Below are 245,569 nucleotides of genomic sequence, written 5' to 3'. Positions count from 1 at the left end.
CTTGCCACCCTGACGTGCTGGGTGAAGAAGATCCTTGGTGGGGGCGTTTTCTCCCTCCCATCTTTCTTGTAGGCCACCCTGTTCTCCTAATTTTATCTGTACGTTTGTGCCTGAGAAGATTCCCACGCCTGGCCCAGTGCCCTGTCTTTATTTTTATTTATTTATCATTATTTATTTGTATACATACATCTCACATTGGTCACCACCCAACTCACTGGAAGCAACTCTGGGCAATTTACAGTAAAAGAATAAATATTAATTAAAATACAGTACAACAATGTTCCTACAAATAATAAATATCTTCCAAGTTATTGATGGTGAACTAAAAATTATTAGGCTCAGGGAGCTTCTTTATGATTATATTATATTATATTATGATATGTTTATATATACCCAAGTCCATAAGGGCGCCTGATGGTTTACAACAGCTTCATATCAGATCAATAAAACCACCACATTAGAAAAAGCATTCTTTATTTTCTCTGACCCCATTTCTTTTAATTCATGGCATGATTTGAAAGAACCTCAACTGACAAGTGTTGTTATTTACGGTATTAGTTCATTTAAAACATAACTAACTGCTTCTCATGGACAGAAATCTTGAATTAAATCATTTACAATCCTTTTCTGACTTGCTGCTACTCTTACATTTCCTGACTCTTACAATCTCTGTTTTTGAGAAGGCCCCATCCAGGGGCTTCTACAAGGGGTGGGTTAAAGAAAGTCAGAATGACAGCCCCAACTGGAGGATCACAGTCTCCATCTTGACTTTTTTGACACTTCCTGCAGTCCTCCCTGGCTCCATGGAAGAGATCCAGCATTTTGAAGATGAGTTGTAAACAATTAGCAATGTAAAGGCCACCCACAAGGTACGTACCCTGTTGCTGGATTACAGTGTTCTTTCTGCAAAACACACTTGTCAATAATGACAGCTTATACCCTAAAACTATTGAAGGAGCACAGCCTGTAAAGCTTTAAATTTCTGGCCGTGGATCACCACCATGGAGGGCTCCTTTAGAAAAGTGATAATTGGGGGACATTCATGGATAACCTAAGTGCCAAGGAAAGACAGAGTAATTACCGTATACAGTACATTACTATGTGAAGTAAATATATGATTTTCTCACCCTTTAGTCACCTTGCAGAGTGTACGGTGCAATTATAACACTGAGCCATCAACGGGGATGTATAATTACTCTGTGATGAAGTTCACTTACAAATCCATGTTCTGCTTTCTTCTTCTTCTTCTTCTTCTTCTTCTTCTTCTTCTTCTTCTTCTTCTTCTTCTTCTTCTTCTTCTTCTTCTTCTTCTTCTTCTTCTTCTTCTTCTTCTTCTTCTTCTTCTTCTTCTTCTTCTTCTTCTTCTTCTTCTCTTTTGTGCTGCTAAGGAACAGAAAAGGCATCTATTAGGGCTGGGGAACTCAGAGGAAAGAGAAGCTCCAGATTGGGAAGATGAAGGCTACTACGGTCCTGAAGCACTTTGATGAGGTGCAACTGGGTTTCTTCCTTCCCATGTTGTTAATAATGGTTTGCAAAACATTCAAAGGTTGAAAATACTCAATATTCTGCACTGTTTTGTGGTCTGATAACTCGGCATGGCTTGCTTTTGGGGAGGTTGGACCAGTGTGGTCTGACCTCAGAATGGATGTTGGGGGCTCAGAGAACCCCAAGGACTCCACAGTTCAGCTACACATATTCTCTTCTATTGGTATTGATAAGGTAGAAGATGAACCTCCATGAGAGCGTGTGAGAACTAGTTATGTACCTGCAGACTTTGGGTGTTGGGCTGTAAATCCATCTTGAGCAAAGAAACATGGACTTGTAACCTTGGTTGGTAGGGTTGCCAGTCTCATCTGTGGTCCAGAGATTCAGATTTTGGGACCTCCCCTCTGATCCTCCAGTAGCAAATTCAAAACTTATTAGCATGTCTCTGAGGTCTCTGAATCTTAGTTCTAGGCATATTTTTAAGCCAGTATTATTCCAAAATACTACTTTGAAGAAATCCACTCATTGTGATAGAGGTTTTTAGACTTTCTGTGTTTCTCCAAAGAAGTGTTTGATGTTCCCAATCTCCAATATTTGTAATAAAAAGGGGGATTCTCTCCAAAAGACAAAAAGAAACACCTGGGTACTACCTTAAGCATTGTTGATATATCAGAAGTTTAAATGATGAGAGGCCCAGCACTCAAGAATGTAATAATGGCAATTAATTTGTTATGGGGCTTGTTTTATATTGTATTTTATGTGAGCTGCCAAGAATCACTTTTGATTGTGGCAGCATACAAATATGTTTAAATAAATAAATAAATAGTTCACTCTTCTGGATCAAGCCAAGGCCCACTTTAGTCCAATATTTTGTTTCTCACTGTGATGGAATGCTTCGATGAAGGCCATGCTCGGGGAGATAAGCATTGCCTTAGCCCCCAGCAGGAGTGTGGGAAGGTTAAGAAGATGAGACTGGCACCACCCTAAGGAATTCGCGCGGTTTTGCTTGCTGGCTTGAGGAGTTTAGATTCAGTCTGGCAGGACTCTGTGGTTGGAAGCTAATAAAAGCTATCAAACTAGACCTGTACTGTCTCGTGGAGTTCTTTGGGCTGAACCTGACACTCACATTGTTATAATAATACCACAATAACAATAGGGTATTGTTATAATAATATAACAGTACCCTAATCAAGGAACTACCAAGGATCAAACGATCAAGCAGAAAATTCAAGGCAAATTACCAAAAGTTTTCTTTGATTTGATGGACAATTTAGAGCTGGTTGATATATGGAGACAGAAAAATGGCAATTCAAGTGAGTACACCTACTTTTCTGAAAGACATAGATCCTTTTCAAGAATAGACATGATTTGGATTTCAAAGAACTTGGCTACTAAGGTTTCTAGATATTACCAAAGGCTTTTTCGGATCATAATCCTGTGAGTTTCATTTATAAAAGAAAATCTAGTTCTTTTAGATGGAAACTAAATGAAATGTTGCCACAGAAAGAAGCAAGAGTGGAGGATTGTAAAAAGAAATTAAAATAATTTTTTGAAATAATTTAGGTAAAGGCACTGATTTAAGAATGGTTGGGATACAAGTAAAGCGGTTATTAGAGGTTATTTTATTATATTTTATTATTATTATTTATTATATTTTATTATTATTAGAGGTTATTAGAGGTTATTTTATACAACATAATAGTGAAGTCAAAAAGAAGAGTTATTTTGGATGAGCTACCCAAACTATTTTGGATGAGATGAAGAGAAAAGAAGATTTAAAGAATTTCCAGAGAAGATAAGTATGTCTCAACAAATTAAGCTTTTACAACAACAATCATCTCTGTTAACAGTAAGAGAAATGGAAATAAAAATGAACTATGTAAAGCAAAAAAAATTCGAGTTTGCAAATAAACCAGGGAAGTGGCTAGCATATAAATTACGAAAAGAAAAAAGAAAATGATATTGAAATTACAAGAGGGAGATACTGTATTAATGGACAATACGGCCATACAAAAAACATTTCATCAATTTTATTCTAACTTTTATAAAGGAAGTGACATCTCTTTAGAGAAAATAGATGATTATCTGAAGAAACAAAATTTACCAAGGATTACAGAGGAATAGAGACAGATTATGGACAGATCTATAACAATGAGGGAAGTTTCTGAAGCTATAAAAAAGATTCAACCAGGAAAGGTGCCTGGACTAGATAGATAGATAGATAGATAGATTGATTGATTGATTGATTGATTGATTTGCACAATTTATTAGCCACCCATCTTACCTTTTTAAGTGACTCTAGGCAGCCTACAACAGGGTTAAAAAACAGTCAATAAATACATTAAAAAGTATAAAAAATATAAAAAACCAAACTAAAACAGAAAATAATAGGCGAAGAGATGTTAAAAATAATGGGACCAATTATCAGATTCTTATTATAAATGTTTTGAGGATGAACTTTTACAACCTTTACAAAACACGATGAACTCTATCTTACAGGGAGGAAAAATGCCAGAGAGTTGGAAAGAGTCCAGTATAGCATTAATACTGAAAGAGGGACAAATTTGACTTTAAGAAGAAACGATAGGCCGATATCATTATTGAATAATGACCACAGGTTGCTCACAATGATTCTAGCTGATAGACTGAAAATAATTTTGCAAGAATTTATTCATGAGGATCAATGTGGATTTTTACCTAAAAGACAGTTAAAGGACCATGTTAGAAATGTGTTGGACATTTTGGAATATTTGGAACAACATAATGAAAAACAAGCCGCATTGATTTTCTTAGACGCAGAGAAGGCCTTTGACAATTTGAACTGGGCTTTCTTGTTCAAGGTTTTGGAAGATACGAATTTTGGAGAGAACTTTATAAAATGGGTAAGATCGATGTACACTTCACAGAAAGCACAAATAATTGTTAATGGAGATCTAACAAACCCTGTGAGATACAAAAAGGAACAAGACAGGGATGCCCACTGCTTCCTCTCTTATTTACTTTAGTTCTTGATATACTGAATAGAGATATAAGACAAGATGAGAGGATTGTGGGAGTAAAGATTAAAAAGAAACTTATAAGTTAAGGGCTTTTGCAGATGACTTGGTGTTGCTTCTGGAAGATCCTTTAAAGGGAATTGAAATATTAATGGGCAAATTAAAAGAATTGGTGCATTAGCAGGTTTCAAGATTAATAAACAGAAGATGAATATGTTAACAAAATCTATGAATTAGAAGATCAAACAGAATTGATGAATAAAACAGGGTTTAAGATTGAGAAGAAGGTAACATATCTGGGTATCACTATGACATATGAATTGTATGTTATTTCAAAATAACTATGTTGACACAGAATGAGGTTTAAAAGGATCTGTTAATATGGGAGAAACTACAACTGTCATTGCTGGGGAGAATTTCGGTGACACAAATGAATGTCTTGCCTAGAATGATGTTCTTGTTTCAGACAATACCTGTTTTGACAACTGATGCGCCATTTAAACAATGGCAGAAGGATATATCTAAATTTGTGTGGCAGGGGGAAAAAACCACAATTTAAATATAAGGTGTTACAAGATGCAGTGGAAAGAGGAGGATTGGGTCTGCCTGATTTGAAATTGTATTTTGCAGCTTGCTGTTTGGTTTTGATGAAAGAGTGGGTGTTGCTGAGAAATAGAAGGCTCTTGGAGTTAGAAGGACATGACCTGAGATTTGGGTGGCATGGATATTTGTGGTACGATAAAGTCAAGGTTAATGTGGATTTTAAAAACCATCATGTTAGACATGCCATATTGAGAATATGGAATAAATACAAACCCAGTTTGTGCCCGAAAACACCTTAGTGGCTCTCAGCACAAGAAGCATTTTATAGGGGAGAAATAAGAGGCAAACACAAATGGCGAATTTATCGTGAGATACCAGAATTTTGTCAAGGGAATGTAAAATAAAATCAAGAGAAGAACTGGTGGCAGAGGGATAGAGTTGTCAATGGTTCTCTTATTTACAGTTATTAGAAAGATTTAAAGTAGACCAAAGAATTTATGGTTTTGAACATTATAAGATTGAATTTGAAATAGAACTGGTTTCAAATGATGAACATGTAACTGCTAAAATGCATAAACTTTTATTGAAATTTGAAACAGAAGAAGAAGAAGCGAAAGGTTATATGATAAAGTGGGATGATTCAGAGGATTTTAAAGATGAATATACAATTGAGACCAGAGGTTTTTCTTTTGGGATTGACAAACAGTTGGAGAAAAGATACGCGACTTTGCTTTTGTTCACGGTATACACAAAGATGGAAAGATTCGGCACTACCCACAATGGAGGAATGGTTGGTGAAGATGATGGAACTCGCTGAGATGGCTAAACTGACTTCTTTGATCAGAGAAAAGACAATATCTACGTTTATTTCTGATTGGAAACCCCGTAGGGACTTTTTGCATGACCCAGAAAAAAGTAAACTTATGATTTATGGTTTTGATGATTAGAAAGGACAGATTATAGAAAGAAGAGAGTTATGTTGCAAGAGGTAGATTTATACAGTAACGGCTGTAAAAAGATTGGAAGCCACTTCTTTGTAACGCTCTTTTGTATTTTTCTTTTACTTTCCCCCCGTTTCTCGCATTTTTAGCTTTCTCATCCATTTCTTTCTCTTTTCTTTTCCTTACTATATATTAGTTTGCATTAGCTTTTATCTTCCTTTTTAAAAATTGTTAATAAAAATTATGTATGTATGTATAAAAAAATAGAATGACTTTCAGGGAGAACCCTCACTTGGGCTACCACACCTCAGCAGAAGACCGGCATGGAAGGAGGGTGGGAACAGGTATAACAGAAATCACCACCACGACTGCCATTGCTGTTACCAGCTCCTGAATCAGCTCTCATCTCAGCAACAGCATATGCTGGAAGCTAAACCCTTGGACTTCCCCACTGATTACTGCTGGCCACAATCTTCTTGCTTCTCCCCTTCCTGCTTGTGAAGGAAGGAGAGGACATGGAATAGGCACGTATCTAAGCTGTAAACATCTGGACAACCTCTAGGTGACAGCAAGAGGTAGGGCAAACTCTAATTCCTTGCCCATTTGAGAGGTTTTTTCCTTGGCACCAGATGGATCTACTTATGACCTGCCCTCTGCCCTGCTCTCGTGCTCCTTTGAGTTTGATTCGTACGGCAGGGCTCTTGCCCAGCGAAGAACACACGCCTTTAAAATGGCTAACCAGCTTCAGTTGCAAAGGTTCCCTTGAGTTTAAGAACTTTTGCAAAGTCTTGGATGCAAGTCCTGGGTTTTTACTGCAGTTCTTTAACCAACCTTTCGGCAACATTAGTCGGCAATCCGTCTGCAAATTCTGGATTATACATTCAAAACGCAGGTGTGTGTTCAGTAATCTAGACGGCAGGCTGCAGAGAGATTTATGGCAAAGTAAAAAAAAAGTGAGAATCAAATTGTGTTTAAAGACTGGCTTGCTTTTTCATCATCTCTAACACCATAAAAGTTAATGCCAGGAGAGAATTTCTCTTGCATTTTTTTTTAACCCATGTGCATTCGACTTGGTGAAAGGGAATTTACTTCAGAAATTCTTTCAAAACAAAGAACGCTGGAGAAATTAGCATGAGGGGAACATGGTGTTCTTGTGGTGGTTTAGCAACATAGTCATCTGTGTACGTGTCCCTTCGTTCATGGTAGAAGGCTCTCTCATGCCTTGAGGCCTTGCTGGTTGCTCATCGTCAATGAAATTTCAAGGGAAGTCCTCTGGTGGTCCTTTGCTCCTACCACCACCAAAAGGTTCTCCTGTCCTTGAGAAATTTATTGGAGAATTTCTTCTTCCTGCCTCCTCCTTGGAGAAATTTGGAGAAAACTGGATTTTGAAAAGCCATGTGTGTCTGCTCTATTAAACATAACACTGTGGAGTTATGACTTGCTAGAATTTCTGGGGGCAAATATGGATCAATATGCCTTTCTTGCTGTTTTAAGGTAATTTTCTTCTGGACTCAGCACAATGGGAGGAAAAAAATCCATCACGCTTCTCACCCTTTTATTTACACTCTATGCCAATTTGCTGTATTGATTTCTTCCTCTCGTCTCTTCCTCTAAACCCACCCCATCCATAGTGGTGATCAAAGATTTCTTTGAAATTATAAATACATCTAACTAACCAAACCAACTTTTTTCCCCCAAAAAATACATGCCTGGGTGTGTACAGTAAATTCTTTCCCATTCTCTCACACATACACACACATTCGTTCATTCATTTTTAGAACATCTCCTGGCAGATCTCACAGTGTTGTCTAGAAAAATGACTTTAACAGGATATTACTGGCCTCTTGTAATATTTCTGCTGTGCAACAACATTACAGTTGGTGTTAAACTTTATTACCAGTTCTGTGATAAAATTAGTTTAATATTGGTTGCTTTTATAATGTGCTTTTACCATTGCAACACAGAACAATATGATAGCAAAATAAAATAATATAAGGTGTCAAGACCTGGAGGCAGGACGAGAAAGTTACAGGAAGAGAGGATGCAAAATGAAACTGGCTCTTTTTTCGTTTGCCTCCCCAATGCCCATCAACAGGAGATGCCAACATTTATTAATTTTATTAATTCTAACATTTACTAAATGATAGCAAACAAAAGGAGCAGCAACTCGTTAGCCTAGCAAACCCAGGGCCATTGTACACAATGATCAAATAATACAACTGAATAATAAAAAGGAGACAATCATAACATGAGCTAATAAAATAAGCAATCCAATATAGATTTAGTCTGAATTATATCTGTAATTAAAAAAAAAACAGTGTTAATTTTCTACCAAAAGCCTGAGCAAACAGAAACATTTTAGCTTGATACTGAAAAGAATATACTGTGGGCACCAACTGAACCTCTCCTGGGAGAACTTTCCAAATTCAGGGGGACCACGCAGATAAAGTCCTCTATTTCCTGTAGTTCTCCCTACTTATCTCATTTCTCCAATACAGGCTGATTGGTGAGCGAGGGAGGCTTACTTAAGCGGATGGTGGTGCCCAAGGGCAAATTGAAAGGAGTAAATCCTGTGGGTTTAACAGAGCTTGTAACCTGGTCCATGGGTGGTCAACTGCTGATCTGGAGAACAAGCCTGTACATATAACTCAGTAACAGATCTTCCTGCATTTAGAGAAGAGAGATTCCCAAATCATTCTGTGTAGGACTGGAAACTATTACCACAGGCCAGCAGAAATGGGTGGAAGGTGGGCAACAACACGGATAGGCATGAACTTCAGAGACTTAATGAGATTCAGACCAAGCTGCACTGACTTCAACAGGACTTTCCCCTAAGAAGATGAGAAGGACTGCAGTCTTCAGAATTCTGTCCAATGACTTGAAGACCCTCATTGTAGAGACCCTCCAGCTATTGCCAAATGACCACGCCCACCACCCCTCAGCCTTGGCTATACTGAATAGGTCTTCTAAGAGTAGGATTTCAAGATCAATTGGAAGTCAGCAATTGCATGGAGGTGGCCCAACATTTTTCACACTGAGTTACTTTTGGCCTTTGGATAGATGAGGCCAGCAACATGAGTGGATGCGAGTAGGACAAATTTAAAATTGATCTAAACTAAGATTCACATGAATAACATTCCAGTTACACAATTATTCCGCCCATATTAGTATTCTTATATTTAATAATCCCCTGTCTTCTGTAACACTGGGTGGCAATGCTTAGATTTGGGGCCACTTGTAGTCTTGGAACCTATGATGTAGAGCATCTTTCCCCCACTTGAAGCTTCCTTCTAATGCACTGCATTACACTGGCCATCATCCTCAGCTAGCAGGGCACTGATTGAGCTGACCTGATGTCAGGTTCAACCCAAAGAACTCCACGAGACAGCACAGATACAGTTCTGTTGCGTTTATTAGCTTCCACCTCAAAGACAGAATCTCTCCAGACTGAATCTAACTTCCCAAGCCAGCAAGCCAAAACACTGTGAATTCCTTAGGGTGGTGCCAGTCTCATCTTCTTAACCTTCCCACGCTCCTGTTGGGGGTTAAGGGAATGCTTATCTCCCCGAGTGTGACCTTCATCAAACCATTCCATCACACCTGATCTAGGATGATGGGATCTGTGGTCTAACGTATCTGGAGGTAACAACAGAGTGTTTTCCTTTTGCGATTGTTCTCTGGCAAGAGGGTATCGTATCTGTATCTCTGCTCTCCCTTTGCACGCTCCTGTTAGGCTTTCTTGCAAGCGCCCAGTTTATTTGTTGGGACATCCCATTGGTCATTGCTGATTCTGATTCTGCCCCATCGCTCTCTATTGTATCGCTCCAGAGTGGCTTTGCAGCCTGATTGCTGATCAAAGGCCATCATAACTGGCTGTAACCAAGTGAATGGTGAAAGCCCTATCCTTCTAGATGGTCCCTTCCCAAGTGACCATTGGTGGCCACCAACCTTCTGAGATTGACTCAGAGGAGCAAGTGTTGGAAGCAAAAGCACGCCAAAAGAATCTCCTGTTGGCTTTCCATAAAAGGGATAAATGCCAGTAATTGCCACAAGATGCTAGGAGCTTTCAGGGATATTTGTTCTGTATCATAGATCTTCTCTTTTCTAGAAATATGGTTTGAATGTCCCTAAGAAATTAGAGAATTCCAAAGAACTGTCTTAGACTTTGCAATATATTCCCCTTGACCTATCAGTTAATTTGTCTTGACTTCTTGGTCCTCTCTTATTGTACATCATCATTATTTTAAGAATCATTTATTCATTGCCAAGATACTGTGTGTGTGTGTGTGTGTGCACGCGTGTGGGTGTGCGTATGCAGATAATATTTTAGATGTATGCAGGCAGATATAGAGAGAGTTGAGTGAACCTCTTAATTGAATTGTTAGCCATATTCTTAATTGCTTCATGTTCATTTGGTCCAATACAACATCAGTTGGTTTTGGTGATTGCTTGCCTGTTTTAAAATTTGCATGAAAATGCAAACATTGTTTCTGTACCATTCTGCATATGTATGTGTCTTCATAAATGGCCTCCCTCAAATATTCACTTTTCCAAAGCAGTTTTCCCTGTTACAGTCTCCTTTTCCAAGCACACCTTCACATGCGGCGTCCCTTAATTATTAATCAATGCAATTTTGTGAATATTTTTCCCTTTCGTGTGCAGGGTTCCCTGCTAGGCCCAGTTTCTGTCAAGCATTGAGTTGCCAGTGACATCACCAACTTTGGAAAGGTGTGGATTCCGATGTGAACGCTTTCTGTATAGGCTGGGAAAACACAATCCGAGTTGCTTCATAGCTTTCTTTCGAAGCTTGCTTTCTTTTTTTCCCATTCGTATTATCGTATCTATTGATACTATTGGTTTTTAAAATTATTTTTCAATTGCATGAGCTGTTCCGGATGGACACATTTCTACTGAAGGGTGGTTCAGATATTTTGCAGTCACTCAATGTAACCACCATCTCTGAAACAAATAGCCCATACGCCACAACCCGTCAACCAAGACCATGTGCGTGGTGGGTGACTATGGCATGTGCAGTCCAATGCATCTGGGGACTGCAAGGATGTGGGAAGGCTGTCCTGCAGGATTCTGTCACCATCATCTTACCCACACAAACACCACACACATACACACACACACACATACACCCTCTCAAAGCAGAGAGCAAAGGTCAACCCCATGGAGGCCTGCTTGCAGCTTCGTCAATATTTCATGATTTAGAAAGTGACAGAATTCTGCCTTATTTAATAAGAAGCTCTCCTTGGTCATTCCTGCTTGGCCATGCTATTCCTCCATGAACTGCAGCTTGCATATTGACCGACCTCTTCCGCATTTCTAATGAACTAAACCTCTGCCCTCTTAGAAAACAAAAGGCTAATATTTCTGGCAGGAGAGGAATTATGGTCATTTTCTAAAGAGTGGGATTAGAAAGGATAAAGGGGGAAGAGGGAGTGGGCTTGAGACGCCTTGAGGACTCAGGAGGAGGTGGCTATGGGTCACATCTTTCGAACACCAGCGGTTCCCCAATGGATGGCAGGACATCCAAGTTGGAAGAAGATCAGGAGAAGGTAGTTCCTTCTTGGACATCTCACTCATGGGACTGCCACCTGTGAGTTAGAATTAAAAAATCCAACCCTAACAAGTATTGTCCTGCATTTTCTCCTCTTCCACTGCTCATTTAGTCTGATGGAAGAGAAATTAATCACTCAGGGGTGGAGGGCAATGCTCCTGCATTTGTTAAGGATGAAGTGACCACGGAAAGTTCATGGACGCCCGATCTTTCACAGCACAATCTTGCCGCCAGTGGTTTGCAGCTTCTATAACTATTTACATGTCTACTAAAACTCAAAAGAAGGGATCCGACGAAGATGATGGCTGTGGGATTTTTCAGAGATGGTGCGGTTGTGGCCAAGGGAGTAAGGCCCCTGCTTTGGAGAAACAGTTGGAGAATTTATCTTTCTCCTGGAGAAATGCAGAGGAATTTTCCACTCTATTTTTCTGCCCACAGATTTAGTGGCAAACTGTTGAAAGTAATTTGTGTCCATCTCTATCACTCCGGACTTTTTAACTTCACTAAGTGTAAATAGGATGGAGACAGAGGAAAAGCTGGCTGTTTTATTCCCATCCAGGCTGGTCATTTCAAGCTAGCATCATAAGAAATATTTACCATGTGATGGCTTGTTGTCCCCTCCACGTCTCTAGGATCCATTTGTAAGTTAAATGAGTTTACTTCCTCTACAATCAGCAAGTCCTGACTAACTTGCCCCATTGATTTCATCCGAAACTTAGTTCAAATGATTTACTCTCAATTCCAGCTGGGTTTCCTCTGCTTCAAAACAGCTTTTTGTATTTTGCATCTTGACAAAATTGTTGGACTCCAAAGTTCAAAAGTCTCAGCCAATGAGATTGGTGGCCTTACCGGCCAAAGCTAATGGGAGTTGAAATCCAAACAATTAAGAAAGTTGAGGAACTCTGTTTAAACGCAAGTTCTCCATGAGTCCAGGTGGGTCAGACAGGTGAAAAGGAGATAATTGGTTCTCAATGGATAAATTGCTAATGAAATTGCTAATTAAAAGGAGTGGGCCATTTCTTCATAAAGTAGCAGTCTCTACAGTGAAAAGAAACCAGATATTCGGAGACATGGGCAAAGGATTCCCGTGGTCCTGTGAGAATGCCCCCAGTGCAGTCAGATCTTTTTATGCATCTCTGTCGCTCTCCCTATCAATCAGCCCTTTCCTTCATAACGGTTATATACACTGAGTGGAGATATTTCATTTAGGCCTGCTGCCTTTTGCATCTTGCTGTCAAACTGAAAAAGCACTTTGATAGCCCGAATTGTGTGGTTTTGTTCATGCAAACTCACTGTGCAAAATCATATTGCCACCAGCAAACGTTCCCCAACTGTCAAGACCTCCAAGTGTCACCGCAATTTGAATGTAGAAGAGGTTGGCACTGCTTTCCTTCTTGAAGACCGTCTACAAAGTGGCAGGGATCTGGAATTTCAACCCTCTTCCCCCCCCGCTTTTGGCGGGGGCAAAGCATGCTGGGAGATAAAATTCTGAAATGCAGTTCTAGATTCAGGGGTGTAGGTGCAACCCCAAATCTCTCAGAGGGGCCAAATTTCTCAGAGAGGCCTGTCATCACAACATTAATATGGTAATCCGTTAAAGAGAGAATAGGTATAATTACTCTAAACTTATAAAGAAAAGAAAAGAAAAGAAAAGAAAAGAAAAGAAAAGAAAAGAAAAGAAAAGAAAAGAAATATTTGAGAAAGCAGATTTGTTCTGATGCCGAGGGCTGGCACATACAAGTTGCACTCAGCAGGGACAGAGTGGAGTTTGCATCGGTACAATGACTGGGGTGCAGTTATCCAGGTGACCACTAGATGGCAGTAAAACAATTGAGAGTTCTCTATGCCTTTTTGCTCCCACCTAGTGGACAGATGCATTTCTACCTGGTCTGAGTTCTACAGTGGTACCTCGGTTCACGAACTTAATTCGTTCCATGATTCTGGTCGTGAACCGAATTGGTCGCCAACCGAATCAAATTTCCCCATAAAGTTCAATGTAAATAAGGTTAATCTGTTCTGAACCATATGTTGTTGTTTTTTAACCACAAAAATATGAAACACAGTACAGTACAGTATGAAGAAAGAGAACACTAACCCTGCTTGAGGCGACACCAAAAAGCTTCACAGCAAGTGTCTGTCTGCGACCGCGATCTCGCCTAGAGGAAGCCACGACCACGTGTCAGAGCAGGAAAGATGGCCGCAGGTCATGTTCGTCACCCGATGCGGAGTTTGTGAATGGAAGCAAAATTTTGCGAATGCTGCTGTTCGTGAACCGAATTGTTCATGAACAAAAGCATTCGTGAACCGAGGTATTACTGTACTTGGTTTTTATATCTATATCTATATCTATATCTATATCTATATCTATATCTATATCTATATCAAAGTTTTACAAAACACATAAAAACTAAAACTAATAAAGAGTAGAAACAGGAAAGAAGAAAGGAAAGAAGAGAGAGAAAAAGCAAGTGCAGAAAGAAAGAAAAGAATAAATAGAAAGAAGCAGCTTCCAATTTCCTTTGCAGCAAATATAAGTACAATTGCAAAATTATTTCTTACTCTATGATGACCAAAAAAGCTCATTTTTTTCTGTTATTAATTTTTTTTCCTAATCATCAAAACCACAAATCATACGTATCTTTTTTTTTTGTTTCATGCAAAAAGTCTATAAGAGATTTCCAGTCAACCATAAATATAGATATTGTTTTTTCTCTGTTCAAAGAGGTTAATTTAGCCATCTCCGAAAGTTCCATCATCTTCGCCAACCAATCCTCCATTGTAGGTAAGGCCAAACCTTTCCACTTTTGAGCATCTAATAGTCTCACTGCAGTTGTCATATATAAAAACCAAGTTCCATGATGAGTTCTACTCGATCTGAACTTCTCCCATTGTCCTTTTGCCCTATAGTAGACGTGAGCTCCTCTCGGTTAGATATTAGATACTTGTTGCTCCCCATCTGGAAAGAGTTTGCTTAAGAAATGAATTTTGGCTAACTATTTGGAGGGAAAAATAGGTCAAGTATGCTCAAAGGGTGGGGTAATGGGGAATGGGGAAGACCAATTATACTGTAAGTAATAAAAGTACAAAAGGATTCAAAAGAGAAAAGACCTTTATAAACATTTTAACTTTTGAGTAAGTTTCATCAAGGCTTTGGTATCACTCACTTGCTTTGTAGCCCTTGATGGCTGGTGGTTACTTAAACAGAGGCTAAAATCAGTAGATTTGCATTAGGTTGGAGAGAAAGCTGGGTTTCTGTGGGTGAGGGCAAGCTAGTTTGAAGGATGTTTGGATGCGGGGGGCGGGAGTTGGGTGGGAAGAAAGAGCCAGATAAGAAGGGTTGAGAACAGTTTCATTTGGGGTAACTAATGTGGCTTTCAAGTCCAGCAGTGCCTACCTCGTTCTTCAAGATGGAAGTCAACATCTTCAGATCAAGATGGTCTACTAATATTGTACAACAAATACATAAATACTGTATATATTAATAAACAAGCAAATATTACAGCAGTGATTCTCTAACATTGTCTTCTTGGAACACAACTGTCCATCTGCTGTTCACCTATCCAGTCCCAAGAACTTATTCATTGCTCATGGAAAAGATGAAACACCTTTTCAAGAGTTGGCCAACTGCATGTACAGTTGTGATGGTTATTAACTATTATTATTAACTATTAACTCCATGCTTTTCCTCATACCTGAATTCCAGTGTAAGCCTTGTGCTGAGAGGAGATATTCTCCTCTTCTAGAGTACTTCCAAGACATTCTCTTTGTTTTGTTGCCAGCAGGACATTCAAGGTGTTCTCCTATTAAAAAGCTGTAAGAAATATTTCTGCCAAGTCTCTGCGTAACTTCATTCTGCCTAAAGCGGTTTCTTCTGCTCTCTGTTTTTAGCTCTGTGTCTTGTAATGGATGATACAGTAAAGTTACAAGTAGCTAGTAAAAGATCATCATTACAACTTTGAGAGGAACTCTCTGAAGTCTTTCACACTAAAATAATTAGTATTGATTTGCTTCAACAAATTAGAGCCAGTGGGGTTCAACAGCCTGGGCTTACCGGTGTGTGTGTGTTTGTGTGTGTGTTCAAAACACATTTATTGTTGCCATTTGAGTTACTTTAGACTGTTTGCAAACAGAAAAGAATTTTTTGAGAATAGAAAAACTCTGGAGAGAATGCCAAGATCCTTGGCAATCAAAGAAAATGTTAATTTTCCAGGTGCATTCTGGTGGCCCATATCAGCTTCAGAAACAAGACTTGATATATTTGTCTCCAGTACTGAAATCAGCTAGAAATGAAATTAGTTTAAGAATGGCTGTCCATATTTCAATTGGTTCTTCTCCTGCCCAGGTGTTCCAGCTGGCTGGTGATGCCCATCAATGGATTTCCCTGTGTTCCTACTCCTTCTGGGAAAGCCACCACCAGTCGCTTTGCATTCTATAGGAGGGTCTTTGAAGGCATATGGTTTTCATTGATAGACTTTTGCATGAGCCTCTGTTAGCTTCAAGTTGATGCTTTTCCTGGTCCTGAAGGAGGCCAACATCTGCAAGATGGTGGGTGCAGCATTTTGACCCAGGCCCTGCATGTACAAAAGGGATGGGGTTTGGATTGTGACATCATGCCCGCCATCTTGCAGATTTTGATCCCAGTTGTGGACATTCCCAGTGGGTCCGTTGGTGGGTTGGATGGAGGGGGAAATAAAAATAAATAAAATGGACATGATTACTCATACAACCAGGGCTAATATGACTGGGCAGGTAAGAGCCACACAAGGGCTAAATGGTGGCCCGGACATGAAATTTCTTACATCTTCTGACCACCACTTAGTGGTCATCTGGATTTGCCACCCAGACATGGTGGCAGTAAGAAAACACCCATTTATCTGGAAGGCAAAACAGTGATGGGGTCCCTTTTCTTCTCCCTAGCCTGGCAACTCTGCTTTCCTTCTGTTATAATAAAATTTCTCTTGAGATGAGTCAAGATCTTGGGAACTATGCAAAATGAGTTCAACATTAGTTCCTCCTTGGATGATGTTTTCTCTAGAAAATCCTGGGATTTTCCAGAGATTTCCCATCCAAGTCCTAACCAGGGTTTCAGCCAAAATTGGTTCATGGAACTGCTGTTTTTATTGTTATTGTTATTGTTACTGTTTTGTTATTGTTATTTTGTGCTAGCTCTTTGACATGAACGTCTACCTACCCAGAAATAAATCCTACTGTGTTCAGTAGAGATTATTTAGGTTGGTATAAACCTGCAGCCTCGAGATTTCACTCTGCTCTCTTTTTGCACAAAACGTGACTCCAAATGCTTCTCCGTCACCAAATTGCAAATGTGTAACCTTTGATCTGTAAGAAAAGGAGGTTAATTGAGGGCCAGTACAGTGGGAAGGGAAAAGGTCAGGCTAAAATTCCAGTCACCAGGACAACCCCTTAGCCTGCACTCTGAATGAAAAAAAATATCAGAACAAAACTAGGCAATGTTTCTCCTCCATGCTCCTAAAGATGATTTCCCCAAAGATAGCAAAAATGGATCCTTAATGTTGCATCAATCCAGCATCTTCAAGGAACTTTACAACACTTGTTATTTTCCATTTTTTCAATTACATAGGTCAAAACTGCTGAAAGAGGTCCAGCTTTGCCTATCACAAGGCTGCCACAGTCAGGTGATAGGCAAAGCTCAGGTCAAACTCTTAGAATTCTTTTTACCAATTTTCTTAGGATGGCAACTGTAAACGTAATCGGTTGGCTTGGCACAGGTCAAGACCAGGAATCCAGCAAACAAGTGACAAATCCAAGGGGAAAGACAGGAGACACAGGGTGGTAGAATCCAGAATTGGAAGATGGTACGGCAAGGGAAACACCATGAAGCTGGGACTGGAAAAGTTGTATTCAGCATCTGGTCCCAGGGAGGAAGGCCAGTCCATCAACCCTGCTGATCCTCCACCCAATCCACAGCTGGGGCGCTTTGAGCATTGGCTTCTCTGTTGACTTATTTCTTGGCAGGTCTCTCAGATCTATGGAGATCTCCTATCTGATGCTGAACCTTGATCATACATCTCTGCTTTTGATTGGGGGGGCTGAACCACAGAACCCGAGAGGCTGTCAGGGGGTGCAGGCAAGGCCTTCTGGTTCTGCCTTAACTAGAGTCATTGGCTCCATCATTGCTGGAATCATTCATAAGACTGTTGTCCTTAGATGTCCCTGACTCTACTTCCTCTCCATCCGACTTATCTGAGGACATGTCCAGCAGGGCCATAAGATGGGGGGACCTCAGGGGAGGGTCAAAAAAGTCAAGATGGTAGTTGCTATCATACTATCAAAGGCCTACCCCTTTTTCACATGCACTGACATGTAAAAGAAGAGCAGATTTGGTTTGGACTGAATGGTTTGGGCCGCCATCTTGATTCTTTTGACCTCCCCCAGGCCACGTCTGCTGTCTTGTCTGGAAGATAAAAACAGTTGGCTGGAACCTCCCAAGTGATCCTCTGCCCAAAGACCTTGTTTGGAGCTCCTCCACCACCCTTGGCTTCCTGGCTTGCCAAGGACCTGCTCCAATGTCTCCTTCTCAAAGCAGGTCTTCAGGCAGGTGGCTGCTCTGCATGGCAGGATGACGAGGCAGAAGCGGGGGCCTAAATCTGATCTACCACCCTTTCTGCCACTCCTTGAAGCAGAAGGTTCACAAGAGGCTGTCCCTGAGGCTGAAAATAATTCCCATCGGGAACTAAACCCCAATGAATGTTTTTGGTTATTTGATTTCTATCCTGCCTTTCCATCAGGAGCTCAAAGCTTATACATGATGCTCCCTCCTCCCATTTTTTCCCCCCAAAACAACATTCTCCCAGGAACCTTCTATGGCTGAGGCGGGACTAGAAATGGGAAGACGAGATCTGTGGTTTAGAAGGACTGTGGTGGATGTTTCTTCTAGACTAGAGGTGACTAAGCTGGAGCACATTTGTTGTCAAGGACTAGTGCCTGATCATTGGCTCCTTGGTGGCCCTGGACTCAGACTGTTGCTGTTGCTTAGTATTAGGTTGGCCTGTAACGAGGCACTCTTTATCCAGGGTTTCGTGTTGCATAGGGGCTTTCCTGCCTGAGCTATTTGCTGCTGTGGTTGAGCTGGTGGTGGAGTTTTCCAGACTTCAACCTGCTTTCCCTTGGTGTGGAATTTGAAGCTGCTTGGGAGTTCATGGCTACCGTGGACCTGACACAAGTCATCAAGGGTCTGGTCCACAGCAGGGACCATACACTGGATCTGTCTTTGGTCTCAGGTCATCACTCATGCCTTTGTCACCTCTCATCTGGATTCCTGCAATGTGAACTACCTGGGGCTGCCCTTGAAGACTGCTTGAAAGCTCTGTAATGCTACACAAGTGGTCATGGGTGGACTTTGGTAGGTCCATGTAACACTGCTACTTTGTGAAGTGCACTAGTTGCTGGTCAGCTTCCAAGTACAGTTCAAACTGCTGGTTGTCCTCACTCAGCTCTTCATCGTGCAGAGCCTGGTTGCTTGCAGTGCTGGTTGTCTCTGATGACTTCTGCCCATCCTGTAAGATATGACAAAGTTGGCATGCTACGAGTCCCATCAGTCAAGCAGGGTCATCTGGTGGAACCCAGGAGCTGGGCCTTCTCTGTCATTGCACCTGCCCAACAGAACAGCCTTCCCCGAGATCCAGATCGCCCCAACTCTGGCTGCCTTCTGAATGGCTCTGCAAACCAGGATTTTCCCCAGATCGATGGGTTTTGTGATTTGCAGTATGTTTTATTATGTTTTATCCTTTGTGGTTGTTATTTGTTGTTTTTCATTGGGCAGACCCCCCCCCCCGTCATGTGTTGAGTGGGTGGCTGTATCAATTAAATTATAAACAACAGACAAACAAGCAATCTGGGGTGCATCTGTGGAACAGATTGTTTTCATGGGGGCCACAGGAAAACTTGAACCCCTTCACAGTTTCTGTGTCGTAGAAGTAGGTGAGAACCAATGACCCTTTCGGGGAATAAATGATTTTAAAGACGCCCTATTAGTTAATTCCATAAGGCAATGACCGGCAAGATGTGCGTCATTCCTGTGGCCTTCCAGGAACACAATGCTGCAATCTTTCCAGTGTTTGACAAAATAATAAAATAAAATAAAATAAAATAAAATAAAATAAAATAAAATAAAATAAAATAGGTCAAGCCTTCAATCGCTTTAATACATCTGTTTTAGTTTAGCCTCCCCCCACCCATAATAAAAGGTTTCAAAAAATGCAGCTTTGCCCCTTTGCAAACATCCCTCTATCTCTTCCCTTCCTCTGGAGACCTCAGCCTTTGATAAATCTTTTTTTTTCCCTTAAGTTTGCTGATTTGCTATAAAAAGGTGGCCCATCTCTGCCATAAGGCTTGAGACTTTAGGGGAGGCATGTGGATTGCTCACGCATGGCTGACAACGGCCTTGATGGATTTGGTGGTATGCAAGTCGCATGAATGAAAGAATGAATACTGAAAGGTTGGGTTTTTTATTTTTTTAATTCCAGACAACCCGTAGCGATTGAATTTGGTTCTTCTGACAAGGTTCATTGTATCTCTGTGTTATGTAAGTGTCTCTAGAATACACACACACACACTCACAAGAGCATGTGTGTGTATATAATATTTGCTCCCTGCTCTGCTTTTTAAAAAAATAAAATAAAACAGCCCTGGGAAAGGCAACCTAACATCATTCCCCTCCCCATAATTTTGTCCACATCCCATTTTGGGTCGCCGGCCCATTCTTTTTTTAAATGCAAACGATCATCCGTGTTTATGACATATTTCTGCAACAGATGCTGAAGATGCAGGTGTGTGTGTGGGGGTGCAAATAGTTTCAGCAGGGCCAACTTCTTAAAATAGCCCGCATATGTGAATTTCGGTCACTGGCCAGGAATACCCCCCCCCCCCAGACAGGTCGTGCGTCGCAACCCCTGCGTTATTCAACAAGCGGAGAGGCCCATTGTTCTCTTTCGGAATGAACCAGGATGAAAATGGCCCGTCACCCAAATCGCAGGTTTGCTCCGTCCGCCCCAACTGGGAAGGCAGCCGGGGGTCCCTCTCCCACCCCACCCCTGGCCAAACATTAGGGGGAGCTCCTGGCCTTCAGGGGAAGGAAGAGATGACGGCCCCCTCCCCGGGCCCGGATTCATTTTCCCCACCTCCAGCTCACGTGGCCTCACCAGCTGGCTGGAGAGTGGAATTTTGTAATTTGCTACTGGGGGGGAAAAATGGAAAAAAGGGGGGGGAAGGGGGCAGAAGAAACCAGAATGCAGCACCTGGCATGAGGAATCTGTTACCCTTGAACTTATGGCATTATTGTGACAGGTCTAAATATGATTGTTCCAGACTTAGTTCCTTTCTAACTGAGCGCAAAATGCCCTTGACTTCATTATTCAGTTTTCAAGCATTTTTTAAAAAAATCCTCTCCTTTTTTTTTTTTTGTTTTTGTTTTATTTCTCGGTCTGGAGCCCATGGTCCTGAAGCTATGCCTGCTGCTTAGAAAGTTTTCCTCTCTTCCTCTCCCCCCTTCGCCCCAACCTTTGGCCCTTCCATGTCTTTGGCATGCTTGTGTTCCTTGTTGCCAAGGTGAAAGTATTTGAACATCTGTCCCTGCCTATTTCTCTTCCCTCTGCTGTATTAGATTAAGGAGGCCCCTTGTGCTACGTTCAAGCAAGGCTCGACTCAAAAGACCCTTTCTGCTGCTAAGCTGATTGCACAAAGCGGGAGGGGGGTCAGGAGGAGGGGGAACAGGGGCTCGATGCAGTTGGCCACGGCCAGGCCGACATCCCGAGCGAAGGCCCTCTGGACCGAGACGGTCCGCGAGACTTAATGGAGTTGCGTTGGAGAACAGGCCAGGGAGGTGTTTTGGTTTTGTAGCAGTCAAGAAGAACACAGGGGGCATTTGAACCACTTTTTCGCAAGATAAAGCCATTCTTATGTAAAAGAAGTTTCCACCCCTCCTTCCATCAGCAGAAAAATATGCCACCACGCTATGCGTTGTGCCCCTGGTTGGCCCTTCTCTTGCCTCCTCTCTGCCAATCATCTGATGAACTTCCAACAGGGTGACAAAGCCTAATGTATTTTCAGCGCCTTGAGGTTGCCCTTGGGTGATGTCAGAGCAAGGGGGGAAAATCACTTGAATACCAGTGCAGCTAAAGATGATTTAAGCCTGTCTCTCTCATTGGCTGGGGATGAGATGAACGCAACGACAGGGGAGCCCAGCAGAAAAAACGTTGCCGGTGCAAGTCGGTGTCCTGGTTAGGTGTGTCAGATGCGGAGAGACCTCCAAAATGGTGAGGTATGATCCAACCCACCCTGGAGCTTACTCTTGGTACCTAGTTTCATGGTGGATCAGATGTTGATGTCCCAGAGGTTGTTAGTGATAAAGTTCTCCTTAGGTGTGGTAGATGATTAAGGGCCTTGATGGCAACTTCTCTCACAATCCTGATCATAATGCTGGTAGCTGTAGCTTATTATTATTTACTCGCCCTTCTTCTGTGTCATGTTCTTCACCCAAGGCTCAGGGATTCTGGAAGTTTTTCGATCATGGCAGGAATCTTCTGATAGCCAAAAGCTTCAGTGGGTGGGCAATAACATCAGGTGAGTCCAGCTGCCTCTTCTTGGGGAGTTAGAATTTCCTTTGACGTCTAAAACAGAGTTAAGCTTTTGCCCCACAGACTAGAGTTGTGTGTGTGTGTGTGTTTTCTCAGAATGGTGGGAAGCAGCTGCAGAAATTGTAATCATCGTGACATCAGGGGCTCTGGGAATTGCAAAAAGGGCTTCAGGGTGGCCCAGGAGCTGTGGAAATTCCTGAACGGGGAGATTGAAATTTGACAGACAGGTGCCCTTTAAAATGCATTATCAATCTTCCTGAGTCACGGAGACCAACTGAGACGTGCCACATACCTTGACTTCACTTGAGGTCATTGTGATGGCCTGGCTGGTGTAGCTTTCTCTGCAGGAACAATGACTATTTATTTATTTCATTATATTTATATAGCCGCTCATCTCACATAACATGACTCTGGGCGGCATAGTGCAGTAGTGGTTCCTAAGCAGTCCAATGCAAGTAAAGATTTCTAGATATTGTGGAGTCCTTGGGGTTTTCTGAACTTAGTTGTTTTCTTGTAGACCTTTTGTTATCCCACTGGGTAACATCTTCAGCGCTAGAAGGGAGTGGGATTTGCTCTCAGTTTATATACAGTAGCTTGCCCTGCCAGTTTTGGTAGGGAGTGTGGTTTTCTCCTTGGTAGTTCCTTGATTAGGGTATTGTTTTCTGCTTGATTGTTTGTCTGGTGTTAATCCCTGCTTATCTGGGTGTTGGCTGCTGGAGGAGATGTGTTCTGGTCTTTTTGTTTCCTCCTTAGCTTTTTATTGTCTCTTTTGAATGGTGTGTAAATATGGTTTATTCCAACCAGACAAACAATCAAGCAGTAAACAACAGCCTAATCAAGGAACTATCAGGGAGAAGATCATGCCCCCACCAACACTGGCAGGGCAAGCTACTAAATATAAACAGGGAGCAAACCCCACACTCACTGGTGCTGATGATGTTACCTAGTTCGGTAATGAAATGTCTGCAAGCAAACCACCAAGCTTAGACAGCATCAAGGAATCTATGAGCCTTCCTCAATTCTTTGCGATTCAGATGTGCTAGGACTACATCTCCCAGCACCCCCAGCCAGCATTGCTATTGGTTCTGTTAGATGTTTCAGCTTCCATGCATCTGTAGGATACCAACTTGAAGAAGGTTTAGTTAATTTGCCCATCACTGACTGAGGAACCATCCTGAGGAACTTCACTGTATATATGTACGGTTGTTTTTTTTCTTGGCTTCTGGGTTCCTGCTAATAACAATTAACAAACATACTTAGCAATCTTTCTCAAGCGTTTCACACCTTCAGAAAGCAAGGCAAACATTGACTAATTAATTGTTATTTCCAGGCATTAAATGTTGGGCGCTCTCAAAGGGAAATTGCGAGGATATGAAAAAAGAATATATCCTTAATTACTTTACCATTCACTAAGCATTTCTCTGGGGTTCACGGAGGAAGTGAAGCTGCGCCTGGAATGGGGGAAGAAGGTGGTCCACCCTCTAGGCGAGCATGTCCTTTGATTAATGACATGGCTTTTAACGGGTTAATCAGTTAATAAACCAAGGATTAATAATCAATCAATGAACCAGCCACTAATTATGGATTACCCAGCCTTCTCCTGAGATGCTGTTTTGAAACATTGAAGGAAAGGTAAACTGTCAAAAACAAGCAATTATTGATTGTTAGTGTAGAAGAAGGTTAAGTTGGTCACTGCACTTGTCGTAGCTATAGCGGGTGGTCAATGTAATCATAGCAGGTCTGGGCAGCTATAGCTTCAGTTATTAAAAAATAAATGGCATGGTTTCCCATCATTTGTATAAAATACAAAAACAGGAATGTAGGCCTTATGTTCTCAGCAGGGGGCAGTATGTAGCTGACCATGGCTGATCTCAGAAGCTAAGCAGAGTTGGCCTCGGTCATACTAGGATGGGGAACCATTTGAGAATTCTGAAACGGTGGGCGAGATCGGGGAGGTACGCAAATCTCCTAGAGGAAACCATGGCAAACTATTTCCATAATGCTTGCCATGAAAATTATATAGGTGTTGTTACCAGGGATTGAATTGGATTAGTGGCCATTTTTCCTTTTTGAAGCTCTAGAAAAAGGTGGATGTTGCTTTCAAAAGCCATGAAGAATAGCCCTAAGATCAAGGAAAACAGAAAATAGTGTGGCCCTTCATGTGCATGACATGGCTCTGGATTAAAGGATGTGAAAGGAAGAGAACTTTCTGTACCCACCTAACCATGGCCTTAGCTATCAAGGGAGGCCAAACGCCTTGATCCATCTTAGGTGATGGGAGGTCGAACTTCTGCACTGTGGTGCCTGAATGTAGAATGCCCTTTCTAAAAAGTTTGGCAGGCACCGACTTTATTCATAGTTTGATATCCAACTGAGACCTCTCCGCATAGCTAGGCGCTATAGAAAATGTGGTTAGATTATGTATGGAGTCCTTGGTGCTCTCTGAGCTTGGTCGTTTGCTTGCAGACGTTTCATTACCCAACTAGGTAACATCATCAGTGCTAGTGAGTGTGAGGTTTGTGCCCTACCAGTGTTGGTGGGGTGTGGTTTTCTCCTTGGTGGTTCCTTGATTAGGGTATTGTTTTCTGCTTGATTGTACACACCATTCAAAAGAGACAATAAAAAAGCTAAGAAGGAAACGAAAAGACCAGAACACATCCTCTCCAGCAGCCAACACCCAGATAAGCAGGGATTAACACCAGACAAACAAGCAGAAAACTAGCAATTGTTGTAAGCCGCCCAGAGTTGCTTTTCTATGAGGTGGGTGGCTAGACAAATTTGATAGATAAATAAATAAAATAAAATAAAATAAAATAAAATAAAATAAAATAAAATAAAATAAACCAAGTTCAGAGGGCACCAAGGACTCCACAGTTCAACCCGGAGCTACATATACTCTCTTCTATTGGAGAAGTATATATACTGTTGTTTTGCATACTTTTTCCCCCACCTCTTCTATTAGCTTGGTTGATTTTTATTGATGTTTCCATGATACTTTTATTGATATTTTACTACTGGTTGTTTTATGTTGTTACCTCAAGTAGCATTTCATATATAAATGCATAAACAGTGTCCTCCGTTCATAGAGGCATTAATATTTGCTTTTATCAATTCATTGACAAACTGCAGGAAATCACATTGGCTGGGAATATGTTGTCTAGAATAGGAGCTGGAAGAATACTTTATTGTGCAAAGGAAGCTCCTTACCAATAATGCACCCAATTTTAGAGCCCCTGTGAGCTCTGGATGTGGAAAGTGACTATGATGGCCACTTACACATCCCCCAAAACAGGAAAGGGGTCATCCGGAGAGAGGTGAAATGTGTGGAGCCAATTTTCACAATCCTTGCATATTCTCATTTATTGTGAAGGAATATGCAGTAGATCTAACTCTGAAAATAGGGAGGGAATGAGCAAGCCGTGGGGGGGATGATAAAAGATCATTCAGATTTGAGAAAGAAGAGAGTGTGAGAAAGAAACTCAAAAAACCCCCACCTTGATCTTGTTTAGTATAAGATGGGATGGACAGAAATTTGGACAGGCTTTCAAAATTCTGTTATTCTATCTTACTACAATAAAAAGCATTTCTGGAATCCCTGTTATGCCTGTTTCTTAAAGTGGCCTATCTCAAAGGGCTGACATTTATATCATTATGCGGAAATTTAGAAATAGGGACTTTATTTTAAGTACCGTATCCCATTGTAATTGGGCAGTTTCCAGTGGACGGAACTTCAGATTCAAATGAGAGTTTTATAGCATATGGGAAAACTTGGAAATGTGCTGGGTGGTTCTGCTCTAAGGGGGCTGGAGGACGACATAGCAGAACAACGGTGTCTGCAGAGGGGGAGGTCATAAAAGTCAAGCTGGCAGCCATGACCACCCAGCTGAAACCCTGCCCCTTTTTTTCTTGTGCAAACAAGCATAAAATCAGGACAGAGCTTTGACCTCACAGTTGCAGCTGCTCGCTTGACTTTTTTGTGGCCTGCTTCAGATGCCTCTGGAGCAGAGATATCTCAGTCTTGCTCTGAGGGCTGGATTCAACACACAGGCTGCCAGCTGGGCATTTGATTACACTTTGCAACATTCCCCTCCATATTTCCTTCCTTCCTTCCTTCCTTCCTTCCTTCCTTCCTTCCTTCCTTCCTTCCTTCCTTCCTTCCTTCCTTCCCTCCCTCCCTCCCTCTTTCCTTCCTTCTTCCTTCTTCTTCCTTCTTCTTCCTTCCTTCCTCCCTCCCTCCCTCGTTCCTTCCTCCCTCCCTCCCTCCCTCCTTCCTCCTTCCCTCCCTCTTTCCTTCCTTCTTCCTTCTTCCTTCTTCCTTCTTCCTTCTTCCTTCTTTCCTCCCTCCCTCTTTCCTTCCTTCTTCCTTCTTCCTTCTTCCTTCTTCCTTCTTCCTTCTTCCTTCTTCCTTCTTCCTGCTTCCTTCCCTCCCTCCCTCCCTCTTTCCTTCCTTCTTCCTTCTTCTTCCTTCTTCCTTCCTCCCTCCCTCCCTCGTTCCTTCCTCCCTCCTCCCTCCCTCCTTCCTCCTTCCCTCCCTCTTTCCTTCCTTCTTCCTTCTTCCTTCTTCCTTCTTTCCTCCCTCCCTCTTTCCTTCCTTCTTCCTTCTTCCTTCTTCCTTCTTCCTTCTTCCTTCCTTCCTTCCTTCCTTCCTTCCTTCCTTCCTTCCTTCCTTCCTTCCTTCCTTCCTTCCTTCCTTCCTTCCTTCCTTCTATGAAAGGATGCAGATATATATGTACATTATCAAAGAAATACACAGCATGCTATTATTTGCGGCCCATTTCCAAAAGGAACTGAAAGGGGAAAAATGGGTTGTCAGTGTTCCTGAATTCAGCTGAACGCCCTCTTGAGCTGTGACAGCTTCATTGAGGCAGGCGAGTGATATCAGCTCGGGTCAAGGTTTCACAAAAATAACCATTTCACTTCAGTTTACGAGATGTGGATATCACTCTTGCCGAGGTTACACAGAGAAGAATGAGGTTGGTCACTACTTCTCAGAAAATCCTGACACAAATCATTTATCTTTGCTTGAAAGGAGATCTCCTGGGTCCCCACTTTACAAGCCAGGTCAGGCTAGAGAATGTGGAGGATGATGGGCTGAGAGGAACAACTCTCCACTCGGCCAGCCGGCAGCTGTGCAACTAGCCGGCCCCCTCCTCAAAGCTTGTCCTGCCTGCACTTTGGTTTTTGAGTGCCGGTGGCCTTGCTGGAAAGAAAGGAGTGGGCTTTTGATTTGGCCTCCTAGTACAACTTGGCATCGCAAAGCACTGTGGGGAGAAAATGAAGTCCAGGCTGTTCATCCTCATGTTGCTAGATGAGGTGCTACAGACTGGAGATGGTGAACATGGTGGGTATGGCACCTAATGAACCCTGAGGCTGCTATGCAGCATGTGTGTGTGTGTGGGGGGGGGAGTATTTGCCCTGATTTGCACAGAATTACCAGAAAGTGATGCCCCCTGAGGTGATTGTCGGGTGGCGGGGGGAACACTTCGATTTTGCATTGAGCAAAGAGGCCACTGCAGAACGGCCCATCTTTCATCACAGCATCTTCTCTCCAGTGGTCCATGTCTTCCCTGACTTCCTATGTGTCCATTCCATCTGGGAAGACGAGTCCGAAAGGACCTCCAAATTGCACACCGGGTCCCTCTGAGGCAGTGCCACCCCATCCAGGACCAGAGGTGGAAAAATAGTTCACACTGTTTACAACCCCTGCCGATGATGGTCCCCACGTTCCCTCACTTACCCTTACATTCTGTGGATCTACATTTCTAATCATGTCCTCTGAGAATAGATGAACATCCTAGGTTTGGGGAGGCAACGTGGAGCCTGGCACCCCTGTGAACCGCCTGCAATCTCCCTTGGCATTCAGCTGCACAACACGTGGGAAAAGAGGCAGAGCCTGGATCACGGGTTTCAAGTTGCCACCTTGACTTTTTTGCCCTTGGTCCAAGTGCTTGGCTTGGAATTGGGCTCCCTGCTCAGAAATACAAGCTGGAGATCAACTGCTGTTCGAGAAAACAGCTTCCTCACTTGGCCTTCGGGTGGATTAGCGGTCCGAGGTTCTCATGTGCCAACGAGGATCTTCCCAAAGCGGCTGCATTTGCCAGAACATGCTGGGCACCCTCTCAGAATCCCAACCTTGCCCTTCCTCTCTGCTCAGGGTTTTTCCCCTATTCCAAACAGATTGCCAGCCCGGTGCAGTTTCTGGTGTGCGTTTGCACCGACATCAACCCAGCCCCCAAGCCACAATGAGATCCCGAACTCTTGCCAGCAGAAAACGTTTGTGCCATTTTTGATTTATTTCAGGTAAGGCTCTGTCTCAAACGCCTGCGTCTTTAAAAACAAAGAATTGATAGACGACATATGAAAAATCTTTCTGCTGCGTAAGAGGCACTTCTGTGAGAATTAGTTAATGCTGAGAAAGCCCCTGTTCGGTGTTAGCATAGCTCCTACGTGGCGATATTTATGATATTTGAACAGGAAATCTCTCGCCTCTAAAATACTCGGCAGGCCAATTTACATGCTTTATCGCCCCAAAGGGCCATTTATTAACACTGAAACAGCACCTATACATTTTAAAAAGGGACTCAAAATGGAACAAGATTGTCAGATTGCAAATCACAAAGGCATTTTTCATCTCCCCCACCCCACCCCTTGCTCTCAGTAATATCCAAACTTCCCCTATGCTTCTCTTCTCTTTGGGTGAGATGGGAGAGGCAGAATCAATTTGCATAGCAAAATTCAAAGGTATTCCATTGCATTCTCATTTTTCCACCCCTGGTTCTCCTGTTTTTGACCCTGGTTTATCATACCACCATCACTTCCTCATTTATGGGACCAAGATGACTAGAAAGCTCAAAAGAAGAGATTTTGCCAAATTCTTGATGGCACCCAGACTGCATATGGAGATCCTTGTAATGGCTCTTGAAGTCACAGTTTGATGTAGCAGTTAAAGGCACTGGGCTAGACCCTGACTTCTAGTTCCCCACCCCCTTAGGCATCAAAGCCAGATGGGTGACTTTGGGCCAATCCCTTTCTCTCTCAGCCCTGCCCATCTCACAGGGTTGTTGTTGTGGAGAAGAGGCAGGAGCATTAGATAGGCACGCCGCCTTGCGTTGACCTGAACTAAAGATAGGGTAAAAAATCTAATAAATAAATAAATAAGCAACTAGAATGGAATGAGTGCGAAGATGCAACAAAGTTCCTCTGTTGTGTTTTATTTAAAGGATTTTGACTTCACTTTTTAGCCACAAAGGCTTCCGAAGCAGCTTGCAGATATCAGTAGTGGGAAAGTCCCACTTCTCAGGCTTACAATCTAGAATTCGTGGCACACAAGGAACAAGAGATGGGACCGGAGAACTCAGGCTCCATTCTGAAAGTTCTGTTCGAACTGCAGCTAGCTGGGAGGACTAGAGTTTTATGAAGTGCGATGGAATATACTATTTTAAGGGCGAGCAATATTTGTGTATGCGGGCTCTCAAAGTTTCAGTAAAATGGGTCATCGTAACAGCCACTTAGCAAGAGTAAATTGCTATCACGTATCTGAAAGCCATGGTCGTCGTCATCACCATCTTCATCTTCATCAAAGGCAGGAAATGGACATTTTATGATCAAAAGGGCTCTCGGTGCGTTTCCTCCGCTGGACTGCCTCTCCTTAAAGCACAAGCTTTACAACCCAAATGCAAAGGGAAATTAGAAGCACGTGGCAGCAGAAACTTAAGCAGGAACCCATTACTTATTCCATTAATGGTTGTATCCTTAATAGAAACAGGTTCATTACATGGCAAGGAGCAAAGTTTGCATTAAATAGAAACATCATTTGGTGTTTTATTGATTAAAAGGAGATTAGATTTCCAACATGCTCTTTACCAAATAGGATGCCCTGGAGGAAATGTATATTTAGGTCACAAGGTGGAAGGTTTTTCTTACGGTATAATGGAAAGAAAATGTATCTTGTAATGATAGTTTATATCACACAAGGGAGCCAATAAGTAAAAGCTTGGCTCGCACCCCCCCGCCCAAAAAGGCAGAGGCCGTTTTTTGCATTAATGGGCCGGTTGAAGCGAGTCCCGTTCCCCTGCCCTGCGTGGAGGACGTGGATGTTGTTGTGTATCTACCCACTCTCTTTTTCACCCGAGAAGGCCAATCAATCAACATTATCTCAGTGGATTCTGCTGCTGGGGTTGTAATTTCATCTTCACAACAATAATCCAGCCAAGTCGGCGGGAGAGAAAGAAAGGGAGAGTGGCTGAAAGTCACCCGTATTTATATACGAGAAGCGCGCTGGCCAGCAGGCATTTCCCGGCTGCAAAACCCAGTGGCTTGAAGGTCTCGGGGCATAGTTTTGAAAATGGAAGGTTCTAGTCCTCAAGGTAGAAGGACTGGTGCAGGATGTCCAAGAAGAGGACAGACCACCGACCGCTAGCAACAGGCAATAGACAGAAACGGTAATTCTATAAGGGCCGAGCCGTTCTCACGGGGAAAATAAGGGCCACCCTATCAGTTTCGCCCGATGCACTCATTGTAGAGTTCCCCAGAGGAACGGTGGGCAAACTTTCAGGAACCCTTTTTTAAAAATACCTCTAAAGCTTAAAAATAAAACATTAACAGCAGAACACCAAAACCATTAAAATAAACGCTCAGCCTATCCATGGTGAGTTTCTATGTCTTGAACGGCGAGTTCCCAGTTTCTATTGTGCAGCAGGAGGGGAGATTTAAATGGGAATTACTATAACTGTATTGGGGAGCTGCTATTTATCTTTGACCCCAAATCCTAGTTGTCACCAGGTTGTCAAACTTAGTGTTAACCCTTTGAGGTCGTCCAGGCAGGAAACCAAAACCAGGAGTACAGGTAGTCTCGCTTAATGACCGTTTGTTTAACAATGGTTCAAAGTTACGATGGCCTCAGAAATAGTGCTTTACAACCCATACTCGCACTTACAACTGTCACAAATGTTGCACCATCCCCCCGCGGTCACGTGATTGTGATTTGCGAGCTTTTTTACAATGGTCATTAAGCAAATCACTGCAGTCGTTAAGCGAATCATGTGGTCATTAAGCAAATTCCAGCAAAAAAGTCCATTGCGGAAGCTGGATTCACTTACTGACCACATGATTCACTTAACAGCTGCAGTGATTTGCTTAAGGGCCTTCATAAAAAGGTCGTAAAAATTGGGTCTGGTCACTTACGGACTGCTCCACTTAACAATCAATTTTCTGGTCCCTATTGTGGTCGTTAAGCGAGGACTACCTGTACTAATACTACCTTTATCGTAAGGTTACAGTAACAGAATCTCGCAAGTCTGAAAGCGCTTCCCTCCTCCCTGCCTTTACATTCCTGAGAAGTAGGGAGGGTCCCTTCTGAGACGCTTTCTCCATCCCCATTCCTGCTTTGGGCTCAGACCTCTCTTATCAGACTGATGCCTAGGCTGAGGCTCTTCTTCCTGTCTCCCAAAGTTATTCTCACAGCCCACTACACTTAGCTATTTTGCCGATCTGGAAATGTGTAGCCCAGGACTCACTGTAGCAACATTTCTTGTTTTGATTTTTCCCCCCCTCCTATCTGTAGCTGGGTGGGTTGAGAGACATAGCGGGGTGGGGATGGGGGTGGGGGGAGGTCAAGGGAGGCAAACAATGAAAGCAGCTTCATGCAACTGCAATCAAAGCTCCTCCCCTTTTGCGTGTGCATCACGACGTCACAAAAACATATGCATGAGGCAGAGCTTGTGTTGCAATGATGCAACGTGGCTTTCGTTATGTTGATGAAAGCCTCCAATCCCGTGGATGCCTCAGGTGTTGGGTTCTGGGCACCTAGAAATGTCCCCCGTGAAGGAAATGAAAGAGATATCGGGGGAAATCTCCAAATCCCAATTCCCATGTGCAGTCGGGAGCTTTGAAGGGAAAGTGAATAGATAAGTGTAGAGCAGTGTTTCTCAACCACAGCAGCTTTTAAGATGTGTGGACTTCAGTTCTAGAATTTCCCCAGCCAGCATAGCCATTGCTGAGCATTCTGGGAATTGAAGTCCACACCTCTGAAAGTTGCCAACGTTGGGAAACATTGTCTAGACCAGTGTTTCTCAACCTTGGCAACTTTAAGACGTGTGGACTTCAACTCCCAGAATTCTGGAAGTTGAAGTCCACATGTATGTCTCAAAGTTGCCAAGGTTGAGAAACACTGGTCTAGACTCAGCTGAGCAGCTGAGAGAGAATTCTTTACGGGGGTGCCCGAGGAGACGTTCAGTGCTAGCCTTGATTCCCAGTTCCTTCCTGGAAATGTCATGATGCAGCAATTCATGGCAGGAGTGTTTCTATGTCTTCTCAGTCCAAAAGGGGGTCTACGCTCTGTTGCACAAGTTTTGGGTGGATGGAATAGTTGGTTCCCAGACAGATGAAGATTCAGGGGACAGTTGCATAAAACAGCCAGATTGTTGTATAACCACTATATTCCATTAACTGTCTTGCAGTCTCCTTTGAGTTCCCAAGGCTGGTGTCAGGCCCAGCCCAAGAACAACGATGAAACAGTCCAGTTTACTACAGTTCCTTTATTTGCTTACACCATATAGACAGAATCTTGCCAGACTAAATCTATACTACTGCAACTAGTCGATATACCCTGGGAGATTCTAGGGAGTGGTTATCCTGAACCTCTTTCACATCCTGCACTCCTGTTCTGGACTGTGTTGTCTTTTGTCTCCTTTCCCCTCCTGGAATGCACCCTCTCCTTCCTGATAGCCTTGATCTCTCTCATCCTCCTTCTTGTTGTAGATACATTCCATCACAGCTGGTTAGGCCTTCCATTATATCACCAGATCACAGGAAGGGTGTTAGAAAAAACATTAAAAAGTCAGTTCCGTAATGTTCATAGGCATACCTTGATTCTAAATGGACAAGTTGCTGGAATTCTTGTAACCCTGTCCCTTGGCTCTTAATAAATCTTGCTAAAGACAACTCTGTGAGAATTGTGCTTGGAAAGAAACACTTGGATTTTGGCTTTAGTTAAGGAGCCTGAGATTTTGAAGTTACCAAGTTCCACAGAGGGCAGTGAAGTGCATGAAACCCCATGACAGGGATGAGATTTTATTATATTTTACTATATTTTTCAGGGGTGGGGGCATTAGGAGAGCTGTATTTTTTTCTTTTTATAACTACAATAAAGGTTGTTTTAGGTGTGTACTGCCATTTTATGCACTTCTTCCTTCAAAATGGTAGAAGCCATGCCCCTGATATCTATTTTATCCTATTCTTTATTTATATACTTTTTATCTCACCTTTCAGCCCACTCACGGTCAGGAATCTGGAAGTTTGTAGATCAGTGGGAAGGATGCTCCAGGATCCATGAAAGTAAAAAGGTTGGGAAGGTCCACTTTCTGCCCTAAATGAAATTTCTCCCATCTTCATCCCCTTTTATCTTGGATATACTGTATAATCACTTCTCCTTAATGCAGCCTGAGTTATTTTGCTCATCAGTCAAATTCCTTTCTTCCTCTTTTTCTTTTTTCCTTACTAGATGTGATGCTATGTGGGAATGACCCTGGGGGAGAGGGCGAAGAGACACATTCAAGAGAATGGTCAGATAAAAGGCAACTCAGCCTGCAGCAGGAATGTGGGCGGGGCAAGAGGCTCAGAAGGGACCCTCCCTAGTTTTTTGGGCTGTAAAGTGGGCAGGGGGAGAGATGTACTTTCAGACTTGCAAGATTCTGTTAATGGAACCTTACAGTAAAGTAGAATTAGTTCTTCTGGCTGTGTTTCCTGCTTGGTCAACCTCTCAAGTCTGACATCACCCCGATTTGCAAATGGGAACAAAACCACTGCTGCTAAGTTTCCTGAAAGAAGGAAACCTATATAATGGTAGCAGTTATTGCAACAATGATAACATAATGGTATGTGGGAAAGGCCTTGGGAGACTGGGCAAAGAGATGCAGGCAAGGGAACAGTCAGATAAAAGACAGCATAGCCCTCAGCTGGATAGTGGGCTGGGCAAGAGGCTCAGAAGAGATCCTCCTTAGTTTCTCGGGCTGTAAAGGAGACAGGAGGAGAATTGTACTTTTAGACTTGCAAGATTCTGTCAATGTAGCTTTACAATAAAGTAGAGTTAGCTTATTTGGTTGTGATTCCTATCTGGAGTACCCTGCCAGACCAACATGTAATGATTTGTAGAAAGATGAATTAAGCAGAACAGAAAACACTACACCACTCTATTATGGCTGTATACCCCACTCAGTTAGAAAGAGCTCAGCTGTTCAACCACATATGAACTACTAACAGCATAGCAGACATTTCCAACAGGGGAAGGAGGCCTCATTTTGTTTGAATATTTATGCATTCATTGATTCATTCAATTCACCACCCCATCCCAAATACATGACTCTGGGTGGCTAACGATTAAAGCCAAATAAAAACATTATAACAAACTGATAAATTACATGTACTGCAGGCAAGATAAAAGACCAACCAACACAATGTTTAACATAGCCATGATATGGGCTCAGCCTCACAACTGGGGCCCCAAGCTCAGGAGTAAAACCAGCTCTTCAAGAACTTACAAAAGGCCAGCAGGGTCAAGGCAAGTCTGATCTCCAGGGGGATGCTGATCCAGAAGGTGGGCACCACAACCCAAAAGACCTCTTCCTGGGTCTTGCCAGATGACACTCCTTAATGGACAGGACCCAGAACATACCTGTCCTGTTAGATCTGTCAGGATGGGTAGATACCACTGGGGAGAGATGGTCCTGCAAGTTGTTGTTGTTTAGTCGTTAAGTCGTGTCCGACTCTTCGTGACCCCATGAACCATATTGCGCCAGGCCTTCCTGTCCTTCACTGCCTCCCTGAGTTTGCTCAGTTTCATGCTCATTGCTTCAGTGATGCTATCTAACCATCTCATCCTCTGCCGTCCTCTTCTCCTTTTGCCTTCAATCTTTCCCAGCATCAGGGTCTTCTCCAAAGAGATCTCTCTTCGCATTAGGTGACCAAAATATCTGAGCTTGAGCTTCATTATCGATCCTTCCAATGAGCAATCAGGGTTGATTTCCTTTAGGATTGACTGGTTTGACCTCCTAGCAGTCCAGGGGACTCTCAAGAGTCTTCTCCAGCACCACAGTTCAAAGGCATCAATTCTTCAGCGCTCAGCCTTCTTTATGGTCCAGCTCTCACAGCCATACATTACTACTGGAAAAACCATAGCTTTGACTATGCGGATCTTTGTCGGCAAGGTGACGTCTCTGCTTTTTAATATGCTGTCTAGGCTTGCCATAGCTTTCCTCCCAAGGAGCAAGCGTCTTTTAATTTCATGGCTGCAGTCTCCGTCTGCGGTGATCTTGGAGCCCAAATAAATGAAGTCTGTTACTGCTTCCATTTCTACCCCTTCTATTTGCCAGGAATTGATGGGTCCAGATGCCATGATCTTAGTTTTTTTAATGTTGAGTTTCAAGCCAGCTTTTGCACTCTCCTCTTTCACCCTCATCAAGAGGCTCTTTAGTTCTTCTTCACTTTCTGCCATTAGGGTGGTATCGTCCGCATATCTGAGGTTGTTGATGATTCTCCCTGCAATCTTAATTCTGGCTTGTGATTCTTCCAGCCTGGCATTTCTCATGATGTACTCTGCATATAGGTAACTATATGTAACCTGCAAGTAACCTGCAAGTAACTAAGTAAAATAAATCAATAAATCAAGTGAAATGATACATGGCATCCATCGTATTCTTATTTACTTTTACAGGTTTTAAGTAAATAAGAATGTGATGGAGGCCAAGTCACCACCACAGAAAGTTTCCTGATTGATCCTTGTTCTGTGCTTCTCCCACTGTAGATACTTCTGCGATGCCACAGATAGGGCCTTACGAGTACATTTTCCACAATGTCCTAAAGCAGTGCTACACTGGTGGCACGGGGAGAAATTAAAATGACAGCTAGGGCAAACCTCCTGATGTTCTTGAAAATAGGTCAAGCAGAGTCAATTGGAAGTGGACATTGCCAGAATGCTGGAATTCAATCAGCTGTCTAAGACTCCAGGCATTATATATAAGGGGCAATGTGTGATTTGTAATCTTGGAGGAGAAAAATTCACAGAATTTTCACAAATAGGGGCAAAATAGCTTTAAACGCCAGGTGCTGGGAATGAACAGAAGAGTAAAGTTATGTCTTTCACGCCCAATGTCTGAGCATCCTAGAGGACTATAAGTGGCCACTTCTGGGAACAGGGTGCTGCATGAACAGGCCCAGAAAGTAATCTAGCTGGGCACCTGGATGAAATACCTTATTAGCAGCAAATGCATTATATAGCCTTAGGCTAGCTATTATCTCTCAGTCTTAAACTCTCCTTTGCAGCATAATGAGAATAATATCACATCACCTTACAAATGGTTATTGCAAGATTTACTGAACCCTAAGGCCCTTGAACACTTAGAAATATCATCATCATCATCTTCATCATCATGAAGTATGAAGTTCAGGAATCTTGTCAGAAAATAAGGATTAACAGCTCTTAATATAAACTCTACACGGTGGGCGTATCTCTGGAGCAAAGTTCACTAAGGCAGGGGTTCTCAGCCTGCAGCCCCCACCAAACATTGGGTGTGGTCTTCAAATCGCCCTCCAAAAGTTGCCTCCACATGCCCTTTTTCTGGTTCCACAGAAGGGCAAAATTGCATTTTTGTAAGAGTATGTCCATAGGAACAGACCCTGGTTTTAGTTTCAGTGGAATGATATTTCATTCAACGACATCTATTTTTCGCCAGGGCCCCGAGCCACCCACTTCTCAGCCCTGCCCTTTCCTCTTCGGGGGAGGCAGCCCCTGGCCTCCTGGGTGAAAAGTTATAAACCTCCGTGATACGATTAGCCTGCATCGCTTGACCCGCCTTGTGCAAACTCAGAAGTGTGCCATAAACAAGCGATCAGTTATTACAGAAATAAAAGCGGGGTCCCCAAAGCTATCGCGCCTGGAGGCAAACTAGGAGCTAATCTAAGTGAGAGATCTGTGGGTATCTTCAACGGGGTGTGTCAGAGGGGTTGTTCCAAATGATGTATTTCAGTGGCTCTTCGAATAGGATCTCTCAGCTTCCCCTTTCTCTGTCTGCTTTTTTGAAAGCCGCAATCAGCAGGCAACTAGAGAGAAAATAAGCAGTCCTTTAAGTGCCTCGGTGCCCAGTTGACCATGGACTACTTTAACAAATCTCTCTCGCCCATTTGTGACGTTGTGTTAGCGTGAGCGCCTTCCTCTGAAAGTAGTCCATCTTATTCAAATATTGCTGTTTCCATCTCCCCCTTCGGTGCTGCCTGGCTGCTCTTCTCTGGCTATTTCTGCCTCGCTGGTATTGTAGTCCACCTATCAATTTCCAGCAAGTCTGCAGTTCTGAATGAGTCCCTGCCCTGGCAGCTAATTCTGCATCTGCAGCCTTCTCCCTCCCTTCCAAGCGGATCCATTTCCATCAGGTGCCAAAAACCAACTCGGTCATTTCTGACTTTTGCATCTGGAGAAGTTTAGCCAGATCCCATTTCTGTCCTGCTCTGCTGGGTGGGCTAGTTCACCCCTGGGTGCTCAAGGGTTTTTTTTTTACATCTTCCTCTGTTTGCATTGGTTGCTATTGGACTCCAGCAAAGCAGAGGTAGGGAGAGAAGGACAGGCAAAAATGTTACCTCTTCAGATGTTGCAAGGAATAGGTTGATAAGACACACACACACACACACACACACACCCCCCGAGTGATGCAGCTAGGTAATTTTAGACTCTGGATCTAATTATCTCAATGTCACCATCCCCTTCCCTTAGAAGATGCTTGGTATGGTTAGAAGGGGTCACCTAGTCCCACTGCATTTGTTGGTCGTTTTCTGCTCTGTGCTGAAGTTCTCGCCTGATGGAGCTCCTGCAAATACGTTCCTTCATAAGAAGTATGGATAAAGAAGTCCTCCACTCCCCCACCTCCTGTCCTTATTCAATCTGATGCAAAAGCACTTGCTGGATCCATTTCCCAAAGGAAATAAATGTGTCCTTTCACATACTTCACGTGGCCAAAAGTGGGTGTGAAGGTACTGCTTTCATCCTAGAACCGTCGTTCTCCACTGAATAGCGGCCTTCTTTGTTTCCGGTGCTTCCATTCAGTCCCTGAGAAGACCTCCATAGGAAACTCCTCCAATGGGGCTTCTTCTAAGCCCACCACCCAGAGGGAATCCTGCCCTGAAGAAACAGGTGGAGCGTGTCTCCTTCTAGTGCAGCGATGGCGAACCTTTTGGGCTCAGTGTGTCAAAAATTCGGAAAATGCTTAACTCAACTCTGCTGGCGTGTCAAACCCCCCCCCCCCAAACAAAAGAGAAACAATTTTTTATGTATTCATTTATTTAAAAAAAAATACAGTCCAATCATGTGTGGTGCTGCATATTATATAAAGAAATGTCAAATAATTACAACAATGAAATACGAGTAAAACAAACTCAGTTTCTTTGGTAACTCAAACGGGGAGAACAGTTGTTGTCAGGTGATGGTGAATGCTGGCATGTCACCTGAAATGTTGTGGTGTGTCACCTTTGACGTGCGTGTCCTAGGTTCGCCTTCACTGTTTTAGTGGAAAAATGTGGAGGAAAATATCCACCTCATCCAGATTGGGCAGAAACAGGAGTGTCCAGAACAAATGCCAATGATATTAAAACAGTGATACATCCATGGCAACATGAGCGCTGAGCCACTGCAATTCCGTACCGGCGTCATGACGTCTGCCGTTAATCTGTTGTGTGATGGTGTCATCATGGAGGTGTCCTCACATGCCCTTCTGTTTGCATCCCACAATAAGAAGAGCTGTGTTGGATAAGGTTGAAACTCCAAGTAACACAAAGTCTGTTCCCGCAAGGCCCAGTCAGATATTTTGAGAACCTGACAAAGAGAACTCAGATACAGTGGCGGATTTCTGCTGAATGTCAACAGCTTGTTTCTGATGGCACCTATGATGTTTTCTTCAAAACTGGGTCCTGGCCCTAAGAGAAATGGGAACCCCCTCTTTTGGGTCAACTGCTCCTTCCAGAGCATTTGAAAAGCCAGGCCTCAGCTGCTTTCTGGTCATACGGGGCAAGTTATCCATATTTCTTTATTGATATTATTACAAAATTGCAAATATGACATTCCTTGGGCTATAATTTAATAGCAATTCCCAATGATTTAGAAATGGGATTGATCGGTTGGCAAAATCAATCACAATAATCAATCCATCCTGCACAATTGCAATATATGCTTTTTTTCATTTCTGCAGTTGAGCATCTTAACAGTTTTAACACTCACAACCATTTGCCAGATTCCCAGTGTCTGCCTAGCACAATCAGATAAAACCAGGGGTCTTAAAGTAACTGCGCCATTTAAGAAAACCCCTAAGCTGCTATCCTACACATATGGATGGGAATAAGCCCCAATGAACAAAACAGGACTCATTTGGAACAGAATTTCATAGCCAAATTTCACATTCTCTTTCTTCACTCCTTGGCTGACCAGATGCCACCAGAAGTCAGGACTTGGGAACAGGATCTCCACCAACTTTGCAAAGTGATTCCTCTGCTTCCTTGGTGTCCTCACACTTTTCTCTGAACACAAGGAGACAGGGATGGAGAAGTACTGTATCTTTCTCTCTGCTGGTCCCCAAGTGAAAGATATTTCTAGGTTCCTTACTGTTTGCATTCCTTCCTCTGCTTTTCTTAACTTCATTAAGGTATATCAGGAATCAGCTCATTTCCCTCCTGCTCCTGTATGAGACATTCTTTGGGAAATGCAATGGGGTTTTGTAGGAATTGCATTTTCTTCTCAACTAGCATGCACAGGTACGGGTAGTCCTCACTTACCAACCACAATTAGGACCAGCAACTCCATCACTAAATGACATGGTCGTAAAGTGAAACATCACGTGACTGCGTCCAACCTGTGTCAGTTCCAGCTGCAGTCATGAAGCAAATCACTCACGACTGTTAAACATGACATCACATGACTATCACTTGAAACTTCCTGCCAGCTTCCCCACTGACTTTGTTTGTAGGAAGCTGGCTATGATGGTTGCAAATTGCAATCATGTGACCATGGGACGCTGTGACTGTCATAAATGTGCACCAGTTGCCAAGTGCCCAAATTACAATCATACAACCGTGGGGATGCTGCAACCGTTGCAAGTTTGAGGACCGGTCATAAATCTCCTTGTTCACTGAACAAGTAGTCAGTGAGTGAGGACTACCTGTATAGTTAGATGAGTAGGGAATGTGTGAGTGCATGCACACATGGGCATGTTTGCATATATCAATGTACTTTTCTTGGCAACAATATGGAAATGGTCTCCCACTGTCTTTTCCAGGGACATTTTTTGAATCCCTGCCTAGTTTACAGACTTGGGATTTCCTGGTGGGGCCCATCCAGGTACTAATACGGTCTGATCCTACTTACTATCCACATCCAGACACAGGTGGAGTTGTCACCTCTAGAGGTGGAACCCATCAGACAGGCATATTAAACCAACAGAGCTACACCACCACCCCGCCCCCGGTATGCAATTCTCTATTTCCAGTCTTGTTTAAGTTGCATAAAGAACACAAACACTGTTGTACCCTTACCTCTTGTGCAACGCTCTGGTTAGAGCAGCAGAAGTGTTCAGCCTGAATAGCTGTCTCTTACACAATTTTACACCCTTACACGGTTACACAAGGATTCTCTTGAGTCGCCATCTTCGCTGTGGGAGATACCTTGCATTTTCTCCCCGGTGGAAGTGAGGATAGCATTAACTCACGCAGGTGTTGGTCCCATAATTCAGCAAATGTCCTGCAGGATAGATTTAGACCTTAGATTTAGTGCTGCTGTTGGATCAATTAGCAGACAAGAGAGTTGTGCCATATGTTGAAACACTGGGAGGAAAGATACTTGATTGAATAAAAAGGCTTGGGAGATATTTGTTATTTACAAGGGTGATTTGTATTTCTTTCCCCTTTTTAATGTTCAGATTAAGACTGTAAAAAGACTGCAAAAGAGGCCTGTGTCTCTTGTTCTCAGGGCCCTTGGAAATCCCTTTCAAATTATCTTGCTGATGTTTTTGAGTGATGGAGAAGGGTGTTTTATTTATTTGTTTGTTTGTTTGTTTGTTTATTATTAAACTTGTATGCCGCCCATCTCCCCCAATGGGTGACTCTGGGCGGTTTTCCTGATCTCCATATTCCCTAACCTGAAAAAGTCCCTTGGGAAGACTTTCTCCGATGGAAGAAGCTTCTGTTTTTCTACCTTATTCTCAGCATGCTTGAGAATTCCTTTCAAATTTCTCTTGGTGATGTTTTTGAACTTAATGTCTCATTGGACATCAGTGAAAAAGATGATCTTCGGGTGCTTTTCTTGATCCCGAGATTTGAAACCTCCTTATAATTAAAAGTGTAAGGAAGCTACTCATCATCTATGACAATTTCTCCACCACTGTGTTCTTTGAAAAAAGCAAATTCTAAAGCACTCTCCCATTCATCAAATTGAAAGGGAGCTAGTAGAAAAAATGCAGCAGAAGTTCTCTGCTGGCATTTAATAGACACCTAAGAAAGCCCGTGGTTTGTTTTGACAGTCATCACAATACAAGTCATCTTAGTGCACGTTTCACTTCTGAAGTTCCATTTTCTCTTTCATTTCAATCGATCAGTTCCAGAAAAAGTGACGAGAAACAATGGGGTTATCTTATTAGATATTAAATCAGTCTCAGCACAAGTTTGATGGTGACAGAAGCTGAGACTCTTCTTTCAAAAAATGTCAAAAAGGGATTTTTAAAAATTAAACTCCAACAGATTTTGCCCAGTCTGGTACTCCCTCACCTATTTTTTCATCTCCCAACTCTGGGGTATCTGCAGGATGGGGTCAAAAAAGTCAAGATGGTGTCTTTGATTCTGCTTATTCTTTAAATTTTCTTTTATCTTTTTTGCAAAAATAAAAGGAAGACCTGTCCTGCCAAAATGTAGAGCTCTTGTGTACTTTTTACATACATAATGTATAACATATAGAGTGTTCTACAATTAATTATTAATATTTAAATCAGTTTCTTTAAAAATAAGGAAAAAGTGGAGCAGCAAACATATAAACTAATATTTGCACTCAGATTTCCATCTCTTTCTCGGGTCAGGACGTCCTATCAGAAAATCCTTGTTTGGATGTAAAAAGCAAACTAATGGTCTCCAAACTTTTTTGTTCATGCATCCTTACTATTAAAACAGTTTTGAGGACAGATGCCCAATATATGTCTGTTGATTTATTTATCAATTATACACGTGCACTACTGTACAAATATATCATAAAATATAACCCCCAGGAAATATATATATATGTGTGTGTGTGTGTGCGCGCACGCATGCATGCACGTGTGTGTGTATGTATATGTATATGTCTGTGTATGTGTGCTGGGGGGGTGTCTGTGTGTGTGGTCTGTGTCTTCCTCAGTCTCGGGTCCTCTGCCAGAGGCCTGGGAGTTTGAGGGCTCTGCGCAGGATCTTGGCTATTCCTAGCCCTGCATTCTTCTGGACAGAGAGCTCTGAGGTTGCTCATGGGATCTGTTGGAGCCCCTCTCCCAGCTTAGGAGCCCCAGCCCCAAGTGCTTCTACCACCACCGGGACTACTTTGGCCTTGACTTTCCACATCCTCTCTAATTCCTCCTTCAAGCCCTGGTACTTCTCCAGCTTCTCATGCTCCTTCTTTCTGATGCCGTTGTCACTTGGCACCGCTACATCTATCCCCACCGCTGTCTTCTGGTCCTTGTCTGCTACCACAATGTCTGGTGGATTGGCTAGTACCTGCCTGTCCATCTGGATCTGAAAGTCCCACAAGATCTTAGCCCTGTTATTCTGCCCAGTCTTCTGTGGAATCTCCCACCTGGACTTGGGAGGGTCTAGCCCATACATTCTGCAGATGTTCCTGTACACAACGCCAGCTACTTGGTTGTGCCGTTCAGTGTATGCTGTTCCTGCCTGCGTCTTACACACTGCCACTATGTGTTGGACTGTCTCTGAGGCCTCTCTGCACAGTCTGCACCTTGGGTCCTGTCTAGTGTGGTAGACTCTGCTTCTGTGGATCTGGTGCTTAGCACCTGTTCTTGTGCGGCTATGATCAGTGCCTCAGAGCTGTCTTTTAGTCCACCTCTTTCCAGCCACTGATATTTCCATATATTAAGTATCAGTGTAGCTTAATTTCTTTTTCTTTTTGTCAAAAAAAATAAACCTATAGACATGCTAATATTTTCTAGCATGCCCTCTACGGTGTGCGTACCCCATCTTGGAGACTACTATCTTAAGCTATTGTATAATTGATGGTGGATAGGTCTCCTTCCAAATATATAGCGTCAATGTTTTTGTGATCACAGAAGTACACAATATCCATTTCCACTGTTCTCCTATTAATGTCCAAACCATTAGCAGATTGGTCAAAAGAATATGTGTATCTACAAAAATCAATAAGTCTTCCAGGTCAGAATTAATATATGAATAACGTTTCTCTCCAAAGTTGAATCGGTATCCAATTGATGTAAAATAATAATTTATGTTGAATTAATAATAATTTGAATCTCTGACTGATTGATTAAGTGTCATCAAGTCAGTGTCAACTCTTAGTGACCATTTGGATAAATTCTCTCCAGAATGATCTGCCTTCAGCTTGGTCTGTTAGGTCTCTCCATGGTGCATTAAATACTGTTGCAATCAAATCCATCCACCTTGCTTCTGCATGCCCTCTTCCTCTTTCAACTTTTCCAAGCATTATGGATTCTCAGGGGAACTAAGTCTCCACATGATGTGTCCAAACCACAAGAGTAGGGACCTGGTCATTAATACTTTGAGTGAGAATTATCTTTTCTAAGGACTTCATTGCAACCCTACCAAACTCTGGTCTGCAATGCATTTCTTAACCCCTGGATTGCTTGCTATTGATGATTGATCCTAAAGATCCTAAATCCTAAATATCAGGAATCTGATATTTCAGTGCCAAAACATGTTGTCTTTCATAGCTATGAAATGAACTATGAATGCTCCAGTTCCTTATTCTGGACATTCCCTTATTCTTGAACATCCAAGAATACATTCTAACATCTATCCCATTTATAAATAATAATGAAGCTTTCAAGGGGATAATTATTTAATTGAAAGCTGCAAGCTTTCAAGGGGATAATCTCTTCAACAAAGATTCATGGGAAGTAACTTTTTGAAGGTGCTTCATAAGCAACAAGGGCCTTCCCACTTCTTGAAACGAATCAGCCCTCAATTCTGTCAACCAGCCAGCTTTTTTGGATATTTACATACAACAATGCAACAATGAGTATTTTGATGTGAATGATTAAAATCCAGGGCTTGATGAGATTCTAATTGCTATTGATTGCATAATGATATTGTGAGTTGGCGATGCTGGCTTTGTATCGACGTTCAGAAACAATTGACTGAAAAAACTCATTATCCATTTTTAGCCTTTTCCATGTGAAATGCCCAAATTCAGCAGGCAAGGACAGAGGAAGAGTATATCAATAGCAATAAAACTTCTTTTAGGAAAGGTATGTTTGGACAGGAAAGAAAAGCATTCTTTTAATTTTTTAAAATGTGTGTTGCACTGTTCTTTGCTCATGCCGAATGGCTATAGTAAAATACCTGGGTTTGCAAATCTGCAGGCTGGGTCTCATGTGAAAAATTAAAAAATAGAGAATTAATAAGATGGGGTGGGCAGGTTTTTGGCAGTCGAGAGTCATACTTAATGGTTGCGATAACAGTGACATCCTCACTGGATGGGGTAAGGGTGTAAAGTAGGTGGAGCTACACTGTGCGTGTGGGATTTCTACTTCTTCAGTTTTGTGGCAAATTAAACAAATTCCATCCAGTTTACTTTGAAGTTAGACAGCACTTTCCATATATTTTCTCCCTCCATTGACAGAAAAATACACATTTGGAAATACAGTTGGAAGGGAACTCAATAGATCACCCATTGTAATGGTAGGTGAGAAAGACCTTGAGAAACAGGGCGAAGAGATGCTGTCTAGGGAACAGTCAGATAAGAGAGGGCATAGCCCACACCTGCATAGTGGGTGGAGAAAGAGGCTCAAAAGGGACCCTCCCTAACTTCTCAGGCTATAAAGGAGATGGCAGGAGATCTGTACTTTCAGACTTGGAAGGTTCTGTTAATATAGCCCTACAATCAAGCAGAATTAGCTCATCTGGTTGTGTTTCCTGTCTGGTCTCCTTGGAAGGCTGACACCCACTGTAGAGAGTTTTCCCTGCTGACTCCCCCCCCCAACTTCTTGCAAATTAATTCATTTTTTTAGTGATAAATTCTCAACTGTTCAGGTATCAAGTAGCAGACAGATCTAAGGTCAACAAGCTAATTTTTTTCTCAGGTGAATTCTCTTACTAAGACCCTTTCACCTGAATACCAAGGTAAGATATCATCAGGGCTTTTCCGATGGATTTGCCTAGAAGAACTTCCCTTGTGGGCACATCTGTTATCTTTCTAAGCTTGGACTGAGTATAATACAGAGAAATAGCTGAACCACCCCTCAAGAGACATTAAGGAGTGCTTGGAAAACATGGTTAGCCAGCAAACCTCTCCACAAACTGAATTTCTCCCTGGATTAGACCTAATGTATAAAAACGATATGATTATTATGATTATTATTCAGATATAGAGGCTATACAACTCCAGAATGGCTCTTTGTGGCTCACAGGTAAAAAACAGAAAATGGTAAAAAGAAAACAGGATGTTTCCAGACAGAGGTGGACCATAAGAGTCCAAACATAGCCTAAACCACATGCTACCAACGTTTTTCTGGTGAACAGGGATAAATGTGTTTCCCTAAAAAGTGCTAAATGGTTCTACTTTGACTTAACCATTCTGCACCAAGACCTGTCTGAAAATCCCATTGAAGCTGTAATAACGTACTACACACAGAATTTCTTCCAGTGGTATTTCCTCTGCAATCCTATTTCAGTGGGAATTTACTACAAGTTTAAGTGGGCTAGGGATTAATCCCAATATCAGCCTCAGAATTGGAAAGTTCAGAGCTATAATATCTATATATGTAATGGTATGGGGGAAAGACCTTGGGAGAATGGACCAAGAGACGCTGCCTAAGGAACGGTCAGATAAGAGACAGCATAGCCTGGAGCTGCATAAGGGGCGGAGAAAGAGGCTCAGAAGGGACCCTCCCTAGTTTCTCAGGCTGTAAAGGAGAAGGTGGGAGAATTATACTTTCAGAATTACAAGATTCTGTTGATGTAGCTTTACAATAAAGTAGAATTAGTTCATTTGGTCATGTTTCCTGTCTGGTCTACCTAGTAAGGCTGACAACGTATGAGTATCATTCTGGAACTTTCTCTTCCCCAGAGACATTAACAAGAGATCAAAGGACTCTTTTTTTTTCACGGAACAGAAAAACAGAATGTTTTAAACCACCAAAATATAGATTCTTGTAAAGTATGTTCCACTGTCACTGGAATGTGTTTCATTTTTACACCGTCATTTGGTAAGCTTTGTTCATGCATTGTGTTTTCCTTACAAAATCCTTGCAGGTACTAAGTTGATCTTTGGAAATTTTCCCAGACAGCTTCCTCTGTAAAAATAGCTTCCCTTCTCATCCCATTAAAATTGCAACTGTTTTGCTTCTGATGTTTTTTTTTTTAAATCTTTCCCTTTCTCTTGGCGGCTTTCAATATTGGTTTGAACAGGAATATTCAGGCTCTGCACCTGTGTGTGTTAAAAGTTTAGCTTGGTGGTATAGCCTGAATGGAATTTGGAAGACAAAACAGAACACAGCGGTTGCTGCTTTGAAAAACTGAAGCAAAAATGCCTGATTGGGGCTTATTGTATCATTTTTTATGAATTTTTCATTGTCTTTTGGGGGAGAGAAAGATACCTTCCTGTGCTTTTTTGCGAGGTGATAGAAAGCCTGCAAATGCTCATAATAAATTAAAAAGTATACCTTTTTGTGGATTTCTTCCCCATTTCCCATCTTGCCAGCCCTGTTTCAACTGGGACTGGGCTCATAATAGGACATTTGCAGAAAGGGTCTGTTGGGATAGGATCGGGATGCAGAAATTCTGGATTCCTATTCCATAAGGATAGCCCCACGTTTTACTTTTCCATGGCTTTCCAGAAACCTAAAAAACCTTGGCAGTTCTGGAAACCTTCAGAGATGGAATAATATGCACTACTGGAGCTAAAATTTATCTTGGATTTTGTATTACAGTACTAAGTAAAACTGCCTTTTGCAATGGACTGATGGTGATTTTGTCAGTGCTGATGGTCTTCAAGGGGTGCTCCAGATGTTTTGGGATTGTACCCAAGGCACCTATAACTATTGGTACTATCTTCGCTATCTTTTTATGCTCCATTTTATACCTAGCTGAAGAGTCCAAATTCCACAGTGGGGGAATACCTTTCTTAAGACCATCCAAAATGGTACAAGAGAACATGCTTTCATGTTCTCCAAAGTGCTTCAGCAGTGATAAAAAGTTCTTGAGCATTCACGCGCTGCCTGATTAATCCTCTGCCCATCCCACCCCCTCAAATCTTGTGCTTCCTTTCAAAGACTCAGAACATCCAGGACTTGATTCATGTTTTCTCCAGCAGAATACCAACATATAGGTTTTGGTATAGTCTTGCTCCATAGCATGAATGCAATGCATTTTGTCTGAGCGATGTGTTTTGGTGACAAGGTATCATTTATCCCAATATATGAACAGATGCTAAGTCTGTGAACATAATATACTACAGTTGACAGCTGCATGAGGCTTCTCTTGTCGATGAAGACATACTTTGACTGTTGCCTCCCTTTCAGTGCCATTTCTCTGTTGTAGCCTTGAGAGTGCTGCACTTTTAAACTTTGGTGACTCTTCAACTGGGTTCATGCCGTGCACTAAGCCAGCCTTCCCCAACCTCCAGATGTGTGGATTTTGGCTCCCAGAATTCTCAGTGATGGCCTGGTTGGGGAAGAATGGGAGTGATGGACCACCTATCTGGAAGGCCCTCTGAATAGGGAAGGCTGAATTAACCATAATACAGTTTGCTTGAAGATATTGTTTTGCATGAACACAGCATTTGTGGTTTCTCAATTATGGTTTATGGGTGGAGAAGCCAGCCCCTTGTGGTTCATTCAATAAGCCATGTTTAAATAAACCATAGGTAGTATAATGTATGAATCCAGATTTAATTCGCCAACAATATTCTTCATGTAGACAGAGGAGCAATTTTACACTCTGGGTGTAATGTCCTTAAAGGGTTGTGATTCTTACTTAAATATGTATTAAACCTGTCCTCTAATTCACATGGCACCATGGGTCTCTACAGTTTTACCCCATCCATGCCTTACATGACAGGTCAAACTAGCACAAGCTTGGCAAACAAACATGGGCACCCATGGGAGGGGGCTGAAAAAGATGGTGGCCCCCAACCATCTGATTTTTTAACATGTGTGACTTGTGTGACATACATAAAAAGGAAGCAGGGCTTTGATGATGACCCAATTGTGGACAACCCCCATGGACAACCCTGCAGATAATGGAGTGATTCTTTGTCCTGCCTCAATTATTTTCTGAGTTTCATAGGATATTTTAGTACTAGAGTATGAATAATCTCTAAATATCAGAGATGTACCACCCCTAAAGATGGAGGGGTCCATGTTTAGATTCAAAGTCTATATTACTGAGAATATACTAATAATATATTACTATATTATTATGCACTGAGAATTTGCTATCAGTTTTAGCAAGGCTATGGGGTAAAGAGGTAGTGAAAAGGATGTGCTAACCATTTAGATAACCCTAGATGTAATCTCAAGGATCTGTAGAACATTGCATCATGGAATGCCCCATTTCTAAAACAGGCTTCCCAACCCTATCCTAAATGATCCAGTCCTATTTTGAGGGCAGACCGATTCTTAAAAATTCAGGACAGCCTATTACAGGTCGAACATTCTGTGCTGGACTGTTTTACCCAACCTTGGTTAAAATCCTAGAATCTGACTGTTGTTGGACATTGAAGCTCAGCTATAAAAACTATGAGGAGACACATTCATTTCACCCACACGTCGCCTGAAGTATATCATATCACCACCAGAAAAATGTGAAACTTTGGTAGGGGAAGACTAAAACAAACAAGATGTGAATGGTTGAAGTTGGTCTGATATCAGAAGAATCCAGTGCCAGAAGACACTAAGAATATACTGTTCCTATTTTTTGTCTTAAGGAGCAACTGACTTATTCATAGTGATATGAAATTATTTAGTCCATGTGGTGCTCTTGACTTGCTTATTTTAATTGTTACATTGGCCATTTCCCCACTAGTGACTTATACCATCTTCATGGCATCATTCAGCCATGGTTGAGATGATATAAAACATGTCTTTATTACAATTATTTTGAAAAGCAATGGTTGGATTTCTCAAAATGTTGCTATAAGTCACAAATGGGGAACCAACTATTGTTGCCTTCTTCTCCTTGTTTACCATCCCTTCTTCTTCTCCTCATCTACCTTCTCCTTCTCCTCCTTCTCCTTGTCTACCTTCTCCTTCTTTCCTCCATCTTGTTTACCTTTTCTCCTTCTCCTTGTCTACCTTCTCCATTTCCTCCTTCTCCTTCTTTATCTCCCCTCCTTCTCCTCATCTACCTTCTCCTTCTCCTCCTTCTCCTCCTTTGCCTCCACCTTGTTTACCTTCTTTTCTCCTTGTCCACTTTCTCCATTTCCTCCTTTTCCTTGTTTACCTTCTCTTCTCCCCCTCTTTCTCCTCCTCCTCCTCATCTATCTTCTCCTTTTCTTTCTCTCCTTCTCCTCCAAAATCTCTCGGTCCCTCCCTGCTGAAATATCTTGATAAAATATCTTCTAGAAATCACAGAGGGGAGAAAAGATGCTTCAGTTCACAGGTGAGAATCGATTAAAGTAGAAAGGAAAGGCACAAAGCTTGACTTGAAGCATGCCCATTTATTATTTCCTTCTTAATGTGGGAGAAACATTGAAAGAGGGAGAGAATTGAAATAACATCTTTCATAAAATGCTACAGATTGAGGAAATTGAAGGTTCTGGTTTCTCTTTCTGTGTTTATCATTCTCTGGCACTTACAGTGTTTAGATCACTGCATGTCTCTTGAACATAATATGAATGAAGTCTGAGATGCACAGTGTCACCTGGGCGTCTGGAGGGTCCTCCCACTTTTGTCAAAATGATGAAAGCAGCATTGTGCTGTCTCACCGCAAGCTCTGCCCCTTTTGGACATATCTGACATCACAACATGTGCACAAAGGGACACGGCTTGCATTGCAACAATGAGGTGCTGCTTTCACCAGACAACCTGTTGAATCCCACTGGGATTTTTGCAGCTCCGAGAAATGGTTGGATTAATTCCATAACGTGTTGAAAACATGTCGCCCAAATGCGAAAAGGCAGGCTCGTATGTCAATAACTTTGAGATGTTGTTCTTCTATTGGTAGTAGCAGAAATAGAAGGGTTTTATAATTAATATTTGGAGTTCTCGTTTAAGGTGACAAACAGTGACCCAGATTGGCAGGAATCCAGAAATAAAATAAAGGATCTACGTACTTCAGTTATTCCTTTTAATTTATTTTCTGAGCATTCCTTTCTTCCGTCTCACAAAGGAAACGTGCTGTTCAGGACTGTGACGCGGGTTTGGCTTTGCTCACATGATCCAAATGGTAATTCTCCTCACCCCATCTCTTTTGAAAACAGCACACAGACCCCAGATGAAAAAGACCTAGGAAAATTTTGTGGAAATTACGAAAAGCTAATTGCATCTCTAAAGCAAGGGTTGACTCTTCCATTCTGCCAAACTTTGCTGAGTTTTTTTTTTTCCTGCAATATTTTCTATGTGTGGAAATTCTAACTGCTTCTTACTGTGCTTTTCAGGAAAGAGCTTCCTCTTTCTTTCCTCACGTAGCATGTTCAAGAAAATCATCCTCATCCCTATCCTCATCATCACGGTGGTATCCAACATTGCATCAAAGCCCCACCCCTTTTAAATGAACATTACCTTAAAAGGGGGTGGGGTTTTACTTGCATGGTTGCAGCTGCCATCTTGGCTTTTTTGACCCCCCTCCCCATGGATGCCCCTGTCTGGGGTTCAAATGGACAGCCACAAATAAAGATGATCCTTGATGATCCACAAATAAAGATGATCCTAGAGCAGTGTTTCTCAACCTTGGGAATGCTGGCGAATGCTTGCGATGCTGGCTGGGGAATTCTGGGAGTTGAAGTCCACACACCTTAAAGTTCCCAAGGTTGAGAAACACTGTCAGAGTCTAGGCTTTGCTTTACAGCAAGCCAGCTTCCTCTTTGCTTATTTTATTTTTAAAACATATTTTGGGAAAGTCAGGTGGGTCAGGGAACTGGCTGGGCACCAAGGGGAATGTCAGAGAACTTGGAGGTATCAATGGGCATCATTCATACCCCTCTTGTTAGATTATAGACCCCCGGGGCAGCCATGGTTAGGAGGGCCTTTGCACAGGTTCATGAACCGAGAGGGCCTACTCACAGCAACTCATGACTGGATTACTGTAATACACTGTACATGGGGCTGCTCTTGAGGAGCGTTCAGAAGCTGTAACTAGTCCAGAATGGGGCTGTTTGGGGCACTTCATGGAATGCTCACATGACAGCTCTGTTCCACAAATACGACAGTTTCCAGTGGGCTTCTGGGTGCAAGTCAAGGGGCTGGTGGTCACCTATGAAGCTCTGCATGGCATAGGACCAAGATACTTGCAGGACCATCTATCTCTAGTCATTTCTGCTCACCCCAGCAGAACCAGCAGGGCTGGCATGCTCCAAGTCCCTTCTATTAGGAGATGTCATCTTCTGGGACCTATGTCATGTCCTTTCTGTTGTGGCACCTGCTCTATGGATCAGCGTCCCCCCAGTGATCCAGATGGCCCCAACATTTTTGCCCTTTCATAAGGCATTAAAGACCTGGGTGTTCCTTAGGCATTTGGGCCCAGAGGTTGAACCAGCCCTGTTGGTGGATTCATTTCTTCTGTTTTTTATGTGGTTTTAGACCCTGGGTGTATGTCATATGGACACCATTCCAATTATTTTGGATCAATATTTGGATCCTTTATTTTGCATATTACGTTCCTGGTTTTTTGGGGATTTTAATCCTCCACGCACCACCCAGAGTTGCTGCAGAGAGATGGGCAGCTGTATACTTGATTTAAATAAAAACCTAAATCAATCCATAAAAACAGAGAGCAAAGTAATAACCTTTAAAAAAAACGGGTCACTTTATTGGATGAGCCTTTGTACATGTTATGTATTGATGGATTGGATGCTTTCCTGCTTATTTATATTGCACTGGGCTTTTATTTTCCCATTTGTTTGATATTGTGACCACCCAGAATCATTTTGGAGTTGGGCGGCACCTAAGTCTAATGCAATCAGTATAAGCCAATAAATAAATAGAATTAAAAATCAATCATTGCCATAACTCCTTTGCATTGCCTGGCCCACTAGTGTGCTTAACACCTGTGGTTTTCCAGTGCTTGAAAGGGCCCGGGTGCAGAGCCCTTTACTAGAAAAATGATGGGCAGTACTCAGGGCTTAGAATGCATGGAAGAGACCTGTGGGGGGGTGTGCTGTACACATGTGCAAAATTGCAGTTGAAAGGGGTTTTAAAGAATGCCTCTCATCTCCACTGTGCACTAGATGGGCCTCTTCTACTGATTACAGGAGCATCTCTTCCTCGTGCGAATCACTTTCCCTCCCTCTGTAGTTTCCAAGTGCAAGTTTGGATTTCATGTTTATGCATACCTTGTTTTTTCCATCTGCCTCCCTTGATCGGTTGTCTTCATTTAGGTTTTAACTCAATTCTCTCTCTCTGATGGAAACAAATGAAAATAAAGGGGGGAAAGAGCATTGAAGAGGAGATGGGGTGCTCATCCTTCAGGTATAGATTTGCATCAGGAAAGTATTATTTTTGCATCAGCTGGTTGAGTTGTTCATGTTTGGGATGTTTTGGGTACTGAAAGGCTGGGGTATGGATGGATGTCTGCATGTATCTAAATATATATTTGTATGCTGCTTATAACAAGCTAGTGTCAATATCCATCCTTTTCAACAAGGGTTTCTGTTACAACCTTTCAAAGCTTGGTGGTTTATGCGGGCCCAATGAAAATTTTGATCTCCCATCAATGGCTGCAAGTCAAAGCCATTAGGTGGGAAAGACTAACTACTCTTGTTTTAGGTGGGTGCATTTTAAAAATTGAATAACCTCAGAATTTTCAGGAGAGAAAATGGGGTGGGTGAAACTGAACAGAAGGAAGAAGGAGGGTGTGTATAGACTGCCTTCCAGTATTTCAGTGCTGTAAATAACAGGCAAAGTTCACAGCCCAAAGATAAAGAAAAATGAGCTTCACTTTAAAAAACTCAACCTGAAAGCTAAACGTTCTGCTCAATCTAACTAAATCTTATTTACTGTGATGCACTAATTTATCAAGAGGGTTTAGGGCTGCAGTTTTGGACGAGGCCATGCCATATCTTGTATGATATGTCAAGGACCAGATTCAAATAGTGGACAGGGCCAAAAAGAGGGAGTGGCAGGGCCAGAGAGGGGACAAAAGCAGATATAATTTGGGGAGAAGGGGTGCCTTCATGTCAATTCTGTCAGGTTCAGCCCAAGAAGCACAACGAGACAGTCCAGGAACAGCTCAGTTACTTTATTAGCTTACACCTAATAGACAGAATCTCACCAGACTAACTCTAACCCCCAACGACAGCAACTATAACCCTGAATCCCTGAGGGAGGGGCCAGTCTCCTTCTCTTCACTTTCACATGCTCTGGCTGGGGGCTGAGGAGATGCTTGGAATGTCTCTCCCCCTCCCTGTAACCTTGAAGCTCCATTCCAGGATCCTCCTCGCTCATGCCTTCCATCACAAATTCTGACTTTTGATAACTGCATGGACAAGTCCTTGCAGTTTTATGGTTTGCCACTGCCTTTTTCCTAAGGTTGAGAGAGAGAGGAGAACTGCTCCAAAGATGCTCAGCTGGCTTCTATGCCTAAGGGCTCTCATTTAGTAAATTAGATACCTGAATAAATTAAACAGATTATATGGCTTTAGCAGAGCCTTACCAGACATTTCCAAGTGGTCTGGGAGAACAGCCTGAAAATTGTAGCAGACAGGATAATGTGCCCTTATATACAGTTTCGAGACCATCGTCCTGCTGTCTGCCCAGGTTGAGGCTTTATGGAACAGTATTCCAACCCAACAAGAAGCTGTCCTTTCAAACAAGGACATAGACTATATTTAGAAGCATTATGCCTCTGGATATCAGAAATGTGGCAACTTCCAGATAGGTGGACTTCAACTCCCAGAATTCTCAGTAATGACCATGCTGGCTGTGGCATTCTGGAAGTTGAGGTTCACCGATCTGGAGGTTGCTAGGTTGGGAAATCCTGGAGTAGAAGAAGTTTGGAGGCCAGCTGTTCCATTTGGAAGCTTCTTAGAAAATTCTGAACTGATCAGTGTTGAAGACAGTATTGTGGATTAAAAGGACACTTAACTGCATTGTATGCAGCTTTTTAATGTGTAGTTTTCTTGTTTAAATACCTTTCTTCCTAACTGAAAAAGGAGCATAGCATTCCAGGTGGGACCTTGATTGGTTTCTTCTGAATTGCTCTTCAAACTGTCCTACAATCTTTTTGTTGTTGTTCAGTCGTTAAGTCGTGTCCGACTCTTCGTGACCCCATGAACCCTATCGCGCCAGGCCTTCCGGTCCTTCACTGCCTCCCTGAGTTTGCTCAGTTTCATGCTCATTGCTTCAGTGATGCTATCTAACCATCTCATCCTCTGCCATCCCCTTCTCCTTTTGCCTTCAGTCTTTCCCAGCATCAGGGTCTTTTCCAAAGAGTCCTCTCTTCACATTAGGTGACCAAAGTATCTGAGCTTGACAATCATTGGACTGCAAATATAATTGATGCAAAAATCCTGAAGCAGTTTGTAATCGCCTATAAAAAGAAAATGCCAGAGGCTACCGCAAAGAAGACCCTACCTTGTTCTGTCATCAAGCGACCATCAGGGATCCATGGTACAAGACCTCTCCTGGAGATTGTATCTAACTATGGGAAAAAGGATATGGTGTTGGTATTGTGTAAAGCAGTGTTTCTCAACCTTGGGAACTTTAAGATGTGTGGACTGGCTGGGGAATTCTGGGAGTTGAAGTCCACACATCTTAAAGTTGTTGAGGTTGGGAAACACTGGTGTAAAGGTTTGTATACAAGCACCAACCTCAACCATTCAAACACTCTCGGTCCAGTTATCTTCAGCTTCTATAGTCTGACCCACTGAAAAATTTGGAGAAGGGAGTGTTGAACTCTTTACATGTTTGGGCCGTAGGGAGTTGGGCCGTAGTAACCTCTCCTACTATGAAAGTAGTGTATGGAGCAAGCACATTAGAATTTGCACCACAGGGGTAGTGTTTGAACATACAGCAAGGCAGGAGATAGGTAGAATACAGCTTAGTGTACAATGGTTCAGCATCGGGCCACATCATCATGATTCAGCATCAATGATTCTGGTAGTAGTTAGCTCATAAAATTATTTATTCAACACTACTCTCTCTCTCTTTCTTCTCTTTTAATTGAAATAAAAAGGGGAGGGTGTCTTTCCAAGAATGAAAGGTGGAAGCCCATTTCAGTAATAGCCTACCTATGCCCAAATCCAACAAAGCAAGTTCATTCAAGATTGGGGACATTACTTATGAAAAGAAGCCCCCCCCAAAACCAAATCCAAACCCCACCAGGTTAACTTCTCATTCTCAATGCAGTTCATCATCCTGAGCTGTTGAGCAGTTGGGAACAATCAGAGGGGATCAACTAGAATGGAATAATATTGACGCCTGTGAACGCGTCAAGCTTTGGATGGGCAGAATTTACATAGATAAATACATATTGGGGGCTGCTTGGAAAAGGGTGGGCAACCCTATGGCAATGCAAAAGTCATCGCTACTTTTATTACCTGCTCCTTGAAAACAGGGAATGACACAATCACTTTTGGAAGCAGATGAGGAATCCCATCTCCCCGTTCCTTGTTGCAAATATGAAAAGGTTTTGTCTTAGCATGCAATTGATGGAAGAGCAAAGCAAATAGGGGAGAATGAAAGATGCCTTCAGAGGTATATATCTCTTCATTTTCGCTGGCTGGGGAATTCTGGGAGTTGAAATCCACCCATCTTAAAGTTCCCAAGGTTGAGAAACACTTCTCTACAGCTGTGAAGCTCATCCTCTGGCACGTTCCCATTTAGTTTCAGTTTCGGTTGGTTGAATTGTCCTTGTCCCATTGAAGGGCTTTTTTAAAATTAGCTTTAAGCCAGTCCATAATGAGTTTTTCCTGGCATCCTTAGAGTTGGAAGAAGCCACCAAAATTCCTTCCCTGCACAGAGCCTGAATCTAAATTAATACATTTGAATGAATCCAAATGAAGGGCTCCCTAAAGGTCCTGCCTCAGCTTGAACTCCTCCAGTGAAATGAAACTCTCCATCTCTGAGTCATTGGTTCCCGTGCTGAACTGGTCTTACCATTCGGAAGTTTTCTGTAACGTTCAATCAAAATCTGACCTTTATCTCAAATCCATTATTCCATATTCTGCACTCTGGAAGGAAAGAGAACAAGTCTCAATCTTTTTCTATATGACATCATTCAGATGGCAGCTGTGGCCAGGGGGGGCTTTGCACAAATCCGTCTTGTGGGTGAATTGTTCCCATTCCTGGACCGGGAGGCCTTGCTCACAGTCACCCATGCCTTAGTCACCTCCTGTTTGGATTACTGCAACACGCTCTACATGGGGCTGCCCTTGAAGACCATCTGGCAGCTGCAACTGGTCCAGAATGTAGTGGCATGTGTTTGCTGCCCCACAGTTCACTTGAGTAACACCACTGCTGCATCAGCTGTACTGGTTCCCAGTTACTTTCCAGGTGCAATTCAAGGTCCTGGTTATCACCTTTAAAGCCCTCCATGGCATAGGGCCAGATTATTTGCAGGACCACCTCTCCCTGAGGGTATCTGCCCATCCTATTAGGTTAGAGAAGGTGGCCACGCTCCAGGTCCCCCCCCCCTTAAATATTGCCACCTGATGGGACCATGGAGGTGCACCTTCTCAGTGACTGTCCCAGCCCTTCAGAATAGCCTTCCACCTGAGATCTGAGAGATCCTTACTCTTTTAACCTTCCGCAGGGCCATGAAGGTCCAGCTCTTCCCCCAAGCATTAGGCTAGGATGGGGGTGGAGCTGGGAGGCTGTTTGGTCTGGTGCCTGGGGGTAAGAATACTTTTGTTTTTAACTATGATTTTATGGATTGTTGTGAACCGCCTAGAATCATTATCTGAGTTAGGTGGCCATATAAGTCCTGTTAAATAAACAAACAAACAAATAAATAAAATTTCAAGTATCTGAAGGATGCTATCATATTCTCTCTTCGTCTTCTCTTCTCAAGAGTAAATATTCCCGGTACCACTTGACGATGATTATTATTATAACTCTGATGAAGTTCCGTTGCTCCACTTTCAAGGATCGTTCAGGGAGATTAGGGAGTCTTTCAGAACTTTTAGCCTATGCTTTCATTTGAAACTGGTGTCCTTTCCATTCTGTATCTCTTTTTTTGAGATGAATGATGGGAGGCCAACTGGAAATATCTGGAACCTGCCTACTTAAATGAGGGAAAGGGAGAGAAAGATTCTACTTCTATTCTGCCCCAGGAGCAAACTGCAAGAGTGGTTAAATCAATAGCGTGTATACTTTAAAATAAATGAATAAACAAACAAATCTGTACAATTCATAAATAAGGCAAGAGAGACTCCTTCATGTCAGGGTCCTGGTGCCTTCGGTTTGCCACTGCAACCAACCAAACAAACAAATGTTTATTTATAATGTGTTCCCTACCAAGCCAGGGTCAAACCACAATAAAAATCAACAAAGAAGAAATAAACAGCAGGTGTAAAATCAATATATATGGTAATATATTTACAGCTGCAATGAAAATAATACCATGATAAAAGCTTAAAGTTACCTATTGTGATGGAATGGTGTTATGAAGGCCACGCTCAGGGAGATAAGCGTTTCCTTAGCCCCCAACAGGAGCGTGGGAAGTTTAAGAAGATGAGACTGGCACCACCCTAAGGAATTCACGGGGTTGTGGCTGGCTGGCTTGGGAACTTAGGTTCAGTCTGGAGAGGTTTCTGTCTTGAGGTGGAAGCTAATAAACGGAACAGAACTGTATCTGCGCTGTCTCGTGGAGTTCTTTGGGCTGAACCTGACACCTATACTGTAATAAAATGATTTATGGCAAAACAGGCCTACCCCTGCACTCAACAGCTATTCACAACCACTTCCACCAGTCAATCCCCTTTATTGAATAAACAGGTTTCCAAATGCTCCTTAAATGCTTCCAAGGAAGTGTGGAGCTGGGGACAGGGGGAGGGGGTGGAAGGGGGAAGAGAATTCCAAAATTGAGGACCAGGTCCTGAAAGCCACAAAACAATCTTTCTTCTGGGATTAAAAAAAAAAAAAAAGGTCCTAGTCAACCTTGCAGTAATGGGATTTTCTAGTGGTTTCCCATCCAAGAACTAACCAGTCCTGTCCTTGCTTAGTTTTTTTTTCTGGAATCAACTAAAGTTGGCTAGCTGCATGGTAAAGATGTGAAATATCTTACACCATAAAGCAGGCCCTTAAACCAACTCAACACAGAACAACAGAAACGTCTAGAAGTCGAGGAATAGCTTTACCTAGTGCTGAAAAGGTATTAAGATGGCTATCAAGCAGATCTTCTGCAGAAGCTCTTCCATAATAGGTGTCCCATAACCAAGATGGTCCTCTCTTTTGTAATCTTACAGGACAAATATACCATGGCTTGAGGCTTATTTGTATCATGGTCCAACTAATTTTCTCCTGGGAAAATCCTCTTTGAAATCTCAGCCATGTCCAAGAATCTCCAGATGAAGTGATTAGTTTTTCCCACTCAATCCAAGTGGGACTTTGTGGAAACTGGTGGAAAGGATGAGGCTGTGGCTACATATTTAGCACCTGGCTGGGATAACAAATAAAACGCTTAGCAGACACTGGTCTGGGTATGAGGGCAAGCCAGCAAGATTCCTGACAAATATTTTCATGGATGTGATGAGAATGCCGTGCAAGAGTGCAATGCTGGTGACAAACTGACAAGCTGGAACCTCTCATTTGCACAGGTGTGCAAAATAGCAGGCTTTGCTCATCACTGGAACAGAGTTAGGGTTAGGGTTACCTCCTAAACTTTTTGATTTTTTTTTCCTGCTTCTTTCTTCAAATCATTTTCCCCAGGACTTGCAGCAAGCTTAGCCAAGAAGAAGAGATGATGGAGAGGGTGGTCCAAAATATCCAAAGAGCACCAAGTTTCTTTTCCCGCCTCCTCTTAGAGTCCTACACATGAGACTGCAAAATTAACAAAGAGTAGCTGTTCCCATTTTTATGCTGGCTTCTGCATAAGGTAGAAGAGGCATCTGTCATGCCCGATCCTCAGGCAGCAAATAGTCTTTGGTTGGTTGTAATCTCCTGGGGATTTGCAATAGATGGACCAGGAGGTCCATCTCCCAAATTACTCCCATCCACTGCACCATCAAAATAAATAAACAAATAAAAATCCTAACTTAGAATCCTTAAATTTAAAGGCATTCTCTCTTGTATTACCCTAAAGATGGTGGATCAGAAGGTTCTAGTACAGAAGTCCCCAGTCTTTCTGGGCTGGTGAGCCCACTTCAAATATTGTAAATTTAGTGTGGGTGCCACCTGTAAAATCTGCTGGAGGGGTGGGGGAGGTGGGCTTAACAATCTATAAAATAGTTTCATGTGGAAATATAACCTGTTTTCTAGAAGCTAGGAGCCATCCTCCCTATGACTGGTGCTTTCTGCAGAACATTCTCTATTCTTCCTACTTCTCTTTGTCCTTTCTCTATAACAGTGTTTCTCAACCTTAACAATTTTAAGATACATGGAATTCAACTCCCAGAATTCCCCAGCTTGTATGTGTGGACTTCAACTCCCAGAATTCCCTAACCAGCAGGCTGGCTGGGAATTATGGGAGTTGAAGTCCACATTTCTTAAAGTTGTCAAGGTTGAGAAGCACTGCTCTAGATAGATTAGCCACTAATCCTCTTTATTTTCTAGAAAGATTTCTGGAGTAGCTTTCATTACAAAGATGTTTTGAGGTGTAAAGAAACTGGGTGGGGCAGGGGGCCTGTCAGGGACCAAGGGAAGGATCCCTAAACATATTGGCACCCCAGCCATTACTTGGGGGACCCTGATTTTAGTAAGCCAAGGAAACAGCAGTAGATACTACAGATCTGAAGCTTATCCAGCCTTGGAGGAGACCCTAAGAGGCACATCACAAGATGGAGAAATCATCTTATGATGTGCCCTAACCCTAACCCTAACCCTAAGATGCAGAAATCATCTGATTAGAGATAAGGGACCTTATTTCAAAGAGAAGGCATAGCCCTAACTCACGTATAGCTATTGTTTCCTAGTGGAAATCTTTTTTTTTTTAAACACTGATATTTTGTTGTTGTTATATACATGCATTTTAAAATCCTCAGGCTAATTTAGATATAGCAATTGGGTGATCTTGGAGGCCTTTGATTACCTAACTATAGATGCAACTTTGAATGGGTGCCAAACGTTCATAAAAGTATAATAAAACTGTTTTCCTGATGCATGCATTTGCATTGCATTTCTAAATCAGCTTTGGAATTATACATTTATTTGGCTTCTTTACTTGGCCCTAAAGTGATAGGCAATATCTAACAAGATAATGTCTTTTTCCTTCTCTCAGATCCCACCAAACAAAAACAAATCTAGTAAAAAGTAGGGTGAGAGGAGAAAGGACACCGTCTGCCTTGGGCTGAAATAAAAATACATCCTTTGAAACTTCACCTGGAGGAGACCTTCATAACCACCCTGAAATGTTATGGAATGTCAGTAGATATTCCAACTCTTCAGACATTGACTATCAATATACAGACCTCAAGGTTTCTGATATATATCTAGGCATCTGCTCAGCTCATTGCCTCACTCGATTCTTTTACAGATTTATTTATTTTTAAAGAAGTGGGAATCTTGCAAAGCGAAGGGCTAATGTTGAACACCATTTTATTTTATTTTATTTTATTTTATTTTATTTTATTTTATTTTATTTTATTAGAATGTCTCTGGTTCTTGCAGTCTTCTTGGAAAATAAAAGGGCTAAGTAGCTCCAGTACTGTACTTTCAGAAGACTGAAAGATGACTGAAAGAAGTCAGGATGCTGGTCACCGCCATACAATCAAAGCCATTTTCTTTTTTAATTGAACTATGACACATAAAAAGGGGTGCAGTTTTGATTGTGTCAAAGAAGTCAAGAAAGAAGCACCTTGACTTCTTTTCGGTGGCCACCGTTTTGCCTTTTTTAAAATCCCTTCCCCATAGAAGTTTTCTTTAGAAACGTGCTCATCTCTTCCCAAAAAACACAAGGAAAAGGTAAAGATGCTGTTGTTGTCATTATTATTATTTAATAAATGTATAGGTCGCCCATCTCCTAAGCATGATTCTGGGTGGCTCATGGTTAAAACAGAATAAAAACAGTAAAAAACAACCAGAGTTAAAAACAACACAAAAGACATAAAAATAGCAGCCAAGAAGACTCACAAACCCTCAAGCAAACCATGATACAGGCTCACCCACGATGTCAGGGTCCCCGGCTGGATGACAAAGCCAGGTTTTTAGTGCCCTGCAAAAGTCTACCAGAATCAGAGCACTAAAGTCTAATTTTGGGGCGGATGTTCATCCAAGGGCAGGTGCCACAGCCGAAAAGGCTCTCCTCCTGGGTCCCAACGGATGACACTCTCTCGCAGTTTTGTAAAATTGGTATTTTGCGACTGGCTGCATTCAAGATGGAAGCCACGGAGGGGACGGTCAAGCCCACCTCGTGGCCGTTTCATGTGGGTGCTGATGTCGCCGTTTCAAAACGGCAGGTGAGCCCTTCATGGATTTTTGCTGACATTTGCACAGAAATGAGAACAATTTTTGGTTTTATGAATGGATAAAGGAGAGGGGGAGTTGAACCATGGATGCAATTGCATAGGGGTGGGGCGTTATGAATTAGCTTGTACCTGTTGCAAGGAAGAACGCGAGTCGCTTCTTTAAATATTCTTTTTTTCCCTATTACACTATTTTTTCTTTCTTTCTTTTTTGCACTTTGCATTTCTTTTCTTTCTACTCTTGTCTTTTCCCTCTCTGATTTCAGTTTGTATGATCTTTTAGCACTATGAAACTCTGGCCTTACTGGCCCATACAGGTTGGGGTCACTGCACAGGTCCACCTGCATTTTCCCAAATAGGGCCAAAAGAGGGGAGCTCCCTTCCCAAACCTCCTTCCATTTAATACCCCAAAATAGGGCAGTGAATGAACCCAGTAACTTTGAGTTTGTGTGGGATAAATGGATGGGAATGGACAATCTGTGGGTGGATACAGAGATACAAAGGATATGTTAGCTCAGGGTTTCTCAGCCTTGGGAACTTTAAGATGGGTGGACTTTGCTGGCTGGAGAATTCTGGGAGTTGAAGTCCACCCATCCTAAAGTTCCCAAGGTTGAAAAATATTGTATTAGCTACACAAATAGAAGAGGAAGTGAGTAGATGGTAGAGAAAAAAACACGAGGCCCTTCCACATTAAAACATCCCACATCTTCAAATGTATGCGCATTTACTCAATGCCGCTAGGCTCGAGGTATAACTTTTACTTTAATTATATTAAAATGCAGCGTACAAGAAGAGAAATGAGCAGAAAATAGATAGCTGAGAGTTAATTATGGAACTTCTCGCAGTCTCCTCCTTTTCTCCGACTTTTAAGTTCTTTTCACTGCCAGATGAAGCAGCTTGTTTTATGGACTGTGATAAATCTGCCGCTGGGGAGGAATATAAAATAAACCCAGGCATCTGAGCTGATTTTCAAACTTCTTCCTTTTTTTTTTTTTAATATATATGAATAAGAAAAACACTGAGGCATAAAAATCCCTTCTTTTTTAAAAAATATGTTAGTAAATAGGTTGATCTGTTTTTATGATTTCCAATACAACTAAATGGCTTTCATTAAAACAAGTTTAATCAACTGAGGAAACTGACATTTTTTGCCATAAAAATCAGACTTCATGCAAGCATGATATTAAATATGAAAGGATTTGGTTAAAATGAGGAAAAATGCCTGCAAAGATAGGGTGGAGGGGCCATCTTCCCCACCGTAATCTGGAGCTGTGCATATGAAAGCTGGCTGTTTGATGCAAGCCTCCCTCCTGCATACGATACATATTTATTTCAAGATGAAAAAATCCAGTTACGGGTAGTCCTTGCTTAACGACCACAATAGGGACAGGAAAATTGGTTGTTAAGTGGCAGTTGTTAAGTGAATTGGACCCAATTTTATGACCTTTTTTGTGGCGATCATTAAGCAAATCACCATGGTCATTAAGCAAACCACACGGTTGTTAAGTGAATCATACAGTTCACCATTGATTTTGCTTGCTGGAAGCCGGCTGGGAAGGTCGCAAATGGTGATCGTGTGATCCCAGGACACTGCAACCATTGTAAGTGTGAGCTGGATGCCAAGTGCCCAGATCCTGATCACATGACCACTGGGATGCTACAATGGTCATAAGTGGAAGGACAGGTCATAAGTCACTTTTTTAGGACCGTTGTGACTTTGAACAGTCACTAAACAAATGGTTGTTAAGCGAGGACCACCTGTACTTCAACCAGAAACACCTCCATCAAGGACACCTTACAGATCTGGGGGAGGAGGATGGCCAACTTTCCCCGAGGCACTTGTGCCTTAGTCTGCAAGCGAGAGAAAGCGGACCATTTTTATTTCCCACTATGTGGCAGAGCATATAGGACAGTAAAATAGAGCCCTTGGGATATTGATGAACTACAGTGCCCAACATCTTTCGCCAAAGAACATACTCCTTTGGGATGCTGGGAACTGTAGTCTACCACTTGCCTACCCTGGGCCAAAGCAATGTTATGCTAAAGATACTATGGGGAATGAAACATATGTACCGTATGATATGTTTGGCGCCTAATACACTGAAAACTAGTGAAAAACCCAGGATATTGGAACAGTAGTCCACCACTATTCTTTTGATGCTTGGACTACATAGAGCCCTGAGTTAAGTCAGACTAAGACAGAAACTCCCTAATGGAAAACACTTTGTAGAATTCACGCAGTGGGATTCATCTCTTGGGCATATGGTCATCTTTTAAATAAATAGGGACCACTGACCCCTCAAACATGGCGAGGGACTACAATTTAAAGAATTCCTAGCTAGTTAGCAAGCCCCTCACCCACACCCGGCATTGCTCAGGCAAGGGGACCAACGGATAAAGTGTTTACAACAGTGTTTCTCAATCTCGGCAACTTTAAGATGTGTGGACTTCAACTCCCAGAATTCTCCAGCCAGCTGGCTGGAGAATTCTGGGAGTTGAAGTCCACACACCTTAGTTGCCATGGTTGAGAAACACTGATTTACAAGCACCTTTCACCATAAGAAAGGACACTGTCCTTTTCCACCCTGCGAGAAGTTTGTTTAGGAGTATCTGATCCAGCATATTCGGTCCCAGCTCCAGGGGCATTCGTGGGGGTCAAAAGAGTCAAGATGGCCACAGTGACTGTGCAATCAAGGTCCCATCCCTTTTTTACACTCTGCCCAGCCCCCCACCTCATTCTACTCAGTGAAAGGGCCAGCCTTGGAATAGCAAAGGGCCAGATTTAGGGAAATGCATCATATCTTAAGACAGTTCTCCACCCAGGAAATGCCATTCACACATTCCCCAGGAACTGTTCCTCCTTTTCCCCTTAAACAGGGGATATCTATATGAATAGGTCCCATGGTTGGGATACCTGAAAAAAATAGTTTAACACTCCCTAATTCCAAGAAGTATTATGTTCTTGGAATTCTAACACACAATACATCTTTAAAAAAACAGTGTCAAATGAAATGAGCATGATTTTCAGAAGAAGATACCAACTAGAAAATTTGAACTCTCCTAGAAATGTATTGTCGAAGGCTTTCACGGCCGGCATACGATGGCTGGTGTGGGTCTTCCGGGCTGTGTGGCTGTGTTCTTGAGGTTCTGTTTCCTAACATTTCGCCAGCACCTGTGACCGGCATCTTCAGAGTGCAGGAGCACAGACAGGAGCAGTTCTGAATCAGTGTGTGTGGGGGGCGGGGGGGGGGGGAGTAGGAACATGGTCTCTCCTTGCATCAGTTCTGCCTTCTCCAACCCAAAATGGGAATCTTTGTGTGTGAGAGAGCGTGTGTGTGTGTGCGTGTGCACCTAGGAATGCATCTAGCTCTTAGCCCACACTCCAGATCGCAAGAGTGGAATATGTGGAACTTAATAAGCAGATAAGACACAAATATAACTATGCTGGTTTACGGAGGGAATCCAAATTTCATACCTGGGCGATACCTCTATTAAGGTCAGCCAAAGGTGGGATATTTTTTGTGCTAGTGTGATGTGTCTTATCAATAGTATTAGACAAGTATGGACCTGCTTTTTTTAAAATAAACAAAGCTCTCCAAGAGACCTTTTGGAAGCAGGTACATTTATTAAACTTTAATTGATGAAAGTAATTGATCCAGGAGATAATAGGATGAAGATTAATGCATTTTTTAAAAATGTTGCTAATCGATGGATAGGTCTAGTCAATTAAAGCTATCTCCCTGCCCGGCCGGGTGCTCTGCGACAGTCTCTGGCTGGGAGAACTTTCCACGGACCGTGTGCAGTCATTTAAGAGGGCTGAAGCTCGTGTCAAATCACTGCGTTTCTGCCCTTTCGAAAGCCTTTAATCTTCCTCCAGCAATGGACGATAAACGGTAAACGGTGCAAAACGCTGCAGTTTGCAAGATGATCCTTGAAAGAATGGCCATGTCAAGAGCAAGGGGCCGAGCCTCTTCTTGCAAAGTCCTAGCGGTGCCTTGTTGACCATTTGGCTACGGCTTTGGGGGCAAAAGTGTGATAAACTCAGAGGTTTGGGGCTCCTGAACTGAGCTTCGCTGTTGATTGTCTAGACTGGGAACACACATGGCTATGAAGTGTCTAATATAGAGGATCAACGCCACACTGTCTAGTCCAACTGGCACCACATCCTTTCTTTCTAAAGGGACCTCTCACTATTTTGCACCCAGACTCTTTTATTACGTTTCTGAATAGGTGAAGAATTGGGGTAAAGACATAAGCAAAATATTTCAGAGCAGCACAGATGGAACGGAAGCATCATTGCTACATATGCTTTAGTCCAGTTCTTGTTCAGGATTGAACTGGGAGTGGAGCGGGGGGAAGTATGAAAATATAGAGAAGCTGGCCGCGTATCAGATTGATTGGCTAGTTCCTGTAAAGTCATCTTTGGAACATTTTTGCTCTTTAAAAAAAGTTTCCTTAAAACCAGAGATAGAGATAAAGACATGAAATGTTTAGGAGGCTCTTTTAAAATAATTTTTAAATTACAGGCAGACCTTGCTTAACAACCAATATTGGGACCAGAATTTAGGTTGCTAAGAGATGCAGTTGTTAAGCAAATTATCACGTGACCGGACCTGATTTTACAACATTTTTTGTGGCAGTCATTAAGTGAATCACCATGGCCATCAAGTGAACCTTGTGGTTGTAAAGTGAATTACATGGCCGTTAAGTGAATCATGTGGTTTCCCATTGATTTTGCTTGCCAGAAGCCAGCTGGGAAGATTGCAAATGGCGATCATGTGACCCCAGGACACTCCAACCGTCGTAAGTGCGAGCTGGTTGCCAAGTGCCCGGATTGCGATCACATGACTGCAAGGGCGCTGCGACGGTCGTAACTTTGGGCACTGATTGTAACTTTTTTTAGTGTTGTTGTAACTTCGAATGTGGCCTTTAAATCTTTAAGCAGATACATCTTTAATTAAATTAATTGGGAGGAAGATCTCCTCCTGTGGGGCTTTCTCAGTTAGAGAACTACCGTCCCTGCTAAAGGAGTGTCCCCCTCTTGAGTAATGTTTGGGAAATTCAGAGAAATTGTCCATTTCTCCATCTACAAATTGGGTGGAACAGAGATTCTCCATTGCTGCCCAGCTCTAGAAATGACCATGAAAGATTTGAGGCTAGTTTTCATCTTGATTGTGGTGGGTGAGTGTTGAAGAAGAGCATGCTGAAAGTCCAGCAGATTTTTGGCCACTCTAAAACCCAGACGCAAATATGGTTTTTGTCCCCCCTGGTAGCCACACACTGCTAGAAAGAAACCTATACCTAAGCCTCTGTTACATCCTGTGTCCTATATGCCAATGGTCCTCAGCCAGCTGAATTCCAGTCATTGGATTGTACCCTAAGCCAGTATTCAGGGTGTTGTGATGCATATAGGATTACTTCAGCCCTCCCTTCCACCTCCAGTTCCTGGCTGGACCAGCTGTACAAAGAAAGGGCATGAGCAGATACAGGCAGACCTTCATCTCCACCATCAGCATTTGGCTTGGCCTTAGGCTAAATTTCTCAGCACCTGCCTGGCCTTTTCTGGGCTTGAAAGCAAAGCAGGATTGGCTTGGTTAATGCTTGGATGGGAGACCACTAGGAAACTCCAGGATTGTCAGCTAGACTGGAAAATTAAAAAAAAAAAAACAACCCAAAAACCTGGAAGAAGGCAATGGCAAATTGCAGCCAGACAGCCTTCAAGGAAGTTGCATGAAGAACCCAGTATAATCACCTGAAGTTGAGCTTCCCTCACTGAAAATTGTCTTCAACTGCCTGAGTAGAATCATGGCCTGAGCATGTTCGGGATGTGGAGTTGATGAAGTATCCTCCAAGGTCACCCTCACATCCCACTTTCCCCAGCATGAAGATACTTTAATAACCATTTTTTTTTAGGGACATGTCCTCATGATGTTGCCTTCATCTCATTGTCAGCTCACTGCTGGGGCAGCCTGGAGCTATCTTCAGCTGTTCCAGTTCGGAAGTAGTGTTCTCCTTTTTCTCCTGACCTAAAACTTCCATGAGGACAATCCAGGGCACCTTGAGGATCAGCCTGGGGATGACACATTCAGGGACAGCCATCTGCTCGGCTCCAGTTGGCCTGGCAAGACTGCTGGTAGGTGACCCTCAGTAGGAGGAAGAAAGACAGCAGGGAATCAACCCAATCATTGCCCTGAATCTACCCCACATTAACTTTGTCAGGCCACAATACTGTCAGTCTTGTGACAGCACAATTAAAGTTGGCTGGACAGGAGCAACGCAGTGTATATCAATATACTGTACTTTCCTTCCAATTCAAGGATGGGAGAAAAGCACATTAACGTGGCTGTGAGGAAGAGCCTTCAAACAGTGTTTCCCAGCCTGGGCAACTTTGATGTGTGGACTTCAACTCCCAGAATTCTCAGAGACGGCCTTGCTGGCTGGGGAATTGGTAATTCTCACATTAGGGGGTGCCCAGATTGGGAGACGCTGCTTTAAGGCACCGGGAAAGGCTCTGTAGCCTATCAGGTGGTGGTAAACTACAACTCCCAGAATCCTTAGGAAGCTATTTTGTTTAGCCAAGTGATAAGCTTTAGACATGTGTCAAACTGTTGTTCCTAAATACTAACCCAGTTGTTAGGATCATGTGGCTCTATTCTCATACATTCAGCTCATGGCTTCTAAGTATTATTAATTAGTTAATACTTAATTCCAAGACTTTGTAGGCTTGGAAGTAGTCTCCCATTTATCTGAGGCAAACCATATCTGGGCTGCAAATCTGCAGACGACCACAAGATGGTAGCAAAGAGCTGTCATTTCTGTATCTCTTAGCTGCCAACTAGTGGCTAACTGGATGGCTGTCCAGTTGTGGTAAGCCAATTATGTGCTGTTTTTTCAGTTGCAAATGCGGGTTCATGAAACAGCCCTGGAATGTTCTGCAATCTGTTCTTAATCTGTTTCTCTTTGTTCTGAATTGCTCTGCCCTTAATTTGCAATTGCATATTCTGCAAAGCGAAGTTGCGTTCCCTTTTAATCTATTTCCTCCTCCTCGTTCTGGACTGATTATCAACTCTGTAATGACCTGGGAAGTTGGCTGTACCCATTCTGTAATTGTGAAGAAATACAATCGATGCAGGTTTAATCTAAGTTAAACTGAGCTTTGGAGATTAATCAAATCTTAATTACAGAACCGTTCAAACATCCATAGTTATCACGAAATTCATTGATTGGTCTTTCACTCTAGCCCAATAAACTGGCATCACTTTTTAGCATGAATGTCATGGCACACTGCATGCTTGTAATCTTTCAAGTGACAAGTTTATTGCGGCGAGGGAGGCCAGGATAATAACATTAATTAGAGCAAATGTAGAGATTCCGATACTATTATCCACAAGAGCACAATTATCTTATCTCACGAATATTCCAGGAGCAGGCTTTTTCACACCTGCTGGAACACCCTTCTGTTCCACGTTCCTTGGTGTGTCCTATCAAACATCTGAACAGCTTCAGAATGCTATGTGTGCGCCTTAAAATACAAGTCAAGAAATATCAGCATGGAAAGACTTGCCCACGAGGATACCCCATATAATCACGGATAAGCCCAGCCAGAGCCGCCGACCCTTGAAATTTCAGCCAAAATACCATGAAAAATGCTTCACCTGCGGATAAGCCAACCCTCGAATTTTTAACCTCAGAGGCAGGCAGGAAACTGCAAACTGTTATGTCATCATCTATAAAAACGCACGATTTTAAGGCTGTGACAGGCTTTAAAAATCTGAGCTCTGGTCCGCAGATAAGCCGAACACAATTTTTGGGGTGTATTTTGGAATCTACAATTCTCGGCTTATCCGTGAGTATAAATGGAAAATCTACAAAATTTATCCGGGTCTCAGTCTCTTGGGAATCAGCCCCTTTCCTACCTCTCTAGGTCCAATTCCAACCTCCTCCACCTCCATTAATCAAGCACACCCCTCTTGCTCAGTGCAGGAGTTCTAGCATCTCAGCATTTGTTTGAACCCATCCCGGGTGTGGAAAAGGAGTGGCTGGTTTCTGTGCTAAAATCTTGAAGAGACTTTCTAGCTTGGAGATGTCAGAATGGTCCTGTCTTGCTTCCATGTCTCTTTCTCTCTCTACAACTTTGATGGGCTTTGCAAAAGGACGAAGCCCAGTTTAATTGATTAGAACTGACAGAAGAGAGCAGCAGAGCATCAACGCCATCCTTCTTAACACGTAAGTCATGGAAGGGGTCCGAAGGGGAGGCAAAATGCTGCAATATTTTCATCTGTCTTTGCATACTTTCCTCCAAGGTTTTTGGGCGCCTCTCCAATTAGCTCCATGCCCCTGCCCAGTCGTCTCTTTTGGGCAACTAACTTGATTTACTTCTGATTTAGCTGCAGTGCAAAAGGAGCCAGCATTCTGCCGAGCTTGGGGGAGGCAGGCTGTTTCTAGATGGGAAGGAACCTTTGCATCAGCCCTTCTTCCAGCCCCTCAATTTCAGCCACTAAGGCAGTGTTTCTCAACCTTGGCAACTTGAAGAGCGTGGACCAACTCCCAGGAATTCTGGAAGCTGAAGTCCACACCTCTTCAAGTTGCCACGGTTGAGAAACACTGCTCTAAGGAGAATGCTGTCCTGGCAGCTTTACGGACACGGAACGGACAAGTTCCATCAGTTTCCCCCTTGCCTTTAAAGCAGGAGACTAGCCAGGCTGCTGGGTTTTTACATGACTTTGCTGTTTTCCCCTTTTTTCGCGAGGTGTGGATGAGGGTATTGTTAGTTACTGCGGCTCTAATGCAGTAATGATGGTTGTTCCTTGTTCTCAGTTTCTCAATCAGCAGATGCCAAGACAACTGGAGGCCAGTTTTAATATGGTTTCTCAAGACTGGGGAATGAAAACCGTGGAGGCATGGAAGCATCCTTTGTTAGCATTAAAAGCGGATTTACCTTGCAGTCAAACTCTTATCCCAGCCAAGCTTTAGTCATGCGGTGTTTGTGCAATCTAGTGAAGGCATCTACCACCATCCTAGGTCATCAGTTCCATTTTAAAATTGTTCTTATTTTTGTTTGTTTGTTTGCTTGATTATGTTCAACCAGAATTTCCCTTTCTGAAACATAAATTTATCATTCCACGTCTTCAATTCTGATTCAACCGGGACCAGGTCTCACCATTCTTCTATGTGACATCCTTTCAGATATTTGAAGAGCTATCATACCTTCCCTCCTTCAGTCTTCTTCTCAAAGCTGAACGTCTTGGTCAATCTCTCTTCACAGGGCTGAGTTTCTAGTCCCTGGATCATCTTCGCTGCCTTTCTCTGAACCTGTTCCAGTTTCTCTGAATCCTTCTTGAAGTGTGGTGCCAAGAATTGGACACAGCACTCAAGATATCACTGACCAACACAGAATGCATGTCTATAATTTTTCTCCCAGATTGGGCCTAAAGAGATTCAGGTTCATTCGTTGATTTGATTTTAGTGATGGCCTAGTTCACAACTGCTGGTCAACAACCAGCGTGTTTTGTTTTGTGCCCTCAAGTCAATCTTGGCTCCTGGCAACTGCCTAGACTAGTCCCTACAGTTTTCTTGGCAAGATTTTTGGAAGCGGTTTGCCCTTGCCTTCTTCTTCCTAGAGCTGAGTGAGCGGGACTGGCCAGTTAACTTTGTGCCTAAGGTGGGACTAAACCTCATCATCTCCTGGCTTTTAGCCTGGTGCCTTAACCACTACACCAAACTGGCTCTCTCAACAACATTTACTGAACCCCGAAGTATCCAGCCCTACTTTAGTCTACTCTAGCATGTCATGGGAACCCATCAAATGTTTCTTTGGGACTTCAAAAGCCACAAACAGAATCTGGCAATATCAGAGGAAGGTAACCTGTCTTTTCCTTTCTTCTAGCATCTTTCAGTTAAGCTGTCTCTTCTAGGTCAAATCTTGCTATCTGACCCCACAGCTTACTAGCCAAATTGGCACCTTTAAAAAGGAGGAACAAAGTGTCACAGCATTTCTAGATTAGGCTCACAGTTTCTCAGCCTCACTTTCCCTATTGCAGTTGCAGAACTGAAGAAAACTTGTAAATCCTGTAACTTTAATGAAAGCAATAGAAGTGCTTCGGCTGTACAGGTAGTCCTCGTTTAGTGACCACAATTGGGACCAGCAACTCCATAACAAAGGTCGCTAAGTGGGAAATCACATGAGGACAATTGATTTGAAAGAGTGAATATGACATTTGTCTGCCTTAAAGAAGATATTGCCAATGTTCAGCCTAAATAATAAATCTGTAAGTAAGCATAAACACCTGTGCTGTTGTTTTTCAGGTAAAGTCGAAAGGATAGCCACTGGTGATCATTTTTTCCACTTGTTCCTGCATTTTTTATTTCCTTCCTATTTTAATGGAACTCCCAGTGTATACAGGTAGTCCTCGCTTACCGACTGCCTCGTTCAGCGATCGTTTGAAGTTACAACGGTGCTGAAAAAATAACTTTACAACCAGTGCCCACATTTACGACCTTTGCAGCATCCCTTAGTCACACTTTCGCCATTACAGTCAGTAGGCGTTGTCTTGTGACAAACAGGTCAGGCACAATTGCCTCAATTGTTTGCCAGACGTGTCCTTTCGTTGCTGGCTGCAATCCTGCGAGTCACACCACAAAGCAGTTTGTCATGAAGCCTGTGCGGTAGAGGTGGGGAGCATAAAGGGAACATCCTATTCGCACAGCAGAAAGAATTCCCTGGCTTGTAGCAGATCATTGCAATTGCTAACCCCAGATTGCTGCCTTATGCCAGATGCGACTCATGAACCCTCTTGCCATATGATTTGCACTCACTCCCCAGGTTAAAGGCTACCTGTTTTAAATGGAGATGCCAGAGACCAACTGGGGCCTTTACAAGCCTAGCATACAGTCTACCAATGAAAAATAGGATCCTTCCATGTTTTGGCTTGCTAAAGTGGACTCTTTTCACACTGCTTAGACGCAGGCTTTGTGCATTTTTCGAAAGAAATACTTTGGGGTTAAGAAAGCAGTAGCTGAGTTCACCCATCCCTCAGGCCTGAGCTTCTTCAACCACGGTGTGTCCAATAAGCCATAATTGCCTGGGTCACAAAAGATACTAAAGGATAAATTATGGCTTGCTAAACACAATAGTTGGGACAGCACACGGAGGCCATCCAACCCAACCCCCTGCTCAGGGCATAAATCCAAATTAAAGTATCTCTGAGGGTGGTTGTCCAGCCTCTGTTTCAACAGTAAAGGAGATCATCACAAAATGTGAATTAGTTTGCTATTACAGCAAAAAATAAAATTGACGTTATATAAACTGTCTCAGTCTAGCGTGTATAATAAATGGAATGATAGAACAATATTTTATTATGATTTCTTTGATTGTTGTGAGCCACCCAGAATCACTGAGAGTTGGGCAGCATACAAGTTTAATTAATGATGATGATGATGATGTTGTCATCAATATGGTAAATTAACTCTGCGTTTTCTCATTCCTTCAATTACTCTTTCCCCTAGAAGTTACCAGGTAGTTTCATTATATTTAGCCCTTCTTCCCATACTTGCCATTCTTCCATGCAAAAATCATGGAAATGCTAGGAGCAGAAACAGAACTTCTACATGCAAGCCATGAGCCCTGTTAATGCAAGACTGCAACAGTACACCCTCTGAAATATTGGCCTAGATGCTATAAGAGTGATAGGATTCCTTCCCCACCAGCCTCCAAGTCCAGTTGTCCTGACATCACTAACTTGAGGATCTGGAAAAGGGGGAAAATGTTGAGCAGGGGGGCAAGATGGAAGAGACTCACGTCTAATGGATCACCAATCCACACCCCCCAACCTGGAGGAAAATTCCCTGAGCAGGATAATTGGAATTTCTGGAAGCTGTGTGGTTGGGAGATTCCAAAGATGTCAATAGATTTGTGGGACTTCTGAAATCATTAGGCTCAATGGAAATTTGAATCCAGGTCTTTCCTGCTCAAGCAACACTTTCTAATCAGGATATGCCCAGCATAATATCCAGAGAGTGGATTGCTGTTGTTTTTTCAAATCCCCAGTGGGATTACATTGATAACAGATCTGTATTGCAAAAGCTATAATAGATTCCAATGGATTGTGGATTAGTATCACAGAATATGATGTAGATGCTTTATTTCCATTATCCAGGTTTAAGCATTGGTATTTAGAAGCTTATGTTCACTTAAATGCCAAAGTACATGCCTCTTTCTCTGATAGCATAGATCATGTGCAAACACTAGAGCTCCTTGATCTTTCTGAATGCCCATCTAGAACTTAAAAAAGAAAATTACATGCAGCATTCAATTTTTCATTAAGTTGTCACCCACTGTTTTACAGTTATGACTCTTCAAATAAACTTATTTTCACAAGTAGCCAAAGATGTTAATGTGTTGTTATCCCTAGAATTATGAAAGCTGTACAGAGAAGAAATTAGCCACTGTAGTCCTGCAATTCATACAATTTAAGCTCATGGAATTAACAAAAGGTGGGCTAGATATTTCCATTTCCCGTAGCGTGGAAATGACCACGCTCAAATGATCCTACATGGGACACATTATGCAAAGACCCAGCTCTCTGGAAAAGGCTCTAATGCTGGGAAAGGTGGAAGGAAAGAGGACAACCAGAAGCAACATGGATGGACTCAGCTACAGTGGTGATGGGAGCGCCACTGGAAGAGCTGAAGGACCAGGTTTAGGGAGAGATCCTCCTGGAAAAAAATCTATCAATGTGGTTGCTAAGAGTCAACAAGGACTTGATGGCACATAATCAATCAATTAGTCAATCAATTCAGTGCAGGCAAAATTTGAAGACATAGTACTGACTGTTGCTGGTGGAATCTCACTTAAATATGAATTGGCCAAGGGGTATTGCTAAAGAAAGCTTCTTAGAGTGAAGCTGTGACATGGAAAACCCATAGTTTGGAATGCAACTGCAAGAAATAAAGAAGCATGGTCTTCTGATGAGGGACATTTACAACATCACCCTTCACAGAAGAGTTAAAGAAGGGCCATGTGGAAAAATCTTCCTGCCTTTTTTCCCCTCCCAACTCCCATTCAAAATGAGAAAAGAGAACTTACTTTTGAATTTTCTTTCAAAGGAGAAGAGAATGTCACCAAAATTCTCATGAGTGTGGTACAGCGTCCTCACATTTATTTAATGACATTTGGCTTAGGGGTGTATGTATATATATATATCTGATCTTTCAACGTACAGTCATCTTTCCAAGGATCCGCAGCCTCCCAAGTGAAGACACAGAAGATTCTTTGTTTTTTTCAGATGGAGGAGTGAGAGCAGCCATGGAAACTACAGAGGGACGGAAAGATATCGAACAAAAAACAATGAAATTATCAGCAGCACCTTCCTTCACCACCTCTAATCATCAAGTCAGCTCAGAAATGTCGCCAGGAGAAATTTGAAGAAATCCTGACCCTAGAATGGAAGAGAAAACCAGGTGTCTGTCTCTTAGGGGAAGAAAACTTTCTTAAAATTACAGAGCAAATGGCAGCACAGTTTTCATCTAAACCCACTGAGGGAAGAGGTAATAGGCAACATCAGCGGTGACTACAAGGAGAGTAACAAAAGTCAAGATGGCGGCCATGAGCAAGTGATGGAAGCTCCACCCCTTTTTTTCCATATGTAAAAAGAGGCAGGGCGTCCATTGTGTGACTGAGGGTGCCATCTGGACTCTTTTGACCCCTCTTCCTGCAAATGCCTCTGGGAAACGCAATTCCCATCACGTTGCTTCTCTTGGAAGTTCAAAGCGGTCTTTAATCACAGAATTGAATTGTCTGTCCTCCTCTGATGTACCTGTAATGGTATGTGGGAATGACCTTGGGAGACAGGGAGAAGAGATGCAGCCGCGGGAACGGTTGGATTCGAGGCAGCTGAGTCTGCAGAAGGAATGGAGGCCTGGCAAACATCTCAAAAGGGACCCTCCCTAGTTTCTTGGGTTATTAAGACAACGGGGGTGGGGGGAATGTACTTTCAAACTTGCAAGACTCTGTTAATGTAACCTTACGATAAAGTAGAGTTAGGTCATCTGGGCATGCTTCTCGTCTGGACTGCCTCACAAGGCTGACATCAATCTTGCAAGCCTCAAAATACATTTCTCCCCTGTTGCTTTTACAGCCCAAGAAACTGGGGAGGGTCCCTTCTGAGACGTTTGCCACACCCACATTCCTGCTGCGGGCTCAGCTGCCTCTTATCCGACTGTTCCCCTGGCTGTGGCTCTTTCCTCTGTCCCCAGGGTCATTCCCACATACCATTACCATACCTTATTCTAGTTTACTGAAAGTCACACTACTCAATGACATGAAGACATATTGACATCAGTGGTGTCTGGGGTTGTGTGTCAAAATTGGCAAGATGGGGGGGGGGGGACGCATCACAATACAAGTCCTTCCCTTTTTGAACATGCCAGCAATGTCAAGACAAGTACAGCTACTGTTGATTGACCTGCTCATTATGAATTAATATGAAATGTACCGATATAACGTCCCCCATATGCCCCTTAAATGCATATCTATTGAATTGCTGTAATTTTTCTACTTTTCTTCTTTTGCTCCAGTCCCTGTCTTTTGTCAATTATCGCTCCTATGTTACTTGTTGTTGGTTTTTTTTTAAAAAAACAATTATTTTCCTATAAATCCTACCAAATGGAGCCCTTCTGTAAAGTATAAGTTGACCCAGTGATGAACCAAATATAATGAAAACCAAGCCAATCCTGCAAACCTGATTATCTAATACATACTTTTGTATCTAATCTATAAATGGAAAAAAAAGTGGGGGGACAATCCCAGAACAGATATAATTGTGAAACAAACAGCTGAATAAAATTAGACCAGGTTGCTTGAAGTCTACTTCTTGGCTTCTCTGTGGGGAAGGAACCAAGATATTGATGAAGAACAAGCATCAGAAATCAGTACTGCAATTTGGAAGTGATTTTGTCCCTTCTCAAGATGTTTAATTCTCTTAGCTACTGAGATGTCATTATTTTTGGTATAAGAATAGATTCCAATACTATAGATGTACCTTTGTTTTGTCTTTCATATGTGCCTTGTTAAAACCTTTAGTGTCCATTGTTGGAGTCCCTCTGGTGTTGCTCGCTGGCCTTCCACTATCTCCTGAAGACCATTCAGTTTTTAATAGGACAATTAAACGTACAGCTGTTTAGAAGTAAGCCCACCAGTACTCATTCTGGTGCTCTCTAGTTGGCCATGATAGCTATGAATTTTAAACCTCCAACACATCTGAAAGGCACTTGGTGCTTGATTATTGCTTGATTCTCCTTGATGTTGGTGCAAATGCTCATGAAGGGACATACGTCTCCCTGGAGTGTCCACAACAGGCCATTTCCTTTCTTTCCACACCATTGCTGATGTCCCTCCCTCCATGGAAACCCTGACTGGTACATGAACCTGATAATGTTTTCTGCTCAGATTGTTCAACTTTGGACTCTGATACAGAATTCTTTGTTCTTGTCTCATGACATGGCTACCACTAACTCCTGCCATCTTCAGGGGCCACAACAGAAACTATTTTTCAATGTTATTTTTCTGTCCCAGAACTCTGAACGGCACCAAGCAACTGGGCCTAGCCACCATTTTAGTGACCTGTATTGCTCCTCGTGTATTTTTGCTTTGAGTTATTCGAAGGGGAATTGAGGTCCGTCATTGCTTGCAGAGATGGGAACTGATATCCGACGAAGGTGAATTGAAGAGGAGGATCCTCATGACACTCCTTCCCCAGGGCTCCCTAAAATATGGAGCCACCCCATGACAAACACACTTGAAACTGGTCTAACATCATTCTGTACACCAACTGTTTCAGTCTGGATTAGTTTCATGATGGGACAATAACGCAGAGAGCTTTTGACCAGCATGACAGTCATAGCACCTTGTCTTTATCACTGGCCATGCTGGCTAGAAATTCTGGAAAGTGTACTCGTGACACATCTAGAACATGTCAAGGCTGATAATGCAACCAAAGGCCAGAATTGAAAACAACATCCTTTTTCTCCATCCTCATGCAATTGTGTGTGTGAACCAGTATTGAGAAGCAGCATCAAAGCATGCTGGTGTATTTATGGTGTGTTTATCTTTCCAGTTTTCTTCCCCCTCCCAAAGCGATTCTCCTCTGTTTGTAATCTGTGTAAATTAGTTGTTGCCTAATTATTGTTGCAAAATATGTGTTCATTAATAGCAGTGCTTGGAAATGATTGCTAGCCAAGCAAAAGACTTTACTGAGTTGAAATGACATATGGCAAAGATATAAAATGACTCATATTTTGGTAACTAATTTGAGATCTTATTCATAAAGCATATATATGTGTGTGTACATCTGTGCATCTGTGTGTGTGTGTGTATATGCTTGTATATTAACACCCTCTCAAACACATACTTTGCATTTAATCCTGATTCTTCCCACTAAATATTGAAGGGAAACTGGGAGGCTTTTCCTGGTGATGATCAGGCAATTTTTTTTTTAAAAAGTGTAATTTTCATGTGCCCTTCAAAAATTGGAGAGCAAATCTTATCAACCTTTACAAGTACAAGCCTATCAAACTTTAAGAACAATTATTGGTGAGCTGTTTACTTTTTGTCCAGCAGCAAAAAACAAACATTAAAAAATTAAAAATCCAAATTGGAGCAAACATAATTAAATACTGTAGGACCTACTCTGAGTAATAGTGCAAAGAATTGCATTGCACGCTGAGCAACCGAGAATATGCTTAACTTCCTTCTGCTTTCTCAAACCTGGCAGCTTTCAGGGGGCTAATTCTGTTCGCGTTGCACACTGGTTTGGACAGCTTGGATGCAAATGTCCTGTTGGGCCACATCCTGCCTAACCATGACTTACTGAATAAACCATAATTGCTTTGCACTTGCTAAGCCACTAAGCCCCCATTGTCTGTGATTACACAAGTTCTGCAAAGCCACAATCAGACAAATATTCTGGTTTACTGAGATCTGTAAAGTCAACCTGGGCGCTGAAATGATCATAGCCTCTATTCTGTTTGTAGAAGTTTAAGGACATTTGGATTTTCTGAATTAGGGGAACCACTTGGAAGGAAGACAGCCAGGGCCTTCCTTGCTTATTCTTGTGGTATCATGCAGACCATGAATGAAAACATGCCTCCACAGGTGGCTGATCTCAGGAGTAAAACTGCTTAAGTGCCTGGATGAGGAATGACCTAGGAATTCCAGAGCTGTTGGCTATACATTCAGTGCTGCGTCTACGTGTGTGTATCACCACTTCCTCAAGTTTTCCAAGAGATGTGCTGGAAAACAAAGTGCAGGTAGTCCCCTGTTTAAGAACAAGTTCCGTTCCCAAGGTCTGTCCTTAAGTCAAATGTGTATGTCAGCCAGAACAGTATTATTGTATCATACTGTCTAAGTAGCTTTGCGTAATGAACTCGAACCGTGGTGTATTTAACTCAAATCATTGTGCATTTAACTTGAATTTTGCTACAATAGGCTCCGTTTTTAACTACGGGTCGTCCTTACCCTGAACCCAGGGATTACCTGTACCAAGCTAGCATCCTTTTTATTTTCTAGAAGGCCTTTTCTCACAAAGGCGTCATATAGTATCCCTCCTTAGTAAAGACAAAGACGATGGTTGGGTGCCTCCAACGCCTGGCAAATTTTCCCACTTTGACTGGGACAGGCCTGGTTAGGCAGTGGTCATTCTGCCTCCAAAAAAACACATCCTGGGAAATCCCAGGTTTTACAGAGGGAAGAAATTGAGGAAGATGCAGAGCTTCTACTCAAATTAGAGCTCTCGTAGCACTGCTGTTGGAGTGACTCAGAAACGTCAAGATAGTTCTCTCTGCATCTTGTGAACACTGTCATGATGCCATGCAACGGGACCAGCACGTGGCAGTCACACCCTCTGTTTCCTTTCTCACCTGCACAGGTATTAGTGTGAGGGGTACAGTAATCACTGGGGGGGGGGGCAGATGGGAATGGCCAGCCTATCAGCTGGACAATTCTGGTCATTGGGCACCAGGTCTCAAAGTCTATTTGAGTTTTGGGGTCTGGGCTAAGGACTTCTTGCAAAGACTTTAAGAAAACCAGTGTTTATTTTCAGGAACTATTTAAAAACCTTTCTTATCGGAGCAGAAGTTTATTTCAAAAACTGCTTCCACCCTCAAGTCAAGGACTCTTCTTATCTAAAACAGTACGAACAAGAACATCATGAAATTACCTCCAGTTCCTCAGTTCTGCAGATGGCAGAGGCTTTATAGAGCCATTCAGAAAAGGAAACGTTTTGGTGAAAACATGTGCTTAAAACTTCTCACGGAGGGATTCCTGAGATAAAAGGACAAACAGATACTGTTGAGTGCTGGATAAATGCAAAAAAACCCAAGAGTTTGAAATCCTTCTGGGTGGAGATAAGTCCAATGCATTCAATTCAGTCAAGGGAGTGAATGCAAAACTAATCTGTGTGTGAGTGTGTGTGTGTGTGTGCACGCGTGAGTGCATTACTGCATAATTTGCTATTTACTGTGAATGATTGTTTCAGGAAACTATTAGGCAGAATGTTTCCAGACAATGAAATAGCTTTAAGAGATGCATGCTGATGTACAAGTCAGTCACCTTATCTACTGTATTAGAAAAGGGAACATCTGCACAGTGCCAACACAATTATCACAAAGTTCTGGGCTGTGTGTGTGTGTGTGTGTGTCTGTCTGCCTGCCTGTCTATATATACTATGAATGGTGGCTTTGACAAGTATTTTTTAGTCTGGGTTAGGGAAATTTGCTCTCAAATTTGTTTCAGTCTCTGCTAGCTCTTACTCATTTTTTAATTAACGTTAAAAATTAAAAAATTGAACTGCCCAACCGTCAAAGATGTCTGGGTGATTAACAATAAAACGCAGTTGAAATCTATACAATACAATTAAAAAAACCTCAAAGACACCATACAAACTAGGCAGCAGCGAGGGGGCCAACACCTAAAACAATACAAACTAAAGTACAGATAAAATATGATTAAGGTTCCATTAGAAAGTCTGGGAAAATAAAATGTCTTTGGCACCAAAATGATGCTACTGTGCATGCCAGTTGAGCATCTCCGGGGAGGGCAACACCACAGAAAAGAGTATATTATCTCCCTAACTATTTGAAATATTTTTTTGGTTTAGTTTAGCTTTTTGTTCCCACAATACCACACACTGCTTTAGCTCCAGTTTCTAATATCTTGTTTTCAATCTGTCCCTTTAGAGCAGGGTTTCTCAAAGCTGGCAACTTTTAAGATGTATGGACTTCAGAATTCTGGGAGTTGAAGTCCACACATCTTAAAGTTGCCAAGGCCGAGAAACCCTGCTTTTGAGTCTGAGAGGCAGAGTGCACAGCCCTGGCTTTAGTGGCTCTCTTTGTTCAGGAAAAGTTAAAAGCAAGCTGTTGTTGAAAACCCTGCTGGGCTTCTAGGAGCAGGATCAACTTCGCGGCTTTGCCTTCTCGCAAAGGTGCTTTCCGACTGGCCAAGCCTGCCTCAGCAGCCATTTTGTGAGAGCGCCCACAACACGTTCTCGAAATTCCAAATGCATTCAGAAGATCAAAGCGTCTGCCTACGCCTGCAGCAGACTTGGGACCATGGGGTAGAGTTTGAAACTCTTGCAAAAAAACCAAAAAACACGTTTGTGGAAGCAGATGCTGACGGGACCCAGAAGGGTTTGCTTTTAGGAGGGGCAGAGCCTATGGTCTCCGCGTGAAGCCTGACGCATAACTGCCTGTTAAGTACAGATAACTCTTTGCATTGGCACAGGGTGGGGGAAGGTGAAACACGGCAAAGAAACACAACACAAAACAAAACACAGCAGCCTTTTGGGCAACTGGCTAGAAAGCAAAAAAACTCGTCCGACTGGTTTTTCTCAGCTCGGTTGGCAGCTCGAGTTATGATATACAATCTTTAGGTCTTCTGATTTAGACCTCTGATTTTCTTGTCATGGAACTCAGCGTTTTGTCTCTTTTGAAAAGAGGCCTCAGTACACACACACACACCGCCCGCCTTCCCCGAATTCAGTTTTTCATTTATAAAGGCACAACTCTGAAGAGCTTGGAAGGACAAACAGAACTGCCTGAAAAACCAGATCTGCCACGGGGACAATATAAAAATATTTAATTACAAGGCCCAATAATGTTTGCTTGGCATTATTTCTCGTTTGAGTGAGCTAATCATGTTAGCTGTCCCAGGAATGGGAAGCAGGAACTGTAAAAGATCATTTGAGAGATGAAGATGAAGTGGGTATTAGGAAGAATGCAGGTGGGGGGGGCTTTTTGGTAATAAATAGGGTTTAATATTTTAACTCTGGTAGTGGCTGCAGAGCGGAAGAAAATGCATTAATTGCTGGAGAGAGAGAAATAAAGATGCCATGGATCTTGATTTGGATCTTGATGCCAAGTCGACAACATCCAGGCTCCATTTGTTCACCTTTCGCCATGGAAAGTCACGGAATGGTTTTGGTTCAGAGGTGTGAATTTTTGAATTCACAAGAGATCCTTCTCACCCTACCAGCAGCCTTCCAATCCCAAAACATCTTGGATCGAAAATGGAATATCCCGCCCCCCAGGTAAGAAATCTCAGGGCTCCCCCCTCACGTTTTTATGCAAAATGCTCAGCGATGTCTTCCACTTTCTTCTCCTTCCTTCGCCACATTCTGCAATCCTTTAAAAGACTCCTTTACTTGCATCCCAGCAACAAGGTGGCAAGAGCGCCCAGCTTTCCTTGCCTTCACTGATCATACCCCTCCTCTTCTAACAAACTTTAATTGTTGCTGTGTTTCATTTTGTCATGGAGAGAGGAGCTTGGAGCGATCTGCGTCCTGATTGTGCGCAATCACGACCTAGATTGCTCCAAACTCCTCCCTCTGTGACAAAATGAAATACAACAACAATTAAAAGTTTATTAGAACTCTTTGGAAACGTTTTGGACCACCCAATTGTATGCCACCCTGCATAACTATAAAATAGCTGTTGTCATTTCCTGGAAACAATGCAATTGGGTAATTTAGGAACAGCGTTGAACTCAATATCCTTCTTATTTAAAACTTTTCAACTGGATTACTCTGACTGGCATTGGCTCCAGTCCAGAGTTTCATTGTACAGCCAGTTCAGACATTCAGTCCTCAGGATACATGCTCAGAGAAAGTCCAGCTCATTCATTCATAAACTTCCCTTCCAATGAAGCTTGATTCTTGGTGACTAGAGATGGTCCCATGTAGCCTTCTTGGCAACGTTCAGAAGTCAGAAGTGGTTCACCATTGCTGTCCTTCAGGATGTGGATTTCTTTTCTCCCTGGTTTTGCTACACACCTGGCGTTCCCTGATGTTTCCTGTCAACGTCCGACGCAACTCGGTTGCTGTGTTTGTACCTCGACAATAAGGTTTCTCCTCCTTTTTTAATGCTCGCCTAAGAGCACTGCTTCAGTTCCAAGACACGGCCTGGGTTCCTCTTCAGATCCAAGTCCAATCTTTCCAGCCACCACACTGGTTCTCTCACCAACGTTTTGGGGCTTCAAGGCTGCCGAGAACTGGCCTAGCGAGGCACTTCAACGTTGTTCTTCCAAGAAAACACCTAGTGATAAATGGGCATAGGACGAACATTTCAATTACAGGGCTTGGTATACTTTTCACCAGCCTGGAGGTTTTTAACAGAGGGCATTAAGAGCCAGTCTGGTGCAGTGGAGAAGACGCTGGCCTAGAAACCAGGGGAGGGTGAGTTCTAGTCCCGCCTTGGGCACGAAAGCCGGCTGGGTGACTTTGGGCCAGTCCCTCTCTCTCTCAGCTCAACCCACCTCACAGGGTTGTTGTTGTGGGGAAAACAGGAGGCAGGAGCGATAGGTATGTTCGCTGCCTTGAATTATATATACAAAAAGGCAGGATAAAAATCTATTATTATTAATAATCTAATAATAATTGCTTCATATTTCCTTATCTCCACCTTCTGCCATGTCTTTCAGAGGGTAGGTGTTTTCTCCCTATCCTAACATCCATCTTGCCTCTTGACTTTGTCACACGCTGCACAGATGTAGGTATTGGGGCGGGGGGGGGGAGAAAATTCCACCCCTTAGGAAATGGGTTAATGTCTTTTTATAATCCTTTATGACTGCTTTCTTTCTTTTCCTAAGCAAACATTCATTCTTCATGGGTAATCACTGCAGGATCTCATTAAGGAAATCTTTTAAACAGACATTAATTCGCTCTTTCTTTTTTCTCAAACCAGATGAGAAATAGGAAGAAACCTGGCTGGATTATTGTGTGTGTTAGAATAGTGACATTATTCCAGTGAATTTGACTGGTCTTGAACTGCAAAAGTGCTGCGGGACTGGAAGGCGGGCTGTGGATTTTTTTTTTTTCCATGGTGGGGGAGCTTGAAATGCTGCCTCCAAAGAGGAAATTTCACCCCTCTTTTTTGGGGGGGGTGTCACCCTGGCTACAAATACGTTGCAAGATGTGAGAACAAAGCAATCTCTTCACAGGAACTTGTCAAGGAAAGGGCGTGGGATGAAAAGTATTCCTCAGGTAGATGTGAGATGCTTCTAAACATCTCTCCGGGAGCATGGATGTAGTAGGTGGGACTTGATTACAGGTGCAGTCTCCATAAGGGTCTGTCTAGCTCTTCCCTCCTTACACTTCCATTTATATAGCCTCTGAGTATGAAATTTTTCAGGCGTCTTCAAAAACCATGAGAACTTGTGGCACGTTCTTCCAGATACGAACGGGCTTGTATGCTTAGAGATAAGAGATAGCCAGAATTCTCTCCCCAACCTTTTCCGAACACGAGTGAGCAATGCGTAACCTTCAGATGTTGCTTCACCATCTCACAGCCTCTTTCAGTACTGGCCCTGCGGGCTGGAATATTTCCCCACAATGGATCGCTAGCGATATAGGAGTCAGATGCTTTATTGACGTATCTAGTGAAGATCGGGCTTCAAAATGTGATGTGTATTTGGGAGGGGAGAACCTAATACAGATCAGAAGCAGCCACCCTGGCACAAAATAACCCTTCAGAGAACGCTGTATCGTGTACAATGTTACAGCATTTTATCTTGCAAAATGTTACAAGGGATCAGGAAGGAAGAACACCCCAAACTGAGGCCAGGGGTTTCAGCTACGAGGTCTACAACATCTGGCCCAGGATGGATTGCTGGTGCAGGCCACACCAAGAACATTCAGGGGCAAAGGATGACAAGCACCCCCCTTCCCCCCAGGTCTGAAAAGCAAAAAAAAAAAAAAGGCCCCAATTTGTCTCCTGCTGAAGGAGGAACCCCTTGGAGCTCCTTGCTTGCTCCCCATCTCAAATATTAATTTGAGAGATGGCATATGCCTTGGTGCCCCTTTAACAGCTATGAACGAACACAATGCTTTGAACAGGACCACCACCCCAGTTTGCAGTCAGACTGATTTCCATCTGAAAATAGCATGAAGTCAGGAGAAAAGCAAACTTTCTATAGCGCTGACCCAACATGGAGCTCCCACAGCCATTCTCCCTTGACTAACTACTGCAGTCCAGAACAGAGGCAAGGACACAACGAAACTGTCAAGTCTTCTTCAGGTTGAGCTCGGCAGTTACCCCGGCACATCCAGACCGGTCTCTGGGCAACATTATGGGGTGGTTGGCCGCTGCCTTCTTCACGGATTTTTTTTTGCATCTTTGGCCCTTGGATTTCCTTGTGTCCTCCCAACCAGGAACTAAACAACTCCGCTTAGCTTTGGCCCAGCCCACCACCTATTTCCAAGCTGCCTTTATGGCCCGCTTTCCAGGTCACCAGAACTCAGGGCAGAGTCCTAGGCTTTCCACTGACCGGAATTCAGGACAGCTCAGGAGCCTTTTCAGGCCACGGGGCTCGCATTAATAATCATGGCTCAACGCTGGCCCTTAATTTCCCCTTCCCTCCGAGGACTAATACGGGCTTCACACAATCCTGGCTTGTTGGAATCAGTAGCCACGTTCTCCCCCAGGTGACCAGCCCGAGAACCCCGGCCCCGCAGCCCAACTCCTTCCAAAGTGGGGACGCTCGCTCAGGCGCCACGAAGGCGATACTCCGGACGGCGGGTGCACACGTATGTGAAGACGCTCCGGGGCCAAAGGAGCCCTCGAGCACCACGCTAGGGATTTACGGGAGAACAAATCCCGCTCCGCTTGGCAGGACTTCCTTCCGGGCAGAAAGGCAGAGGACCGCCCTGCGTTGCGTCGTTCGAGCCGCGGCTCGCCTCCAACGGGGCACACGTGTGCGCGCAGCCACACGTGCAGGCTGCTCGGGGAGGCGAGCGTCGCAGCTCTTCTCCGCGGCGAGCACCTCCGGGGGCAAAGGCGGGCGGGCATCCGCCAAGCGCTCGGACGCCGAGGCGCGCGCGCACGGGCGCGCTACCTGCCGGCCGCCCCTCCTCCGCTGCCAGCCCTGCCCTCGCGGGCACCCTGACGAGCAGCTGCCTGCCCCAGTCCTCTGCCGAGCATCCTTCCGTGGTCCCGCCCCCTGCTCTCGCCCCCTCTTTTGCATCGAACATCCGGGCTCCTTCCTCTCCCCTAAACACCACACCTCACCCTCCGTGGCCCCCCCGCCCGCGCCTCTCGGAAGCGGGGGAGGGGGTGGGCTCGCGCGCGCGCGCCGGGCCGCCTCGTGCGCGCGCCTGCCTGCCTGCCTGCCTGTTCATGGCAACTGCGGCCCCAGCCTCTCCTCCCGCTCGGAGCGGCAAGCGCGCTGCCCGCCCGTTCCCCGAGCGCCCAAGCCGGCGAGCGATGCCTCAGAGCGCAGCTCGCTGCCGCGCTCCGCCTGTCCCCCGCAGCAGCGCCTTCGCCACCGCTTCTCCCGGCCCGAGCAGCAGCGGCGGCCGCGGCGGAGCAGGAGCAGGAGGAGGTGGCCGCGGCAGCGGCTCTCGCTCCGTCTCGATCCGCCCCGCCGCCGCCGGCAGCCGCCTCCGCCGCCTCGCCTCGCTCGGCGGTGCCTGCTCTGGAGACCCCCGGGCTTCCCCGGGCAAAGTTTGTTCTCCCGCTGGCCGCCGCCGCCGCCGCCTCTTGGTCTGGACTTCGGCGCGCGCGCGCGCGAGGGAGATTTAATTTAATTGGGGGAGGGGGCGGATAATTCTGGTGAGGGGGCTGCGCCGCGCCTCCTCCTCCTCCTCCTCCTCCTGCGCCTCGGCTTTTCCTCTGCCCACCCCCTCCTGCCGCCGCCGCGGCTGCCGAAGAAGAAGAAAAAGCAGAAGAGGATCGCTTTGGGGAGGGGGGCGCTTGCCGAGGGCTTCCTCGCCTCTCTGCCAGCGGCGCCGGCGGATCCGGCGAGGAAACTCTCGGCTTCCCTTCGGATCAACGCATCTCCGCGTGCGGGAGAGGCAGCCCTGCGCCCGGAACCGGACAGTCGCAGATCCACCTGTCTTGAGGATTTAAAACAGCGGCGTGCATTTTTGCCCTCCTGTTCCCAGACTTGGATTGCTCACCGAACCCGTGAAGGATTTTAATCCTCCGCTTTATTGCGATTCAGAAAGAGGGAGCCTATTTTTTAAAGTGTTTTTTTTTCCTTTTTGCAAGCCCCTTCTTCTGTCCTCCCCTCCAAGTAGCCCGCTCCTTTCCCCTCCCGACCCCTCCTCGTGCCGGGGGGGAGGAAGCAAGCCACGGGGAGAAAAGGGACAATGAGGATTTCGTGGCTAACTTTCGCCTTCCTTTGGGGAAGCTTCTGCACACGTAAGTAACGAGAAAAGTTTGCGATGGGCGCCTCCTCCTTTGTTAAAAAGAAAAAAGGGGCGTGTGATCTGGGCCTTATAATAATAATATTATTATTAATATTAGTAATAATAATATAACCCAGAAGAGACGCCCCATTAAACCGGCTTTGCAGGCAGCCAATACCCCGAGAGTTAATGGGGTGAGATTTGTTGTGAGTGGGAGAGGGGAAGAGGAAAACAAGCGCACTTTCGCGTTGCGGGAGCCGCTGGGGGCGGCCGTGGCTTCTCGCCTCAGCTTCCCTCGCCTTGCCGCGTGTTTTGATCGCGCATTTGAGCGCGGGGGGCGGGGGCGCGTCCCGTTGGATGGGATCCGAAAGGCCGGCGCGTTCCGGGGAGCGCAAGGCTGCTCTCTCGGAGGCGTGCGCTGAGAAACAAAGCTGAGCCGGGAAGAGGCGGCCGGGGCGGAGAGGAGCGCGCGGCTCGGCTTCCCCTTCGCCTCGCGTGCTCTGGCTTTTCACCCGGGCGAAGGATAATCTCATTTTCCGTCCAGCACACGCGCGGGGCGCGCGAGGCCTCGGAGCTTCGCTCCCCGTCCTCGGCCCGGCGATGCTGCGCTTTGAGGGGGGAACGCGGGCCCTTGGAAGCAGCCTCCGAGCCCCCCCCCCCGCTTTTTCTTCTCTTGCAAGTTCCCCTGGGATTGCTTTATGCGCGTGGGTCCTCCATCTCTCCCCCCACCCTCTTCTCAAGATACGCCTGATGCGAAAGGGCTATCAGAAACCGTGCGGGCGTGAAACGCACCGCCGTATCCTGTGCAGCGCTGGAGGATGACTTGGCGTCGTTGGGGAAGCGGTGCTCCCTGATCCAGTCGTGCCAGGATCGTTGCGATCCTCCTCGTTTATTGGCGCGGGCTAGTCGGCGGCTGAGCGGACCGGGGCGCGCTTTCAAAGCCGGTTTCCAGACGCCGCTGGTGGAGAAGTTGCTGGCCGGCGCTGGAGGAGGACGACTCGTTCTTTCTCCTCCCTCGGGAACCTTCAACTTTCCCCCAAGTCGGGCAGCGTTCCTCGAGGTTGGAGGGTGGGGAGGCGAGCACGTTACCAGCGAAGTTGCAAATGTAAACAAGCGGGCGAGGGAGTTGCCCTTGGCTTGGTGAGGCCCTGCTCCAAAGTGACTTTCCCGAAGGAATTTTATTTCACGCCGTCTTGCAGGCTGGGTGGGTGTTTTTTTAAATGAAGCTCGAGCGCGGGGAGCGGGGGGGGGCAGCTTCGTTTACATCTGTGCCAGCCTGAACAGTGTCTGGCTCTTATTTTTGGGGGGGGGTTCCCCCTTAGAAGGCGAAGGTCTCGATTTACAAAGAAAGCAGCGCGGGGAGGGGAGGTGCGCGTGCATTGTGAGCGCGGGGCGAAGGGGTGTTTTCCAGCCCCGAGCTGCAACTTTTGTGCCAGACCCTCTCTCTTGTTATGGAAATGTTGCCTTATTGTCCCACCGCATTGATCCCGCTGTAAATCTGCTTTCTCTTCCCGCCCCAGCCTGGAGGAGGCGGTGACGGCGGGGCGGGAGGCGGCGTGTCGCGCCTTCTTTTCTTTCCTTCCGCGAGCCTCCGCCAGCGCCGGGAGGCGAGCGTTGACGGGGGGGGGGGGGGCTCGCTAGCCTGCTTTTGTTGTGCGCTCTTCCTCCCCCTCCTTGTTTGGATGACTTTAGGCGGCGGGGAGGGGTCTGCGCAAGGGGGAGAGCGATTTCGCCCTTCGGGGGGTTGGAGAACGCAGAGCGCGGCGGCGGCCGGCTTGGCCGAGAAACGCGGCGCGCGCAACGCGCCGATCTCGTGGCCGCGGGATAACAACAACAGGGGGCGCTGACGTCACCGGCCGGGGGGGGACGGGACTGGGACCCTGGGAAGCAGCTGCTGGGCGCTCGCGCGGCTGCCCCCCATCCCGAGGGCGGCCTCCCAGGGCTCGCGGGGGAAGAAGAGGGGCCTGCGTTTGGCGAGGGCGCCCTGGCTGCAGCTCTGCCCCGCTTCGGTTCTGGGGCAGCCAGTTGTCCCGCGCCAGCCTTTGCTCAGCCCGGTCGCTGCACGAGCATCTTCCCGCGAGCTGCAGGATGCTGCTTCGTTGTTCGTTTGTTTGTTTTACGGGGTACCCCCGGCTGCTCCCCTCTTTGCCGAGCGCCCTTCTTCCGCCCTGGCGTTGCCTCTCAGAGTCCCCCAAAACGGCGAGGAGGAGGAGGGGGCCGCTGTCCTCCTGCGCCGCTCTCCCCGGCCCCCTTTAACCGTTTCCTCCCTCGCGCTCCGTCCGCGGGGCCGGCAGGTTTGCTTTCGAGCCGGCCTCGAAATCCTGGCAGGGGTTAACGCCGGCGAAGTGGCTGCTTCGCTGGGTTTTCTTTGTTCAAGGTACCCATTATACATTCCCGGTCCCTGCCTCCTCGCCGGTTTTGTGCTGTAAACAAAGCTCGCTCCATTTTCCTTCTCTCTCCGCCCCCCCGCCCCCCCAGGCCAGCTTAAAGGTGCAAAAAAGGGAGGGTGTTTGCAATTTTTACTTGGGGTGTGCTGGCCGTCACAGGATCAGGCATTTGTCCAGCTGAGCTGTGGAAGCTGAGCTTTCGGCGAAATTCTGCCTGCGTGGAAAGCCCGTTGGTACCATCTAGAGATTTCTGGAAAGACCAGGATAGGTTGGAGCCACAATATTAGATGTGTGCCTCTGTGCTTGTGGTATCAGAATTCTGCGTGCCTTTAGTCACCAACTGCTCCCCTTTTTGGAAACATGATTTATACCAAGGAGCTATTTTTAGGTCATCTCTTCCTTCTCTCCTGTGCGGTTTTTGTTTTAAAAAGGTAGTTTTTTTATCCCCTGTGCTTGCTTGCTCCAGCACAAGCCCCCTTTATTTGTTCTTGTTGCTCTAAAACAGAACCAGCGTGGAATCCTGCTTACATTTCTATGCATGTTGGAACCAAATGAAAAGTTGCCTTTTAGAAATAATGCAGCTTGTGAGGCTTTCACTGGCTTTCTGAAAACATAATTCTGAAAATTGAAATAAAAAAGATGTGAATGGCGAGACTTCCCCTGGGATAGGCAGCTGTGTTGAGGAATGAGTAAACAGTTGATCCTTTTTAAAGGTTTTTAATGAAGCTTAAATTCCTGTAGCTGTCTAGAAATGCTTAGTTGGAAAGCTACAACTGAAGTGTTGCAGCCCTGTGTTTGTATATGCATGATGACCTCAGTTCTGTGTGTGCGCGTGTTGCATATGGATAATCGGTGATACTAGTAACTTGAGTAACCTAGTAGTGAAACAGAAGCAGACGGTCGTGTTTCTTTAAAAGCAAAACATGGTTGGGTACTTTGGTTTCCTTTTTGAACATGTGAAGGTTTGTTGATGGCCACATTATGTTCATTTCTACAGTTTTGTTTGCAAATTATCCTGTAGTCCAAATGTTCAGAAACTGTTCATTTTCCCCTCGCCTTGAACAGAAAGTTGTCGTGTAGAAACAGCAAATTCCTGGTGGAAAATAGCAAAAGTTGTGCTTTAGATGGAGGCATGTTGCTTTCTTAAAGAGCAATCAATTGAATTCCAAACAGATAAGTCCACACTTTTCCAGAACCATTCATTTATCCTCTTGTGGTTGAGACCGGCTTCATTAGCTTGCTAATTAAACACAATGAAGTGCTGTGCCAAGGTTAATGGTGCCGGTCTTTAGAAACACAAAACTCTTGAACTACTGTCCAGGATCCTATTAACAAAAATCTATGGTTAGATATAGATTATGCCACTCTAAATATCAGGACCCTCGATGATTTGCAGTACTTACTTTAAAGGAAATTTATGTACATGTAACAATGAACCTGCTTTCTAAAGAGTAATCCACACTGAATTTGAAGTGAGGAAGATACAAATCCTTGTACTGTGCCTTAGGTTTAGAAGAACTGCCCCCTCAGCTTCTCCTGATGTAAAGGTCTACAGCTCCATAATTCTGAACAGGTTGGGGATGATGGGCATTGTGTTGCGCTGAAGAGGCTCCCTGTTCTCTGTCAGCTGTCACAAGCTGTTTTCAACAGCCCTGAACAAAATTAGCAGTTCAAAAAGGACCAGAGAAATTAAGCAGAGGACAGGCTTGGGATTTGATTGATCAACGGAATCTCCCTGTTAAATAAAATAAAATAATGAATCTGAACACTAGACGTGGGTGGCTAATCTGACACTGTTGCTTCTATTTGATCTTAGTGGTTTGTATTTGAGATCTTTTAATATATAGCCATGGTCAATCATGGTTTGCACAACAGGGAAATTAATTGGGGTGGAGCTGACTGTAGACCAACAAGCTAAGAATGAAGCAGATATTGACTGAATTGAGGTGGTTTCTGCCTTCAGTTAGTGGCCAAGAGCAAGACAGGTCCTTTATGAGAATGTGCAGCATTGATCTATTGTAAATCCTAGTTCTTGCCTGTTTACTCTCTTTCTTAAAGCGGCAGGTAATTTGGAGTCCTTGGGGTTCTCTGAGCTTGAGTTTTCTTGCAAATGTTTTGTTACCCGGCTAGGTAACATCTTCAGTGCTGGAATGGAGTGGCGTTTGCTCTCTGTTTATATACAGTGACTTGCCTTGCCAATGTTGGGGGGGGTTGTTTTTTTTAATATAAACAAAGAGCAAACCCCACTCCATTCTAGCACTGAAGATCTTACCTAGCCGGGTAATGAAATGTTTGCAAGAAAACAGCCAAGTTCAGAGAACCCCAAGGACTCCACCGTTCAACCCTGAGCTACACATATTCGCTTCTTTTGGTAGATAATTTATATGGGTAGTTGCATGCTGACAGATGGGTTTTCTAACAAAAGTGAAACACTCGGCCACATATTGAATTGATAACTTTTTATTGCTATATTACATTTTAATCCCATTGCGTTTAGATCTGAGTCTCACTTTATCCAAAAGGCTGGAGCGTCGTAGCGGAATAACTAACACACAAATACATACACACAAGCCAGGCTCTTTCTGCTGCAGAAGAGAATACTTTAAGAAATGTTGCAGGGTGTTTTACCATGTAGTTGTGGCTGTGTACACTTAGAAGTGTGTTGCGCCGAATTCAGTAAAGAACACTCCCATGTAATTAGGTCAAGAATTTACAGTCTGGCTGTTCTACCTTTCTATTAGTTATCCAAGCTGGACTTCCACATCAGCAGATCAACTAATTTATAATGAGAATCCTGGGATACATTTAATACTGAGAAAGGGTTTCTACCCAAGAGCCCAAACCTGTCATCCTTAATGCTGTGTCCTTTGGACTGTGTCAGGACAGCATCTTATGAAATCCAAGCCAGCTGTGGCGGGCGGATCATGCCGTCAAAGCAAAAGTAATAAAGCGATCTATCTCTGGATTCTTCCCGTGTTCTAATTGAAGAACTAACTTCTTCAAATGTTCGAATGAACCAGGTTATGACTTTACCAGAAAGTCTCAGGGGCTCTCTTCGCTCTACCATGTCCACTAAAGACGAGTAACAAAGAGAGCAGATTTTAAATTCCTCACCTCTGAACCTGCTTAAGCAACAGTTGTCTGATATATGCACTGAAGGCCATTTTGTTACATTTTTGGCGCATACATATAAAACATTTTGCCCTGTTTTTAACAACAACAAGTGTGCTTGAGAAATGTGTTGAACAATACATGTATAAATGGAACTTTGTGTCCTGATTATTTATTTGTTAAATCAATTTATATAGCTGCCCGTCTCACCACAGGCAATTCTGGGCGGCGTACAACAAAGCTGATGGTGTGATTATATGCCATCAAGTCAGTGTTGACTCTTAGCGACCACATAGATAGACTTTCTCTAGGAGTTCTGTCCCCAGCCTGGTCTTCCCATCGAGCACCCATCGCTTCTGTAACTGAGTCCATCTACCTTGCTGCTGGTTATTCTCTTCTCTTTCTTTCCACCTTTCCCAGCATCAGAGCCTTCTCTAGAGGACTGGGTCTTCGCATAATGTGTCTGAAGTAGGATAATTTGAGTGTGGTCATCTGTGCCTCAAGTGAGAACTCTGGGTTGATTTGTTTAATGATCCATTTTTTTGGAAAAACAAATAAAGCATTAAAATAAAAACATTATTGATTGATTTAAATTAATATAAATAATTATATTGTTTCAAGGAATATTTAATTCCACACAGGTTCTACCGAGAAAATGTATCTAGAATTCCAAACACAGACATTAACATCAGTGGCATGTAATTTTATATATCATGATGTCAAAATGGTAAGGATTTTTTAGGAATAAAATATAGTCCTTTAAACTTTGGTGATGGGTTAAGTGCCCACAAGTTGGTGACCACATAGATCTGCAGGAGGATCTGTCCCCAACCTGGTCCTTCAGGTCTTCCAACGTAGCATTCATTATCACTGTAACTAAGTCCGTCCACTTTGTTGCTAGTTGTCCTCTTCTCTTCTTTCCTTCTATGTTTCCCAGTGTAATATACTTTTCAACAGACCTGGGTCTTTGCACAATGTGCCCAAAATATAATAGAAGTCCAACTTTCACTTCCATAGAATGTCACAAGGCCTTCATGGCTACTCAACCAAGTTCTAACCTGCAGTGTATTTCTTGACTGCTTGTTCCTTTGCTCTAGAGTTTATCTTGAAAGGCAGAAGATATCCACCACTTCAATATTTCATTTGTGTGCTAGGAAGTTGATAATAATTGTAACATTTAGAATTTGAGATTTGGAATTTGAGTTTGGTCCCGATCTTATTGACCTTCTGGATGGCCCTTAAAACTTGATTCTGTCATTGGGCCTGTGGATCCCATGGAAGGGTAGAGCCTGTTAATTGATTCTATTGTATGTAAGCTCAAAATAACCTCTCCCATAATTTTGTGTGTGTGTGTGTCTGATAATTTTTTTTCAGTTATGTTTTTAATGTTTTTGTTTTTAATTATTTTTATTGTTTGGTTTTTTGTTCTTTTAACTGTGTGTGCCACCCAGAGTCACAAGTGTGAGGTGGGTGGCCATATAAATTAAATAAAAATAAATTTAGGCCCAGCTCAACTATCATGTGGTTCGCTGTGCACTCAGAGCTGTTCTGCGGTTAAACTACTTCAGATGGGGAGGGGAATGGTGCAGTATGTGTTGAAAATTAGAATTTTGGGGAATTCCAGGTTATACAAATTTCTCCATGGATGCTGGATTTTAAAAAAGTCGTGGTTGCTTAACCAAGATTAGACTATTGCAAGTGGCTCAGGTAAGGGTGATGCAGGTCAAAAAGGGCCAAAGCTTTGATCACATGTTCATAGCCACCATTTTCACTTTTTGGGACTCCCCTGCCCCCACGGACACCTGTATACTCATCGGATTGCGTGCTTCCTTGAGAGCCGCTTTTCTGGTTGCAACTGTTTGAACCATTGAACTAAGATTTATGATGGGAATAATTTGTAATTAAGCTGGTTTTGGAGGCTTGCTCAGGGTAGTATATTTGTAGGGTTGTGCGAATGTAGGCCTAGAAAACTTAAACTTGGTCAAAGGCAAGGCTGTTTGCTAGACTCAGAGGGTTTAGTGAAATGTATTCAAGGGAGCCCTTTGATCTTTTGGCTTACATATTCCCACAAGCCACTTTTTTGAGCATTGTCAAAAATTTGCCTAATTTGTCCTTGTGAAGTAGTTTTTGATTGGGAAGCCTGCTTCAAAGTGTGTGATTGTATTGCTCATCTAGCTGAATGTAATTCTTGTTTTACATTCTTGGTCAGCTGCAAAGGGAAGCGTGTGCAGGAGTGAATAATTTCTGAAGCTGTTGCAATAATTTCTTTCTTTTAGAATGTTCTCCTCCACCCTCTGACCTTCATAATAAAATCTTATTGAGAGAGTTGGGAACAATGCAACTGCTTTTTAAATCCTTCATCATTTCCACCACCTCCATCTAATGCTGGAACTGGGTGTCTCTTGCATGTCCTGCTCTGATTTTACCACATTTAAAAAAAAAAATTGTGCAAAGTTGATGGTTGTTCTTTTTATACTTTTGCATGCTTTTTACTAATCACAATGTTGGGTTTCATTTCTTAATGGAAGGGTAAAGGTGGACATTACTTCATGGTTGTGTCATGTCAAGATTTAGAATTGGTCCATTTTCCAAGCTGGACCAGTTATGACCAACAGTGGTTGTGTTCACACAACATATTAGGTAACAAGGGGGTATGAGGTTCCTGTTTATTTTTGCATACACCTGTGTTCTACTCAAGGTTTCAAAATGATTGTGCAAACTCTGGCATCATCTTGGATTGCTTTAACCTGGGTCCTGTACCTTTGTATTGCACGTACTCTTGGAATTTTCCTGTAAAGTCCTTTTGTTTTTTACACAAACCAGGAATTGCAGCTAGATCCTTCAGACTTTCCCACTGTGGAGTTATGGTCTTATCCAGTGTTTGAAGTCCTTGAATGCATCATACAAACACAAGGGAGCTTATGATCATACGATCCAAGAATCTGAGATTTGAACCTAGCTACAAACTTTACTGAGAACAGTAAAGTTTCATAGTCCAATGACAGCCCATTTCATCCTAGTTTATTTGAAAACAAACCACATCTTGTTTCATGAACTGGCTTGAATGTAGCACCAAGGCACCATTAGAACAATGGCAACATGATTCAGTGTTGCATCAGAAAATGTCTAGTATGTTTATATGTGGATTGGGCAAGGAAAACTTTTATGTTTCTGTCTAACATATTCATGGCCTTCATGTGTAGATAAAGAATGAATACACAATTGAAACAACCTATGACAGTGGCAGCTTGTTGGAAGAAATAAACTCAGTATTCAGTGACAAGGAAGTGATGAGTGTCAATAAAAAATCTTCGCTGGACAAATCTCATCTATTGACATCCCAAATGTAATGTGAAATCTCAGCCTGAACTTGGAAAGTTGCGAGTTGACTTCAGAGGATGGGGTTGAGAAGTGATTAGGGGCTACTGTGTGACTCCATCGGCTGCCCGACCTGTTCATTCTGTCAGGGCTGTGCAGAGATCTGGATTTGAAGAGGAAAATGTATTTATTTATTTATTTATTTATTAGATTTATCTCCGCCCATGGGTGTGCATATACCACCTGTCAGGAACATCTTAATGAAATTCCTCTTTTTCCTGGAGCTACATGAGCTTAGGAGAGGACACAGCTGCCTTAAGAGGTTCCCGACAGGTGCCAGATGGGCCTGCCCCCATTGCATCTGAATCACATATTGCCCTTGGAAATGGGATCGCTGCACTGACCTCCTTGTTGCAAAGTTAATCCTGTTGTATCTTGGGAGTAGAGTCGTACCTGTTTTTATCATTAAGCACCTGTGCACTGCTGCCTCTGGATTGGTGCATTTGATTTTTAATAAGTCACGTTTCCTGTTTCTTTTGTGTTTTCCCCAACTTTTGGGATGAAGTATAAGAGTTGTTTATATAAAAGACTTACGTGGCCACCCATGTTATACACAACAACCCTGGGTGGCTCAGAGCAACAACAATCACATACAAAGAAAACAAGAATACTAACATCAAAACTATACTTCATGGCACCCAAAGATAACACTTCCCCATACATTTGCTGGGCTCCAGCCTCTCCCTAGCCCAGCGCTTGGAGGAAGAGTCAGCTATTCATGGCCGTTCAGAAGGCTAAAAGGACAGGGGCCTGCTGGAACTGGGGGTGAGTGGGTGGGGAGGTCCACAGGGCAGGAACAGCTGGGAGAAGGCACACCACCCAAGTCCTGCCAGGTGGCAACATTTAAAGGAAGGGACCTGGATCTGGACCTATATTCTAGTCTTTTGGAGAATAGTTTATTATGCCATTTTGGACAACACTAACACATATGGATCATAGGGCTATTTTAAGATATTCCCAATTACCAGTTTTGCAGGCTCCACCTTTTTTATGTCCATGTGGTGACTCTTTGGTGACAAATGGCAGAGAGAGAGAGAATTGCAAACACATGCAGTCTGTTTCTACAAGGAAATGCTACCAGTGGATCCTGTAATAACATCCAGATTTGTTATGAACTGTAATCCTATGTAATAACTGCTGCTGCGACAAGAGTTAGAGGCTCAGTGTGGTTGAAATCCTGATCCATTTAGGTCAGGCTGTTACAATTTGTGAATGAACTCAATATATATCAATTAGTGGAAATGCGCTATCCGGCCTGGATCTTGTTTCCACAAGACAGTGAATCTGTTGAGATCGGAGGAGCACGGTGGTGAACAATGGGTTCCGATTCTGTATGCGTTATGTCTACAAACAAGTCCCCCTCATATGTTTCTACCTAAGCAGATGGTTGCTCCCCAAGAATATCTTTTGATTGCGTCCACGTTCTTGTTTGTTTTTTTGGAAAAAATATTTGTAGAATATTTGCAGTTTTGTTTTCCCTGTTCTGAGTCAGGTTCTGTGCTGAAATACTATAGAGACGGAAAGGATCATCATACTGGCTGGAGAATTCTGGGAGTTGAAGTCCACACATCTTCAAGTTGCCAAGTGGTGAAACTCTTGGTGACCAGAGACTTTTTGGAAGTCGTGTGGTAATACAACCCACATCATGCGGGTGGGGCCACACTGTTGGGTTTTGGAGAGCATGCATGTAAAAATAGGTAACCAAGTTCATGCAGGAAACCGAAATTCAGTGATATAGATGAAGAACAACAGAAAAGAGGTTTGAAAGGCACATGGACCTCTGGGGCTACCCTTGTTCTATTATAGTCTTTTTGATCTGGTGATCTGGAAGTTGTGATCCTAACTCATCTGGAAAGACACTAAGTCCTGGGGTGAAAATTGACTAGTAGTTATTTTTCACTGGAAATGTTGTGGCTGAACCTAGTTTATATGCATACATGCAGAACATGTCTTCTGCCCAAGGAGCTGTATGACCATGTTGTCTGTGGCACAGACGTTACTTATTAATGGCATTTTTTCTCTAATGTTCCAAGACAATGACAAAGGGAAGAAAAGTGGGTTGGGTTTTTTTATGGTATCCTTCTGCACAGTAATGTTTATTCAGTGCCTGGCTTGACAGCGGTAGCACATTCTCCAACTGGGGGTGAGAATTGATATGGTAGCCAGAGAATAACATATGAAGCACCTCTTTTCGGACACTGTGTTAATCCTTCCAGGCTGATAACATTTGCTCTAAATAGTAAATTTCCAAAGCTTTTTCTAGCCTTGTTCTCCAGGATCATATAACTAGGAGTTAGGACCCGGAGACCTTCTCCAGTCGTATCTTGTATTTGCATCAGGTTTTACAGCTGTCTGTACTATACTGAACTCTGAAACTTATCTCTTTAATATGTCAGCTTTATTGCACTCAGATTATTATTAGACGCTCTTTCTGTAATTTTGTCTGTTGTTTCTCTCTTATATTTCTTTAATTGGTCTAGATTTTAAATGTTCATCAGTCTGAGTGGTACATACGCAGTTGGAGGATGAAATACATGTGGATATATCCATGCATAATGCTAAGGCAAAATTTTTAATCATGGTTTGTTGAACAAACGAAAACAGCCTGGTCTGCATATATTGTTAAGCCACAATGGGTGAGCTGCCAAGTTAAAAAAAAAAAGTCCCTTTATAGGTAATGAAACAAGAGAATCCAGTAGTAGTTTATAGTGAACAGTTGAGATCACACATGACATAGTTCTGGGAAATTGTGTGCCCAGTGATTATGATCCATTAAAAGCTGGTGGATGGTAAACACGGGCAGCGTTCACATCACGGGAGTGATGAGTTTACTCATTTTCTGGTTTGCACAGCGCTCTGAATCTCAAGCTAATGGGAAGGATTCAAACAGCACGATAAGATAACACAACAAAACCAGTAACCATATTGAGCTTGTGGTGCAAAGCTAGCTGTTAATTCTGACCTAGTTAAACTGTGTGGGGAAGAAATATTAAATCCCTTCTTAATGAGGGTGAATGGGGCAGCGGGCTGAAAGCTACTGCTGATTGGGTCTTCCGCTTTACTTTTCTCCCTTACTTCTGCTTGTTACTGATATTTTTCTGATGACTCGGACAGTGAAGTGGAGAATGCATAATGTCAGGGCCCTTCTCGAATAGAGAAACTGAATACTGCGCAGCATTATTAAAATGGCAAAGCTGCCACGGGGTTGCAGCTTCTGAATTTCTCGGAATTATATCCTCAGAGCATTTCTGCCTTTTTTGTCCCTGTTCCTTCCCTTTTGTGGGGGGTGGGGGCAAGGGCAGGAAAACGTGTTTTAAAGATAAGTTGTAAAGATTGTTGAGGTGAACTCTTTTTTGTCAGACTACAGTTTTCCAGGTATCCTGGGGTTGTAACCAACAGATATTCCTAGCCATTTACCACAAATAATCTCGAAGGCTGGTGAGTATTCTGGCCTCCAACATCTGAATGGTGCCAGGTTGGCCAAGGCTAAGATTAAAGAAGGAGTGCCTGTTAAGAAGGGCTAAGCTGGAAGCTTTGAATGAGGCCATCATCTCTCATGATGTCAGTGAATAAGGCACACAGACACACGCGGGTCTTCGTTGAGGACCAAGATCCTTCAGGATTCCAAAACATGATTTGAGCAGAGTTTTGTTTTGGGTTTTTTTGTGCATGCATGTCAAATACCACAATATAAGAGTCAGATGTACTGCTTTAAGAACATTAAATTCATGCAAAGAATCTCCATAAGGAGAAACATCAGGAGTTAGAATTAATGCATTAATATGCTTATATTTCTCAAACTTATAGCTCACTTTTTCCCTAAAGACTCAAGGAAGCATGGATGTTTTTATCCCACTTCTCATCCTCATAACCATCTTATGAAGTAGTTCAGTCTATGAGTTAGTGATTATGCCAAGGCTGAAGAGCTTTATGGCCTTGAGAAATGTGAATCAGGATTTGCCAGTTGTTGCTATTCCGAGTAAAACTCTGTGGTTCAGCTCTATTTGGAAAACTAGGGTCACCTGCTCTCAAAAAGAACTGGAGAGAATCACACTGATCAAGGAGCTGGAGAACCTTTTTTTATGAGGAAAACACATTTGCAGCTTGGCAGTTGAAGTGGAGGTAGATGACATCAAGAAGGCGCAGAATTATAAAACAACTCCAGAAAACAAAGATACAAGCCACCTAAGAGATCTCTCCTTGACACTGAAAAAAAAAATTGGCAATGAGAACTGGCAAAGGCCAAAGAGGTGGCATGTCCTAGATAGGTTGCTAAACTAAAAAAACTGCCATGTTTGAAAACCCCACTCCCTTGTGACAAAGCCATTGATGATGTTACCTAGTTTGGTAATGACGTGTTTGGAAGAAGGAAACATAGCTTGGGGAACACCAGGATCCTAATGTTCCAACCTGTATTCTTCACAATTGTCAGTGTCCTCTGTCAACGCCCTCTAACCATTAGATCTGGCAGGGTGGGCATGGGTCCCCTCATTGAACCAGTGTCTCCTAGTGGGGCCTTGGAGGCATGCCTTCTTTGTCATGGTCTCTGGACAATGGTCTCATAGAACAGCCTCTCTCTGGAGCTATAGCTGGCCCTGACCCTGTTGGCCTTCAGGAAAGCAGCAAAGATCTGGCTTCCCCTCCAGACACTGGGGCCTGGATGTTAATGGAGCTGGCATGGTGTGGTTGATTGATGGATGTGAGTTTTATTGGGGCCTCAGCACTGTTTTTCACTTAAATGTTTTTTTTAATAATTCTGTTGTGTTACTATTCTCGTTCATTGTCCAGAGTTCCTTCTGGTAGACAGGCAGCCATATAAATCTTTTTAATATAAATATCTCACTGGGGTTGCTGTTGCAGGATAGCAAGGCCACTTGAGCTCCCCTTATAAAGACGAGGTATAATCTAATGTTGATATGGAATGGAGTGGAGTGAATATACCCATGAACCAAAGTTGTGCATTTAAAATACCTACTGTAGGCAAAGATGCTCACCATATCTCTTAACATCGATGTGGCAGGTATGTCTAACTTTGGGACTTCTGCCTTCTTATCGCTGTGATGCGACATCTTCATCAACATGTTATATCCAGGATATGAGCTGGGAAAAAAACCTGGCTGTCTCATTGCCTAGGAGTTTGTAAGAGTAGTGCCTTTCTCCAGGAACTTGCAATTGTTTCCATTATGGCTATGAATCTACTCATCTTTTTCTGAAAGATCAAGATGAAGATGATAACCAGTTCTTAACATGGGCTAACATCAGCTTGTCCTTAAAGAGCTTTGCATGGAGAAAGCAGGAGGGGTCAAAAACTACAGGTTTTCATATATTCATAGACTGAAAAATTATCCGGTTTAGGGATCTTTAAAAAACAAAACAAAAAACAGGATCCATCAGGTTGCAGTTAATTTTGGACACCTGAAAACCTTTCCCTTTAGCAAAATTTAAACATTCTGCAGATTTGTGTTATCTTTCAAACAGCAGATGTGGGGGGGAGGGAAGGGGGGGCTCTCCCTTTTCCTGGCTTTTGGGATTATTTGTGGTGGAATGTAGAGTAAAGACAAAAATGTCTTTTCCCCAGCCATCAGTTCTTGTGGCCGAGTTAACACATGTTTTCCAATCAGCACGCCAGTATTTTTGATCATTTGCACATCTGTTTGGCAGATTTCAGCAACTGAAACTTACCCCACAAATTACCACAGGTGGTGGGAATATGCACCATCTCCTATAAAATCTTTCCTTTCTTTAGCCATTTTCCTCTTTGGTTAAAATTCAATCACAGCAGAGTGAAGGTGATTCCCATTTGATTGAAGGTAGTGATCCTGTTTATTTAAGTCCTTTATATATCACTTCTTTCTTCATGTGGGACTCAACCATTCCTTGTTCCTATTCAAGACTGCTTAGCTTCAGCAGCCATATACTCTCAGATCGGCCCCTTGTGAGGAAGGGGCCAATTTTGGGGGGAGTGGGACTGTAAAGTTTGCAAAATGGGTTGGTGCATATGTGGGTACAGTTGGGTCTGGGGGAGAGTTTAGGGTTTTTAATAGAAGCATGTCCTTTGGGGGCATACCTCATATCAGTGTCTCTCAACCTTAGCAACTTGAAGATATGTGGACTTCAACTCCCAGAATTCCCTAGCCAGCATGCTGAAATCTGGGAGTTGAAGTCCACACATCTTCAAGTTGCCAAGGTTGAGAAACACTGCCCTATATAGTTTTCATCTACTTTCCAACTCACTGTGGCAAGAAAACTGTCTTTTTTAGTAATCATGGTGAGAAGAAAGCTGCAAAAATTGGATTTGGGGGCCATATGCAATCTTGGTTGCCCATCCATGTCCCTTCTGAGTAGCTAAATATAGGTTTGCACTGTAACTTTGCCTTAACAAAAATTCTGTATTCATTTATGTAATTGTAGCTTCATGGAACTCTACGAGTATTCATAACTAAATCATGAGAGAAAGACATGGAATCATAATTGACTATGGTTTTCCCTTCCATAGGAGTAGGGATTTGCTTCTGCAGCATTTGGCTGGGGAATTCTGGGAGTTGAAGTCCACACATCTTAAAGTTGCCAAGTAGAGAAACACAGCAGCGCACCACCCTGGCTTTCTTTGGATTAACTGAGTAAAGGTTGGTATGAACCCAACCACCCAGAAGTACAGAAGCAATAATGGAAGCTCTGGCAATGACATCATTTGTGATCACATTTAAGCTGGCGCTAAAGGAGTTAATACATCGCAGACCTTTCCAGAGCCGTTCTATGGCAAGTGATCTCAGTGAGCAAACAGGCATCATGAGACATGCCATATTTCAAATACTTTTATTTATTTCAGTATAATCCTTGTCGCACGGTCACCTCTAATGAATGAAAGTCATTTCTGCCATCCACAAGGGAACAAAGAAGAAGCTGTGATCTGGCCAGATTGCCTTAATTAATGCACACTCTGGGCCCTTGCGCAGGAGTTGCTTCCACTGTTACTGGGTAAATGGCTACTACAGATCAACTCCCTTGTGTTCCCAGCCCGTCTGGGTCCCAAGGAAGTGTTCTGCAGCCAATGGTTGGGTGGAAAAGCTGGTTTTCTGAAGTATGGGGAGAGGGTGGTAGCACGTGGTTGGCCTTGGAAGCTAAGCAGGGTCAGGCATGAATAGCACTTGGACAGGAGACCACTAAGAAATGCAGGGGCTGTCAACGAGACAAGAAAATCAGAATAATGTCCCAGAAGATAACAGTGGGAAATCTCTCCTGTATGGTACCCAGAGAACTGCATGATCAAGTCCATAAAATCACTAGTTCCACGTTGCCTGGCCAAACTCCAAGCAATGGGGAACTAGTGATTCGAGTTGCTCCTGAATTGGAGTGGGCGGGCTGGGGGAATGAATTCCTTACATTCCCAAGAACAGAAGATGCCGTTGAAAAGGAGCGAATGGGTGAAAGGTGTAAATGGCTGCCGACAGCGTGGACGCCTTTGAAGATTAGCTGCGCCAAGGATTTGGGGCTGTATGAAAATGAGTCAGTCTGAGTTTCATTCCTTTCTGTAACACCTCAACAAGGTGGCCTTCCTTGCCCTTTCCCTTATCTATTTCTTTCTTCTCCCAATCCAGTTTCCCCTTCCCCAGCTTCACCCAATTTATTTTCCTTCAGGACAGCCAGTTGGGGAGGGAGGGTCAAAAAAAAAAGTCAAGATCCTCTGTGTAGTTGAAGCCGCACCGCTTTTTTACAAGCATCACATCTATAAAGAGGATGGGGCTTCGATTGCACAATCGTGACCATGTTCATGCTTTTCTTGACAACCTTCCCCCAGCAGATGCCCCCATTTTTCTTCTTTCTAGCTGGAAGGAGGAACGGAGGGTGCACTTCTGGGTGTTGGTGAGAAACTGGTTGGCATATGCAGACGCAGGAACAGCTGATTTTGGGAAAGCAATTATTGTGCTGTGAAGTAATGCACTGCTTTTGCCTTGGATCTGCTGGATGAGGATGGCTTTTTGTTGTATGCATGCACACACAAGCAAGTGTATCACACGCACGTGTCTATTGAGGCTGAGGCTCTGGGGTTGGTATCAGCTGGAGGTGGCAGGCCTAATTGGCCAATTGGGCTTTGCCCAGGAGTGTGTTCCATGTTGTATAGCTTTTTCTCTGTCTAGTCTTCCTAAATTAAGGATTGACTTCCTGTAGGGTAAGTTCACTAATAAACTGGCTGCCTGCATTTCCATGGATTGTCTTCTACGTTTCTACAGGTAGTCCTCACTTAACAACCACAATTGGGATTGGTGACTCTGTCGCTGTGTGACACGAAGTTAAGCGAGACATCATATGACAGGAATTTGTGATTTCACTGTCAGCTTCTCCATTGACTCTCCTTGTCAAAAGCTGGCTGTGAAGCACACAAATATTGATCACGTGATTGTGAGATGCGACTGTCATAAATACGCGCTGGTTACCAAGCGCCCGAATGTCATTCACATGACTGTGGGGATGCTGCCACAGCCGTAAGTGCAAGGACCAGTCATAAAGTTACTTTTTCAGTGCCGTCATAACTTCGAATGGTTGCTAAACAGAGCAGTCATTAAGTGAGGACTAGTATTGAATTTTGGATCATCACAATGACATTTATTACAAATAAGCAGGACATATGACTAGGTTTGTGTCAAGCCTATCAACACCAAGCGTTTGACAGTCATGAAGTATAAATTCAGCATCCCTCCGAACATTAAGAAATCAGGGTGAATTCTGGTGTGTGACATTTTTAACCTTATTTTCAATGTCACAGGCCAATACTCAACAGCTTTATCCATTTTCACATGTATGTGTGTGTCTGGGTCTACATCTTGATTAATAATCCACAGCCAGCTGGTCTGTTCAAAGTACTAAGCTATAAACCAGGGTTTACAAACATGAATCATCAAAGTCAAGCCACATTTCTGCCTCGTACAGTGTGCTAACCCTGTCTTTTTTTTTATGAGCATTTTGCCCTTTTTGAATTAGTGTCACCGTGTTGAGCATGATCTGTGTTGAGCATGTCTGCAGTTACAGAGCTGTCTCATTCGTAGCCTGAGCGATATCTGAACAGGGTTTTTCAACCTAGGTTTGTTGTGTGTGAGGCTTAACTGATTGTTACAAGGCATTTTATTTTACCTTTTAAAAACAGCTACATAACATTCTGCCTTGAGAATGTGAAGTCTGGAAAAGGTAGAAGAATAATTATGTTTACTATCTATTGAATAAAACATTTTTTAAAAATGCAGTATCTGGAAAAAGTACCAGATTGAGCGGTAAACCTCCTTCAACAGTGTTGTGTGTATTTGCTAAACCTAACTTCTAGTGAAGTCAAAAGTAAGCTTAATCATATTTATTTAGAGGTAAAAGCCTTTTGGGCTTGATGGAACATACTTTCAGGAAAACACGCAAAGGAGAACAGCCCTTGTGTCAATCACCTTCTAATCGATTATGCACGATGCTGGGTCACCAGCGATTAACTCTCTTCTGCATGAATTGATGCTAAAGAATAAACTTGGTCAAATGTGCAATGTGTATCTACACTTTTTTTTAAAAAGGAAATCTTTTGTTTATTGGCTTGCAGATTGCTTCTGAGGTGCAAAACTCTTCAAAGTTAGTGTTTGGCAAACCAAAGTTAGCTAAAAATAGCTCGCCTAACTATGAAAGCCAGTTGAAAACTCTGAGAGATCCTAGAGTCATTTTACAGTTATTGTTGATAGAATTTCAGAGTTCCAAGTTTGGAATGTGAATGACTTTCTGTTGAGCTAGCAGCTGTTCTCTGCCTGTTGGGATCTACAGCTTGCCTTCCCAGCTCTTAATAATTAAACAGAAGTGTTATTTTACAGCAACTCCTATTGAAGATTGTACTACATTTATTCTTTATCTAGATATTAGAGGCTTCTAGCAGCTTGGCCCAAAGCATGTTTTGGAAGGAAGGACTAATTAATTCAGGGCTATAATTCCATTCACACTTACCCGGGAGTAAATCCCATTGAATTTAGGCGGCTTTACTTTCAACTAGACTCATATAAGATAGCCCTCTTAGTTAACTTCACTTCTTAGTAAGCATAGATCCTTTTGAAACCCAAACTGCTTGGAGTTGTCTAGGATTTAATTGTTTTAATTGTTTTTTTAATTTATTTTTTTCCCTGTAACCTTCCTCATGAGCTATTCTGTAGGGTTTCCAGATTTCTTCTTATGAGTATTGTTTAAATTGCAGTCCTAAGTAAACTTAATTGGAAAGTAAATCTTGCTGGCCTTGGCACCTTTGTTCAAACATTGTGCTAAGCCAAGCTAAGCAAACCACTTTGTGGCCTGGTGAAATAATGTGAACCTTGGCATGGGAATCTGTCTCTAAGTAGACATGGCTGGGCCTAACTTCTTTTTAAAGAGAAAAGTAGGATAAAAATATTTTGAATGAAGGTTTAAAAGCCTACATCACGTTCCAATTTAAGTATAGTAAAGTAAACTCAAACATATACCTCCAGTAGGACAAGGACCACGTTACCAGAGTTCATGGCACTCGGATAAACCCTATTTGAAGCAGGCAGCTGTTTTTAAAGCTTTGAAAACGTTCCTGCTGAAGATGTTGGGAGGGAATTTGAAAAGATAAGGATCATGACTGAGCACATTTTACTACCAGGCTAATCGATGGAAAAGTCTTCTAGCATTTATTTTAAAGCCACATCATGGACAAAGATGGTCTCTTCTAGGATCAAGGTGAAAAGTTTGCTTAAAGGTCTAAAAGCAGAGGCCCAGAACTCCTGATTGGGGGAAGAGCACTAGTAACCAATGCAGAATTGATGTTATAAGGAGGTTCGCAGCATGGTACATGGGACGGTTAATACACCCCTAAATTTGGCCTGCAGAAACCTCATGAGATTTTCAGCATGCTGCAAAATTGTCTGAAGTCACAGGCATGAAGATGTTCTTAAGACAGACGTGGGCAACGTGTGGCCCTCTGGTTGTTGATGAACCACAATTCCCAGCAGCTGCAACAATTACCAGTAGTGAAGGATGCTGGGATCTGTAGTTTATCAGCATCCAGAAACTGTCTAAGAGTCCAGAGTGATGTAGTGATGAAGGTGTTGGAATGGAGAGACATAGGTTCAAGTCCACCTTCAGCCTGGAAGTGGGAGACTCTGGGCAACTGTCCTCTCTCCACTTGATTGTAACGGGGAAGGACTTGGAGACAATAGCAGTTTTGCTGATTTAAGCCCCTGGAAGAAAGACAGGATCTGAATCTAATGAATGCATAAGTAAGACGTAGGCACGACTGGCAGAATTTGGATTTGTAGAAAACAAAACAGTAGATTTTCTACATCCCTTTTCTATTCCATGTTTCCAGCATAGTATAACAGGCATGGATTTCAGTTGTGCTTCACATGAAAGGACCCAGGTCTGTGATTTTAAATACAGGTAGTTCCCAGTTTAAGAACGAGTTCCGTTCTCAAGGTCTGACCTTAAGTCGAATTTGTACGTAAGTCGAAACAGTATTATTGTATAATACTGTATAAGTAGTATTGTGTAATTAACTGGAACCATTGTGTATTTAATTCGAATTATTGTGTATTTAACTTGAATTTTGCTACAGTAGCCTCCTTCCTTAACTATGGATCGTCTGTCAACTGAGTATTCTTAACCCGGGAATTCCTTGGAATAAAATGCAATGGTACTATCACTATATGGATATGTAGAAAGTGCAGCCTGCAACCTCTTTTATGCCCCCCCACAGCTTACCAGGTTGTGCTAGTGGGGGAATTAAATGGATGTGTAATGCCTTATTTCGCTCCTTAAAACTTGTGATCCCTGCCTCCCGGAACAGACCCTGGCTATTCCCACTTTTGGAGCTCATCCCTTGACACACCAAGCAAAGCTTGATGATGTCCTCAAGGTGACAGGAGCTGCTCTGCCCTTCTCTATATCAGATTCTCTTAGCTGGTCTTCAGAAACGCACCTCCTTACTTTTCCCTATCTGTCATTGGCAGAATGAAGGGTGGAGTTATGAAAACATTAGCTTCCAAATGCCTTATCTTAGACACATTCTTATACAGTACTCAGGCTTTCAACCCAGATGCAGGAATTAGAAGAAGAAGAAGAAGGAGAAAGCAAGCATTTATTTCAGCTCCCCCCTCCATTCCTGCAAACTATAGAAATACTGTCAGCGTAATTGAAGCCCTGCTGAGTCTTTCCAGGGAGGAGATATTTGGATAAGGAGAAAATATTCTTTGCTTTGAAGGTATTGTCACTCTTATTTTTTGCTCCCTCCCTTTCCCCCACCCTCCCTCCTTTTGTTAAATGCAACTGGTGTCTCTCGAACCTGAGCACTGTAAAATCTGGTGGATATGGGTTTAACTCTTTATTGCCTGTTTTTGCCTGCCAACATGTTGGAGGCCTCTGGAATGGATTGCAATAAATTCCTTCTTCTGTGGTGGTCTTGCTTAATTCTGTTCCCGCTACCATGTTTACAGCATGGGCAATGCAACCCATTTATTCATTTCTCCGTTCATTTCAAGATGTATGTTGCACGCTACCAATAGAAGGGTGGCTTACAAAACATTAAGATGAAATAAAAAAAGAATGTCATTCAGGTAGAAACAGCAGCATTAAGCAAAACTAAAAATGCCACTAAAATAGTTGCCATTAACAGCAGAGAGTTAGGCAAAACGTTACCCCAGCCTCTCGAACCTGAAGGAGCCAAAATTAGGAGGTTCTAATACTTTAAAAATTGGACAAAAAGGCAAAGAAGATGCTGAGCAGGTCTTTCTGGGGAAAATATTCCAAGATGGGGGCTACCACTTCTGAGCAGTCCCCCAAAATGGGAAGGGGGCAGGTTTAGATGACAATAGATGGGAAGGAACTTTATTTCATATAAGGGTGGTCCAGACCACAAAGGACTTTATAGATTGATTCTGAGCATATCTGGTGCTCAGAGCTGTTCTCCTCCTCCATGTAATCATACTTCAATCCTCTTTAACTTAACATCCTCCAGTGGCATTGGGGCCTGCAGCTCTCTGAATCCCAAATCAACATGGAAAGCATTGGAGACCTTGGAATTGGAATCGAAACTCAACTGGGAGATGCCAGTTTTGGGAAAGTGGCCTTAGAGGTAGCCACACGTGAAGGTATGGTATTGCGCCCCAGACTTTTGTGCAGTATTAAAGAGCTATGAATTGGGTTCTTAGGCGTCCTCACCCAAAACAGGTACTGTAGGTCGTCTTCTCTGTCTGCTGGTACCTGTTAGCCGTGCAAGCATCAGAAATCCCAAGAGGTACGTAGTTCTTCTTTAGCCACCTGGCTGGCCGTTTCTCTAAACATTGTCCTTGGACCAGAGAGTGCTTACCCATGTTGGCTGTAGAGTTGTGGACTGTAATTCCACCCTGGAAAGACCTGGATGGCTGTGGCATTCCTAGCGCTGGACCATTTTAAAGCCCAAGTACCATTTCTTAGCACTGTCCACATTGGGGAGAGGGCTAGGAAGCTATGTTTGCATTTGTGGACAGAGAGCATGGCTATCTGCCCTATAGCTGGTAAGATCGATTGAGATAACTTGATTCCCAGAAACTTTATTTAAAACTCCAAGCAGAGTGTGGCAAAATAAAAAGGAAAAAAAATGCTTCAATTCTTTCTTACTGGCAAAAGTCCTCCAGCAGCAGCATCGTAACCCAGGCACATCAAGGAGGGAATTCTGGGAGTTAAAGTTCACACAGCTTAAAGTTGCCAAGGTTGAGAAACAATGGTTCAGTGTATTGGATCTTTCATTCATTTATTTATTTTGAAAAGTCTAGCAGTGCTGAAATGGTAGCCATGCTAAACTGTCTGCAGGCAAAGCGTCCAGAGATGTTCCAGATAACAGATTTCAGTGTCGCAGGCAAAGATTGGAGTCTGCTAACAAAGATGGCCTTTGATATTATATCCCACAGCACTAGCTGAAAAAAAATAAATTCCTTGCTAACACAAGGTTTCATAAGTTGAACCTTGCCTTTATGCGCAGGATGCAAATTGTTTTATGGCTTTCTTTCGGTTCCCCTCCCTTTCATCTAAATAGAAACGCATAGCTGGAGATAAGGTGCCAGATGTCATCTAGGAGAAAGGCTTCTTTGACTTTTTGACACTTATCTAAGAAGCCAAGTTTGACTAGGGATTCAGGAAGTTGAAGTCCAACGCATTTGGCAGCCACCATTTTGGGGTAGACTCTTACAGGCCTTTGAACATGGGTGTAATCCTGGAGTCCCTGTGGATGTGTTTCTGGATGGGTAGAATACAGGGTTGTTACAACGTATTTACGGGTAGTCCTCAGTCAACAACGGTAATTGGGACCAGCCACTCGGTCACTAAGCAATGCAGTTGTAAAACACGATGTCATGTGACCATGCCAACTTACGACAGCAGTTTCAGTTGCCGTCATTGGGCAAATCCCACCTGGTTGCAGTGTCCCACATCACGTGATCACCACTTGCGATCTTCTGCTGGCTTCCCCATTGACTTTGCTTGTTGGAAGCCAGCAGTGAAGGTTGCAAATGGCAATTGTGACATGAGATGCTGCAACTGTCATAATTGCGTGCTGGTCACCAAGTTCCTGAATCACAATCCTGACCACAGGGATGCTGCAACAGTTGGAATGATGAGAACGAGTTGTAAGTCCCACTCATTCAGTTCCGTTGTAACTTTGAACATTCGCTGAACAAGTGGTCGCTGAACAAGGACTACCTGTATATAAAGTAGAAGGCAAATTGAAGGTGAAGATGGTTGAACCTTCAACTTTCTGTATTCTTAATTCCTTTGAAAAATCTATACTCAGTGGTATAGATCAAAGCATCTGCCTTATGGTCAGAAGGACCCAGGTTCAAATCAGCAACAAGTCCAAGTAAGATTGGAGAAAAAGAACACTTTGATGGACCCTTTCAGGCATTGGTCAGTGCAAACACTATTGATTCCGTAAGAGGCAAATTGCTGAGGCTGGGTTCACACGAGCAACTGTGTTTTTCCTAGTGTACCCAGCTCATGTGATTAATTTATGGTTCAGTGTGCCATGTGAACCCAAGTAACTGAGTTAATTGAATAAGGCGTGGTTCAATTAATAATATGGAAGGATACTGTATGAAAAAAACGTATTTAACAGCACAGCATCCCAGATGATGTAAAGAATAAAACACAGGTTACTCTAAGACACGGCTCTTTATTCAACAGTTACTCTAGGGATTTGTTCTGAAATGAGATTTGGGTGGCCAAGGGGATTTAACCCTTTGTACCCCTCAGATATATTGGACCACATTTTGTCACTATAAATTACAGTTATCTGATCCTTAATCTAGATTGGGATTATATTGGAAAGAACAAAAGTTCAGAGTCCCGTAACTCCTCCACTAGGGTCCAGATTGGATCCTCTGCATTTACTTTTGAGCAAATAAAACAAAGAGGTCTTTAATGAACAACATTTATTTGATCTTAAATCTGCTTTCAGGAAAAGGCCCTCCAGTATCTTTTGACACGTCCTGCAATGTGTTTGGGGTCAGTGGGGAAAAGTTAACCTATGGGAGATGCCTAAAAGCCACTGCCTTGATGTAGTCATGGAATCCTAGAATGTGAAGGCTGGGAGGGACCTCAGAGATCACCTGGTCAGATTCCCTGTACATTGCTACACAGGTTTCGAATAACCTTTGGGGGATCGTTTGTAATTAACACCACCCAGTGCTTAGCTACAGTCCTTTCTGTGCATTCGGGTCGGGAAGCTTTCTTAGAACAGTCTTTACGTTCCATTTATTTCGTTGCTTAACCATTTTAGTTAGACTGTGGGCTAACTACAATTAGTTGAGGCCATACATCATCCTAAGATACAAGCCATGATCAGAAATTAAATAAAACTGCAGTACGGTTTGGTACTGTGTGAAAGGCAAAAAAAGAGAAGAAAATGAAAAAATATTTAAAGAAGTGACGTACAAGCAAAGTTAGTACTTCTCTACCCCCTTTGATATTATATTACATAAATCACTTCTTCCAATATCCAAACCCTTATCCATCCACAAATCCACAAATCATTAAACGCTTCTGTTCAGGATCAGCAAAAAGTCCATAAAGAGTACCCAGAGCTTTATAAAAGTATTTCTTATTTTAACCTTGATCAAACAGGATCATTTTATATTCCTTTCTTTTGCACCTAACAGTCTTAATCTTGACTTCATTAAGATGCTGTCACAGGAATTGATCTCCATCCAAATTTTCTTTCTCCTATCTCAGGATTTTTTTTCATGGCTTTCACAACCCTCTTTTGTAAATCCAAGGAGATGCAGTTCGGAGAATGCGGAGGTGGCTTTCAAGACAGCCATGCTGGTTTGAAATTCAGAAAGTGACAGATCCATCACATTTTGTGACATCAGGTTGCAAATGGTACTCTTAGAATCTGATCCTACGTAGGGTTCTTTCATCATAAGTGCAACACGTGTAAGAGAGTCTTTGTTGTGGGGTGGTGAAGGGTCTGGACTAGAAGTAGGGAGACCCAAGTTCTAGTTCCCCCTTAGCCAAGGAGCTTTGGGCCCAGTCTACCTCACAAGGATATTGTTGTGGGAAAATGGGAGGGGGGAATGCTATGTATGGGGCCTTGAGTTCCTGAATGAGTCTAGTAATAGGTAGGTAGATAGTGTGCACTTTGAATCTCCCCTCAGTGACATGAAATTTAAGCAGTTAAGCAAGCCAGAGTTACTGGCTACTCTGAAGAATGTGAACCTGCTTGTTCCCACGTGTGCAGATGTTTCCCTGCACAGATGTAAATTGATAGTGTCTGTGGTTACTGCAGGGACTGGTGCAGATAGTTATGTAAATCTCAAGGAACTACGCTTGAATTTTCTAAGTAAGCCACATTGGGAAGGTGGTGAACAAGCTTGTGTGAAATAATTTGGTCTGCCTCCTAGCTATAGTTCTTTAGAATCTCAAAATTAGTGGGGTATTTTTTAAAGCACTCCCCCAACTGGCGTTTCTTCCCCGCCTTCAGCTGACTACTTTGCTTGACCTTAAAAGATGTGATCCCGATTAAGGTAAGGGGAAATGGGGAAGGGACAAAGTTTGTACAAAAGTTTGTATATTTAGTGAAGGACCTTTGGGTCTTCAAGAGAAATGTTAATTCTTTACTTGCAAAGTCTCAGCTGGTGCCAGTCCTTCTGCTGATTTACTTTGTGGTAATGAAGCAGGAATCATCAGCTTTTTTTGGAGGTGATCTTATGAGAAATAGGGTGTTGGAGTTAAAGAGAATTTGTCATGGGTTTGGGCCTTTAAAATGGGTCTGATGCACTTCAGGCTTTTTGCATTTTTGGGGGTGCCAACTGAAGATTGTGAAGGACCCAGGAACTTCCTTTGGTCTACCTCCCTTAGAAATGTCGAGGTAGTAATCTAAACCATTTCAAAAAAGTGTACTCTTTCTCATCTTTCCAGCACTCCCCCCACCCCCCAAGCTTCTGTTCTATGTGGCACTAATCCGTTTGCTTGTATTATTTATATAAAAGTCAGTTGTTGAATGGAGCGGCATGTAAGCCAACCAAGCAAGGAAATGAATGAATGTTATGTGTACGTTGCATTTTTAATCCTTGGTTTAATTTCCTTCGAATAAAAACTATACTGGGATGTTAATATGTTGTAAGGGTGGCATGCAGTTTGGGGAATGATTATTCACCACTTGGAATGGAATGCTGTTATTTATCTCTTATTTCATGTTTCATAATTTTTTTTATCTGGGTGATAAAGCTGTAAGGTTTGTTATTAATTGGGGTTATGGGTTGATCTTTTTAGTTGACTGTGGATGTTTTGTTGAACTTCTTATATGCAGTTGTAAGTGTCTGTAAGTCTGAAAGAGTCTTAATAAATATTAATAAATTATTATGATTAACAATAAGTACAATAAGGGTGCCTGGCAGAAGTCTCACCTTAGTGATGATCCGTTAGTGCTCCACCAGTGATAGACACAAAGTGCCGGTGGTCCAAAAAACCCTCCATTGTCCTTATTTTTCCTCCCTGCTGCAAGACAAGCTGACAGACATGCCCGCAGTTGTTTCGGATAATTTTTGCTCTTGTGTGAACCAAGGAGGCAAATGCTCCATAGAAAATGTCCCATTTCAGATTGGGTTAATTCAGTGTTTCTCAACCTTGGGAACTTTAAGAAGTGTGGACTTCAACTCCCAGAATTCCCCAGCCAGCATGGCTGGCTGGGGAATTCTGGGAGTTGAAGTCCACACATCTTAAAGTTCCCAAAGTTGAGAAACATTGGGTTAGTTGGTCTAGAAAAGGATGTTTTCTCCTTCCCAATTCTCTTCCTTTTCTCTCCATAGGATGGCTTTGCTAATAGAAGGCTGAGACATTCAGTATGTTAAATTAATAAATAGGAAGTCTTAACTGCATTCTTTATTTGTGGCTGGCAAGGCAGATGGGTTTTGGCAGGGAGTTTCTGCAGCATTGGAAGCAAGAGCCGTCGTTCTGTGGGTTTCACAGTTTCCTATTAAAAGAACCTCCTAGCAGAATTAAGAACTTCTTAGCAAAATTCAGTCTGGTTTGGAATCTGCAGCTTCTTTTATTTCTTTAGTGATTGGTGTGCCTTGACATTCAAATGTTAAAGATCTTCTTGCCAAGTGGTTTTGAATAGTTCTTCAATAATGCGCTTTACATTTTGTGATGTACCTGATCAACAAGTTCATGGAGAAACAGTTTGTAAATGTAGCTTCTCCCACGCAGAATTTTTTTTCTTGCCCGGGTTAAGAAGGCCTAGGTTATAGACGACCCATAGCTAAGAAAGGAGCCTATTATAGCAAAATTTGAATTAAATATACCATGGTTCAAGTTCATTATGCAATACTACTTATACAGTATTATGCAATAACACTGTTCCGGCTTACATACAGATTCGACTTATGGACAGACCTTGGGAACAGAACTCGTTCTTAAACTGGGGACTACCTGTATTAAAACAAATTTTTTTGCATCAAGTACATGGGCCTGCCAACACCCTACCCACACAGATTAGCAGGAGTTTAAAAGAAAAATCAGCAATACTTAGGTTGAAAAATGCATTTTAAAAACATCAGGAAAGTCTTGTTGAGATGCACCAAAAGGTCTCTCTTATACTGCCCAAGGGGAAGGAGCGATCTGTTTCAAATACGGCCCCCTTTTTTTGCTTCGAACTGGCTGAGAGGAGAAGATTGGCAGAGAGGAACTGCAAACTGGTGCTAACTTCATGGTAGATGTATGGCAGGGCTTCTCCACCTGGGCCGCTTTCAGAGGGGTGGACTTCAACTCCCAGAATTCCCTAGCCAGCAAGGCTGGCTGGGGAATTCTGGGAGTTGTAGTCCACCCCTCTGAAAGCGGCCCAGGTGGAGAAGCCTTGATGCAGAGTCTAAAATAGCCGGGATAGGAACCAAAGCTTCTGTTTACACCCAGCTCCAAGCGTGTTTTTGATCATACCATCAAACTGGGAAGGGCAGTTCCCCTTACATCGCTCCGGAATGCCTTTGGCTGTCTCTACAGCGGCAGGACTTGACAGCGCTCGGCAGCTGCGCATTCAGCGTGGAGAGAGGTTTGCTGCTACCAAATGTTGCTGTTTAATTATATGTCTTTAATATAGTCATTAAGAGTCTGCCTGTGGGCTATTTTGATTACTTTTGTTTACAAGCACATTATTTGACACCCAAGTGGGCCGGGGCTGGGCTTTTAAGGCGAGCTCGCATCAACGTTTTCCCTGGAAGGTCATGGGGGAAGAATCTTTTCCCCCCCTCCATTGGATCCTCAACACTCAAGCTACTATTTTAAAGAAGACATGATGAAAACAGTAGGGCTTTTCTGCAATAAAGGAGCTGAAGAGAATCACAATCTGTTCCCGTGAATGCTCCTTTCCAGTCAACCATTCTATTTAACTTAACACACAAGCACACACATGCACACAACTCCATCTATAGGATTACGGTCTTTCTCTTGTTGGCTCGTATTTACTTTTATATTTGCACATGAACGAGAGCAAATTCTTACTTTTGGGAAAACCTGGCTTGTCTTCTGTTACATAGGGTTGGGTTTTTTGTTGTTGTTGTTTGTATAGAGGTAGTTCTCACTTAACGGCCATTCATTTAGCGACTGTTCGAAGTTACAGTGGTGCTAAAAAAAACTACGATTGGTCCTCGCACTTACAACTGTTGCAGCACCCCCACGGTCATGCAATCGCAATCTGGGCACTTGGCAACCAGCTCGCACTTACAAGAGTTGCAGTGTCCTGGGGTCACGTGATCACCATTTGTGACCGGCCCACCTGGCTTCCAGCAAGCAAAATCAATGGGGAATGGTGTGATTTGCTTAAGGACCCTGTGATTCACTTAAACAGTGATTCGCTTAAAGACCGCTGCAAAAATGTCGTAAAATTGGGTGCGGTCACATGATGCCTCGCTTAATGACTGCCCCACTTAACAATTTTTCCAGTCCCTATTGTGGTTGTTTAGCAAGGACTAACTTTAATTATTGTTTTCCTAAGGACTCTTTGCACAATAAGGAAAAAATCATCTTAGTGTTTGTCCTGGGGGGCTGTGTTTTTCCTCTTACAATGTTTGAAGGATGAGTGCGTGACTGAAAATGTTAACTCTCTGAGTTATACAGGACCCATTTTTATTTTATGCTTATTTTGGAAAAGGTGCAGTCAAGTTGCAGTAGAAATTCAGAGGAAGAGCTGAAGCTCAACAGGGTAGTGCATTTGGCTCTCCTGCAAGAAATGCTTTGTTTCAGTAACTGAAATCCCAGAGACTACTTTCCCCATCTTGATGCCTTTGTATGGTGTTGGAGTGATAACTCCCATCATCCCCAAAGGGCTCTCTGTTGGGAATGATGGAAGTTGTAGCCCAAACTTCCTGGGGGGTATCAGGTTGGAGAAGGGTGATACAGTGGATAGTAGTGAACGGGGGGTATAATGCTTAGCGTAAGTCAACTCTGTACAGGTCAGACATTGGCTGTTATATGTCTTCACGGAATGTTGAGCCAACTCAACAGCATTACCATAAAACTGTAATCTAATTTAACAGTTTAGTGCAGTAGTTTTAATGGGGTACTCCCCAATTTTAAGAGCTTCTGGATTCTCAGCGGCGACCATGCTGGCTGAGGAATTCCATACATCTGGAGGGTATCTGGTTGGGAAACAATTTTTTAAAGCATCAGTTGAAAAGCTCTCTATGGAAAGAATGCTCATAACGCTCTCGAGATCTGTGGACTTCAACTCCCCAAATTCCCTATCCTGCGTGGCCATGGCTGATAATTCTGGGAGTTGACAGCCACACGTGTGATGACGCCTGGGGGCCCACTCCGGGGAAGGCTGCCAAGGGCCACTGAGTTTGTACAGAAGAGTGGGATTTGAAGATGGAAGAACATAGATTTTCATGATGTCCAAATGCTGAACTGGATAGATAGGAGGCATTATTTTTGCACATTCTCTGTAACCATGTCCCATCTGCTTTCCAAGATGTAATCAGAACTTTCAATATACAGTACTGAACTTTTCAGTAATATTTTCCTCCAATGATACCTGTTTAATTGTTGTAATCTTCCCATGATGGATCCGGGTTGATGTTTTATATTTAATACTTCAACACATTCAATATTTCCTGGTGCCCATTTGGTGTTCTCAATGCCTCTTCCCATCTTTGCTTCTAGATGTCTTTCATAGTGATATATCTACATATGTTTTCTTTAAAGAGTTGTTGGAGCTTGCTCCCAATAAAGTATGCGCTGGAATGCAGTCCATATTTCGAAATACTGTTGTGTTGGATTTCTTTAAAAAAAAAGAAATAGCAACCTCACTTCCTTAGATTGTCTCCACTCCCTTCTTGGAAATCCATGTGTAGTTCATGAGGACTTTGCTTTGGGTGTGATCCTTTCATTTCACATTGTTCAGGCCACATCCTGATGAACTGCTACTCTTACTTAATCATATCTGCCTTATTTCTTATGACTACTGAAGAAGTCCATAATATGGAAAAGGTAGGGGGAAGGAAAGAGAGGAAGAGGATGACCAGCAGCAAGGATGTTGGACTTCGTTGTTGTAGCAGTGGTGGTTATAGTGACAAATCTTTGGAAGGACCAGCTTGGGGACAGATCATCCTGGAGATGGTCTGTCTATATGGTTGCTGAGAATCAACACCAATTTGATGGCACATAATCAAATCAAAATATACCATGTCTACTCTCATCAGAGGTCCTCTGCTGAAGAAATGGAGACTAATAGAAGAGAATACATGTAGCTCAGGGTTGAACTGTGGAGTCCTTGGGGTTCTCTGAGCTTGGTTGTTTTCTTGCAAACATTTCGCTACCTGGCTAGGTAACATCTTCAGTGCTGGAAGAAACCCTTCTAGCACTGAAGATGTTACCTAGCTGGGTAATGAAACATTTGCAAGAAAACAACCAAGCTCACAGAACCCCAAGGACTCCACAGAAATGGAGACTTCCTTGAAATCTGGACTAAAAAGTAAGGGCTCCCTCAAATTGAGCTGGACTCCTGGTGGCTACGTAGAAATGGTTTGCTGTTGCCTCTGGGACGTTTTTCTGACAGCCTTGGCATTTCCTGATGGTCTCCCATCCAAGGACTAACCAGATGGTTTAGTTCTTTCAAAATTGGACAACGTTGGCTTCATGCTGCCATCTGCTGTGAAGTTTGGGGAAGGACCTAACATGATTAAAAATTAATGTCCTTTCTGGAGACTTAGTGGTTTCTCAGGGTTGCATAGAGTAAGAGAAAAAAATCTATGAGAATGAAGTGAGTGGGGAAGAAATACCACTTATCATTTCCTTGTTTTGTAATACTCCTGGTGGGGGGGAAATTAGAGTTGGAGACTGCAGTCTTAAATACAGCAAGTTCCTATCTCTTTATCATTTAGCACTTCACAGCATTCCACGGGGGTCCTTCCCAGCATTCCAACTTATTTATAATTGACTCAGTATTTATTTTCAAGGCACCCTGTTGTGTCCTGGGTTATCATATGAGCCCGGAATAAAGTAGGGGATGAGGTGGTAGGAATTCAACAAGAGAAAAGTTATTTATATCAACTTAGTAAGAGAATAGAATTCCGAAATTGTCTCCCTGATTGTTAGGGTGCTGAAGAACTTCAGAGAAAACCAGGGAAGAGTCACATGGACAGGTGGGAATTTGCTCTAGTTCTTGTTCTTGTATAGAATAGAGTTCAGTATATTTGCATGTCATTCATTAACATTCGACAGTAAAAAGGGGAAGACTTGTTTTACGTTGTCAAAGGGGAACAGTAGGCTATGAAGCCAGCCCTCTTCTTGATGGTCTGGCAAAGAACCTTGGCAGCATGAATGTCAGGAAATCAAGGCACACAAGCCTCTGTGATCCAGCAAGCCGATTTCCAAGTTTCAGTGTCGTAAGGATGTGATTTCTGATCCAGCATGTAAGCCACCTTCTCCCCAAAGATTAAAATGTATGAGGTTTTTCAAATCTACTCACCAGTGTTGGTAGAATTAACAAGAAATGCTAGACTGGAAAAACTGAGTAAGCTTCTAAGTTCCCGTGTGAAGTTCATTGTTTATTTATTCATTATTTCAATTTTGAGGTTGTCCAACTCCACAGCAACACTGGGCGGCTTACAATTAAAAATGTAAAAGAAAACAACATATATGAGAGAAAAAGAAGACGGCTGACTGGAAGACAGAACCAAAAAAACCAAGGGGCTCAACCACCTTAGGAGCCCAAGGCCTGGGGTAAGAGCCAGGTCTTGAACAATTTGGCCAAAAGTCAAAAGGGTGGGAGCAGTACAGATCTCTGGGTGAGAAGGCACACTTCCTAGATCCTGCAAAGCGACACTGGTTAATTGATGGGACAGAGTGTGCCCACTCTAGTTGTCTTCATCGGATGGGCAGAAGCATATGGAGACAGGTGGTCCTTAAGTAACCATGGTCCTATACCATGGAGAGCTTTGTAAGTGATAACAAGCACCCTGAATTGCATCTAGAAGTCAACTGGTAAGCAGTGCAGCTTGAGAAGCAATAGGGATATGTGGACGTACTGTAACGCATCTATTATTGCCCCACTACTGCATTCTGGACCAACAGTAGCTTCTGAATGGTCTTCAAGGGCAGTCCCATGTAGAGCACATTACAATACTCCAATTGAGAGAGGACCAAGGTATGAGTGACTGTCTAAAGCAGTGCTTCTCAGCCTTGGCCGCTTTAAGCTGTGTGGACTTCAACTCCTGGAATTCCCCTGCCAGCCTTGAAGTCCACATAGCTTAAAGCGGCCAAGGTTGAGAAACATGGGTCTAAAGCAGTGTTGTCCAAACTTGGCCACTTTAAGATGAGTGGACTTCAACTTCCAGAATTCCCCAGCCAGCATGGCTGGCTGGGGAATTCTGGGAGTTGAAGTCCACTCATCTTAAAGTGGCCAAGTTTGGACAACACTGGTCTAAAGTGTCTCTTGGTCCAGCAACAGGTACAACTGTTGCACCAGATGAACCTGCGCAAAGGCCCTTTTGGCCACAGCTGCTGCCTGCTCTTTGAGTAGGTGAAAGTAAGTTATAACAGAAACCTTCTAAACTTTAATGGAGATGTTTGTGAGAAGGACCATGGACAAAGGCAGTAGTGTCTGCAGGGTATGGTAAAAGATACTCAAAACGGTGACCCAAAATGGGCCATTTTGTTGTTGACTCAAGCATCTTCCTGTATCAAAGACTTCCTAGCCCAGGTCCTGGTAGACTTAAGACTTCTGGATGCTTAAACGTGGTGTGTGAAGGGTTTGGTTGAAGAAACCCCCCTTCAAGCTCTTGTCCAAACACTTTTCTTAGTCTTCATAAAAATGAGACTTTTGACCATTTTTAAGTTTAAGGCCTGACTTTTTCAGGAAGCAAACCAGCTCTCCCAATAACCTATTTGAACTTCCAGCGCCCCCTCAAATTCAGGGCCAACAGAGTTTGAAGCATAACAGTAAGGGTTAGTATTGCATGCCCAATCTTTTGAAAGTTCTGGTGGAAGCTTCTGGGGACTCGGAGAAATATCTTTGCAAAGGAGGAGGAAAGGTTGCCACATCAACATTTCAAAAGAGAAAGATCTTGCCTTTGTCTTGGGGAATTTGGTAGCAAACAAGATTATCCTGTGCTTATCTCTGACATGCAAGATGGGAAAGAGAGAGTATTTGCAAGGGGGGAAGGTGGCTTTATACTTCCCCTAATCTCCCTTAATCTATGTAACACCCCACTCTACCTCCATCATTCATTGATTGGGGAAATGCAGCTGGGGTGGGGTGGGTTGGTTTAGGGGGACGGTTTCTGAGTTGCTGAGGAAATACTAGTTCTGCCCTCAAGGAATGCCAGTTCAGGGATAAAAAGTGATAGCCTGGCCATTCTTTGTGTTACTTGTGAGAAGACCCTATTGAACGCAATCACCGGCAGCAATACTTTGTCCTTCCTTCCTGCTGTTTTATTATTCATTGATTTATTAAACTGATATCCTGCTTTTTGTTCAGGAGCTCGGGTCGGGGTGCAGAATGTTCCCTCCCCCCATTTTCCCCGCAACAGCAACCCTGTGAGGTAGGTTGGACTGAGGGAGAGAGCGAGAGCAAGCAGCTGGCCCAAAGTCACCCACTGAGCTTCTGTGGCTGAGAGAAGGACTTGAACTCGGTCTCCCCAGCGCCAGTCCAACACCTTCACTGCTACACCCCGTTACTTGAAGAGTTCTGTGTAACTGGGAACAGTGGCATCTTAGTGCAATCTTAGCCCACCCCTTTGTACCTGCTGAGCTTCTGAACGGGAAGCGGGATTTTTCTGCATCGTGCGTGTGGGAAGGCCGGTGTTCTAGTATTTCCAGTTGATTGTGTGTGGGGAACGTGAAAATATCTGCCTCTCAGGTTGAGCAATTTACTTTAGCCTGTAATCGAACACCCAGCTGCTGCTTCAGCCTCAAACGGCAGGCAGCGATTTAACGAGAGCTCCCTGAATGCAGACCGGTGCTTTGTGGTATGTCTGCTTTGCAGTGTGGACAGTTTCGTGGCTCTCACACTCAGCCTCCGGGGGAATGCAGAAGCTCTTTCGTGGGTCTTGCAAACCTGAGGTGAGATAATGCATCAGATGAGCTCTGCTGTTCTCCACCATGAGAACGATCTGCTTGGCGAGATCTAAACAAGGAAACCAGCATCTCTCCCCAAAATAGATCAGTTCCTTTTTGGCTGCGTGTTGTTGCATCTTTTACGAATTCTGATTGCACAAAGTGCCAGGGCGTGTTGTGCGGCTGGTTTCGACCCTGTTACCTTCACTGGAAAACGGCAAATGATCTTCTTTCTGAGTCAGTTTTTCTCCGCTGAATCCCATAATGTGGAAATGCTTGTTTGGCAATCAACTCGGCCGCTGGGGGGTTCTCTGAACCTGCAGCCGCAGCAAATCACTCTTTCTTCGTGAACCTGGTTAGTACAGTGTGCCCATTTTGCAAAAAAGATGTTTATTGTATTTCACTTTAAACATATTAATTGGTATCTCAGAATCAGGATGTCATTAAAGAAGTCTTCCGGGTGAGAAGCTAAAGTAATTGGTGGTTTCTGTGTTATACGTGAATTTTCAGAACTAAGATTTAAACACCTTCTTAGTCACAGAATGGCTGCAGGTGATCTAGAATAAGCAACTTTGTTTTCCCTCTGGGCAAAATGTACTTCAAACAAGCACAAGCGATCTGAAAGCCCCCTTGAAGTGTTAGGTTAATCAATTGGGGAAGGTTATAGCTGAGTGATGAAATGCTTCCATGGAAGTGGGCCCCACGTGGAGCTACGCCTGAGTCAGCTGGCGCTGAAGGAGCACCGAGTTTGAAACTGCATTCGCCTCTGCTTAGGGGCGTCGCAAGTGTGGTCAAGATGGGGGGCACAGTGGAGCAATTGAAGCACCATCTGGTTTTTTGCGTGCACCAACTTGTGTAACAACCACACCGACCAGTTAATACGAAGAGCTAAGCTTAAAAGCTGGGACCTTTAGCGTTCTGAAAACTTAATAAATATCACAGGAGGTGTTCTGTGTTTAAAAGGGAAGTCTTTTATTTTAAATGTTGGAGAAAAGAGCCTCTGAATCTTCAAAATCAGCTGAAACTTAGAGGCTGTCATGCTGCCAGCTACAAAAAACTTTCTTCGCTTTTGTTCTCAGTTAATGAGTAAACTTTTTGGTAGCACTGATTGACCATTACTCTGGAAAGAGTTATCTGATCAGAGTCAAATGCAAAGTTTGAAAATAAAGCCGCTTCTTACACATGGTGTAATTGAAAAGAGTATTTCCTCTAGAGACAGTTGGCTTCCTCTCCATTTTTCCAGATTTTTCAAGGGGTACAATGCACCCCTTTGAGGCCTTAAATAAGAATGGTACAGTTTCTGTTTCTGGTGACTTAATTCTCTCCATGCATTTTTTTTTTTTTTTTTTTTGGGCAACAGAAGAAAAGGGTTTGAGGTTGACAAGATGCTTTTGGACATTCCTCACCAGCCCTTGTATTTGGTCTCCCATCCAAATGCTAATCAGTCCTGACCCTGCTTAGCATCCCAGCCAGGCACTGCTACTTTAGAAGGTGCACTGAGGTCACACAAGTCAGTTGACTTATTAGTAACATAAGTTTGTTGGCTATCGTTTTGAATGTTTTTCTTATTGAAAAGTCATTGACAATTGGGTAAATGGAAGTCTTCAACCGCAGCCCTAGGAATTCTTATCCTGTAGCAATCTAGACTGTTATCCAGAATACAATGCAGTGCGCATTGTATGATGAGACAGGTCAAGATAATCCTTGGGCAAGTAGTTTCATGTATTAATTTGTGTGTGGGAGCATATTTTCAACTATTTGTTTAAGTCGAATTGCAAATGGGGTGGGGCCCTGAAGCAGGAGTAAGGATCTGTATTTGGATAAAGGCCTCCGTGTTGCAAGAACAGTATGTTTGGCCAGCTGACAGATTGCACAATTGGAGCAAACTGGGAATTCTGCAGCGTGTTAAAATATTTCCCCCCGGCCAAGCCCTCAAGCGTGACTTGTTTGATGGGAGGGCCTAGACAGCAGCAACCGGCTTTGGTAGCACGCTTAGCCTTGTGGAAGTGCATCCCTTCACCCCACGTTGAGATAGGGTGGACCCACTTCTGATGGCCTCTCTGCCTTGCCAACCGCAGCTTCTCCTGTTCGCGATATCCCCTCTTGTTGGGCTAAGCAAAGTGTGGGGCCAGCTCTGCTTGGCTGATTAGAAGCCAGCCCTTGCGTGTTGCTTTGTGGAACAATTTCCAAGGGGCGCTTCAGAGAAAACAGCTCTTTGAAGATTTCCACAGCCCCACTTCTTAGTAGCAGCAGCTGTTCTCCTGAAGTGACTAAGTGTTGCTGCCTCTAAGTCTTGCGACTAAGATGTAGTCGGAGAAAAACAAGCAGCCACAATATCACAGCTTTGAAAAGCACTGGGATCATTGTCCCAAAAGAGAATAGACGTTTCACTCCACGCCTGTTTTGGTTTTCTCCAACACTTCCAATTTACCCGTGGAGCGTTTTCCATCTTGCCCCACCTTGCTTCCAGGTTCTCTTCTGAACCACCTCCCTTGTCTTCTAACCCTAGGCGAGTGCAATTTATCGAACTAGCGTGATTTTAAAGAATTGAGGCTTAGCATTATGAGGGAACCAGCCCCTTCTCCAAAGTGGGTGGGTCTACAGAGCTGGAGTGGACTTGTAAGGACCAGTTTTTAAATTCCAGTGATGCAGTTGGGAGAACAAGCAGCGGAACAGAAGCAGCCTCTGTTTTCTGCTCTGTTGTCCGCTGCTCTCTCTAGGCTGCGAGTTGTGTCTGAAGTCCTGCTTTCTTGGGTGAACTTGGCAACTGGAGATGGAGCCGATCCTGGCTGAGTCAGCAGCTTTGCACCACGATGGGGCACTCTGTGAGAGCCCCAGCGCTCCCCAGGCAAGCCTTTGCGGGCACGCATCGGCTGCCCGGCACCCCTTTAAGCTTCCGAATGATGGTTCCCTGATTTGTGTTTTTGAACTCGTGTTTGCGTTCTCCAGTGCAATCATGGCAATATGTTTATTTGTCTGTCGCCTTGACAAACTTCCTTTCTGGCGTAGCACTCCAGGCAGTTAATAGCTATAAAATAAAACAATTGGAGTTGTGATGGGTTCTTTGGGGGAATGATACAGAACACGGGCAAGGAGTGAATAATAAAACCTCCCTTTGTTACAAGAAAGGTTTTATTGTACAAAAGCCCCAACTCTTACTTAAACAAAATTTATCATACCTACTTATTTCTGACCCTTTTCCGTTATAACTAATGTAACATTCTTATAACCTGTGCACCTATTTCTCTATATGCCTCTACTCCTAAGGATTTTTCACTACAGGCAGTCCTCGCTTAATGACCACAATAGGGACCAGAAAATCCATTGTTAAGCGGGGCAGTTGTTAAGTGAGTCACACCCAATTTTATGACCTTTTTTGCAGTGCTCATTAAGTGAATCATGACTGTTAAGCAAATCATGCAGTCTTTAAGCAAATCAGCAGTTCTCATTGATTTGGCTTGCTGGAAGCCAGTTGGAAAGGTCGCAAATGGCGATCACATGACCCTGGGATGCTGTGACTGTCATAAGTGCGAGCTGGTTGCCAAGTGCCCAAATCGCGATCACATAACCATGGGGGTGCTATGACTATCGTAAGTGCGAGGACTGTTTTTAAGTCCTTTTGTTCAGCACCATTGTAACTTTGAATGGTCGCTAAACAAATGGTCATTAATTGAGGACTACCTGAAGAGTTTTTATTCTGTTTTACAAGCAGGCTTGACTTGCTGCACCTGTAAAGTAACAGGCTTAATGAAGCCTGCCTGGGGCTGCTGTCTCAACTGTGGATTATGGGAGAAACTCCTCAGCTGGAGATAGCCAACCTTAGCTTCCATTTAACCATCTTAGGGATAGCTTTGTTACTGGCTGGCAGTTCAGTAGTTTCAGCCAAGTCCTGATTGCTGCCCTCCTAGACTGCCACAGTCTTAGCACTTCACAGTCTTTCATTCTCTGGCTGGGTGAGGAAAGGTTCATCACCAGCTGCCAGCTTGGAAGAGTTGGCATGGCTGACAGGCTTTTCCACTCTGCATTGCTTTCGGCTGCTTGGGTTCTTGGTGTTCTCTGAACTTGGCTGTTTTTCTGGAGATGTTTTATGACCACATTACATACCGTACACTGATGTTGTAACTAGAAAGACAACCAAGTTCAGAGGATCTAACAGCTCAACCCGGAGCATGTAGATGCTCTACTTTTGGATTCTGGATTGCGTACCTGTCTTCCCCACTGCTGCCAGTTGTGCAGTTGAAGCCAGCTTTGTCCTGGTGTTTCCTCTTCTGTCACTTGCAACCTTCTCTTCTCCTGTTCTCCTACATCAGTGTTTCTCAACCTCAGCAACTTGAAGATGGGTGGACTTCAACTCCCAGAATTCCCCAGCCAGCATGCTGGCTGGGGAATTTTGGGAGTTGAAGTCCACCCATCTTCAAGTTGCTGAGGTTGAAAAACATTGTCCTACATGCTTGCAATCTCCCTTCCTAACTTACAGACCCACCTCTAAGTGCCAAACGCACCTTCTCCTATAGTTGGAGGATGGGTGCAGTCCAGCTATCCATACTGCCTTAAAGTCCCTGGAGGTGGGGAGCAGAGAAACGGAAGGAAGGTTTTGTGCTGACCGCTTCGAGGCTCTCCTTCCACAGGGGTGCAGTTTTAGAAGGCTTAATATAAAAGAGGAAAAATAGCATGGAGGACTTTGAATGGCACCATCTGCCATGTTCTGGCTTCTGCAGAATGGGTGCTGAGCGTCACCGGCCTCATTTGCATCATTATTTCCTTTATACTGGTGCTCTCCAGATGTTCAGACCCCGACTTCCAGAAATTCCAGCCCACGGGGCAGCAGCTGGGATACTGGGTAGGAATTCTGAGAAGTGTGGCCCCACCACACCTGGAGAGCCCCTGGTCGGAGAAGGCTGATGCAGGGTTGGTAACACAGAGCATGGAACATAAGAGAACCCAGAGCATGGAATGATATTTCAAGACAGACCACTGACACGCCTAGACTCGCCAACACAGACCAGCAGCAGATCTCTGGCATATCAAACAGGATTTTTTCCAGCTTTATGTGGAGACGCTAGAGATCAAACCTGTGACCTTTGACGTAGCAAGCACATGCTTTACCATTAATCCACATCTCCTTCCGTGTCGTGAAGACATCAACTGGATAGCATGCTGCTCTCTTCCTTCCTTAGTGCAGAAAACTCCTTATTGCGGTACAGAAATTTCCTGGTCTGTCCCTCCTTTAATTCCAAAGAGGCTACTGTGCCAGCTGTATGTATGTGCCTGTCTGAATGGCAATATCATGTGGAAACTGGCCCTGAATGTGGCCTGTGGGCATTGCTGCTACACAGCTAATGAATAATGTATTGCTTTCCATCCAAAGATGTATTGTTAATTTCCTTTGTTTAATAGCCCCATTGATTACATTGATGGCTGATGTTTCAGCGAGGGCTTAGTGCTCCCCCTGCTGGTCGATGCTTTGCAAACACATCCTCCACAGCGCTGAGACCGGTGACCTTTGGACTATCCAAACACTCTAGTTGTTGATTTTGGGCTCCTTGAAGTAAAGCTGTAAAAGTTTGTCCAAAATCCAGAGATGCGGCCCTGGGGAGTAGTAGAGAAGCTGAGGAATGGGGGCTTTTGGGCGCAAGAGGAAGAAGACGGATCCGGCGTGGATTCTGTAGCCAGAATTCCCTGGCGTTTTCCGTATTAGCAGCAGCAAAATCCCAGCTGGAGTTCTGCCCTGCAGCTCCCCGTGTTTGCAAAGTTGCATTTACACAGTAGAGAGAAATCATACCGACATTCTTCTGTTGGATTTATCTCCCTGTTGCTTAGGAAAGTGAGATTTGGGGTTGTTTGTTTTTTAAAGATGCCTCCAGATTTTTGAACAGGGTATAGACGGGGCGGGGAGAATGCAAAGCAACTGCTATTGCTCCTGGCTCCCTTTGTAAAAGAAACAAAAGTGTGTGTGGCCCGGGGTGGGGGTCTGTGGGAAGCATGGCCAAGCACCTGGTGCTCCCTTGCTGGATAATATGCATTTGTATTAAATGGAGATGCTTTGCTGCTGGTGATCCATCGCCCTGCGACCCATTCAGTTCTGCTGTCTCCTTTTGAGGAAAACAGTTGGCCATGGGGAGGGGGAAAAAGTTATACAGGGAAAGTATGTTTGAATCCAGGGCTGGTGGAGGTGGCGAGTTTGTGTGTGTGTGTGTGTGTGTGTGCAATTGACTACAGTAACAGAGGAATAGAAGAATGTTATTTAAATTTCAAATTGGGCTGGAGTTTTCACAGCTACCCTGTCAATAGAACCAGTCTCCTGAAAAGAGTTTATAAGGAGGGTTTTCACGGCCTCCTTTGTATTTTCTCTTCTGCTGGTGGCTGGTCAGCGTGCCGAAATGAAAACAACCGACTTGTCAGCCCAGAGAAAGTTAGCAAACTCTTCTAGCGACTTCATTTCTTAGGACTTATTCGGTTCCTCCAGCTGGTGGGGAAGAATTTGGTGCATCCTCCCAAACTTGCCGTCTAATGATAACTCTGTGTGCTTATTTTTATGGAATAAAGTTGAGTCGTTTCCCAGTTTTCGTAAGCAGGTGGTAACTTCTTCTTTTAATTGGGCCAACAATTGAGCCAGCTCTTTGGTTTTAAGGTGAGAATTTGGTCTGCAAACATGGGGTCACTGCGTGGGAAAAAAGGGAGCTAGACCGTGAAGATATTTGGAGGAAATATGGTAAAATTCAGGAGACCCTCCCCTTCTTTACATTTTCTTCTGTTTTTTTTTCTCCCCAAAATAATCACATCTCTAATCCTGTCATAATGTAAAATTGACTCTTTTAATGTTGAAAAGCTGTACCTTGGGGAGGATGTTATGTGCAAATGAACAGGTATAAGAGCCTTGCATATGGGTGTAGAGCAGTGTTTCTCAAACTTGGGAACTTTAAAATAGGTGGACTTCAACTCCCAGAATCCCCTATGCTGGCTGGGGAATTCTGGGAGTTGAAGCCCACCCATCTTCAAGCTGCCAAGTTTGAAAAACACTGGGGTAGAGAATCAGGGAGATAACTCTGAGGAAAATAGGCAAGAACTGTAAGATGAACAAAGAGGGCTAAAATGTTCCTTAAGTCTTGGGAAACAAGACAGTTTTCGGAAGCAGCTCAAGGAGGCCCTTCCTGATTCTTTGGGATATAAGAAGGAAGGGATAAAACACAATCCGGCTTGTGAGATTCTATTATTATAGTCTAACTCATTAAAGTTGAGTTCTAGTCTTCCAGTGGAATTTGTTTCATGATCTGGTCTATCCCGAAGGGCTAACAGTGGCTGCTATAGAACCGCTTTCTGTTTGCACACAAAACTGGCCTGTCGCAGCTGCACCCTTGGCCTTCTCAGTCTCCCAGCCTTGACATTCACAAAAGACACTGGATTGGGATCAATTGCAGATTTATTCTCCATGTTAGAATAATAGGGCTGTGCTGTGTACGTGATGCTTTCTGTTGTTTTGTTTCCTTTCTTTCTGTATTTATTTCAGTGATTGGTCTCACTTTCCCCCCAAATTCAAATTTCTGTTGTTAAAAAAAAAAATCACAGACAAAACTCTAAAAATCATACATAACAGAATAAAACCAGATAAACTAAAATAGCCCTTCCTCAACAAGGTACCCATCAGATGTGTTTCAGTTTCAACTTTCATAGTTTCCTAGATAGCATGGCCAGTTGGGATTTATAGGAGGTGCAGTCCAAGATATACAGAGTTTACTTGGTATGCTAAAACACTGTTATAGCATCACGGCAATTAAGCACTTGCATACCCTCCTAATTAAATCACAAAAGAAGGCACCAATGCTATTGTGATAAATACAAAATAAATATCATTCGAAGTGAAAGATTTTTGTACATGGCAGAAGATTTTAAGGTTCCAATATGAGCTTCTCTTAGGAAGCCATTCCTGGTCCTGGGGAGAGTGAATGAGTAGCTTCTTGAGGTGTTCCACTGATCTTGGTTACCCATTTTGCCAGTTACCAAGATCAGTGGAACACTTCAAGAAGTTCCAGGAATGACCTTGGACATTAGACAGGTTTGAAGAGGAGAAGGCCATTACGTGCAGTCTTATCATAGGAAAAGCTTTCCTTGTAGAGTAATGTGAGATGGCCAGCAGAGGTTGCTTCTGTGCAGGACTTCTTCGACTGACCATGTAACCACATAGAGCTGCATGGTTACATGGTCAGAGCAGGAAGTACTACAAAAGAGAAACAATCTTTATTGAGAGCTCTGATTGATTGATTACATGATATCATGTTGTTGTCGACTTAGCAACCCCATAAATTTTCTCCATGATGATCTATCCCTAACCTGGTCCTTCAGCTCTTCCAACGGTGGCCCCATCACCACTGTAACTAAGTCTATCCACCTTGCTGCTGGTCGTGCTCTTTCCTTCTACCTTTCTCAGCTTTAGAGCCTTCTCCAGAGAGCTGGGTCTTGGCATAATGTATCCAAAGTAGGATAATTTGAGCTTGGTCATTTGTGTCTTGAGTGAGAACTCTGGGTTGATTTGTTCAATAATCCATTGGTTTGTTTTCTTGGCTGTCCACGGTATTCTTAGGAGTCTTCTCCAATAACCACATTCAAAAGCATCAATACTCTTCCTATCTTGCTTCTTCATAGTATTGAAAGCATTACCCTGCTGCAATGTGAGACCTCTTTTTAAAAAACACAAGTAAATAAACATCCATCCATCTGAAGCAGTTCATGTATTTTCAAAAATTAATCTGACGTCTGCTCTCAGGTGAAGAATGAAGGTTAGCCTGATTTTGTTTCTTCCAGCATTTGTCCTAGTGTGAACGTCTGGTATGAAAAAAAATCCAGAACCGCTTCCAGCTGGATTTATGGAAGAATTCTTCAGTGTCCCTAGAGACCCGTAACTATTACACACAGTGGTCTGGACAAATGAGTTTTTATTCTCTACCACATCATTTTAGGTGATCACAACTTGAGTTCTAATACCCAGTTAGCACCAGAAGATTCTGCTGACAACTTTCCCATCTTCAAGTAGCATGGCCTCATTTCTAACGGGATACGGTAATTATGTAATGGGTCCATAAGATGAAGTTACACATCCTGTTTTCAGTCTAGCAGGGTGGTTGAGTTGATAGTTGTTGCTCATCCTGGTTCCTTTCCCATCTGCTGGCTTTAAGAATGAGGCTGGGGAGAGTTTCCTAGGAGGAGTTGGAAAAAGATCAGAGAGACCTCCTGATTACCCCACTGCTGCAACAGAAGCAGATCACATAAAATGCAACTTTCCTGCTCTGAAGCCAACTTCTTCCATAAGGATTCCTATGAATATAAATTAATGACATTAAGGGATGGAGTAATTGTTAATTACAGCAGCCAGGAAGACCCTCAGAACTTCTTGAAGAACTCTAGTTTGAAGATCCCATATTTAAAAGTAGCATATATCTGTACAATTTCTTTGCCGCATCGTTATGTGTCTCTTTACATTAGTAGTGGATGATTATGGCAACCTGTGGAGTTAAATCCAGATGTTACAGTGGTGGTTTTCTGATGGTGGGTTTTTAGCTCCCTTGTGGACTGCAAGTCTAGTTGAAGAGGGTTGTGCTTGCTCCCGCTGTGACTGGACACATGAAAGGGTTGTTGAAATGGGCTGCATGTAGGAACCAGGCATTGGGGCCATCCTGTGGCTTTCAAATTTGCAACAGCAGCTCTTCCAATAGCTCAGTCCACTCCTGACCACCACCCTAAGTGACTGGCCAGTGCTCTTATCTATTCTCACTTCCTATCTCTTCCAACTATCATCAACCACAACTATCATCAACCAAGACTTCTTCTACATCCTGGCTGAAATTAATATGTTCACAGTGCCTATAAAGCAATGCCATGTGACTTTCCTACATTTACTGCAGTTCTGAGCTCATTCCCAAATATGGCAGATTTGCAACAGCCAATGATTGATAGATATTGTTCATAAGCTGAATAAATGGACCAACTCAAGCAGCTAGATGTGTCTCACAGGTCTGCTTGGGATGGACAGAGAGATTGGGGCTCCCCATTCTAGTTCCCTCCAATGCAGCGTTTCTATAAGGCAGTGGTTCTCAAAATTTGTGGTCCTCTGACCCCATAAAATAATAAATTCATTGGGTGACACATACTACTTTCCCACAGTCACATAGGGCCCTTGCTCTGTTTAGGTTGGCTAGATTCCAGTAGGGATCCAACTGTACGCCTGGAAGTCAGGTTTGAAGTGGAAAACTGGACTGCTGTCAGAGGTTGGGGCTGGAACTTTTCCTTGGCAGCCTTTCAGCTCACAGCAGTGGTTCCTCCCAGAACCCGTGCCTGCTTCTGAGCACTACCTAAGGCAGCGTGGCCAGGACCTTCCAGGGTGCTGTTCTAGTCTTGCTTCTGTCTTTTCCAAAGGTGGTTCTTTCAGAAAATGGTCCTGCTGGATCCTGGTGCTGACCCTGTGTGCCATTCCAAGAAGCACCAGCACTGGACCTCATCTCAGGAGGTCAACACATTTGGGCTTCCACAAGGGGACATGCAGGCTTGGTGCCCTATATGATGACCCCAGGAGGAAGCACAGGAAAGGTCACTTTTGAAAGAAGGGGAGACTAAGCAGAACACCCAAAGGCTGTCAGAGGGGAACCCCAGCCTATCTAGGCAGAGCAAGGGCCCTGTATTATTCTAGGAGTTCAAAGCACCCCAAATTTTGAGAACCACTGCCTTACAGAGATGCTGCATAGGAGGGGTCCTGAATGGGGAGCCCAGATCACTGTCCATCCCATGCAGACTTGAGGGACACATCTGGCTGCTTGAATCGGTCTGTTTATTCAGCTTACGAGCGATATCTGTCAGTCATTGGCTGTTGCAAATCTGCCAAACTCAGAACTGCAATGACGGTATCGCGTTGCTTTACAGGCACTCAAAGTGCATTAATTTAGGTCAGGCGTAGAGAAAATCTCTGTTGATGACAGTCGGAAGAGCCGGGAAGCCTGTGCGGTGCTTTTAGGTTTCATTCATTCTGGGTACGCCTCGCGTGTGCTCTACAGTTCTAAAAATAGGACTTTTAATTTAAACATGGCCACCCAACAGAGGCAGAGAGAGAGAGAGGCTGTCTCGGAGATGTTGTGCTTCGATGCTGCAGCTCTCCCTCCTTCACCCCACACATCCATCCGTAATGAATCACTTGCTCACCTTTATCACCCGAGGAAGTCAGATCCTGTTTTAAAAAGGACTGAATGCTACTTCTTATCGCTTATGCTTTCTTGGTGGGTGTATAAATCTAAAAGTGTTTAAGGAGCAACTTGAGGACTATAAATCCATGTTCCTCCTGCTTAAATATTTCAGGCTTTTTTGTGCTTCCAAGAATGGTGTTCCATGCGCTGATAAATGTAATGGTTTTTGTTCCTTGACTTTTTTGCTCACTTCTCTGTCATTACAAGGTGCCCATCCAGTCATTTGAACCTCTGCTTGGATTTTTTTCAGCTCTGTTTGGCATCAAACCCAACAGCTGCATTCACATATCTAAAGGGGGGTGGGAAGGGGATGGGCATCACAATTGAGTAAAACGACTCCTCTGAGAAGGTCTAGCCCACAGTCTGATGTTGATCACTTTCCACGTGGTCTTTTTTCTTTTAATGTTGTGAAAACTGGAAAAGCAAGCAAAGGTAACACCATCTGCATAGATAAAGTCTGACATCTAAAATACCATCTCTCACATCCCAAAGTTACAGAAGAAGAGGAATGAGGGTTTAATTTACACAGATTTGGTTCATGCATCACACAGAACCATGATTTTGCTAGGCAGGATTGATTGGCCAAGCCCCAATGGACAGGGTTCAATGTGCTGATCCCAAAACGATGTTTTGGACTTTTACTTGACGATGTTTTTGGACTTGTACTTTTTATGTGTGTAATCAAGATGTTGTTAAAAGATGTAGGAGCTGGCCATCCTGTTCTGTCCCAGACAGTGTTGTCCAAACTTGGCCACTTTAAGATGAGTGGACCAACTCCCAGAATTCTGGGAGTTGAAGTCCACCTATCTTAAAGTGGCCAAGTTTGGACAACACTGGTCCCAGGAATTCAGCAAATGGGCATGCTGACCCATCTGGCTTTGTACAGGCATATTTATGCCTACTTTGATGATTGATTATGTGCCCTCAAGTTGATGTTGACTCTTAGCAACCCCATAGATATATTTCCTCCAGCAGGATCTGTCCCCAGCCTGGTCTTTCAGGTCTTCCAATGAATGGTGCTCCCATCACTGCTGTAACTAAGTCCATCCACCTTCCTGCTTGTCATCCTCTTCTTCTCTTTCCTTCCACCTTTCCCAGCATTAGAGCCTTTTCCAAAGAGCTAGGCCTTCACATAATGTATCTGAAGTAGGATAATTTGAGCCTGGTCATTTGGGCCCTGAGTGAGAACTCTGAGTTGATCTGTTTAATGATCCATCGGTTTGATTTCTTGGCCGACCACGGTATTCTCAGGAGTCTTCTCCAACCCCAAAGTCAAAAGCGTCAATACTCTTCCTATCCGGCTTCTTCAAAGTTCAGTTTATACCTATTGCAAAAGGGGCAATTTGAAGCACACTTTGTTTTCGAATTGTAAATTGGCGAGCCTTACTTCTTTTCAGAATGGAATAGGCACGCTCTGGTTTTACCTAGACAGGTGTTCCACATACAGTGCGAAAGCTAATTAAATCATATCTGCAGCTTGGAAGCTAATTAAGCCTTTATTCCCTATTATAATAGATAATTACAATGCACAGTTGGAAACAACTTGTACGGTGCTCCTTTGGAAGTGCTCATGCTTTGAAGAAAATAGGTGGTGAGGGAATATGAATTGCCAGATTCTTTCTCTGTTGGGTAAGCAACCTTACAAGTTATATCCAGAGTTTCTGAATAACACACGGAAGACCAACCTTTTGCACTAAATAAAGCAACATCTTGGGGCTTATAAATCATGGGAAGTAAATTCTGCTTATTCTGCATGATTATTCTAGGAATAGGGGAGAAGCCATTTAACATGAATTACGAAGCAGCACGTTTTGGGTTCATTTTAGAGCCAGGATCTGGGCATCGTGATTTAAACAATGGTTTGTTGCATAATAAACCACGGTATGCAAGCCACAGCACAAGGTACGCTAAAACCTAACAAACCAATTTCAGCTTAGTATAAAACCAGTTGAATGTTTTTAAGAGTGTATGGCAAGTGAGTTGCGTGCTTAGAAAATTCTGTGATACCCTCTTAATAGAGAATGAAGAGGGAAAAAATGTATTTTAAACTCCCTGCGTGTTCAGATCTAGGTCCGAAAGGCTTCTGTGTTTTTCCACTCATCTTTACTTTTGATATTCAGGGAGATTTATTTATTTACTGGCGTAAGGGAGCCCTCAGCTTTATCGGCGTTCTGAATAAAGTTGACAGTTTAAGAAGCAAAGCCCTGTTTTTTCACGTGTCTGGATGGATTTATTTGTTCAATCTTTATATCGCCTTTCCATCACGGGGCTGGCAGAAGATCATTATTACTCATTATTATTTAATGCATGTGTATACTGTTCCTCTTATAAAAATAACTCAGCCGTGTACAAAATTAGAATAAAGTATGTCTGATCAGAAATAAAAAGCAGTACAGTATTGTAAAACAGGTTTGGGCAGCCATCGGCATGAACCAGAGCAGTGTTTCTCAACCTTGGCAACTTGAAGATGTGTGGACTTCAACTCCCAGAATTCTCCAGCCAGCAAGGAGAATTCTGGGAGTTGAAGTCCACACATCTTCAAGTTGCCAAGGTTGAGAAACACTGAACTAGAAGGTTAGGGCAAGAGTCTGGAGCAGTTACCCTGTTGCAGGACTGAAGGGGTTACAGGCTACTTCATACAAGGGTGCCACAACCAAGAAGGCCCCAGCCTGTGTGACTGTTTCCTGGGTTTTGTGGCGCCATAAAGTTTCTTCCTCCAAAGAACTTAACCTGTGCATAGTCATCAATCAAAAGCTCAACAAACTGGCTGGTGGGGTCTTCTTGGGCCAGGAATGCCAAACCAGGAAGTAGCTTCCAAGAAGGTCCTCTATTAGCTTTCTACCAACTGTGATTCAGATGTTGGTGTGGGAGAGTCGGAGGTCTGTGCCAAGCGCTGCAGAAATTACAGCAGGACAAGCATTCAGTTGGCTTGGGGGGGACTGGATGTGACCTTTGGGGGAGTGGATGGTTTCATGATACTAAGCAGTGTTAGGATTTTCACAGTTTGGAGGGGCTGAAAGAGCATTCATCCAATTTCAGGATGACCCTACAGTTTTTGCATTTTCCTCTCCTCCCAGTGGCAGGGAGCTGTGCTCCCTGTTTTCTGCAGCTGCACCCCCAGAAGGCATGGAAGGGTTCAGAAAGTCCTCAGAGCTGCAGGTCACCCACCCTTTTATCCCCACTTGGCAAAAAAAGGTGATAACCTTTGTTTGGTGCCCAGTTCCATATTTCGGCAACAGACATCTGCAGGTCTTGAGTACAGCCCTTGCACAAAATTGGTTGCCCTTTCTGCCTCCCCCCTGCCCTCCCCCCCTTTAACAGGCAGCGACCGGCTGCCGGATTCCCAAGGATGCATCCTTTATGCTGTGCACCGCCAGCCGATAATAACAAGCAGAGTAGCGGGGTGTGCACGTCTGCGTAAGTTAAATCTGTGGTTCTGTGGTTGAACTGAGGCTGGTTTTTTGCCAGCAGCTATAAATAGCATTGTGTACGGAGAAAGAAGTTTTTGAGCGAGGGTGAGTGGGAGAAAAGGAAAATCCCTCTCGTTCCCAGCTGGCGGCTTGCCAAACAGACAGCTGCCTCTGCAGATGAATGCATGGAGGTAGCGTGGGAAGAAGGCACCGTCTTCCTTTGCTCCTTAGATGACATCAAAGGTGCCTCTGCCCTTTGGTGCTGTGTCTCTCCTCCTTTTCATAATGAAGGCCTGAACATAATAACTACAATTTGTTGGAGGCATGCCCAGTGGCCAGAAAACTGGGGGAGGGAGGAAATTTAGGGCTACCATCTCTGGGCTTCAAAAACATAGGCCAACGCTAGGTGGCAGCAAAGAGGTCCATTTTCTGTGTCTCTTTGCTGCCCTCTAGTGTTAACTGAATGTTTACAGCCCAGATCTGGAAACCCCAGAGGAGTCAGAAAGCAAGGCAGTAGTGTGGTTAGGTATGCAAACCCCCTGAGTTTTTATAAATCGCTTCTGATTTTTTGGCGGGACAGAAACCGTAGGCACCCAGGTCTCTTGGGCGAAAATGTTTTCAGTGCAAGAAGTGAATTCTGAGGGAGCTTGGCTGGTAAGGCTTGCCCCAGGGTGAGATTTGATGGATTCTCATAAGGTCGGGAAAGTCAGCAATGTGGAGGAACAGTTGAGGAACCATCTATGTTTTGGCCCAACAGGAATCAAAGGCTTCCTTGCAAATGTTGAGCCAAGCTGGGTAGGAAATCTCATATCTGGGTTAGGGCTCACCCATCTAGAAATGAACACTGCCCGTCTGTTCTGATCACCCCAATGCTAGATTTTTTTTTTCTGGCCAAACTTTTTCACACTTTAGAAGTTCTGAGCCAATAAAACACCTCATCTACCCGGCCTGTATTTGGGGGGCTCTGAGAAGCATGAGAAACTCGACTGTTCCTCCTCTAATTCCAATTTTCTTGCTGGTTGCAGAGTTAGATATGAGCTACTATGGGTACCCAGAGCAATATATATGGTAATCAATGGATAATTAGTTATTAAGATTTGGTGCTCTAGAAAAGGGAAATATTTGTAGTGTTTAGCCTGTTGCAACTCTTTTTAATGTCCATAAAGGCCTTGTCAACCTCCTCCTCAGTTTCAAAATGTTCCTTTGATCATGGGATTTTATTTTTATTTTTATTTTTTCTTAAAATAGATTAACGGGCTTCTGACAGTTTAGGTACAAAATGGGTGAAACATGAACCTTTTGACAGTTCTTTTCAACCAGTTGAATGGCTGATGTTCCTTTGATCTTGCCAGTAATGAAAGTGCTGCTGCAAGACAAGGGGAGGGGGAATGAAAAAGAGAGCTTTCCTGTTTAAATATTGCTGGTGGGCAGTCGAGTATTTTCCTTCCAGCCAAAAATAAATACGTCAATTAAAAAAAAACAAAACAGGCAGGGTGTGAAAGCCACTTTACCCCAAACCCTTCTGTTTTCTTGCTTGGATTTGGGCTCCCTCTAGGAGGGATTCTGATTCAAGGAGCTCTTACCGTTGTGCTGGTGAAAAAAATGTCCATGTTTTTGCTTCTGTGGAACTCTGTTCCTGGTTGGAGTTTCCTTGCTCACATGTAAACCATAAAACCAGTCTTGTTTTGCTAAGATGGACACCCTTTTCTCTATGGAATTGCAGTGGTGGGTCTAGGAAGATGACTTTGCCTGGAAGCGGGTTGAGGAATGGAAAGTCCATCTCGTACCTTCTGTGAGGGTGAAAGGCCACCGGATCCCTCTTTCCAGCTGGGGGAGAGGTTATGAGTCTCTTGCTGTGGTTCAGGGATGAGAGCAGGCATGCCAGAAAATGGGTGTGGGAACCGGTGAGGCCGATGTCGCCTGTCCCTCCCAGAGCAGGTTCGATGATGGAGAGCCTTGACAAGGATAAATGAACCAAAGCACAGAAGATCAAAGGCCAGCAATGACGTGATGGAGGAAGGTTAATAGGGAAAAATAATTGGAATGGAGAAATGTCAAGAAGGAAGGAAGGAAGGAAGGAAGGAAGGAAGGAAGGAAGGAAGGAAGGAAGGAAGGAAGGAAGGAAGGAAGGAAGGAAGGAAGGCCGGACGGAAGGATGGAGAAAGAAGGGAGGGAGGGAGGAGAGAGGGATAGAGAAGGAAGGAAGGAAGGAAGGAAGGAAGGAAGGAAGGAAGGAAGGAAGGAAGGAAGGAAGGAAGGAAGGAAGGAAGGAAGGAATCAATCTGCATTCTAGAATTGCCTTTAAGCATTTTCTTTCCATTTGGGCTGTTGAAGAGATGCCCTTGATCTTTCTGAGATTAACATTTCCTGTAAAAATCACTACCCAGGACTTTAAAACAGCAATGGAAGAAGTTTCATGGAGCTTTCTGGTGGCTTTCTTCTCCTCTCAAATCAGTTTCTGAGAATAGGGGGAAGGTGGGGGTTAAAAAACAAGGAAGCTGCAGATAAAGTGGGAAGTTGGTCCAAAAGAGCACTTTTGCATCATGTGAACTGAGTAGTATCTAAACTGTTACCTATTTAGAAGCATTGATTACAATGGCTCTTTAATCTGGAACAGTGTCTCTCAACCTTGGCAACTTGAAGATGTGTGGACTTCAACTCCCAGAATTCCCCCAGCCAGCATGCTGGCTGGGGGAATTCTGGGAGTTGAAGTCCACACATCTTCAAGTTGCCAAGGTTGAGAGACACTGATCTGGAGTACTGGTTATTTTTCCAACCTTGCAGATGAGGAAATTGAGTGATAGAGGCCTTGCACCTCCCCGTCCCCACCCCAACTGAAATGAAAGAAAAAAGATTTAAGAACAGTTCTACAGCAAAAGAGTTGTTTTTATTGCTGATTTCCTTGTCCCTTGTCCTAAGGGGTTTGGTGACACATGCTCTGTTTCTGCTCCCAGGCTCCTGATTTTTGGCTACCACAGATTAACGATGTCTGGTGATTATATGCATTTTTAAAAGCCTCAATATGGCAGTCCTACACAAACCCTAAAGCTTTGTCTTGGCTTAGCATATCATATCAGCCCAGCCACTGTGATTTGTAAGCTAGGATTTATGGTTTAGTAGGTGTTAAATTATGGCTTAGTGCAGTATGTGAGCGTTGCTTGGATATACTCTTCATAAGTGTGTAGTTTGTGTTCCACGTGAGTTTCTGTTTGAAGGGTGTAAGAGATTCAGCCGCCTTCTTTTCAAACGAGATTGAGGTGCTTACACAAGGAATGACAAAGTGGGGGAGAGGGGAGGAATCTTTTGCTCTGACAGCAGAATCACCCCTGACTTGGATCTGTTTTTGTAGTTAATCATTTTGAACCAGCTTAAACAGTATCACCTGCCAGGTTTCCACCATTGGGCCCAAGAGGAAGATCAGAGGTCAGCCCCAGTCTTTGGAGTTGAAGGTTCGGCTTACGAAAAGAAGCATCAACATCAGCTGTAGCACGATCATCATGAATGGCTTTCGGGCAGGTGCAAGAAGAAAGAGAAACCTTTTGCTTTGTTGAAGTGTGCCTGCATACCTACACATATGCACACACGGGTACATGTGTATGGACAGAGACGGTACATGCAAATACATTGCAAATTGGGGATCCTTGGAACAGTTGTTCTTTTCATGGAAAATCAAGTAGAAGAGAATTGCACAGGGAGCCCGTAGTCCCATATTTCTGCCTCTTGTATAATTTCTCCGTATTCTGGGAAGTATCTTCTGAGCAGATGTGTAATGGTTATTTTTATCACGCTTGTGAGTAAAGACTGGGCAGACCCTTACAGCTGCAGAGCAGTTGTTCCTGTTGATCTGTGCAGAGCATTGGATAAAGTTATCCTGGTAAAAGCGTCGGGGTTCCTGCCCCCAAAGAACTTGGAAGGGGAGAGAATAATAAAGAAATGAAGAGAGGGAGGCAGGAAAGTGACAGCGAGGGTCAACCAACACAGACCAAGGCAGCTGTGCATAAAAGCTTTGTTGGTTCAAGGAGTGAGAATTAACCAAAGAATGCATGGAATAGGTGGAAAGATTTTGGGAAGAAGGGGAGTTTGGAAGATAATGGGAAACAGGGATGTGGGATAGAGAGGAGGCTATCAGAAAGGGTATCACGGGGTACAGGTAGGTCGTGATTAGTGTGAGTTTGAATAATGCAATATTTGATTTAGTGTGAATCGTAACTTGGTACCAGTCGCGTTTAATGAGTTAATGAGAGGCTAGCACATGTACAGTTGTGGTTGGGGTTTTAGATGGTGCCCATCTTCGTGTGTCGGCATGTGTGGGCGTGTGTAGACAAGGAAGATTCCATCAGAGGAGAACAGTACAAGTTCAAAAAAGAAGACGCTCATTACATTAGAGCAAAAATTTGATGTAATTGAATGACACAAATGTGGTCATAGCAACGCTAAAATAGGACGAGATGTTGGCATGCCTGAATCTACGGTAGAATTTTTTGTTTTTATTTTGCTTTCTATAACTACTCTTATGACTTGGTTAACCATGCATTTAAATTATAAGTATATTCTTTTTACCCTTTACTGTAGTATTTCATAATTTTAAATATGTTTAAAATTTTTCGTTGCCTATTCCTTTCGAGCTGGAACCACTTACCATATTTTCCCTATAAATATTACTTAGAATAGTGAGAATTTCGAATAATGTGACCTGGGATTCATTAACTGCACTTATTAAGACCTATCTGTATTAGAATTGGGTGGTAAATTATCTGTTGACATGCATATAATCTTAGCTTCACTTTCTAGCATCCCCATGTAAACAAAAGCAAAAATCCTCATCTAACAAGGGATGAGAATAAGGCCGTACAGGTAGTCCTCACTTACCAACGACTACTGGGATTGGCAACTCTTTTGCTAAGCGATATGGACCTAAGGCATGACATCACGTTACCGCACTGACTGACAGCGGCAGTTCCAGCAGTCCTAGTTGCCATTGTTAGGCAAATCCTGTGTGGTCACAGCGCCCCATGGTCATGTGGTCACTGTTTGTGACCTTCTGCTGGCTTCCTTATTGACTTGGTTTGTCAGAAGCTGACAGGGAAAGTCGCAAGTGGTGATCCTGTGACTGCAAAGTTGTAATTGTGAACCAGTTGGCGAACACCCGAATCGTGATCACATGACTGTAGGGATGCGGAGATGGCCGCAACTACGAGGACTTGTTGTAAGTACCCCTCATTCAGTGCCATCGTAACTTTGAACAGTCGCTGAACGAGTGGATGTCAGACAAGGACTACCCGCATAGCTCTTTCTGTTCATCTTCCAAAAGAGCTTTGGAGCATGAATTAAGGATCTGCCGGCATCCTCCATCACAGAAACAGCAGACTAGGACTACCTTGGCGCTCTGAAGCAATCACCTTTTGGAGTTCAGATCAGAAGCCCTCTGGGGGAGACCCACTGTGTCAGAGAAGGAGGAGGAATAAGGCTGGAAGTCCAAATCACCTGATGAACGGCTTGAGAGAATTTGGGGGTCTTTGGGTAGAAGACTGATGCTTTTAGATAGAATAGCTTTGGGGACATGCTGCTTGTGATGTGATCTGGAGCATGGGAAATCACGTCAAAAACTGCAAAGGGGAAAACTCAGGTTTCCAATCCCAGCTGTCACTATTCCCAAAACGTGGGGAAGCGACTTGGGAAAAATGAATCTCAAAGTTACCTTTTCTCCCTGATTTTCCTTTGAAAGGATTGACTGATCAAAACCGCCTATGAGAAAGTGAGAGAAAGTTAGCATCTTATCTCTGAGAAAATGCCTGGCTTTTGTTGTGCGGCTGTTCTTTGTCGTATTGCCTAGCATTATTTTCATTTCCCCCCCATTATTATGCGTCACTTTTTAAAGGGCTCAAGATTAAAGTTTACATCATTTATTTACTTATTTATTGTGGCTTAAAATGCCACTCGGATCAGAAAAGACTCTGAGCGGCTTCTATCTCCCTCCACAGTAAGAAGGTTGAAAACGATAAATTATAAGGACAAAAACGAATTACAAAAAAAGGAGGAAACATCAGTAAACAATTACAGTAAATCTTTGCATCAAAGAAATAGTCAAACACAAAACACGTTCCCAGAGGGGTACTGGCAAAGCCACAAAATAATGAACATAAAAATTTATATGGAAGCCATTTAAAGCTACTCAAAATGTATAAAGCTGGGCTAAAAAGATTGGTCTTGGAAGTCTCTGAGGACCTCAGACATCAGCCTCAGTGATGGTTTATGATGTAAAAGCTGCTGAGTTTGTGTACTGAGGACATCGCGCTTTACAAGGCTGGCATTATTGGGCGATGCCGGAGGAAGGGGAGATAGGAAAACCCGCCCATGTTCATGCTCTTCTGATGTCGGACTTGGGGTCCCAGAATGCCCAGCCGTTGTGACCCCAAACCTTGCAGACTAGGAATTGTGGGAGTTGAAGGCCTTGTACCCTTGGAAGGATCAGGAAGACGTTGTGGTCCTGGAAGAGACATGCCGAAGACTAGATTTGCATAATAGTGATCCATAACATGGTTTGATACTTCCCTTAACAAAATTCAGGCTTCTAAACCATGGTTGATGGTTTAGCCCTTTGTGGTGTGTTCGGTAATCCATGGTTAAGCTAGCTAAGGGTTGGTGTGATGTAGGACCTTAGTACTAACTGAACAGCACCTAATACAGTGGTATTCTCCTTTCAACCAGTGGCACAGTTAGATGTGAACAGTGTTTGCCAACCTCAGCAACTTTAAGGTGTGTGGACTTCAACTCCCAGAATTCCCCAGCCAGCGTGCTAAAGTTGTTAAAGCTGAGAAATGCTGTCTTTACTAACCTCATTCACACAGAATGCTAAGTAATACAGTGTTTGTTTTGATAGAGTGCTTGGCATGAACCAACATTGTGGTTTGTAGCCATAGTTTAAGAGTAGCATGTTATGTGAATCCAGTTAATTATAGTTTATTCAGTAAACCAAACTATGGTTTAGTGTGAGATGTCAGTCCAGTTACCAGCTGCCTCAGCAAGCCATGGTAAAACTCATTATGGCTTCCCCTGAGTTGACAGCCCATGGTTAGCTTGTTTGAGAGATCACGCTGCTGGGATAGAAACCAATTCAGGGGGAACGTGGCTTGCATGATCTCCTTTGAGAAAGACTTCAGTTCATCTACCCGCTTTAAAATCCAATATAAAACACAAGCCCTGTGAACGAATCGGTTTGCCGTGCGACTGGTCAAAAAAGTCAAGATGGACGCCACAGCCGCATGATGGAAACCTGTAAAAACAATCAGAAGAAATATTTTATTAAAATGCATGTAAAGGGGGGGCAGGCTGACATCCCACGAGCACCATCATGCCTTTGAGCCCCCCCCCCCCCGGTGCCTCTGTGACACGGACAAGTCCGTGTAGTTTTCTGCATGACAGTACAGGGGTGGCGTGCCACTGTGTTCTTCCAAGAAGATTTCAACCCCCCCCACAAGTCTCACCTACAGCCCTGTGATCTCCTGCTAGCCTCCCATCCAAGCTTTAATCCTGGTCCTGCTTCACTTCCCAACCCAGACAAGGTTGGCAGAATGCGAAGGCTTCAATCTGCATTTTAGCTTTTCTTTTTCTGGAAAGGTGCTTCTCTTCTTCTATCCCGGAAAGTTTTCAGATTTCCTTGGGGAGGGAGATTTTCCGCTCCCCAGCTGCCTGCGTGTCCCACGGGAAACATTTCCTCTTGAGGTCTTCCCTCGGGATTTAAGGGGAGAAACTTCAGATTGTCGGACAGCTGCTCCGAGCAGGAACGAGAGGACCTTTCTGTGCGCTCCTGAGCCATCCGCTCACCCCTGAAAACCTGTTCAACTTTCAGAACCAAACCAAACCATTTTAAAAAGGAACATTGAAAGCAAATGCTTTTCAGTCCAGTGGAACGGTTTAAAAAAATGTAGAAGGCAGTTTTGGCTGGGCTCCACAAAGTGGCCGTCTGCTTCTCTTCCTGAGATGTTTGGTCAAGATGCTTTTCTTTCAAGCGGTGATGCTGTAGAAAGTTTTTGGCTAATGCCCGAATCTCCCTGCAGAGTCCTGGACATGTACAAGATGATGATATTTACCTTCCAGCTTCTCATCTCTTTCTTCCTCCTCTGCTGGATCAGCCAAAGAAAACGCTCACGTTTGTAGACTGTTGGACAAGGAAAGGGAGGCGTGCTCACTTTCGGCGTCAGGTGTGACTCTCTCAACACAGACTTCACGGCCGAAAAGTGTGGGTTGTCTGGATACCTTTTTTTGCAAAACAGCCCCCCCCCTCAAAAGTGCGCAGTTTGATAAGCTTTTTAAAAAAAATTTATTTAGCTTTCCTTGCCGGAGGCCTCAGTTATGTATGTTAAACATCAGCAAGCCTCATTAAAAAAATAAAGAAAGGAAAGGAAAGGAGATGCAACTGCTCAAACGGCGATTTTGATTTGGAGACTGTAACAATGGAATTGCAAAGTAAACCCGAAAAGGAAAACCTAGATGCAAGCAAGAGGACAGGGAGGTGCAACTCGTATTTATCTCATTTCTGCAATAAAAGTAACATGTATTTTGAGGAGTGTAAGGTGTCTGTGAACAGAGCTGTTTTCTGCAATGTAGCTTTCTTCTTGGTCTTCTTTTCAACTGCCCACTCTGGTTAGCAATCCTGCATCTCCTGGTGGTCTCTTATCCAAATATTGAGCAGGACTACCATCAATAGACAAAAATGTCCTTCACTTTTCTTTCTTGCAAATCCTGGAGTATAGAAAGAATTTTGGAATCCAGAAGAGGAATTTCCCAGCCCCGTTTACTGCAAGTTCATTAAGGTGGGTGGGGGGGGGGTGTCTTTGCATATTTGAAACGCTTCTTCTCATATTTTTCCCCACCTGGGCTGAGTTGCTGTTTTACAGTCTAAGCTGCCAACTGATTCCTCTCCTGTCTCTGGACGGTTTATATCTACTTTTTCTTCCATTCCTTTCCCAGACTCCCCACAATGTATCTCAGATGTAAAGTTCCTATAATTGCTGACTAACAGAGCTCCCTGTTGCTAAAATGGATTACACTGATCTTCCAGGTTCTCCTTCAGCTGAGCTGGATTCCAGCATGGAGCCAACAATGTAGCTTTCTTCTTGGACTTGTTTTCAACTTCTTACTCTAGTTAGCAATCCTGCATCTCCTGGTGGTCTCTTATCCAAATATTGACCAGGACTACCATCAACAGACTAAAAAAAAAAAGTCAAGTTGTTTGTCTCAAAATGTGGTGATTGTATCTTTTTAAAAAAAAATAAATTAACTGAATATCTTTATTTTTCGTAAAAAAAATCTTTAATATTAAAAAAGAAAGAAACTTAAAAGCGCAAACTAAAAATACAAACTAAGAAGAAAAAGAAAAAAAGCCACTTTGTCTGATCTCAGCCCCCACAACAGCTAAGCAGGATCAAGCCAGGTCAATATTTGGATAATATGGACTGATCCAGAGTCACCCAGTCAGTTTTCATGCCTAAGGGAGAGCCAGAACTCAGCTCTCCTGGTTCTGAGTCCAGCACCTTCACCACTATACCAAATAGGCTCTTTCCCTTTCTCAAATGTCCCTTGTGCTTCCCTTACTATTTATAGAGAAAATATGGTGAGCAAGTAGATTTGGGACAGACTACCTATCAGACTGCTGCTTCTGATGTTTTTTTAGTGCTGTGGTTTCTGCTTTTCATCACCGTTGTAACTGTGAACGGTCACTAAATGAGGCAGTTGCTAAACGAGGACTACTTTATTTAGTTTTATATACATTCCATATTTACATGTAAATACATTCCATATTTACATGTTTCCATATATTCAGCCTAGTTTTCAGTTTTGTCTTTTCCTTTTGTATAAAATAGTTGACTACATTCTGCAATTTTTATTACTGCTGTCTATTTCATTCTATTGCTTTTTTATCATATTAGCAGCTTCCTTAGATGCCTTTTGTGATATTGAAGCAGGGTGAATTCTTTAATTAGAAAGTAATACAGCTTATTCCACAGCATTGTTTCCAATAAGAAAATAGATAATTTTCTCTATGTCTTGGGGGCAAGGGAGATGTCCCCCCCTCCCCACTGAATGACATAGGAATTGAGTGAAAGAGAGAAATTCCTGCAAGAGGTTAATCCACAATGATTTATTTTTAATAATAAAGTCCTGTTGAATGATGCTTATAAATACCCATGCAGTAATTAAAAATTGGTCACTGGTGCAGCTTGGCAGATTTCTGATTGCTTAGGATGTTTAATACTTCTAAGCTATTTTTTAGAAATATTTCCTTTTGATTAAATATTTTACTCCTTTGACTGAGAATGTAGTTGCAAGAATTCTTTTTTTAACCTTTAGTTGGCATTTTGATAAAGGAGAAGATTGCTGGTGAGTATATTGCATTGAAAGAAAAGTTGAGACAGCTTACCTATCTTGAATTTTCAACTAGAATAAGAAATTGGCATCCTACAGGTAGTCCTCGTTTAGCGACCACAATTGGGACTGACAACTCGGTCGTTAAGCAAAGTGGTCACTAAATAAAATGGCAAATGTGCTTACAATCTTCCTTCAGCTTTCCTTTGCTTTCCAGGCCTGTGAAGGTCGTAAATACGAGGATTGGTCATAAAGTTACTTTTTAATCACTGTTGTAACTGTGAATGGTCACTAAATGAGACAATTGCTAAACAAGGACAACCTGTACTTAGTTTTATTTATTTTCATATATTCCACATTTACATGTTTAAGCTGGTAAGAAATGTAAATCCAGTTTTGCAAACCTGACCCAAGTTCTGTTGAATACGGTGTTTTGTTGAAACCTTATTCGCAGTTTATGATCTTACTCTTTCAAATTTCTTTTCTCCAGGCTAGAGATACTCAAACAGCTGATGTCCTTGTCTTTTTTTAAAATATTATTTTCTTGTATTAAAACACAAGTAGTACATTATATTATTTGGGCACAGTGATATTTATGCAGTGTTGACTAGAGATTTTTAAAACTCTGATGATTTAGATAACTTAAACCTTTAAAGATAAAGGGGGGAAAGGGTTTATGTCAATATGAACTACGATTTCTAAAATGTTAGTGTTGATAAACATAAGGTTGCTTAAATTTTACATCTCGAGCTGAGTGTAGCATTGATAAACAACTGCAAAATGCTTACATTATTTGTTATATAATAAATGTTTCTGTCTTAAGCTTAATACTTCAGAGGTCTACACTGTATTGTTACTTATTGTTGTTTATGCATATTGGAAAAAAGGGGAAAGTTGAACATCTATTTGGTTTCTAACATCCCCCTTCTTTAGGCCTTGACCAATTTACAGCATTTAGGCCCCCTAAGAAATCAACCGGCTTTCTGATTAGGCAGGTGCTAGAGTTGGTCCTTGTCGAGACTTAACTTCCATGCGTTTTCATAACGTGTTAAAGCCATTTAAGCTACGGTTCTTGTCATATGATGTTAAGTGAAATGAAAACAAAATAAAATTGGACTTTCCACTTGCACCTAGAAAAAATGGATTAGGAGTTTGGGAAGGGATTTAGGGCAGAGTTCTCCCAAGTAGCACTCTTCAGATATATAGACCTTGGTGGATGGGAAACACAAAATGGCAGCCACTGACAGATGTTGCCCATGAACAAAATGGCTGCATTGAGGGGTTTGCCAGTTAATAAAAATGGCTGTCATAGTGGGTGTGGAAAGTCACAAAACACGTGAAAGAGAAGGCAATCTCTTTCTGCTCCCTGACACCTCTTTTACTATCCCTTTTAGCATTGTCTTGTTAATTTTCTGGCCAAGCGGACATACTTCCAAAGAAGATAAGTTCGTTTTGGTCAGTTTAATTTTCTAAGAATGCCTATGAGGCCTGTGTGACTTTTCTTCAAACTATGGGTAGTGCAGGATGCTGGCCCTTTAATTTTCAGGAACCCAGCTTCCTGTGGAATTATATTTTAAATTAAAAGAATGGAGAAGAAAGCTTGGCAGATGTCTGTAGGACATATGAGGGGTAGAACGTCATGCCGGCGTTCCAGCCACGTTAACTTAAAAGCATGGATGCTTGAAGTAGCGGCAGGAACAAGAAGGCGGCTCTGTCTGTACTTTTGTCTGTGGCCTTTCCAAGTTCTTGTGAAGCTGTGATTTAAGAAGACCTTGTTTAAGGGAGGGATAATTACAGTTGCAGTCAGACTCGTTTAGAAGGCATCAGTATGGGCAAGGCTTGGTGGGACAATAATCTACTCCACGTCGGTGCTCCTAAGAATAGGCAAAAAGAGGCATTTTGAACAGCTGCAGTTGCTTGAAAATTACAATGAAGCGTAGGTGAATTCTGGGGTGTCCTTTTCACAAATGCAGTTTCTCTTCAAGTTCTTCCCCGTCTCTATTCATAGGCATATTCTTCAACTCCATTCACCTAGGAGTCAGGGTTAGAGTTCAGGTTGGAATTTCAATATGAACTCCTTGCTGGAACCTCTTTAGAATCTTCTTTTGTTTTTAACACACAGAGAAGAAGGGCTTCTCACTGAAACAGATCGTGCTTTTTCAGTACGTTGACAAAGGATCACCTATCCCACCCACCCCTTTTCTGAGCAGCAATTCTCAGCATTAAAAAACAAACAAACAAGGATTAATGTTGTCCAGGGCATTTATTTTGTGTGTGTACATGGATGGATAGGGATGGATGGATGGATGGATGGATGGATGGATGGATGGATGGATGGATGGATAGAGATGGATGGATGGATGGATGGATGGATGGATGGATGGATGGATGGATGGATAGATATGGATGGATGGATGGATGGATGGATGGATGGATGGATGGATGGATAGATAGATAGAGATGGATGGACTGATAGGGATGGATGGATGTATAGATAGATATGGATGGATGGATGGATGGATGGATAGATAGAGGTGGATGGATGGATGGATGGATGGATGGATGGATAGAGGTGGATGGATGGATAGATAGATAGATAGAGATGGATGGACGGATAGGGATGGATGGATGGATAGATAGATATGGATGGATGGATGGATGGATGGATGGATGGATAGATAGAGGTGGATGGATGAATGTATAGATAGATAGAGATGGATGGACGGATAGGGATGGATGGATGGATGGATAGATAGATAGATAGATAGATAGATAGATAGATAGATAGATAGATAGATATGGATGGATGGATGGATGGATGGATGGATGGATGGATAGAGATGGATGGACGGATAGGGATGGATGGATGTATAGATAGATATGGATGGGTGGGTGGATGGATGGATGGATGGATGGATGGATAGATAGATAGATAGATAGATAGATAGATAGATAGATAGATAGATAGATAGATATGGACAGGGATGGATGGATAGATAGATATGCTGGGCCCCCAAAAACTATACTCTCTCTTCTTGGCTTTTACCTTTATCCTCATTGTTTCCTTCCCTTTTGTCTTCCAGAAATCCCTGTAATCTTGGTACTTGCCAGGAGAGGGGAAGGACCGGTTTTGCTGAGTTGATCAGGGTCACTGATTTTTCTGTTTGAACAATATATGGATTTAATATATTGCTGTATTTTGAACAATACAGGGAGTACAACAGAGCAGACGGCTTTTTCCTTTTTCATAGCTTATTCCCCACTTCTTATGGATATGAGCAGTCTTTTTCGTTTGTATCTCCCCCACTTGTATGACAGCATTCAACGGCAAATTAACAGAAATGATGGGCTTGGCTGAGATGGGGATTTTGCTAAGCCGTAGCAGCTCGAGTTTACAATCTTCAAATGTAAGTGCTGTGCAGTGAGCACACATTTTAGTTTGTGTCATAGAAACATACATAGTGTAAACCATCTGTCCCTCACTTGGTCATCTTCTAAAGTGTTGGATTTCAACTCCCATCATTCCCACCCTCCTGACTGAAGGATTATGGCAGATGAAGTCCAACACATTGGGAAGTACAAGATAGAAGAAGGCTGCTGTGAAGGCTTGAATTGCACAACCAAACCTTATGATACTGGCTATCTGCCGATGATTGATAACAATTATGTGCCATCAAATCAGTGTCAACTCTTAGTGTCCACATAGATTTTCTCCTAACCTGGTCCTCCAGGTCTTCTGCAACAAATTATACTCAGTGGCATATTGGCTTTTCTTCCCTTACTAGTAATGTCCTCATTTGCTTCCTAATTTAGATGTAATTTATTGTGTCAAACTGCCCTTATAGGCTAAATTAGCTAGACCAATAAGCTAAGTAAGGTGAGCTTTTTTTTTCCTTCAGTGCTTCCAAATCCAAATTTTTTCCTTAGATGAAAAAAAGAAATTGCCTCTTAAAAGTCTTTGCTGTTTTGCGTGTATTTTTTCCTCGCTAGAGTTTCTATGATTGTCAAGGGCATAATAGCGAGATTGATTAATACCTTCGCTGTCTCAGTTCTGGATGACAAAACCCATCAATAAATGTTGTACTGTTGGAAACAAGCCACCAAAGAAATTATGCTCCTAGTATGGGGCAAAGTATAGTTCCTGCCTGGATAAGACCATGAGTTGGCCATGCAAGGTTTACCTAAGGAGAAGTCGACCAAGAGGAAGTCTTTTTAAAGGAAGCCTTAGTACACAGGATAATTTGCTTGACCTCAAAGGCAAAGATGGAGGTGCATTTCCAGTGCTTTCCACTTCCTTTTCCTTTTATCAACAGTCCATTAAAGATGAAATTATGGAACAGTATTTGGTGCCTTTTGATTACTAGTGTTGATTGATTGATTTCATGCCATCAAGTTGTTTTCAACTCCTAGCAATCACATAGGTAGATTTTCTCCATGACTGTCTGTCCCTAACCTGGTCTTTCAGGTCCCTCAACAGTGCGCTCATTGCCACTGTGACTGAGTCTGTCACCTTGCTGTTTGTCTTCCTCTTCTTCTCTTTCCTTTGTTAGTGTTAGGAACTGTCTAATTTACCTTCTGACCGTGTGGGTAAGTAACTTGCTGCAACGGCCAGTAGCTGTTGGTCCATTTGTCCACCTCTATCTGTAGACTTTTTCCGGGATGGGAAACCAGAGACCGTAATTCTCTAGAGAAGACTGGGCAATGGGAAGGAGTTTGGGGTATGTTATCCAGACCCACAACTCTTTGTGCAAGTAACCCACCTTAATGCCAAATTGATATTGGAATTCTTTCTTTGGCATCTCAGTTTATCCTGAATATTTACATTTTTATGTGTTGATCTGTTAGTAGCATTTCTATCCTGCTTCATTCCAGCTGGTTCTGAGTAGCGTATTATTTAAGCAGGAAATGAAAAACAGCAAGGATGAACCACAGAGTTGTTATCCCTCACAGTGAGAAGAATTGCTAGCCCTCTTTTCAGAGGGGAAAAACCTTTCTTCTTCAGTTTGCAACCACAGTTTAGTGCACTTGAATGCTGCCTTTAATTCAGCGTTATCTGGGGAAATATTCTGTTTGTACCTGATTCATTTTCAGCAAATTCACAGCCAGAGAGAAGAGCTGGGATTTACGATGACATTTTCAAGGACAAAATCTAGAGGAACACTTAATGATAAAGCAGACAGGGTTCCTATCTGAACCAGATGTTTCACCAGAAGTATATATGTACATAAGTGCCCTCCCCCGAAACCTCTCATTTTTATCAGACAGACCGCCTTTTTGTAATTCTTGAATTCTACCCTAGTCCAGTAGAAGCAGAGATTTTCCATACATATTTTCAATTCTAAGGGAAGCACTGACATCCAGATTGAAAGTACAGGTAGTCCTCACTTAGCAACCACAATTGGACTGGAGTTTAGGTTGCTAAGCGATGCAATCATTAAGTGAATCATCATGTGACTGGACCTAACTTTATGACTGTTTTTGTGGCTGTTGTTAAGTGAATCACATGGTTCCCCATTGATTTTGCTTGCTGGAAGCTGGCTGGGAAGGTTGCAAATGGCAATCACGTGACCCCGGGATGCTGCAACCGTCATAAGTGCGAGCAGGTTGCCAAGCACTCAGATTATGACCATGGGGGCGCTGCGACAGTCATAACTTCAGGCACCAATCGTAAGTCACTTTTTTAACGCTGTCGTAACTTCGAATGGTCGCTAAACAAATGGTCGTTAATCAAGGAGTACCTGTAATATCTGAAGGTGTGGGGGACCAGAAGTGAGATGGTGTACTTTAGACTTCCCCAGCCTGCTGCTCTTTAAATATATTGAGATTACAACTCTTCCTGTTCCCGAGATGTGGTACCCCGGTTAAGGAAGATGAAGGACCTGCTTCTCTACCCATGGCAATGGGTATCAACACTGTGCCATGGGAGCCATTATGTTCAAAGATACCTTCCTCGGTGCTAACTAGGCTGCCTCTCCCACCTTTCAGTTAAAGAATTAAGTGGAAGATGGCACAAGGAAAACATCATCTCTAGCATCTAATTAATTTGCAGCAATGCCTTTGGGCCCTACAAAGGTCCACTGGAATGGTAGCTTGTCTTCCAGCAGGCTCATTGTGCCTTGTTGTTGTTGTTTTAATGATGGCCACACAGCCATTAGTCGGGAGGCCAGGGTCCTGCAGCAGTAGCCATTTTGTGAGTGCTCCTGGCACGTTCCTGTAATATTCCCGCGATGCCTTCAGTTCCCAAAAGGCGATGCCATTCGACATCCAAATTAACACCGGCCATCACTCCGACTTGGGCCTATTAATTAATCAACGGAAGAGAGAGTTGATTGGTGTGTTGATTTGAACTTGGAAAGCCTACTGCCAAGGTGGGAACCTGAAACCTTTTGCAACATCAGGAACCCATCACCAGCACTGATCTAAGGTGAGAAGCCCACAGAATCTGTAGAAGACGACTTAGAATTGGCTTTTTAAAAAAAATACAGTTCAAAGCCCCAGACGCCCTTCTCAAAAAGTAGGAAAAAGAAAAGGCAAAAAGTGGGCTGCTGTTTCACGTGTAACATGATTTCATCCACAGTGTAATATGTGGCCTTCCACTGCCAAAAGATTGTGGTCACTGTATGGTTAGTGCAGTATTTCTCAACCTTGGCAAATTTATTTACTTACTTACTTACTTATTTATTTTTCAAATTTAGATACCGCCCATCTCACAAAAAAGTGACTCTGAGCAGTTCACAATAAAACAACAATCAATATTAATTAAAATACAATAACAATTAAAATACAGTAAAAATAGAATAAAACCAAACACATACACAAATAATAATATCTTCCAAGATGTTGATGATCAGTAAGATGTTAACATATGGGAGCATCTTCAAGGTGCTAGCCACTCCCAGGGTTGGTTGCCCCTTTTTTCGCCCCATGCCAGTTGGCAGAGCCAGGTTTTGACTGCTTTCCAGAAGGACAAGATTGTTGGGGCCTGCCTCACCTCTGGGGGGAGAGTATTCCATAGGGTGGGGGCCACGGCAGAGAAGGCTCTCTTTCTGGACCCCGCCAGTCGACATTCTGTCATCGACGGGGTCCGCAGCATACCCTCTCTGCCTGACCAGGTGGGATGGGTGGATATAATGGGGGTCAGATGGTCCCTCAGGTAACCCGGTCCCATGGCATGTAGGGCTTTAAAGATGATAACCCACACCTTGAATTGGACCTGGAAGCAAACTGGGACCCAACACAGCTCACACAGCAAAGGGATAACGTGCCATCTTTGGGGCACCTAAAATAGCCTGTGCAGCTGCATCTTGAACCAGCTGAAGCTTCCGGATACTTTCCAAGGGTAGCCCCATGTAGAGCGCATTGCAATAGTCTAATGCAGGAGATGACCAGGGCATGAGTGACTGACTGGAAGGACTCCCAATCCAGAAAATGGTGTAACTGGTACATAACATGTAGTTGAGCAAAGGTCCTCCTGGCCATGAGTCCAGGAGGACCCCCAGATTACACACCGGGTCTGTCTGGGGTAGTGTGATCCCATCCAGAACCAAAGTTGGTAAACTTCCCAATACAGAGGAGCCCCCAACCCACAGCCACTCCGTCTTACCAGGGTTCAGCTGAAGCCTGTTTTTCCCCATCCAGACCTCCATACCCTCCAGGCACCGCGAAAGGGGAGTCACAGCATCACTCAGATCACCTGGGATGGAGATGTGTAACTGGGTATCATCTGCATATTGATGATGCCTCATCCCATGGTGGTGGATGATCTCGCCCAGTGGTTTCATGTAGATGTTAAAAAGGAGCAGGGAAAGTACCGAACCTTGCGGCACCCCATAAAGGAGGGGCCACGGGCTGGACCTCTCGCTCCCTATCAACACCGATTGGGACCGGCCTTGGAGGAAGGTGGTGAACCAGCACAAAACTGCGCCACCCACCCCCATCTCCTGAAGCTGACCCAAAAGGATACTATGGTCAATGGTATCGAAAGCCGCTGAGAGATCAAGAAGAGCAAGGATGGATGTACTACCCCCATCCTGCTGCCACCAGAGATCATCCAAAAGTGTGACCGATGCTGTTTCAGTTCCAAATCTGGGCCTGAAACCTAACTGAAAAGGGTCCAGGTAGTCTGTTTCATCCAGGATCCTCTGGAGCTGCAATGCCACCACCTTCTCAACCACCTTCCTAAAAAGGAAAGGTGGGAGACTGGATGAAAATTGTTCAGTATGGTGGGATCCAGTGATGGTTTCTTGAGGAGGGGGTGTACCAGTGCCTCTTTAAAGGCCGGTGGAAACACTCCTTCTCTCAAGGATGAATTCGCCTGGACCCAACTGCATGTCACCTCCCGAGCTGCCTTAACCAGCCAGGAGGGGCATGGATTTAAGATGTCTGGGCTTCAACTCCCAGAATTCCCCAGCCAGCAATTCTTTCTGTCTCTTACTAAAAACCATGTGGAAGTCACCTTTCCTGCAAGAGTTCAGGGCAGTAGTCTTGAGATAAGGTAGAGTAATTAGTTAATAACTTGAAGACTGGAGCTCAGCTTTGTGTAGAATAGACCTAGTTCAGTCCTTGGCATCTCCAGTTTCGGGAAAGTCCTTGAGAACCTGAAAAGAAAAGACACTGACAATCAAAGCAGACAATATCCTAGAGAGAGAACTAGTCTGATATAAAACAGCAGACTTAATTCAATTCATTTTATTGGAAGGGAAGGAGGAATTATGGGTGTGGTCTGACCCACAGCTTACATAGTGGACTAACAGTCACTGTTGTTCCATCACTCTTTCCACATTCCTTACAAGACTATTGCTAATAGTCTTGGCCTTAGATTCTCAGATTATATGTGGAATAATTTTATAAAGAAGATAAAGCATAAAAGGGAGACTCTTTTTATTACCTTAAGCCAGCCAATCAATGGGGATTCAAACCCATTCTTTCCTCTGCGAAGTCTAACACTGATTGCTGCAAGATACTGAGTATGTGAAGGATTACATGCATTTCATTCAGAAAGATGTTTAAGTACTTAATCCTGACATAACCACCCTGTCAAGAGATACAAGGAAACTTAGATGCCCTCGCGTGGATGAATATCTCCAAGGTTCTTCAGCTGTGAATGATTTCAGTACAACAGCATTTCCTAATCTAGTACTTTCCAGATATGTTGGATTTAAGCTTCCATTTTTTAATGCTGTCAGAAGAGCTGAAGGACATCTGAAAGATCCCAAGTTGGGAAAAATGGCAATTACATAGCCCTTTAAAGAAAAACAACAACTCTGGATTCTTCTTGTCAAAAGTGTTAACTTTGCTTGGGGCAGATGACTTTTCTAATGCGTTTTATTCTCACCTCTCTCAAATCTTTAAAGACCTTCCCTGACCAGCATTTGGAGTATTGCTGTCCCATTATTTCTGTAGGATGTCCAGAAAAGGAAACCTGGCTGAAAGAAATCAGAGGCTGATACTATTTCAGAGAGGATGTTTCCCTGAGAAAATTGAGAAGCCCCCACCCCCCACCCCAGAGGGTAAAACTGCTGAGATTTTGTCTAGGTTGGAGAATTGCTCTTTGGCTCTGCTATTCCCATCTGTAGCTTCTGTGTAGGCCCCACTTAATATCTAGTCTGGTAGCGTTGAAGCACTGAGATTATTATTTATCAATTCCTTCGTTGAAGTCCCCAGGCGTACATGGGAGACTCCCCCCAGTTACGGAAATGACCACACTTGCAAGGTAAGGCTTAATAATCTTATATTAGAATCCTGATGTATGCCGTTCTGCATACCCCATACATTACTTCTGCAACCCCTAGCTAGCAGTCTAGACCAGTGTTTCTCAACTTGGCAATTTTAAGAAGTGTGGACTTCAACTCCCAGAATTCCCTAGCTAGCATGCTGGCTAGGGAATTCTGGGAGTTGAAGTCCACGAGTCTTAAAGTTGCCAAGTTTGAGAAACCCTGTGCTGGTGCTTTAAAGAGTTGCAGGTGGGCTGTGTTCCTGCCCCCACTCACCCAGTAGGGCAGAAGTGCTATTATGCTGTAGTATTGCTTAGGAAACTGTATGTAATCCTTTTAGAAATTAGTGTGAGGTTGGGCAAGGTAAAAGCCTATGGAAATGGGCAACTAGGTTTTTTTTTTAAAGACGAAATCAGGAAAAGAGCTGAAAAAGAACTTGGAGATGGTGGCACTTTAGAGGTTAAGAGCTGTTTTTTCTTTCCTTTTTTTCCCCAAAGGGTGTTTACTTTTTTGGCAAAACTTTTGTAGGAAGTTGAGTGTTGAATGCTTGAGCTGCAAAACCAAGGAGAACTGTAAATTTTATAATATCAAATCAGGAGAGAAAAGTGGAATTTGTGGGGATAATAGCCTCCCTGAGTATTCCACACCCATTCAAATGCACACACCAGTCCCCTGGTCTATTCCCTTAAGAGAGAGCATGATAAAAAGTTAAACAGCTGGAAAGACGATTGCTGATGTGGACTTCTGCTGCATTAGGCAGGTAGGACAGGAGCTTGAACAAGGGATTGCTAGCTTCATTGCTGGCTTCTCTTGAAAAAGAAAAAGTAAGTTAATGATGGGTGACCAGGCTGTTGTAAAGCTACTCTTGCAACTTTTTTCTCATGGCTGCTGCTCAGCGTGTAGAATTTGGAGACAGGCCACCATGCAAGGGCTGAAAAGGATTAGCTTGGTCATGCATGGTGGAACCCAAGAAGCAAATGGCCAATTCATCTGGTGGATGTCTGCATGTGACATTTTCCACACATTTGCTGCCTTTTGTCCTCAGTTAACTGCAGTGCATTCTCAAAGTTCAGCAAAGTAGGCTGGAAAGCATACAGCCCATAGCCTTTTAATTTGAGTGTGTGCGCATTTATGTGCAAGAAAATATATTGCTCCAATAAATGGCTGAGTGGAGTCAGAAGTCACCCTGGAATGAGATGAGAATGCTCTTTCTTCTAGCAAGATGGTCCTCCTGAGAGATATCTGGCCAACGTATAATGAAAAAATGCTCCATTCAGCTAAATCCATGTTCTGCCATAATTATGACTTCCCTGCATGATTCCTGCCTTACATTTATGAGGAGAAGAGAGAAAAGATGGACTTTCTTATCAGCGGCTGTGTTTTTGATCATGTTAAATCCTAGCTGGGTTTACTTATTTTAAATGTCTTTGAAAGTGTAGCTTGGGCTTTTCCATCCTAACACACTCTAGATACCTTCAGGCTGCAGCTTCCAGAATTCTTAGCTTCTGCTTGCAGAAAATTGTGGGACTTGCCATCCCAGTGCTTCTGGCAAGGTGCAAAACTGAGGAAGATTGGCATAGCCCTTCTGAGTTCTGTTTCCAGAACATTGCATATGCTTGCAAGGAGATGAATGTGCAGGAATCTTGAAGCTAAGCACTCCAGGGTGACAGACCTGGTGGGTGGCTGATGTGATCAGAAGAGGTTGCTACATATGCCTAGAAGAGCAGGGCATCGTCTTGGAGACAGGCCTTCTTGGTGGTGGCCCCTGCATTTTGTCATACTCTAATTCCTGTAGTTGTTGAGCTCCCCCATTACAACTGTCAGCTACCTTCTGAAGACCTCTTGCTTTCATAACTTCTCAGTAGAAATGCGACAAATGATTTGTGTTGTCCCCCCCCCCTTTTAAAGCTCTTTTGTTTTCATTGCTGCCTTTTAAGAATTTTTGCTGTCAACCTCTTTAAGAGGCAGCTATAAGGAGAATGGTATGGAAATATATTAAAGTCCATGACTGTGTGTTGCAGTTATAAGGAGCATGGTATAGAAAGTTATTAAATAAAGTCTATGACGGTTCAGTGCTTGTCGATCACACTGTTCAGATGCACAAGAGTGAAGAAAGATGACAGGTTGGTAAATGGTGGGAAGACATATCAGTCAATGCAATGTTAGGATACATCCAGAGATTCACGTAACTTCCATGACAGGCCATGACAGTTACCATACCAAGGAAGAGATGGCTACCTTGAATTAATATATTCCATAGTCTTGTGTTCATGCTAGACGGGACATAGAGGAAGGCTTTAGAAGCAAACAGGAAGGTTGATACAGGATAGAGACATCCGCTAAGTATCCTAGATCTCAAGGCATTTAAGACTTTAAAAGTAATTAACCCAACACTGAATTGGGTGGAGAAGCAAATTGGCAGTCTGTGGAAAGTATTGGCAAAATGCATGCAATTTGGGTGTGACATTTGTGCCGAGGGAAGGGTGATAGACCTGTGCTTGTGATTTAAAAGTTTGTGTATACAGTAATCACTTGAGAAGATGAGACATGAGCAATCAAGCTGGGCTTTTCATAATTCTTTGAGCAACTTTGTGGCAAGAAGTGAGAAACAGTAGTATATAAAGTTCTGGAAGCCAGTTCCAAGTTTTGGGGGGATGTTTATTGAACTTCAATTAGGAAATACACTGAGAGCAATATTTCAGATATAGGACCAAATTCTCAGGGAGTTGAGAATCTAAGAAGACAGTTCTTCAGTGTGGGACCAAGTAGAATCCGGAGTGGAACCAAGAAGCCATTTGGCACCCTGTGTGGGTCCTTCCAGAGGGACCTTTATTTTGTCCTGCCTTATTAACAGAACTGTATGATTTATACAGAACCTTTCATTTATAATACTTCGAGTGAACCTCCATATGAAAAAAAAAAAAATCAGTGGATTAACTCCACCATATTTTTGGATTGGTACTGGTCTGAAAGCATGAGTATAGTTTTAGAAAAGTGCAAAAAAAGGGAAGAATGAAGAGGAAAGACATGGCTTTAGGATGTAAGGCAAAAGAATGAAGGGAACTAGAGGTATTCAGGAAGGACAAAGGGCCTAGCTGTTTGAAGAGAGCAGGAGACTTGGGTGGCCAAGTGGCCTGCTGAAATTGGGAGAGCAAAGGGCAGAGTAATAAAAAGAAATCAGGGCAGAGCAGAGACACCTTGGCAAAAGTGAACAAGTTACCCAGAGTTTCCTAGCTTCTTCCTCTACCTTTCATTCACACCAATACTTTTGGAGCAGGGACAATCCCTGGAATTTTCCAACTGGATTACATCTGCCTTAAGATTCTTCTGTGGGGCCCTGAAATAGAATATATCTCACTGAGTAGGAAGCTAACCCCCATAAAATAATTGGGGGAGGGCTTTCAAAATTCTCTGCTGGAATGTGAAAACTGAAGGCACCCAAGTCCTCTTTTTATGGATTTTGGCTTTTTGCCCCTCCTGAAGAATTTCAGGAATCTCTCGGCTTCCTTTTGGGCCTCTTAAGGACAATGTTGTCTTGACAAAAGGCCTTGCTATGCTTCCTGATTCTTGATGCCACCCCTTTTTAAAAAACAAAAACAACAAAATGAGTCCTTTGTTTTGTTTTAGTTGAAGGTTAATTTCACTTCAAAGCAACTGGGGAGAGGAAGCTTGAAAATAGTTCTCTTTTGTAGGAAATGATTTTCGATCAGGGAAGGCAATCTTCGTCTCTGCATGTTATTAGATGATTCCTGGAAGGTTCAAGTGGTTTGGATTAAGGAAGCATTAAAAAATAAGAACATGTGTTTTAGTGCTCTTTCTCTTGTTTTAGAAAAGGTGCCCATGTAAGGTCACTCACTCTCACCAACACATATCACTGAAAAGAGAAAATGGTTTGTAAATAGCATTCCGCAGTTCCCTTGATGGAACTTTTTCCACTGTTTTTTGGCAGGGATCATGGAAGGAACCTTTCCTTCCTCTCTGGTTTGGATTTGAGAGGGAGGACAGGACTTCTCTCCTTGAGTTTTCTGCCAAGTTTTGGAAGGAACAACAACTAGGGTATCTTGGTATTTAAGTAATTGTAGAATCCCCTTGGGCTTTTTTAAGACCTTGAGAGAGATGGGGGCAATGTGTTCATTTGGAGCTCATCTACCCACCACACACTTAGTTTTCACTGTATCCTGTGGTAGGATGGCATTACTCTCCATTGCTTTTTTGAAGTCAGAGGCTAGTAACAAAAGTGTTTGGGAAAACCCAAAATACCGAAATAACTCTTGAAGTTCTATTTTAATTGATCAGCCGTATGGTCTTGAGTCAAATACACTGATCCGTCTGTCATTTCAAATATGGAACTATACTATGAATAGCACACATTCCAGGTAAGCCAAGTGTGACTATCTTCATCCACCATGAAGGCCTTGCCCTATGCTGCTGTGTTGCAAAATAAACCCTGAACAGGACCTCTGCTCCTTATAATTAATTGAGGTAATTGTGACCCTCCAGATATTTTTGTATTAGGGGTTGCTGGAAGTTCTAGGTAGGAGCATCCAGAAAATTGAAGTTCTTTACTTCTGGTTACATTGACTAGCAGTGCCCTCCAAAATTTCCATCAGAGTTTTCCCCACCCTTGAAATGCTGGAGCTCTCACTTAGACCATATTACATTCACTGCCAGAGTTCTACAATGAATGTATGGTCCTTCTCATTAAGGCTGATAATTCCAGAAGAAAGGCTAGAGACCTTTTGGTAATAGATTGTGGAGCCTTGTCTGCTGAAGAGAAGCCTCAGATCATTTCTCCAATTCCAAATTTGACACTTGAGTGAGGATCATCCCCACAGCTGTGATGGGTTTGCTGGAAGAGGGCCCTGAAAGTATGTATGACTACCTGAGCCAGCCAAGCAGAAGACTATTCATGCAGTCCTGTTTCGATCTGCTGGGAAATAACTTGAAATCATATGCATACTCAATTAAACCTCTCTGAACAGAATGGAATTGACTTGTGACTAAGGATTGTATTGCATAGGATTGTGTTGAGAAAAAGGCACAGCCTCTACTCTGTGGCAAACCAGTTCTGTAGTTTGGAAGGTCCCGTTAACTCAGATGTTGGCCTTGTAAACTATGCAGAACTTAGTTTGCCACAGAGTAGAGGTTGATCTGATAGGGAAATTAAAATTGGACAAGTACATTCACTCTTGTCAAGAACAATTGGCCAGTTCTGTCATTAGTTATGTGGAAAATCTATCAGCTGTCGACTCTGATTCTTTTTGTTGCCAGCTTTATTTAGTGTCTCCACAGTTCAATTTTATCTGTGGCTTAACAATTCTCTGAAGATTGTTTTTGAGAACTGGGAACTCTGTTCCCATGTGGGGTGTTGTAGATGCATTTATCACTGTGCTCATGAACATATGGAGAAACGTTAAATAGATGTGTCTTGTTGGCAATTATGATCCTCAGAAAAGGAGAGCAAATACATTGGGGATTCCATAAGTCAAGGCAAAGATTTATCATTTGATTCAGTAGAGGGGATCTAGCTCCATAGCTGCCCTATTGTACAGTAAATGTTCATGGATATTTCTCAGGTTTAAACACACATCTTTTATTTTTTAAATTAGACAGGTAATTAAACAGGGAAAGAAAAGGAATAAAAGGGATAAAAAGTAGGGTACAAATGAGTAAACAAGGGATTTGCAAATGTCATGATTGATTGGTTACATGCCATCAAGTCGTTGTCAACTCTTAGTGACCACATACAGTAGATAGATTTTTCTCCAGGCTGATCTCTCCCTAACTTGGTCCTTCAGCACTTCCAACGGTGTACTCATCACTACTCTAAGTGAGTCTGTCCACTTTGCTGCTGGTCATCATCATCTTCTCTTTCTTTCCATCTTTCCCAGCATTATAGACTTCTCCAGAGAGCTAGGTCTTCCATAATGTGTCTGAAGTAGGATAATTTGAGCCTGGTCATTTGTGCCTCGAGCGAGAACTCTGGGTTGATCTGTTTAATGATCCATTTGTTTGTTTTCTTGGCTGTCCACAGTATTCTCAGGAGTCTCCTCCAGCACCAGAGTTCAAAAACGCCAATATTCTTCCTACCTTGCTTCTTCAAAGTCCAACATATGTCATAGAGATTGTAATTTTGTAGGTGGACTCACTTACAATGGCTATGAGTGCACCGTTGGAAGAGCTTGGATTCCAATTGCTGTATGAATGCTGGTCTTGGAGAAGACTTGTGGTTATGCTTAAAGCACAGGTTCCACCCCCAACTTCTCCCAATATCCCTGCAAAACTCCTTTCAATTGATAGTACATAAAATTGAACTGGATGGATGGATTGACAGAGAAAGAAACTAATCCTGAGAAGATAATTGATGGACAAATTTTAATTTTTCTATTTAAATCAGGGGTGAGGGAGACTTTGCTTTTCCTTTCTCATTGATCTAGTTATAAATAACCTTTACCGAGATAATGGGCACCTTTCAACAGAGGAGTTCTACTCCACTGTTTCTCTGGAATCTTTTCTAGTATATTTGGATCCAGATGTGCAGAAAATTTTGTAACAATGTTTGACCCAGTCTGTCTTGACAGCCCCAAGATAAATGGTCCAGCTTTATTTTCTATTTCTGCTTCACCCTGCCAAGAAGACAGACGGTTTGAAACTTGGATTGTTCAGGTGAAAGAAGATACCAAGAATGACAAACAAACCTAATTTAGTTCTTAGGGGCTTGATTTACCTGAAGTTTGCCCTTCTGAACCAACGTTCTCTTCTCTGCTTATTTGGTATTGCAGCTCTCCCAGCCCCTCCTTAGTTATCAGACCATTGGATTTAGAATTGTGGTATTTGAAAATGTCAAGAAGAACCAATAGGAATATTTCAGGGGTGGGGGGAACAATCTTGGTCAACTCAGCACCTTTTGAAGCAGATTTAAAACATCTGATAAGCTGCTTTGGGGCATCAGTATGTGACTTCTGACCTGGAGTGATTCTACTTAGATCTTAAAAACCGTATGTCTGTAAATATTTTTTCACTCTTGTGGGTTAAAAAAAAAACTTCTTTCTAACAATGCAGTCCTAAAGTCTCAACTCTGAAGGAAGTCTTATTGATTTCAGGGGGGAGTTGATCCCTTTTAAGTATAGGCTTATGACCTTCCTCTCTCATCTGTTTAACTGCTTTATAATGTTTACCTCTGATCATCAGGAACAAAGATGTTTTCCAAAGTGAGATTTATGGCAGTGGTTAAAGTGTGGGATTAGGAGCAGGGAGATCCACTGTCAAGTGCAACGTCAACTATGGAAGGTCATTGCACGACTTTGGGTTGATCACTCTCTTTCCACCCACTTTACCTCATGGGGTTATTGTTGGGATAAAATGCTTCTTTTGACCCCTTGGAGAAAAGATGGATGTTGTAGGAAAAATGCCATATTCACCATCATACATGTCCTTAAACCTCCACAGTGGGATATAAAACTAAAACAGACAGACATGACTGTTGATCAAGGAAGAGTTAGCACTCCAGTGCCCACAACTTTGGTGATCATCCATCCACTCATAACATTTCTACCCTATGCTTCAGCCAAAAACGTGCTCCCAAAGCAGTTTAGGTACGATCAATGGGAAAAAAGCAGGCTTAGAGACCATGGTTTATTCCATTCAGAATACAAAGGTAGAACCTCCCACAATTATATTCTACTAATTCTTACTTAGTTTGATGATGGAATCTCTTTCCAAGGAGGAAAGAACATTGGTAAATCCTTATGGGTGAAATAGGATGGTGTCTTTAGTCATGAGGTGGCCAAGAGGTCTTTCTTTGTATCTCTTCTCTCTTCACCTGCGGCTCCCTTCCAGCTTCCAACTCTGCTCCAAAATAACCCCCCCCCAAAAAAAAAGAATTGGGGAAGCAACACCTAAGCATCCTGACCATAACATAGAAAAACAGAAATGTCATTTGGAGGAATGGATGGGAAGCTTCTCACAAATTGCAAGCCAGGTTCCAGCATAACGTTTGAGTGGGTACTGAAATACTGCAGTCTGTGAAAATGGAGTTCCAAGAGGGTGTAGTTGGTAGAGAAGTGGATTAGAATTTGATTGTGGGAACCAGAGTGTTAAAAGTAGCTATGAAAATGCCTGTTTATCATCTATGAATGATTGGATGTTATTCCTCTTGGATGTCAGGTGTTTGGAGAGGTAGTTGCCCTAGGACAGTGTTTTTCAACCGTGGCAACTTTAAGATGGGTGGACTTCAACTCCCAGAATTCCCCAGCCAGTATGTTGAAGTCCACCCGTCTTAAAGTTGCCAAGGTTGAGGAACCCTGGTTTAAAGAGAGGTTGCTACATTTCATCCCTGGAAAGGTCTTTCCTCCTCTAGAATACTGTAGACTCATGGTCATGACTACCTTCCAGTTGGTCCTAATATATCTTCCTAAAACTTTTTTCTCTCAGGTATTTCAAACCATGCATTTTATTATCAAGTTAAGAGAAGAAATATAATAAAAGCCTTATCCTCCTTGGATATTTTTGATCTCTAATTGAGTTAAGGTGAAGAGGGTTTTTTTTTTAATTACAGTATGCCATAATAGTGAGAGGAAGCCTGATTCTTACCAAGTACGGAAGCTGAAGTTTGAAAGGGGCTGTTATTAATTCTTTCTTCTTGCCAGATGTGTTCAATTTTGATACCAAGATGAAGCTTAGCTAAGATTGTGGTTATAATTATTATATTTATTTGCTAGTTGCAAAGAAAAGAAACTTGTGTCACTATTCTCTGGCATAAAATCATATTCTGAATATCGTGTTAAAGATATGTCCCTGTATCAGATCGTTGAGTGTGAAAAAGGAGCACCCTACGCGAGGCTTTTGTTAGACAATTAGCATTAGTAATTCATACTTTTCTACGGCAGATGATTGGGAATCTGATAGACAGTAGAAAGATCAATTTTCTATTTCTTATTGACTTGGATTGTGTCTTGGAAATCTAAGGAAATTGAGCAGGATTGCCTTGGATGAGGTGAAGGGGGTCTAAAAATAGATAAACCATGGAAGGCAAATATTGTGATGCAAACTTATCCCTTCTTTAGTTTGATGTTAGCTTATTGCAGTGTTGTCCAAACTTGGCCACTTTAAGATGAGTGGACTTCAACTCCCAGAATTCCCCAGCCAGCAATTCTGGGAGTTGAAGGCCACTCATCTTAAAGTGGCCAAGTTTGGACAACACTGGCTTATTGTTTCTCTTTTCATCCACTGAGAAACCTCATGACATTGCATGGCATTATTGCCCAGTTGTGGGTTATGTAAGGTTAATTTCCCCAGTGATTGGGGAAAGTTGCTTTATCAACGTGGGAATGGTAACCTTCTGGTCCTTGAAATGGGTTGGCTGAAAATCAGAAACAGATTTTATTTTTAACCCCTTGAGGCAAGGAACACTTAAAAAAGCAAAGGATGCATTCCCAGACTCTAGGGAAAAGTTCCCTATCCATTTTGCATCATTGTCTCTACTGCTGTGGTCTTCCCTTCTGAGAATATTTAAGTGTGGCCCCTGACCATGAAAAGCTTGTCTTCTCCCTCTCCCCATACCTTGTCATCTCTGGTACCAAGACAGACGTTTTGGATTTTGTAGCAGCAACATCTCTAGTCCTTTCATCTGGCTTTGCAGACACATGTGTTTTCCCCTGGTTTTGTGACTTTTTGAAGATCTGACACTCTATTGTCCCTTGCCTCTGATTAAAGGAATAATGACACAGTTGCCAGATGTTTTATTAAGGATACCCTGGTTCTGGCCTTTTATTCCACAAAGAACAGGGCTGCATAGAGCATATTATTTGCCAGAGAATATTAAAATTCTGTTGGACTTGGCTCATAGCTGTGAAGCAACTTGTTTCTGATTTTTTGATTCTGAGAATGTAGTAAAGCAGACAGAGGAGCAGTTTGAAGGCATGAGAACAAAAGGTGATCACATTAAGTTGTGAAACTCAGGGTTAATGTGTTCCAACTCCCTTCTAGTAAGACTACAAGGAGAAGAATGGAAGTTTTCACTGATTTGAACTTTAGTTATTATGTCCAAACTCTAATCCGTGGATGGGCAATCTGTGTCCTTCAGATGTTTCTGAACATGATCGTCCAGTAACCTTGATAGCATGGCCAATGATGAGGATGCTGAAAGTTCTGGGTTCAGCTACTGTATATCTGGAAGGTTTCGGGTTGCCTACCCTCTCCTTAAATTATGGTTAAGCTTGCTTTGTTTGGAACAAGCCAATTTCAAAGTGAATATGTTTTAAACAAACTGTGTTTAAGATTAACCAAAAGTGAAAAGTTTTGAATCTCCTTGCAAGCTATGTTGAAGGAACGCTGGGGAAGAGACCTATGAGTACCTGAGTGTAGCAGGGCTTGTTCTCATTTCAAATTCTGGCTCTAGTGGAGGAGAGCCAGCTTATTCATCCTGTTCTTTGAAATGTTTTTCTGGGAATGTCAGAAATGTGAACAGTAGCCTTCCTCAATCTGGTGTCTTCCAGATGTGCTGGACTACAGCTCTCGCCATCCCCAGTCAGCATGGCCAATGACCAGCCTTCATTATTTTCCCTACCCTACTATGATCATTAACATTTGGTTCTTTTGCATCTTCCTCCAGGACCTGGCCATGGAGAGGCGGAGACAAGGGAATGCGTTTATTACAATGCCAACTGGGAATTGGAGAAGACTAACCAGAGTGGAGTAGAGCGCTGTGAAGGCGAGAAAGACAAGCGCCTCCATTGCTATGCATCCTGGAGAAACAACTCTGGTTCCATTGAACTAGTGAAGAAAGGATGCTGGCTTGATGACTTCAATTGTTATGACAGGTAAGAGGGAAGAGGTGGAAAGACAAAGTTCTCCTTTCTCTGTTCATGAAATAGAGACATTGCCCTAAGCTCTGTTTATGAGTTCATGTGAATGGTGACAAGTAAGCTTTCAACAATGGAATCTTTGCTAATTTGTTCATATTCTTAATGTAAACAACTAAATTAGAGCTCCCCCCTATTTCCTTTAGGAGTTTATCATGGGATCAGAGGGTCAAAGTGAGTAAGGCATTGGAAGTCTTATAGTGACCAAAGTGTAAAGGCAGCCACTTGATTTGCGTTCTTCCTGGTGCTGAAGTACGGATTTACAAAGCAGTTCAGAGGTGTCTCGTAGCAGTGTTGAGTCATAAGAGTGAAAACGGCAAACAATATGGCAATATAGTACAACCTCAATTTTACAGTTGGGAAAATGTCTGTCAAGTACAAATATCTGTTAAGTGCTAATGTATGTAATTTTATGTAATTTACACCATTTATGCAATTACTTAATTGACCTAATTAAGGCATCAATATGCATCTTTGGGGGGATTTCCCTAATTATGCAAATGAAGAAAGGGACACAACTGACATAAATTACATAAAATGCATCAGTTATGGATTGCTACAGAAACCATGGACTTGTTATTTGGGGGTGAAGTCTGAATTTTGTCCATTGCATTCAAAGCTCATTGAATTGTGTTTGGAGGGTGCTAGGATCGAAATTTTACTGCATGTATTCTATCTAATAGTTCTGTTCATAGTTTCTATTGTTTTTTACTTCCTTCAAAAGTTTTTCCTCTTTCTGTCCTTCATAAAGCACATTTTGAAACAAATGGTAGATTTGATTGGTTGAACTGATTGATTGATTATATGCCATCAAGTAGTTTTCAACTTTTAGTGACCACATCGATTTTCTCCATGACGATCTGTCCATAACCTGGTAATTCAGGTCTTCCAAGGTTAGAACTGATTGACGCTTGGTTAAATAACTGTTCCTGCCTTTTTAAATATACAGAGAAATTCTGATGACGATTGGTTTTTTTCCTTTGCTGAAATATGAACAATTCATAGAAAGTATGCATGTGGCTACTTTTGGATAAAATGCAATTTGCAAGTTCCACATCATTAGTCCATCTGTTGTATTCCAATTTTCTTTGGAACTGGTTACATCCCAGTTATCTGGTTGTATTCCAGCAGACTTTTCCAGCATATCTTACATGTCTGCTCAGAAGGAAATCCCATTGAATTCAGGGGGCCTTACCTCCAGCTACATCTAAGATTATAGCTTATAAGAATCACTTAAGAAGTCTCTTACTGAGATTTTCCTTCACAAGTCTGTTTGGCACAGATGCCCCCCTGCATGCAGTGTTTCCCCATTTCATCCATTGGAGGGTATACTGGGATGCGGGTGGCGACTAGCTGCTTATTACTTCTCAAATACTTGTATATTGACAAAGAAAAGAACAGAACAAAGATTGGAGAGTGAATGGCAACAACACTGCTGCTGATAGATTAGATTAGATCTGATTAGATCGCTGACGTTTAACATATGAAGCCAGAGGGTCTCTCTGTTCACAGGTGGGCTTTGGGACTCGTCTTGCTTTTTCTGCAGTTTTTAAAACTTAGATTAAGGTTTATTTCCGGTTTCTGTGTCATTTCCATGAGCTGCTGCTCTTAACCCAGGCTCTTTCTGAACATTTAGTTTCTGTTCCTTGTCATTTCTTTGCATTTTCAGCTTCTAAATTGGTTTCTCGCAGGCACCATTTCTATACCATCCTTTTCTACCCAAGATTTTCTTCTTTTTTTCCCCCCCTGAAATTGGATTTCTCTGGTTAATACCATCGGCACTCTTGCAGCTACAGATCCGTTAACCTTTTCCTATTCTTCTCCTCTCCTTGCTTCTATCCAAATTTTGTAGACCAACAGAGGAAGATGGTTTTTAACCTGTTTTTTGGTTTTTTTCTTTTTTGTGCCTTCAAGTCATGTTTTTGACTCCTGGAAACTGCCTGGACTAGCCCCTGCAGTTTTCTTGGCAAGATTTTTCAGAAGTGGTTTGCCATTGCGTCCTTCCTCGGGGTGAGAGAGAGTGACTGGCCCAAAGTCACCCAGATGGTTTCATGGCTGAGATGGGACTCAAATCTCATGGTTCCCCAGCATGCTAGCTGAGGAATTCTGGGAGCTGAAGTCTACGCATATTAAAGTTGCTAAATTTGAAAAACACTTCTGTCAAGTCTGATCCCGCAGGTAGGAAATTGTGGGTTTTAGCTTATATGATATCTACTCTATATTAAGTGTTTCTATAAATAGTATTATATTGTGATGACTAAGAATCTAAAACCAGCTTTTCTCATTGCTATTCTTGTTTGAGGTTTTCTCTTCTAAAAGCAATTCCACATTATAAAATATTATTTTTACATAATACAGTTATTGATTCTTTTAAAACTACAAGTAATTTGAAAAACAAAACCAAACTTGTGAATTCAATTCAAACAAAACTATATATGGACCTCTAACCAGAAAGTATCCTGTGTCCTTTCTTGTATTATATCAGATCCTGTTTGCTGGCCTCCATCTCTTTCCAGTTATTTTTTCCCTATATGTGATATGATAAAGGTTAATTGCTGTGTAATTAGAAAGCGTGACTGTTTTGCTGTTTGTGGCTCCCAAATCCTCTTTCTGCTGTCCTTGCAACTTTAACTTTTTAGACATAGTAAAAAACAAAGCCCAAAGAGAGAAAGAAACGAAACACAACTCTTTATTGTATGCTTTTCTGTGCTCTTGAACGTCCATTTTTATGTAATCCAAGAACAGTTTATAAATAGATACTATAGGCTTATTATTTTGTAAAACCAGGTTACATCTAAAACTAAAGAAGATGATGAAATACATAGTATTTCCAGCCAATATTCAGGCATCAAAAGATGTATTAACTGAAGTTATTGTATTTTTTAGCAAATAATGAGTACATTAATTGTTTTTAAAATTGTATGCCAATCAGAGTTGCTATGGAGTCAGGTAGCCTTACAGTTTTAATGGATGGATGAATGACTAAATAAATAAATACATATTGCAGTTCATCGAGTACTAACATAATTATAATTTGATCCTATTAAGTGATCTAAGAGCAACATTCAACATTTCACCCACATTCCCCCAAAATGATTGCCTGGCTATTTTTAGGTTTTGGATTCCACATAGTGTTAATTTAGCATGGCTTTGGGGATAAGTTCCTATTGCGCAATTAACATCTAATTAGAAGTGACAGATAAAAAATCCTCAAAACTACAATTAAAACAGGCCACCTGCAAAACCACACATACGTACTCAATTGAAAGAACCCCTTAAGAGTGGGTTCACGTGACCCCCTGGCCCAATGCCCAAGGGGAAAACCAGGTCTTCAACACCTTGTGACAGGCTGGCAGGGTCAGAGCCATCTGGATCCCAGGGGAGGCTGTTCTGCAGGACAGACATAGCAACAGAGAAGGCATGCATCCTGGGTCCCATTAGGAGGTGCTGTTTAATAAAAAGGAACTGGAGTGTGCCCACCTTGGTCAGATCTTGTAGGACTGGCAGAAATAACTGTAAGACAGGCCCTGTGCCATGACAACCAGCATCTACCTTTATTCATCCATCCATCCATCCATCCATCCATCCATCCATCCCATTCAATTTCTATGACCACCCATCTCAACAAGTGACTGGGTGGTGAATAAAATTAAAAATAAAAATAATTACAATAAATTGATCGTTTACATGCCATCAAGTTGTTTTCGACTCCTAGGGACCACATACTGTAGGTCTATCGATCTATCTCTATCTGGTTGCTAGGAGTACAATAAATACAAAATTTTAAATACATAGCTGAGAATATAACCAAGAAATGAGTCCCCTGCACACACTCAGGGCCCCAGGCCTGGGCACAGAGCCAGGTCTTTAAGGACTTACGGAAGGCCAGCAGAGTCGGGGCCATCCTGATCTTTGGAGGGAGAATGGTCCATGGTGTGGGTGCTACAGCAGAAAAGGCACATCTTCTAGGCCCCACCAACCGGCGTTCCTCAGCCGACGGGACCTGAAGCATTCATGTGCTGCCGAATCGGATCGAACAGGTAGAAGCAACTGGGGACAGATGTTCCTTCAAGTATTGCTCTTGAAAGCTTACTAAGAGCCAGTGCAACTCACAAAGTAGTGGTGGTGTTACATGGACATATTTGTTCCATAACGTGCTCTTACATTGTTGGAAAATTGATTTCCAGGTCAAGCGATCAATTAATTTTGGTATGGAAGATTCAGATTCATCAATAAATAGCAATATATCATCTGCAAATTGGACCACTTTATGCATGTCACTCTTCTACCTAATCCCTGATGCTAGTTACTAAGCGCCAATCAAACAGTAAAAAAAAGAGTGAGAACAACTGTCCTATGTTTCTCCCTAATAAAAAGGAGTTAGAAAATGTTTTTAGAAGAGTATTAAAAATTGCAATCTATTTTAAATGTGAGTGAGGAAAATACTTTTTTATTAGATGTTGCTAATGCATTTTATCAAATCCTTCTTGAGCCCAATGAAAGTAATTCTAGTTTGGAGTGTTTGAAATGACTAGATTTACTAATAACCTGAAATTGTCAGCTTGCCAACTAACAATATCTGCAACTTGATCAGGATGTTCCAAGCTTGTTAAATATCTTATTAGCAATAAATGTGAGGTAATATTTTGATATCTGCATCCATTAATGAAATAGATCTATAATTTGGATGGTGTACAAGATCTTTATCGAGGTTAGGAATGACAGAGATAGGACTTTCATTAAGAGTAGCTGGTAAAGTATCCGATTCAATCGCATGCTGATAAAAAGTTTTTTAAAAATCATGTTTTATGGTGTTTCCTTTGGCAAAATTCCTCAGTTGCAAAGAAACCACAAGGGGGCATGCTCAGATATAATGGACCTGGAGGAAAGATGAAGAAATTACAGAATTTCTTCATCCAGCAGAAGCCAGGCACCCTCTGAATATGATCACTGAAAACTGGTGGCATGATTTCCCACCCGTCTGAAGCAGGAAGCACATGAAAACTGCAGCGTAAGCCCTGGCATAGGTCTCTGAGCATTAAACAAACCCCACAAAGGTCAGCCACGTCCACCTGTGTGATACCACTCCACCCACTTGGTAGCCCTCTGCCCCAGAAGTTCCCCATTGTTGCGCTAGGACAGTGTTTCTCAACCTTGGCAGCTTCATGATGCGTGGACATCAACTCCCAGGATTCTTAAAGTTGCCAAGGTTGAGAGACGCTGCGCTAGAGCAAAGAAGGAAAAACGGGGGGCTCTCCCAGCATTCCTCACCAACCCTATTGGCCCCCACCCTCCGAGCACTGAAATACATTTATCTGTGCTGGTCCACCGTAAGAAGGTAATCTGTGCTGAAAAACCAGGGTTCATTTTACAGGGCATGCTACCTTCAACTCGGTGTCTCTGTGTTAGGACAAACATTGTCTGCTTTTCCTTGTAATTGTAGAATCCAGGAAAGGAAAGAACTCCCAGGTGTTTTTGCACAATGAAAGCGCCATCATTTCCAGCACGCTCCGTAGAATGTCCTGTACGTGGCAAACAGTGTGCTCTTCCAAGACTTGTTTGCTGCAAAAAAGGAGAAATTAATCATTCAAAGTGGCAATCTAGGGAAAAACAATTTAGGGTTGAGGACTGAATGGGTGGAATCGCGGGCCTGCTTCTGAGTTACTGTTGTCATTTAATTGTCCATTTCAGGATGTCTACACAAACATCCGCATTCTGTTTTCCCCCTCGGTGGTTTTATTTTTGATGGCTTCAGCGAAACCTCTCAGCTGCATTCGTTTTAAATGTACTCAGTTGTTTTCTCTTTGCTCCAATAATTTATTAAATGTTTACAACTGCAACAACAGTAATAGTCATGGTAGCAAAAAATTAGATATGCAACAAGAATGGGACAATGTCCATTGCTGTTTGAAAAACAGATATATTGGGCAGTCTGAACCTATCAGGCATTGCATTTGAAGTGGGCCGATGGTAGGAGCATTTTGTTCAACAGGCCATGATTCCGTCAAGCATTCCAGTCGTCAGGAATGGGCAAAGAAGTTTCTGTTTGCGCAAGTGTGTGGAGTCTTTAGAGTTGCACAAGCAAGGTATTTGGAAGGACACCTGGAGAGCAGAGGTAGAAACCTGCCCACATGTTTGCCTGCCCACTTGCCTATCTAGCTAAAATGCCATTCTTACCTGTGAATAAACTAAACATAGACATTGGTACATAAATCAGGGTAAAATTGCCTGTTTGTGAGGAATGGCAATTAGAGGCAGCTGTTCTGGTCTGTCTGCAGATTATCTAAGGAAATATGTGGATGATCTGAGAGTATCACTCCTTTCATTGTTGTTGTTTATTAATATAGGTAGTCCTTGACTTTTGACCATTTGTTTAACGACCGTTCAAAGTTATGATGGTGCTGAAAAAAGGGATGGCTGGTCCTTGCACTTACAACCGTCGCAACATCCCCACAGTCACTTGATCAAATTTTGGGTGCTTGGCAACTGGCATGTATTTACGACAGTTGCAGCGTCCCAGGGTCATGTGATCACCATTTGTGACCTCCCTGGGGGGCTTCCGACAAGCAAAGTCAATGGGGAAAGCTGGATTCAGTTAATGACCATGTGATTTGCTTAACAACTGCAGTGATTTGCCTAACAACCACAGCAAAAGTCATAAAATTGGGCACAACTCACTTAATGACTGCATTGCTTAGCAATGGAAGTTCTGGTCCCAATTGTGGTCGTAAGTTGAGGACTACCTGTAGTTTGAACAGAGGTATAGGTATTGTTCTCTGGGCCCCAAGGCAAACTTTTCTCAGATGGTCCCCCCAAAGCAGGTAGCACTCAAGTACCAAGCCCTTGCCTCAGCCAGTGGTGATTGAGGGTGGTGGGAGAGGAAGATTGCACGCTCGCCTCTTCCCTAAGTCCTGCAAGGATCTCAGTCACCCAAAGTTTTCCTTTTTCTTCCCCTCCCATTCAGAAGACTCCATCTCCCCCCCCCCAAATTTGGCCACCTCAAAGTTATTTTCTCTAAGGGAGTATTTTTCAACCTTGGCAACTTTAAGATGTGTGGACTTCAGCTCCCAGAATTCCCCAGCCAACATTTTTCAACAGGTTGAAAAACATTGCTCTAAGGCATACTGTATCTGGGATGCAGAAAATCCGAACACACTAGAGGGCAGCGACAAGGAGAGGGTTTCTTGGCTGCCATCTACATTTTCATAGCTCAGGTACAGGCTTCCTGTGCTCTCCCTCCTCACACCTGAGTTACTAAGTCTAGGCTGCAAAAATTCAGATGACTTCGCTGCCATCCAGTTGTTGTCTAGATTTTTGCTGAAGGCATGGGGCAGGAAGCAGGCTGCCCACCTGCCTTCATTATATTTGCTAATGGTTTTGAATTATATATAGAAATTGCAGAATATTGACCTGGTCCTCTCAGGTAGACTCCATTAGCCAGGTATTTTAAGCCTGACCAGCCAGCAGGAAAATACGTAGAGGTTGATTTTGAAGGAAATCTACTTCCAGTAATCAGAGTCCATGTGGCAAGGCCATGTGCATTGTTAAAGGAAGGTTGAGGTTTTCAGGGTAGAATCAGAGCAAGAACAGGATGCAACCAGAGCTAGCTATGGCGTACTTCATAGCAAGGCTCATGGCATATAATGTCACCGAGAGTTGTTCCAAAGCCAAACTCCTTCTGCCAGAGCGTTGCTGGCATGGATCGATCCTGTTTTCTGGCACCTCTGCCTATCAGATGCTCCAGGCAGTTGAGCGCTCTTCTGACTCCTGGTTGCCCACGTGGTGAGACAGCGGCAGTCCCCAGTGCTGGGTGGATGAAGCTCTGGTTCATAGATGGTATCATTAGGGGCAGGGGTGATGGATCCTGATGGCATCTTACCAGTGTTGCTAGGTTAGAGAAGGATGTGCTGAATACAGCAAAGGAAACAAAACTGAACTGCAAGAAATGTTCTCCATTTAGAAGAGAGCTGCCGGATACATAGATGAAGTGCTTCTTGTCATAGTTAGCTTTCGAGCAATTCTTCTTGGGCATTTGTTCTCCAAGGTACTCGTTCGTGCTCTTCCCAAGTGAGGCACTAACCATGAGTTCGAACAGCTATTTGTGCCAATAACTCACTTGATATAGTTTACAGAGCTTTCTGCATGATAAGCTGGAATGCAGCATTTGATAGGATGAAACCGCAGTTGCTTATCATGAACTGTGTTTTCGTATTGCATCAACTTGGCTCCTGGCCTGGCCAAGAGGGCAGGTCAGGCTGCCATATAAGAAGGACACTCATAATCCTTGTGATTTCCATGAAAAGAAAAAAAATACAAAATTATTTTGCAACCTATAAGAGATTGGTTTGTAGATTTTAGTAACAACCGTGGAAAATGGGAGAAACAAGTTAAAATTAGTTTATAGCAGTGTTTCTCAACTTTGGCCACTTTAAGATGTGTAGACTTCCAGAATGGCTGGCTGGGGAATTCTGGGAGTTGAAGTCCACATTTCTTAAAGTTGTCAAGGTTGGAAAACGCTGGTTTATAGTGATGAGCTGATAATCATACTGGATGGAAATATGAAGGGTTGTCATGTTGAGTAAGGCCCTGTGGAAGAAGGGGTCATTTGCTTATTGACCACTCTGTTTCTCTGTTCTACATGTAAAGAAAAACGCCAGGAGCAACTAATCTTTCAGGTGGCCTTGTAACATAAAGACACTGCTGGTGGTGATGCCCTGGAAAAATTATTGCCACTTCATTCTCCTTTGTTCAAAACACAGAGCAGAGATAATGTGTGGGTGTATACTCTTAGAACACAAACATATTGTAGCTATATAACTATTATATTAGTACTATACCTTTACTTCCTGTAATTTGACCTTCTGCAAATTTTGTTTAAGCTCTTAAGATCTCCCACTAGAAGTTTTGTTCCTTTAAAATCTTTTATAACAAAAGATACTATGCATCAGCAAAATACACAAAAAAAATTGCTTGTACAGTGAAGCAAGTTCAGTTACGAGGGCAATGCGGGAATTCACTGGCTGAGCTTCTTTTCCTTTGTCTTATTTAGGCAGGAGTGTGTGGCTACAGAAGAGAGTCCTCAAGTATTTTTCTGCTGCTGTGAGGGGAATTACTGCAATGAAAAGTTCACTCACTTACCTGAAGTTACTGGCCCAGAAGGTGAGAGTCTTCTGTTTTGTCAAGACTATAAATCTTTGAACCCAGTTCAGTAAGTTCCTGCTAACCTTGAATTCCTAGCTAGGCAGTAGAATGTGGAATCTTAGGGGAGTGACGTTTTAGATTAACAACTTTAAAAATTGTGCAAGTTACCTTTCTTTTCTTTTTTAACAGAATGTAGTTGTTTTCCAGCACCAGGTGAAATACATTTCGATGCAGTTTTAGAAGACAAAAGCAAAACAATTCCCTTCTTTCCTAGAATAATGGGGTAGATTGTGGCAGGCAGAATATTTGTGGGAAGAGTTGAATTAGCAAGAAGGCCATTGCTTGAGTTGGAAGGGATGGGTTGAAAGGTCCACAATCACAGAAAAGGAGTGCTCAACGTTTTCATGGTTTGGTTCATCCAACGTCCTTGTCTCCTCCTCCTCCTCTCCTCCTCCTCCTCCTTCACAAAATGTGGTGTTTGTTTGTTGGTTGGTTTCTATTTTAGGTTAGGGCCACCTTTAATGGTAGCTCAGGTCGCATTGTTTCCTAGAATTATTTTAAGGGCATAGCAGGAGGTTGGACATTGGTGATCTAGGAGACATGCAGTAATCAGGCATGCAATGCCCACCCAAGAAAAGAGTTAAGTTGCCTATATTTATAGAACATAATGTTCTTCTTTTATGGAACAAACACATTTGCCTGCTCTTCATCATGATGAGATACAATTAATTAAAGAGTTGAATCAAACTTCTTGAGACCATTTAAGTAATGAGCAAGTGAGCTGGTGCAATCTGCTGAGTCAGTATCTGCGGACTTCTTCCATAAACTAGCAGAGTGAACATGCTTGATGTCTAGTTTGATGTAAGGGGAATAAGCCAGAAACATGGAAAGAGGGGAGGCAAATGATGACACGTACGTAGTGATGCCATGATGCAAATGACATGGCTGAAGTACTTGTGTCAGATTCCATGACACAAGTGCTAAGTCACATATTTTGTGTGATAGAGTCATGACCTGTGTTTCATCATTTCATTGTCACGGCAGCTTGTTACAGATGCTGCTGTTCAGAATCTCTTGCTCTCATGACACGATAAGCATCTTGAACTAACGTCAGAAAAACTACAGTTTGCTAACTCCGCCCACTTATGGGACAGTCAGTGGACGTGATTGGATCATTGTGGACCAATGGGCTGTTCATTCCTGCCTAAGCCACTATGCTGGCAGTTTTGCTTTCATGTGTCAGCTAAATGTGCTCATGATGAAAAATATTGGTCCCTAATAGGCCATCTTTCAGAAGTTAGCTAAGATCAAAGAATCCTGGAATCTGCTGTAGTCTGTTAAATGATACGTGTGTGCATCTGTAAAATCTTTTGATTAAAATAACATTTTAAAAGCAACAATATACTTTTCTAAATACTCCTGTTAGTTTCTTTTAACACAATTAAAGCTAAAGGTTAAATACTGAGATTCCAAGGTAATAGTCATTAGATACCTGAGCCTGTCTGATCATGTCATGAGGCTGGGGGATTTGCACACAAACTCTACTTTCTCCCCCCGCCCCTTTCAAGTGGACTTTTCCTTGGAGAAAAATGTACTATAGGCTGCTAAGCACTGTAATTTTGGGGGAAGAGTTGCTCTTCATGAAAGTAGGGGAAAAGATAGACCTTTGGAACTTACAGATGCTTAAGAAAAGTGTAGCAGATATTAACAGGGGCGAGCACTAACATTCAGATCAAGTTGGTTGAAATATTCATGCTAGGACACCTCCCGCCCCCCAAAATCAATATCAAAATCATATTACATTCTAGAGCCAGACAAAGCAAACTCAAATGAATCATGGCAGGGAGGTGAAGGAACACAAAGCCAGAGCATATGTTGACTCATATTCTGCAGCCATCTCCTCCCCCCACACTTTTGTTTCCTTGTGTAGAGTTGGTGGGAGGCTGGGAACAAAATAGAAAAAAGAGTCAAGCCGGGGCTAGAAGTGAGGTCCTGAATGAATATGTAAAAGATAGGAAGAGACAATGGTGAGGAGAAAAAAGTTTCACAAATGGAAAAGATTTGGCCAGAGAAAAATCTGTATTGGTCTTCATTGGTCTTAACTTCAGGAAGTTGAGAAGAATCCATAGCCATGTGGCAGTCACCTAAGGTGGTTTCACCAGGGTGAAGAACATGGTTCTAACTTCTTCCTAAGTAAGATGATGGTGAAGTGAATAGTGGATTTAATATCAAATGTTGGTTGGAAATTGTAGCAGCTCTAGGCATGAGCAGATTGCTGAAGAAAGATAGCCACAAATCTAAGAACTGGTAATTTATGATGTTAGTGCCTTTCCTTTATCTTGTAAACTACCATAAAAGTCTGGAGAAGTTGTGGTTTCCTTTTTAATACAGAACCTTGTGATTTTGGCAGAGTGTGCAGATTATGGAACCAACTGAAGGGGAAAATGAACCCATCACCACCTTTTGGCTCTCAGTGAAATGTTTCCATGTCAGATCACTGCTTCTTCACCCAGTTGTTTGTCATCTGCTCCCATAACACACACTACAATTTATTGATGATATACAAATATAATATCTGCAGTCCTTCCCGCAAACACTCTGTCTCTCTTTTTGCCCTGCCCAACTTATTAGAAACGTTTTGTTTCTGCTTCCCAGATGCTGAGAGGTGACTTGGGACAGCTCAACATCCCAAATGCTTCAAGGGATCCAGATGTCATCTTTTTCCATTGGTAGCCCTTCTGTGTTGCTTCCCCACAAGCTTTTTTCTTACATATACATACACTGAAAAAAGAAGGGTCAGGGAGACAGGTGGAATAGATACATGGTGTTTCCTGATACACAAGTGGCCTTAGTTTCTTTCTTGCCTTGAAGACAGAATGTTAGAGACTGACATAGCAAGGTGGGTCTAATATTTGTGTCTGGTCTAAGCAAGGTCACTATCTTCTTTCTTTTTCAGTGGTATACGAGCCACCACCTCCGACTCCCTCCCTACTCAACATTCTGGTTTATTCCTTGCTTCCCATCATTGCCCTCTCGATTGCCATCTTGCTGGCTTTCTGGATGTATCGTCACCGCAAGCCACCATATGGACATGTTGATATCAGTGAGGTATGTAAGGTGGGAGAGATTTCTGATAAAGTAGTAATCTGTTCAAGGAGCCCAATGCCCTCTCTCCTTCCACTGATGGAAAATAAACTGAATTTAAACTTGAATGTGTAGACCAGAGATGTACAGTCTGTAAAAACAAAGCAAAAACTAGGCTGCAAATGATGGCCCATCCTTGCTGGGGTAGGTACATAGCATGCAGTCCATGGGCTTCCTACTCCTGGTCCAGTCCTCCAGACGGAATTGTCTGAAAACTGCTCTTTTGAGGAAGGAAAAGATGTTCTGTAGACATCTTCTCAATTTGTGTTAGGGATGGCACCTGCCAGTTCAATAGCAACTCCTGCTATAAATTCCTCCATACACTGTAGCTTAGTGAAATGATAATACTTCAATTTTATATAATTCATATCACCCTCTACCTTTTTTTCCTAGGACCCAGGACCTCCACCTCCTTCTCCACTGGTTGGACTTAAGCCATTGCAGTTGTTAGAGATCAAGGCCAGGGGACGTTTTGGCTGTGTCTGGAAAGCACAGTTGATGAACGACTACGTGGCAGTGAAAATCTTCCCCATACAGGTGAATTACTTGGATACATTGGAATACATTGGAATTACTTTCCAATACCATTTGGAGCAGGGTAAAGCTGTTCTAGGATTCTGGTTAGCAGTCTTCCCAAGAGCCCCATGTTTTAGGCCTTCAAGGTAGGCCAAGTCTATAGAGTAGGATAACCCAAACCTGAAAGGCTGTCAGTTTCTTTCTGCCCCATCTTATACCAAACAAATCAAGGCAGGGTTATTTTGAGTTTATTTCTCACACTTCCAGTTCCTCAGGGCTGAGTTGCCATTTTCCTCCCTTATAGGTTCACTGCTCTTGTCCCCACTTTACAAAGCCAGATCTCCCTTGTTTCACAGGCTGCAACCTAGTTGCATGATTCAAGACATAGCCAAATGGCTTCGGGGTCCATTTTGGACTGCATGCTAAGCCATTATTTATTGTATTAAGTGTGCAGGCAGCCTCCATTCTGATGCACAAGTGAATGGCAGTAAGCTTCAGGCTTCGTGCATCTGCAAACATTTTATATATTGCTCATTTATGTTATTTATGTTGCCAGCTTCTTCAAGCATGACAGTGGGGGATAAAATATTTCAAATCACACTCCAAGGCACCTTGATTCCAAAGTCTTGGAGACATATCCTAAAGCCTTTCCACAAATTGCCACAAGATTGTAATTTTTAATGTAAGAAGAGGGAAATCGTTAAATCTATGGGTTGTCATTGCCATTAATCTCAAAAAGATTGCCCATCCTTGCTATAATTAAACATAAATAATGCACTTGGCAAAGACCCTGAGACTCTCCATTACGTTCAGATTGAGAGGAATCATTTAGAAATCTTATTCTCTCCTAGTTCATCTGAGAAAACAGGTTTTACTACTTAACAGATTTTTGTATAGCTTCAGTCTCTTGTTCAATGAGCCATTCATCATACAAATTTAAACAATGACAACCAGGTAAGATGCTTAGAAGGGGCAGGTGTCTTTGGAATCATGTTGATCAGAAGGTCAAAATATGAAGTCACTGAGAGATCAGATTAAATTCTTAGTTGCCCTATTTGACAGTTTGTATTATCGGCAGAGAGAAAGTGATAGAAATCTGGCGGGAGACAAAAGGATTCTCACTGTATTTGTTTCATTACCAGTGCTAAGTGTATATGAACTAGGCTTTTAATGATGTTATTATTGTGACTGAGAAATTTAGCTATCAAAATTTATACAAAGATATATCCAGTATACAGAGACTCTAGGAAAAGACTCTGAGGTCCATCTTATGAAAACAACTACAGTTAGAGTTGAAACGGTTAGTGGGCCCTAAAAATGTACTTATTCACACAAGCCTTTAAATGTTTTAATGTTTTGATATCTTAAGTGCATATTGCTTTATGTTTTAGTCTTTTATATTTCTTGTTTTTAATAATGCCTTTAGTTACTGTTTTTTTGTATTTTTTAAGCTGCCTAGAGCTCTTAAGAATATATGTGGCATATAAGTTTCTAAACAAATAAATAGTCAAATACGTAACAGCCAACTTAGTTGAATTTTATTTATTTGTTTATTTAAATTTATATAGCTGCCTATCTCACTGCTGCAACTCTGGGCAGCTTACAGAATTAAAACACAAAAAAAATGCAATACAAAGACAACCACAGAAACAACAACAACAAAAATCATTAAAAACATTAAAAACAATAAAACAATTAAACCATAAAAACATACGGTTTATGTTTTTGAATTGCTGTTCACTTAATTGACTATTCCATGGACAGCCTTTTGAAAAATAAATACATAGTGGAGCAGAAGGTCTTATTTCAGTAGGAATAGAAGTAGGAGTGGAGTTAATGCTTCACTTAGGGCTGCCTTGTTTGGGCTGCAGAAAGTTAGACAACAGCTAGATGGCAGCAAAGAGCTAGATTTCTAATGTCTCTTTTCTGCCATCTAGTGTTTGCTCAGCTCAGATATGGCAATCTTACTCTCCTTGCAATCTGGATGTCCATCCAGCCCCATCTCACTGTTTGCTTTGGCAAACAATCTTCCACAGATGCCCGTAAGAGCACCTGACACAAATTGTAGCCTCAGAGGGGGATACATCTGCAAGTATCTGATATAATTTGGCCCATAATGCTTCTGTAGCCTGGAAACAAACATTGTAAACTGGAACCTGTCAAGTATGTCTGTATGTGTGGGTTTTTTAAATTAATTAATTAATTAATTAATTAATTAATTGAATTTATATAGCCTCCCATCTGACTACCATGATTCTGGGTAGCTTACAAAGTTAAAAATCCAGGAAACAATACCAAATCAACAACCCCCCCTGCAAAATCATTAAAAACATTAAAAAAAAAATAAAACTATTAAAAACATAAAAACATAATCAGCAGGAGAGTGCCATTCATTTTCCTAAAAGTACAAGCAGTTAGCAGGCTCTCCACCAACATCACCAGATCCCCAGGCCAGGTGACAAAGCCACGTCTTCAGGCTCTTCCAGAAGGCCATCAAGGTCGGGGCCGGTCTCATTTCAGGGGGGATGATGTTCAAAAGGGCGCGTGCACGCGCACACACACACACACAGTGCTTCTTTTATTCACAACCTGTTTCCTTGTTGCTTCACTCCAGTGTTAGTCCTCAGATTATTTTAAATGTACTTATTTGTATCATTCACAGACTTCTTTTCTGGTTCCTGTTTTCTAAAATCCACAGTCTCATGTACAGATAAATCAGAAAATGAAATGCCAAGGAGGAACCACATAACCACTCCTTCGTTAGTGCATTCTTTCCTCAGCAGGGGAGACATAAGAGCAATCACAGAGATGTGGCTTTTTTTTCCTAATGGTTCCAGGAACTTAGTTTAGCTCCCTGTCCCAGTTGACGGTGGAAAGTTTGAGCCGAGTAGCTAGGAAAAATACAGAGCACCAGAGCCCATGTGAACAAACACATTTGGGGCCTGGTAGGAGAGTCCACCTACTGTCCAATTTTGTGGGAATTGATGGAGAAAAGGAAGAGGGTGCATCTCTTTTCCTGCCTGAATAACGTTTTCAGCCTGTATCTCGAGAGTCCTCATTTCCATCTTCTTCTGGAAGATGGCTGCAGATGTGGAAATGCATGTTTCGTTTTGGACCAGCTTAATCTCTACAGTGCTTGGCAAAGACTTCTGAGAACTAGATTTTAATAAAGTTACTGTCGCTAGCTTTCCTCCCACCTGTCCACCCAGAACTGTAATGCCCTCCCTCTGAGAGAAGAGAGTCTGGGAACTGTGGTCCCAACATGGTTGGAGGGAGTCAGGTGGGGTGAAACTAAGTTACTTTTAATCACAGTTTAACAATATTCAGAAAAGTCTTAAACACACTGCCTTAGTCTTTAATCCTCCCCAGTTTGTTTGGCACTGTGGGTTTCAAGGAGGAGATTTCTGTGTCTTCTGTTCTAATGCTAGTTCTGTCTCACTAGTGGAATTGTTAAAACTAATCCAGATTAGAAAACTGTAACTGTTAAGATTATATATAAACAATTTATATCCGATTCAAGTATCTATATAGTCTTTTCTTTGCCTCTATGAGAAACCTTTACTGTTCAACCCTATAACATCCACTCAGAAATCCCATTAACTTCAATGAAATTTACTCTCAGGCTATTACGTATATAGGGTTATTTGCAAATTGTCAGTACATTACTTCTTAGCTCTTACTTCAAATTGTGGCTGTGGAATGGGAAGGAAACAAAATCTTTTTTTTTTCCTGCCCGTCTTCATCGTTTGTAGCAAAATGGTGTTTGTGGAAATACATACAGCCTCTTTGAATGGAAGGAATTTAGTGTTATTTCCCAAATTTATTTTCCCATCCTTTATGTGAAAGAAGAAAGCACCCATGGTCATGTACAACCTTTCTGGTTTCACATTTTGTTTGAGTGATCTCCCCATTTTCTCTGACTACAAATGGAGTGGAGAGACTTGCTCCTGGCTTCATCTTAGATTCATTGACTATACTTGCATGACACAAAGTTATAATGGAGTTTGTCTTAGGATGTCATCTACACCCAGACCACGACTTAGAGACCATAGTTGTGTGGTTTGCTTTAATCAGAGTCTGTAATTGTGACTTAGGTCTGGTTTGCTTACATTCATCCCAGGCCACTCTATCATTGGAATACAAATTGGTGGTTGGCTGGCCTGCAGTAGCTGCCATTGGTCCTTCGGGCATAGAAATGGGTTGTTCAACGAGTCACAAAGAAGACCCAAAATCTCCTTTTTACCCTCCAGAGTAGTGTTTCTCAACCTTAGCAACTTTGAGATATGTGGACTTCAACTCCCAGAATTCTACAGCCACATGGCTAGCTAGGGAATTCTGGGAGTTGAAGTACACATATCTTAAAGTTGCTAAGGTTGAGAAACTCTGCTCCAGAGGAATGTGGGGTGGGAGGGATGTGGGGATCACTAAAGGGCTGAGGGGAACCCCAACCATTTATCATCCCATTTCAAATCTAATCAGGCCATTGTGCCTTTCTTCCAAATTTTCTAAAATTAAAATAAAATCAGGAATACAGGAGCCCCCCCCCCCCCACGTTGATTGGATTATCTGTCCTAGTTAGCAGTCTGAATGGTTCATGGATCATTTGTGGGAGAATCATCAAGTTCACCCATCCGCCTTACTTAATCTTTGAGCAAAGCTTAGCGTGTTTAAAATTGCAAACTGATGCAGTTTATTCCCCACTCAGATGGGTTTATGGTTAATTCCATCTGCACGGGCAAATATGGCAGAGAATGCACATGTGTAGTTCTGCTGACAGAGAAAAGAGAGGAAGTACAAAGATTGTCAAACTACCAGGACTTTTTTTGTTGTTGCTGGATATGAAGAACAACATCGATATGGCTGTAGCATCACAAATGCCTAGGAATGCTACTGTTCTCTGAATGGATTCATCTGTTTCTCCACTTTTCACCCTCCACCATCTCTCTTCTTGTAGGACAAACAATCCTGGCAAAGTGAGAGGGAGATTTTTAGCACCCCAGGAATGAAGCATGAAAACCTTCTGCAGTTTATTGCAGCAGAGAAGCGAGGAACAAACCTGGAGACAGAATTGTGGCTGATCACAGCTTTCCATGATAAGGTAACAAGTACTGAATATGTTGGTACCTTGCTGACAGCAGAAAAACCAAAATACATCTCCCCACAGAGAGCATTTCATAGCCTAGTAGCAACACAGGGAAAGGCCCTCTCCCACCTACACAACAGCTGAGCTTCTGGCAACAGGGGCATCTTCAGAAGAGCTGCTCCTGCTATCTAAGTAAGTGGGCAAGTCACTGCAGCTATATTTGCTGTAAACTCAATAACAGCCAAACAAATTGGGCATCACTTTTCAGACTCCTTGATTCCATTGGAGGATATTTACGCTTGTGTTTAACTCTCTCCTGCAGATGAATGTTACTTGCAGCCCAGCCTGTGTGTGTTCCATGCAGAACCACACCTTTGGAGCTGTGACCCTTGGGCTTACTTCCAGATAAGCATGCTCAAGATTCCAGCCTTAAAATACTTAACTTTGACTGGGCTCACTGTAAATGCAACACACCTGCTACTATAAAGACCCACTGGCACAATTTGGGAGGGTCCATAAGAATCATTGATATCATCTAGGTTTCCCCCCCCCAGGGCTCTTTGACTGACTATCTGAAGGGGAACATTATCAGCTGGAATGAACTCTGCCATGTGGCAGAAACCATGGCGCATGGGCTCTCATATCTGCATGAAGATGTTCCTTGGTGTAAAGGGGAAGGACACAAACCTGCTATAGCACACAGGTAGGTCCCATTTTTAATCAATAGCAGCACTAAATCAAAGTTTGTTCATTTACTTTTAGATTTTCATCCTGCTTTCTTCAAGGTGGTATATGGAGCACTCCCTCTTCCAATCTGAACAGTTTGTATCCATGAAGCAGCCTACTCCAACCTCTTGCCCCTTGCTAGGAGAGTTGCACTGCAACTCCCATAATTCCCAAACAGCATGAAGTCTACAAGCTGTTTGGGGTTGTCACATCAATTCAGTATTGGAGGACTATGATTGTTGCTGTGGTGGTCCTTGGTTAGCTGCATTTCAGCTTTATTTCAGTGCAGAAAGATCAGTTATAAGTTCAGTAGAAAAATAAGTAAACCGTTGTTCAGAAGTCAAGTAAGCTGTTTTGTAAGCAGATGGTCCCTGGTTCCTAGAATCCTTAGCCAAGGTGACCAAAGGCTATGCTGTCTGGAAATTCTGGGAGTTGGAGCAGTGTTTCTCAACTTGGCAACTTGAAGATGTGTGGACTTCAAGTCCCAGAATTCCCCAGCCATCCTTCTGGAATTCTGGAAGTTGAAGTCTACACGTCTTCAAGTTGCCAATGTTGAGAAACACTGAGTTGGAGACTTGACATACATGAAGGCTGGAAAACTAGAATTCTCAATTGTATCAGCTTCTCAGTTGTGAAGATGTGTGGGAACTCTGGTTCAATATCTGGAGAGATTACAAATAGGTGCTAGATATGGAAACAGGCTCCAGCTCAGGTGGCAGCACTTAGCCATCCTTGGTTGATCTCAAAACCTCTAAGTGGGATTGGGCCTGGTTAGTACTTGGATAAGGACCGCAAGAGATCCCAGGACGTAGGCTAGGCTAGGATGGCAAGGAAGACCTTGTAGGTCTCTTTTTTGGTCTTCTGCCCACCATCTGAGTGGTATATTGTTTCTGGATCACGAGCGCTATTAGGTATATGCCCATTAAGCTCCCCCGAAAAGACAATGACAAATCACTTCCCTATTGCTGCCAAGAAAACTGCATGGACATGTTTGTGAAGTCACCAGGAGTTGAGCTCAACTCAGCTCAAGGGAATCATGACGTTTTATGCAAGCACTAGCCATTCTTTGCTTTCCCTTCGAAGTAGGGAGAACAGCAATCCACTGACCTTTAGGACATTAGAAACAGGCTAAGGCCCTGAGGGGTCATGTCCAGTTCTGTCCCTAGTTCAGAGGCGATCTACCACTCAGAAGATGATGAAAGGCAGTAGACCAGATAGAGAGCTCTAGGGTCTTTCTTGCCACATGTGTAATCTCCAGAGGCCTGCAGCTATGTATCCCATGCATTGAGGGTGATGATTTTTGAGGGTGATGATTTGAGGATGATGCTTTGAGGAGTGCTTGATAGTGGTGCCTAATGTTTGTGTGTGTGTGTACATAACACAGGTGTATATAGTTGTTGAACTATAGCTGCTAGTGCCCCTTACTGTTACCCAATATTGGCCATTGGACTAGGCTGCTAAGATTTGTAGTGCAGCAAAATTGGGAGGGTTCACATCTCCTCCAGGATCCTGAGCCATGTGGGAGCTTCCATGGGAGTTGCACATATTTAACCAATATGCACCTGAGAAAAGGTTCTTCTAAGGTAGAAACTGAAAACAATTATCCTAGCTTTTTGGTGCTGTACTGCCCCCTGATGGCACTTCATTTCAGATATAAATAAATCGATTTCAAACATGAACTGGTTACAGTTTTTGTAAGTTAACAGCTCCGTTCGTTCGTTCGTTCGTTCATTCATTCATTCACTCATTCATTCATTCATTGGAACTACAGTTTCCCCAAATGAAAATACTTTTCCTATTCTTTCACCCAAACAAAAATGAGTGGTTTTCTTTTACAACTGAAATATTTCTTCATTCTATACCATCACCATCATATTCCTTATTTGTTTGTTTGTTTATTTATTTGAAAGACTTGTATGGCCACGCAACTTAGAACCACAACTCTGGGCATCTCACAACAGTTATATAAAACCAGTCATCATGCTTAACTCCAGGTGATTTACATGAATATAGACATGCAGTGTTCTTACCATGATACAAAAGTGAATTGCTACTATCTTTTTCCAGGGTATTTCTCTTTTTTTACTTCCCAGTCTACCCTTAAGCCCTTCTCAGGTGGTGCTATAACCAAGACTGATCCTGCTCAGCTCTCTAGATACCCAGTCAGCTAGCTGTGAAACCTACGTGCGGTACCAGCAAGTCTGTGTTATCCATACATTCTAGGATGCTTACCCAATCTTATATGGATGATTCCAGGACAGTTAGTTCTATAAACTCTGAATTGGACATTTGGCCAATTTAGCTTACTGTTACAAGTACCAGTAGTTCCCAACTTTTTATGCAGACCAAATCATTGTTATCCAGAACTTTTGAGGATGTTTAAATAAACAAAGTCTGGTAATACAGTGATATGATGGTATGTGGGAATCACCTTGGGAAACCAGAGCAATCAAGGGAACAGTCAGATAAAAGGCAGCTTAGCCCACAGCAAGAATGTGGCGGGGCAAGGGGCTCAGAAGAGACTCTCACTAGGCTGTAAAGGGGATGGGAGGAAACAAAAGGGAGAGAAGTACTTTCAGATTTGCAAGATTCTGTTAATGTAACCTTACAATAAAGTAGAATTAGCTCATCTGGTCGCGTTTCCTGTCTGGTCTACCTCATAAGGCTAACAGGTGGGTACAGGCACTAATGCTTTGAAAAGCAGGCTCTCTGATGGCCAGACAATGTGGAGCAATCTCCCTCGACACAATGATTTTCAGATACACTGGATGACAACTCCCATATCCCCCAAATGAGTGTGTGTGCATTGTGATATGGGACTTGTAGCCCAGTACCTCTGGAGAGTATGTCTCACTATCATTTGTCCTGTAATTAAAGAAGGTAATGATAGTTACTTTTCTTGTGCAAGTCCCATTTGTTTTAGGATTGGTTGGTTGGTTGTATTTTTATACTGCTATAATAAAAAAAAACTATTTCTGGCCATTTAAAATATAATTAAAAAGTGGTTGCATTTTTTTTCATTTAGTTTTATGGTCATTTTATTATTTTATATTGAACAGTGAATATGTTTTTATGATTGAATTGGCTTTTAGATTTTTGGAGAAGGGGAGGACATGGTAAAAGGCAGTATAAAAATGTCACGTTCAATAGATTAGTTAGTTGCAGGTACTGTTAATTCTCAACCCAGAGCTGGGCAACTTCCCTCCAGTCAGCAACCATGTGGTGGGCTTAAGGGGTTAAATGGATGCTCTGTTTGGGGGAATGGCTTTTTTAAGCAAAATAAAAGTAAAATGAAGTAAGAGTAGGCTTGCTGAAAGGCTGTGAAAACCTGGCTCTTCCCCCAGATGTTGGACTGATGTTTGTGGAACCTACTATGGTATTGGGAGTTTGTTATGATGCCTTTCCTGATGTTATTATGGTTGTGTTTAAAGGTGTTTTTTTTTAATGTATTTTTTTGTGGTTTGTTGTGAACTACCCAGGGTTCTGTATTTAAGATGGGTGGCCATATAAATTTTTGAAGAGAAGAAAAGGGAAGAGAAAAATATTGGCCCTGACCATTCCAAGGGCCACAAAATAGCTGCTCAGGGTCTCTCATAGGATGCCCACCCCTTGCCTTAACCAGCTTTTTGATCCAACAGGTAGCCTGTAGAAATAGTGTTAGTCTTCACAATGCCTGGGCAAGAGAAAGGTGATTTGGAAAACATTGGAAGCCCAGAATATCTGCACATATTCTTTCACTATCTGGAAAACAGGTAGCTCTCTTGGTCATCGGAGGCTTAAGAGAACAAACAAAGCTACAGCTTCAAACTGGGTCTGAATAGTGAAAGGATTTAGTTGTTGTGATTTCTGTAGCCTAATCCCTTTTTCCTTTTAATAAATCTGGATAGGGAAGCCTCTGTGAGAATCTTGGTTTTGGGTGTACTTGGCTGTCAAGAGTTTGACTAATCTGGCAAAAGGTCTCAAGCTGTTTCTCCCACAGCACCGCAATAGTGTTTCTACCAGCTATAACGTGCACCCAGTGCCTGGGAATTATCCTTTCTCTTTTCTTTCCCTCCTCGAAAAACAAAAAAAAATCGTGGGTCAGGAGGGGGTGGCAATTTTCCTTCAGGACACTGTACACCCTGGGAATTCACTGCATTCTCCCTCCACCCTTTTGTAAGCTTTCTCTCCACTGTGGTATCTCTCTTCGTAACATATTCTGACAGAGCATTTCAGAAAAAAAATGAATCTGCCCTCATTAATTACATTGCTTGGCCCCATGCTTGTCCTGTGATCTGACCGGCTGGGATACCACCGTCAATTGAACTGATGGCAAGAGAATTATAATGCCAAGCACACGTGGGTCTACCATCTGCTGCCTGAAGTCTGCAAATTTAATTATGTTCAACCCCCGTTTTCCCCCTCCTCCCTCCTCCCTATTGAAAACGTTGGAAACTCCAGGAATAGCTTAATAAGTACAGGGCTTTAATTTAAGAGGTAGGCAAGGAAAAAATGCAGGCAAGGGAAACTTCACTTAGAGATCAAAATCAAAGGCAGCATTCCAGCCACCTGGAATTTCCAGCTTTCTAGGAAATGCTGGCTAAGGAATTAAGAGTATGAGTAACAAGGGAGAGATGCCATTGCACATGATGTGTCTTAATGTTGGCCTGGCTTTGCTCACTGATCTTCCCCTTCGTGATCTTTCTCATGTATTGGGTTTGCATCCACCTGTTGCTGCTGTCAGTGGCAAAAATCTCATGTCAGTTATTTTATCTTGGTTGTTGGTTATGTGCTACATTAAAAACTCATACCCCCCTCTTTTTTTCCTTGTAGAGATTTCAAGAGCAAAAACGTATTGCTGAAGAGTGACTTAACAGCCGTGCTCGCTGACTTTGGACTGGCTGTACGATTTGAACCTGGGAAGCCTCCAGGAGATACCCATGGACAGGTAAACCTGGACCTTAGCTTATGCAACCTCATTTAGCAGTATCTAATTTGGAAGGTAGGAGAGGATAGAAAAATCTGTTTGATTGTCACATAGTGCCTGGGTTCTGTACCCTGGCAAACAAGTCACAATTGTCGTATACACATGGTGTCCAAACAAACCATGTTAGGGTTTAATATGATGGCCTTGTCGACATAACATGATAAGACAATGCCTGGATTTCTACAGCACACTGAAACACAGATTACTCAATCCTACGTTAGCCCAGCTTAGCATGTTGTGTGTACCCAACTGTTGTCTATTGTGAGGTATAGGGGTGGTTGCATTTACGCTGGTTCTTTGAGAACCTATCCAAATTATTACAAGGTTCTATAATGTTGCAATGTTATGAGCTATATATACTGTGTAGCGCAATAAGGTGAGCTCCTGAGAGTTTGGTATGGTACCTGTATGTGTTTTCTTTAAAAAAAAATCACCATACCAAAATATCTATACTGGGGAAGATGTGTGCAAAAATACAAGAATGAAGAGGAATGACTCAAATATTGCTTGCCATAATATAAACTTAAGGAAATAAATACACATACACACAAAATATGTATGCAAATATGGAAAGGGCACAAAAAAATAAGGTTAAAAAACAAGACATGGAGCAAGACCAAGTGTGATAGAATAATGGCTCACAGATTTTGTGAAATTACCACAAAATGATCAAATTATTCCTTATGCTGCCATTTATTAGTATGAATTCTTCCGTACTTCCCTCTGCTTGTTAACCGTTCCCCAAGTGGAGAAATGCTGTACAGGTAGTCCTGTCAGATTCAGCCCAAGAACAACAGTAGTTCAGTTCCTTTCTTAGCTTGCACCTAATAGGCAGAATCTCGCCAGACTAAACCTGTGCTAAAGCAACTATATAGTGGCTATAATCAGTGAGGCTCTAAGATGGGGCCAGCCTCATCCTCTTCGTCTTCCCACATTCTTGTTGCGGGCTGAGGAGGCGCTTGCTCTGGAATGCCTCTCCCCCCTCCTGACAACCTTGAACTTCCATTCCAGAATCTTCCCCACTCATGCCATCCATTACAAGTCCTCACTTACTGACTCCAGTTGGGACCAGCAACTCCATCGCTAAGCAATGCAGTTGTAAAGTGAAATGTCACATGATGGTGCCCGACTTATGACATCAGTTCTGGCTGTGGTCATTAAGCAGATCACCCACGGTCGTTGAGTGTGATGTCATGTGACTGCAACCTGTGACTTCCTACCGGCTTCCCCTTTGACTTTGCTTGTCAGAAGTTGGCTGTGAAGGTCAAAAATGGCAGTCATGTGACCACAGGACACTGCAACCATCGTAAATGCGTGCCGGTTGCCAAGTACCCAAATTGTGACCAAGTGACCGCAGGGATGTAAATCTCCTTTTTCAGTGCTGCTGTAACTATAAACAGTTGCTGAATGAGCGGTTGGTAAGTGAGGACTACCTGTATTCTTTTGGAGGCAGCAGCAAGTCAAGATTTTATCAAAATGATGAAGAGTGCATTGTTATGTCACAGTTCAATGTCCATCCCTTAAATATTTGCATACAACATCACACAAGTACAAAATCGATGAAGTATAACTTGTGATATATGTTTCACCCCCCCCCCCAAAAAAGATCATGTTTGGAGATAATTTAACAGGAGATAATTCATGCAGATGGTGTAGGTTGTTGAAAGTACCTGAGAAAAAAGTAGCCTGGGCCATCCACCAGTCCCTTCTGCTTGCAGCCCTCTCATTCTATCTCACGTCTTCCATCCCCCTCAGTAGAAGGCAGAGAAGGAAAGGTCACTTCAAGTTAATTGTTGCAGAGGTTTTTTAGAATTAGACTGATATTGTGGCTCGCCCGCCTTTGCCTCAATCATGAAACATGCCCCTTCCCTCTTGCAGCCTGACACCCAAGTGATGTGTTGCTCAGCTAAGCAAGTCACTCTGCAGAGATCAGCCCCACCTTTAGCCTGATCAGCTCACAAACCACTTAGGGACGTTTCCCCATTGAATTTTCTGTAGCCTTGAATAGGATTGCTCAGCGAACAGATTCATTAGTAGAAAGGCATTCAAGCTGAAAGGTGGAAATGCTTGACTGCACAGGTAGTCCTCATGTTACGACAGGAATTGGGGTCGGAATTTCTATTGCTAAGCAATGCGGTCATAAAGTACGATGTCATGTGACCACTTCGCTTAGCAACAGCAGTCCCAGTTGCCCTTGTAACCCCAGGACCATGTGGGTCGTTAAGCAGGAAGAGGCTGGAGTCCCAGGCAAGGAACAGGGTGTGTGTGCGCCACAGGCTGGTGCTGTGGAGTGCAACAGGGGCCATAGGGGTGCTGTGGGTGGGTGCTACAGAGCACAGGCAGGCGGGCAGTGCTATGGACTGCCAGTTCCTTGGGAACTGGTACTCCGTAGTGGGGCTCCTCAGGAGAAAAAGCAGCAGGAGCGACTTATGGAAGCAACTTGCAACCTTTCCTGCTGGCTTCCCCATTGACTTTGCTTGTGGGAAGCTGGTAGGGGAAGTTGCCAATGGCGATCATGTCACCATGGCTTGCTGCAATGTCGTAATCGCAAGCTGGACACCCGGGCACACAGATTGCGATCAAGTGACCACGAGGATGCTGCGATGGCCGCAACTTTACAGACCAGTTGTAAGTTCCCCTCATTCAGCACCCTCTTAATTTTGAACAGTCACTGAACGGTCATAACTCGAAGACTACCTGTAACCAGGGTAATAACAACAGCAATAACTGTTGCTATTACTATTACTTCTTCCTCTCCTCCTCTTCCTTCTTTTCTCTTTGTTTTAAAGAACCACAGCTTGAAACTATGGGAATCTCCTCGTTGGGTTTAGTTCTAGTAACTGATTCCTGTTTCTATCTCAGGTGGGAACAAGAAGATACATGGCTCCTGAGGTGTTAGAGGGAGCAATTAACTTCCAGAGAGATGCCTTCCTAAGAATAGACATGTATGCAATGGGACTGGTATTGTGGGAGCTGGTCTCCAGGTGTAGAGCAGCTGATGGTGAGTACTAGTATCCTTATTGCATACTCTCTTGGTTTCTCAGAAATCTACCTACGTCTCTCTCTCTCTCTCTCCCCCCCCCCCCCAATACCATCTAATGGATACTATTTACATTCATATGCCTTGAGACATTTAAATTATACAGGGTCTTTCTTAAAGTGATGGACACATTTGTTCAGAGCAAACATTTTAGAGAAAGCTAAAGGTTTTACAAACTTTTCTTTATCTATTAACATTAGATTACTAGAGACGAAGATAAGTTATTAAGAAAATATATATTTTATTAGCCTGTGTTTAGTTCAGTTACTTGGATGTTTCAGTTCACCCAAGTAAATGGTACAATTAGATTCATTGCCACAAATAATTTTATAACTGTGACTTTTTAAAAAAAAACAGCTGGAGTTTGTACAGTAGGGTCTCTGACAACAATACAATACATTTCTTAGCCTTTTTAAAAACAAAGCAAAAACAGCTCAGAACAAACATATGCAAAAATGGTATGAATCTGAAATAGATTAATTCCTCCATCCCTGCTGCTTACACAATTCTTGCAGTTCAGTCTCTAGGTTTCAGAGATCCCTTCTTAAAATATCCTGTCCTTAATGAAACTACGTCTTGATCAAAGTTTTCTTTGACTGATGCTCCTTTTTACTCATCACATGCTTATTTCCCAGGCAGAGAGCTAATAAGAATATAGTAAGAAGTTCTTTATATTATGGGTATTACTTGAGAGCAAGAACAGTGTACGGGCAGGTTGTAATGGTGAAGGGAGGGAGCCAGAGCAGGATTCTGCTCTCATTGCCCCTACTGAGCTGTAGAGCTGGGTGGATGCCTAACAATGCTGATTTGGAACATTAACCTCAGTACTTGGATAAATGATTCAGTTCCATTTAAACAAGGAAATAATCAGTATATATTTGTGTGAAGTGCATAGTTTAATGCCTTCTTTGGTTGTGGGTGAGATACCAATTAATCAGTTACCTGTTTGTTCCATTAGTTTGCACTTGATAGCGATGTTGTCTCTTCTGCAACTATAGGTCCAGTGGATGAGTACCTGTTGCCTTTTGAAGAAGAAATAGGCCAGCATCCATCTCTTGAAGACCTACAGGAGGTGGTAGTTCATAAGAAGATGCGTCCCGCATTCAAGGATCATTGGCTTAAACATCCTGTACGTCCTTTCTCGATGCTTCAATTTTTCTCCCCAACGTCTAGAGCTAGGCAGGGCAGTGCAATTCAGCAGAACTCAATATCCCTTCAAGTTAGTTAGCAAAGTAACATTAGCTAACTAATGTTGGCAATTTTACAAAAAGGATTGTCTCAAGCCATAAGCAAGGTTCTTTATTAGAATTTGTCTATTGTTGCTGTGGTTGCTGCCTTAATTTGTAGTAAATCTGAGCAATCATCAGGAGTGTAGTAAGAAGAGGAAGGAGGTTAACAATGCTGAGGATACATTGTTTTCTTTGCCTGCATATAAGAAAGAATTTTTTTTTTTTGAAATATAGGTGTCATCAACCAAATATGATTAGAATTCAAAGGACCTTGCAACTAGTTCTGTGTGCCGGGAAGAATTTGGGTCTGGATTTCTCTCACATCTGGCTATCCGTCAAGCCACTTAACAACACAAAGAGACTTTAAAAAATAGTATGGTGGGAAAGCCAATATTTAACACCCCCACACACACACACACTTATGCTGCTTCGTGTTTTTAGAAGCCATTTCTGGTTCTCTTGGCTGACCCATCAATATGGTGCCTTAGAACCCTTTAGCATCCATTTAGAGGTTACTGAAAGAATGGAAGACAAATTAATAGAACTTCCAAAAATTAAATATCCCACTTGGACAATCAGTACTCCTGTTTGATATGCCCGTATATGTACCTTTGGCCATGGATGCAGCTGCTGCTTCTTTCTATCTTTGCATAGGTGGGAAAAGGACCACTAAGTCTTTCATTAAGTAAAGCATCTTGTGAACTGTGACAAGCCAAAGTTGTTGTGGTTTCAAATAAGCTGAGGTTTAACCATCTTCAAACAATTATTTAATAATCTAATTCATTGCAAAGTTGTAACACGTAACTTCTCAGTTGAGCAGAATGGGAAACGATGGTTGATTTCATTGTTGTTTTTATTTGAAGGGAAGAGCAAGGCCTCTACCTTATTTGTATCTGAATGCAACCTATGTGGGATGTGGAGATTTAGATCTAGCAGCATCAAGCTCCGTCCAGCCAGTCTTTCCTTATTAAATCCTTCTGTTTTCTCTTTGCGCATTCAGGGTTTAGCACAGTTCTGTGTCACAATTGAAGAATGCTGGGACCACGATGCAGAGGCACGGCTATCGGCAGGTTGTGTGGAGGAACGCATTTCTCAGATACGCAAATCAGTCAATGGCACTACCTTAGACTGCCTTGTTTCCATCGTGACCTCTGTCACCAATGTGGACTTGCTGCCCAAAGAGTCAAGTATCTAAATCCTTGTTTGCCTTTTTTTTTTTTTTTTTGGTCTTTCCAGACTCAGTGGATTTTTTTTAAAAAAAGAAAAAAGTGAAATCACAAATTCAACACACACACACACACACAAGCATACATATACATGAATGCAGCTGCTATTTTTAATCTTGACTTTTATTATTATTATTATTATTATTTGTTATTATTATTATTATTTTGATTGGATCAATTTTACCAGCATGTTGCTCTACTGTATTAAAAAGAAAAAAAAAAAGAGAAAGGACATCTCTCTGCAAGCATTCGGGTGCCGACTAATGAATGCAGTCACAGTGCAGGTACCTCAAAACCTCAATGAACTCACTTTGTTTCTTTTTGAACCTATTTTCTGGATTTTCTCTTTTACCGACCTGCATTTTTACACCAAGCATCAGTGATAACAAGAAAACAACCTACTCATCTTCTAGACGTGCTGCAAAGTCAAGACTGTTACATGAGATCACACCTCAAAAACTGGACTTTCCCCCCAATTTTTCCTTTTCTTTATTTTCTATTTTAGACAGTGAGCTTAAAAAAAGAAAAAGCAGATGTGTCTTTTACGGGTCTAACGGGTGTTGCCGTGTGGGGGGAGGGGAGTGATTGAGTTGAGAATATTAACTCTGATGGTAGGATTGAAAATGAGAAGTTTAGTAATAGGGCTGGGGGATAAAAGAGATGGACTTTTGCAGCATTTGGAGAAACATCGGCTATAGAGCTACTTCTCAGGAAAACAGTTAATGAGAGGATGGGCAAGTTTTGAGGCAGAGTATTAAACTGCTGCAGCATGCAGAGAAAGTTGGGTCACAAAATCACTGGTACAAATGGATTCTTAATTATCTCAGGCTTGGGTAATGTTAAATGAAAAAAACCCTTTATATTATATTTATAAGTTCAGAGAATGAGGTCTTGGGATTCAATAACTGCAGATTTCCCTCAATGTGTCTAATAGAGCAGTGTTACAGTTCTAAACAATTTTCTGAAATTTTAATAAAAATACGAAAGACAACCAACTCCTGACCTAGAGCTTAAAAACGGCCAGTGTATCCCATTATATATTGGCATGCAGTATTCAAGGTAATTCATGCAATGACGTGAAGCATCCTTTCTTCGAAGACTCATTGAAATCAATAAGACTTGCTTCCAAGTAAATGTGGCCGGGATTCATCAGCAGTGAAATTCAGTTTCACTCTTAGATCTTAATATCTGCCGGACAAATTTACATTGAGGTTAAGCCTGTTTAACTGCTATGGCTACCAGGAATTGTAAGGGGAGATAAACATTCCCCACTAAGAACACGTAGAAAGGCTGTCCCCGGTGCTTCACGGGAATGTATGTGCAGGTGTAAAAAAAGTCAAGATAGCCAGCTGTGATCACAGCCATCTTAACTTTTTTGACACCCTCCCCCCTTCCAGTGGACACCCTTGCATAGTCCTTTGGCAAAAGTCATGGCAGTTGAATCAGTTTAATACAGTTGTCAACGTTTCTTTGATTTACAGCATGGATAGGTATAGTATAGTTTAGACTGATTCTAAATACATTTTTACATGTTACATGGAAATAAGTTCCTTTGCTTTCAATGCGGCTTCCAGCTGGATGAGGTTGACGGGTCCCTCCTATTTTATTTTTCTTGATTCTTCATTCTCTGAATGCTGTCACCCAACTTTTTCGTCTTAACAGTGGTGCATATTTTAAATACAGTTAATTCTATTATGCCATAAAACTCGCTCTAGTCAGTGAATGCTCCTAATGCTGCTGATACAACATTTAAATATTTTTTTAACTTGCAAAACATGCAATGATTTTTAAAGAAAACTTAGAACACACATACACATTAAGTGGCTTCCGAGGTTTAAACTAAAAAAAAAAGTTTCAAAAAAAAAATCTTCATGACCACAGACCACCTCAAACCAGAAATACCTCAGAATTTTCTACTTGTATGAGTTTTATTATATATTTTGTTAGTTGTGTTGTCTTGTAGTATGTATATTTTAATGTAAGTTGGCTTTTATGAAAAGGGAGTTTTAAAAAAAGAAGAAAAAAAAAAGAAAAAAGTTCCACAATCTTTTAGGAAGTGCTACCATTTCTGTTGGTTTTTTATTTCTATAAAGCACCATTGTAAATAAGTGTAAACAGTTTTAGAGGAATTGCCTATACAAGATTGCTGGGCAAAATCACTGTTACTTGTGAAGGCTTGCTTCCATTTTCTTATTTTTGGGGAGTAGTAGGAGCACAAGTTGTTTTAGTAAAGAATACTAGTACAGCATTTCCTTTATGAAATATTTTCCCCTGAAGATGTTAATCTATGAAAGAAAATTATTTTCTTTAGACTTGCATTCAGCCATTGGTTGATTGATACCCAGTTAATGGAATACAAATGATCATTCAATAAAACATAGAGGCTGCAATCCCTATTCCCCTTATGCCAAGGCATTTTCATTAATGGTAGGAGAACAGCTACAGAAACATCTCAGAGAAGGTGTTTCCTAACAAAGAACAGCAGAAGGAAACTAATCTTGCCAAGCAGACGTGTCCAAAATGACCTGTCTTTTGCCTTGTGAAGGGAGAGGAGAGTTGCTTTTGACTGCTTATGAAAGTGCAAAAAAAAAAAAAAAAAGTTTCACTTTGCATGCTTCCGCACCTATTTCAAGGGGGAAGAACTTGATGTTGGGAATTTGAGGATACTGTCCTTTCCTTGGGAAACAGTTGCCTCCCTAAGAAGGAAGTAGAAGTATTGATGCTTCTTCTCTTTGCCCCATTTCTGAACATCTAAACTATTTAAGGTAAAATGAGCAACATTGAACTTAAACTTAATTGAAATATATTAGGTGTACTTTTACATACATTAAAAGTAATTGAGGAATATGAACCGATTTATTATTTCAAATAAATATGTAAATGGCAAATGCAGACGCCTTTTCTGAACTTCAGGAGTGGGCATCTGGAGGGGGGCAAATGATGGCACGTATGTAATCATACAAATACCATAATTTATAAACATGTTTCAAGTGTCCTACAACTTGTACGTAATTGTGGCATTTGCATAATTACATCATTGTGCACATGTCATTTTGGTGTCATTGCAGCTTGCTGCAGGTGCTGTTGACTTCAGGGGGATCTATTCAACATTTGTCAGTGATTAGTATGTTAAAAACTAATTTTTGCATACTATTGACTAAACAGGATGATAATTTCATTGGCCATGTACTATACATTTTTTTGCAGAATAGACCTTTGTCGCTGTTCACTGTTTTATATCAAGATTAACCATCTGGTTGATTCACAAACTTCATTTTGGGACTGGCTCTATAACAGAAAATCCTAAGAGTCAGTAGTTTGATGGATTCAGAAAATACAAAATGAAAATGTACCAATGACTGGAATGGAAAGTAGTTAGTGCATTTACTCTGCAAAGCCTCAAGCAGCTGTGGAGAACCAAACTAGGACAGGCCTGAACAACTTGTAATCCACTATGTATTGTGGCTTGCCAAGTAATTAATAACTCCTTTGATTTTGCAGTCACAATGAGGTAATTTTTTTGAGTACCTACTATACCTTTGTATTTGGAAGTAGCAGGCTGTGTTTAATTTGGAAGGGGTCACCAATTATGAGGCTTCAACAAAGAGTTCTAATTTATGTCTTTACAAATGATAATGTTAAGGGGAACAATGCAGGCTTCAGGAAGAGTGAAGTGAAGGAAAATAGAACCATTAAGATGAAATAAACTTTGAAATCTATATATCTCTAACAGTCAAGGTGGGTGGTCAGCAGTGGGGGAAATATACTGTTGTTAATGCTGTGCTGCTTCAAATATGCTTTTTCCTCTCTTGCAGCATTATTCATATAATGGCTAAAATAGGTTTGATACAGCAGTTGCTTTGCTTTTCCATGAAACAAAATTTTGAGAAGCTTTAAAGTATTCCTTGAACGTGCCATATGGGGGTTGTTTTTGTGTTTTGTCTATTAGACAGTGTCCTCAGTCTTCCCTGTATAAAGAGAGCGTGTCTGTGCATATTCATACTGGCTGAATTTAATTCTAACCCAGATTGACTGTTTCTTACTCACTGATTGCATCTGCTTGCTTATAGATCATTTGGTCGCCAGTTACTTTAGGAAAACCGTGTGGTTAGCTGTGATTCAGATGTAACCCCTTAGCTAATCTATGTCATCCATGCCTTTTTTTTGTTAGCTTCTTGGTATGTCAGCCTTCCCAAATGTGGTACTCATGAAGACATGTTGGGATTGCATCTCCCAGAATTCTCAGCCTGCATGGCCAAAACTGTTGTTGGCTCAAAATTCTGCAACCCAAACCCATCTGGAAGTCCCCAGATGGAAGAAAGCTGGCTTACAGCATCTTGGATGTCTAATAATCACATTTACCTATTGATAATGCAGTGTTACCTGTTGGGTAATCAAATTTCTTCCTAAAGAGTGGTTCCCCAGTAACACCTTTCAGTCTTCCTGGCCTTCAGTTGGTCCTGTATATTTAACATGAAGAAGGTTCTTGATATAGCAATAAGGTAGCTCAACCACAAGCATAGCTATGCATGAGAAAGCATTATTTCCAAATAAGATTTGGTCTAAAGGTAACTATGCCAATTACCCTAACTAGTGGTGGTTTGAAAATATTTCATTAGCTGAAATAGCAACATTTTTTACAAGGATATCCTTTACATAACTGTTAAGTGGGATTTCTTCCCAGGTAGGGCGGTGTAGGATTGCAGCTGGAAGCTTACTCCATGTTATACATCTTCACTCTTTACATAACTGACTGCCAGTGGCTGTGTTCACTCATCATATTAAGCCATAATGGAATGGGGGGAGGGGTTAGTGTGATGTGCGAATCACGAAACCTTGGTTTGTTGGTTTACAATTGTGTTATAAGGGCAAATGGGCTTTACTGATCCCAACCATGGCTTAGTGTGATATGTGAACAGTGATTTCATGGCTTGAAACTATTTTGGTTTTTTTTATCCTGCCCAAGCCGCTAATCGATCCACAGAAATGCAAGGTAAGAGCAACTTTAAAAATGAGGGAAACCCCCAAATACTGCTTAAAATCTTCCTCCTCGAAAGATTGGTTCTGGTTTATTTCTGGGATATTCAGCAAGCCATGGTTAAATGAAATCATGGCTGAACATATTGTGTGAATGCAAATTCTGTGTGGTATTTAGATTATAGGTCACATTTTGCTGAGGAGAGCTCAACAAGGTAGAAAATGGAATTCTCAACATTGAAATGCCAAGCAAAATCTGTGCTATTAGATCGCACCTTAGTTCTAGATTTTTGCATCACTACATCATGACTTATTAGCAGTTGAAATAGTGCTTATATTTAAAAACAGGTATTCTACTGAATTCTAAAACATCACTCAATGGTAAGTAGTCATTGCTGTAACTAAGAATTCTTACTGAAACAAATTTCAGCATCAGATATTTTTCCGTTTCTTCCATTTTGAAACCTATTGATATAAACAAGTATAAATAATTTTGTAGTTTGTTTAGTTAAAGTTTTAACTATGATTTTGCATGGTATTTCTTTTCTGCACCATACTTTCTAAAGCAAGGGTGGCAGGCGATAGCTCACAAGCCATGTGCAATCCCCAGAACTCCAATTTTGATCTCTCACAGATTCTCCTTTTTGCACACAATACTGCCCTTACACTGTTAACAACCATATGGAGCAAGAAGCTAAAATGTTTCCACTAATCCAGGTTTCCCTCAGCTTCCAGATAAGTTGGAAGTGTAATTCCTAGTATCCCCCTGCATGGTCTTTTGTCATTATGCATTCAATTTTCAAATAATGGGGGGGGGCATTGCCAGGGAAACACACAGAAACATGTTTCATGATGCAGGTATCATTTTGACATCATGGCTCCTCATATTCTAGCTCCTTTGGAAGGTGCTACGTTGGGCAAAGGCTGATACAGACGTTCATATATAAAATTTGCAGTTCTGCAAATGAATTTTTCATTCCTACTTAGGTGAACTGACAGATGGTTGATTAAATATGTGTAAGATTAGCTGTCAATATCCAGATAAAAGTTGGCTCTGGTTCTTCTGAGTAACTTTTATTAGCATAAAATAGCGTGCAATCCATAACCCATGTTTCTGTGGTGAAGTAAAACTGGGCTGGTCCAGGAAAACTGATTGGGATTGAAAGGCATTTCTACATGGGCCACATGGACTTTATATTCACTGCTCCCCCAGAGTAGCCCCACTCGAGCAGGCTACATGTTATTTTAGAGTATCTTCACTCTTCAGGGAGCTCAAGGGGTTACTTAGGATGGAGGACTCAGGAAACTGCTTGTAATTCTAAGGCCTGTAAATGTACATGTAAAATGTGCAACTAAGGTTGCCAGATGATGGTGGTTTTCTAACCTCCTCTATTGCCAGACCTGATATTCTGAAATGAAGTAAATTTTTCCCTTTTTATCTTCAAATCTGGAAGAACTAACCTAAACAGATTTGAAGTGGCAATAGGAAAACGGATAGCTTCATTTTAAAAAGCAAATCCTTCTGTATAATTAAGGATGTACTATATGTTCAAAATAAAACATCCAATTCACCACTGGAAATAAATATGGCCCATTTTCTAGTTCAAATTCATAAAAATCCAATTTAAAAAAATGTTTATGCGCTGCAATTATATCTCCAGGGTTAGCATATCCATGCAGCTGCTTTTGCTCCTTGTTTGGTATAGGGCAACGTTCAGATGCATTTTCTGGTGTGAAGGGCATGAGAAATCTCTGCTGATATATTCAGTGTCCCAAAACCTAATGTTTGCATTACATCAGCTGCAGGTACTCTGGATATTTGGAGATGTATTAACTACTGATGTATAAACAGAAACTTTAAGTTTGAGTTCCTTAATGTCAGTTATTACGTTTAACATAAATCATATCCCTTTTCTTATGTCTTTTAACTCTGATGAAGGTGAGAGATTTGAATGGAAAAGATGCTTGTGAAATATGACAGCATAATTGTAGGCCATATAAAACATACATAGTGGGGGAAATTACATTTTGACTTCTTTTTGATGGTCAAAAAATTTTTAGGTTTCACTTCGTGTTGAAACTGGTTCTGCATTGCAAATTATTTTTGTATAATCTAATACATTTGTGCCAGAAAGAGGTAGAGCAACAAAAATATCTGTTTAAATACAGCAAAAACAAAAACAACACACAAACGAAGGAACTTCTGTTACACTGAACTGTTGAAAAGGTGGGCTGAAAAATGAAATGTCAAAATACTATAAGGCTACTGTATAAAACATGTATTTTAGTGAGTTCTGTAATACCTATTAAGCATTCAGAAAAAGTAAAACAAATTGGATTTCTGTTCCCAAACATTGTAGCATCTCAATTTTTATAGTAACCAGCTGTGCTACAATGACTGTATGATCTGTAAAAAAAAAGTTTGTTGGTATTGGCAATTTGGTGCATTATAGTCCTTTTGCTCTTTGAATGAACCATCTGCAAATCAGATTTCTCTTTATTACATTACACCTTTCCCAAATTAAAATCAATAGGCATGTAAAGAATCTATGTCATGTTTTGATCCTAGTAAAGAGACACTGCAAAGTCTGAATTCTTATCTAGAAGCAGAAAAAAATATTTTAAAGAACTAAAGCACATTATATTTAGAGCCCTCAGTGTATATGCAACATTTTCTTGGTTATCTAATAGTCTATGACATACATGGTTCCCTCATTTTTCAGTGCAAATGATTCTGTTTCTGCAAGAAGTTAGCAAGAGTGACAGAATAAAAACAGAGTTTGAAACCTGACTTGGATTAGTAATGGAAAAAGCTAATTATGTCTACCACTGCCCCCAGTTCAGATACCGTGATATACAAAGATTAACAACAAAGAGAAGTGGAGAAAATCATATAGGTGTGAGTTTTTAATTTGGTTTCTTCCAGATTCTTAATCAAGAGAATGTTTGGGAATTGTTCTACTAATTGAATAAACCAGGATGTGCTAAGGCAATAAGCATGAGATAGAATTCCCTGAAGGTTTGTTTTGTTTTTTAAATCTCAAGGTAATGATTTATTTTTGTAGATATCTGAATTTTTGATTCAGGGATACATTCCCACATTAAACATGTTTTTAAATATATGCTGAGAATTTCAGGATGAATCAGCCACGTAGCAAGTGTTTTGAGAGCCCGTAGCAACTTGGCAATGGGTTTTCCTATGATAAAAATCCAATAATCTACTTAGGAGTTTACGTTCTACAGGATAAACCACATGGGTCTTTCTCACATTATATTTAGCTGACTTGGTAGGAGACAGGGAATGGCATGTCATTGCTGCCTTCTATCATTGTGGGGTACGAACAAGTTCCATGTGCCATTTTACCTATTGATAACATACACTTTGCAGGCTGTGGACATAGTTCAGCAAAATGCTTAAATCAGTTTCATGGTCTAAAACACAGTGTGAATGTGTTCCCCTTAATTTTTTCAGAAGGCTCTATTTTATGCATTTCTCCTTTTTCTAGTGGTGAATCTATTATCAGATAATGGCACAGAATATAGATCCACTACTTAATAGTTATTTCAGTGTCCACTAATTATTAATAAAATAGGGGTTTCAATGCATTTTCTAAAATCTGTTAGGTCCGTGTGCTCTTTCTGAACATTTTTAATGATTTGAAACAATGCCTGGCTATTTTATTGGACACATCTACAGATAAGTCACCATTTCAAGTCTGTTAGTGATGAATTCTAATGCTTTTTATTTGTGCCTTCATTTATTTTAATGCAAAGCAACTGCTGTAAACTCTTACCTTTTAAACTTTTTTTTTCCTAGTCAGGGTTTAGGGCAAGGTGAGGGTTAGAAGTTGCTTTTTATCATTTTGTTATTTCTGGATTCGATCTACCATCCAAGTATTTTAAACCTCAAATTCCACATTAAACTATATTTCTTTCTGGATTCTTCTTACAAGGTAACAACATACACAAACAAGGAATCATTATATAAAACGAAGAAATTTGGGTGGGGGGTGGGGGTGGAACCTGATCCTCAAGGACTAAAATGTAAAAATAAGCTTGTGGTTATTTCCCACAAAGATTAAACCTAACAGGCTTCTTTGTGAAGTTCTCAGTTTTGTTGGATTTATGTAACGGCAAGAGAAAGTGCTTCCTTTCCATAATACTTGGACTTCTACTGTTTCAGTTTTTTAGTAGGATATATTTCCTGATTATCTTGTCAAATTTGCTTCGTACTTCTAAAAGCAAACAGATACCAAGGGATATCACAAGAGGATAATTGTTTTGGGAGAGGGTTATAATGGACTGAGCACAGGAGTTGATTTACTGAGCCCTTTAGTAGAGACTGGTCTTCCCTGTTACCTTATGTTGCAGCAAAATAGAGCATTACCATTTTCTCTGGAATAAAAATCTATAGTGTTATTTTCACTAATCTTGGTTTGGTAGGGGGACTGTACTTTTTAAAAAGCAATTTATATACTCCTATGACATTCATTGCTGGTCATTAATATATCAAAATAAAATCTTCCCATCAAAATTTAAATTTGGTGGTAAAACAGAGTTCAATTTTCACAGCTGAACTTTTCTTTTTAAACACGTAAGTGCATCAACTATTCATAAATTTTTTGCTGATGAGGGAGAGGAACTTAACACCCTCTCTATTAAAGCCACTTTTCATATTAATTTATATTGTTTGATACCTCAGAGTGGTTACTGTTTTGGTCTCCAGTGCTGTGCCCTACGTTCACAAAATGCCAGGGCCTTCATCTTCCTACTTTGCCCACTTTTTAAAATGAAAACTGAAGCCTACAATCTTTCACCGAATATATGTCACATTTTGTCCCTAAGTTTGATGACTTTTCTAATGTAAAGTTAACCTAAGTACAGTTTGTCAGTTCTTGCGGAAAGAGCTTTCTGCATTGTTTTGTAGCATTAGAAATTTACACTAAAAGTCAAGGAAAGAACAAAATTTGGAGGGAAAACAAGAAAAACCTTAATTTAATCAAATACTTGGTTACCATTCATTTTTGTCAAGTATTTCTAAATTGTGAAGTTTATTCAAGGAAACCAAATAAAAGTCTTAAAACTACTTCAACAGTGAAATGTTTATCAATATTATGATGAATAGTTGCATCTTATTAAATTGTACTACATGTACATAGATCTGAACAGGAGTTTGCTTGTTTCTATAAAATTTCAGTTTTGGATTCCTGACAAACTCCAGAAATAAGAATTAACTAATTTAGGAAATGGCTAAATGCAGAAAGCTCTACCAGATGATGAAATATTCAAAAGATTATTGGTCCTTGGCTCAAATTCCAATGTACTGTTTGTATACCAAGATATGTGAAATGTAAATGTTGTAGGTTATATTTCACTCTTGTAGCTAAAAAGAAAAAAAAAAAAGAATGTAGATCAGAGATAGCTTGTACTACTGAGTTAAGCATAAGTATCCACTTAAAAGAAAGAGAATTAAACAGAGGAGCTCATAGCTGTAACCCCTTTTGAACTGAAAAAGTGTGCTGATTTTTATATATATATTATATTATATATAAATATAGATATGCATATGTAAGATGGCCTAAAGAAGACATTCACTGTACTGCAGTTATTAAATGGAAATGTTTTGAAACATTGTATCATAATTCATACATTTGCAATGGATCTTTGTTCCTTTTTACTGTGGTATTTTAGAAATGAGTCTCATGTTTGAAAATTAGATCTGCCAAGTTTGGGTATTGCTGCTTCAGCTAAGCACAGGGTGCCCAAATAAAACAGTATGAATGTAGTATTTTTGCCTTGTGTGAAGCAGTTCCACTCCAACAAATAGGAGGGGAAAAAAGTAGAAAGAACTATTTCAAATTTTATCTTTTTCGTATATGAAAATAAACAATAAATGACAATTATCAGTCTCTTTTGTGACTTCTAGTTCCAATTCTATTCTTTTTCATCAAAAACATCGCAGCATTATTTTTGTGATCCTAACTCCTCCAGGACTTCACCCTAAACAAGACCAGATTTTGCAGTTTTGCCACTATGGTGAATCACCCATACAACGCAGTACTTAATCGTATTTGTGTAGCTATTTCATTTATTCTAATTCCTATAACCATAGTTATGCATTGATCATTATTATCATACAACTTGCAGTGCAAGCAGTTTACAGTATAAATGGAGGATAAATAGGAAAATTTACAGGGGACAGAACAATAGGTAAGAATAAATGTATAATGTTGCAAAGAAATTCTGTGGGGAATTCTCTGAGAAATCCCGGACTGCTGAAGAAGTCCACCATGCTCTTAAGAGGTCAGTGTTGTAGAGATAATTGTGTGCATCATTACAGAATACACATTATACATTATCACTTTACAGGTAGTCCTCATTTAGCAACTGTAATTGGAACCAGCAACTTGGTTGTTAAATGAAGCAATTGCTAAGTGAAAATTACGTGACTGTGACTGTGCTTAAGATTTTACTTTTGCTTTCCTTTGCTTTATAGTGTCAGAAGGATATGACCCCAAAGAGCAGGGTGAACCCAAATGGTGAGGAACTTGACTCACAAGTAAGCCAGGAAAAGGGAAAATCTTACAGCCCTTTTTCCCTACTCCCCTGCCCTTTGGAATGCTCATCCCAGTGCTGGGATAGGGATAATTAGCGAGAAGAGAATTAATGTTTGTATTTACATTGATTGGAGAGGAAGGGATTACAAGAGAGTAAGCAGGCATACAGTGGGGAATCCACATAGAAAGGAATGTGCTAGCATTGGCTGTTTGCCTGGCCTGCTGGAACCTGCAAGACATAGCAGTTTAGGAGGCAAAAAGCCTTTATTGTGAAACTGATGAGGGTCTTGTTAGCGTCAGGCAGTAGTGGGAATGGGCAGGAGGGTTCTAATCAACTAATTAAGGTCACAGAGCTGAGCTTGTTAACTTGCAGTGAGCACTTTTTAGGGACCAGCTGCACTGGGGGAAAAGTAGTTCAGAAAGAGCAAGCTTGTTCAGGCTCTGTGAGGGACGGGGAAAAAAAAAAAAAACAGGTCAGGTACAGGACAAGGCATAATGACTGAAATGATCATATGACTGAGGGACACTGCAAAGGTAAATGTGGGCATTGGTCGCAGTTTTTCATCACCTTCAGAACTGAATGATGGCTGTCCGAGGCAGTCACCTGTAATAAGTTGTATGAAACTAATGTCTGGGGCGGTCAAGCAGTAGTCCTTTCTAATGATCCTGCAGTGCAGGACAAATCATTCTGGCCTGAGCTTATAGAAGTATAAGCTCAGTTAAACAGTATTGTATCTTAAGTCAGTATAATGCTATGTACACCAGCTTTCCTTCTAATTTTATATCTAGTTTGAAGAATTTAAAAAGTCATGATTTAGATAAAGGATCATCAAACTTTCTTACATTCAGGGAACTTATTTCTAAACTGATCTAGTAGCCGACATTTTTCATTTGCTACACGCTACTGGAAGACTGGAACATGTCTCTGTGATGCACGCACTCTTCTCGCACACAGCTTTCACAAGTGTGATTGTGCAATTTCCTGGCAATTTCTGCTATCACTAATTTCATGGGAAATGCCTCACAGCTCCTAAAGTGTACAGATAATTCTGATCAGATATCCTTGAACACTGGCACCTCAGAGATCAGTACATTTAATGTGGCATAATTTTAACTTCAGGATTACATTCCATTTCATCAGATGAGTAAAATGTTCTCAGCTGATAAATACAGGGGTGGGAGAGTCAAACTGTAGATATGAGGGAAGGCTGTAAACCGAGTTAAGTGGCAGTGAAGTTCAAACACTACAAACTGATCAAATTTCACAATTGAAATGTACGTAAAAGTAGCAAGTGTCCATTTAGTACAGCAGTGCTTGGCAATTGCTACTGCATACATTTCAGCTTTAATTGAACACCTTTCACATTTTATTGCCACTTGCCGGCTGTTCACATTTTTTCTTCTCACCCATGCAATCAATTGCTTGGCGTTTACTTTCACCAAGGGGATGTGAGCAATTAAACATCAAAAGCAGCTACTTGGACCCATCACATACCTATACGTTCCTCCCTAGTTTAGGGAGGTTGAAGTGAAATCTATTATAAGGTAGTCAAACTATCTGATTAGGAGGACTTAAAGATACAACTCAGCCATAACTGGATGACCTAGGATGTAAAATATTTTAGCTATATTTTATATATTTAAATATTTATTTTTATATATATTATAAATATATAATATAAAATGTGTGTGTGAGAGAGAGAGAGAGAGAGAGAATCCATCTGTGGTTTTCAAATCATATTATGTAAATCCAACCAACCATGTTTAATAAATTCTGCCTGAACAATGTCCTCGCTACACTGAACCCAGTGGCATCCTGGGAGGGGGCATTTAAAAAAAGTCAAGATGGTGGTTGCAGCAGTACAATCAAAGCTCTGTTGCCTTGTACATACATGCAATGCTGCACAAGCAAAAGGGTAGGGCTTCAATCAGTGTCACAACTACTAACTTTTTTGATGCCTTCCCCTCCATGGACACCACTGGCTGAATCCTAACTACTCCCTAAAATGGCCTTCCTTACAAAATTAAGTTGGTATTGAGTTCACAGATGACACTAAACCAGGTGTAGTTGGTATAGCTTTGTTTCGGCATATTGTGTGAACCTAACTATTGGGATTTACAAACAATGGATTATAGATGTGGGAACCCAGCCAACTGTATTCTGCAAACTGTAGCTCAGCAAAATGGAGGAAGATCTACCTGTCTGTGTAAGACAGCAAAGGCAGCCTCAATTTGTGCTTGACTCCTGGTGACTTTTCTTGCAAGCAACATAGATGTGGTTTGTCACTGCCTTTTTCCCCTCTGGGCTATTTCCTGGAGGTCTCCCATCTGAGAACAAACCAGCTCCAAACTGCTTAGCTTCAGAGCCCATCTAGCTTGAATGAAGTGCTCCATCTGCTGATACTAAAGGCTCCCTCAAGCCCAGCTCAACTCTGGATTTCATGGATGCGGCCATGTCTTTTTCTTGACAACAATACAGAAACGGCCTGTCGTTGCCTCTGTCCCGGGCAGTTCAAGTTCACAGTCTAGCCTACAGCCTGGGATTTCTCATTGGCCCCCCATCCAAAAGATCGCCCTGTCTGCTCTGTGGCTTTATTTCTCATCCCTCAAGGCCAAATCGCAGGGATCGATGAGGCTGTTATGCACACACATTTTAGCGAACTGACGTCTAGATTCTTGAGAGTGTGCCCTATCCAGGATGGGGATGATGGGCGTGGAAGGCCACCTCACCCCACCAGCACAAGCCAGGCTGGCTGAGAGAAGAGCGACTTTCGCGCGCTTTTTCCCTCGCAAACAAAGCAAGGCGGCAGGGAGGCTGCGCGGCCGGGTAGGAGGCGGAGGAAAGCCTCGCTCCTCGCCTGACGGTCCCCGTTTTCGGCCGCCGCGTCGGGCTCGATGACGGAGGCGCTAGGCGCCCGCCTCGTTCGGAGCCGCTTTTTCGGCGGCTTCGTTTGTGGAGCGGCTGTGGGCGCCACAGTCTCAGGGCTGCTCGCCACCAAACTCCTCAGAAAGCCCGCCCAGCCGCCGCGTCCCGACGCGACCCAACAAGAAGAACCACCACGGCCGCCGCCGCCGCTGCTGAGGGAAGGTAAGGAGGCGAGTGCGCAGGCGCGAAGCGGCCGATCCGCTGGAGAAGGCGAAATGGCGCGAAGGAGCGGGCGTCGTTGAGGGGAGTTCGGGAGCGAGTGCGCAGGCGCGGGCGTCTGCAGCCGGAGCGGCCAATCCGCCCAGGAAAGCGAAATGGCGCGAAGGAGCGGGCGTCGCTGAGGGGAGGTGGGGGGGGTGCAAGTGCGCAGGCGCAGAGAAGAGGTACGTTCTGTCAGAGAAGGCGAAATGGCGCGAAGGGGCTGAAAGCTCGAGGCTTTCCATCATCTTTCGCTTTCCATTTGTGTTGGGACTGTGACAGCCGTTATCCCAGCCACTTACATCAATACATCGAGAACGCCCCTGGTAGGGAGTGGGTGGTTTTATTTAATTGATCCCTCGTCCTGTATTTGGATGGGATACCATCAGGAAATCGCAGGATTAGGAAATTGAGGAAAACAGCCTGGAAGAAGGCTAGGGCGAACCACTTCTGCACTGTTGCTGAGGAAACAAATGGACACATCTTTGTAGTCTCCAGAAGCTGAACTTGATTGAAAGGAGCCGTTATCTAAGGTCATAAAGCAAGAGCATGGACTGGGAATGCAAACAATTAATTGATGGAGTGCAAGGATGGATTCATCAGTGGGGTTTTTTCCCCACTCATTTGGTTATTTTCCTGGATGCCCTTTATTTCTTGTGATGCGTGACTGTGCCTGTCCCCTTTTTCAAGCTGCTCAGTGTTTATACAGCTTTTGAATAAGGGGGGAATCTCTTGCCAAACTTGTCAAAACAAGTGATCTCCCAAAGGAGATACAGTATAATAAGGGTCAAATAATGTTATTTATACCACGGGAAGTTTACAGGGAAAGGGTATATCAGCAGTTATCAAGGGTGAGAGAAGTCATCTCAAGGGGGAATGGTAGCAATGCCTCCCCAGTCTTGGCTGATCTGGGGAAAACCAACTAAGGATTGGATCTGGCTAATACTTACATGGGTGACCCCCTAGGACAGAGTTCCTCAACCTTGACAACTTTAAAATGTCAGGACTTCAATTTCCAGAATTCCCCAGCCAGCATGCTGCTTGGGGAATTCTAGTAGTTGAAGTCAAAGTTGCTAAGGTTGAGAAACCTTGCCCTAGGAAAATCTTGGCTGTAGGCAAGAGTAGGAGATTTTTAAAAAATCCCTGAAAAAAGCAGCAAACCGCTTCCATCTTATTGCCTAGAAAATGTCACATGGACGTGGCCATCAGGTCAGGAGGTGTTGACTTCGACTTACATTTGATACAAAGAAGCAAATATCAAAATAAGAGTTGTTAGGTTATGCAAGTAGTCCTTGTTTTGCAGGACTGGCAACTCAGTCATTAAGCAAAATGGTTGCTAAGTGAAACCATGACTGTTGATAGCCTTATTTCAGCTTTGCTTTACAGACCTGCAAAGGTTGTAAATTGAGGATTGGTTACAAAGTTACTTTTTCACTTATATGCTCAAAATATGCACTTTTATTGCTCTCGGTGCAGCAGTTCACATGCAGAAAGGGCAAAGGTTTTTTTTTTAATTATTATTACTTTGCCCAGCCAGAAAGCAAGGTAGGGTTAGATCTGGTTGTACTTGGATTGGAGGAACAGTGATGAAGTAAATTGGCACATCTTAATTTGGAATTCATGGTATATACACAACCTTTGCATCAGCATGATTTGATGTGACTTCCCATCAGTCATTTCTCTTGACATAATCTGGAATCCTAGGGCTGTCTATACCTAGTGCAATTTGTATAAACTTGTATTAACAAGCACTTTGTTTTTAGCCTACTGTGTCAGGGAGCATGTCAGAATATGGTTCTTGGTTCCCCAGAATGATTTGCAAAGAATCATTCTTTGAATGGGAGGGAATATAGTGTGAATACATCATGGAGTACCAATTTTCATGTCTTCTAATGTGTCAGCACTTCAAAATATTGGCTCACTGGGAATATATGATTCTTCAATAAAATACATTTATTGTACTTAATCAGGGCTTTATGAAACTCAGCTTTCACTGAAGGTGGCCAAGCTTTGTCTGAAGTAGAATAGCTAGTAGAGGCCAAGAAGTTGTCTAAAAAATGGTTTTTTTAAAATAATTTCCAGAGCCTAGATACACAGGTATTTCATCTCCAGATTTCACTACCATTTAGCATTTGGGAAAAAATCTTGTTTTGATAGAGGTTAGGCTCAAAAACTATCACTCTTTATATAATAATTTTAAAATAAGTTCCATTATCTTTGCTGCTATGATTTTAATCTTATATGAACACATTGTACTATGTAATATTGCATAATTATTTTATTAGAATTAGTGATAATTTATATAATTATAATTAAATAATTTATATAAAATAATGATTTATTAGAAAAAGGTGATTAACTGCAGGTTATTTGAAATAATGTTTGATACATTTCAGTTTTGTACCAATTTTTACAGATTCCATTTCATGACTTTATTTCCTCTAGTTTACCATGTTTCATTCATCTATATATATAAAATGTGAATTATCTGAAAATCTGTCCTTTGCACATCTTCACGTAATACATTCAATTGGCTACTCAATTAAAATATTAAACCTTCACACACTAAACTGCAGAAAGTAACCTAAGGTTAAAATAACAAAGTTTAGTATGAGTGTATTGTCGAAGGCTTTCACGGCCGGCATACGATGGCTGGTGTGGGTCTTCTGGGCTGTGTGGCCGTGTTCTGGAAGTTTTGTTCCCTAACAAGCAGCCACTCAGTAACCCCAACCCCCCCATTCCCCCCTTCCCCCCCCGATCTCTATAAATACCCACAAAAGGGCCACATCACCCTGGGCACAGAGAGAACTGCTCCTGTCTGTGCTCCTGCACTCTGAAGATGCCGGTCACAGGTGCTGGCGAAACGTTAGGAAACAAAACTTCCAGAACACGGCCACACAGCCCGGAAGACCCACACCAGCCATCTTTAGTATGAGTGCCGCTATTACAGTATAACTGATCTAGTTAAACATATCGTGTGGACAGAAGCAATACATGATAATTGTGTAAAAGTGGAGAATGCCTTTTTCTTGTGAAGTGACAATTTAAAAGAAACATTAAAAAAGAAAGGAAACGTTCTCGGAACCATACAGGTAGTATTCTGACTTTTGATAAATTTGTGATAGGTAAACAATGCATCCTGTTTTACAGTAGTAGCACTAATTTTGCTGGGTTAAACACTGCTCCTTTTGCTTGGGAATTTAACGGCATCTGTTACTAACATATTTATTGCTCTCAGACTTTGATTAAGCGCAATGTCACATGACTGCGCCGACTTACAACATCAGTTTTGGCTGTGGTCGTTAAGTGCAACATCACGTGACTACGACTTGCAACTTCCTGATGGCTTTCCTATTGACTTTGCCTGTCGGAAGCTGGCTGTGAAGTTTGCAAATGGCAGTCGTGACCATGGGACACTGTGACCATTGTAAATAGGTGCTGGTTGCCAAGCACCCGAATTGTGATGGGGACGCTGCAATGGCCGCAACTTTGAGAAGCGGTTGTAAGTCTAGTTTTTCAGCACCATCGTAAGTTTGAATGGTTGCTGAACAAGTGGTCAGTAAGCGATGACTACCTGTAGTAACAACATAATGTGAATTTCATTTTATAGCATGTAGTAAGATGAGAACACAGTGGAATGACGTGTTTCTTTTCAATGTATTTTCTTTTGTCCATTACAACTGGTATTAAAATGTATTGCCCTTAATACTTATTTAACTGTATTTGTGGGAAAATAATGCATTTTTATAAAACAAATATAGGATCTTTTACCATAGCACAAAAATCAAATAAAATAGCCTATGCTTTGTTGATAAATGGTTACATTGAAAAAAAACCCCTTCCATTTCCTTTCTTCCTTCATACAATGAAAATCAATCAACACTATTGAAAAAGTAGTTTTCTCTGCCTCTGTCATTGCAGTATAAAGTATAATTATTGGTGATTGTACATTTTGACCGTTTATGTGGCTTAAACATATTTGTATTATTGTTACTATAAAAATGATAAAATTGAAACCAGAGTTGTAGGTGAAAGTTTTTGAAAGAGTAAAATTATCTATTTTACTCTTTCAAAATATGAAAAAGTGTTATGAGTATTTTAAGTTTATTATTATGTATGAAAGAATTGGCTATCTTAAACATTTGTTTCAACTTCTCTTGAGGTTAGCTTTCTACAGCTAGAGCTCCCTCTGCTGTGACGTTTGTCTTACTGCATTAAACCAAAATGCCAGTTCCTCTTAGCCTACCTTATCCTAAAGGACTATTGCAAGAATAAAACATTCAGGACATTTTGTATGCTGCCTTCCATTCTTGAAGGAAAAGGTAGGATACAAATGGTACTTCCCAGCCTTTTATCATTGGTTGTCTTGTTTGGAGGATTATTTAATCTTTTTCAACTGCCTGTTCATATGGTCTGATTTCTCGTTCATTGACTTACATGTCCATAAATTAATTTTATACTATAATATGAACATATAGTATTTTAATAATGCATATTTTGTGGCCTTTTTTTCCTTCCTTTTTCATACAATAAAAGTAGGAATTTGAAAGATTATATGATACTATATAGTTTATTTTGCTGATTTGTAAAAATGTGGTTCTGGTATTTAGGACATGATGTGTTTTCTCTGTGCCTTTCTTTCAATAAAGTTCTTTTTCTTTCTCAGAACTCGGATCAAAACCTATATTGGAAAAATATGGATTTCCTGCAGCTGGAACTCAGATCAGATATTATACCAATCATGCTCTCTCTTATGATCAGGCAAAACGAGTACCTAGATGGGTGATTGAACATATTTCCAAATACAAAACTTCAGGTATGTAAACATTTCCTCTGCCTAGTTGTTGAAATTAATTTCCTTATAAGAAAAGAGGTATTTCGTGTGCCATGTATGAATCATAGAACTGCATTGGAAGATTTGTTCCCCTGGCTGCAATCTTATGTTTATTCATCTGAAAGTAAGGCTTAGTACAGTGAAGCTTACTTTTGTAGAAATATGCATGGGATTATTTTCTCAGATGAATTTGGGTCTCCATTTACACATGCTTTGGATAGGTCAATTCTCAAGCCCATTTGCCTTCCTGCTTGCCTCTTGAAGGCATTTGCACACAGTAGGGTACAGGTGAGCCAGATGTGCTGCTTCTAATTGTCATGCCATTGGAAGCTGGTTTGCTTCACTAGAAGCAAGACTTCAGTAGCAGCTTTCCTTCCAATCAGCTTGCATCCAGGTGCAGTGAATTCTGATCCCATCATCCCCAGGCAGCTGACGGGGTTGGTGTCGTTCTAGAGTGTTGGGTGGCGGGGAGGAATGAAAGTAAGGACCTAGAGATAAAAAAATATTCCAATCATTTTATACCGGGATTGATGGAGTCACCTTCCCTTTCCACTGTGAGTGATGCTTGTATCCTGCTTTCCAACTGGGTTGGGCTACAGCTACCATTGTTCTCAGCATGATTTTTCTGGCTGTGGCTGATAGGAACTGACTTCCAATACAGTTCCAGAATATTGGGTCAGGAAAAGGCTGTTGTAGCACAATGAAGTGGCCAATAGGGTTGGATTCCAAGGAAGTGAATTTTAGCTTCTACTTTATGATTGAAGTCATTTTTAATGACTTGATCCTGCTTTATGTGGGCAAATCTCCAAAATTTTGCAGCCCTACTGAAAGCCATCTGAATTGTCACAAAAAAGTTCAAATCTTAGGCCACCCAGCTTTTCATATCCTCCTCCTCCTCGTTACTATTGTTAGAATTAGAATTGTCCTAATATTGTTCATGCAGGGAATCCTACAAATTCATTTATTGTTTAAGGAAGTCACAACATTAGAGAACCTCTGCCTCATGGGATTTCTGCATAGACTGTTAATTAATATTCATTTGGAATAATCATTTGAATATTTGGAGATGCTTGAGTTAAAGTATTGAGTTTACCTCTTATCTTGAAGTCTCTATTCTACAGAACTTTAGATTTCATCAGATGCTTATCTGGTTTCTTTGAATAATATCAATGGCAGACAATTCTGCAAGATAATTTATCATCATTTCCAATCTTCTCTGCAACAGAAAGTTGTATGGAATGTTGGAGGCACATTTTCTGCTCAGAGTAGCAAGAGGCCAGTGGGCCTGAACAATGCTTCAGTGAACATGAATATATGCTCTAGATATCTTTTTTTTAAAAAAATGCAAATTGTTTAAGTTGCTTTCAGTACAGAACTTTTTTGAAAAGGAAATTTAACTGAATCATTTGATATCTTCTTCCATAGGCAGTGCAGACAGAAAACATTGTAAATTTAAACCAGATCCTAATATCCCTTCAATGTTCAGTGCCATGAATGAAGATTACATCGGCAGTGGCTGGTCACGAGGTCATATGGCACCAGCAGGAAACAACAAATATTCACCAGTAGGATTGCTGCATATAGTTTTATTCCTTGTTTCTTTGAAGGGGAAAGGATGGAATATTAAAAATAATTCACACTACATTTTCAGATAAACAAGATTGCATGTAAAAATATGGTTGACAATAGAATCCATAATTCCTAAATCCATTACAGAGCAGCCAAAGAACTCTGTGAACCTTATAGAATCTCTGCAATTTTGTATCTAGGTTTATTTATTTATTTATTTATATTCAGATTTGTTACCGCCCATCTCACTGCAGAGCGACTCCGGGCGGTTTTTAGAGAAGAGAAGCAAGTGGATTAAAAAGCAGACAGAATGTGAAGGATCTAGCCGTGCACTGTAATACTGACTGATGTAAGAATTACAGATCAGTCTGCAAATATTCTACCAAACACAAGTTATGCTTTAATGTCTGACTACTTTATTCTGCTTAATTCTGAGTTCTTAACTAGTGTAGGCATCCATCAGAAACTCAATTTTAATTCTTTTTTTTTAAATAGGAAGCCATGGCAGAAACATTTTATCTATCCAACATTGTACCTCAGAACTATGAGAATAATGCTGGTTTCTGGAATAGGTGGGTGTATTTAAAAAGTGTATTAAGTGCAGAGTGAGTTCTGTTTAAATTTCATTATCACACTTCAGCCAGAATTGGAAAGAAGAATAACCAAAACAAGTAAAACACCTCAAATCAGGAAGGAAATCAGAGGAAAAAATATAAAAGTGCTCTCAGAGAAAGAAAGTGTGACATACTATTTGTATTCTGATGATCTGGCCCAAAAGCCTCTGCAACTTCTTTATCCAGTGAGAGAAATTTTGCCCAGGGCATATGGCAGACACATTAAACCTTAGTCCAGAGTTTGTGTGTGTGTGTGTGTGGAGAGAATATATAATATCTCCCTTCTTGAATACTCATGGTGCATAACAATTTAAGGCACACACAAATCTAATGAAATGGAATGAAATTTGATTAATTAGACACACACTGCTGCAGAAATAGAATTAGTTTGCTTCAAGCAAGGGAAACAGTATGATAATAATTTCTGTTAATTTGGTAGCTACTGATGCAGGCAAGTCCATGAATGGTCAGTCCTCTGTTTACCACTTGCTGTAAACACATACTGTTACCTCTACTCACTCGGCAAGGTGCAAACCAAGCACTGTTTTCCCCCTATCAGCTGAATGCAAATCCAATACAACTAAGGTGACGGCTTCCTCAGTGGCAGAGTTGAATGTCACTAAAATATCACCACTAATAACTTCCCCAAGGAAAGGAACAAATGTAAATCAATGGATACAAGTTTGAATAAATTACCCTGTGTTTTTTTCAAGATATTTGTACACTGAAAAATGATGATGCTGAGAAAAAGACTTCAGGACTGCTTCATAAGGCAGAAATCTGATTTGAAATTTTTGTATCTGAGTAAGACACCCCAATTTTTTTTCTCTTCCCTGGTGGGGGAGTTGCAGTTTTAGAATTAAGTTTCTAGTAATGTTTAAAATGGCTAGGAATCATTTTCTTTTGTTTCTCACAATGTATCATTCACCTTGAAGTAAGATAAAGTAGAAAAACAAGTAAAAAGAGTTATGATCTTTTGAAGCACATTGTCTGTTCTGTGGAGCAAAACCTAGTTAGTGCAACTCCAACCTAATAGAAATAATGACTTTCTGCTATAGAGGGTGAGCAGAGATACTTTATTAAAGAACAAGGAACCAGCCTATCAGTTTATCTAGTCTGTTTGACATATTTACAGAGTGGAGATGTATTGCCGGGACCTGACTGAAAGATTTGAAGATGTCTGGGTTGTTTCAGGACCCTTGATGTTACCTCAGTTGGATGAAGATGGGAAGAAGAAAGTTGTCTATCAGGTTAGGACTTGTACCCTGTGAACCTTGCCTCCTGATTTTATTGGCAGTTTCTTTGTGTGGACTTGTAATGAATCCAATCTTGAGGTCTCACATGCATAAGGAAAGCATGTTTGCAGGAATAGAAGTGCCCGGGCAGTTGAAGAATGCTTTATGACGTTGTGTTTAACTATAATATGCAAATAAGGGAACGCACGCAAGACATAGTCCAGAGGCTCAAGTTGCTGAACAAAGTGTAGGTGGCACCAAGTAATTCTCACCAAGTCCCTGTCCAATCTTAATTTTAATCACTTTTTTTCCTCAGAATGCTTCTGGGCCCTCTGTAAGCCCACAGCAATCACTTTGTGAATAGATAAGACTTTGCCTCCCAACCAGGAGAGGATCCACGATATATTCTCAAAGTTCCAAATGTGCCCAGTGGCCATAAGAGTTTCCTACCTTTTGACTAATGTTATTTCCTGTCTTTTGTGGAAGTCCTCAACTTACCACCATTCGTTTAACGACCATTCAAAGTTACGATGGTGCTGAAAAAAGTGACTTACGACCAGTCCTCACACTTACGACCATTGCAGCAGTCCTGCAGTCACGTGATTAAAATTCAGCCCTTGGCAATCAGCATGTATTTACAACAGTTGCAGCATTCCAGGGCCATGTGATTGCCATTTGTGACCTTCCCAGGGGGTTTCCAACAAGCAAAGTCAATGGGGAAAACTAGATTCACATAACGATTGCATGGTTTGCTTAATGACCGCAGTGATTCACTTAATGACCACAGCAAAAAGGGTCGTAAAACTGGGCACGACTCACTTAACGCATCACTTAGCGATGCAAGTTCTGGTCCCAATTGTGGTCATAGGTCACTTTTTTTCAGTGTAATTTCCTTCCTAATGAAGAATTAACAATGACCCTGTCCAAGCAGGAACAAGGAATACAGGTAGTCCTCATTTAGCAACCTAATTGGGACCAGCAACTCAGTCATTAAGTAAAGCAGTCACTAAGTGAAAAATCATGTGATCGTGACTATGCTTACGATTTTACACAAGACTGTGTACTAGCTGACTGTAATGGCAAATGTGAATGAGAGAGATGCTGCAAAGGTCGTAAATGTGGGCATTTGTCACAAAGTTATTTTTTCATCACCATCATAACTGCAAAGTCACTGTCAGAGGTAGTTGCTAAATGAGGACTACCTGCATTCCTTGTTCCTGCTTGGATAGTGTCATTGTTAATTCTGCATTAGGAAGGAAATTACACTGAAACTCCAGATGTTCTGATATAGTTCTTTCCTCCAGCTGAATTTGGTATATCTCAAACCAAGTGTCAGCAGTTTTTCTGAAGGCATTTGCTGCAAATGTAGATTGATGATCACACTTGGAATTTGAGAATACACTAGCAAAATATAAATATACTGTATGTGTGGAAATGTAAAAGAATGCCCACAGGAAGAATCTAATTTCTGTTACGAAAGTGGCAAAACGCAGTATTCCATTTTTTCCAGAGCAAATCAAAATGACAGCTTCTTGTTTTATAGATGCTGTTCCCCAGAGAGCATTAGTTTAGTAAGTTTTGTCCTGTAGCAGCTTTTTGCTTCTAAATAACCTTTTTTCCTATAGTTTTTCTTCCTCTGCTTCACTCAGATCAAACCCAGATTAAATGCTTAAATTATCATCACAGCACTTGCTACAATTTGAGCTTTTCCTCATATTTATTTTATACTTCAGTGAAATCATCTTGTTTAAGGGATTTTCATATATTTTATTGAATTGCAACAATTGTCAAAATTCCCAAAATGGATTAAGAAATAAAAAAGGTATATTTAGTGATTTAAATACAGTTCTGTTTAAAGAAATGACATCATTTTAAGCTGTAAACCATATAGCCTTAAGCATCACACAGTAATTTCTCTCCCTCTTCCTCTCTCTCCCCCCCCCCGCTCCCCACCAACCCTGGTTTTAATTATTGACTATATGATTTGAATCTATACTGTTTATGGGAGCTAGTTCAAAGTTTGGGAATTTAAATTTAAACTTGTGCTACACATATATGAAGACAGATTTGCCACCAAAATGTCTTCTTGGTTGGACAGTTCAATTAGTCAGATATCCTGTTCTTTCTGAGAAGATGTCCTGAGCTGCCAAGACTGTCTCATTTATCTCCTCACTTCTACCAACAGCTTAAAAAGGACAGAACAAGTCATATAAAGAAGGAAATTCTAAGAGCTCTCTATAGCAGTTTTCCACTGAACAATTAGGCTTTTTTTTTCTTAATGCAAGCTTAAAACTAAATGGTGTGCAAATTAGCTGATAAAGCACATACATCAATTAATATCTATCTTGTCATTTAATTATACCTATTTACCTATGATTGTCTTTCAGTGTTAATGATGTAGAATTAGTCAATTCGATTCTGTTAAAAATATGAACAGTGGGTATTTCGACCTGCCAGTGTCATTTCAACTCCCTAGAATTATTCATTTTGGGGAACCCCAAATGTTCTACTTTCACTTTGAGCTATCATGGATATGGAACAAATGTCACTGAGTCTGGAAAAAAAAAAGATTTGTCATTTTTCCAACATCAATAACTTCCTCCTTCCCTTTCCCAGTTTTCAAAAGTCATTGGTTTCTTTTGGATTTTCATCATTTTTAAAATTGAGAACAAAATATGTGTTTATTTACAGTATTTGTAGACTACCCTAATCACTGGGCAGTGTACAGCAAAGCAAGAATTAAAAAAAACAGCCATTATGAATAAGAAACACAGTACAAGTTACACAGACAGACATATGCTCACAATGATCAATGGAATGAAAGGGTTTCAGAGCCTTCCAAAATGGAAGGAGGAAAGTGGCCAACATACCTCTGGGGAATGAGGCTACCAGAATGTGGGGTGGCCTGCCATCTAGCCCATATCCCACAGACATTCCACAAGGCGGGAGAAACCCTCAGCAGCTCCTTTTAGTTGTTTGGACCAGATGGGCAGATTCAATTTTGGCAAGGTGGTACCTGATATACTGGTATATGGCTTTATAACCAGCAGTATTAATTTGATGCAGAAACATATTGGCAGTTAGTGCAGTGACCTGAACATTGCCCCTGCAAGTTGTCTATGAAGGCAGCCTTGTGTAGTGTGCATTACAGTAATCTAGCTATGTGGTGATGAAGATGAGAGTTACTGTATTGTCACCAGGCATCTTGGTCTAAGAAAGGTTGAAATTTGATGCACTGGCTGAAGCTGGGCAAATGCCTCCCCTCCCCACCCCCCGTCTCATGCCTTTCTATCAATGTTACCAAAGTAGTGCAATGCAAACAACAATAATGTGACCCGCGTGGCATTTAAGCACTGAGAGGTGGAATAGCAATAATTCTATAAAATCCAATAAATCATACATAAAGCAATTTAAAGAAACTTAGAATATTTTAAATGCAATTAATAATCATTTTTAAAACTTCAGATTAAGATACACTTTTACCCTTTTTGAAGTGCTAGGAATTAGTGTGCAGGAGGAAGGCCCTTTTCTGTGTGCCAATCAATCAAGAATCTGTGAGTACATATCCTCAAAAAGCCTTTCTCCAGATCTGAAAAACTAATAATCTAATATATACCAGTTTATATACTATGCTTCAAGAAAGTATGAACTAATTCTAAAATGTGGAATCATTAAGTTAGATAACAATTCAAATCCAAAGTGCCAGGCTTTATTTTTAAAGTCACCCGTTGAGGGAGATGGGTGGCATACAAATTTAATAAATAAATAAATCATAGAGGCACAGAAGGTATAAAAAAGAAAAGCAGCTTGGCAAAAGCAGATGTCCTAATACAAAAGGACAGGTATTCTGGTTTTAATTGTCTTTTGAGAAGACGAATGATTAATGTGGTCTAAGAAGAGAAACTGGGGATTCTGGCCTTGGAAAAAGAGGCTAGACAATGGAGTGCGGAAGATAGTGCTAGGAAAATCATATTGACCATGAGAACCCTGGGCCAGGCTTAGAGCTGAGTGAATGGGTGCTTGATGCCTAGAAAGAAGCAGTTGGAGCCTAGTGCAAACAGCTGCTAAAGGACTCCAGAAAAGAGTTCTAAGTGGTTTTGAGAACTTTGGTCTATTAGGGTACAGAAAAAACCTTGAAGGTTTTATGTTGTATGAGTAAGTAAATACTGATTGATCAAACATAGCAAAAGTCATGCTATGGAAAATAAATAGACGGTAGCATACAAAATAGAAGTTAATTATGAGAGGCATTGGGTATGTTTAGTGTGGAAAAGGAACAACTGGGAAAATACAGTTGTCTTCAAGCCTCTGAAGGGCTGCCAAGTGGAACATTGGTGGACTTGTTCAGTGTTGTCCAGGAGCAATGTGGTTATATAACAAGGAAAAAAATGTGGGTGAGACATTTTGAAGAATTTTATAATGGTAAGAGCTGTTGGATGGCCATCTATTGGGGATGCTGCTACAGAGGATTCCTGCACTGTGGAGGGAGTTGCGGCAGATGATCACCAACCCTGACATTCTACGATTCTATGATAGGTGGCCAGGTGATACTGTGATCAAATGAATTGGAAATGCTTCCAATTGGGCATTTTCCCACTAGCTGATTGGCCAGTTACAGATACTCCTGTAATTTGTTGACTGGGTCATTATTTATATACATCAGCAGTGCTCTAGGAGCAAGTCCCTTTCATTTAATAAATGTAGAAGGCACAATTCCTTAGAGTTTTGTCAGCTGTAAAATGCATAATCAATTTGGCTCTGCCCTTCTGTGGACCTCCCAGGCATTATTCTCAATCTCTCAAACCTTCCCTCTGCTGCTTTGTCAAAAACAATGGATCTTTCAGTCAGTCAAGGTAATGTTGATGAAAGGTTCAGCTGCAATGTATTGATTAAGCTGCTGGGTCACTATTAAAAAGACCCAGTTTCAAATCCATCCTTGGCCATGAAAGCTGACTGAACGACTTTGGGCCAAACACTGTCTCTTAGCCCAATCTCAGTTACATGGCTATTGTTAGTGGGGAAACGGAAGGAGGAAATGCTGCATATGCCATCATGCACTCCTGGATGGAAGATAGGTTATAAATCTGACAAACAAAACAATGAACATAATAGGGAACTCTATAATTGACTGGCAATCAAAACATATAATTGTATTAAGTAAATGAATTTTATGTTTATAATTTTTTTCAAATGATATAGCTGTTCGAAAGCAAATAAATATCAAGACAAATATCCTACAAGACAAAATCAGTAAAAACTCCCAATTCTCAGCAGTAACACAAAGAGTAGCATAGTTAGTTTAATGTACAACTTCAATTATTCAGCATTTGTTGTAGATGAACAAAAAGAAACTAATGCTTCAGAGAATTCTAGACAGCTCTGCTATTAATTCCCTTTCTCTAAAGGATCCTTTTAAGAAAGCTCAAGGGAGCCAGGCCCTAGGGGTGAGATCACTTGGAATAATATTATCTGCAGAAATATATTTTGTGGTCAGTGTTATCACTCAAGTATCAGTTCAGGTGAAGTATTACTTTGGAGTCATTGAGTCAAAAGAAGGCTTAAGCATAATCTAAAATAAGGATAATGTGATTCCAAATCATATCAGAAGACTATTGCAGCTAAAGGAATGTTTGGAAACACCCAATATCCCTCCTTGTTTCTGGTTTTAAGTTTGTGGCTAAAGTAATTAATTTCAATCAGGATGTATCAGAAATGTCTGTGGTTCAGTTTGACTTTAGAGTCCATTGCCTTTGATTGGAATTAAATCAATAAATGTCTGCGCAGTATGTGGTATTCAGTACTATTAATGGCCCCTAGCATCAGTAGCTTTTAAAACGGATTACACTAGTTCATGTGTAAGCAAGCTGATTGGTATTGCCATCATATCTTGGTTTGATTCTCCCTGGCTTGATTGGTCATCTTTCCAGACATTACCATGATTTGGTGAAGCCTCAATTATAGTTGAATAACGCTGTTTAAGGATAAGGTAGAGTAGATTTATTTTTTCTTGGTCTTCATACCGAGAAGCACTTTTGGGAATGTTTGTGGATTCTCTTTTAATTTAGTTGACATTGCCTTTGATGCAGAGAGAACTGTGCAGAGCTGGGTAAGGTGTTTCGGCTGTCAGGTCTTGATGGAATTTTATCTCTGTTGACCTGCAGAAATCTTAAGTAATTGTCATGCCTAAGGCTGTGACAAAAGCCCAGGGATTACCACTAATTTTGTTGACTCTGATGGCATTGCATTGTTCTGTCACTAGAAAGTGCTGAGTCTATAAGATCTTGATAAATTCATCTTTCATACTATACCTGTTCCTGTAGGCCACACAGCAAGCATCTTCTTTTTTGGGTGTTGATCACTATTAATCTCTTCAGTACATTCTCTGATGCAACTGGAAAAGAGTTATATGATATTGTGCACACAGATTCTAAAATGCTGGAAACCCATTGTCACATTTTAAGTTGCTCATTGGGGCAAGGTGAAAACACATTTCCATTTGGAGGTCATCTAGAGCTTCTTTTGGTTTTCCCTCTTTTTCAAAAACATATCTTGCCTTTTTATATTGACTTTAACATGAGTCTGTATATTCACTACGCTAGAAAAAGAATGCCAGTGTTGTCCCATTAGCCCCCCTCTCTCTTTGTAGTCATACAGCATAATAATCATATTAACTTGTTTTAGGATTTTTTTATAGCTCAGATACTTCCAGAGTTGTCAGTAACACTGTTTTAAAATGCTAAAAATAAGTATTATTGCAGCATTTAATTGGTAAATCAGGTTTTTCAGATTTACCTGTAAAAAGTAATTTAACTGGTGGAATGCAAATTATGTACCTTCTGTTTTTTCTTGTTACTGATTTTATTTTATACACTGTTTTTCATTTAGTATGAGTCTAGGGTAATGTGGACAATGGGAATATATGTGGCCCTCGTTTAACAACTACTCATTCAGTGACCATTCAAACTTGGAAACACACTGAATGAGTGGTAGTTACAACCAATCCTCAAAGTTCTGGCTATCACAGCATCCCCACATGATCATGATTTGCACCTTCCCTGTCAGCTTCCCACAAGCAAAGTCAATGGAGAAGCCAGCAGGAAGTTGGAATTTGCAATCACGTGAGATCCTCACTTAATGACCTGTGCAGTCCTCACTTAACAACAGTAACTGGGAACTGCCGGAACTACTCTCACTAAGTGGCATGATCACATGACATCACACTTTATGACCACATCACTTAGCTATTAAAATTCCAGTCCCAGTTACCATCATTAAGCAAGGACTACCTGTAATAGAAAAATATACACAAGCCAAAGGCAATAAATATAGTTGTACACTAAAAAGTTTTCTATCGAATATCCCTCTAGGATATTTTTTTTTAATGCCAGGAAAGGCCTGTGTTTCTGAATGCATTTCATTAAGTTGGCTTTAAGAACAAGATACAATGTGTGTTATCATCATTGGCCTCTTGTATCTGGGCAAGCCCAGATCCTGGGATGTCCTGAGAGAAGTGATTTATCCCACTTGCCAGTTGAACGGTTAGAGGAAGACCTAAATTAAAAAGAGATTTAGTTTTGTGGCAAGCGGAGCATAGGGTCAAATCTTATGGAAACCAGAGGTGAAAAAGGTGAGAATGCTGGTTGAATGTTCAAGTTTGGAGACTGTATTTTTAACTGTGCTGATAACTTGCTAATTTTCTGATTGTCTGGTCATTCATATAGCCCTGTTTTTGCTTTAATGTTAGGAAAAAAGGCTTTTCAATAATGTTCAAAATGTCTGTGTTCAGGACCACTTCTGCCATGCTTCTTAGGAGCATATTGTCAGCCTAAAACAAACATTAAGAGGAAATCTACTATGCAGAGTCTAGGACTTTCAGCTTCTTTTTATTTCTTTCTTTCCAATATAATTTAGTTTAGAATGAGATGCCTATCTAGAATTAGAAGAGGTTGTGAGAGTACATCTCCTAGCATGCCAGCACAGTTAGGATCCTTTGCTTTTGCTGCATTATTCTACAATAAAAGGAGATATAAAACATTAAAAAATGCCTTTCTTTATGATAAAAAATAATGTTTTGTATATTCTATTTTAAAATCACTTTTAACATTTTAAAAAAGTGAAGTTGTTTTATTATATCAGAAATATGTATTAATTGTTAAATGTGAGAGAGAGATTGAAAGGCAGATGATTAATCTCCTAAAGATTCTTTCATTTATTATCAGCCATAAGCTAATGGGACAAGCTTGAAACCCAGTAATGTTGTTCTGACTCCATTTGGAATATATTAACAACTTATACCAAAGTACATCACTGATTACAATCGTAGAATCACAAGGGACCTTGGTGGTATTCTAGTTTAATCTTTGACCATCCCAGACAAAGAGCTGTCCAACTTGTCCTTAAGAGCCTCCAGCAATGGAGCACCCATGACTCCAGGAGCAGGCTTGGTCAGGAAATTCCTCCTTATTTTGAGTTTGGATCTTCCCCTGTAAAACTTTCACCTATTGGTTCATGTTCTACTCTCAGAAACTATGGAGGGTAAGTCACACTTTCTTCCCTGTGACAGCTTTTCAAATGTTTGAAGCCTGCTATCATATCTCCCCTTAGCTTTCTCTCTTTTTGGGACCACTTCCATCAGACTTAGCAGCTTCTCTTCTTTAGGCTAAACATACCCAATTCCTTTAACAATTCTTCATAGGATTTAGCTTCTAAGCCTTTCACTATCTATGTCACTCTTCTCTACACGCTTTTCAGTTCTTAGCATCTTTCTTGCATTGTGGTGACCAGAACTGGACACTATTCCAGGTGTAGTTTGACCAGTACAACACAGAGTAGAGCTATCATTTTGTGTGATCCCAAATTTATACCTCTATTGATGCATCCTCAGCATCAGCTCTTTTGGCAGTTGCAACACACTGCTGGCTGATGCTTAATCTATGGTTTGCAAGTAAGGATGCCCAGATCTTTCTCACAGGACTACTGTTGATCCAGTCACTATACATATCTCACCACCAAACTCCATTTTTTCAGTTAGAACCCAATATTCAAGTCTGTCAAGATCCTTTTAACCTTGAGCCTTTCTTCTGAGGTGTTAGCACTATGCCCTCCAGCTTTGTGTCATTTACAAATTTGATGAAAAATTGAATAACATTGGGCCCAGCACACATCCCTGAGGTACCCCATGGGATGGCTTCCTCTATGTTGACACAGAAACTTTTAAGGGCCACACGTTGGGTATGTTCAACCAACTGCAAATCTGTCTAGGAGTGAGACCATCCATCCAACATTGTTCCATTTTATCAAAAAGGAATCTAAGCTGACTTTGTCAAATGCCTTACTGAAATAGAGGAATACATCCATAGCATTCCCCTGGTCTTCTAATCTAGTCATTTTGTCAAAAGCAGTAAAATTTCTCTAGCCTGGCCTGTTTTAATAAATCTATGCTAACTTCTAGTAGTCACCTTGTTCCCTAGGTGCCTAGAAACGAACAATTCTGCGTGCTCTCATGGAGCTGTAGTCTTTCTATATGTTGTGCGGCATCTAAAGATTGCCCTCTAATTACACCTGTGGAACGTAAGTATGCCTTACTTACATGTCTTTATCGAGGTTGTTCCTTGAACATAAACGCCATATTGTCTTGCCAAAACATATCCCAGTCACCAGACAATAATCCTGATAAGGCATACAGTTGCATGACTCATGTACTTTCCATTTTCAGAATCTCTGTGATCAGTGCAAATTGTTGGACCAGTTTCTGTAAAAAACTGTACATTCCTACTTGTCTTGTGTTAAAAGAATACAAGAAGATCCCTGCTGAGTCAGACCCTAGACCAGTGTTTCTCAGCCTTGGCAACTTTAAGATGTCTGGACTTCAACTTCAGAATTCTTCAGCCAGCGTGGGGACTGGGGAATTCTGGGAGTTGAAGTCCACACATCTTAAAAGTTGCCAAGGTTGAGAAACACTGCCCTAGGCCCATCAAGTCCACCATTCTGTGTCACCAAGCGGCCATCAATCTTAGTAGCTGTTTACAGCCTGAGCCTCACGAACCTGTCCATTCCCTTTTTAAAACCATCCAGATTGGCTGCCCACAGCGCACAGTTCTAGTATTTTGAGCTGTAGAAAATACTTTTCATTCCAAGAACTCTGGATGTGACTTTAGTGGCCCAGGGTTAGGATCTCCCCCCCACCCACCCACACACACTTTACAATAGGTTCTCTTTGCCTTCATGTCTCAGGACTGGGCTATTCCCTGAGGCTTTTATGCCTTGGAAAGTTCTCAGGTGCTCAGCAGAGACAGTTGGATTCATACACAGTTTTAGTTTGTACAGGAACAGCACATAAAGGCATCACTATCTTATAGTAAAGCAGACCAGTTCATGCAGCCTTCCTTTTAGCACAACATACACACAAAAGATGAAATATCGGGGGGGCTGAGCCACACCAGGTAATATTGAGGAGAAAATGTGATTGTTTCATTGCAGGTCCTTCAAGATGCCACAGTCCCAAACTCCATTTCCCTCCCCTTATCTGTTGCCAACCAATATCCTTTTTTCTGTTATTACTCATTTTACAATTCTGGTGGGAGCCCTACGAGGACTTATTATAACCTAATATTCCCGGTTATCTCTGTTTAGAAGACAGGAATAAAAACAGTCTTATGGCTCCCAGTAGGCTATGGTAACAATAAAAAATCTTTGAATAAGGTTCAAATGTGAGGTTTAGATATGTCAAATATAGGAAAGTGAAGATGAACAACATAAGTTCAGATTAATTAGAATTCCAAAATAATAATGCACCCACGCCCACACAGAATAACTAGATTTATACAGATTAATTTTAGTTAAATAGGGAGATTGAACCTATGACAATGCCTTGACTACAGGAATGACATTCAGAAGAGAGAAATAAGAATATATAAGTGTACTGAAGCATAATATGTCAAACAGTTGCACTATAAAATTCTTTATTTTGTTTAATATGTACTGACTTTTAACCATAGCAAGTCACTGTTAACCTGGGAAGGAAACTAATGTTCTCTAGCTAATATGTTTTGTTGCTGCTGCCATAAATGACAATTCTTTTATCATTTCATACATGTGGATAGATGTTCACAAATCAAAGTAGGCATATGTGCAGATCATCTTCTAATGCTTTCTGTTCCCTCAACAGAAGGCCATAGCTGTCTGTCCTAAATGACAGCGAGAGAACTATTGGGTTTAAATGAAGGAGATTGAGGCTACAGTTCTGAATGTTGGGTAAAGCATCCACTGGGTGGCGCTACGGCATCATATATACAAAGTGTTTCCTCATACTATATTTCAGGGTGAAGATAGTCCTTTTAAATCTAAACAGACATACCTTATTAACATGCTGATTTTTTTTTCAGCTTCCTTGAGCTGAGCAATCATGTGGAACAATGCACATTACTTGTCTGAAGAATGCACTATAATCATAAAAAGTCTGTTATAGTGCAGTTCACATGGTGAAATAAGATTTTGGTTGCTATGTTTGTCAGGAGGTTAATAGTTAGATTCTACTTTTATGCAAGATGCTGCTACCTCCTGTTATAAATCACAAAGGAACATTAGAGCTCAGAATAGAAAAGCAGCCATTCCATAGCCACCATTCCTTCAGTCCAGATGTTCTAGGGCATGATTGTGGATTGTCAAGTCTCACACAGCTTGCCGGTGGACCTAAATGTCTATGTCTACTCTCCCTTCCATTCCTTTCCTGGCCTCCCCACAATCCCTCATAGGGATGCTGAAGCTCTGTGCATGCAGAAACTATCTACTTTTCGCTTCAGATCTATGTTCTGAATTTCACATTCTCCAAACTCTCTTGTAACATGGAACAGAGTAAGAAAATCTGATATCTCTACAGAGCTCAGTGTATTCAGACTTTAAAAGATGAAATGCAGGAATGTTACTTTGAGAATTTCAGTGGGACCCGAGCTTTCTTTGCTAGTGTTTTCCCCACCCACAAAGGAAAAAGGATAAAACCTTTAACAATCCTTCCACATGACAACCAGTGTTCATATGCACAAGCGTGTTCTTTATTCTTGTGATTTGGAGTCCCAGCAACATGGAAACACACTTTTAAAAAGCAGTGTTATTTATTGAAGCTTGAATTTATGTCAAACATACTGTAGTGCTGCGTGTCTCTGCTTCGTGTGGTTTTTGGTAACAAATTGATAAGTTTGTGGTAACTGTCTGTTCCCATATATTTGCCTGTGTTTGTTACATGAGTGTTTATGTGTGTGGGTGTATGAGTTAATGAAAACGTTGAAATTATCTTCTGTAACTAACCAGTAGTCTAAGAAAACAGACTACGTCTCAGTAAAATTCATCTGTCCTTGGTAAATACTTTCTGTTCTTGCAATCACAATAAATTTAATACCTCTTCATTTTGATAAGTTTAATAGCAAATCAGATGTATAGGGTACAAGAGGAAACTTGTGCAATCAGTGTTCCAGAATAATCTCTGCACAACAGCCATCTACCTACATCTGTTTAACCCACTAGAGTCTTTATGGAATGTTTTTGCTAAGCTCTAAAGCACAAATAAACTATTTTAATTGCTATGACTTCCTTAAATAGTACCTGAGAACTTTCTATTACAGTTCAGAATTGTAAATGATAATATATCCTTCTCTAACCTAGGGATGTGTTGGATGACAAATCCTAGTATCCCAGCCAGTTTGGCCATCATGTATGGAGGACACCAGTTGAAGGCGGCTGTGCTAATAGCACGTTCGATCTGCAGGGTTGATGGAGGCATCAGCAGAATTGGGGAACTCCATATTTTACAACAAGGGGAGGGAATCTTAAGGGGCAGGCAATCCAAAATAGACCACAAAAACTGAGCATCCTCAACCAGTGACTAAGGGCTTGCTTAAGAAGATTCAAATTGGATGGGGAACAAAAGGAATGGAATGGAATTTCCTGGATGAAAGCTAGCTGGCTAGAGTATTGAAAGGAATTGTTCCATGTGGCATTATCATGTTGCATTTCTCACTTGCTGTTTATATTTGAGACCATTAATTCCTTGACACAGTTAAAAAATCCTAGAGAATAGCTCTTTAACCATGCTGTGTGTGTAGGGGTATCACTTGGGTCATACACCTTCACAGGGAATTAATGTCTCCTTTCCAATCTTTTTGCAATGTCTTCTATCAATCTAGAGGGAGAATTAACTTGTTTCCCTTTTAACCACACTGTTTTTATTTTATGGGTAGAAACATTGTCAACCATTAGCCTGTGTTTATTTGGCAATTCTGCAAGACAGAGTTACAAATGTCTTGATGTTGCATCAGAGCAGTTTTCAATAAGTCTGCTCACTAAGTTTATTGTTGGTTTGGCAGTTCCATGTTACATCAAAATGAGATCTGGAGTTGTGCCCTAGTTTAAGATGAGTTTGAGTGATACAATCTCTCCCTTCTGCCGATAGGTAATTGGAACAGATGATGTGGCTGTACCTTCTCATCTGTACAAAGTAATTCTTGCCAGACGAAGTGACGTACTCAAAGATCCTCTGGTACTTGGAGCCTTCGTGATACCTAACAACCCTGTTGGCTTTGACCATCAGCTCCAAGAATTCCAAGTTGGCATTGAAGACCTAGAGAAAATGTCTGGTCTTATTTTCTTCCCAGAATTGGATAAAGCCGAAGATGTTAGAAATATCTGTGAGGTTGATACTTGTAAGCTAATGAGCCTGGAAGAATTTACTTTATATGTCACAACTCGGAAACTACAGAGTGCAAGGACATTGGAAAGGTTGGGGAAAATCATGTCTGAGTTGCATGAAAAAGGAATTGAACCTGATGAATATCTCTTAAAGGTTTATAACAAGAAGAAGGAAGAATTAGCTGTACAAACCCCAGCAGAAGTTAGAGAAAGAAAAGTTGGTTGATTTAAAAAAAAAAAAAAGTTTGGTGTTATATTTTCAGAGATATCGTAGCTGTTAAGAAAGCTTTCATAACAATTCGCTTTGGTTCTGCTCCAGTGATAAAGGTGTAGAACTTTACTATGTGAAATTGAAACATTCCCAGTGCTGCAGGTTGATAGTAGTGCTTTCCTAAGTTAGCCATCAGATATTCAATTTATTTGGGATTCTTTCATGAAATACTAGAAAAAAAAATACTCGGGATATAAGCAGGGTTTTTTCAATGTTATCTGCTTTTCTAATAGGCTTGTTTTAGAAGTGTTTTATTCTATCCTGTTAAGATTATATCATTGATTTTAATTGGATGTTCTTAAGAAATTCAGTAATACCCTTCTATTATTTTCTCCCCCCCTCCTGCCCCCCCCCATTCAGCTGCTTTCTTCATGGGAATTTGATGAAACCCACATTTCTAATTCTTTAAAATCTAGGTATACAGCATAAACCATCTATGTTCTATCTGTATAATCTTAATATAAACCTCTTAAAATAATATCTCACATTGGGCTCACATATACTGTCATGGTTTGTTAAACTGTGATGTAATTACAAAAGCAGCAGTGACTGGATTCACAATGGCTGGGTCAGGCAACTTACTAAAGTAAAACCAAGTGAACCGTATAATGTCTTAGTGTGTAAATCCAGTCAGTTGAATGTCTTTAGTGCTCTGCTAGGCCAGCTCAATATTTTATTTTTGCCAGCCATTTTTTTTAAAGAAACCTGATTGCTTTTTGTTTGTAATAATACGTTATTATAACATATTAATGGTATTACTGTCTTGAATTAAATCTCTCTTGATTCTTCAGACTAAGCATTCTTACTGCCATCACAGTGACCTTATCTTTAGACTGGCCCATGAACATCCTGTTTTACAGTGCTTTTATTTATGTCCCATTCGCAATTTGAGAACATGTTTCCTTGACAGATAGGTTGATGCACTGAGAATCTTGTTTTGTGATTTTAAATAAAGTGTTTTTAAATAATGATTTTCCCAAGATTTCTATTCTGATTTCTGTTTTTCAAAATTATAGGCTCAAGTTTATTTTAGGTCTGAGACTCTGCCTTAACTTCTTTCTGTGCAGGTATATGTTTACGCAAAGATAGGTTTTGCTGTTTTCCTTTTCTTGTTCCCCCTTTACAAGCCACAGTTCCCATAGAACATCACAAATTGCTTTTTAAGCTTCAAAGATGGGAGAAGGAGGGGCCACCTTTGGGGGGGAAAGGATATGTTTAGATCTGTTCCAGTGCTTCTCTGAATCACAGCCAGGGCCTCAATTTAAATGCACAGCTTCTGTGTTAGAGCTGCAAATATTATAAAGGAAATGTTTCTAGTCTATAATGGGGCTTTGACTGTTTGTTGCCAAAACAAGAGTTGTAGGACCCATTTTAATGATTTGGTGGCAGGGCTGGGCATTTGACCAGTCTCCCCCCCCCACCCAAAATTGGTTGATGGTTGTGTTGCAGATAAGACCAGTGTAATGCAGCAATTAAGGTACTGGACTTAAGGAAAGGATACCATGGTTATTGTCTTAGAAAATAAATGGAGAATTTATCTAAACTGGCATTTCAGACTAGAAGGAAGAAAGAGAAAGGATTAAAAATCTTCTTGTGCCCATAGAACTGAAGAAACCTTTAATCCATCTCATCTTGACATATTCGGGAGTCTGGTTTGATTATTTAAAACTGAGCACTTTATTTAAAATAGAAAAGGTTGCTAGGGCTACCTCACATTTGCATATATGCTTTATAATTAAACTCCAGAAATGTATAACAGCAATATATGTATATTCTTGAATTTTTGAAGGGCTTCTGTTACATAAAAAATATCAGAGGAACAAAAAAAGCCTACAGAAAATAATTGATTTGTTCTGCAATGTAACATATTCAAGTTTGCCAAACTTCAGATCCAGAAAAATGCCTGCCTGAATGTTCTTCGGTGTAAAGAACTGCCACTCTCTCTGAAAATTAGCATGCTGTGGATTTGATTGATCATGGCATGCTAGCTTTCCAGGAGTTAAATACTTCCAAACACTGGTATCCTCCAGTGTGCTGGGATTACTGTACGGCTCCCTGAATTCCCAGTGAATGAGGCCAAAGTTGGCAAAATTGATTGGAAGTTCCTGGGACTCTAATCCAACCTATCGAGTGCCAAATTTAGGAGAACAGTCTTGAGATTTTGCTTCCCATTTTGTCAAGATTTTCCCTGCAAATCATAATCCTTGGTCTTTAGAGGGCACTCAAGAGCTGCAGGAATTGGTTGGTTTATCTAACCAAACTGTTTAAGAATTTAGGAAGTTCTGCTGGACTAATCCAGACATCCATCAGGCACAGCATCCTGCTTCCTCCTGGGGCAATCGGGAAATCCACAAACAGGACACGAAGGGAATAGCAGCTCCATGTTGTATTTACTGTGTGACTACTGCGTGATTCTACATCTTTTTCCTGCATGTTCTGCTCATGCTTAATTCAAGATTAAAGAAGCTATTGCATGACAGGAAGTCACTGCAGCAAGGGGTTCCCTACCCGTGCATGTCTCCATTGGTTGCCAAAAGGTTGAAGAGATGAAGCGCTGATTATGGCTTACTATATGTCTGGTTGAGGGTTCAAGCATTTGGAATGCAGATCACTGCTACTCCTGAGTTCAAGCTGGACAGTGCCAGACCAGGGGAGTGGGTGACCCTGGGTTAAAATACCCTGTTGCCTAAGGAATATTGGTTTGACCATCCTCTTCCATCCTTTTGCTTTTTATTCTATTCCTAAAAGTCCATGTCTGGATCCTGAGCCGACTATTGGGAGGAAAACATTTATTTAAGATATGCCCGAGGCTGCTGCGTAGGGCAACGCTTTTCCAGAGCTGCGCACAGATTAGAAACATATACCTGGAGTAATAGGTTGCATTCATTCAGCAGGCGTTATTCTGAACAGATGCATGGATATTGTAAAACTCAACGGCTTTGCAAGGACTTTAAACACGGCCCAGTCACAAAAGGCCAGCGTCACCAAGAAGGGAGAGAAGGAGGGAGGGAGGGAAGGGAAAGGCAGTCTAAAAGCTGCATTCCTGATTCATTTGGGAGAGATTTCTGCAAGATTGGAGATACCACCAAGGAGACTGGATACATTGGCCAATTTAATTAATCTATCTGGCAGGTGGTGCTGTTATTCACATTTATAGACTACTGAAGCCGTATAGACTCTCAGTGGAGTGCAGATACGATACAGATAAGGTAGCAGAGCAGGACTTCCAAGATAGACGCTAACATGCAAGCAAGAGTGTTTTTCAGGGAAATAGTGAACATCCCAGTAAAAATAGCAAAGAGGATGAACATGCTTTGTGGCTAGTAAAGAACGAGTGCGGAAATGGATTTGCGTTGCTGCTCCAAACTGCCTCCCCTTCTCTACGCACAAATAAATAAACCACTTGGTTTCGGTTTCCCTGTCCTTGGTTCATGAGGTTTCATTGAGCATCTGAATCGAGCAGGGCTGGCTATACGCAGGCCTCGTGATATTGGAGAAATTGCTTCTCCACAAAGACACAATGGAATATAACATGCATTGATATAACAGTGCTTTTTCAAGCAGCAAATAGGAGGACTAACCTCTTGCTGCTGAGCTGAGGGGAAACGCGCTCAGAAAGATCCCCTATTTGCTTTTTTAACTGGTGGTGACAATGGGATCACTGGAACTGTTAAGGTTTTGACCAGGAATTGGACCAAAAAACAAACAAACAAATGGGAGAAAGCAATGGGGTATTTGGGGCAGTCATTCAATGGTCAGGGCTCCTTCCAAGAGTTGAAAATACTGTGGAATTTCTACCCTGCTTTTCCACTGAAAATAAAAAAGTTAAGACAGTTAACCTAAAATTAATAATTCTGATTACCATAAAATTGGGAGGTAATATAAAAACCAAGGCAAGGATGAATACATGTATCAAGTGGATAATATTTGATACTGCAAATATCAAGGAGATTGCCGCCAAATGCAGGGGTAGGTCAAAAAAGTCAAGATGGCAGCTGCAATGCAGGTAAAACAGCTCCCATCTTGACTTTTTTGTCACACACCTACATACCATGGACAGCCCTGCTGCCAAGAAGACGCCATGGATGCAACCATGAAGTCACCAAGAGTAAAGTTGAAGACTTTATCCTACCTTACTATCTCTTTTCAGGGGAATCATTCAATCTGCCTCCTACCACCCCCCACCCCCTATTTCTTGCTGTGTAAATTTTCCAGGTAGCAAAAGAAACTTCTCCAAAATTTAGGGGAGAACAAAGTAGTATAAATGTGCAAAATGTTTCAGGCTTGAAGGCCATTTCAAATGTGCCAAGCTCAGAACAAAACATTCCATGTTCTTTCAGTCATTTATCCCAAGTTTTGAACAAAATGGGGTATTTCATTTCTAGAGTTTCCAAAGAGAACAATGAGAACTTGAAACAAACCCTTATTTCCTCTTTTTTTTTCAAGTCTAAAGTCAAAGAAGTCGTTGGAATAGTACCAGCTGACAGCTACCTTCTGTTCCACAAAAATATTGGCTGAAAGAGGGCGAATGCAGTCCATTTTCACTTTTCTAATGCTAAAAACCCAGAATTAACTGTGCGTTGCCCAACTTGGAACTCCTAAATTCTTTGTAATCCAGAGATTGCAATTGAGCAAGTTTCTATTTCATTAATGTTTCATAATGTTAGAAACTCCTGTTGCCAGTTTTCAGCTATCATGCCACCAAATTTTCCAAGTTTCTAGTTCAGCATGATTTCAAGTTTCTCTAGCAGTTGATTTCTCAAAGATTTGGAATATTTTGGCAAGAAAAAAAGCAATAACAGTAAAAAAAGAAGGATTTAGAGATAAGGATAGGGGAATCACTGATAAGAAACTAAGCTACAAATCAAGAAGGACCATTTTCAAATTTGGCTTTTTTCAGTTACTCACAAGGCCCGTTAATCCCTGTAAGGATGAATGATCCTGTTTTACGGGGATCTGGTCAGGAAGAGAGCAAGATAAATGTATGGACAGTGAAAGTGCTATATAAAAGCAAACATCATTATTGCAATATTTACTTTGGAGATAGGGTAAGAAAATATGGAGGCCTGGAAAATTTCATTCCTGCCTAAACTGTTAAAAATCATACACTATTTCTTGAAATAACACTATATATATTCCCATCCCATTTTCAAGCTAATCTCTGTAGGCGGTGTGTACAGACACGAAAACTAAGGTTTGGGGAAGGACAACTTAAAAACCCTGCTTATCAAATTCCCTGCCAGATGTAGAATACACATTTTTGCAGCAACCGGTTATTACCTGATTGAAAAGAAAACTGTTTCATACGCTTATTTTTAGCTTTTTTCGAAGGGATGGCTGGAGCCTTCTTCTGGCTCGGTGGCATCGTCGATGTTATGTGGGGTCATGCACAGGTGAGAGGATGTGACATCCTGCTGTGGTTCTGGTACCCTCACCTCTTTCCGATGTTACGCATCTTGAGGTCTGCCCCCTCTGAGGAGATGCTGATGGGCATTGTGGCTTCCATCTCAGCTGCTTCCCTTTGGGACCAGAGCGAATTTCTGCACCTTCTCTCTGCTTGGAGTTTTGACAGATACTTTCTGGGCAGCTCTGTGTGTGGTGGGCAGAGCGCTTGGGTGGAACAAAGGTTTAAGGGTAGGCCATCCCCCAGAAGCTCAAATCAGGAGAGCTATTTCTGCATGCCATCTGTTACACCTCATGACTTCAAGATTATTTTGGCTGAAGAAACGTGCTTGCAGAAAGAGGGATTGGCCAGTGGGAAGTGGGAAGCCCTTACATCAGGCCCGAAACAGATGGAAATGTGTCTGTTGTGTAGCCTGTTTGTAAGTCTTTGCAGGCCACGGTTGGCTTGTGAGACATTCCTAATGACAGCTCATCATCGTGACGGGGGCGAATTGTGGGATGGTAGCTTTCCTTGATCAGGTGTCCTCCCCATATGTTCCTGTGCTGGCTGGGAATCATGGGAACTGAAGTCCAACCAGCTGGAACCAAAGTTGGAGAAGGCCAGCTCTGACCCCTTAATCAGTAAAGTGAGGATTAAGCACGTCACCTTGATCAATCTTCTCTGACAAAGTTTGTTGCCTAGCAATCGGGACATAGGAAAATATGTGAAAGTGAAGTGCCTAGCAAAGGGGTTGGTGCTCGTTCGCCCTGCTATTTTTGAATTGGCTCCTCCTGTAAATACCAGGGGGATCTTTCCCCAGTGCACTGGAAAAGGGTTGCAATCAGCAGGATTGGAGAAAATGTACTTTCTTTAGATGCAGGTCTGTCTAATCAACCCCACCTACACACAGATCTTGCGGTGCTGTTTCCTAATAGCTGTCTACCGCCATAATTAATGGAATGCCTGGTGTTTGTATAAATCACGGAAATGCGTTCCACGGTGGCCTGAGGTCTTTGCCTAAAAATACCGTGAGAGCCCACTTCTGTGGATTAAGTCAAAGGAATCACTGAGAAATCAAGCTGGTCTCCTGCTCTGTGGAATGGTTTGCAGTGCTGCGGCACGTTCCCGCTGCGTTTTCCCAGCCACAGCACCAAGGTGCTTTTCCACCTGGGGAGGGTGAAATTAGCAGCTGTAGAACAAGGACATCCAGTCTTGGAATAAGCTCCAACAAGAGTTGGGTCTATCTAAATACGCAACAGCGCCGTGACTTGGCTTAAAAGCCAGCCAGCAAAACAAAGGAACTCTGAACGTCCTGATGTCATTTGCAAGAGAACAAACCAGATAGCAAAGCAGCTGGGGAAGAAATCTTTTGGAAACCAAGTTCGGGTGTAAAGCAGCTGAAATATAGAGAGAGTCACTTGGGCTGAGATGGGCGGCTATAGAAATTGCGTAAACAAACAAACAAATAAATAAATAAATAAATACGCAGGGAATCTGAAGCAAAGGTAGGCCGGAATGAATGAATGAATGAATGAATGAATGAATGAATGAATGAATTAATTAATTAATTAATTAATTAATGAACGAGCAAGCAAGCAATCTGAAGCAAGGTAGACCAGGACATAGAATTTCATATAAGCTTCCTAGCATCAGAGAAATCCCCAGAAGGGTGAAAAAAAGTCAAGGTGGCCATCACACCCATGCAACTGAAACCCCACCCCTTTGTACATGCAAAAAAGGGGCAGGGCTTTGATTGCATGGTTATGGCCACCATCTCGACTTTCTTGACCCCCTTCCCTGCATGCAACTCTGGTTACTTTCTTTGTTTTCAAAATACTTGTAAAGCAGGGGCCGTCTGTATCTCTGGGGGCATGATGGCATGTAAGAATGACCTTGGGAGACAGGAGGAAGAGCCACAGACTAGGCGATAGATAAGAGGCAGCGGAGCCCGCAGAAGGAGTGGGGGAGTGGCAAACGCCTCAGAAGGGACCCTCCCTATTTTCAGGAGAGTAAAAGTGAGGGATGGGAGGGGTATTTTCAGACTTGCAAGATTCTGTTAATGTAACCTTATAATAAAGTAGAGCTAGTACTTCTGGGTGTGCTTCTTGGCTGGACTACCTCACAAGGCTGACATCAATCATGCAAGTCTCAAAGTACATCTCTCCCCCTTCGCCTTTACAGCGCAAGAAACTAGGGAGGGTCCCTTCTGAGATGCTTTCCACACTCCTGTTCCTTCTGTGGGCTCAGCTGCCTCTTATCCAACTGTTCCCCTGGCTGTGGCTCTTCCCTCATCTCCCAAGGTCATTCCCACATATTATTACAAGGGGAGAGTTTTCCGTAAAATGGGCCACCATTGAAAGGGCCTGACCGTGGTCTTATGGTCATTATGAACTCACAAACAGGTGGGACCTACAGCAGGCCTTCTTTCAACAATCAAGTTGGATGGGCAGATTTTTGGCAGGGGTGCCTCTGGTTTGAGGAGACACTTTTTGGGGGCCAAACTGGCACATTTGAAATTTGCTAATTTGAAACACATCAAGGATTCTTTTGCCAAATAACAACCATGGGAAGGAGCTTGCTTATTCACAACACGGCTTATGTGGTGGGCCTGGCCAATCTCAAAGGACCCTCTCCTCACCAGAAGACAAGCTGATCTACACCATCTAGACCACCAGGATCTCTGTCATCCCAGCTTCTCTATGTAGTTTCTCTTTTTGGGGAGGGGGAGGCGAGTGGACACACTTCCAAATCCACCAGGGCATTGCATCTTCAGCACATGTGCAGAATGACAGTTTGAGAAAAGTTGAGCTGTTCCTGTATAATTTTTTTTTATTCAAATTTTGTATAGCTGCCTAACTCTGATAGAGTCTAGGCGGTGTGCAAAACCCAAAAAATCCATAAAAACAGATGAAACATAACACCACACAGACAGCCTGGACTAAAATGATCTTAAAAGCAACACAAATCAAACAAAACAACACACACGCACACACACACCCAAAAATACAATAATACATTCACCCCAGGCCTGGATTAATGCAGCCTGAATCCAACCTTTTCTGTAAGAAGCCAAAGCTATACTGGAATGAATATAACAACAGCAACAATGACAACAGTTAGCATCTCTTACTCTTATCAAACATTTGCCTCCTCTTAACTGATATTTCCATGTATCATCCGCGCGTGCTGAAGTTAAACACTGCTCAAATCTAGAATTGCTGCTATGTAGTCAGTCAGTTCAAGAAGTACTGCTACCTGGGCAATGTCTAAATATAAACAACGGGTCGTATTCCTCAGTGGCTCAGTGCTGCCTCCAAGAGGAAGAGGGCCCAAGGGTGATCTTGCTGTAGATGTTAATCCAGACAAGGAAAGCAAGGTGACCATCTTGTCAGTGTAGGGCCCACCTTTCATCTAAAGACAGGACCCTTTCTTTGCATGGTGATAGACCATTGGATCTTCTGACGTAGATGAGTTGACAAAGACTCCAAGGTCCTCTGCGAACCAAAGTCACTTCCAGTCCCTAGACATTTACTGAAATATTTTGAAGAGTAAAATGATACAACCAATTATACCAATTCTGGTGTTCTAAGAGGTGAACACAATTAATAGAATCATAAAATCATCGATTCCTAGGGTTAGAGGTCTTCTAGTCAGCGCAGGAATCCTCATACCATCCTGGAGAAATGGTTGTCCAATCTTTTTTTAAAACCCTACAGTGATGGAGCACCCACAACTTCAGGAGGCAGGTGGCTCTACTTTTTAATAGTGCAAATCCCTTTGGTGATAAATTCTACCTAGGAATTTATGTCTTTTTTATTACACAAGGGTGTCATGAATCCCTCAAAAACACTTGGGAAATGGAATTTGATGGAAGGGCTAAGCATCCTCTGCCAGAGAGCCCTAAATCTGCTACCTCAGAAATAACTAACAGTGTTGCTGGGGTCCTGCAGGGAGGAGAAAAATAACGTGTTGGCCATTGGAGGGAAATAGAAATTATAACCCAACTTTTCTGGAAGGCATCAGGTCAGAGGACTAATGTAGATGAATTTTGTAATTCTCAGGATAGAAATCAATAGCTCAGTTATTGCTGGTAGCTATTTTCAAGCTGTAAAGAAGAGGCCACCACTGCATGGGGGACTTGCTATTCTTGGTTTAACATTGGCTAAGTATTGGCATATACGTGACCACATTTGTATTGCTTTAATAGAGTGATCTGTTAGGATTCAGTGGCATTCTCTGGCTTCCAGGAGGAAGAGACACAGCTTCTTACAGATGAACTTCAAGCTGTTGATTTTAGTGCAAAACAGAATGAAGGCCTACAGCCTGTGGCACAAGTCAGGCATCTTAATTTTAACAGTGACTACAATGTAAAATCATAGAATTGCAGAGTTGGAAGGCAGCACATGAATCATCTAGTCCAACCCTCTGCAACATGTAGGAAAACCAGTCCATGAGAGGTGGGTGTCCATTTCAGTCTCTTCTTAAAACCCCCCAGAGATGGAGAACCCACAGCCTCCAAAGAACTTTTTCTTTATACGTTTACCTTATATTTAAATGAAATATAGGTAGCTTTAAATTAAACCTCTTATTTCTGGTCCTAGTTTCTATAGCCATGGAAAAGAGGGCCTGACCATCTTCCCTGTAGCTTCCCTTTATGCACCTGACATTGATATCATCTCTCCCCTCTGTCTTCCTTTCTCCAGACTGAACATACCATGTTCCTTCAGCCTGTTTCTTCTTCAGGACCCTCTATTATCTTAGGCAACCTCCTCTGAACCTAACAGTTTGCCACCTGAGGAAAAGTTGGCACCCCACCTCCACTGTTCATGCATAGAGAAGCCACAGGATCATTGGCTGAATCTGACTTCAACACTGGTATTTTCTCCCTCACATCTGAAACACAGGCTAGATTGGAAAGTGTGGGTCAAGGTGCCTGATACAGAAGTTCATTTCCTCAAGAAAAAAGAACGGCTGCAGAAAAGTTGGAGTTCACTGCCCTCCCTGTAACTGCTGCCTGAAGTTATTTCTCTCTATCTAGTGGTAGAGCTGACCTGCTAACTCTGTGAGGCAGATGGGACCTCCCAGAACCTTAAACCTCACTTGCTATTCTGTACATGATGCACAGATGTGAGATTTTTGGACTTGCACTGCTGCCATATGTTGGGTGTGAGTAACTCTAGGGATCTACATTTTGAGGAATGCAGTATCACCACACCATTCCTTTTTTCTGTTTTGAGCAACAGCATGGAAAATACTTTTGTTCCATAACTGTACCTCCAAATACAGTTGCAAAACTGAACAAAGGAGTTATCTGATGTTTCTGGGCTCTGCAGTGTAACCTTGCAAGATGTGAGGTCAGGTTTTGCCTAGTTTTTCATTGTTTCAAGTCAAGTTCTCTATGGTCTATATTGTTTGAGAAGTTCAGGTTGTGTCTGGCCTAGCCCAAGGAACTCCAAGAGACAATGCCAATTCAGTCCAGCTATGTTTATTAGCTACAATCTCTAGCAAGAATCTTCCCAGACTAAAACTCCAGTTCCCAAAGTCCTCCAGCCACAACAGCGTGAATTCCTCAGGGAGGTGCCAGTCTCATCCTCTTGTTCCTCCCACGCAGTTCTGGTGAGCTAAGAAAATGTTTATCTCCCTGAGCTTGGCCTTCATAATTCCATTCCATCACAGGTTGCTTTTCTTATTAAAAAGATGGGGATCTGCAAATCCCATAGAAATCTACCAACAGTTCCATATCTACCTTCTCCCATCTCAATCTTGTCTTTACCTCTGTCATCTGCCATTGAAAAGAATTGGAGTAGGAAAGCTTGCTTTTCAGATGGTGGGATTCACTGGATGGTTATACAAAATGACAAGTAAACTAGAGTGGTCTAATTGACTGGGACCAGCAGCACAGAGGTCCTCCTTCCAATGTCTGCTAGCCATTCTTTCTATGGAAGATTAAGCAGTGGTTAAAACATATATACT

The 245,569-nt window shown here is 42.1% G+C and overlaps 2 protein-coding genes and 1 long non-coding RNA gene across 4 annotated transcripts; 2 read left to right on the top strand and 1 right to left on the bottom strand.

Annotated features, from left to right (window-relative positions):
* The first annotated feature begins 86,752 nt into the window (after positions 1–86,752).
* On the top strand, positions 86,753–208,223 carry ACVR2B (activin A receptor type 2B). Its single transcript, XM_088150279.1, has 11 exons — positions 86,753–87,797; positions 168,032–168,239; positions 177,331–177,440; positions 180,379–180,530; positions 180,960–181,103; positions 186,037–186,180; positions 186,720–186,868; positions 191,704–191,818; positions 194,720–194,858; positions 195,896–196,026; positions 197,127–208,223. Exons 1-11 carry the CDS (start codon positions 87,746–87,748, stop codon positions 197,319–197,321), a joined length of 1,539 nt encoding a protein of 512 aa, XP_088006405.1. The 5' UTR covers positions 86,753–87,745; the 3' UTR covers positions 197,322–208,223.
* Positions 208,224–211,705: 3,482 nt separating this feature from the next.
* EXOG (exo/endonuclease G) lies at positions 211,706–234,626 on the top strand. The gene is made up of 6 exons (XM_007428158.3): positions 211,706–211,974; positions 216,677–216,826; positions 218,270–218,409; positions 218,909–218,985; positions 220,163–220,277; positions 233,707–234,626. The coding sequence occupies exons 1-6, from the start codon at positions 211,782–211,784 to the stop codon at positions 234,166–234,168; spliced, it is 1,137 nt and encodes a 378-aa protein (XP_007428220.1). The 5' UTR covers positions 211,706–211,781; the 3' UTR covers positions 234,169–234,626.
* LOC148214556 (uncharacterized) lies at positions 217,198–239,840 on the bottom strand. 2 transcript variants are annotated; one of them, XR_015797941.1, is made up of 3 exons: positions 239,494–239,840; positions 226,571–226,653; positions 217,198–217,332 (listed from the first exon to the last, which is right to left on the bottom strand). It is a non-coding gene; the product is annotated as an uncharacterized LOC148214556 (long non-coding RNA). The 2 variants fall into 2 exon arrangements; XR_015797942.1 differs by having other exon boundaries at positions 239,649–239,840.
* Between the last annotated feature and the right edge of the window lie 5,729 nt (positions 239,841–245,569).

This window comes from Python bivittatus, unplaced genomic scaffold (assembly GCF_059951505.1).
Source record: "Python bivittatus isolate LINGU-HERP-01145 unplaced genomic scaffold, Pbiv_v1 ctg000610_np1212, whole genome shotgun sequence".
Taxonomy (NCBI): domain Eukaryota; kingdom Metazoa; phylum Chordata; class Lepidosauria; order Squamata; family Pythonidae; genus Python; species Python bivittatus.
The sequence above is the reverse complement of the archived record's forward strand: the minus strand, read 5'-3'. Positions and strand labels throughout refer to the sequence as shown.

Bases quoted from the DNA above. Each gene is read 5' to 3' on its own strand.
- ACVR2B (XM_088150279.1), top strand. From the start codon at position 87,746: ATGAGGATTTCGTGGCTAACTTTCGCCTTCCTTTGGGGAAGCTTCTGC. The intron at 177,441-180,378 runs GTGAGAGTCTTC...TTTCTTTTTCAG, and splicing joins TGAAGTTACTGGCCCAGAAG to TGGTATACGAGCCACCACCT. The intron at 191,819-194,719 runs GTAAACCTGGAC...TTTCTATCTCAG, and splicing joins CAGGAGATACCCATGGACAG to GTGGGAACAAGAAGATACAT.
- EXOG (XM_007428158.3), top strand. From the start codon at position 211,782: ATGACGGAGGCGCTAGGCGCCCGCCTCGTTCGGAGCCGCTTTTTCGGC. The intron at 216,827-218,269 runs GTATGTAAACAT...CTTCTTCCATAG, and splicing joins TTCCAAATACAAAACTTCAG to GCAGTGCAGACAGAAAACAT. The intron at 218,986-220,162 runs GTGGGTGTATTT...ACATATTTACAG, and splicing joins AATGCTGGTTTCTGGAATAG to AGTGGAGATGTATTGCCGGG.